General features: G+C 38.8%; 4 protein-coding genes across 5 annotated transcripts; all 4 read right to left on the reverse strand.

Annotated features, from left to right (window-relative positions):
• Nucleotides 1-8,098: 8,098 nt before the first annotated feature.
• On the reverse strand, nt 8,099-70,126 carry KCNH4 (potassium voltage-gated channel subfamily H member 4). The gene is made up of 18 exons (XM_058181768.1): nt 70,051-70,126; nt 58,626-58,859; nt 53,376-53,507; nt 51,399-51,526; nt 43,968-44,211; nt 41,472-41,629; nt 38,059-38,260; nt 34,354-34,548; nt 33,758-33,957; nt 31,628-31,877; nt 29,104-29,318; nt 25,471-25,509; nt 22,831-23,201; nt 18,750-18,856; nt 17,159-17,167; nt 13,765-13,782; nt 12,951-13,000; nt 8,099-8,659 (listed from the first exon to the last, which is right to left on the reverse strand). Exons 1-18 carry the CDS (start codon nt 70,124-70,126, stop codon nt 8,099-8,101), a joined length of 3,189 nt encoding a protein of 1,062 aa, XP_058037751.1.
• Nucleotides 70,127-72,486: 2,360 nt separating this feature from the next.
• On the reverse strand, nt 72,487-72,948 carry HCRT (hypocretin neuropeptide precursor). The gene has a single exon (XM_058183996.1). The coding sequence runs from the start codon at nt 72,893-72,895 to the stop codon at nt 72,554-72,556; it is 342 nt and encodes a 113-aa protein (XP_058039979.1). The 5' UTR covers nt 72,896-72,948; the 3' UTR covers nt 72,487-72,553.
• A 20,470-nt stretch (nt 72,949-93,418) lies between these two features.
• LOC131198551 (inactive phospholipase C-like protein 2) lies at nt 93,419-166,280 on the reverse strand. The gene is made up of 6 exons (XM_058183324.1): nt 165,773-166,280; nt 118,640-121,126; nt 115,858-116,067; nt 112,127-112,202; nt 109,235-109,344; nt 93,419-95,068 (listed from the first exon to the last, which is right to left on the reverse strand). Exons 1-6 carry the CDS (start codon nt 165,995-165,997, stop codon nt 94,883-94,885), a joined length of 3,294 nt encoding a protein of 1,097 aa, XP_058039307.1. The 5' UTR covers nt 165,998-166,280; the 3' UTR covers nt 93,419-94,882.
• Nucleotides 166,281-185,369: 19,089 nt separating this feature from the next.
• On the reverse strand, nt 185,370-232,532 carry LOC131198341 (signal transducer and activator of transcription 5B). 2 transcript variants are annotated; one of them, XM_058182867.1, is made up of 17 exons: nt 206,693-206,825; nt 203,240-203,380; nt 202,464-202,620; nt 202,252-202,341; nt 201,493-201,667; nt 200,585-200,715; nt 200,293-200,444; nt 198,484-198,639; nt 197,471-197,650; nt 196,611-196,698; nt 195,898-196,320; nt 193,982-194,076; nt 193,758-193,888; nt 193,487-193,645; nt 191,725-191,776; nt 191,089-191,199; nt 185,370-189,618 (listed from the first exon to the last, which is right to left on the reverse strand). In XM_058182867.1, the coding sequence occupies exons 2-17, from the start codon at nt 203,365-203,367 to the stop codon at nt 189,492-189,494; spliced, it is 2,355 nt and encodes a 784-aa protein (XP_058038850.1). In that variant the 5' UTR covers nt 203,368-203,380; nt 206,693-206,825; the 3' UTR covers nt 185,370-189,491. The 2 variants fall into 2 exon arrangements, with proteins under 2 accessions (XP_058038850.1, XP_058038849.1); XM_058182866.1 differs by lacking the exons at nt 185,370-189,618; nt 191,089-191,199; nt 191,725-191,776; nt 206,693-206,825 and adding an exon at nt 232,385-232,532 and having other exon boundaries at nt 193,458-193,645.
• Nucleotides 232,533-262,444: the final 29,912 nt, after the last annotated feature.

The raw sequence follows: 262,444 nt of genomic DNA on the forward strand, positions 1-262,444 counted from the left end.
TATTATCTTAAACTTGTTTATATTTAAGTTGCAATCTCTGCCTATCTAACTATCACCATTGTGTGTATGGGTGATGAGCAACAATTCCCTCCCTGAATTCAGGGAGGGAAATTCTATGCTTAGAAGACCCCATATTCCACTCTTTTGAGGAAGAAAAAGAAGGGATGGAAATGGGAATAGACCTTGGAGGTCTTCTAGTCCAGGGGTCTCCAACCTTGGCAACTTTAAGCCTGGTGGACTTAAGCAAAGCTGGCTGGGGAATTTTGGGAGTTGAAATCCAACAGGCTTAAAGTTGCCAGGGTTGGAGAGCCCTGGACTAGTCCAACAGGCAGGAAAGCCTATACCATTTCAGACAAATGGTTGTCCAATGTCTTCTTAAAAACTTCCAGTATTGGAGCATTCACAACTTCTGGAGACAAATTGTTCCACTGATTAATTGTTAATAAATATTTATTAGAGATATTGTTGCCCATCACAGATATACACACAGAGATTTTATATGTGTTTGTACGCTGTACACACACAAACACATCTACAGATTCATACACTTATATGTAAAGATAAGTGATGTGAAAAAGAAACACCGTCTTTGAGTTCTGTATTGAGTTTTACATATCAGGACATCATAAAAATTCACCTGGTCCTTACTTATTCTTTAAAAATAGGTAAATGCAACCTTAGTTGAACATCACATGACATATTGCACTATGACACCATTTATTATATAAAAAGAAAGCCAATGTGCAGAAGCCATGTGTGAAAAGCTAAGTACACCCTTACTGTTTTCATACATATGAAGAGGCTAAGTAGCTAGCAGGTGCTGCTAATCAAGGGCCTTGATCAATTTATCATCAGCAAGTGTGACTACCTCGATAAAAATTGAAGTTTTAGGAGCACGATGGTGGAGGGATGATGGTTCGGGCTTGTTTTGCAGCCCCATGACCCGGGCATTTTGCAATCATTGAGTCGGCCATGAACTATTCTGTATACCAAAATATTCTAGAGTCAAATGTAAGACCATCTGTCCAACAGTTAAAGCTTGGCCAATATTGACCTCACCCCATTCCTAAGAGGACCATAAGGGGCGTGCATAAGCGCACAAACGTGCCTACCGTTCCTGTCCTATTGTTTTTCTTCTCTTCTTCCTATATACATATATGCTTATACCTCCTTATATTTATTCATATATGTGTTTATATATTATATAATCTTTTTGTATGATACCTACATATATTGTTATGACAAAATAAATAAATAAATAAATAGTGAGTCATGCATCAGGATAATGATCCCAAACACATCAGCAAAGCTACAGCTGAATGTCTGAAAAAGAAATGAAGGTGTTGCAATGGCTCAGTCAAAGTCTTGACCTCAACTTGGTTGAAATGCTGTGGCGGGACCTATGTTCATCTCTAGGAAGAGACTGGATTCCATAATTATTTTTGTGTAGTTATAACAAGATAACCAGGTTGGAAGGGATCTTGGAGGTCTTCACAAGCAGGAGACCCTATACCATTCTGAATAAATGGCTGTTTAATCTCATCTTAAAAACCTCCAGTGATGGAGCCCCCACAACTTCTGGAGAGAAACCATTACTGGTTAATTGTTCTCATTGTCAGGAAGTTTTTCCTTAGTTCTAGGTTGCTTCTCTCCTTGATTAGCTTCCACCGATTGTTTCTTGTCCTGCTTTCTGGTGCTTTGGAGAATAAGTTGACTCCCTCTTCCTTGTGGCAGCCCCTGAAACACTGCTACTTATCGCCCCTGGTTCTCCTTTTTACTAGACTAGACATACCCAATTCCTGCAGCCCTTTATATGTTTCAGCCTCCAGGCCCCCTAATCATCTTTGTTTCTCTTCTCTGCACTAATTCATTAATGTTTTTCACACATATATTTGATTTTGTAATCTGATCTAAAAATGAAGTTTATTTCTATAAAATATTTATAGATCCATTTAATATGAATTCTCCCATCTTTTAGAACAATAGAAAATTGAGCTGGTGACTTATTATTTAATGAAAGTAGTTTAGACTATAGGCCATATTTGGCTGATATGCCAGTGATTTTTTGAACAATGCTCTATTCAGTTATTCCGTGTTTTTGCTTGAACTTTTTAATTCAACATGTTAGGCCAAGCCCTCTTGGTTTAGTGTGCATTGTGAATGCAGCCATTATCTCTAAAAATAACTCAAGTGACAAGAAATAGTAAATATGGAGCTAATATGAAGCCACTGAGAAATGAAGAGGAAGTACAGAATGCGATGGTTGTCTCTGGTTTGGGATTGCAGCAGATTGATTATAGTTCTGTCTGTGTTATACAACTGTGCACACAAAAACTAACAAAGAGAGACAGGGAGGGCCCTTTATTTCTTAGAGTTGAGTTCCACATCTGATAATTAGTAGTTGGATATCTGTATAGTTTTCTCCCATCAAAAGATTAATGTGTCCAATTCTGCGGCCCTAATTGGTGCTATTTTATAATTGACCTGCAGAGGTCGTTTCAAGGCAAGGAAAATAGATCTTTGGTCCTTTTAGCTTCAAAAAGAACAAATTTAGTTTGCCTACCACACCTTCTACTCTAAAAATTGTTATGCCTCATCTCAGATACAGAAAATATAGGGTATTTTAACTAAACAATGGTCTGTAAGCAAAAAGTAATGTTTATTCTGGTTTAGAACACCAAGGAGACTACAAATAAACAGCACTAAATTTGTATTATACATACCTACATATGTATGTATGTATATATACATGCATATAAAATTACTTCAAGAAATTTTATGTTTAAATTTTTATGTTTTCTAATTTTTAAAATTCCTCATTTTTGCCCTTTCTCTCTCTGTAATTTATAATATAAATAAATAAATTATACATACACACACACACACACACACACACACACACACACACACACACACACACACATATTCTCTTACAAAAGCAGTTGGTTTCTTTTTTCTCTTTTAGAAAGATATTGACATTATCTAAGTCTTTGGAAAATAATGATGGATTAGGTTAAAATCAGCTGCTGCCATCCTATAACAACAATGCCTGTTCTCCTGGGTAGGTGATGAAATGAAATGCCCCTCCAGGTCTTATTAGGAAGAGGAAAGGCCAACGTTGCCAAGTTAAAGGCAACTGTGCTTCTAGTTGCTAGGAGATGTAGGTCCCATCATGGCAACAAGGGTCCAATCCCAGGAAATAACTAATCAAGGGGAACTGAATAACTGACAGGAGGAACACAGTGCAATGGGACATCTAAGCAGTACCTCCGCCTCTTCAATTTGATCTCTATAGAATGGCACTGACCATCAAGCAATGACAACAGTTGCCATAGCAACAAATATATTGTTTTAGATGCTTAGCTGTGCAGGACTATAGTGGTACTATGAAAAGGAAGAAGGAAAATGAATGTAATGATACTGGGAGTTTTTAACGCCAGAATTTCCTGGTTCAGAACTGGAGTCTATTTACAATATTCTGGTATCTAACACATCTTCACAATGGGACCACAACCACACATATGCATACTTGTTTTGAGGTTGTTGTTCAACCTTAGTAATCTTAAGGCTTGTGGACTTCAACTCCCAGAGTTCTTCAGCCAGCTTTGCTGGCTGAGGAACTCTGGGAGTTGAAGTACACAAACCTTAGTTACTAAGGTTGGAGACCCCTGGTCTATAGGAGATTGTGGCATATTTGTAGTAATGCTTATGTTTCTTTTTTACAAGTTTAACACTTAATGAACAAGCACAGAATCAGTTTCCTTGAGACACTATCAACTCATCTAGAATTTAGAACACAAGATGTATACAATATGTTATTATAAATTCCTTGTAGTCTGGTATAAACCACAAGCATCTTTTGGTGAGAAAAATATGTCTCTAGCCTATCTCTTTTCTGAAGCCAGAAATATTATTTTTGTTCGTTGTTTGGTCAGTTGGTTTAGCATAATGTGGTTCCAGCAATCTTGATTTCTCCATAGTTTAAAGATCATTATTTGTTTTGTTCATTCTGATGGTTGCAGTATTAACATATCTAGAAGCAGTAGAGAGAAAAGATCTCTCTCATTTAAAACTTAACTTTTATTAACTGACAAAGAAATGAAGACATTCATTCACAGCTACAGAGGTGGTTAGATTTAAGAATACACCAGCTCTTTGAAGAGCTGTGGAAGGAGCCCCTGCAGACAGTAATTGGCCTTGATAACATCTGGCAGACAAGGCTACATTGCTTTTTTTTTTTTAAGCAATTACATGATCCTTTGAAAAGTGCAATTGAAATCTTTGCAGTGTTTGTCTAGGTAAATGTGTTTAGCATCAGGATGCCATAGCACTTCAGTAGAAATTAGAATCAAATAACGCAGGAGGAGAGAGTTCTTTTAAAAGGATTTTAAAAGAGAACAAGTAGCTCTTTCTAAGGTTTACTAAAATATTTAGCCATACAACTGCATCTCTACATCAGAAGATGTCAATCAGATCTTCTGTCGAGATTCCTCTGGTGGTGGAATTGAGGTTGATGGGAGTTGTAACTGAACAGATCTTGCCTAGAGGCACTATTTCTCCACCCCCCTCAAAATATGAAAACCTAAGTGGGGAAGACTGTGTGAAAAAGAACACACAAACATGCTTCCCCTTCCCTTTCCAAACAAGGTAACATGCGAATTAGCTAGATTTACAACATAAGCTATGATTCTCACTGTGCCCCTCTTTCTAATATAATTTTTTAAAAGAAAGAATGTGAAGAGGGCAGAATAGATAATATCTGATCCATCACATGCCTGATGCTATCTAAAACCTTAGGATAGTTCTGATTTGTAGAATTTATCCTTCCAGATAATCTAGTTCAAATGTAATAAACCTGAATTTGATATATTGTACTTCCAATTTGAGGGGGAAGGGTCACATCACCAAATATTGCTCTATTAAAAAGACCTACAGTCTCCCACAGAAAGACCCAAAGAGTCTTCTTGTAATGCTTATTTTCTATATGAAACACGACAGTTTTAAGATGATCACTCAAGATCATTGTATTGCTTCAGTAAAATTTGCCTCAAATTTAAGATCTAGAGTTGGAAAAACAATTCCAGGTATATTTACCAAGCAGGGGATTTACTTCTGTTAACATTTATACAACTGACACCTAAAAGGCAATGGGATCAGATTTTGAAATATGTAGAACTAAGTTGCCTAGTTCAGAGACCTAACAGCATGTAATGATTGTTTCCCGTATTAACCTGTTACTTAGTTTAGTTCTATATTATTTTAGGGGCATTTTTCATGGGATAAACCTATTTGCTCATTAAAATATGCAAAACAGCTCTTTAGGATTCCTTTTTTCAGATTTCTCAGTAAAAGGGCGGGGATGGTTGTCATACAGGATCTTTCTACTGTGGCTCCATATCTATACAATTCACCAGTAGAACTGAAATTCTAGAGTGTAAGACAACGGACGAGTTCCTGGTCTGAGTTGCATCTGTTACAATAGCTATTCCTGTGGGCAAGAAAAAATCCCAAAGACAACAGTACACAAAATGTTTCAAATTTCAAATATATATTTTGGCTTTAAGACAGTTGCTTTGCATTTGAAACAGACTCATTCTGAGACTGTTTAAACATTTGAAACAACTCTTTAGAATTAAAACACTTCAAAGCTGCTCAAGACTCCTAATTTCAAACATAAGCAACAATTTCAAACATGAAGAAGTTCAATTTCAAAGTAATTGACTATAGAAATAAAGAACATTACTCACTCATATATGATTATTTAGAAATAAAGAATACTAATATGTGCTGATTCTACTAGAGGCAAAGTTACTGAAATCAGTTGAAAAGTTGGCCAGCTTCTTCCTGTCTCCTTGAAATCTGTTCTACGTCACATCTGCAAATATTGGCTGGGTTTATAAAGTACATCAAATAGCAGTTAGATTCTTCTTATACTGTAAGAGTCTAACTTACAATATAGTACAGCATACTACAAAACATTCATTCAATCCAGCAAGGAGCATTCATGGCCTATAAAGATAGCTCAACAATAGTTATCAGTATTCACATCCCAAAGAGCAAAACAGGAATACAAGAGCAAAGATCAGCAATATTCAGAAGGCTCAAAATTCCCATTCCTGACAAACTTTCTTACTTAATTCTGACAAAATAGTTTGTCTTTTTAAGGAAATGCTTTCTTGCTATTTAGTGAGACCTTAAAGCATTTAATATATACAACATTTATGTCGTGCTCTTAGAGGATTTACAATCAAATATCTTGTGATGATTTATGACAACACTAAAACAGGTGAATTTTATAATGCTCATGTTATTAATGAGGGGCAGAGGCTGATTGAAGCAGCAGTTGCTCAGGGCCAGCTAGAACGTGAAGTTAAATTTCAACTTTCTACATCATTGGCACATAGACATTGGATCAAGTCAGCCCTCTATTTTACTTTAAAAGTGTCTTTTAAAATTTACTGTGCTCAGTTTTTTATAAAAAATTGGTCACATTGTTTAATTGATGGTGAACTGTTTTGAATGTTTCTGAAAACAAATCCCACATTAATAAGAACTAAATATAACAAAAATGAGTTGCAATGTGTCTCATGGAAAGTATCAGAGGGTGATGGAATACTGGCCTGATCATAGACATTAATGGTTATATGCCAACTCACATATAGATCTTTGGAAAGTAGATTCATGTGCAGGATTTTGAGCAAGTAGATTCAGTAAAACAGAGAGTGCCATGTTTTCCAAAATGGAGCGACCAGTATCTGTTTTTGGCCTCAGAACCACACTGGTTATATTGTCTTGATGAAAAAGGCAATGCTTTTTGTATGTTGGTGTGTATTGATTTTATCACGGGACAATCTTAAGGGCAACTACTTTTCTAGAATTATGTCTTGTGTCAGAGAAAATGCAAGATATCAATATCTCTGGCATCTTTTGTTTTAGAAAAAACACCCTGGATTTGCAGTTTAAATGTGATGAACTGTCAAAATACATTAGATCCAATGCAGGGGAAAGACTGATGTTTCCTAATTAACTATTCTGTTCTTCTCCAGAGTGGAAAAAAGAGAGAGGCCAATTTCCCAGAATGACCTCCTCAGCAGATTATCTGTTTTATAACAGTGGTGTTCCAGAATTGAAAACAGAAATCAACTATAATTGCCAGAAATGTAGAGATCATTTGTATACTCTCAATTGCACCTTTTAACAAAAGAGAAGAGAGAAAAGAAAAGAAAAGAAGGATCAGAAGATAATTTAATAGGAAAAAGCTTTTGGCTCTTACAGCAGTCTTGAAAACATGCACACATATGCTCATGTAGAATAAATGTAGGAAAGATCTCAGACTGCAGTTTTTTGAGAAAAGGAAATAGCAAGCTCAAGAAATAAACTTGACCAACAAAAAAAATCTACCAATTGATATTAATTTGAATCCACCTGGAGAAGTAATTCTACTCTGAAATGACATGAGGCTTCAGAGAGTGAATTTGAGGTGCTATTCAGGGTGGTAGTGGAGGCATTGCTGATTCATAGACCATAATCCAGTGGAAATTCTTCCATCCAAACATCATCAAAATGAATGTTCACTGCTCTAGTGTTATTGTTGTCAACTCACATTAGTTTCAATGAAATTTGCACTGGTAAATTTCCTAGTGGATTATGTGACATGTTAAGTAGAAGAGCGTTCATTTAGATTTTCACTGCTTTGGATCAGTTCTATGGTCCCTTAATTCACATATATGCAAGAGTTTGAATATGTATGTAACAACATGCCCATCGGCCAATGATATTAGTCTTGAGGAAAATAAATAGAATGTGACTGTTCTGATTCTGACAACACATTCATAACATTACTGCTTTGAAAATGTACCTACAATATTTCTGAATCAATGGTTGATTGCATAACTGTTATTTATAAGGACCTTGAAAACAAAAATATTTCAGCTGTCAGTGATATATAATTTTCCAAAATAATAACTTTTAAAAAGAAATATGGTAATAATAATAAAAATAATAGATGTATTTTAAGAAACAGGAAATTTGGTGCTAGTGGCTGTGAAATCTTGCACCAAATATCCTAAAAGAAGTTGTGGCAAAAGGCTCCTTGGCATCAGTGAAAGCTCTCCGGGCTAGACCGGAAATAAAAGTTTGTTGGACAGCCCTGTCCTGAACAGGTGGGGAAAGAACTTTGGGAGGAAAGAGAGGTGACAGAACAAAACATGGATGAGCTAGAATGAGCAGTCATATTAACTGAATGTCCAGAGTGAGGATCACCATGTTCCTTGTCAGCCCGAGGTTGATCTATGGGATTTACAGAATCACAAGAGGTGGATCTCCTTCTCTCCTGGGGTTCAAAGAGTTCCATGTCCTGGGAGGCAGTAGAAGGCAGAGAGCTGGTGAAGGCAGAAAAATCAAGGCTCGAGGATGCTGGCAGGCTGGGGAGCATAGGCAAGGAGGAGGCTAGAAGGCTATGAGGTGGCAGGGAAACTGAGGTCCGAGAAGAAGGCAACCTGCTTACAGGAGACAAGGAAGGCGAGGTCTGCTCACAGCTGTGATGACAGACTGAGGTAGGGTTGGAGAAAGACTGAGTGGTAAGCTGGCCCTGAAGAAGATTCATGAGATGCTGTAACTCTTGGCTGAGTTGGGAAACTTCCCGATTCAGGTGGTTTATCTGTAGGGAGGCAAGAAAAATAAACAGAAAAGCAACATCACCCAGAATCTTTTGGGGGAATGTCATCAAAGCATTTTTACAATATGATATATTGGAATGATTGTTTTACGCAGCAATAGTGGAAGATAAGTAGTTTGCCTTAGATCCTTATATATTAAGGGTAGGATATATTCTTCAATATTAATTATCTCAGTTCTTCAGTCTATCATGACCATCCATGTTCATCTTTTGTATCAAAGAGGGAGGGCTACTTCCTAGCTGAGCCACATGATCATGCTGAACAGACCTCATTTTCTTCCTTCTTGATTAGTGAAACAGGGCAGGTGCAACTGATTTTAGGAGTAAGATTAGCTACTCAAAAGCCGTCAAAAAGTCCTCTTCTGTGATTCTTTTCTGGATGTTACAATTTTATTTTGTTCTCCAGTGTCTCTTATAGTGCATTTAGATCTTACCTCATGTCCTACCTTATTTATCACTGTCAAATATAAGATTTTATTTAGGCATACTTACACATACATAAACTCATATCCCTATATACTTAATAATATAATACTCAGATTGTAGGATTCTGGTACTGAATTTTACTCCTGAAGTCCTTTTATTAGTCATTTACTCATTTAGGTTCGATTTTTAAATCAATATCCTGCTATCCATAATTATTTTATTGTACTGCAACAAATGCACTCCTATAGATGTCTTAGAAATGTTTTAGATCTTAAGGAATTTTACTGCACTTCTCGATAACTCCAAGCTTTCTGCGCTTCATTTTTTAAAATTATTTTATGATGTTGACAGTTTAATTTGATAGTGACTATAATAAAGATAATCACTCGTAGAATTTGTTTTTTTGTCATCTAATCTTTCTTTTAATAAAATTCAGTGGGAGGCAGATTTGGTCACTTGTCTTCCTTTCCTTCCTCTCGTAATCAAATCCAACTTAGACAGCATCCCTATCCGTTTTAGCCAAAGTTCCCATTTGGAACTAAAATAAGAATTAACAAAGTATACAGTAAAGACAAATGCCTTTGAGCATGTATCAAGGACCCTTTCCATACTCAATCAGTCATTCAGTTAATTTCTCTGCAGAGTGGGAGAATTCTTTTTAAAACTAATGACAAGTTAACCATATATAACTGTTCAGTAATTAAATGCTGCCTTCACTTTATGTTGCTTGATGATATTTGAGGGTGGCTGATCAATTGAGAGGGACAAACTTTAAAATAACATCTGTTTATATTAAAGCCTTCAATCTAATCAATTCACACAAACCCTCTCACTTTTATGGATGCTGAATGCATTTTTAAAAATGGTCTCCTTTGTTTTGCCACTTGCACCTGGCTATCCTCTTCAACAGTCTCAGCATAAGAAATAGGGAAGGCAACCAACTGAGAGAAAGAAATGGGGTGTTGTGGGGCAACCAGCGCCAATGATAATTTTCATCCCACAATCCCCAAAACTTTAACCTAAGACTGTCTACTGTTGACCTCACCCCATTCCTAAGAGGTCTGTAAGGGGCATGCATAAGAGTACCAGTGTGCCTACCGTTCCTGTCCTAATGTTCCCTTTAATTGTATTCATTTTATGTATTCAATTCATGCTTATACTTATATATGTTATTTAATATGTATTTGATAAAATAAAATAAATAAATAAATAAATAAACAAACAAAATAAAATGTTCAATGTTCAATGAGTCCTTCGGGAGAAGGGCGGTATAGAAATCTAATTAATAATAATAATAATAATAATAATAATAATAATAATAATAATAATAATAATGTCAAGTAAAGGAGTCACATACATTTTAAAGTTATACGATTATTAAATTCTAGACCTGGATTTCTATTTATGTCATCCTCTGTTCTGATGTCTGTAAGGCAATTATGGACAAAATAACCCCCAGGAAGGAACCCTAGAAAATGAGGCCGGGTGAAGATGTGGGGACTCTGGATAATCTGAGTTTTTCCATAGAATGCAGAACACAAAGGCAATTTAGAAAGATAATGGGGGGGGGGAGGAATGGGCAGGCTCTGTTGCTAGGTAATTGTCACTGAATTTAAATTTTAAATTAAATTTTAATTTAAACTCTTACACCCACAGTCAGAAACGCCAACACAGGGGCTGTCTATGCAATTTACAGTCTCATCTTTCTTCATCCTGCCAGGGCAGGGGAAAAAATACAACTGATCCAAAAAAACAAGTGTTGGACACAAGGAGTAACCTTTGGGGAGCATTTATTTTTTCCATAGCTTCAGACATCAAGTGAGTAGGAAGAAGGAGGAAGGACCTTAGATCAGGGCTAGCTTTGCCATTAGAGAGAAGAGGCAACAGCCTCTGGTGGCAGATGCCAAAAAGCAGCAGTAGCAAAAACTGCTTGGTTTTGTTTAGTTTATTAGTTATCTGTCTCTCTTGGAGCACGGATCTATCTGCATCTTAAAAATAGGCAAGAAAATGGTAAAAGAAAACCTATCTACTCTAGATGAGTACAAATGACCAAGACCAAATAAATTATATTCCAGAGTTCTGAAGGTGCTGTCAGACATGATCTCAGAACTACTGAACCATATCTGTTAAATTTCCTGGAGCACCAGGGAACTACCAAAGAACTGGAACAGAGGTGATGTGGTTCCAGTCTTCAAAAGTGGGGAGTGGGGGAACTAGATCCAGGAAATTACATACCAATCAGCTTGACATCTATACCTGGGAAGACCCTGGAAAAGATAATTAAGCAATGAACTGTGAACACCTAGAAACAAGCAAAGCTATTACTAGAAGCCAACATAGTTTGTCAAAAACAGATCACGTCAGACAAACTTTATTGCATTCTTTGACAAATTACTGGACCAGTGAAATGTTGTGGACATAATTCACTTGGGCTTCAGTACAGCATTTGACAAAGTAGACCACAACCTACTTCTTGGTAAGATAAAAATATGTGGGATAGATAGCATAACCACCAGATAAATTCATAACTGGCTGACCAACAATACTCAACTTGTAATCCTCAATGGAACTACATCTACATGAAGGGAAGCATGCAATGAAGTACCCCAAAATTCTGTCATAGTTCCAGGACTCTTCAACATCTTCATAAGCTATTTAGAGGAGGGGATAGAAGGGGAACTCATCAAATTTGTAGATGACACCAAGCTAGAGGGAAGAGCTAACCCTTTAGAAGAAGGATCTTGACAGGCTTGAACACTTGAACACTGGATCCTATCCAACAAAATGTAATTGTACTGGTGAGAAAAATAAGATTTTACACTTAGTCAAGAAAACCCAAATGCACAGGTATAGAAGCGGTAGTACTTAGCTCAATAGCAGTGACTATTGATCTAGATGTCCTAGTGAACAACTACTTAAATATGAGCCAGAAGTGTGCGGTAGCTGCTAAAAAAAGCCACTTTGATTCTAGGCTACATCAACAGAAGGACATGAAGTGTTAGTACTGCTTTTTGCTGCTGTTTTTGCTGCTTTTTGCTGTTTTGTATTTGTTTATACTTTATACTGCTTTGGTAAGACCACATTTGGAATACTGTATCCAGTTTTGGTTACAATACAAAAAGATTTTGTGACTCTAGAAAGAGTGCAGAAAAGAGCAACAGAGATGATTAGGAGCCTGGGACTAAAATATATGATGAATAGTTGCATGAATTGGATATTTTAACTAAGAGAAGGACTATAAGTGACATTATAATAGTCTTCTAATATTTAAGGGCTGTCACAGAGAAGTGTGGTGAAGGGGTCAACTTATTCTCCAAAACATCCAAGGGCAGGACAAGAAGTAACAGATGGAAACTTTTCAAGGAGAGATCTAACTTACAACTAAGCAGAAATTTCCTGATAGTGAGAACAATTAATCAGTGGAATGACCTGCCTCCAGAAGTTGGGGGTGCTCTATCACTGGAGTTTTTAAAAAAGAGATTGGACAGCCATTTTTCCAGAATGGTATAGGGGTTGTACTGGTAGACCTCTAAACTCCGTTATTCCATTATTTTTTGCTTGCCTTTCTATATTCAACTGACCTACTGTGTTCTAGTTGAAAGAACTTGCTCTCATACTATTAGTACTAAACTAAGATTCATCTGGTAATTCAGTTAACTTCTATAATGTGTAATGCATATATATCAAATTTCTCAGATGGTAAGGTAAAGTGCATTTTGCACATATGCCGAAGTATTTTCATTTCAAATGTAATTTTATACTTTTTACAGCAAAGTTCTGATACAATAAACAGATTTTAGGATGCAGTTCTGTTGACTCGGTCCGCAAATTAAGGCTTGTGTCTTACCTCTTGATTCAGCTTTCTCATGTTCTGCTTTACCTCATTACTTTCGGTAGCTAACACAAGATTGGTTGGTCCTGTAAAAAAATTCAAAGAAATGAGGGATGTAATTGTAAATTGTTCACAGGTTGGTTTCTAAGCTATCTCTAATATCACATTAATACTAAAGTGACTCTTTACCTTGATGAACGTATCTTTTCTTTTATGTACACTGAGAGCATATGCACCAAGACAAATTCCTTGTGTGTCCAATCACACTTGGCCAATAAAATTCTATTCTATTCTATTTATGTATTGCTAGAAATAAAGAAATTCTATTCTATTCTATTCTATTCTATTCTATTCTATTCTATTCTATTCTATTCTATTCTGTATTGCTAAACAAGAAAACCAAAAGAGTAGGGTCAGATATCATTTATACTGAAATACAACATCTCTCCCATTGCATTATAATAATAATAATAATAATAATATTTTAATTTTTATACCGCCCTTCTCCCGAAGGACTCAGGGCGGTTAACAACCAGATAAAAACAGTACAATACAATACAATAAAATCACTATTAAGAAACTTATTCAATAAGGCCGATAAATTAAATTTTAAAATACATATTATAAAATAAAACCCCATTTAAAAGTCCAATTAAAAAACCCCTCTTATGCCAGTCCTGCTTGGAAGAATAAATATGTCTCACATAATGCAAAGTACTGTGCTGACCAATGTGTCTGCTCTATTTGACTACCAACAGACAACTTCAAGGTTCTTCTGCTTCTCTTCTGGGCTTGAACTGGGTATATTTCAAAGAGATTGGCTTTGAACCAAGAACTGGATTTCCCTCTTGATACTGTAATGAACATCTAGGCATAGTTCATATAGCTCTGTTATGTTATATGTTGTTATATTTTATGTCATGTTACGTCATCATTTTTAAAATTTTATTAAAAAAGAATTATTCTAATTCTTTTTAAATAAAAAATAATGTCCCAAGAAAACATAAGGCTTACAGAGGAGATAAGCCTGTTTTCTGGTGGGGTGGGGCATGGCATCATGTCAGTTTTGGAGGGGATTTATAGGAATAGACAAAATTTAAATCTCTATGCAAGGAAAAGGAAGAAAATGTTACAGAACCAGTTTCACTTCCGATGAAGAATTGGTATTTGGGTGGAACACAGATAGAAGAGCTTTCAGTTATGTGAGTCTCCTCCAGCAGCAAAAAACTGGTACAGGCTGGACAGGATATCAAACATTTGCAAAGAAAAGATGAATTCCACACTCCTTCTATCCATTTTGCTATATATTTTATAACTTGTTGCCCAGAGTCACCTTATAGGAAAGATGGGTGGCATAAAAACTTAATAAACAAATGAGAACACACACACACACACACACACACACACACACACACACACACACACACACACACTAAAAATATCAAGCAAGTCAAACTGCATACCTTGATTTCACTTTTTTTAATGGGGAAGAGTCAAAATCATGCAGGCACTCTTAGCAACAGAAGACTAATATATTTAGGAGCACCAGTTAGGGGAAAGCAAATTTAGTTTATAGTACCATTATTTATATTTCCTATTTCTTCTGGTCGGAAATAATAGGCAAACCTGACATTATATCCTATTTTATAGAGGGTAACCTGCCTGATGACTTCTTCTGTTTCAAGGGCAATTTAATCTAAATCCCATTTAAAGGTAAAGAACCTAGAAATGAAACTAGGGCTGTTGAAGTTGTTCATCAATAGCGAAGACCTAAGCTGAATATAGATTCATAGATCACATGTTCATAGTTTTTCTTATTATGCACAGTAGTTCAGTTTAAATTATTTCTCATTTCAAATTGGTATATTATTTGGTATTTCCATGTATTTATTTTGCAATTTCGGGGCACTGACTATGCTAGTCAAGAGTTCATCAGGATTAGTTTGCAACATAGCATCCTTAAAAGAAAATAAATAATGTATCCTTGTATAGCCACACTAGACAATTGTGAAACAGATTGCAGACTACTTTATTAGCTATATTGAAGCCACTGCTCTCCAACTCCAGCTTGAGCGTATGAGGTAATTCCTATCAATTAGCATTATCCATCAATGCTCATTTAAACATAAAATCTGCCAGTGTCATTCAGCTATTGAAAAGACATTGCTCAAGCTTCTTGCATTTCAACTAACTTATAGTTCTACAAACGTCAATGGTTTATTAGTGCCAATTAGCAAACAGGCTGCATAATAGCTAGGTCATCTAACAACAGTGCCCACTACCATTTTGGTTATTATTTTTCTATTTCATTTAACAATGGTAAGCTAGGAAGTCAAAACAAAATCATCCATTAAAACCTCCTTTTACCAAGATATACAACAGTATTATATGAGGTTTTTCCTGGAATTCTGTTTAAATAAAAAGAGCTCACTCTGTGGCCTGGACCTTGACATAGGCTTCACAAAGCAACAGATGGGAAGTCAAGATTAAAAAAAACAGTCTTCCATTCACATTATGTGGAAAAACATAGGGCTTTCCTAAATAGGGCCCCTTTCTCAAAGTTTTCTCAAAATTCACAAATATATAATCTACTCTGAGGATTCTTTAGGACAAACAATCAGAAAACGTTTTCCTGATGAGAAACCATAATCACAAGCAGATAATAAAAATAAATTAATATACTATAAAACAAATATTATGCAAATAATAAACTCTTTTACATCTATTCCTTAAAATATACAATTTCATCATCCAGATGCCTTTTGATAGGTCTGATGATGCTTATCAAATGCTTTGGTGCTTATATAAAACTAAATATGGAAACAGAAGTATTCTTTTTTTATAGGACCTGACATAAAGAGTTACTGACCAATATCAGTGAGGTCTATACATATGAAAGGAGGAGAAAGAGAAAGAGAACTATTTTTGGCTATTGCCATTTACAGTGATTATGCTGAAATCTAATTAACGGGTAAAACTTGATGCAGGTTTGTGGCTGTGGAATAGAGAATTGGATTTTGTGATTTTCGATAAATTTATTTTCTATATGAATAGTTCCTTTATAGTGATCCTTCATGAAACCTGTTTGACAAAAATAGGTCTCTAATTCACATTTTATATAAGATCCAAAAGGTTTTGTTCACATATTTGCTGCAGTTAGTTTATATTCAATTTCATTTGATTTTGTTTTTTAAAAATATTGACAAACATGTAGAACAAATATGTTATCTGGCTTTCTAGTTACCCCTCATTTTTAATATTAAAGTTAAAAATCTTTAACTTGCATTATTGCATTTTTAAATATGATTATAATTTTCTTCCCTTTTTTGTTGTTCATAATAGTAGCAAACACAGCCAAGTGCAATTGGCTACATATTTTTTATTTATTTATTTATTTATTTATTTATTTATTTGTCACAACAGTATATATAAGCATAAGCATGAAATAACTATATGATATATAAGCATATATATAATCATAAGTATGTAATAACTATATGAAATTGGATACAATCAAAGGGAACATTAGGACAGGAATGGTAGGCACGTTGGTGCTCTTATGCACCCCCCTTACAGATCTCTTAGGAATGGTGTGAGGTCAATAGTAGATAGTTATGATATCATAATGATATGCCTTTGATTTCTCCCTTTCCAAAAAAATAGAAAGTCTTCAATTACTTATCGTTTCCTATTTTAGCAGATCTGTGCAGCAATGAGGAAAAGATTCAAAATCAGTCAGACTCAAGGAACCCATTTTCCATCCAATTGCACTTTTGTTCTCCCCTCCACTCTGCCTTCAAGACTACATATCATAATTTGATGGCAAATTGCTGCTTTTCAATAAGTTGATTTTTCATATCTGTTGACGCTAAATTGAGTCTGTGCTCATTGACTTTTAGGGCCTTCAGGTATTTTCAGTATAGCTGATGAGTAGCCACTGCTTCAAGTACTTCTGGATGATGAGAGATCATGAGATTAAACAAACTGTGCTCCTTATGGTTGTCTGTTTTGAGCACAGTGTAAGGCCTGATCTTCAAAAGATGGGATGGGATAACCAGGAGCAGAGAGAACTTGCCATATTTACTCCAGCCATGAATGTAGTCTTTCAAAGGACTTTAATTTAGCAGTTCTCTTGCCAATCATTTTTGGAAAATTATCTGTTAATTGCTTAAAAGAACCTATGAACTTTCAAAATGATAAGTTTGGATACACCAGGTGAGTGCCTTCCATCCCTAATAACTGTATGAGATGTATCTTTGTAATCTTTAAGAATTTAAAATAAACAGCAAAAAGCAAGACAAGGTTTTGGTTATAGAAAGTTTTGAACAATTAAAGGCTCAGAAAACAACAGAATGTTGGATTTTGAATATTAAGACTTTGAAATTGCTTTTAAAGAATACATGCATTTTTATGGGAAAGGAAAACTGTTTTTGATATTGGAGACATAAAAAAACAAGCAACTTATAATGGAGTTCAGAGGCATTTTTGAGGAACTGCATTAGGACATTGAATCAATAGTGTCAGAAGTGTTATGTATTATTGAGAACAGTCTGTTCCCCCTCAAAAAAAATGTGACAGAAAAATATATGCAACAGTTTTGAGAATAACATGAACAAAAATTTGAACAAGGATTTGTCACTGGACATTAAAAAAATTGGAGGGCTTACAAATTAAAGAAATAAAATTGACAATCACAACACTTGGACTATGTATTTTGTTAGACAGTTTAAAGTTTTGAAGAAATTTGAAACAAATAATAATAATCGTCTGAATGGATTAAGAAGTAAGATTGTTTTATGTAAAAAGAAGGAATACAAACTTGGTTTACCTGATCAAGGTTGAAATGGGGCATGTTATTCTGGATGGTACTTTTGATTTGTGGCATCTGGACTATAAAAATATTGTGATTGCTTATAGTTACCATGGTGTGCGTGGTACTTTACTCAAAGTTACTTTAAGTATCCTATCCTGACAGCATCTAAAATGGCTTTGTATCTACAATAACAGTCCTTTCATTTGAAGTAAGGAATTTTTGTGAGTTTGTTCTCTTTAAACAGGAAACTATCAGTTCTTGTCATGTCAAATTTTAGTCTTTTGTTTACACTACGATATTGGGGTTACTTTATGCCTTCTAAAAGTGAATTTGGTTATCGTTAAGAACTGAGCTATAGAATATTTATTTGAATGGACATGTTATTGGGATTGGTTCTCTTTGGACTGCTGATATCTGAAATAGAAACATGTTGTCTGTTGGATTTGCTTACAGTTAACATGGTGTTTAAGACTATATCCCAGGGGTGAAATTCAGCAGATTCTGACAGGTTCTGGAGAACCAGTAGCGGAAATTTTGAGCAGTTCAGAGAACTGGCAAATACCACCTCTGGCTGGCTCCAGAGTGGGGTGGTAATGGAGATTTTGCAATATCCTTCCCCTGCCACGCCCACCAAGCCACGCCCACTGAACCGATAGGGAACATTTTTGAATTTCACCCCTGCTATATCCCTATAGTTACTTTATCCTAAACTCGTAGCATTTAAATTGGCTTTATATCTTATTGTCTTTCCATTTGAAGTAAGGGATATTTATGAGCTATGGGTGTGGAGCCTTCTTAGAACTGCTGAAAAGACTGTGTTTTTAAACTGGAGATAGATGATGTCATATGCCCAGCCCTTTGTTGAGAGAGGGCTCTTCAATTTTGACATAAATGACCATTTTCAAATCAGCATTCCCCTATGTTCAAAATGTGAACTTTAGCTTTTGATTTAGATTTAGCTTCTGATCTGTAAAGACCCTCTCTTCAGTTGTCAAGGTTACCTGGTAGCATAGGATCCTGCACCAAGGTCTGCTGGGGTTGTTCCATATTAAAGCTAAATGTTTCGGTCTCTGATGCTCCATTGTCATCTTCAATGCCATCAACAATTCTAGAGAGGTGGGAACAGGGAATCAACCAAGAGTTATAGGACAAAAAATAAAGCTCCACATTCCAAAGCTCTTTCTCTATGAATAAGAAGTTGAGAACAAAGAACAGAAGCCACCTTTCTCCATTACTTCCTGTGTGTCCCTTATGACAACTGGTGTTCTGCCCTTGTGCACAAAACACACAAAATTGATTTTCAATTCAGATTTTAATAATAATAATAATAATAATAATAATAATAATAATAATAATAATAATAATAATAATAATAATAATAATATTTTAATTTATAGACCGCCCTTCTCCCGAAGGACTCAGGGCGGTGAACAGCCAGTTAAAATACAGGAAAACAAACAATATTAAAAACAACCCTTAAAAAACTCATTCAATTGGCCAAGACTAAAACACAATTACCCCCTATAAATTATTAAACATTTAAAACCCCAATTAGTCAGATTAAAATTTTTAAAAGATCAAGCCAGTCCAGCGAGATGGAACAAATAGGTTTTAAGTTCGCGGCGAAAGGTCCTAAGGTCAGATAATTGTCGAAGTCCAGGGGGAAGCTCGTTCCACAGGGTAGGAGCCCCCACAGAGAAGGCTCTCCCTCTGGGGGCCGCCAGTCGACATTGTTTGGCTGACGGCACCCTAAGGAGTCCCTCTCTGTGAGAACGCACCAGTCGCTGGGAGATTGAAGCCGGCAGAAGACGGTCCCGTAAATATCCTGGTCCTAAGCCATGGAGCGCTTTAAAGGTCGTCACCAAAACCTTGAAGCGCACCCAGAAGACCACAGGTAGCCAGTGCAGTCTGCGCAGGATAGGTGTTACATGGGAGCTCCAAACTGCTCCCTCAATAACCTGCGCAGCCGCATTCTGGACTAACTGGAGTCTCCGAGTGCTCTTCAAGGGGAGCCCCATGTAGAGAGCATTGCAGTAGTCCAGGCGAGATGTAACGAGAGCATGAGTGACCGTGCATAGGGCATCCCGGTCCAGGAAGGGACACAACTGGCGGATCAGGCGAACCTGATAAAAAGCTCTCCTGGAGACGGTCGTCAAATGGTCTTCAAAAGACAACCGTCCATCCAGGAGCACGCCCAAGTTGCGCACCTTCTCCGTCGGGGCCAAAGACTCGCCCCCGACGGACAGCCGCATCTGCAGCTGACTGTACCGGGGTGCCGGCATCCACAGCCACTCCGTCTTGGAGGGATTAAGCTTGAGCCTGTTCCTCCCCATCCAGACCCATATGGCTTCCAAACACCGGGACAGCGCTTCGATAGCTTCATTGGGGTGGCCTGGGGTGGAAAAGTACAGCTGAGTGTCATCAGCGTACAGCTGGTATCTCACCCCAAAACCACTGATGATCTCACCCAGCGGCTTCATATAGATGTTGAACAGGAGAGGCGAGAGGATCGACCCCTGCGGCACCCCACACAGGAGGCACTTTGGGGTCGATCTCTGCATTGCTAATGAAATGGATAATATATTCTCAAAACCTGCATAATATGTAACCCACTGAGAAAAATTACTCATTCATATGAAGTTGGAAAGGAGGCTTTAAATGGAGGCATAGCAGGGGTGAAATACTCCTGTTTTGGCCCGGCTTGTCAGAACTGGTAGCGATGGCAGCTCGAGGCTCCTCCCACTGCCCAGTCATCATTACTTCCTGGTTTTCACCAGGAAGTTACCTGTTTTTTACGCTCTGCACATGCGCAGAAGGGTTTGCGCAAGCGTAGAGGGTCGGCGCACGCACGTGACATGTGTGGGCCATGTGCACTTCCGAACCAGTAGGGAAGGTAGGTCGATTTCAGCCCTGGGGCATAGATATACATATCCACAATGTACCCACACATAGAGATAAAAAAAAGCTAGGCTGGCCCAAAATATTTGTCACATGTGACAGAAAATCCAAATGGTTCAATCACTTTTTCCGGCTAATTAAAATGGAGCATGACCTAAGCAGGGGTGTCAAACTGGCAGCCCACAGGCTGGATGTGTCACGCACAGGCCACACCACCACTGCTCGGCAAAGGGGGAAAACATCACAAAACAATACGTGACAGCGTGACATGGCGAGTTTGACACCAGTGACCTAAACAATAATTATTAAAGAACATTATCATAAAGGACTACCTGATCAGATATAAGCTCAATAGGAGCTACTCAGGAGCACCTAATCATCTTTTACTGATTTCAAAAAACGAAGTAAAACCATAAATATTTGCATTGGAAACCACCAGGGCTGTGGGTTAGACTGGGAAGTTGAGAAAACATCCTTGAAAAAGTAAATGGCAAACCACTTCTAACTTGTTGCCAACAAAAGCACACCAGCATATCCATAGATTTTTTTTTTTACTTTCTAGCATTTTGTCTACTACCATAGTACAGGGTCTATTTTGGGGGGAGGTGGTGTCAACTGAGTGTTGATCCATTGTTTGCACCAGGAACTGATTAACCCACTTGTTGGCTAAGCCTGGCGTTTGGAGCTGAGAGTGATTTCCCAAAGTCACCCAGCCAGCTTTCATATATCTAAGGCAGGACTAGAATTCACAGTCTCCTGGTTGACTCAAGGAAGTATTTATCTGTACTTTAGAGAATGATATACAAGAGTATGCGTGGCATCTGGTCAAATCCCAAATTTTAAGAAACAGTTTCATTTTTAATAGGCTCTGTCCAGATTCAACACTGAGTTTCCTTGGTTCTTTGTTAGTGATCTAGAAATTTGTACTGGAACAGATCTGAAAAATAATACCTTTTTTTTGCCAAGCTGCTCATATAAGGAAAATGTAAAATCAGAGGTGGAAGGAGGCAGAAGAAATAGTATATTTCTAACTCTTGAGTAAGCTAAATTGTGAAGGAGTTTATGGGGCTTTCTGACTATTCTTTATTAATTCTACCAGCCTGGAACAAAAGTGTTAAAAGAATACTGCTGCAATCTGTGGGATCCACACGAAAACTTGAACAATGATGTATGTTCATATTCTTTAAATCCCATCAACCATGATACATTACTATCTACAGAAAATAATTATGGATTGTTCATCATAATTTCTGAGTTTCCTATACATTCCCTTCTGAGATTTAGTAGGTTCCTATTGAGAAGCATGTCTAATAATTGTTTTGGAATTGGGCAATGCCAAATCAAAATGAACAAACAAATAAATATATATTGTCATTTTCATAGAAACTGCCAACTAAAACCATAGAAATAGAGTGTGATAAAGCCATCCCCAATATATACAATTACATCATAAATAAACAAACAAATCTCCTAAAATTTTGAAGGCTTCTTAGAGCTACTTCTGCCATATTCCATATTTATAAAAAAATTTCCCCCTGGGCATTCTTTTTTGATAACCCCCTCCTAACAGTAAAACCTGCTTGTTCATAAAGAACTTGAATCTATCAAAATTAAACTTGACAAGCTTGATCCTTGCTGAAGGGGGCAGCTATGCCTGCAAATTTTCCCTACTTTTACTAAACAAATATAGACAGCATTCATGAAAAAAAATGCAGCAAAATCCAAAGCCCATTCACATTTTTAACTGATATTTGGCATCTTATACCTGGAGTGAATTTCCCTAAAAATTAAAATAAATTTGACCAAACTATTTTTTAAAATCTTGGAAGTAATAGAATTACTTAGATCACAGGTGTCAAACTCACAGTGTCACGTTGCCATCACATGATGTATTGTGACATTTCCCCCCTTCATGGAGCTGGGGTGGGCATGGTCTGCGCACAATGCATCTGGTTCTCAGGTACCAGTTTGACACCCCTGATTTAGATTTAGACCATGATTTGCAAAATTTCTAAAACTAAAGAAATGTAAGGTGCTAGTTGAGGTTGAAACAGAACTTTGTATTTGGATCAAATCTCTTCTACATATCCAATCCACACTAATGGAAAGTAGGTTCAAGAACATATGGTGTATTATATTTCTATTTCGTAAGTTAAATCAAGGACCATGGTGAGACCCTCTTACCTGGGACTGAGGTCTGAAGGCCCATGCTGTATGAGAGAGGGAATGAGGAGTTTGTTAGGCTTCAGGTCAACGAGCTCCTCACTGTCAAAATGTTGCTCCTCTTGACGGCATCGTGGAGAAGGACTGTGGACCCGGTTGCAGCGGACTGGAGACCGACAAGTTCTCCTCAGGGCAGAGAACTGACGCAAATCATCTCCCAGAAGACTGCTGAGAGAGCCCCGCCTTACTGGGCTGTTGAGGTTGGGCAACATGATTTTTCGACGTGTGATTGTGGCAGGTGAAGGCTGGAAGAAGTCCTCAGAGTCCTCACTGTACTCCTGGATGGAGGGTAGGGTCTTCTCAGAAACAGTAGCACAACTTTGAAGATGAGGCTGGCCAGGTGAGAAGAAGGAAAGTAATGGCTCAGGAAGAAGAAGAACTTGTACACTTGTAGCCTATTTAACTTTAAATTCTACTCTCACACTAGCTGGGTTCATAGAACATGCTCAAACAACTTGCTGATGTTCTAAAGATTGTATTTGTTGACTTTGGATAGCTGTTGAGTGGCTTAACATGCAGTATTATCTAAACATAAGCCAAGTTGGATATTTTTTGATTCAGTATACTATGGAAACCAGAAAATGATTACTTGCTCTGAATAATCAGAACCCAGCTATTGTGAATATAAAAAGTATTACCATACTTAAAATATAAATGATCTCCAGTAAGCAATTTGTGCGTGAAAATGCCCTTAGCTTTCAAATGTTCATTTATCATTGTACCCTACTTTTTATACTTTTTAAAGTGTAGATATTGATCTGGAAAGTTAGCCAATTTTTCTTCCCATTTTATAGCTTTTTGGTAACCAGGATGAAGATAAATAATTATATGAACAAAACTAAGAGTAGCACATGAAATAAATTGATATGCCAACCCAATCTTGAAAAATAAATGTTATGATAAGAAAAGCAATTCTGGATCAAAATCTGAATTCAAATCCATACCAGTTCACAATCTAACACAAAAATTCATTTCACTATAAAATATAGTGCTTTTAATACCAAATTTGTCTTTCAAATTTGGATGGAAAGAATAATAAGGCAATCAAACTTGAGTTATCATTACAGTACAGTACAGTACAGAATCCATTACAGAAATAGGATAAAAAAGATTCCATGTTGGAATGCCCTCATCTGTGTAGGTCATGATGAGAGGACGTTTTCAGGATATCCCTATGTGTCACTATTCATCAGTCTGGAAAATCTTCTGTGTCATTCTTCTGCAATTGGGTATTCTTCAGATTCATTGAAACTTTAGTATGGATTTCTATACAGACATGGAGTTAAATCCAAAGGCCTAGATAGGATTGTAAGTACAATTCTCTGAGCCACAAAGTAAACCTCTCAAATTACCCCTTGCCCCCAGAATGACCATTTAGGGCTAAGTAACCCCATAGTCAATGAGACTAAGGACAGGCAAAGGAAATGGAAGAAAAAAGTCACACCATCTCTTCATTCTTTCTGTCACCACAGATATATATACCTATGAGGGTTTCTCCTAATGTCCCTAGTCCCCCAAAATATTGCTTCCCCCTGTTCCTTGCTTTCTGCCATCTAGTTTTCACTTCAAACCAGGGGTGAAATGCTCCCGGTTCGGACCAGATCACCCAATCTGGCAGCGATGGTGGTGGGTGGTTCGGAGAACTGGTAGCAAAAATTCCTGCCCCCACCCCCCCAGCTGAGCTGTGCGATCATCAGAGGGTTTTTTAATTTTTAAAAGCATTTTTTCTTCGGCTAAAAAATGCTTTTAAAAGTAAAAAATAAAAAAAACCTCTGATGAGGCTTTTCAACCTCGACCGAAGAGGTTGTAAAAAAAATGCTTTTAAAAGGCTCTGGGGATCCCAGCTAAGTTGCCTGATCGCCAGAGGCTTTTAAAAGCATTTTTTTACAACCTCTTTGGCCAAAAAAATGCTTTTAAAAGTTAAAAAAAAAGTTGATCATGCCCACCCAGTCACATTACCCCCAAGCCACGCCCACAGAACCGGTAGTAACAAATTTTACATTTCAACACTGCTTCAAACTCAATTGCAGGAAAGACAATTTCAGCAACAGAGTGGTCAATTCCTGGAATGCTCTACCCACCTCCATCGTTACAGCCTCAAACCCTCACAGTTTCAACTTCAAACTGTTTACTGTGGACCTCCCTTCATAAGAGGTCCGTAAAGGGGCATGCATAAGTGCACCAGCGTGCCTACCATCCCTGTCTTACTGTCCCATTTATTTGTATTTACTTCCTTTGTTTATGTTTATGTTCATACCTATACTTGTTATCTTGTACATGTTTGACAAACAAGCAAACAAATAAATAGTTAGTGACAGCTGACTCTAGAACAAAAATAGATGAGTGGTAGTTATCCAAGTGATACAAGCCATCACTTGTATCCTCTTACCTACTGTATGGGGGCTCCAAGGTAGTTATCTCTGCAGTTTCACTATATTTATGCCAATATGCCTAAATACAAATTCTGTAATTTTATTAGACTATAACTCCCAGTATTCCCAGCCCAGAATTTCATTCGCATCCACACACTCCTCTAAATTCACCATAATCCAATGAAAAAACTTTGCCTACTTTTTTTCCTCATCATAAACTTTAAGTTACCTGGGATAAACGTGGGGATCTGGAAAATCGAAGAAGCCCCTGGAAGAAAAACAAAGACAAGGACATGAAAAGATTTAGTTAATTACTTTTTACAAACCTATTTTTTTCTCTCTTTCTGTGTGGGGGTAGGTTATGGAGTTTTTGGCACTAGTATACTATGAAATCTCTTTGCCCTTGCCTGCTTTCATCTATGTCCAAATTATCAAACACAACCAGTTTCTTCAACACAAGCTACATCAAAGGCATCACCAAGAAATAAAATAACATACCAATGAGCTCCAGGAGAGGTCCAGATAATTTCCCGTACTGGTGACGCAACAATTGTGGCAAAAGATACTGTAAACTCGGAGCCATAGGGAATAGGGCAGAGATGTCACTTATGCCAACAACTAATTGGTGTCAAGGCCAGGAAGCACAAGATAAAGACTCTTTTAAATCATGTGAAAGTTAGGAAGGAGGAACAGGCTCCAACTCTATTATCCTATGTGCTATGGTTAAACAACTGTAGCTATAAGATGGGAATAGCAACCTTTACAAAAAGAGAATTGCTCTTTCATTTGGCTTTATGTTCTCTGTCATCTATCTAAAATAAATCTAAGTTTAACAACCAGATTAAAAGATGTGAAGTTAGGGGATTAAGATTTATTGTGAGTTTGGTCTAATCAGGGGTGGGATTCATCTGGTTCGTACCGGTTCATGCAAATTGTAGTTGTGACCTGTGAATAGTCACAAGGCACTATGCCATCCTATTTAGCTGCATTTTTTAACCAGTGCACATGTGTGCAAGCACGTGCATGAGCAAAATGCATGCGCAAAAGGCCGTGTGCATATGCAGAAGGCGTGCGAGCAAGCAAATTGAGCATTGCTCACATATTCGGTGCTGGGGAGAACCAGTTATTAAATTATGTGAAGCCCGGCTCTAGGCCTAGTGAACCCAATTCTACCAGCTGAACAGAGATGGCATAACTGGCCAACAGTACAACCATAAGATGCTAGAATATTGCTGCTTCAGGACTAGTATAAGTAACACTTCGCCGGAAGTTGTTTTGATTGTCCTGCTTGCATGGAAATGTCAGATACATATCAAAATATAACCCAATTATAGCAAACATTAATCTTTGCTGGCTAATCCTGCTTTATTTCTTTCCTTTAGGCCAGCAGTCCAGACCAAAAGAAAATGTTTAAATGTTTTTTTAATTATTCAGTGAAAACAATTGATCACCTAGAATAGTGCCTTATCAGTGAAGGTGGCAAATCAGATGAGAATTCTACTAATCCAAACATTCTTATAGAGTAGAAGCAGCAATTATGATTTAAATTCTCCCTTCTGACAGAGGTTCTGTTTGTTCATAATAATGTACTGTACACAAATAATTTCTTTGCTTTGTTGAATAAGCCTGCTGAAGTTGCCATAATGCTAACTCTTCTCTTTCCCCATATGCATTTATCTTAGCTGAAAATATGTCTTAACAGGTTTTCTATATCGCCAGTCTGCCCTTTCTGCTTGCAAATAGACAGGTTTTCTCTTCTCTCACCAATTGCTTTCATTCCTACCCAACAGCCTAATAGTAACACTTTGCTGGTTGACAGCACAAACGTGTACCTTGTCATCATACCAGACAGGTGAAGGCAGAGAAGAATGTCCATATGCTATATTAAAATATTAGAAGGAGTTAGAAAAAGAATGTTGGCATTTGTGAATTACATTATGTTAGTCCTGTACAACTTGTAGTAGGGGTGGAAAGGCCCCACTGATAAATTAAAAATAATCACAGGCTTAAATTACTGCTACAGAGAGATCTAAAATATAACAACCTAGTTTTTGAGAAAGGAAAACTGACCTGACATAAAGCAAACCAAAAGAGGTTGTTACTTTTGGTTGATTGACTGGTACTGGATGAATCTGCCTGCCCATAATCTCCTGGTTGAGAATAGTCCCCTTGAGTTGCTAGTGAGGAGCATTCTTGGAAAGAAGCCTTCTCAAAAACATACTCCCAAAGGCAAGGACACGCTAGTACATGGAGGCATGCTATTTCTTTGCCTTTCAGAAGATGTTCTCTTCCGACAAGCCTTGGGGGAACAGAGGGCTGGTGATTTGGTGATAATTGCTTGAGGAGCAGTAGAATTAGTTGAATTATTAGGTAATGCATCTTTTTTACTTTGATGTTAGTAGGGTTTCATTATTTTCAATGGAAACTATCTAGATTATGTGGAGTAGGTGACTTATAAGAGAAGGAAGGGAGGGAGGGAGGGAGGAAAACATAGATAAGCATGTTTCCCAAATTTAAAATATGCTCATTGGCTGAAAATGGTTAAAAGCTCTGTATTTAGTCATTTTGATGCAGAATAAAACTATTAAATATTGCTACTTAAAGATAACAATAGATTGTCATCAGGACAACAGGCAGCACACCACTTGGAATATCAATACACTGAGAGCAACTGCAGAAAAGTCTATTTATTTTATGTATAGCTTCAAATTAGCTGAATATATATTTCCAAATACTGCCAACTAGTCCAAATTTAAAACCCTCTGACTTATTCAGGGTGATCTGATTGTCTATGTAAGATTTATTCCTATTGATTAGATAAATGATTCTACTCTCAGCAAAAGTCTTTTAAGACCATGGGATGCAGAGCTTAGGTATTTCCTAGATACGAATTCTAAATTCTCCTGCTGCATGAGAAATTTGAGATTTAGATGTCCAGATACAGACCTTGTTTGGGTATGTGCAAATTTTCTTGTAGGTAAAATCCTAAATCTTGCATTAAAAGTTAAATTGTCAGTTTGATTTGGAAACTCTTAATGGCAATGCAAGGAGATTTAATACTTAAGGGCCTCAGGTCTCATTCCTAGATTATCAAGTCTCTCTCTTCCTTCGCTCCTATGATTTCACTCAATTTAAAACTACAATTGCAGCATTAACCAGATGAAATCTGTATAAATTGTATGGCTACTTTCAGATACAGCAGCAACATCAAATGTGGCATTCTTGCCTCCCAAACAAGAGAAGAAGGGTATGCTTAACATTGTTTTTGAAATTCTTGGTTGTAGGTTCAATATGCATTTTCTTTCACATAATGAAGTAATGTATTAATCTATGGATGTTTTTAGTCTCTCTGCATCTGATATCTATATCTGTAAATTGTGCATGAGGAAACAAAGTGGGCTATACATGCTTTGCTCTGGATAACATAACCAGAAGGGAATGGACTTATATACTGTATGTAATTTCTTTCCAACATTTTGTTGGCTTGTGAGAATAGCAACCAAGAATATTAACGGGAGAATTTTGGGCGCTGAAGTCCACATATCACAAAGTTGTGAAGGCTGAGAAACGATGGTCTGCATAACTATGGTAACCAGACTGGAGCTGACATGGAATAAAATCAAATCCCCCTTTCCTGTTCTACTTCCATAAATCTGTAAAGACAAAATATAAAGGAAGCAGAGAACTTCCTTTCCATCATACATAGAAGAGCCCTTCCAGAGTGGTCAGACTGGAAGCACAGATTCTAGTGGCTTGGACAAAGAAAATTCCTGTGGAAGTCCAATGTTCTTCACTTGGAATGACTCACTCTGCCAAAATGAAGAGCTAGAGGCATAGGGAAATGTCATCCATATCCACCTACCTCAATCTCACTACCCTCACGTAGGTTGAAAGTGAGGTCCTGCTGGATGTCTGCCATGAACTTGGCAGAATATTCAGGGTACAATTCCAGAACCTCAAAAAGTCCACGTAGGCTGATGTATTGGAGGTCACAGTAGGTCAGTGCCTTAACGTCTGCATTGGTCTTGATGACTTGGTCTTTACTGGGCAGGTCAGCACCAACAAGATCTCCTTTACCTACAAAAAGTCAAGGTTTGGGATATGTATGAATGGGTTGGGAGGCAGAGAGGCTCTTGCAGCCTCTGCCTTTATATACTCAAACAATACTTGAAAGTCATAGAATGACTGGCTCACAAGTTATGCAAAGCCATCAAATAATTTGCTTGGTTTTCATTTAGAGTTTTGGACTATCCTCTGTACTATGTAAATCATGGTTGATGACTTAATGGAATGTGTGAGCTTAGGCCACTGTTGCTAAAGCATTCCATAGTTAAATTGCAATTCATCACAAAGTATGAATGCAGACAATGTCTGGACCTTGGGACAAGAATTTTGCCTGCTGAAGATGGATTGTTTTGTTATTCTTTCTTTTTGATTTTTATAATAATTGTAATCGCTCTAAATTGCCTGCTTTCTTAGTTCCTACCACTCTTTTCCATAACTATGCTAAACAGATTGACATCTGTGGGAAATATTTATTACAATTTCATTTTTACAAAAAAGAGGAAACAAATACAAGAAACAAGTTTTCCTCAGACAATATTAGTTTTTTGTTTCACATAATAGCTCCCCAAAGCATTAAAAACTTGGGTAGGAAAATTTGACCTTGTTTTATTATACAGAACTCTTCCCTTCCCACACCTGCCAATGGTGGCTAGGAACTCTGGACATTACTGTCAACACATCTGGAGTCTGCTGGTGCTCTGAATCAATTCTGAAATTGGCCTTTTGCTAGATGGTGACTGAGTTCACACATCATGCTAGCTACAGCTTATTTAATGAAGGTGTATTGAATAAGCACCAATGGGCTGGATTCACACATCCATTTCTTCAGATTTGCGCTTTTAAATGGCTTTTCTAAAGCTAGACAGATTTCTCAAGCCTTGTTCTGTGAGTTCTTGTACTTGTTAGAGAATATAAATGTCTAAAATGGATACCTGGCACCCACTTGTTGTTTTGTCAAAGAGTTCAAAGAGTAGTTTAACCATTTGCTGAACTTCACTTCCCAGCAAACCAACTCATCATTCAATTACATTGTCTATAACTTTCCAATTGTGATATTAATAGGCTTTCTCCTTTCCTTGAATTGGGAGGAAAGTATATTGATATAAATTGTGCTGCCAACATAGATTACCATAACCATAGATTAACAATAAACCAAATAATTTTGCAGCTTGGACATAATTTTGTTCAAGATAGCACCAAAGCAGTCGCAACTGTGCTCTCCAGTTGTCACCAGCTAATGGGAAAAACAGGCACCTGTTGTATCCCTGAACACTGGGCATTCAAGCCTTACTTCTTTTCTATTTATCTGTCCTTCATTTTTGTTTCCTATAAAAATATCTGCATTCTTCTGACAGGATTATCAGTCGTGTGTGTGTGTGTGTGTGTGTGTGTGTGTGTGTGAGAGAGAGAGAGAGAGAGAGAGAGAGAGAGAGTGAGTGAGTGTATACATTTGATTTTTTCCGCTCTCTTTATATGGGAGTATATTCATACTCCCATAAATTCTATAATTTTGTCAGAGAAATGAGAGTCTCCTGTAATGATATCAAACAACATTTCCCAGCCCCAAACCTGCCTAAGTGACCAGAAGAGCAAATCTGGAGTACAGAGGAGAAGATCCCAAATCCAAGAGCCTTCAATGCTATTTTGCTTCTGGATCATCTTTTCCTTCTCCTTCTTGGAATCAGTTTCCTCCATTCATCATTTTTGTGGGTTAAAAACACTTCGCACTCTCTCCGCTCCCTTATCCCATGGTTATGGAAGTCTGTCTCACTTTCCCTGCCTTATGATCTCTGAAGTGTACACCCAGAAACATAATATCAGATGTAGCAATAGAAGAATTGCTGGCTGATCTCCAAAGAATTCAATATTTCACTATAAAGAAAAAAGATCAGGTGCCTGGTCTATGTCACAGTCAAAGCCAAAAGAGCCAACAATTGGATGTGGAGGTGTTTCTGCAGCAGTTTTGTAGGATCAAATGAACATTGGACCTAACAGTATCACCTGCAATTTCTACACCCCCCCCAAGGTATCATAGATAGTCCACATGAGAGAATTTTGTATCAAAAGAAGTAAGAATACATTGCTTCTACATTGGAATAATGGAATGGACTTAATGGGATTACAATGAGAGGGAGGCAATGTCATGAGGAAAATGCCTCTGGAAAAAGGTTTTGGAAAGTGTCTTTGTGCTAAAAGGAAATAAGAACAAGCTCCAAATCAGGACCATTGCTTAGTCCCCATTGTACCCCGACCCAAAATCTATCACTCCCTGCCCAAATGGATGCTGTATTGTATACTGTACTCTTCTTCCTGGGTCTTACCCAAAATGGCCAGCACAATGTTGTCTTTGAGGACTTCAAAGGATCCTGAGCACACAAAATAATTTGCTTGCAGAGCATCTCCCTGACGTAGTAAATACTCTCCAGGTGCACAGAATGAGGTCTTGATATGCAGGGATAAAGCCCGCAGGCAGCCACGGCTGGCACTTTCAAACAACGGCAATCGCAAGATGTCCTTGTTCAAATGCATAGCAATATCAGCCCGTAATTCATCTGGGAAATCATGAAGAAGCTACAGAGAAAAGGCGAGAAGAAGCATGGAGTTTTGTGTTAATTACATTTACTGTTACACCAGTGTTTCTCAGCTTTGGTAACTTTAAGATGTGTCAATTTCAATTCCCAAAATTCCTGAGTGAAAGGACTGGGCAATTCTGGAAGGTAGAATCCACACATCTTAGAGTTACCAAGACCAAGAAATACTGCTACTCTGTACTCTCCCATACTGCAAAGCTTTAACTTCAATTACTTCCAGCTTGTTTAAACTATCAGTTGCTCTTTCCCATCGGTTGAGGCCAATTCATTCATTTATCAATGAGATAACTGATAGGCAATTGTCATATTTTGCAGTGGTAGCTGGAATTAGATGCAGGTGATTCCATCATTCTTTTCAGAAAATCAGCTAGATCAGGCTCTTTCTTTCATTGAATCGCAATGAAAGAAAGAGCCATTGCTGAAAGTTGAACATACACACACTGGGTGGGAAAATCTGATACACAAATCATTGTTACTGTTTAAGAACCTGTTCTTAAGCTTGATGGGTTCTATTTTTCATTTCCTTCCACCTCCCTCCTTCTTTTATACTGAGAGGGAGCTTTTTTTTTTTAAATTGCCTTTAATCCATTTTTCATATGACAGATGGGATTGAAAGTGCTTTAAATAAATGAATAAGGAGCAGCTGATTTTATTCTCCCTTGTGTGGGGTTGATGAAAACTATGAAAGCTCAGGGACAAAAGCATAAGAAATATAAACCTATAGTCCAGAATCCAAGAAATGGGATGGGGAAAACTTGGATGGGGGTATAAATGTTGGAGTCTAGTAAATTCATCATGGGGAAAAAATGGCAGGAAAACCCTGGACAAATAGATTACATTTCTGAAGCCAAAAAGAGAATAATGTGTCACCCATTCATCTCTTCACCTTGAAAACCCAATTATCCAAAGAGATGTGAAGCAGGAATGATTACATTTTGATCAGAAGAGACTTGGAAGGGTAAAGCAAACAATTTGGAAAGTTTTGACTCCTCAAAAAATAACTGAAGTGGGGTGCAGGTATGGGAACAACTATCGTGGAAGAAAACTTTTTAATTCTTCTTTTTGCTGTTTTCTTGGTCTAAAATCCCTCTCTCAAAAGATGCTTTCACTCCAGGTAAAAAAATGCAACATCTCTTCCTCCATTACAATTGCTCTAAGCCAGTGTTTCTCAACCTTAATAGTTTGAAGATGTGTGAACTTCAACTCCTAGAATTCTTGGAGTTGAAGTCCACGCATCTCCGAACCGCCAAGGCTACTGAAAGCAAAATTAAAGTCTACTTTGTATCTTTAACTGGGTTAAATCCTGAGATTTGGCAGCTTCATTTCTAAGCTTTTTGTCTTCTGCTTTCATTTTCTCTCTCACGTCTCCAAAATTAGGGCTTTGTTTAAATTATGCTTACCTCAGACATTTTTAAAAAGCCAAGGTTTGGGTAGTAACATTTTCAAAAAGAAAATGTTTCCATTATCCAGACAGGGTTTGTTTCACAGTTACTATAATGCAAACTGATAGTACAGTCTGGACACATTAAAAGAGGCTAAAGAGTAATGTGCTGATGTGGGAAAAAGTTATTTTGTGCAAGCTATATTAAAATAAACCAGTGATGCGCAAGGTAAGTAGTGCCTTTCTCTGAATTTGTATCATTTCAATAGCAATCTTTTATATCCTAAAGATTTCACAATTAGAGGACTCTTGCAATCCATCAAGTCCTATTCTACTGACTTGATATTTGAGATTGTGAAATCTGCTCCTTCTTGCAAATAAACAGGTCAGAAATTCAGGCCTTCGCTGTCCTCTTCAGCCATTAGACAATGTTCCCTCCCAATCTCCCTCTAGAAGATTCAGTGAATGAGTTGCCCCACCTCATTTGCATCAATGCCATTGTTGACAGACCACGTGGTCTGAAAGTATTCCAGCATACGCTGCTTCAGCTGCTGGGGCAGGCGATGGACACGGATGAAGTCCTTGAGATCCTTCATGCGGGTATGATAGAGAGAGCGTCGTGAATACATGCGTTGTATGATGGCTGTCACATTGCCAAAGACCACGGCGTGCATCAGAGCTGAAGCAAGGAGGAGAAAGGAGGATATTTGGATATGGTGAATAATCCTTCTAATAGGAGCCCTGTTTCCAACAGTTACAAGACCTGCTTCAAGGAAACCAGCCTGCAAAGATGGCATGAAAGGAATAGCCCCTATTTTTTTTTCTCCTTGCTAAAATGAAGATAAAGTTTCAGATCATAGACACTTAATTTAACCATTGAGATGCAACTTAATAGATCTTCACTTTCTTTTTTTCTCACAACTGCCCTTGCATAGTTGGAATCATGTCTGAGAATTTGGGGAAGTTGTAGTCCAAATATCTAAGTTGGAAAAGATGGTTTTAGATGCCAGTGCCAAATTTTCTCCTTTTAGGACAGAAGGGAAGAAATGCATGTCTACACCCAGGATGTACTTACCACCAATGAGCATGGTGCAAATGGAAAAGATTTTCTCAGCATCTGTGTTGGCGCAGACATTGCCAAAGCCTACGCTGGTCAGGCTGCTGAGGGTGAAGTACAGGGAGGCAATGTAGGCACTGCGGATGGATGGTCCACCCACAGAGATGTTGACATAGGGGGACTCAATTCGTCTGCCCAATTCATGGAGCCAGCCTGTTGGGCAGAATGATGGGTTAATCCTCTTGGGTAGACAATAGTTCAGAGATTATATGACTAGGGTCATTTTTAAAACTGAAATGTAATTTGTTTGGCTTTATCTTAACATAGTACTTTAAAAGTACTAGTCCCAAGGTTGACTCAGCCTTCCATCCTTTATAAGGTAGGTAAAATGAGGACCCAGATTGTTGGGGGCAATAAGTTGACTTTGTATATAATATACAAATGGATGAAGACTATTGCTTGACATAGTGTAAGCCGCCCTGAGTCTTCGGAGAAGAGTGGGATATAAATGCAAATTTAAAAAAAATGTTTACATCATCAAAGAAAGCTTCTGATGATGATAACCATCTGACTGAGATGGTGTAGGGTTTCCTGCCTGGGCAGGGGGTTGGACTAGAAGGCCTCCAAGGTCCCTTCCAACTCTGTTGTTATTATATTATATTATATTATATTATATTATATTATATTATATTATATTATATTATATTATATTATATTATATTATATTATATTATATTATATTATATTATATTATATTATATTATATTATATTATATTATATTATATTATATTATTATATTATATTATATTATATTATATTATATTATATTATATTGAACTGGTTTACACATTGTTTTAAGTTCTGTTTTATTTTTTACCATGCTTTGGCTTTACATTTTGACCATGGCTTGTTAGAAAAATTACAATTGTTTGCATTCATACATGACAAGCTAAACAAACCATATTGATAAAGTCAACATGTAAACACACCAAAAGTTTTACAAGGCTATGCTAAATATAATATGGCATTTTAGGACTTGAGATTCGTAAGATGAAAGCCTCAGAGGTCTGCCCTAAACAATTTTCTTGCCAAAGCAGAATAGCAAGTTAAATGCTAAATCATCATTTTTTAAAAATTCCATATTTTAATTGATCAAAATGGGGAGGACTTTTATCATAATAATAATTTTGGCATGTGGAAGATTTTGACACACTCCCTGCAAAGTCCCACTCAGAGTATAGTAAAATTTTGATTCTCCAGATCACTCTTCAAAGACTGTATAGCAATAGCAGTTACACTTCTATACCATTTCATAGTGTTTTACACACGTCTCTAAGTAGCTTACAGAGTCATCATAATACCCCCAACATTCTGGGTCATCATATTATCAATCTCAGAAAGATGGAAGGCTGATTCAACTTGGAGCCGGTAAGGATCGAACTCCTGGCAATGAGCTGAATTAGCTCATTGAATTAGCCTGCAATACCGCATTCTAACCATTTTGCCACCACAACTCTTCTTCTTCTTCTTTTTTGGCATCATCTTTTTTGTGCTGATGAGCCTATTTGTTTACTAAGGCAAATGGTGAGACATAAATGAGGGGAAAAGTCTTCATATGTTGTCTCTATTTCCATTACTCACCTGGTCTATCACTAGTTATGAACGAGTTATAAATAAGCTATTGCTAGTCTCTGGGTTTAGGAGAGAATGGAAATTTCCTAGTCCTCCCTCCCTGCCTTAAGTGCCTTGTGCTCTTTAAAATCTAGGGTTTAATTGGGTTATAATAGCTTATTGTTGATTGTGTCCTGGTAAGGCTGTAGAGAATTTTATTTAACCATGCTCTAACTTGGCAACATCATTATAAGGCAATACTTCTGAAAGCAAAATCTATTATGATAGCCTTGCTTTCAATATTTTTACTCAAAATATAGATTTGTTCATGCAGTAATACATGTTTTTAATGCCAATATTGCATCTCAAATTTTATATAGAACTCCAGTTTGGATCATATTTGCCAATAACAGCATAACACAACTGCAGGTGAATTTTTAAAAATATCTTTTAAGTGTCCTATACTATGTTCCAAAGTCTGCTATTTTCTTGGAAACTGGACAATGCCCTTTGATAACAAAATTTGGTTAGCACTATTATAATTTGGTGACAAATATATCTTTCTTAAATAAGGAAGAATTCTCCAAATGAATTCTCTGTAAATATGTGGTTTAAACAGATGACTCAAAATATTAGTTAGATTGGCATTGATTCTGATCACTTTTTCTTCAGCGGTATGTCAGCAGCAGTTCATTGACCATGAATTGATTATGAAAGCAAAGGCTATGGGATCATTCAGCAACATTTGGAAATAATTATATATATATTTTTCAACTCCCTAAATATTTGAATAGCTTCTATTTTGTAGTAAACACAGAACATTATTTTCAAAACTTGTTTAAATGTGTTGCCATCGAATATGCTATATGGTAGATTTTTAAAAATTCCCATCTTTCAAAGATTTTATCTCTGTAATGATGCTGATCTTGGAATGGTGGATCATTCTTTTATTGTACTGTGAATTTTATAACAGTCTCCAGCAGGAAGTTATCTGGCCTGTTTAAATTTAAGCCAGGAATATGTAAAAATATCATTTGCAGATTAAAATATATTTATTATATCTTTATCGCACCTTTGTTACTTTTTAAGTATCTCGGTGGTGAACTTGCATAATACGCCTTTTTCCCTTTTTCCCCACAAGAACAACCCTGTGAATTAGGTTAGACTGAGAGAGTGATTGGCTCAAAGACATCCAGTCAGGTTTCATGCTGAAAGTGGGACTAGAACTCACAGACTCCTGGTTTCTAGGCCAGCATTTTAACCATAATACCAAAATGGCTGTAGATTACAGTGTAAAATTAGAATGGCAACAGACAAATTTTTGACTATAAAAACATGGTTTTAGTAACAAATTAATGACCTGAGGTTTTAAGTGTATGATATATTATTTATTAAATATTTTACTTGTTATTCAATGTCAAGTTTAGATTATGTTTCCAATTTGTTTGGGGTCTTTTGACCATAAATAAATGAATAATAATAAAAGTTGCACCACTGTTCTATGTGCAAGCATGAAGTGTTTTTGGTGTTACTAGCATTAACATTCTTATGCTCCAAAGTTGCTTTTCCCTGGATTAAACTAAATTATGTTGCCACTGTTTGGCACAAGCAGGGCAAAGGTGGTTCCAAACCAGTGCCCTAATTTGAGGGGCTACCATAAAGAAGAGGGGCTCAAATTATTCTACAAAGCACCAGAGACCAGGACAAGAAACAATATTTGGAAACTAACTAAAGAGAGGAGCAACCTGGAATTAAGGAGAAACTTCCTAACAGTGAGGACAATTAACCAGTGGAATAGCTTGCCTTCAGAAATCATGGGAGCTCCATCACAGGAGGTTTCTACAAAGAAACTAGAGAGCCATTTATCTGAGATAGTATAGGTTCTCCTGCTTAAGAAGGGGCTGGACTAGAAGACCTCCAATGTCCCTTCCAGCTCTAATCTAGTCTAAATGTTGCATTTCTTTCAAACTCTTTGAAAAGTTTATATTCTATCTTTCTGGAATACGGAATGTCCTGACTATGAATTCTGTGAAGAGATGTATTTGATTCTGTTTGGTGCAATGCACCAGGATTTATATGACAAGGGCTTCCCAATCATACCCTAAACTCACCAATGTCCCAGGTCACAGGGTCATTGCTCTCCTGCCGGCCGATGACATACCAGATGCAAGCCATCCAATGAGCCAGCAGGGCAAACATGGACATGAGTAAGGTCAGGACCATGGCACTGTACTGGGAATAGCGGTCCAGTTTCTGGAGCAAGCGGAGCAAGCGCAGGAGACGGACAGTTTTTAACAGATGTACCAGGTATGTCTGGGAAAGGTAGGAAGAGAAAAACAGATTGACATAAAGCGGCAGGCCATTGGAACATTCAGCCAAACTCCACCTGGTCACAAAACTCAAGAAGTGATCACAGGTCAGTAATATTATCATGCATAATATTAAACATTAATGTGGTAATTTTGGGTTGATGTATAAACTCAGCTACTATATTTTTAAACCGTAATTTATTGTGCTTGTCTAAGAAATCATGGATTTGTGGGATCCAGACACTACTTTTTACAGTTTCCAACCCAATTTCATTTTACAATGTGCCCAAGCTCTTCTCAGAGATGGGTAGGTGGGAACAATGACTTTATTTCTGGACCATGGCCCTCACAGCTCTTCCTAGTGGTGTAGCACAGATGGTACCACTGGACTAAAGCCAGATCACTTGTCATCTGAAAGGCAAGGTAAAACTGGCAAGTTCTGATTGGAAAGTAAGATACTGGACATTATTGATCTTCTTTTGCCCTCTGTGTCGTAATGTTGGCTGGTAACCTCATTAGCCAAGAGGCTGTATTGAAAACTTCAAGTGCTTGGTCTTGATGGCATACATATCTCAACATGGCCACCAAAGAGTTGTACCAGAGAGAGATGGAAGGCAAGAAAGAAAGGTGCATCCAAAGTTAAGGCATTAGGAGAGATGTGGGATTTGTCAGAAGAAAAGAGTTTAAATGGAGTTCAGCTGGAATCAGAACAGTGTCTAAAGTTGCTCTGATGTTCAGCTAGAGTCATTTTGTCAGTTCAATGCTAAATTTCAAAATGTTCAACTTTTCTGATTTTTTTTTCAAGACTTTGAAGAATATATAAAACTTAGGCTGCAATCATGGTGTAGATATATTATTAAAGAAGACAAAGTTCTGCATTACTTTGCTGACTAGTTCTTGAAAAATATAAAAACACTCTAAGAGATTCTTGGATATGTGCCCAAAACTCACTATATTTTCCTGATAGAAACAAGTGATTGTAGATGACCACATTCAATATATAGACAGTGATTTATTCTCCTAAGTACTAATCATTCTGTAACCCAGACAGTGCACTTGTGAATAAGAGGGAAATGTGAACAATTCAGAGGACTTCAATTATGCAGAAAAATGTTAAGCTAAAAGCTGACTAGTTTAATGTGCATGCAACAATAATTGTCCCTTAACAAAATAAAATGGGTCAGCAGGAAGAATGAAGTTTTTTGGAAAAGTGTGTGTGGGTGGTATTCCATTCTCTACCACTTGAACCTCATTTTAAGAATAATGTTTATATCTTGTGTCCAATTATGTACTTATTCTAACTAAAGCAGACTGACCAAAGTATGTCCACTTCTTGTTCAGGTAATGTGCTGAATTAGTATAAAAAGCCCCAATATCTCCCCTAGAAGCAAAATCACCAAAATTGGGACAGGCTTTAGAAAAAGCAGACACCGGTATTAGAAAAGAGAGGGCTGCATAGTTAAAAATCTAAACCGGAGGTCTGGGATTTTGCAAGAGTGGTAATTATTGTTTCCAGTAGGATAGCTTCATGTGACAGTTTTTTATTTTACTTTCTTTCACAGTAATCTATCCCAAACCCAGTGGACTCAAACATCAAATGAGTCCAAAGGAGGACCCCAAATTTATACCAAACCTAAAACATAATTACAAAAAACCAAGGTAAAAAACCAAAATAGGCATCAACAGGCAGTTGTAACTGAAAGAATAGTGAAACAAAAAGTTCCTGGCAGCCAGCACTCCATAAGGTAGGTGCTATCATTTCTCATCTCTGCAGAGGTGACAGACATTCAGCAGGCCCTTTCCGCATCATGTCTGGCTAAGAGAATTCAATTCTGGAAAGATGTTGAGAAAATTAGATCATTTTTCTCCAACTCCTGAGACAGCTGTAGGGCTTTATTTTGGCCTTAATGGCAGAAGATTTTTCAGCTACTCCTAATAGCAAAATTAGCTGATGTATAAAGTATGTGCCTCCATCAGAACCACATACCCCAGCCACGCTCCTTAAAAAGTTATCTGTCACATAAACTAACGATGAACTGATTTTTCAGCTTATTGAAAAACTTCAACTTAAAATTTTCAATTTTGACATAGCCAATTTATCATATTAAAGGGGATGTGTTGGTAAATCCAGTTGACACGGAGATCTTCTGAATAACATCATTTTAAAGGGAACAAGAAACTTGTCGTATCTAGTGAGGAGAGAATATGCCCAATGAGTATGAAATGCAGTGGGCTGAATTATGGAGGGGAAGAATGAGTGAAGTAGAACACACTAAAATGAAAACATGGCAGGCAAACTGAAGGAACATCTGACTGGGAGCAGATGCTTGGCTGCAGATTATCCCTGTCGTAAGAGCTAATAACATGATCTACTCTTCAAGAGCATTCCAATTAATGTCTGAAAGTACACTGTGTTTACTACTGTTGAAACCTTTAACATGTCCAATTGATTTTTTTACTCGTGGTTTACTAGATATTAGACACACTAATTCAAACAATGGAAGAATGGATGGTAAAGGTGATGGAGTTGGCGAAGATGGCAAAATTGACCATTTAATTAAAGAGAAAAATCCGTCTAATTTTGATCCTAGTGGAAAACCACCTGTGGACTTTGTGCTTGAAATTGGAAGAAAAAAATGAAAATTTAATTTTAGATTATGATGACTAGATTGACTTTGTTGTAGAAATGGGTTGAAAAAGTTAGAAATGTAAAGCAAAAAGTTGAGGCTGTAACATTTTTTGGGTGTTCTACTCCACTGAAAAAAGCTGGAAGTCACCACATCTTTCTTTCTTTCTTTCTTTCTTTCTTTCTTTCTTTCTTTCTTTCTTTCTTTCTTTCTTTCTTTCTTTCTTTCTTTCTTTGCTTCTTTATTTTTCCTAATTTTGTTATTTGCATTTTATCTCATAACAAACTTTAATAAAAATATAAAACATAAAAAAGGTCTTCCTAGATATTGATCCACCCTCCTTTATATATTTAGGATAGCGCGAAGATATTGGCATTTACCATTATCTTGGCACCTTATCATATATAAGCCACTTTACAGGAATAACATCTTTGACCTTGTACAATTATAAAGCGTCTGCTGGTGGCCATGTGGCTTAAAAGCTGGTGCCTCTAATGGGCTTCTCTTTCTGGAAATTCACCATTTGGCTGGGGCCTTTCTTATGGAGTGCTTTGGCTCATTGCTAGGAGCAGATAAAGCATCACTCACCACTGGAACATTGAAGGCATAGAGGAGGTCAAAGGGCAAGGCTGCAATTAAGTCCACGAAGAACCATGTTGCCACATAGTGGAGGCAAATTGAACGCGTATCATAAACCACCTGGCCTGATTCACTAACATATGTGGTCCGAAAGTTCAAAACAATATCTGTCAAAAAAGAAAAGGGGGCACTTACACATTTGCCAGTACCAATTCTCCATGACATCATGTTCTACAGGAACATTTGATATGCAGAATAGGAGTACAGAGAGCTGTGTAGGATTCAATACCACAAAGTGCTCTTTATACCAGTTGCAGTTTTGCCCAGGAACACATGGATCTTCTACCATTTTGCCCAACTTGGTCTAGAAAACTCATAAGCTGTAGAAATTGGAGTTTGTGCTTCAGTTTCTAGGAATCACAGCTATATATCTTTGGAATATTAGAATTCAATTCTTGGCATATTGAAAATTTTTAAGCATCTGTTTAAACTGTTTGAACTCTGTCAGTTCCCCACAAATAGAGAATACTGAAAACATGGAGAATTGTGATAGTCCAAAGATTCTCTAACTGAAAAGCCTGACCAAGTCCAACACTTATATTCTATAGAGGCATCCTGGCTGTTTGCGGTAATACTTCAAAACATTATTCAATGGTCAAACATGGTATATTCCTTGGTGCTATTTGAGCTAGCTTGTTTTCTTGCAAACATTTCATTATCTTGAACTAGGTAACATCATCAGTGCTAGTAAGGACTGCTGTCTGCTATCAATTTATTTTCTGGTGACTTGCCTGTCTGTGTGGGTTGGGGCAGGTACTGAAGTATTATTTACTTAATTGTTGGTCTGATGTTGACCTTGGAATTAATCTATGCTGAAATGATAGCTGATACTGGTGGACAGGAGCTGGAATCTTTTTCTTTTTTCAGCTGGCTGATTGTTTCTTTTGAAAAGTCTACAGATGCTGTCACCTAATGAGAAGGAAGGACTCACTGGAAAAGAGCCTAATGCTGGGAAAAATTGAGGGCAAAAAAAGAAGGGGATGACAGAGAATGAGGTGGCTGGATGGAGTTACTGAAGCAGTTGGCATGAGCTTAAATGGACTCCAGAGGATGGTAGAGGATAGGAAGGCCTGAGGAACGTTGTCCATGGGGTTGCGATGGGTCGGATACAACTTCGCAACTAACAACAACACAGATGTTGTTAATGTCTATGCGTCTATTAATGGCTGATTTGTCAGAGTGGCCTGGTCTAGGATTGTCACATTTTTTCCAATTGAAACTATGGTTAATTCTATTTATATGTTGTGAAATTAAAGAATTTTCATCATATCTTCAGACTGCCAGTTGGTGTTCATGGATGCGTTCTGTCAGTCTTCTTTCTGTTTGTCCTACATAGTGGTTGTTGCGGTTCTTACATTGTATGTTGTAGGTGCCTCCTGTTTTCTTTTTTTTCCTGGAGTTACTGAGTCTTTTAGTTTGCTTAAGATGTTTTGGAGGGCTTTAGTTGGCTGGAGAAAAAGACTCCAGCACTTCTCCATCAGTAATTAACACTCAGATCAGCATAGATTAACTCCAAGATCAACTTCAGTCCAACAAGTAAGCAATACCTCAATACCCGCCCCAACCCACATAGACAGACAAGTCACCAGAAAATAAATTGACAGCAGACAGCACTCCTTACTAGCACTGATAATGTTACCTAGTTAAGGGTAATGAAATGTCAGCAAGAAAACAAGCAAGCTCAGAGACCACCAAGGATCCCGAGTTACAAATATTCAACTTAATTGATAATATATTCCATTACAATGCAGGTATAGGGCCAGTGCAAGGCTGTACTAAGTGAATAGCCAGATGCTTAACATTTGATAATAACAGTATTGTTCTGATCAGATAACACTGCATAATTTAATGATCTAACTACTGTTATTAAAAGGGTAATAATTATTCAATTACCAATTTTGTTTTTCTATTATATTTTACTCTGCATTACTGTATAGAGCAGGAATAGGGTGATCAAAAAGTATGGTTCAGGGTCAAAATGAAATCTATCATTATCCATTTTGTTTCCAGGGAAGAAAAACCATTTACAAGTCTTGAAAATGCATTCAAACATTTACAATCTCTTTCCAAAAGAGATTCTGGCTCTATCTGCTTTTGAAAAGTAGCATTTGATATGCCTCAAAAAGCTTGTTGTGATCACCTGCTGGGAACTGACTGTTCCTTATTCTAGAACAGTGTTTCTCAAACTCAGCAATATTAAGCAAAATTAAGACTTCAGTGCCCAGAATTCCCATAGCTAGCAGGTTGGGAGAATTCTGGGAGTTGAAGTCCATACATTTCAATGTGGTGGAGGTTAAACAATGTTCTAGAAATAAAGAATACTCCATGATTTGATCTCTGCTCTAGGAACACTGATGCCCATTTCACAAGTCTGCCCAGGTGTGTCCTTTTCATACTATTGTAAATATGTGTTTGACTCTCCCCAACCCAGACTTAAATCCTTACCAACAATGAAAAGCATCTCAACTACAATGTCACTGACGATGGTGCTGCGGGCAGCTGTCAAGCTGTCTTCAGCGTCAGTGAAGCAGACATTGTAGGGAACAGTGACTGCCACATAGAAAGTAGCCAGGAGGATGAGCCAGTCCCACAGGGCTTTGAAGATGCTGTAGTGAAGAAGGATGAAGCGCGACTTCTGTACATAAGCCACTTTGTACTCTGGCACTGAGGGCTTGTTTTCAAAGACATCCTGAAGAGGAGAAGAGAGGAAATGCAATTTCAGCTACCAACATCATCATCATAAGCTCCCGAGAAGCCTCCCGGCGGTCTTACAATAAGCACTAGGCTGAAATCAGCAGTTTTTTCAGGGAAGACATCTTCCTAACCTTGCTGAAAAATAGCCCCAAGAATGGCATTGTGTAATAATGTCATTCACTGGAGTGACTAAGGCTAACTCTGCCTGATAAGATTTTGCGTGAGAGGCAAAATAGGAGACAGAAGAGGAGAAATGGAAGGACAGGATATAAAATAAAAGGACTCTCCACACACATTGTAGAGAGTGAATGGGGGTGTCTGGACTTCGGCCTCAGTCCTCAGCCTCAGCATTCCTAAACATAGCTTTTAGAAAGCTTAGGAACAACAGCCAGAGTCCCTGCAGAAGCATACCAAACTATAATTTCTATTGTATGAAAAAGTCAAAGTGATGTGGGACATAGACTATAATCCTATTTTCTTTTTGTGAATTTTATGTAATATAATTTAAACGAATTAACTTTAGTTTTTGTCTTAGATAGGTCCATTTCTTTGTCTTGTTGCCATCTCTTTTACCATTAATATGGTATTCAAAGGGAAAAAAGTGGCCTTCACTACGAAAAGTATCAGGCCATGTTAGAATGATTCCTCCCAAAATCTCAGAACACACTTCCTTTTATTGCAGCATGAGTATTTGTAAGTCAATAGGCTTACAGTTACAGGTGGACATTCATGATTCATATTAATTCATATGTAGTAAATTCCTTCCATGTTTCAGTAAAAGCTGCTAAAGTGATAAACAATAAAATTTGAAAACTGCACAACTTGTGCACAACTCAAAAGAGAAAATTATGGTGAAACAAAACTTGAAATTATCAAAAAGTTTCATGCATCATCAGAACAAAATTTAAAACATTTTGAGCATGTCAGGAAAGCACTTGACATTAGTTCCTTTTTTCCTCATTTTTCATTCTAATTGGGTTAGCAGTCCATGTTCATTACTACCGACTAGGTACCTTGCTGAAAAACTGACAAAAGACACTACTAAGAAAAAAAAAATAGATAAAAATCCCAGGCAGCTTTAACTGAAATGACACTTCGTTCTTGTTCTGAATTCATAGATCTAACACGTAGAACAAAGAACTATTTAATTCACATATTTTTTCTATTAGCAAGTAGTTAGTACTTCCCGTCACAGCCATGGAAGAGGAAAAACTCAGTCCATACAAGCACTGAGATGTTTTTCAAAAATCACTACATAGGTTAGTACAATATATGCATTCTGAATAAGCTCCAGTGTTCTGCTGATGTAGATTTTTCATAAGATCTTAAAATGAGCATTCATTTCATCTGTTAAAGTCATCCTGAAGCTAAATGTCAGCCGGGCACAAGAGCATGAACAGAGGGAACATACAACCTCAGCAAAACAAGTCACACTAACATTTTACTGGCAATCTTTGTACAGTTTCTGAGCACTGCCAACATCTATGTTTGAAGCACAGCAGTTCTCACACCTGCACACAACTTTGCATCTACATGCTTTTTTTTTTTTTACAGGCAAATATACTGGCAGTATGCATATACATGCAAAAACACTTTCAACTTCCCCATAGCAATTAGGAAAGAAACCTCTCTTACTTTCCAAGCAAACAGGCAATAGCATGAAACAATTAGAGCAGTTTTCTCTTCTATAGTCTGCTGGCCAGACCATTCCAGCTGTACTGGATGTGCAGCCTCAGAGACAGCACATCCTTTCTGACTTAGCTGAATTAGTAAGAAAAGGAACAGCAACATTGGACAAGTGCAAAAGCAAGAGTGGCTGGATTCTATTGCAACCTAGGTAGTTCAGAATCTAACAAAAAGACATCTAGATGAGCCACATGGGGTCTTCATCCAGTAGGAGCATTAAGTAGATCCTCCTAGAAGAACTGATAGAAATATATCTAAGCAAATCACATGAAGTCTCCTCTCCCTCCTATGCATCTCTCAGATAACATGAGCAGTTGTTCAAATAAGCCAACAATTGGCTGTGACTTTAACCCAAGTCCATGTGTGTCGGTCTGCCTGTGCTTTGATGGTGGATGAAAAAGACCAGCTCCCAAAAGTAAGTCATGTAAGCCCGGCAATGGAAATTTTATCTTAAGGAAGTCAAGTTGCTCCACCAAATCAACGTTTAATTATGAATGATGGAGTGTCACCCTATTGCCTGCCTTGAAGAAAACTGTACATCATGCAAATGTTATGTTTGCCAGTGGTTTACATATCAACAACTGAAAGAACTTTTTAAATCAGATAAAAAGAGTTGTGGGTGTGATTTTGCTAAAAATGAATTGGAAATCTTACTGTGTGGTAGTGATGAGCATATTATTGCTAAGATTTATTAAATGTTATTGAAATTGAATTTGGAAAGTGAACATGTAAAACATTGCATGATTCAGTAGGCAAGGAATTTTGGATATAATGTGATGCTTGAACACTGGAAAAAATGAGGATTAAAGGTTTAAAATTTATCCTAAACTATAATTTAAAATAAAAATTTTATAAGATAATGTATTGCTGGTATTTAACACCAGTTAAGTTATCCAGAATGTATAAAGATATTTCAAATTAATGTTGGAAGTGTAAAGTAAAGAAGGAACTTTTTATATTTATTGTGATCAAGCAAAGAAACTTTGGAGTAAGATTCATATTATAATACCGAAAATTCTTAAAACAAAAATAAAAATGAAACCAGAAACCTTTCTTTTGGGTTTAATGGAAAAAGACGGAGAAAAAAATTGGAACTTTGATCTTATATATATGTTGACAGCAGCAGGACTATTTTATGCACAAAAATGGAAGGACACTTCAATTCCCACTATGGATGAATGGCTACAGAAGCTGATGGAGTTGGCAGAAATGGCTAAAGTGACCATCTGGGTTAAAAGAAAGAATATAAGTACCTTTGCTTCCACATGGAGACCACTTCTAAACTTTGTGCTTGAAGTGGGAAAAAATGAAACTTTGATTTTGGATTTTACCCATTAGATTGAAATGTTTTTATAGAAATGGCTAGTTTATATTATTATGGAAAAACAAAAAGTTGTGGCTTGATGCTTCAATGAGTCAATGTTTCTTCTTTTTTCTCTCCTCACTCCCCCCCTCCCACTGTGTTTTCCTATTTACTTTTGTATTTTGTATTTTATCTTATAACCTAATAAAAACGTTAAACTGGAAAACTGTACATCTTGCGTTATTGGTTGGTAAATAATAGATGTACAATATGATACATACATGCCAAGTTTTCTAACTTTGGTACTGGTTACTTAAAACAGAAATGGGTCCATCATTTTGCTTTCCTTGGTTCATTTAGGTGGGACAGGACAGCTTATAATGTCAAGACTTAAGGAGACACACATATATGACCTTGCTAAGTCGTCTGTGACCCCTTGTTGCCCAAGCAGTCACATGACAGCTCATTGGGTCAAAGGAAGAAGGTTTCAGGACAGATGGAATCCAACTTGTCTGATCTAGTATCTCCTTTCACTTCATCTTCCACTGAAAATACTCAGCACTTTAGCCCTGAATTAACCATTTAGTAAAATAACCATATGTTTAGGGCACCAAAGGAAAGGGGCATCATAGAGTTTTTCCTCCTGGCTACTACTATGCCCTTAACCCTTTTACTGCCACATTTGATTTTGTTCCAAGGGTTTATAATTGTCCTTATCAGCTGTGTTCAACTTTAATTTGCATTGTTTTCTTTGGCATAGTGAGTGACTAAAGTTTAAAAGTTTAGTTTGAAGGTGTTTTATGTATCATATTTGTTTCCCTCTTATGGCATGAAAAGATGCTTCTTCAAGAGTTACCATTGTTGGTATGTGCTTAGAACATCAGCTGAACTCTTTTTTTTTTTTGTCTTTTAATGACCTCTTGCATGGGGATGAAGTTGGGGCAACTGAATGGAGCTGAGTGCCCTTCCTGTCATCAATGCGGAGTTCATTCTTAGCAGATATATTCTCACAGTGCCCAGAGAAAGAAATATCTGCCTCTATCTAGGATTGAATTCACAACCTATGCTTGTGAGGTAAGAGCCCCACTTCTAGGCCACTGCATCACTCTTTGAATTTAGATTGACTTGGCAGCATTTAAATACTTTTTATCTATAAGAGTGCTTTGTGACATCTTTCATGCTGGTTAGTAAGACCTTGAGAATGAAACCTCCCAAACCAAGCTATTCTGATAAACAGATGGTCTTTAAAATCAGTGTTGCAGAAGACGGGAAAAAGTGTTGGGAATACCCTGCACTCTGATGTCTTGTTTCAAAAATAAGATTTCAGAGCAGTTGATACATCATGTTTTAGACATACCAATTAAAAATAATGAGTGCGAATCCACATCAAAGCGGGTCTGTTTAACTTTCTGTGTAATCACCTGGACAAATTATATTTAATTCTAAATGAAACTGAAAAAGGAATTAAGATCCAGCTTCTGAATTTAAGCACTGCTGTCAATGAATCTGAATTTTTCTAAGGCTTGGAATATCAATACTAATATAAATACATAAGATTCCTTAACAATGGACTAACATTCCAATTTCCTCTATAGTTCAAGGAAATCATAGGTGAATGGTCCAGAACAGGGGTCTCCAACCTTGGCAACTTTCAGACTTGTGGACTTCAACTCCCAGAATTCCTCAGCCAGCTTTGCTGGGAGTTGAAGTCCACAAGTCTGAAAGTTGCCAAGGTTGGAGACTCCTGGTCCAGAATGTTTAGAACATAGTTTTTTTTAACTAGAAGGAGCCATTTATAGAAAATGCAATGTATTTGCCCATACCTTGCTGGAAAGAGATGGGCGAGTGTCTGCTATAAAGAAATAAAAGGCTAGAAATAGGTTAAGAATTACAAATAACATTTTGCTCTGAAAACCTAAACTGTCTAAGTATATCTAGCTGCTTCCTCTCTAGGGAATTTGGTGGAGGCAGTATATTTATTACCAGCAAGGAGAGTATATTATCTGTCTCTTCATTGTTCAGTTTGTATATATGTAAATAAAGTCAAACATTATAAAGTGTCTTAAGCCACCAGAGAGTTCCCGTCTTAAAAACAAACCAAGGAAATGATGACTTGAGAGCATTCTGGAAAATTTAAATATTCTAAACTGCATATGTAGTATTTTTCTGTCATACACATTTTGTCCCTTCCATCTATTTCTTTTACTTTCTCAATCTCTTGCAATAAATATTTAAACAAGGAAAAAGAAAACGTAGTCGGCTATATGAGTTTGAAGTACTATAGTTGCAGGTTATTATACAGTAATTCATCAAGATCTAGTTACTGGTCATCATTCATCTATGATTAAAAGGAAAACAAGGAGGAAAAAAAGGAAGGTAGGTGTGAAAACCAAGCGGTTGCTTCCATAATAATAATATCCGGCTACTTCTTTTTTGTGTAGCTGCCAATCATCTCATACTACAGCAAGCATCTAAATATGACTCATATATGAAAAACAGAAGAAACAGGATGTAGTTCTCCTACTTTTTATATTACCACTATAATACTTTGGGGGCCACTTTCTTTCTAAAAATTCTCTTCCAAAACTCTTCAGCATATGCACACATGTGCACATACCCTCACTGTGGATGAGGATCAGGAACAAAGGTTAGCCACCATTATCAGCTTAGTATAAGTAAATACAGATTTTCTCATGGAAGAGAAGGGAGTTACCCAGCTTGTAGCTGGAATAGATAGCCTGCCTGCACAGCTGCTTAGGCAGTTCTTCAACTAACTCTCCTCCCTCCCAACATCCAACCACTTCCCTCAAATAGATCAAAGCCTTTTAATCTGCCCTGGTCTTAGATCAGGAGGGAGCAGCTGTCAAGGCGTTCTGAGTAGGAAATGAGAAAAGCAAAAATCTGGATTGTTAGGTGCCCAGGATGGTTTTCTAGCAGCTATCAGAATCCATCACAAAACATCCAGATGTATCTGGCTGCACTTCAGTTTCATTGCCAGACAGCATGTCCATATCTCTGTATGCAGTTTAGGACAAGACTTTCTCCATTCTGCACACAAGCTCCACTGAAAACAAGAAAGAGCTGTAGAAAGGAAGCTGAAAATGCTGAGTCTGCAATTTGCAGAAGACTCTGGAATAAATGGTGCTGAACTCATGCCATCTTATTGCATCTCATTATAACATAAAATATATGGTATGGAGTACAACTATACCAAAATATCATTTGTTCTTCTCTTTCAGCCTGCACACTCATACAAACTGCAACTGAAATTTAGTAATTTGTAGGTGATTTACTTAGGGATGTTATGGGAGTTATAATATAATATATCTATAGGTGTGTGGCTTGAGAATACTACACCAGTCCATCACTTCTATTCAACACAAGTGATCCTAGTTGGATAGGAAAACCCACCTTGCTTTGGTGCCATGAAATGATTTTTCAGCACTGACTTTTAAGAGGAACCCCTGTGAAGTTCCTTTTAATACTGAGAAGGATTGCTTCCCTTCACAATGAACTGATAAGAGCTCAAGCATGCCTACCGTTCCTGTCCTATTGTTTCCTTTCGTTATATCCAATTAATATAGTTATTATATACTCATACTTACATATATGCTTACATATTGTATACTTATTTCAAGCTTATGCTTATATATACTGTGTGACAAAACAAACAAACAAACAAACAAACAAACTGCTTTCTGAGTTCTGCTCAAAGAACTGGCCCTACATGAAAAGCTGTTAAAGAGCCTTTAAAAAGAATTGCTCTTCCCATCAAAATATCCCCGTGTCAGATGATCTATAGTGCTAACATACAACAGAGACCGCAAGCTATACTCTCATGGACATCAAAATTTGCAAAATGGCAAGTGCTATGTTGTGATCAAAGTCCTATCCCTTTGTACATTCAGCACATTCAGAAAAGTGGTGGGGCTTGGGCTCCAATGCCAAACATGCCTTATTGCAGGTTTTTGATACACACTGCTCCATAGACACTGCACTATCCTAGAATTTCCTCTCATTTTGGCATTGGGCAATTCTAAAGAGATGAACCACAAATTTCACAAAGTAAGATGATTTTGGATGTGCTAATGGAAAAACTATGTGACTATTATCATGGTTATAGTTGAAAAAGCTTGGACTTAACCACTCCCTTGCCCAGAAATACAGGGTAAGAAAGTAGGTGATAACTTTACACTGTTTATCTTCATCTCTGTCTTTTCTTTCTTGTTGAACTGCCTGGTGAGATGGTGCAAAGCAGTTCGCCCTTGTTTCCTGGCCTCCCAAAAGTGGGAGCTCCTTGCCTTCTTGCACTGCTGCTTTTCTGGAAAAAAAAAGAATAAGACTAGAATCATGGTACCAATTTTTAAACAGGAAGAGCTTGCATATGGCTATGTTCCTTCAACATAGCCATTATAACTTACTTCCTAATAATAATAACAACAGAGTTGGAAGGGACCTTGGAGGCCTTCTAGTCCAACCCCCTGCCCAGGCAGGAAACCCTACACCATCTCAGACAGATGATTAGCCAACGTTTTCTTAAAAATTTCCAGTGTTGGAGCATTTACAACTTCTGCAGGCAAGTTGTTCCACTTATTAATTGTTCTGTCAGGAAATTTCTCCTTAGTTCTAAGTTGCTTCTCTCCTTGATTAGTTTCCACCCATTGCTTCTTGTTCTACCCTGAGGTGCTTTGGAAAACAGCCCGACTCCCTCTTCTTTGTGGCAACCCCTGAGATATTGGAACACTGCTATCATGTCTTTTTATTCTTTCTTTTTATTAAAACTTACTTTTTAGTCCTTCTTTTTTTTAAACTAGACATACCCAGTTCCTGCAACCGTTCTTCATATGTTTTAGCCTCCAGTCTCCTAATCATCTTTGCTGCTCTTCTCTGCACTCTTTCTAGAGTCTCAGCATCTTTTTTACATCATGGCGATCAAAACTGAATGCAGTATTCCAAGTGTGCCCTTACCAAGGCATTATAAAGTGGTATTAACACTTCACGTGATCTTGATTCTATCCCTCTGTTTATGCAGCCCAGAAGTGTGTTGGCTTTTTTAGCAGCTGCTGCACACTGCTGACTCATATCTAAATGGTTGTCCACTAGGACTCCAAGATCCGTCTCACAGGTACTACTATTGAGCAAGGTACCACATATACGGTACCTGTGCATTTTGGTTTTCTTTGCCTAAATGTAGAACCTTACTTTTTTCACTGTTGAATTTCATTTTTGTTAGATAGCACCCAATGTTCAAGTCTGTCAAGATCCTTCTGTAACTTGAGCCTATCTTCTGGAGTGTTGACTATTCCTGCCAGCTTGATGTCATCTGCAAATTTTTCATCCTTTTTCAATCTTTTTTTTTTCAACCTTTCATTCTTTTTCAACCAGAGCTACCATTGTCCCTTGATCTCACTACTTCATTCTAAAATGCTGATTTCAGAATTTTATCTATCTGTCTGTCTTGTATCTCCTGGCCAGGTCTTCCTATCACTGAGAATTTCTATCAAACAATTTGAGGAGGAACATTAATTTTATGTATTACATACATATCATATATGAGCTAATTACCATGTTTTTTGTAGCAAAACTCTAAAAGCAAAAATAAGATAAATGTGACAACTGTATCTTTGTCTATTAAACACAATGAACTATTGAAAATAGGTATCTTCCTTGAAACTATTTTGGATAATGTACCCTTGTTGCTAAGTACCTATATGCTGATTACTGATGGCTTTACTTCTTCCTGTGATATAAGGGCTTCTTTGATTTAATTTAATCAAACATTTCCTTGGCTGGCATATTCTAATGGAGTTTCAGTTAAAAAAAACCCAGTTAACTTAGCCTTCCAAATTGTTCTTCTGATTAGCCAATCAAAAATATAGTTTGAATCTAGAATTTCCACTTGCTTTCACTGGTGAGATGGACATAGTTCAGAACACTTAAGAATTCCAGTCTTTAAGAATATTTTTAGAAATGTATATTTTAATGAAGCATTTAACAGCAGTTTCATGCCTTTTTCTTTAGTTGCAAAATAACAGGGAAATGAAATTAAAGGATTTGCTAGTTAGCATTTGCAAAGGTTACATGAACTGAAAACAGGGTGATTATTCCATTGTATATTAATTCAGTCCCCCTCTCCTTGAGATAGTTGTTTTGCCTCCAAACATCCTTACCTTCCTTTTTTTCATTGAGATGATTCTTCCCATGATTCTTGGTAATATCTTTGAAGGAGAAGAGGAAAAGGACCACTTCGCTTTTCTCATTCTTGATAGGGACAATGTCCAGCAGGCACCAAAAGGCAGTTCCTAAACCAAAGAAGAAAAGAAAAAAATTCTCACACAATCATCTGTCTTCAAGGATCTTTGTCCAGTCCACTAATTCTGACAGGGTGGGCCTGCTCCGGGTCCCCTCTGATCAATAGCATCATCTTGCAGAGTGGAGGAGCCATGCCTTCTCTCTTATGGCGCCTGCCCTATAGAACAGGAATTCCCCCTCAAATTCAGAAGCCTGAACCCTCTTTGACTTCCAGAAAGCAATTAATATTTAATTGTTGCTTCAGGCAGTAGAGCCAGGAGTTAAGGAAATCGGATATAGATTTGTTTGCGAAATTGCAGTATAGTATAGGGTACTTCACTTTTCTTCCAAATGTTGGATTGTTTCTAATTTGTTTTTGTTTTGTGAACTGATATGATATGAATGCCCATCTTACATACTAAAGATTGCTCTGAGTTGGGATCATTCAGAGCAATCTTTAGTATATAAGATGGGCATCCATATCCATATATTTTTCCTAAATTAAAAAAAAATTGTAGTTGCAACTTGATCTTATTTCTTATTTCAAACACCAGAAAATTAATCCAGGAGATAAACAGACATAACAACGACGATGATAAATCACTTTCTTTTAAGCCCTTTATTAGGACAATGGTCAGGTCTTTTTAAAACATCTATATGTATATAATTTTTGTTAATGATTTTTGAGAAGAGCTGGTGGCAGAGATATATTGTGGTCAATGGCTCAGTTATTTACAATTATTAGAAAGATTTAAAGAAAGATTTAAAGTAGATGAAAGAATTCATATATTTGAACAATGTAAGACTGAGTTTGAAATATTATAGTGTAAATATGATGAATATGTAATTGCTAAAATTTGAAACAGAAGAACAAGTGAAAGAATATATAAAATGGGCTACAATGTTTGGTTATAATATACAAATGGAAAAATAGGAAAAGGATTGAAATTTACACTATGTTATCTTAAAGAAAGCTTTCATAAAATGATGTACCATTGGTCTATGTCACAAGCAAAATTGTCTAGAAGGCATGTGGCTCCCGAGGACATGGACAGGTTACTGGGGAGGTTGAATGCCACCACATGTTTACTGGACCCGTGCCCCTCCTGGTTGGTACTGGCCACGCAGGAGGTGACACGAGGCTGGCTCCAGGGGATTACGAATGCTTCTTTGTTGGAGGGGATCTTTCCGGCCGCCTTGAAAGAGGCGGTGGTGAGACCACTCCTCAAGAAGCCTTCCCTGGACCCAGCTGTATTAGGTAATTACTGGCCAGTCTCCAACCTTCGCTTTGTGGCGAAGGTTGTAGAGAGTGTGGTGGCATGTCAATTACCCCGGTACCTGGATGAAACTGTCTATCTAGACCCGTTCCAGTCCGGCTTTTGGCCCGGATACAGCACTGAGATGGCTTTGGTCGCGTTGGTTGATAATCTCTGGAGGGCCAGGGATAGGGTTATTCCTCTGCCTTGGTCCTATTAGACCTCTCAGCGGCTTTTGATACCATCGACCATGGTATCTTGCTGCACCGGTTGGAGGGATTGGGAGTGGGAGGCACCGTTTATCGGTGGTTCTCCTCCTATCTCTCTGATCGGTCACAGACGGTGTTGACGGGAGGGCAGAGGTCGACCCCGAGGTGCCTCACTTGTGGGGTACCGCAGAGGTCGATTCTCTCGCCCCTCCCGTTCAACATCTATATGAAGCCGCTGGGTGAGATCATCAGTGGTTTCGGTGTGAGGTACCAATTGTACGCTGATGATACTCAGCTGTACTTTTCCACACCGGGCCACCCCAACGAAGCTATCGAAGTGCTGTCCCAGTGTCTGGAGGCAGTACGGGTCTGGATGGGGAGAAACAGACTCAAGCTCAATCCCTCCAAGACAGAGTGGCTGTGGATGCCGGCACCCCGGTATAGGCAGCTGCAGCCGCGGCTGACTGTTGGGGGCGAGTCATTGGCCCCAATGGAGAGGGTGCACGACTTGGGCGTTCTCCTGAATGGACGGCTGTCTTTTGAAGACCATTTGATGGCCGTCTCCAGGAGAGCTTTTTACCAGGTTCGCCTGGTTCACCAGTTGTGCCCCTTTCTAGACCGGGATGCCCTATGCACGGTCACTCATGCTCTCGTGACATCTCGTCTGGATTACTGCAATGCTCTCTACATGGGGCTCCCCTTGAAGAGCACCCGGAGGCTCCAGTTGGTCCAGAATGCGGCTGCGCGGGTGATAGAGGGAGCCCCTCGTGGCTCCCATGTGACACCTCTCCTGAGCAGACTGCACTGGCTACCTGTGGCCTTTTGGGTGCGCTTCAAGGTTTTGGTAACTATCTTCAAAGCGCTCCATGGCATAGGGCCGGGTTACCTACGGGACCGTCTGCTGCCACCGATTGCCTCCCGATTGCTCTCACAGGGACTCCTCAGGGTGCCGTCAGCCAGGCAGTGCCGACTGGCGACGCCCAGGGGAAGAGCCTTTTCTGTGGGGGCTCCCATCCTCTGGAACGAACTTCCCCCAGGACTTCGCCAACTTCCTGACCTTCAAACCTTTCGCGGCGAGCTTAAGACACATCTATTTATTTGCGCAGGACTGGACTAGAATTTTAAATTTTAAATTTGGTTTTAACGGGGTTTTATTATTTTTATCGCAATTTTTTAATATTCGGCCTTATTTAATAAGTTTTTTAATTGGTGTTTTATTTTGTATTTATATGTATGTTTTTATTAGGCTGTAAACCACCCTGAGTCCCCCGGGAGATAGGGCGGTATAAAAATGCGATTAAATAAATAAATAAATAAATAAATAAATAAATAAATAAATAAAGGCACTTCAAATTTATACTGGAAATGTGTTGGAAAAGAAGAGGCATTTTTCAGGTTTGGTAGACATGTAAAAAAGCTAGAAATTTTTGGATTCAGAGGATTTTATACATTTGAAACCAGGGGTTTTTCTTTTGAGATTGATAGAAAAATTGTAAATTGGAAAAAAGTCAAAGAATTTTGCTGTTGTACATGATAACTGCAGCTTGATTATTTTATGCACAAAGATAGAAAAATTCAACATTATGCACAATGGAAGATTTGGTTGGTAAAGATGATGGAACTTGTTGGTTAAATTGACTTCTTTGAAAAGACAATACTGTATCTATGTTTATTGCTAACTGGAAAAGGTTTAACTTATTGCATAAAATGCTATTGCTAACATTTTGAATAACTCAGAAAAAAATGAACTTATGATTTATGATATTGATAATTAGTCAGAATAGATTATAGAAAAAAGAGATGTGTTGTCAAAAGACAATAAATTTATAATTATACTAACAAGGTCTGAAAATTAGAAACCATTTCTTTGATTCTTTTTTCTTTTTTTTTCTATTTTTCTGTTACTTTTTTCCTTTGTTGAATTTTTAGCTTTTTTTTAATTTCTTCATGTTTTCCCTTTTCCTTACTTTGTATTACTTGTGTGTGTGTGTGTGTGTGAGAGAGAGAGAGAGAGAGAGACAGACAGACAGACAGACAGAGACAGAGAGACAGAGAGAGAGACAGAGACAAAGAGAGAGAGAGGGAGGGAGGGAGGGAGGGAGGGAGGGAGGGAGGGAGGGGTGGATGGGAGGTAGGGGGAGATAAAGGTGTTTGGAAACTTGTAGCTACTTAGAAATCTAGTCAGAATCAACCTTTTAGCTGCAGCAAAAGGTCTTTTTTATAGGCATTTGATGACCTCATAAAATATAGATTACAAAAGAACGGCTGCCAATAAAACAATCTCTGTCTGCCTTTCCAGATGTTTTTGGACTGTAATTCCTTTCAAACCCAGCCAACACTTTACTGACAATGGATTATGGAAGCTGTAGTTAAAACATCTGGAGGGGGGCATCCTGCTGATCTTTGCATATATCCTTCAACTCCAAATATAGCACAGAGGTGAAATAATCATTGCTTTTGGCACCAAGATAGATTAAGAACAGCCACACTGAGAATTCATTTCAGAGGTTTGCAAAGCCCAAGCTGCTTAGTGGCTTTGTCATTTAAGAAGCCACAAAACCCATCATCTCAAATTGCCTCTAAAAAATATGGGTATCCTGGGTTCACATTGGAACACTGTTTTGGCTTTTCACTGGTAATACTTTGCTTCCTACAGTTGTGGGGAAAACCAATTAATTGTGCATCCTGCATTGCCTTATTATACTCCAGGACACTGTGTATTCTTCAATTTAAATAATCCACTTATAGAGCATTTCTCCAATTCTGTCATCTAAAAGGATTTAGGTTCTACTGAAGCCTCCCAATACCAGTAGAGAGGAGCTCCACCACCAGGGATTTGTCTTCTGGCTTGCATTCCCAGACTCACACATGGAAGCTCCCATCAGCATTAGTCAGGGAGTTGCCCTTTAATGGGATTTTCCAGAGATGGTTATGGTTATGGAGCTCCTGAAGGCAAATCTACTTCTTCAGGCTTATGATCTAATGCGGCCTTAGTGGGAAGGGGGCAGAATTAAATTCTAAAATCCACCCCCCAAAAAAAGAAAGACAAAAAAGATCTGGAAACCTTACCTCCACCTCAAATTTTGGCAGTCTATGTTCAGCTTTGGATGCACTGCAGTTTCCTTGACAAGCCATCTTTTATGGCAAGCCATCTTTAAATTGCTCTGCCCTTCAGTGTTTACAAACCATTTCCCTATCCATTCTCCCTCCCATTCTATAGTTCTACAATTATATTATTATTATTAACCCTTGCACAGTCAATCAGATGTTTAGACTGGGTTTGTTGTTGTTGTTATATCTATATTTCTGGCAAGTTACCAGCAAAAGCAGTATATGGGCTATCAGCAGTATATGAGCTATCAGGCAGACTAAAAGATTTCCCTTTAAAATATGAAGGATAATATTTTGAGGATCCCGATTTAGGTAACCACTAACTGTTTCCGCAGTTGCAAAATTCATACAAACAATATACTGGGTTCTTATTTTACATATAGGACATAAGGAATTCTGTATATCTGCATTCATGGCAAATGTGTAGGATTTATCAGATAAAACTGTGACCTCATGTCCTCAAGTTCCATCCTGAAACCTACTGTTGTCATATCCTCTGGTGTCACATTCTGAAGGACAGGAGAGCCACACAAAAGGGATGCCTAAAACTCACCGCTCTTCTTGTAGAAGCAGACTTCTGTCTGGTATTCCTGCTTTCCTTCCAACACTTTTTCAATGCATTGCAGAACTGCTTCACTGGTCTCACTGCCACAGAGGAAGCGGCAGCTGCAGTTTTTCTGCATGACTTCTGTTCGGGCAAAACCAGTGAGGTCACAGAACCCATCTGAGCAATACACAATGGGGAAGCCACGATGTACTTGCGCGTTGGCCAGAAGGAAGTTGCTATCTGTGGAAGATATAGAAAAGAACTTGGCCCTGAATTAATACCGGTACGTCAACTTGCAAATAGTTGAAAGATCAAGTATTAGTAGGGATTTCAGACCTAGATTGTTTCATGGAATGCTTTCTTCCAACAGGAAGAAATCTAAGGAACACAATTTCCCAAACCCATTGCCAGCTGTTGGCTAGATAAAGACTGCACATTTCATCATCAATATGTCATTTCTGATGTTATTGTTTCAAAAGCTACAAAATTTGTGTGATGAGAGCAGATGAAAGACATATATGGGTGACGTAGGCAACTGAACCAAAAATCTTACCACACTCCTTCCAGATCTAGTGTTCTCCAGATGCAGACAACTACCCTATACTTCTGGAGGTCACAATATTGGAAAAGGCTATCTTAAGAACTGATTCCAACCAGATATTTCATTAAAGTATGTAAAGAAGAAAAGTATCTCTGAGCATAAATCAATGATCTGTGCCAAGAGTTTTCATGAGAATGAGGCAAAGAAATCAAGAGGGTGGCCACTAAAGCCCTCTCCCCCTTTTAAAATAAGCATCACATATAAGAAAATAGTGGGGCAAGGCTTCAGTTATGTTGGAGCAGTATCGTGACTTTTGTCCTCCTGCAGATGACTTTGATTGTTTTAATTGCGCCCTGTCTTGACAAACGTATAATTAAAGGACCCATTTTTTTCCAACACACAAGGTCAGGTTCTCATCCAACCTTTGTTCTTCTGAAAAGATGCAGTGCTCAGTTCCTCCCTGGATAATACAATGAGAACACAGTCCAAATAATATTTGCCAAGTATTGAAACTTGCTGCAATTCTCTATCAGAAACCATATCACCTCACATTTAATTAGAGAAACTTTTTCAACTGCGTTCTGCACTTTTAAGGTCAGAATGAAGGATAAAGTCTCTACTGCTATTTCTTTCTTTCTTTCTTTCTTTCTTTCTTTCTTTCTTTCTTTCTTTCTTTCTTTCTTTCTTTCTCATGGAATTAGAATTGAGGCCTGTTTTTGTTGTGTCACCTGCTTAGTGGCACTCCCAGCCTAGAGAATCTCCTCTGTGCTTGCTGGTCTCTAGAGGGCTTTTGAAAGCTGACTAAATCTCTTTTGTTTACATTGGACATTTTGTCTCTCTGCTACTTGATGATGTTAAAGCTCTGCACTAATACACAGAATATTGCCATTGCCAGCCATAGCTGCTGTATGAAGAATGGCCCTATAATCAGTGACGGACACCTGATATTTCCTAAAAGTCCCATCCATCACACTTTAACAAGACGTTGTGGAAATTAACAAGGTTGCTATTTCATGATGTTTAGAATTTTAGTCGGTAGGAGTCATTGTATAGAAATTAGCCCTGACAAAGATTATATGTCTTTTCAGAAAAACCTCTCTTGGCATATAGAGATGAGGTCATGTCTACCACGTTTTATGTTATTGTGCCTGTCAAACTAGAGTCCATCAGTTCAGGGCTTCTGATCTTGACAGCCTTACTTAACAAAGAAAGGAAATCATGGGGAAAGATTGTTGGGAGTTTGGGAGTGTGATATCCCAGAACAGAGACAACACCCAGTGCAATTTCTCTCCAAGGAAAAGCTTTAACTTATTGCAAAGGCCAATGGCCTTGATAGAAACTGGTGTTATTACTCTTGTAAGTTTTAGCTTGCATGCTATAATATGCGTTGATGGTTTAACAGACATGTTTCTCTACCAAAGTAAAACAGGGCAGCCGGCTTTTAATGGTATTAATGGTAGCCCAGTGGCATGGAGATAGATAATCAAAAATGGAATCTATCTACAACTGTGACAGTTCTCTCCTTCTGGGGAAATAGCAATTTTAGAAGGGACCATCATTCTCTGAAATGCTCATAATGGACTTTTTCTTATTTTCAGGGTGACTTCCTATCTTCACCCAGGAAATGTGCTTACACACACACACACACACACACACACACAAACAAACACAAACACACACACACACACACACACGAAGAGAGGGTGGGCTCCAAGGGTACATCTTCCCAGGCCTGCCCTGATATAAGTGTCTTTGAATGTCATGGCTAAGTGTACAGTTTGCTTTTGAAAAATTTAGGGATTGCTAGGATCAGATACTGTACACTTGTCCCTTCTGGCCATAAGAAGAGATGCACCCAGACTTGATCCCTGTCAGGCACGAAGAAAAATTGGGATAATGAATGAATTGGTTTGCATGTGGATATATGGCTATGCATCTAAAGTCAAGGGGAAGATTTGTGCATGAGGTTTTCCTATTTTTTCTCTCTCTCCTATCCCTCTCCCATTCTACTTTCAAACACACATGCTTAGATGCAGGCTGAATGTTCAAACATTCAAGTAAACCCTTGAAAGTCAGCAGATATACTTATTTGGGGAAATGTGTGTGTCTTAGCAGATTTGTATTATTTGAAAAATACTACGCAGTCAAAGTGAGTTACAATACAAAAAAAAAGTCACATTCGTGGAGGACTAAAGAAAAAAAGTCAGGGTGCATGTTGGCAACAGTTATCTAAAAAAGTTTTATGCCCCTGGTAAGAGCATTGTGACCTTGTTGGAATCATGCTGTAGTGGTGTTAAATTGTGTTAGGCTTTGGAATTCATGGTGTTATTGGGAGAAGAACATTCCTAAAATGAAACTGTGTGGGTTTTTAATTTCAAATATTAGTAAGCCAGTCTGCTTCATTTTTGGCCCTATCTCCTCTTTCTACTGATTAGGGCCCAAAGCCCTATCTTGATTATCAGTACATTGAAAGCTTCACTAACAAACTGTAATAGTCAATGTGACCAGCTCTCCCCTGGATTATGTGTAAAACTCTCCTGCACAATGGGTAAAAATTGTTTCTAGGTTTGCCAAATTCAAAAAATCCAGAAAGCTCAGAAGTGGGAATGGAAAGCTGATGACTTTCCCAATATTTCCACCCAATATGGCCAGCAGTATGGTTGGTGAAAATAAAGTTTTGAACACAGAAATCACTGCAAAAAAAGTCTTTTAAAAGTACTATTTTAGTATTCAGTATATAGTAATAAATCAGAGCCCCAAATTCAGGGGCACATTACATTACTGAAATATTGTAAATCGACGAAGAGAAAGTTTCAGAAGCCAAAAATAGACATGTCTTGCTCTCCGATGCTCTAATGCTTAGCAATGCTAAAATAGAAATCTACCACCATTATACTAGAATTAAAGTAGGACCAGAATCCTGCCCTGTCTTCTGTCTTCTGTGCTAGTCTCATAATTGGGGGCAAGGAACACGCATAAGAAGGCCAGGGTGTATTCCACGTACATTTTCAGCCTTTGCACTCACCACTCCCCCCACAATGGATTGGAGATGTATTTGAAATGATGAGCAGAAGTGCCCAATTGAGCAGAACTCAGATTTGTGGTTTTTCTTCTGCATTGGGCAAAAAGGTTTCCCTCCCCATTCTATGCTAACCCAGTTGGAGTTTTACCCGAGGTCATTTCAGGTCAGGGCTTGGATTAACTTGGGAGGGGCAAAGTGTATCTGTGTGTCTGTCAAAACATAGTTTGCATCTGTAGATAAGTCTAGTATTTGGCTTCCAGACTGCAGGATTAGGGGGATGCTTAAATGGTTGCGTATTAAAATATGCACTCTCCATGGTCCTGAACATGCTTCCATTCTCTCGCTCTTTCGCTCTCTCTCCACACTGAAAGGCCAGCTTCCTGTGTAAGTACAAGAACTGCAGCCATAAGCTCTGCATTCAAGAAAACACTAATGAACTTTCAGGCTGAATAACTAACCACTGGAGTTCTCCCAGCAGTTTAGAAATATTATTTGGGAACAGTCAAAAATTATTTTACCATGACGAGTCTGTTCAGGTTCTAATTCTTTGTTCAATTTGCATTTTCAGCTGTAATAATGAAATAGGCTAGCAAATAAGGAACTGTATTCAGCTTCCTCTGATGGATGAGATATCACTGCCAGTCCTTAAAAGCAATACCTTCCACACACTAAAATAATGTTTTATGCTTCGGATTTGTAGAATTGGTAATAGACTTGTACGTAGTTAAGGCACAAGTTTTTTCCTTTATAATCTTGTAACAAAGGAAAGCACAGAAAACTTCTTAGAGTTCATCTACTGGTGAATACTGAGTGGAAGAATGAGGATGAGAGATAGGATGGATGAATTTATAGGATAGGATTTATAGGGTGTCAAACTCGCATCGTCACAGTGGTGTCATGTGATGTATCAGGACTTTTTTCCCCTTCACTAAACTAGGGCCAGCATGTGATGCATCCGGCCCGTTGGCCGTAAGTTTGCCACTCCTGGTGTAGAACATGAGACAGCTATCAAAAAAGGGAAGTAGAATGTTCATGATAATTTAGAACTTAGTTTTTGAGTTATTTGAAATAATAGCACCACTTTGTTCTCTGCTAGTCAAACCTCATGGGAATATTGTGAGTAACATGTTTTAAAAGGATATAGACAAACAGAAGCATGTTTGGGAGGGGGAAGATTTGTGAGGAAAGGTTGAAAGATCCAAGTAACTTTTATTAAGAGAATAGAAGATTAAAGGAAAACATGATTTTTCTTCAAATACATGAAAGATAATCACGTCACAAAGAGGAAGGATAACCTCATATATTCAAGTTATAAGTATGGATATCAGTTAAATACTAGGAAGCAGGTCAACTATATGGTCATAGTTGAAGAAAGGGATGATAGGCTCATGCTAAAGTTCCTCAAGCAGAAGCTAGTTTACTATTGGTGATGCTGTGCTCTGGGTGAGGCCCTTGCTGTAGGTCAGTGTTTTCAACCTTGGCAACTTAAAGATGTGCGGACTTCAACTCCCAGAATTCTCTCCTCCCAACTTGCTGGCTGAATTGAAGTCTACAAATATTCAAGTTGCCAAGGTTGAAAAATACTGTTCTAGATTTAAAAAAATGGAAGTAAATATTATACAGAACCCAGCTAAGTAATAATGTACAAGTGAGATAATTATGTTTGCACAGGTTTATGGCAACTTCAGTGTCTTAGAACAAATATTTTCCAGATATGTCTGGAAAGACCATGGTTTGAACCAGGAACATTTTGCATGCAAGTAAATACCCTAAGGCTGAGTTATTACCCTTTTCAGATAATCTCCCCACTAGAGGACTTGATCTGCTAAGCTTCAGCAATGGCATCAGAGGGCAGAATGGAGTGATGTTTTGTCACGAAATGCAAAATCTTTGGTCAAATGTATGAGCAATAGCTCCCTTCTCCATGCTTATACTTCTATGGTTCTGAAATCTTTCCATTCTGTGTGATGAAGAGCTTTGTGGAATCTGGATGTTTTTGTTTTTATACTTGTTTTTCCAACTTTGATAACTCAGATCCAGTATTGTATTTATTTACTTTGCATCTCTTTTTAAGATCCATATGGTTCTAATGGACAAACTGAGACAGAGGGAACTTGACAAAAACAGGAGTCAAATATTTAGATACCAGTGTAACACTTGTTAGGTCATGAGGACATGGCATTTCTGTGATGGGAGATAATCCAACAACAGCCATTCACGTTGGAGGGAATAAAATTCGTGAATTGAAAATCCTAAGCAATTGAGCCTCAGGATGAATGAATTTCACAGACTCTGTGAAACGAATATTAATCCCTCAATATGCAGCAGCCATGCATGATCCTTAAAAGAGCCTCCCAATTACAGTGCATGTGAACAGCCAGTTTAACAATTTAACCATTCCATCATGTTCTGCTTTAACCAAAATGTGTGCATTGAATATAGGAACGAAGAGTCTTACTCTACCTTTACTCTGATTCATTAAACCTTAGCCTTTTCATAATCTAAACAGAAATACAAGATTCCTGGCTTAGTTCCAAAGTTTAGGACTAACCTTATCTCACTTATATAACCAAGAAGTTCTCTCTCCTAATCTTAGATATATGATGGCAAATATTTTATACTCACCAGCATTATTCTTCATTATTGATTTCTGTGTTCCTAATCATGAAAAGATATTTCCTTAGATCTCTGCCGGAGCTTTTATTCCCATACTTGTCTGAACCCATTTTCAAATACAAAAGTCATACGAAAATACAAGACATAAAGTGAGCATATTTGAGTACACAGGTACCTTTTCTTGCACCATAAGGCAAGAAGGCACACAATAACCTTTCAAAGTGCATTTAGGAACTGTCCAAGCTACGAGACCATATTTGCATTTTTAAAAATTTAATATTCTGGCTTTTGTTTGGGAACTCAAGACACTTTGTCCTACCTTTCCATAATAACCAAGTTGAACTGAGACAGAGTCACTGAAGGTCAGCTTCCATAGCCAAAATGGATTAGAATCTGGATCTTCTAGCTCCTATTCCTACAGCTTAATCAAAACTTTATGTATATTTGCTCTCATTTTTTTAGTTGATAGGAATCCAGGTTCTTTTGGTAGCCAAAAGAATGTGAAAACTAGATAGTGAAGGAGCTTACAAATAGAAACCATTACAGTGCAGTCCAGTCAGACACTCTTCATTTATACTCTTATACAATGAAATATTCTAAATATTTGTGAAAATTGCACATTGTTATATGTCTTCTGATTTTCCCTAATTGTACAGGGCATTTTTGACCAAATATCTGTGCCCAGTTCTAGGTATATTATCATAATGTGCATGTTCTTCTACAAAATTTAATTATAATACCTCTTTTTCACATATTTGCATCAGATTATTATGGGTTTAATGAAGAACAAAGAGATGGATTATGATAAAATGCAGGATTTGGGGTTAGGATTGATGGTATCCAGATACCTTTGCTTAAAGAAGCATTTCCAAGTTAGTCTCCATAATAAAATGCTGAATTAGTTTTCATTGATCTTTTTGAAAGCATTTAAATCCTTCCCTCACACCCCAGCCCAATCCACACCATCAGAATCCTCTTAAGTGAAAATCCTCTAACCACAATATGCCATTTTAGTTATTTCTTTTAAACCATGCATGATTACTACACCTTTCTTTTCTATTCCCATCTTTCTACCTAGGCAAAGCAGGTTGAAAGAAAGGGAGAAAAAAAGAGATGAACTTATACTTAATTTAAACCAATGTCCGAAACTAGGAATGTATGGGTATAAAATAAGAAAAGAACATGTTTATAGAACATGTAAAATTAAGTTTATTTACTACACACACACCCCCAAATTTATCTAGAATAATGAGGCAGACCTTTCATGTGACATAGTTTCAATCCTTACATTTTTATACCTTGGGGGTTTTTTTTAAGTTTAATTTTAGGGTAAAACCGGCCTTTGCTTCTCAGGTATTGTCTAATAATTCCTCATGTTTACTTGAAATACAGAGAAATGACTGTTATTGCTAATGAATATGAATAAAAATGAGCTTTGCATATAGGCAAAGTGCTATTGATTTATACTTCCTCCCCCTGCAAAGACTCCGTATGGCCTGGATATGTTACTACTTATACCACATATGGAATAAGAAGCTTACTTATTTACCTAGTAGTGGAGGTATAATTCTCCAGACCATTTTTAAGGATGGAGCCCTGGTAAGTTGTTTCAGTTAAATGAAACTTCATATACATTGATCTAACTGAGCCTTTCCATGTAAACATGTTCTTGGCTTTGAGTTCAAGTACAATAAACTAATTGAAGTCAATGATTTATCACTTTGGATATAGATTTGCAGGAGAAAAGGGAGAAAAAAATACAGTGACTGGACTGCCTGGAAAATAAAATCTAGAAAACTTAGAGTGAGAAAAAGAAACTGGAAAACTATTCAACGAGAGCCTGCTAGGTTCTTTCCACTGCTGATTCCAGAAGTGCTGGTATATAAAGGGTTCATACTCTAGTTGCTAAAGACATCTTAAAGTAGGTTTACTATATCTGGACTACAAAAATCTGGATCACCACTAGATGGCATGCAAGGAATATGATACAGAGTTGTAACCCAATATGTTGGCCTAAAACAAGGACCAACATATTTATTAAGAGATTGAAAGTCTAAATTCTAATGATACAATTCTAATGACAATAGTGTGAACTGTAATCTTCGCACTGTGGACAATAATTTAAAAATTTAGTTTTCCTTTTCAGAGAGATAATCCCTAGAGATGGAGACAGAAGATATGGGTAGCCCAAAGAGTTCACTGGTATTTAAACTTGGATCTTCAGAATTGTAAAAGAACTTTGTCAGTATAATCTAATCAAGTAAGCATATACACACTTAAGAGTTCCATTGAGTTCCATTGCATTTTATAATTCTTATTTAGACTAAAAGGAAAAAGAAGTTTAGTGCATTTATCATCATTAAAAGTATTTTTCTAAAAAGAAATAATAATGTACTGAATCATGGACTGGAAGACTGAGGCTGACACAGAAACAGTGTCCGATAGGAATTGCATGGATGCAATCATATATAAATAAATATACGGTGGTTTAATTATACTGTGCTGGAAGAGAAAGCAGTTTCATGCCAAAGATCCTATATAACATGTATCATGTACCATTTCCTACCTTTAATTCACGTACCAAGTATTTGTAAGTGAAGTCCGAGGTTTTGGAATGCATAATCAGCCTTTTAACTAACATACAACATTTCTGGAAAGTTCCATTAGTTAACTTTTCCTGAAAGCTAGAATCATGTAATGGTTAGACAATCTGGAATCAGAAAAAAGGGGTTCAGATTTTCATGGACTGATGGCAGTTCCTGATCTGTGGATTCTGTGCATCTTTACTAGTCCCACCGAGGACAGGAAAACAAGTGGCAATCATATTTCTCAGTGGAAGAGGGATTTCAAGAACATGTGATTTCCATTGATAGATCTTCTTTTTCCATTTATCCATTCCTGCCAATATTTGATACTAATATCAAGATAGCACTATTTGATAGAATGCCAATTTGGTCTGGTGCTTAAGGCACCAAGCTAGAAAGCAGGAGATCATGAGTTCAAGTCTTGCATTAGTATGAAAGCCAGGAGGGTGACTTTGGGCCAGTTACTCTCTCTCTCTCTCTCTCTCTCTCTCTCTCTCTCTCTCTTATTCCAGTCCTCCTTACTTATAGGGTTGTTGTTATGGGGAAACTAGGAGGAGGGAGGTGTGTTGGATATGTTTAGCATCTTGAGTTATTTATAAAAAAAATAAACACAGGATATAAATAAATAAAAAATAAAAATGCATCCATCAGTAAGAAGGAGGGCAGGAAGGAGGGAGGATCTTTCTATCAATCAACTTTTTTTTAAAAAAAAGCAAAACCCAATCTTTCAATACTCCATCCATAAACTAGTAAGTCCAGCCCAACTACTTTCTTGTAAGTTAAATCCATTGCCCCTTCTGAAATTATATTATTTGGGGGAGGGGGGGGAAATCTCCTGATGCTTCCACTGAATGGGATTTACCATATTCTGTTTCGATGGCATTACAGTATTGCAGCCAAGATATTGGTGGCTTATTGTGGTCTTGGCATTGTCCCTCAAAGCAACCTATGTCTCAAGGCAAAGGCTGATCAAGGCTAGTCTCGTTTGCTCCCAGTCAGCAAAAGAAGCAGCAAACTTTCCTCTATGTAGCAAAACTGCCTTACCCCAGTAATGAAAATAAGTGAATAAAATGTCCATCACCATCTGACACATAACATCCCAGAAGACTATTAAACCAAAATCTAATAATATCTTACTGCATCCTCATTATGCCACTTTCTTTTAGCAGGAATTGTGCAGCAATACTATAGTGTGAAATGAGACACAGTTTAGATACAGATATTGATACTCTTAACGACACCTGGAAACTCCAAATCAGAGTCTCTAGGAATTCAAAGAACAAAAAGTTCTTTAGAGTCGAAAATTACAGAATAGCAAGTTGAAAAGTTCTTAAAACAAATGATGTGTGCAACTCGTGCTCCCTCATTGACAGATTGCCCTTCCCTCTGCAACTTTGGGCTGTGGTTTCACAACCTATGTGCCAGGTGCTTTATCAAAAAGAGGAGAAGGGATCAGTCTGTTTCCCCCCCACACACACACCTTCCCTCCATCCCAACATATTGCAATGACAGTGGGGAAGGGGGAAAGAGGGGGAAAATATTTTTAACTGGGGAGTCGAGAGACATCATCTTTCATTCCATCATTTCCTACAGGAAAGAGAAGCTACTTTGCACATACTCAGAGGCATTCTCCTCTACAGATTTCCTGGATTTGAAAAGAGTGGGAGTGGCCTCAGATCAACATTTTGGGGCAGAATCCCTCACTCCATCCCAAATTCAATAAGATGGCTTATCCCACTTTGGACCGAATACACCCAGCTCCCTTTTTAGGGTGAATTTTGGAAGTTAGCCAGTGGTTCAACTGCTATATTGAAAGACAGATTTGGAGCGATTCCTCGCAGAGTGGGAAAAAGAAGATTAAAACATTTGCTCTCCCCTCCCCAAACTAGGCTTGTCTAAAAAAAGACTTTTTACCATTTCTTCGACCTCCTTTCACACATCTAAACAAGCCTAGTTTAAAGAAGAGCGCAGGTAAATAGCTCCTAAAAAAGCCAAAGGAAGGAGTTCATCAGTTCATCTGAACAGCCAAAACTGGGGGCCAGTATGGAATTTTTCCTACAGCTGCTGAGGCATACCCGCCCCCGAAAATATCGACCTTTTCCCGGGATGAACAGGGGAGGGACAGGAGAGAGTGTCTCAGGTTGCCGCTCGGGTAAAGACAAAGAGGGTTTATCGGTTCTTTGTTAACTCGGGAGCGGGGAATCGGGGTGGGGAAACGGGCGCAGAAAGAGACGGCGCACAAAGCGGGACGGGAGGCGCGGAAAGAAACGGCACGGAGAGCCCGTCATTGTCCCTGTGGTTGGTTGGGCACATACCTCGTACATCCCCCCCATCCCAAAAATCTCTTTCCTCCACGCGCTCAAAGAGACGGGGAGAGGGGGAATCTTCAGGTGAGGTGGCCTCGCATCCCCACCTGCATGTCTCCTTCTTCTCAAGTTGAGTTTTAACTTTCCAACCAAGTGTAGGGATGGCGCGTCGGCGAGAGAAAGTAGAAAAAGCTGTCAGGGTGCGGAGGAAAGGAAGGGAACCAGAAACCCAAGAGTTTGCCCCGGTACCTCCAGTGAACTTCGCGAGGGACCAGGGCGGTGTCGCAGATCTCCCGCCAACCCTCCAACCCTGGCCGACGAGCTCTCTTCCCAGTGAAGGGAAGTTCCAGAGGTCACTTACGTGTCCCATCGAACCTGTTGGCGATGTTGTCCAAGAAGGTATTCTGTGGGGCTAGCAAACCTTTCATCACCGGCATCGCGGCGGAGACACCACCATCGGCGTCCCGCTGCAGCCGCGGGGTCCGCTGCCCAGCGGCGAGAGTCCAAGTGCAGCCGTGGAGAAGAGCGCAAGATGGGGCGGGGGGACGCGCTATGTCCCGACTGAGCTGCGCGAGGGGAACGGCGAGGAGAAACAGCTGCCTAAGAGCTCACCGCCTCCCTCCCTCCCTCCCGGCTGTCATTTCCCTCCCTTCTAATCCCAGCCGTGCAATTAGCGGGCTGGCGCGGACGACAGGGCTGGGGAGGGATCCAGAGGGATCCCGCCCAGATTTCAGCGCCTGCTCTACCTCGCGCGGGTTCCCACGAGCGGCATCTCAAGCGCTTAGTTCAGTGCACAGAGTGCAAACAACGTAGAAACACCTTGGGCCGAATGGCCTTGACTCGCAACTAAAAAGAGCGGGCATGAATCGAGAAGATTTTTTCTTTCTTGGAAAAAACACAGAAAGTGTTAAGATAAAGTAGAAATAAGAGACAACATGTGCAACAATGGACCGATTGACTATGGTAGACTTAACCTGTTTACTGAATTAATCCTTTCAAGATAAATTAAAACAAGAGTCTGAATTCACACACTGGGGAAAAAAGTAGTTAAACTTCATGTTGTGACAATATACTTTTTAGGTTTATGTGTGACCTATTTGTTCTATGATCAGATTCACAACCATACTCAACCATCACCAATCAAAAATGTAAGTTAGGTCCCATTTTTACTTGCCATTTTAGAAAAACAGAAGGATAAGTTTTGGTGCTGAATTTTCACAGCCAAAATTGTGCTACCACTAAGAAATGTTTCTCTTTTCTTTTTCTGAAATTGGAGTCTAGAACTCAGTATGTTACACATGTTTATATATGGCATGTTATATGTTACATATCCATGCCACAATATTTTGGTTTTATTTGTTGTGTGAAAATTCAGACTTTGTGATAAGTTTATGCTACATAAGGAGGGCCTCACTGAATGCTGAAGCCTAAACCCAGCTTAAACACAATCACTTTTTAACCCAAAGCTGATTTTCCTTTAGGAAAACTCAAAACTGACCATTTAGAGGATTTCCTACTCCAAATGTGTCTTTTTCAATTATTTGCATCCCTCTCTATCCCACTGGGTTTGGGTTTCCTACCCTCCCTTCATTAAATTAGCCCAAAAGACTCTTATCAAATTGGTCAAGAATCCCATGCCAATACGGCATCATATTGTCAATAGCTCAATTCAACAGCAATATAATTGACTGCTTGCCCTAATGAATCTGGGGATTATGGTGCCTGGCATCTACGTCTACGCAGAAGATGTTGTTGGCTTGAACTGTTGGCTAGAAACCAACTACTGCTCAATTTGTAAAAAGTGAAGAAGATGAAAAAAGAATTAACTTTCTATTCTGCTATTCTATGATTCTAAGTGGAACTATTTAGATTACATCAAAATTAGCTTCATTTGGGCTAGGATTCTGCACAACAAAGAAGCCCCAAATAAGAAAAGTGTTCTTGAACCAACTTTGTATTAACCACAAAGATTTCATACTTAGTTTGAATTATAAATTCCAGATCAGACTGCTGAGATGGTCAATCAAACATCTGTCAGCACACAAAAGAATCTAGCACACAAAGACATTTGGAGTTAGCCAAGCTTTCTTTGCCAACACTGCCCTCTGGCTGCCACCAGCTGCCAACCCCATGAAATCATAAAAAAGCAACAGATCTCCTGGTCTCAGGCAGTCTAAGACAGGCAGAAGCAGTTATTGTAGAGCTAGATCACCAGAGCTCAAACAGTTTGGGAACACAGAGAATTTGGCTCTCTGTGGAATTTGCCTTTTTAAAATAGCTTAAACAACCTTAGCATGAACCAGGTCTGGTAGATATTGGGGTGGTCACTTATGCTGGGTTAACATTTGTGATTGACAAGGAAAATGTTAAGGAAATACTGCCTGGATGTTTGGCTTGATGAAGGTTTATTTGGTAGCTTTATAGGCAATTGGAGGCAATATATCTCTCAGTATTGGAAAACAAACTAGGCAATCTGAGCTTTCCTATTCAGAGGTGTTGTGGCTCTGAGCAGCAGAAAAGAAAAACGAGTTCTAGTCTTGTATATCCTGCTTTCTGTATAAAAGAGTTTGAGAAATAGAAAGCTGGTTGAGATGGATTGTTGCTTGATCCATCAAGCATTCTGAGTTGAATTCACACAGATCTTTGGACAAAGCAGTTATTAAACACAAGAGGCTTTATTTGGAAGAGAATGTGGTGACAGATAAATGAAAGAGCTATTTACAAAATGAACAAACTGCACCGCTGCTATCTTTGGGCAGCACCTAGCACCTGGCTGGTGTAAAATAGCAACCAACAGCAGTGATGAGAGAAAGCAGGAAGGACTTGTGCAAACTCTTGAAAAGGATTTCCTTATTTGTGATTTCTTAGTAAATGGGATTTACGGCACTGGTCTTCTGGGGAATCAGGCAGCCCATGACGGGGTCAGGCTCTGCAACGTATCGGGTGGGCATCATCTGGGAGGTGCTGGGTGCATTCTTGCTGAGGGGCAAGGGGAGCCCAGTCGCTCTCTTGCCCATTGTGAGAATCCCAGCAGCCTGGTTTTCTGAGCCATGCAAAAGGCGGTAGAGGCGGTTCTGGAAGCCCTTGGTGGTCATGGCACTGCTACGCTTGCCGATGGTCAGGATGCCGGCGGCATGGTTGCCCATCCCATGGAGGAGATCAAAGATGCGGCATGAACAGCTTTTTTGTCGGCAACAGTCTGGCATGGCTCGTTTGGCCCCGGCAAAGGAGCACAGCAGCAAAAGCAGGAGAACTGAAGTGGCTCTCTGAACCTGTAAAGACATGATCTAAGTGAGCACATTTTAAGGGCAGGTAAAAGTTAGAGAAAATGCAATACTGCAGAACTAGATGTCCCAGCATGCTTCACTATTATAAAACCTGGTCTGCATGGATGAAAGATTTAACTTCCATCAGACAGATGGTTAACAAATCAAGGAACATCCCCGTTTCTGCCTTAAAAATATATTCTGTTGTGTTGATTAGATCAGCAAGGTTCTCCTGGAATAACATTCATGAATATAATTTAAAAATATATAAATTGGGCTCACACTATTTAACCATGGTTTATTTTAAAGTATGTTTTGCTGAATAAGTCATAGTGGGTGGATTCAAAAGAAAGAAGTACATTGTGGCTGACTACCATGTGTGAACCAAAAACACTGAAAGACTATGAATGAGCAGGAATCAATCTCTGGAACATGATAGAATAGAATAGAATAGAATAGAATAGAATAGAATTTTTATTGGCCAAGTGTGATTGGACACAGAAGGAATTTGTCTTGGTACATATACTCTTTATTTTTTTTATTTTTTTATTTTTTATTTATTTTGTCATAACAGTATATATAAGCATAAGCATGAAAATAACTATATAATATATAAGCATATATATGAGCATAAGTATGTAATAACTATATTAACTGGATATAATGAAATGAAACAACAAAGGAAACGTTTGTGCTTTTATGCACGCCTCTTAGGAATGGGGTGAGGCCAATAGTAGAGAGTTTTTGGTTAAAGCTTTGGGGATTTTGAGAAGAAACCACAGAGTCAGGTAGTGTGTTCCAAGTATTAATAACTCTGTTACAGAAGTCATATTTTCTGCAATCAAGATTGAAACGGTTAACATTGAGTTTAAATCTATTGTTTGCTCTTGTATTGTTGTGATTGAAGCTGAAGTAGTCTTCAACAGGAAGGACATTGCAATAGATGATTCTATGAGTTAAACACAGGTCCTGTCGAAGGCGGCGGACTCTCAGTGTACATAAAAGAAAAGATCATTAAGAATTCTAAGGTACAACACTTAATGGTAGTCATAGGATACAAATGAGCAATCAGGAAACAATATCAATATAAATCATAAGGATAGAAGCAACAAAGTTACAATCATACAGTCATAAGTGGAAGGAGAAGGGTGATAGGAATGATGAGAAGATTAATAGTAGTGCAGACTTAGTAAATAGTTTGACAGTGTTGAAGGAATTATTTGTTTAGCAGAGTGATGGCGTTTGGGAAAAAACTGCTCTTATGTCTAGTTGTTCTGGTGTGCAGTGCTCTATAGTGTCGTTTTGAGGGTAGAAGTTGTCCAGGATGTGAGGTGTCTGTAAATATTTTCCAGCCCTCTTTTTGACTCATGTAATATACAGGTCCTCAATGGAAGGCAGATTGGTAGCAATTGTTGTTGGTTTTTTTGCAGTTCTAGTTATCCTCTGAAGTCTGTGTCTGTCTTGTTGGGTTCCAGAACCAAACCAGATAGTTATAGAGGTGCAGATGAGAGACTCAATATTTCCTCTATAGAACTGTAACAGCAGCTCCTTGGGCAGTCTGAGCTTACTGAGTTGGCGCAGAAAGAACATTCTTTGTTGTGCTTTTTTTATGACATTTTTGATGTTAGCTGTCTATTTTAGATACCAAAGATTTAAGGATATTTAACTGAGAGGGTAAGAGAGGCAAATTTAGTTTACTAGGTGGGAAAGACTTATCAAACTTCCTTCAAGATAACTTTTTTTTTAATCTGCGGAGAGATGTCACATCAAAGCCATCAGTTCTAACTGAGCACTGACCCAAGACATTTGGTTGCCTGAAATAGACTTGCTTCTATAACATTAGTCTAAAGAAAGCTGCTGATTTTGTACTGAAAAGGAAGTGAGTAAATGGTTATATTATTTTACCATCATTAGAGTTGTATTTAGAGACAGAGAGAGGGACCTAAGATTTTACCTCTAGTTTAAAAAGTAACTTGAATTTTACTGGGTATTATGATCAGCTTTGAATAGCATCCAAGGTAGGTCTTGGGGGCCCTGAGGCAGAAAAATCCTATAAACATCTCTAATAATAAAGCTAACCGTTTGCTTCCTGTTTATGATACTGAAAATGATTGACTACTTCACTCTGCCTAATAAATAGAATACTGGCCATGAAGAAGAAAATAGTATGTGAGAGTGGGAGGGGGGAGGGGGGAGAATTGGATTTGATGTCTCCTGAATTTGTGTGTGTATATATATTGATTTGCCAGTAAGTTTCTAAATTAGGGACTCCAGCATGAGCATTCTTGGGCTAAAATGTGGCTCTGTTGCATTGATGGCATATTGACAAAAAACAACAACAGGAAATACCAGTGCCCACTCTTTTAGCAGAGAGTATTGCAAATGGCATAAGTGTAACCAAGTCTGCTAGCCTCTATTATTAAAAAGCCTTGTGCAAAACCCTTGATTGATCAAAGCTAGGATGGCGTTAAGAGGCCAAGGTCTATAGGCCCATCTGATGGTTTCCTTTATGAAAAATTGAGATTTAAAACTTGGGGAATAAATGAAAAAGAATGTGAATTAGCAAATGTGTGAAATAAAAATAGATACGTTATGTGACTTGTGAAATTAAGAGGAAAGATGTAATAGACCTGAATGAAGTCTATTCTCATCATGGAAAAATGGTTAAAATACATTTGTGAAGGGTAAAATGTGGACTTAAATGATCAACCAAAGGACTAAAATTATGCCACAAGCATGAATGGATGCTTTCTTGACTGTGGATGTGTTTGAAAGTTGGATTTTATAGTTCATGCTGTACCCCAGAGAATGGTGATAATGAAACCACCAGAGAAGAGTTGTATGGAAACCATGCAATATTATCAATGAATCTGACCTATAGAAAAATGTTTTTCCACTAGGTTATACAAAGCGATAATGTGAAAACGTGAGGAAAGAGTGCAGAAAAAGTGATCAAGTCATTTGGAGATCCAGACGGAAATGCCAATGATCATTCAGAATTGAAAATAATAGTTTTATTATAAATAGAACTAAATCTGTAACTAGTCAGATGTGCAAACTATTCTCATTGCAATATGTTGCATATCTGACTAGACCAGTGTTGGCTAACCTTTTCTGGACCGAGTGCCTAAAGTGGACGAACCCCCAAAATGGAATGTGTGTGTTGCCCCTGCGCATGCACCCTGTCCCCTGCACATGCACACATGGCCTCCTGCATGGACATGTGGCCCCCTGCCCCGCCCCATGCATACAGCCGCACACACGTGCCCCACACCCCACGTATGCACACACAGCCCCATGTATGCGCCCAGCCCCCAGCATATGCGCAGCAGAGATCCGAAGACCAGCTGGCCAGCGGGAGTTGCACACACTTGCGTGTCAGAGCTGAACTAGAGCAACAGTTCGTGTGCCCACAGAAAGGGCGCTGCACGCCACTTCTGGCATGCGTGCCATAGGTTTGCCATTACGGGACTAGACTCTTGAATGGCTGAGTGACTAGAAATAAATAACAAGCTTTTCAAAGCAATTAAATTGTAAATTAGAAGTTCAGAATAGGTTTTGTTTAGTGTTTTTCACATATACAGATTCTTGACTTACGACCACAATTCAGCCTAAAATTTATGTTGCTAAGCAAGGTAGTTAAATTACTTTTGCTCCATTTTATGACCTTTTTGTCACAGTTTTTAAGTGTATCATCATGTGGTCATTAAGTGAATCTGGTTTCCCCCTTGACTGCTCATAGAATCCTGGCATGTTGCACTAACAATCCTTAGATCATATAAAGGTCAGAATGTCAGGCATCCTTGCTCTCCTTTTTTTTTTTAATTTGAATTTATATCCTGCCCTTCTCCGAAGACTCAGGGCGGCTTACATTGTGTTAAGCAATAGTCTTTATCCATTTGTATATTATATACAAAGTCAACTTTTATTGCCCCCAACAATCTGGGTCCTCATTTTACCTACCTTATAAAGGATGGAAGGCTGAGTCAACCTTGGGCCTGGTGGGACTTGAACTTGCAGTAATTGCAAGCAGCTGTGTTAATAACAGACTGCTTAGTCTGTTGAGCCACAAGAGGCCCTGGATATTCCCATTCATTTTTTCAGAACTCAATTTATATCCAATAACAGAAACAGCCAACTTATACTCTACGCCACCCACAGTACTTATTTTGTTTTTATTTGTTTATTTAACTATAAATTTTCAGTACTCTCAGTTGCAGATCTCTGAGCAGTTTAAAAGAAAACAACAGAATCATATAAAAGCCATAATATGCCTGGTTTACATTTGTGTTCTCTGAATCACACTTCTCCACAAACACCATTAGAAAATTTTGCAAGCCTTTGTTTTTCCTCTTATGTTGAATGATCCATTTAGGTTATCAAAGAGCAATTATATCAACTTATTATTAAAGACTTAATAGAAGTTTTAGTCAGGTAGTTAATCTGTTAATCTGATTTTGTCAGTCCACTAAATTAGTGCTTCCTCAGCCTTAGCAACTTTAAGATTTGCGGACTTTAATCCTAGAACTGAATAACTGAACAATCTGGGAATTAAAGTCCATACATTTTGAATTTTCCAAGATTGAGAAACATTGCACTAAACCATGAATTTGTCATTCAGACCAAGTTTGTTAACATAAAAAGACGATTGGCTAGTTTGTGATGCAGTATATTGCATATGAACCCAGGCTATGCTGGGTTCATATGCAATATTTTCCCCAAGAAGCTGAAATGAATTCTGATAAATTTAAGAATGCACCAAGGAGACGAGAGAATATAAGACTGTATTAAGGTTGCTTTCCCTAATAATAATGCCCTCCAGATATGCTGCACTGTAATTCCCATAAGTCCAGCCAACATTTCAATTATCCTTACTTTGGTTAAATTAATATGCATTCAGATTGTAACAAAGAGATACTTCTAAATAGAAGGAATTGGGGAGGGGAAGCACAAAAAAAATCTGGATTAATAACTATTTGGGCCTTTTTGTTATTCTAATATCAATGAATAAAAAAGGAGGCTTTAACTACTTGTTATGGGTGTCCTTGTACTAATGACTTCTTTTCAAGCCTCAAGGTATCTCACATAGTTTTTTTTTTTTTTTGCTGCTTCCCAGTTCTATGATCAGGGTTAGAACAGGTGCATTATGCAAAGCAGCCACTGGGGTTATTTTATGCATTGTGAATCCAGAGAATTGCATCTGATTGTACAAATTATGGGTAGGTTAGCCATAAGTATGTTCTGGGAACTAAGCCATTTTTTTGCATTTTAGTTGCAAAATAATTAAGGTTTTAAAATGCAGGTGGCAGTAACTAGTCAGAGGCATGGGGATATAAACCTTTCCTCCTTGATTCTGGGTAGAAATTCCCTATTGAGACTAATGTCATGAATTGAAGCAATTCAGTACACCAAGACCATTTTGTGTAATGGTTAATGAGATGCCTCAAGCCTCAAGCCTCAAGCTTATGTGTAGGATGCAAAAATCTGTAATAACCTCCAGTTTGCATTCTCCAGCTCAAAGTGTTTTGAGTCCTATCCTTCAATGATTACATATAAATGGCAACACTAGTAGCCATCAATAGCCCCCATAGATTTCTGTGATCCCCCCTTTAAAGTGATTTAAGCCGTGGATAGAAGGAAAAAAAGAAACTCTCAGACATTTCCTCGAATCATACATAAATTCATCAATTGATGCCATACACCTGTAACTTAATCATTTTTTTTTAAACCAGCAAATCTACCAGTAAATTGTAAACTTTCTCTGCATCAAAGGTGCTTTCACTCACCACTCCATTTTCAACTATTTAGGCTTTTTTTTTTTTTTGCCCCTTCCCCATCCCCAATTTAGTATTTTCTTTCTGACATCAGACAGCCAGAACTCTTTACAGTTTTCCACCCGTGAATTTCCTGCAGTACTTGCAGTTTTATACACACACACACACACTTATACATTTAAGAAGATAAAAACTAATTCAGATGAATATAAAGTAAGAAAAAGAGAAGAAAGGAAATCAAGGAGAGGTTAAAAGTATAAGAAATGAAAAAGTAAAAGAAAAATAGGAAGAAAAAGGAAGAAAAAAGATATACAGAAGTAGGTTCTAATCTTCTTTACAGCAGTTATACATACAGTCATAAATTTACCTGTTTCTTTTGGTTACAACATAAATCTCTTCTTTCTACAATCTACTCTGTCTAATCGTCAAAACCATAAACTCATCTTTTCCTCCCCAATTTTACACAAAAAGGTCCATAAGGTGTTTGCAGTCATTTACTTGCAGCTTCTTTTTCAGATGGCTTCATGTAAAATCTGGTATTGAATGCACCAGTGGTACTTAAATTATTCACCACCTTCTCCTAATCCAGATATATTTTTTCTGAAAAATATATCTGAAAGAAAGAACATTTTTACTGGTTTCTTTGTCCATTTTCCATCTCTTACTTACCCTATTCAAACATATTTTCTGCTGTCCCTTTGATTGTCTTCTCAGCACTGTTTCTTCACGTAGGACAATTTCAATTTTTCTGCTAGGAATCCTGCTCTCCAGAAAATTTCTGATCAAGGTCATTCTCCCTCATAATGTCTTTGCTGATTGAAGGTTACTTGACTCCGCTTCCTCATCCATTTAATCCAAGGTTAACATCAACATCCTCTACGTGTATTTATCCAATGTGGACATTTCTTCTATCTAAGCTCTCTAAATTAATCTGAACAGAGATAATAGTATTGCTTTTCTTCTCCATACCATTCTTGGTGCTCTGATGCAACCCAGAAATGAGAGCATGGTAGAACTCAAGAGCCACAAAGAGAAATTGGTTACTTCTAAACATAGTACAAATTTAATATTATCCACTGCATCAATTTTTAATTGATTCAAACATTTGCGTCTCCTAGGATGCTTCTATCTACTGCGCATTCTATACAATCAGCAAGATTGCAATCTGCTATATAAGCCCAAGCCTACTGAAGTAAGTATTTTCAACGTACAGATTTAATTTCAAGTTGTATAGGAACATCAGATCAGTCAATTATTTTCTATTCCTTTCCAAATTAATCTTCAGCCCTTTTTGAAAGGTTTTTCAGTTTGCATCTCTCTTCAATTGTGGTTTTAAAGCCAAGATAAACATCTCCTTATACATTTTGGCCAATTAGAAAGGAGCACAACTGTTACCTTAATATTGTGGTTCATCATAGTCTTGGTTTCTTCAAGGCCACAAGAGGACTTCTGATATAACCTTGCAGGGCAAAGCTCTAATCAAATGCTGGACAAAGATGCCGTTTTATAAGGTCAGGTTATATGTGCAACCACGATGTTCCCATTTATGTCCTCTCTCCACCTCCCAAAGTAAAATTTTCCCCACTGTCCCTCAAGATAGGGTCAAAGGAAAAAAGGCTAAATAACATTTTTTGTCTACCGTCTCTTAGAGACAAGGGAAGACATCTACCTGCTTTGTCATTTTTCCGCAACTAACAAAACCTACAACTGTCTGCAGAACCAAGCAACCACTTAGAAACCTACAAAAGGAGCTGTAGGCTAGCCAGAGATAATGAGACAGGCTGTATTCGTAAGCATGTCCCCATTAGACTAATTGCCTCAAAAGCACAGACCAAAAAGCTAGTCATGCCCTTTCCTTTTCCCAGTCTGGCACATGGCATCAGCATACTTTCACAGAGGCACATGGCTCTTCAGAGAATTGAGAGACCCCAAAATTACATTGGGGAGAATGCATCATCCAGTAGTCTTACAGTTTTCAACTTGGAAGGGGTATTAAGGATGAAATAGTCAACTCCCCCTAACAAAAATAGAATTTTAAAAGTGTATACCACCTTCGTGGCTATCTCTTATGCATTGTGATAAGCCATAATATGGTTCATTTGGTTCTGGCTTAATATGTTTTATATAACACCAGTCACTATATATTGTAAATTATGGCTGAACACATTTGAACTCAGACAACTTATTAAACCACCGTTAAACAAATCAAGGGTTAATTCATCAATGCGTTGGTACCATCCCAGGCGCCTGATGGACCCCGAGAGGTTCCTGATAGAGCTTGGGCCGTTTCCCAAGAATCTGGCCCACGGCACGACTGAAGAGCTAATCATGGCCTGGGAACAGGCCGCAGCTGGAGCTTTGGACCGTGTCTTGCCTTTGCGGCCTCTGACCCAGCGTCGGTCTCAACCAGCTCCTTGGTTCTCCGAGGAGCTGAGGGAGATGAAACGCCGGAGAAGACGCCTAGAGAGTGTTTGGAGATCCAGCCGTTCTGAGGCTGACCGGACACTAGTTAGGTCCTATAGCAGGACCTACCTAGTGGCACTGAGGGATGCGAAACGTTCCTACGTTTCCTCCCTCATTGCGTCGGCAGATAACCGCCCGGCCACCCTGTTTCGGGTGACCCGTTCTCTCCTTCAACAGGAGGGGCGGGAGGACCCCCTACAAGGGCGTGCCGAGGAGTTTAACGGTTATCTATACGATAAAATCGTTCAGCTTCGGGACGGATCAAAATTGGGTAGATCAGGCGAGTTCGAGACCCATCTTTTTGAGGTGGTTTGGGATGACTTTGACCCTGTGACTCCCGAGGACATGGACAGGTTGCTGGGTAGGCTGAATGCCACATGTTTACTGGATCCGTGCCCCTCCTGGTTGGTACTGGATACACAGGAGGTAACACGAGGCTGGCTCCGGGGGATTACAAATGCTTCTTTGCGGGAGGGGGTCTTCCCCGCTGCCTTGAAAGAGGCAGTGCTGAGACCTCTCCTCAAGAAGCCTTCCCTGGACCCAGCTGTTTTAGGGAATTACCGGCCAGTCTCCAATCTTCGCTTTACGGCGAAGGTTGTAGAGAGTATGGTGGCATGTCAGCTACCCCAGTACCTGGATGAAGCTGTCTATCTAGACCCGTTCCAGTCCAGCTTTCGGCCTGGGTACAGTACGGAGACAGCTTTGGTCACGCTGGTGGATGATCTCTGGAGGGCCAGGGATAGGGGTTATTCCTCTGCCCTGGTCCTATTAGACCTCTCAGCGGCTTTTGATACCATCGACCATGGTATCCTGCTGCGGCGGTTGGAGGGGTTGGGACTGGGAGGCACCGTTTATCGGTGGTTCTCCTCCTACCTCTCTGACCGGACGCAGACGGTATTGACAGGGGGCCAGAGATCGACTCCAAGGTGCCTCATGTGTGGGGTGCCGCAGGGATCGATTCTCTCACCCCTCCTGTTCAACATGTATATGAAGCCGCTGGGCGAGATCATCAGTGGCTTTGGGGTGAGATACCAACTGTACGCTGATGATACTCAGCTGTACTTTTCCACCCCGGGCCACCCCAGTGAAGCTGTCGAAGTACTGTCCCGGTGTTTGGAAGCAGTACGGGTCTGGATGGGGAGGAACAGGCTCAAACTTAATCCCTCCAAGACGGAGTGGCTGTGGATGCCGGCACCTCAGTACAGTCAGCTGCAGATGCAGCTGTCTATCAGGGGTGAGTCGTTGGCCCCAATGGAAAAGGTACGCAACTTGGGCGTGCTCCTGGATGGTCGGTTGTCCTTTGAAGATCATTTGGCGACCGTCTCCAGGTGAGCTTTTTATCAGGTTCGCCTGATCCGCCAGTTGCGTCCCTTCCTGGACCGGGATGCCCTATGCACGGTCACTCATGCTCTCGTTACCTCTCGTCTGGATTATTGCAATGCTCTCTACATGGGGCTCCCCTTGAAGAGACCCGGAGACTTCAGCTAGTCCAGAATGCGGCTGCGTGGGTTATTGAGGGAGCAGTTCAGAGCTCCCACGTAACACCTATCCTGCGCAGACTGCACTGGCTACCTGTTGTTTTCCGGGTGCGCTTCAAGGTATTGGTTACCACCTTTAAAGCGCTCCATGGCTTAGGACCGGGCTACTTACGGGACCGTCTACTGCCGGCCTCTATCTCCCAGCATCCGGTGCGTTCCCACAGAGAGGGACTCCTCAGGGTGCCGTCAGCCAAACAGTGTCGACTGGCGGCCCCCAGGGGGAGGGCCTTCTCTGTGGGGGCTCCTACCCTGTGGAACGAGCTTCCCCTCGGGCTTCGACAACTACCTGACCTTAGGACCTTTCGCCGCGAACTTAAAACCTATTTATTTCGTATGGCTGGACTGGCCTGATTTTAAATTTTAAATTTTAATTGAATTTTGATGGGTTTTAAATTTCTGTAATTTTATGGGGTGTAATGTTATTTTAAATTTTTGGCAAATTTGAATCAGTTTTTTAAGGGTTATTTTAATTATGGTGTATTTTCATGTTTGTATTTTATTTGCCTGTTCACCACCCTGAGTCCTTCGGGAGAAGGGCGGAATACAAATTAAAACATCATCATCATTATTATTATTATTATTATTATTATTATTATTATTATTATTATTATTATTATTATTATTATTATTATTATTATTATTATTATTATTATTATTATTATTATTATTATCATCAAAATGATCAGTTTCCCTAGCTTCAAATTTTTAAATGAAAAAAAGCAACCTTGGTACGAAAAGTTAGCTCCTAAAAGAGTTGCATTAATGTGATACTTAAAACTATAAATGGTTCACAAACCATAGCCTACTTGGAACACAAACAAGCCCAAGATTTTTATTCTTACTTTGCCACAAGTAGTTATACTCAAACTGCAGTATACTCTGCTCAGGATTTACTTCTCCATGGAAGTTCTTCTCAATGTTTCTGTTGTAATTATTTTTCATGCTCTGCAATTTAATGTTTTCCCCAAATTAACTTTTATTGTGACCAAATTCACTTTGTGGATAGCTGCTTGACTGCTTTTTTAGTAAAAGGCTTGTTGCACAAATCTGACGAACAGTTTTTGCAAAAGTACTATTAAAACTGAGAAATTGTGGAAGGAAGGATTCAGCCATTATGACTCTCTTCCTTTCATCACTCTGAAATTCCTTCTCACAAAAAAGAAATTCTATTTGTATTTATTCGCATTCTTGTGTGTGTGTGTGTGTGTGTGTGTGTGTATGAAACTAATAGATTTTCAGAAAAAAATACAAAGTTAGATTAATAAACAGAAAATGTTTTTGAAAAAAATCAAGAAAAAATCAAGAAAGAAAAAAGTGCAAGTGCAAGCAAGCAAGAGGAAAATGAGAAAAAGAATGACTTTCAACTTTCTTTGGTATGGGTGTGTATACACGTGTATATATGTATATTTACACACACACACACACACACACATCTGCATTAAATTCTTTTTTGTATATATTTTTTTACTTTATTTTTAAATATATATCAACATCAACAGTTGATGAACTGTGAACAGTGTAGCATCTGGGTGTCATTCATTTTGATACAAATAACAATAATGATGTTAATATTTGTTACATTAGTCAAACTTATATAATCCTAGTGTTAATACATATGTTTGTATTAAAATGTAACCCTTCATTATTTAGTTGTTCAATGTTTCAATGCTCCATTCTAATTCCAATCATCATATTGTTTGAACTTACATAGCAATGCCATCTTTCAACCTCTAATCTTTCCATCTAGCTATTGCTTTTATTCTATTATATAAAAGTGTGTATTCTTATTTCTATCTCTATTCTAGCTTTTAGTCAGGCCACCATTAAATTAAAAGGCATAACCTTTCTATCCATCATCTCTTGCCCGTTTTAATTCTTCAATTCTTATTTGTTTTTTGGCTTGTCTCCCATACTCCTCTCTAGGATTTTTGTCTCTATCTATATCTAAATCTTTACTATGCAGTCTATATATTTCTCCCAAAATATCTTTCCAAAACAGTGTCTACCCAGTTTAAAAGTCCAGTTTTCTATGTCTTAAAAGTTTTTACTTTTCTTAGTTCCTTTCTTTCGGGTCTTGGATTTTTTTCTAAGTAATTGTTCACCACTTTAACAGATAATTCTAAGAGTCTCTTTTCCTGGATTTTTTTTTCCTTTTAGGGTTGGGTTCTAGATAAAAAAGAAATAATCTCACCCAGTTCCAATCACTGTTCATCTACACCACTCCTATACTTTGTTGCCAGCTTCATGGCAGCCATGATGGTTGCCTCTTCTCCTCGTTGTGGAAAGCCCTGGGTCAAGCAGGAGAGTTGCATCTCTCCATGACCTGCAGGACACACCTGTTTTCTTCGCAACCCCTACAAGGTGACTTTAGCTCCTTTTGGAGCCCTCCAATGGGAAGAACTTGGCACGGGAGCGTAGAGATCCCCTCCTCAATATCAGCTGGAAGTTCACATTAAATGCATTTGTCTATATTATTTCTAGACACTTAGGCAATTTTAAGCAACAAATCCCAAAATCAAGTTTTCATTTCTTTCGGTTTCTCACAGAAAGTCCAAAAATGGGTTTCCCAGTGGAAATAAAATTTGTCAAAGTCTTTTCTTTCATCAAGACTTTCCTGTCTCTGCCAATTCCATCAGCTTCACTTCCAATCTTCCTTTGTACCTTCCACCTTCCATTTGTGTTTATTCTTGCAGTACTTTCACCATACAAACCTGCTCTCCTCTTCCATCTCTGTTTCACACATTGCCCTTAGTGGACAGTTATAGTCTGAGAGCTCTACCCAAGAACTTAATTCTTAGACTTTCTGCTAGTACTATACTAGGACTGCTTCACCTTCTAATGCTTTCCTTGTGATGCATTGGGAATTTGCTCCCAAGTACCCCTAGTTGAGAGCACAAATAAATGCAAAGCACTAACATCTAGTGGCTATCCAGTTTTTTACATGCTGGAACTGATGGCCCTAGAGGACAAGGGAGAACATGATACCACCATCCCAAGAAGGTTTAAAGTGTCCTTTTGAAGAAGTGGACAAGATTGATAGAGGAAAGCACTCACAATAGAGGAATAATTGGTGAAGATGATGGAATTTGTGGAGATGGTAAATTCTTTGATCAGAGAACAAAACAATACGTACATTTATGACTGACTGGAAGGCTTTTAGAGACTTTTTGCATGAAATGGGAAAATGCATTTATTTGTGGCTTTGATAAAGAGCTAAAAAACTAGGTAGTGAAAAGCTTTTCTTTTTTATAATCAGATTGAGAGATAATTTTGTAATTGTGCTTATGCTGTATTTGTTGCAAAGGAGGTCTTTCTGTTTCACTTTATTTTTTCTTTTCACATTTTTTTCTTTTTCTTTTCTTTGCTTCTTTTACTTTTTACTATTCATGTTAATCAATGTCTAAAAACATTGACAGGAGAAAGCCCATGTGTGTTATATACTCATGACATTCTAATCCTGAGTTTAGTTAACCACAGTTTATTGAATTACCCCAAAGATCTGTATTTGCATAACACACTGAATCATTCACTAATATTTCAGTTTGTGCAACATGTTCGTTTAAAGGGGCTGGCTATGCAAATACAGCCAATGCAACTGTAGGAAGCCCCCCCTCCCCAGAATAAAACATTCTTTATTCTTAATATTAAAAAGAGGCAGAATAGAATATTGCCCCCGAAGGAGAAGAGAAGATACATTCTCAAGGCAGAAAGCAGCCCCAGTCTTCCTGCTATAGGAAAACAGCCTCAAGCTGAAGCATGAAAAGGCTAGTCTTTAGGAATGGATTTTTTGTATCCATTTAGAAAGATTGGGCCACTCTATTCATAAGCAAAGAGCAACCAGAACCTCCAAATAAGCAACACAAAAGGCCAGGAGCCAAAGCTGGCAAGATTAGCTCAGACAAACAAAACATCTAGGATTTGAATTTCCCCTTTTGCCTGTAGAGCCAGCCATGACTCCTACATGACCCCATAGGAATCTGGCAACAGCCATTAAACTATTAAAGGATATATTCTTGTACAGGATCACAAAGCCCCAAAGAATGTATAAAAGCCCACCTACTCTCAATCCCATTTGTCAGCCACCCCAGAAACATGTTGCTGTCACTGAAGTTTCTGGCTACCAAATAAAGAGAGACCTTTTTTCCTGCAGCCTGCCTCTATTTCATTTCAGCATCTTTCTCCTGGCTTAAAACTGGACCTTGTTTTAATTCAAACACAACCAAGAAATAAAATTAAAAAGAAAACTAAGATCTAATAAACTCATTGAGGTAGAAATGTTATCTTTTCTCCACTTAGCTGTAGCATTTCCCTCTAGCTTGTTGAAATCCTAAGCACATCTGGTTTGGAAACTGGCAAATGGGGAAAATAGAGTAATATCAAGGAAAGTTAATCAATTATTCCCTATATCCTTTTCTATGCAACCGTTTGCACTTCATTTTAGTTTTCATGGTAAGGCTGCCATATCTGGACTGCAAAATTCAGATTTCCAGTCCTCCTCCTTTTCCTGTTCTCTTCCTTCTCCTCTCCCTCCTCTCCTTTTTATGTATCTAGATATTTTGTTGTTGTTAGTTGTGAAGTGGTGTCCGACCAATCGCGACCCCATGGACAACGTTCCTCCAGGCCTTCTTGTCCTCTACCATCCTCTGGAGTCCATTTAAATTCATGCCTACTGCTTCAGTGACTCCATCCAGCCACCTCGTTCTCTGTCGTCCCGTTCTTCTTTTGCCCTCAATCTTTCCCAGCATTAGAGTCTTCTCCAGTGAGTCTTTCTTTTTCATTAGGTCGCCAAGGTATTTCAGTTTCATCTTCAGGATCTGCCCTTCTAAAGAGCAGTCAGTGTTGATCTCCTCTAGGACTGACTTGTTTGTTCGCCTTGCAGTCCCAGGGACTCGCAGGAGTCTTCTCCAGCACCAGAGTTCAAAGGCCTCAATTCTTTGGTGCTCAGTGTTTCTTATGGCCTAACTTTCACAGCCATACATTGCAACTGGGAAAACCATAGCCTTGACTATACGCACTTTTGCTGGCAGGGTGATGTCTCTGCTTTTTAGTATGCTGTCTAGATTTGCCATAGCTTTCCTCCCAGGACCAAGCGTCTTTTAATTTCTAGATATAACTCTAGATAAAACATCTGCTTGGCTTTGTCATTGGCCAAAAATAAGTCATTATTGGTACATGTTTCTGATAATAGCCAATGTATCAGCAGATGAGCCGGCTCTAGATCTCTCCACATTCACATAGTGTGCTGTTATCCGATAAGAGCTTCCACTTCAGAATATTCATTTTACATTGAGGCACTCCTATTGTCAACATTTTCAGGGTTCTCCAAGTAGTATAAGGAATGCTAGCCTCTTCAGCCATGTCCTCCTTTAATGTTATTCCTGTTGTTGGTACTACATTTACAAAAAGAACAGTCTGTATCTTCTAAGTGGCTCAATCAGTGTTATATGTTCATTCATATATAAATAATGCATTTGCATAGAACTTACTGTCAGGATTCTTCACCATACAGACTACTGACAAGTTTATTCCAGGTGAACAGAAATAGCAAATGATCAGTCTAAGTCGTGTCGGCAACCCACGGCTCCGGAACAGCATGTGACTCTTTGGGCTCTCTGCTGTGGCTTCCTGTAGGGTAATCCCACCACTGGCTGGCCCTGCACGTCGCCCTCTCTTACCAGTCACTTCTCGCCTGAGAAGGTAAGGGCGGGGGCAACAGATGGAGACTCACTCCATATTCCAGAGTAGGAGCGAAGCAACTCCTGTATTTGCCTCTTCTTCTGGCCCTTGTTGGTCATGAACCACGGTCACTTGGAGAGACACACAATTTTCTCTCCGCCCCAAGACACTGGCCCAGCCCACCTGCAGCCAATGTTCCACATCTTAATGGGTGCCAGGAGGAGGAGAGGACACCATCTACCCCATTGTGAAGCACACTAAACTTAAGTCTGCTGCGCAAGGTGCTGCAAGAGTAGCGAGCAGGCCATGGAGGCAGCAAGAGAAGTGGCATCAGCCACAACCAGGCCGGGCCAATGTCTCAAGATGGAGAGAAAGTTGTGCATCTTCCCGAGTGACTGAGGAGCATGCAGCACCAACAAGGGCTGGAAGAAGTGGCAAGTACAGGGCCGCTTCACTCCTGCTCTGGAATATGGAGTGAGTCTCCATCCACTGCCATCGCCCTTACCTTCTCAGATGAGGAGTGACTGGGAGGGGAGGGTGACGGGTGGGGCCAGCCAGTGGTGGCTTCAGTTGATAGGAAGTCACAGCAGGGGGATGAAAGAGCTTCATTTATCTGTGAACCTGAAATGACTCTTGATTTAAATCATATGGTAAAAAGCACCCGAAGAAGAAACAACATCATCAGCAAAAAAAAAAACAACAACACCCAACCCTTGCCTGTTTTTGAAAATGGTTCAAGAGGAAACACACATACACACACACAGAGAGAGAGAGAGAGAAAGAGAGAGAGAGAGAGAGAGAGAGAGAGAGAGAGAGAGAGAGAGAGAGAGAGAGAGATGAGAGATAAGAGAAATGATAGGGAGAGATGATAGGGAGAGATGAGAGAGAAAATGATAGAGAAAGAGGAAGAGAGAGAGGGAGGGAGAGGGAGAGAAAGAGAGAGAGACACAAAGAGATATCTGTTTTCCAGAGAAAATACTGGGAGCCACAAAACCTGGGTAAGTGTGGCTGGGGAGGGGTGTCATGTGACTGGGTGGGAGTGAGTGACATCGAGTTGGCCATGGCCATCCAGGTTTTGTGACTCCCAGTGTTTTCTTTTCCATGGGAAACAGGTCCAAATGGCTTTTTGAGTTTTTAAGGTTGCAGATCTAGGTGTAGGGGCAGCACGGTATATCAAAAGGAACACCTGACCTTCCTAGCAGGTCTATACAATAGTGCCTGGTGAAAATTGAGGATTGGTAAATTGCCTTACAAATTCTCCAGCAGTCAAAGGTTCCTAAATAAAGCAATAGCTTTTATAGAATGCCCTTTGATGCCTACCGAGATGGATTTAGCTGTGTAAATGTTATTAAGTCCCCTAAGAATTGCTTAAAGAGGGTGGGGAAGCATCTAAAAGGATAACTACTGCTAAATATTAAATGACTAGGAGAGTAATCATAACAATATTGGCCACAACAGAAGGATAAAGAGCAGTGACACAGCCACCAGATAATTCTTTTGAGGTTGAACGATGGGAAGTAGGGAACTAGAGATTTGTCCAATTGAGAAGAAACAGGGTACATCCCCTTCTGAGACAATGGCATAGAGCACACATACCTTTGCAACTGGCATGTATTTATGACTTTTCCTGGAGTCATGTGAGGTCACTATTTGTAACTTTCTCAGTTGATTTCTGACAAGCAAAATCAATGGGAGAAGCTAGATTTGTTTAATGACTGCATGATTCATTCAACTGCAGTGATTTGCTTAACAACTATGGCAAAAAAGATCATAAAACTCACTTAGCAACTGCTTTGCTTAGCAACATAAAGGTTGGGCTCACTTGGGGATGTAAATCAAGGACTATCTGTAATTGGACCTGATGCAAAGCTATAATGAGTGTTTAACTTGGATGCCAAAAAGTCAATTCTCTAAATATAGAAAATACTGTGTACTACTACCTGGTGAAACAATTATTTGGTTTGATGGCCCAAGCACTTTGACCATGGGAAGAAATTCCCGGTAGCTGAAATGTACAGAATGTTGGGTACTGTGTGGAATATTCAAATATCACTTGTGTATTTTGATGTCGTTATACTGAGCCATCTAATTTGTCCAGGAGGCATTTGCCATCACTCATGTAGAAGATTTTGATTTGTCGCCCATCAAAACAGACAAAACCAGGACAAAATACAAGGGGATAAGAAGAATCTTGGCAAATTAGATAGCTATATTTCTTCCACAAAGGAAATATTTTACAGGTTCTTCAGGCTGAGCCACTTAAAAGCTTAATCTGTGAAACTTGTTATAAGGCACAAATATAGAAGACTGAGGACAGTCCTGAAGCAACTTAGCAAGAGACATGGGGTAACATTTCTTGTTAACTTTTCCAGAAATGAAGACAAGAAATGCTTTTATATAGAATTTTATGGCTGATGTCTAGTTGTTGAATTTACAAAGATCAAAAGAAGACCGAGAAGGGAATATAAATTTCTAAAAAAAGTAGCCACAGTAGGAGGATTACTTTTTACAAGTTCCATAATACCTTTTCATAGTGATTTCTTTTGTTTCTCAGAAAGCTTGGATTGGAATGCCATGGCAAGTAATTTCACACTGATGTTGTTAGGGCTAGAAAAGATTATGGAAAGTGTTTATTGGTCTATTAAATTCTTCCAAGGAAGTAACATGAGACATCAAAGGTATGCCAAAGGACGGATCTCTACCTGTGACTGTGGAATCAAAGACATTGTTTCTATCTCTAATTCACAGGGTAGAATTCTAGGTCATGGGGTTGAGACAAGAACCTCATGAATGTAGCACAGCCACTGCCACATATATGCATGCATGGGTTACCATTAGATTAGATCAGCGGTTCTCAATCTGTGGGTCGGGACCCCGTTGGGGGTCGAATGACAATTTGCTAGGGGTCGCCTAAGACCATCGGAAATATGGGAAGTATACTTGCGAATCGAAGAATCGCGTTCCAATGGTTGATTCCACAAGCCAGCTGCAGGCTCTTCAAATTGCTAGCCGAATTCGGCTTCAGGTGCGATGAATTAAAAAAGAGAGAAATCTTTGCTCTGATGTCTCCTACTCAAGCCAGCTGCAATCACTCCCAATCGCTGGCCTAATCTGGCTTCAGGCGCGATAAACTTAATAGGGGCTTTAATGCCTCTGTCCTCAAGGCAATCGCAAGCAGTTCAGATCGCTAGCCAATACGGCTTCAGGCGCGATAAATTCAAAACGAAAATAATACTATAGTTGGGGTCGCCACATCGTGGGGAATTGTATTAAAGGGGTCGCCACATCGTGGGGAATTGTATTAAAGGGGTCGCAGCACTATAAAGGTTGAGAACCACTGGATTAGATGATACTGAGGAACAAAACTGCATCCTTACTGAGGGTGGAATGTATTTCTGAAATTAATATAATAGACTGAAGTGTTCCCTTGCACAATAAGACCCAAAGATGGGAAGATCTATTCTGCCTTTCCTATTTAGTAAGTTGTTGTCAATGAGAACAAGCATCCAAAGTATCTCTCCTCCCAAACAACAAAGGCAAAGAGAATTACCTTCCTAGGGCAGCAACTTAATACTCAATTTTGTTCTAGTGAGCTTAAATTAGAAGGCCAAAATGAAAGGCTAAGCCTTTCTTGATGCCAAGCATCTCAAGAAGTGTTAAGTTTTGTTTGTGCCTCACTGTAGATTTTTGAAATATACCGAAATGCACAACAAAAAAAGAAAAAAAATTGCTGAAAGAGAACTGAAGGGAAAGGTAGGACTTGCTTTACACACTTGTAGATGATGGACTTAAAATAGAATAACAGAGTTGGAAGGTTTTCTAACCTTGGAGGTTTTCTAGTCCACTCCCCTGCTCAGGCAGGAAACCCTATACCACTTCAGACAAATGGTTATCTAATCTCTTCTTAAAAACTTCTAGTGTTGGAGCATTTATAGCTTCTGGAGGCAAGTTGTTTCACTGATTAATTATTTTTTCAGGAAATTTCTCCTTAGTTCTAAGTTGCTTCTCTCCTTGATTAGTTTCCACCCATTGCTTCTTGTTCTATCCTCAGTGCTTTGGAAAATAAGTTGACTCCAGTTGTGAAATATAAAATTTGTTGCTACCGGTTCTGTTGGCGTGGTTTGGTGGGAGACTCATGTGACTGGGTGGGCATGAGCAACTCTTTTTTTTTTTTACTTTTTTAAAGCATTTTTTTACTACCGGTAAAAATTTTTTTTTACCGGTAGTAAAAAATTGCTTTAAAAAGTTTTTAAAAGGTTCCTATGATCACAGCTGTGCTGTGTGACTGTCGGAACCTTTAAAAAAAACTTTTTTAAAGTAAAAAGTTTTTAAAAAGTTTTTGTATTTTAAAGAAAAAACAATATTTTTTTTAAAAAAGTAGAAAAAGGTTCCAAAGATCGTGTGGCACAGCTGTGACCATCGGAACCTTTAAAAAACTTTTTAAAGCATTTTTTTATTACTGGTTTGCCTGAATCGGCAGTTTTTATCATTACCGGTTTGCCTGAACCGGTAGCATTGCATCCGTGGTTGACTCTCTCTTCTTTGTGGCAACCCCTCAGATACTGCTACCATGTCACCCCTAGTCCTTCTTTTCATAAGACTAGACATATCCAATTCCGGCAACTGTTCTTTAAACATTCTTTAACCGTTATTGTTCTTCTTTAGTTCTTTTACTGTTTCAGATGTTGAGGGAGATACGAAGTTCTGGTTCTTGCTCTTCTGGTAGCCTCAACCACAGCTAATTAATGCTGTTATAGTGTCTCTTTGATGTTATCTCTCCATCTAGATGATGGTTATCCCCAAAGTATTCTGTTTTAGAATGTTACAATACTGGCTCTGTACAGGTGCTTAACCAATATGCCTGAATGTTTAACACAGAAGTACCATGTTTATAATTCCTTGTCTAGCAGCCATGCAGTGGCTATTATTAATAAACCACTTTGATTCTGTTGTATTAGTGCAGGGTTCTAACATCAAGAATGACCCATTAGTACAAGGAAGAGAGCAGCCAAAAGAGAAGCTCAGGCTTTATTGTCAACAAAATCCAGCCTATTAATTCCAGAACAAGTCTTCTATGGTAGGCAAGAAAAAAGTACTGCAACCTTAACTCCTCCTTCCAAGTCCCAAAGAAAAATGTAAAGTAGAGACCAAGATACACAACCAAAATCCTGCTTTGCACAAAGGCAGAGCATAGCAATTTTCATCTCTACAATTCCAAATCTTGAAAAACTTTGAAAAATATCCAAATTTAAAGAGTTGCAGATAATTTCTTAAGATAACGTTAAGCATTAACTTCTTTTAACTGAATTTTCTACAGAAAATGGTGCAACTGCAATGAGAATACAGTGGAAGAAACAGTGGTTTGATATTTAACATTTGGATTTTATCTTCATATGATTTATGATCAACATAAATCTTTGCAAGGTTAACTGGTTTTATTTTCCTAGTCTGACTACCTCATTTCCCTCCTTTTTTTTCATTAATTTTTTTTGAGGGGAAATGAAAAGGACAACCCTAAATTTCCCATTAGGAGAAGAACCAAATTCAATTTAGAAAAGCTTAAGAATTCACCACCACCATTCACCCCACACCCTTCATTTCAGCACTGCAGGAAGGAAACAAAACAAAACAAAACAACAACAACAAAAAAGAAGATCTTCCTTTTAACCCAATGGTTCTCTCAGATATTGTTAGACTGCATCTCCATTATCCTCAGCCACCCTAAACAGTGTTCATGGATTGGGGGAGATGTAGCCCAACATCATTTGGAACCACTCCTACTTCTGCTGCTAAACTATTCTGAGGAAAACTACAGGTAACACTTCAGGGAGGGTGAAGTGGACCAGAAAGAGAAATTGTTACTATTGCCATCTCAAGAAGGCCCTCTCTCTCTCATATTCATTAGAGGGGCTCATGTTTGCAATTCAGCCAAGAATCCTTGAACAATATTATCTAGGAACTCCGCTTGGGCAGTACCATCAGTATCTATCACTATTCTTGCTAGGAGATTCAAACAAGGAACTGCAGAACATGCCAGTTGTTATATTCCAAGCTCCCTTCAAAGGATTTGCATCAGGCCTCCTTGCTACTGTCCCACGCCATTGGGAGATCCTGTTTTCGTTAGCTATTGGCTCTTGAAACCCTGCTGAAATGCACACAGAGGTTTTCGTTAATTTCAGTGTGTCAAAAATGAGTCAAAAATCTGTAGCTTTCACATACCAGGTAAAAACCATATTTTCTGTCACCTAATTTTTTTCTTTTTGGGGTTTTTTTTTTTTTTAAATCTTGCAATAAGGGAGCCCTACCTGTTGTTTTAGACACAAATACTTGCAAATCGATTGACATTTTCTCATTCGCCTTCTCAGGGTTAAAGACAACCCTTATTCCATGTAAGCACCTGCCACATTGTCTAAATCTATATATGGCAATCTGGGTCCACAAATCCCACTGGTTCCCATAGTCTTAGCCCTTTCCAGTCAGGAAGATCCTGGCTCGCAGGCGCCTTCAGCTTCTGGGATAGGGTCAAGAACAGCTCGATTGCGGAAGAGGTCAGGAGAGGCAGCTCCGTTCCGTCCAATGCCACACGACTGGGCTGCGTTGTGGATTTGCCATAGTGTATCTAGTGCTTCAGCCTTGGAGTGCTTGAGCAAATCAGCTTGGCCCTAAGGAGGAGGAGGAGGAAGGAAAGGTATGAGAAAAGAACAATGGTTAGAAAGCTTAGGAAAGAAAATGTGAAGTTAAAAAATGCAGAACAATGATTTTTTAATTACATTTTTTAGTCTGATAACTTGAGAAATCATCAAGAACACCAGCAAGAAATGAATGAGAAATATTTATGGTCGGGAATGGAATATTGCTCAAATATAATTTTGCTCAATGCAAGTGCTCCCCAAATAATGTTCAAATCCTTCCTCTCCAATCTGGATACTTCAGCAAACACTTCCATGGAGAGCTAGTTTGGTCAAGTGGCGAAAGTACCAGGATAGAAACCAGGAGAGTGGTTCTAGTCCAATGAGTTCTAGTCCCGCTTTAGGCATAAAAACCAGTTGGGTGACCTTGGACCAGTCATTGTCTCTCAACCCAACTTACCTCATAGGGTTGTTGTTGAGGAGAAATTTGGAGGAGGAAGGAGAATTAAATATGTTCACTGCTTTGAGTTGTTTATAAAAATAATGAAAGTGGGATATAAATTAAACAAATGAATGAATAGATATGCACATAGTGAATAACACGTGTATATTTCTTCAAAGAAAAAAGTGGAAATGCTGCAAGGGATAATTCTCAGTTACGGCCCTAAAATGTGTGCATTTATAATGAAGAGAATACTTCTGGCCATATGAAGAAAGTTCTGTGTATAAGATAGACAAAATATTATCTGTATTAGCATTTCAAGTTTAAAGCTTGCATTTCATTACAGATATACAGATATACAGACATATATAGTCTGTATATTAACAGTCTGTTACTAACAGTCTGTTATTAACAGCAGCTGCTTGCAATTACTGCAGGTTCAAGCCCCACCAAGGTTGACTCAGCCTTCCATCCTTTATAAGGTAGGTAAAATGAGGACCCAGATTGTTGGGGGCAATAAGTTGACTTTGTATATAATATACAAATGGATGAAGACTATTGCTTGACATAGTGTAAGCCGCCCTGAGTCTTTGGAGAAGGGCGGGATATAAATGCAAATAAAAATAAAAAATAATCAGCAAGTTAAATACTGCATTAGCTTTTCACTTTGCCTCTATTGCCTGCTTTAAATGATTTGCTTAATAGAACTGCTTAAAAGAATTAACCTACAAATGTACTTTTTAAACTTAATCTTCAAACTTGCATATTTAACAACCTGGGCAGAATTTAAATTGCCAACCTGTTTTGTGCATTGGGGTCAGAAATTATGTAAGGGGCATCAAAAATACTGGCAAACAGAAGGGTTCAAGGCTATGAAAAATGATACTGAAATGATTAAATGTATCTTGTGAAATCATGATACAAGATCCACTGCATTATTGCCTATGCCCGTGATGGTGAACTTATGGCACACAGGCCAGAGGTGGCACGCAGCATCCTCTCTGTGGGCATGCGAACTGTTGCTCCAGTTCAGCTTCGCCATGCATGTGTGTGTGCCTCCTGTCAACTGGTCTTTGGGTCTTTGGGGTACACGTGCCCCCCCCACGCATGTGGGGGGCACATGTACATGTGCAAGGTGCATGTGGGAGCTATGCACACCTGTGGGGGGGCAGAGAGCGGGGCACATGCATGGGGCCCACAAGCACATTGTATATGGGGGGTTCAGGCACTTTGGGCACTCGGTCCAGAAAGGGTTAGCCATCACTGGCCTATACCAGTGGTGGGTTGCTCCCGGTTCAGTCCAGTTCTATAGAACCGGTAGTAAAACCAGCAGAAGGCTCCACCCACCCGCCACAATATCATCATGAGTAATTTGTGTGTGCAAAGCAAGCATGCGCACATTCTCCCATTGCAAACCAGTAGTAAAAGTAAGTAGAACCCACCCCTGGCCTATACATATATAAAGGGAAAACTTTTAATTGCAATATATTAATCACTTCTACCACCATCTGTCCATATCCCATGTATGCTCTTCTTTAAGTAATATTTATTGCTAGCTCCATCATGAAAATAATTCTAGGCAACATATATATATTATATTTCTAAAAGCTGTTGAACATGTTTTTCAACTTTCAGCCCTGACGATAAAGTGATAGACTTAGATTCAGTACAGCAAACCTGTTTCTCACCTGCTTTCAATACAATATCTTTACACTGTAATAAAAGTCTCTATTATGTGCAGTGAATGCTGTTAGAAAATGCAAAAAAAAGAAAAAAAAAGAAAAAGAAAAAGAAAAAAACCCTGCAAAACACCCAATCAATAACCCTCTCTCTGATAAAAAGAGAAATCCATGCAGTACAATAATAAAAAATGTGAGGAATACAATGCCTGTTGTAGAAACCTATTGATTTATCTCAATGTTCATTTATTCCTTCCTTTTTGACTCAGATTTGAACATTTGCCATAGGTGAATTTTGTCCTATTTTGATAGTGCACGTTATTCAGTTATTCAGTTATAAAATTATTCTAAATAATTTGCATTTTCTGTTTTATTAGTGTGTTACATTTACTTTTAGCATAAAGATAGTTAAAACAGAATTGTCTTTATTATTTTAAATCTTGGCCCATGTTTTAGATAGCACTAGAAATGAAAAAAACAGCTGGCAACAACAATTAAGTATTGCCAAATATAAATTAAGGATTTATTAAGATGACATTAAAGATTTGCTACTTGATTTTTGAAAATTAAAATAAGAAAATAATCAAAACATGTAATAATGACAAAGCCTTTACATTAGTTGGAATTGCATGGAATTGTAATTCTATACAAAAACAAACAACTCTCTCCTACTATAATGCTTGTATAATTTTTGTGATATTTGCTTTAGATTCTCTTCATACACTCCTAAAAAACACACATTTTAAACATCTACTTCTTACCAGTGGTGGGATTCAAATAATTTAACAACCGGTTCTCTGCCCTAATGATCATCTAGGTAGGCATAGGTCGGTGGTCATGTGACCGTGTGGGCGTGGCCAACTCAACATCACTCACATCGATGGGCGCTTTGCCTTAGCTGTTACAATGTAATAAGGGTTAACTAGAGAGGCAGTTTCTGTAAGCAGGGCAGTAAAGATTAGGCTAGAAACACCACCAGAATGTTTCCTTCCTGCCTTCCTTACAGGATTAGCCCTGTAAAGTGGGAAAAAACAAAATGAAATTTCTTCCAACAACTGGTTCTCCAAACTGCTTAAAAAGTTAACCGGTTCTCCCGAATAGGTACGAACTGGCTGAATCCCACCACTGCTTCTTACATAAAAAATGTGCCCCACAGAACAAAATCAGTACTCAATGAGTAGTCCTTAATGGTAAAACATCCACATGGAGAGAAGTAAGCAGTGGGTACCACAAGGCACCCATCTTAGGCCCAGTACTCTTCAATATCTTCATAAATTACTTAAATGAGAAAACAGAAGGGGAACTCATCAAATTTGCAGATATCATTAAACTGGCTGAAACATCCCAGAAAACAAGTTCAGGATCCAAAAAGACCTTGGCAAACTTGAACAACGGGCCCTTATCCAACAAAATGAATTTTAACATGGAGAAAAGCAAAGTTTTACATTTAGGCAGGAAAAATCAAAGGTGTAAGTACAAATCAAAAACAGTAACCATGAGAGGGACCTTGGAGTCCTAGTGGATGATTACTTGAATATGAGGCAGCAGTGTGCAACCGCCGCCAAAACAGCTAACAAAATCCTGGGTTGTATAAACAGAAACATAGAATAAAGATCATGTGAAATATTAGTACCACTTTATAAATCTTTAGTAAGACCACACCTGGAATACAGCAACCAATTTTGGTCACTATACTATAAAAAAGATGTTGAGACTGCGGAAAAACTTTAGAGAAAAGCAACTAAGATAATCAAAGGCCTGGAGACTAAAACATTTGAAGAACGGCTGCAGGATCTGGGTTTGGCTAGTCTAAAGAAAAGAAAAATTAGGGGTGACATGATAACAGTATTCCAGTATTTTAGAGGCAGCCGCAAAGAAGAGGGGGGTCAACTTATTTTACAAAGCGCCAGAAGGCAGGACAAAAAATAATGGTTGGAAACCAGGGGTGAAATCTAAAAATTTCCCCTACTGGTTCTGTGGGCGTGGCTTAATTGGTGGGCGTGGCTTGGTGGTCAGATGGCTTGGTGGGTGTGGCCAATAACAATAAATAATAAAAATAATAAACAAAGTATAAAAAAACAATAAGAGGTACCAAAAACCAACTTTCACACTTTACACACACACAACACAACACAACACAACTGACACACACAATGTAAAAGCAGCTGCACTTCACACTTCACACAGCCACAAAAAGCTCAAAAACCAACTTTCACACTTTACACACACACAACTAACACATACACACACACACACACACACAATATGCCACATACAGCTTTTTGAGATTTTGTGTGTTTGTGTAGTTAGAGTGAAACACTACAGAAACACACCAAATCTCAGAAAGCTGCACAAATATTTTATTTTATTATTTTATTTTATTTTATTTTATTGTGGACTTCAAATCCCAAAGTTCCTCAGTCAGCAAAGCCAGCCAGTTGATCACCGAGGAAATAGATTAGCTGAGTGATTGATTCTGTCTGGCTGAAACTGAAACTGGTTTCGGGCTGGAAAGAGAGCCACGCGTTCATCAGCAATCAGGTAAGTGCCTTAGAATCTCTACTCTTACTTGTAGAAAACATGTTTTCTACAAGTAAGAGTACAAGTAAGGTTCTGCTGTTTTTTACTTTTAAAGGCCTGTTTCGGCTGAAGCAAAACCGGCTTTTAAAAGTAAAAAAAAAAACCTCTGCAGATGTGCGGCTCAGCAGAGGCGGGGGGGGGGCAGGGATTTTTGCTACCGGTCCTCCGAACCAGCAGCTGCCATCGCTACCGGATTGCGTGATCCCGTCCGATCCGGGAGCATTTTTTTTTTTTATTTACATTTATATCCCGCCCTTCTCCGAAGACTCAGAGCGGCTTACAGTGTGTAAGGCAATAGTCTCATTCTATTTGTATATATTTACAAAGTCAACTTATTGCCCCCCCAACAATCTGGGTCCTCATTTTACCTACCTTATAAAGGATGGAAGGCTGAGTCAACCTTGGGCCTGGTGGGGCTTGAACCTGCAGTAATTGCAAGCAGCTGCTGTGTTTTAATAACAGGCTTCTTACAGCCTGAGCCACCACGGCCCTGTTGGAAACTAATTAAGGAGAGAAGCAACTTTGTAACAGTGAGGACAATTAACCAGCTTGCCTTCAGAAATCATGGGAGTTTTTAAGAAGAGACTAGACAGTCACTTATCTGAAATGGTATAGGTTCTCCTGCTTGAGCATCGGCTGGACTAGAAGAACTGTAAGGTCCCTTCAAGCTCTATTCTATTCTGTTCCATTCTTGCTTTCTTCCTCAAATGAGTACCTAAATATCCAGTGACCATCAGATGGCAGTATGTGCCAGCTTTAGATTCTAGGAAAAGCAGCTTACAGGAGAGCGATTGCAGTGTTTGAATGCATTTAAAATGTTTGTTGTCATTTCTCTAAAGGACAACCACAGGAGGCCCAATTAGAATCAAAGCATCACAAAGGAGAGATTAGTCTTTTCCAGGCCTGTGTAAGTCTAGAAAAAAATCCCCCCTCCTAATCCTATGAATCTCACCACCACTACCAAAAACAACTTCTACCTAGGTGAGCAGAATTTTCCTGGGTGGAAGTCAGTTTGCCTTTCTTTTAATCCAGTCCATGCTGCATCTATAGTTGCAGTTGCCTCTTCTCATGTCACTACTCTTATTGTTTAAACTCATTATTTATTACTATTTATTTTTTTTAAAAAAATATATGGATGATCTTATTACAATACATAAACAATCCTAGGTGGCTAACAACCAATGCTTCTGGATCAATTAAAGCTTCTGGTTGACATCCTGTACAGCATGTTGTAAATGGAAAGGGACTAAGAGGCATGGGTGACCATGTACAGAGTTTTCCAGTCTGGGAATGGCTGCAACTGGCACCCAAGACGAATTTGTACAAAATAACTCCAAAGCGAAAACTGCCAGCTGCTTCTTAAGTGGGAGCTGTGAGTCCAAGAGGACTCCCAAATTGGGCACCAACTCTACCCAAGGGAGTGCTACCTCGTCAAAGAGTTAGAATCAGCAACTCTCCAGATTCAGTGGACCCCAAAACTCAGAGACGCTTCATCTTGAGCCCTACCCAAGTCTTCCCAATTCAGAATCTCATACGGTCTAGGCGCTGGGTAAGAATAGTATCATTTGCTTGGCCTGGGGAAAAGGTGTAAAACCGCATTTGCACCCTATGCTGTTGAATGATCTTACCCAAAGTTTTCATGTAAATTATAGATAGGAGGGATATCTTGAGCAAGATTTGGGAGGAACATCTAGGAATGTGTTCTGAAATCTTTTCCAGATTTTGGTAGGCATGTTCTGGAAAGCTTGCTTGGTTATGCAGCTTGCTAATCATGCCGAAAATTACCAGAGTACTCTTATGGATATATGATTTCTAACCTAGGACCTACCTAGTGGCAATGAGGGAAGCGAGGCGCTCCTACGCCTCCACCCTCATTGCTTCGGCAGATAACCGCCCGGCCGCCCTGTTTCGGGTGACCCGCTCTCTCCTATATCAGGAGGTGCGGGATGACCCTTTGCAGGGACGAGCCGAGGAGTTTAGTGGTTATCTATACGATAAAATCGCTCAGCTGAGGGACGGTCTGGACCGAATTTGGGATGATCCAAGCGAGGGAGAGGAGGCACGTCTTGTTGAGCACATTTGGGATGAGTTTGACCCTGTGGCTCCCGAGGACGTGGACAGGTTATTGGGGAGGCTTCATGGCACGACATGTTTACTGGACCCGTGCCCTTCCTGGCTGGTACTGGCCACTCAGGCGGTGACACGAGGCTGGCTCCAGAGGATTATCAATGCTTCTTTGTTGGACGGGGTTTTCCCTGCCGCCTTGAAAGAGGCGGTGGTGAGACCCCCCCTTAAGAAGCCCTCTTTGGACCCAGCTATTTTGGGTAATTATCGTCCAGTCTCCAACCTTCGCTTTGTTGCGAAGGTTGTAGAGAGTGCCGTGGCGCGACAGCTGCCCCAACACCTGGATGAAGATGTCTATCTAGACCCGTTCCAGTCCGGCTTCCGACCCGGATACAGCACGGAGACAGCTTTGGTCGCATTGGTGGATGATCTCTGGAGGGCCAGGGACAGGGGATATTCCTCTGCCCTGGTCCTATTAGACCTCTCAGCGGCGTTCGATACCATCGATCATGGTATCCTGCTGCGCGGTTGGGGATTGGGAGTGGGAGGCACCATATATCGGTGGTTCTCCTCCTATCTCTCCGACCGTCGCAGACGGTGTTGACAGGGGGCAGAGGTCGACCGCGAGGGGCCTCACTTGTGGGGTCCCACAGGGTCGATTCTCGCCTGCTGTTCAACATCTACATGAAGCCGTTGGGTGAGATCATCAGTGGTTTCGGGTGAGATACCAGCAGTACGCTGACGACACCCAGCTGTACTTTTCCACCCCGGACCACCCCAATGAAGTTGTCAAGTGCTGTCCCGGTGTTTGGAAGCTGTACGGGTCTGGATGGGGAGAAACAGGCTCAAGCTTAATCCTCCAAGACGGAGTGGCTGTGGATGCCGGCACCCGATTCAGTCAGCTGCAGCCGCGGCTGGCTGTTGGAGGCAGTTACTGGCCCCAAAGGATAGGGTGCGCAACTTGGGTGTCCTCCTGGATGATCGGCTGTCGTTTGAAGACCATTTGACGGCCGTCTCCAGGAGGGCCTTCCACCAGGTTCGCCTGGTTCGGCAGTTGCGCCCCTTCCTTGATCGGGATGCCTTATGCACAGTCACTCATGCGCTCGTTACCTCTCGCTTGGATTACTGTAATGCTCTCTACATGGGGCTCCCCTTGAAGTGCGCTCGGAGGCTTCAGTTATTCCAGAATGCAGCTGCGCGGGTTATAGAGGGAGCTATGCGTAGCTCCCATGTAACACCGCTCCTGCACAGACTGCACTGGCTGCCTGTGGCCTTCCGGGTGCACTTTAAGGTGTTGGTTATGACCTTTAAAGCGCTCCATGGCTTAGGACCTGGGTACTTACGGGACCGCCTGCTGTTACCACACGCCTCCCACTGACCCGTACGCTCCCATAGAGAGGAACTTCTCAGGGTGCCGTCCGCCAAACAATGTCGGCTGGCGGCCCCCAGGGGAAGGGAACGAGCTTCCCCTGGGTTTACGCCAAATACCTGACCTTCGGACATTTCGTCGCGAACTCAAGACTCATCTTTTTATCCGCGCGGGGCTGGCTTAAATTGGGATTTTAATGTTAAATTTATTAATTTTAAACGGGGTTTTTTAGCATGGTAAATTTTAATCACTGGGCTAATTTAAATAAGTTTTTTAAATCGTATTTTAAACTTGTATATTGTATTGTCGGTTTTATTATGCCTGTACACCGCCCTGAGTCCTTCGGGAGAAGGGCGGTATAAAAATCAAATAAAATAAAATAAATAAAAATAAATAACCTGAAAGGGCTCCCAGAGCTATGTCATCCCAGTCCAATACTTCATCTACCTGGAGAATAGTGTAGATCCATGCCCATAATTGGTACACAACCATTTGCCATGTTGTCACCGAGTCATAAAATTTCCATGGCTCTTCTAACAGCACACAATGAAACGTGGAGACTTCTCATGAAGGGCAGAATTCCACGCATCGACTTTTGCAAAATGCGGATGGTTTGCAAAGGAGACCATATTCAAGTATATCCCTGTTATATTTATTTATTTATTTTATTTATTTTGTCACAACAATATATATAAGTATCATACAAAAAGATTATATAGTATATAAACATATATATTTAGGTTACCCAGTTTTTTTTTACCCTGGCGGATTATGTTCTGACTTCTTTTTAATTATTAATTAATATTAATTAAAATTAATATTTCCTATTTTGAAAACATGCTGCGGAGTGTACTTCACTTCAGATATTTTGTGCATTCCTGGAAATGTTTGTTCCTCTACTTTATTTCTCATGACTGAAGTCTCAATGGTGGAATTACAATAAATTACAGCTTCACATTACCTTGAGAACGGTGATGTTCCAGGCAAAACTTTCCAGAGCTTTTGTAACTTCCGTCCTTTCATACCTTCCTTTGCCTCCAAACGGTGCAATTCTTTATGAAAACCCACCCCTGGAGAAATACAAGAGCAGCACAAGGGATGAAGGAGAGACAAACCAGACAGTGTCAGAGGCTGCAGCCATCTCCTAATCAAACGATACATCTTTGATTCAGGATTGAAATTTTCTTATTCCAAGAATAAAAGTCAACATTGCCCAGCTATGTATTCTCATCTTGCTATAGTTCTCTATAGGCTCTGTATTATTTTTTTGTAGTATTTTTTTTTAAATCATGCTTTTTGACCAAGGTAAATGGAATACTACATAACACTATACCAGTGATGGCTAATCCTTTTGCCATTGCATGCCAAAAGCGGAAGGAGTGCGGGGGGGAGGAGTGTTGCTTTCCCACACCCATAATTTATGCGCTCTGCCCCCGCTCCCGCACGTGAGACCCTCACGCTTCCTGCAGTTTTGCACCCGATGGCATGGTGGGTCCTGTAGGCCCATTTTCACTCTCTCCAGGCTCGAGCGCCTTTCTAGGAGGCTGGGAAGGTGAAAACAGCCTCCTCCTGAGGCTCTCCAGAGGCCAGAAATGGCCTCCCCAGCCTCCTAGAAAGACTGGGGGGGAGTAAAAAACGGGCCTTCTGGTGGGACTGGAAGTCGGCAAATGGCCGTTTCCGGCCTCTGGAGGGCCTCCGGGTGGTGGTGAAGGAGGCTGTTTTCGCCCTAGAAAGCTCTGGAGCCTGGAGAGCGCAAAAAACGGGTCTTCCCCTCCCCCCAGAGGCTTTCCGGAGGCCGGAAACAGCCTTTCTCCTGACTTCAGGTGGGACCAGAAGACCCGAAAATCAGCTGGCTGGCGTGTGCATGTGCACCAGAGCTGAGCTCGCGTGCCCACCGATATGGCTCCACATGCCACCTGTGGCACGCATGCCATAGGTTCACAGCACTATACTATAAAGTGAAATGTGTCTTTTCATTAAGCATTGTGGACAGGGGTGACATCTACTTACCTTCCCTACCGGTTCAGAAGTGTGAACGTGCGTCAACATCACGTCCAATTTTTGACCCTCTGCAGATGTGCAAAGCCTTCTGCACAAGCGCAGAGGGTCAAAAATGGGTTACTTCCTGGTTAAAAACCAGGAAGTAATGACATCCAGGCAGGTGGGCGGAGCCTTGCGCTGCCACCACTACTGGTTCACACAAGCCGGATAGAACCAGCAGCATTTCACCACTGATTGTGGGTACTCTTCCACTCATACTACTTTAAATTTTATTGATTGTTTTTCTTTATCCTGGCCTGCTCTGTCCCCTACATACAAATTGATTAAGGAAGTTTGGATTGGTTATTCAAAACAAAGTTGAAGTAAGATCATATGTACAGTAGAGGTTTCATTTAGCAACCACTATGCTTAATGACTGAGTTGCCAGTTCCAGCTATGGCTGTTAAATAAAGACTATCTGTAAAACATTATAGGTGCTATCTTTAAGGTAGAAATACTTCCTTAATATTATTTGCCATCAAGTTGATGCTGACTTTTAGGGATCACAGAGGTAGACTTTCTTCAGGATAATGTTATTATTGCTATCTCCATTTTCAAACTACCAGGAAGGGGGCAGTGATGGAATATGCAGTATGACATTGCAACACAAGCTCCATGGCTTATACACTTATGTACAATGCCATGAAATAAGTGCAACAGAAATAGATCTTGTGTTGCATTGCCATGATGCACATTCACTCACTTCGATATTTTTTGGAGGTAGCTGTAGACATTTATGCTATCAACAAAAAATTCACACAGAAAAAAATAACACACATTAATAATATTGCTGTAAAAAGTATACTGAAAGTAGAGAAGGGAGTTTAAAGAGGAAAGTTTAAAAAACAGCCAGCCAGATTCAATTCAATTCAAAATACTGATTATAAAGAAGCAATGAAGACTTCTTCTTCTGCGCATGCGCGTTATGGCGGCGTTTTGAATCTCATGGAGGCGGCGGTCGGGAAGTCCTTGGGCCGCGATGCCGTTCAGCCGCTTGCCTAGCTGCCTGCGCTCTGGTCCCGCATTGACGATCATCTCGGCCGCCGAGAGTGAGGGCCTGGGGCCTCATTGAACTCTCGGCTGCCGAGTACGGAACCGGAGAGGTTTTGGAGCAGCGAATGGCGGCGGCCATGTTGGGGGGGGGTTTGGAGAGACGCCCGGCATGATTCAGCTGATTTTCCGGCCGTTCGGGCCGTGGAAGGAAATCACCGAAGGAGCATTCCGAACATCGACGGAGGGCATGGAAGGTGGTATGCTGGATACCGGGTGTTTCGGATTGCTGCGAATTGTGCTTGCTGGGACGGAATTTGGAGGGGTAAGAACTTGGAGGGGCAGGAACATCGCCCCCCCCCTCCCTCCCTCCCTCCCTGCTTGGACTGGAACATCGCGTCTCCCCCATTGATGACTTTTGCCTCGGCTTGTCAAAATGGGGGGTAGGAACATCGCCCCCTCCCTGCATAGACTGGAACATCGCGTTTCCCCCACGGAGGTTTGATCTGACGGCCTAGTGGGAGGCAGGACGGCATGAGGGCACCGGAGTCGTTTTCAATTAAGGACGCATAACCGGGAATGCGAGGGAGACCTTTTCAGCTTGTGGTCCCACGGACTCTCACGGACTAGGACCCACATGGTTATCTATCGATAAAATCGCTCAGCTGAGGGACGGTCTGGACCGAATTTGGGATGATCAAGCGAGGGAGAGGAGGCACGTCTTGTTGAGCACATTTGGGATGAGTTTGACCCTGTGGCTCCGAGGGCGTGGACAGGTTGTTGGGGAGGCTTCACGGCGACATGTTTACTGGACCCGTGCCCTTCCTGGCTGGTACTGGCCACTCAGGCGGTGACACGAGGCTGGCTCCAGAGGATTATCAACGCTTCTTTGTTGGACGGGGTTTTTCCTGCCGCCTTGAAAGAGGCGGTGGTGAGACCCCTCCTTAAGAAGCCCTCTTTGGACCCAGCTATTTTGGGTAATTATCGTCCAGTCTCAACCTTCGCTTTGTTGCGAAGGTTGTAGAAAATGCCGTGGCGCGACAGCTGCCCCACCACCTGGATGAAGATGTCTATCTAGACCCGTTCCAGTCCGGCTTCCGACCCGGATACAGCACGGAGACAGCTTTGGTCGCATTGGTGGATGATCTCTGGAGGGCCAGGGACAGGGGATATTCCTCTGCCCTGGTCCTATTAGACCTCTCAGCGGCGTTCGATACTATCGATCATGGTATCCTGCTGCGCCGGTTGGGGATTGGGAGTGGGAGGCACCGTATATCGGTGGTTCTCCTCCTATCTCTCCGACGGTCGCAGCGGTGTTGACAGGGGGCAGAGGTGGGCGCGAGGGGCCTCACTTGTGGGGTCCCACAGGGTCGATTCTCTCGCCTGCTGTTCAACATCTACATGAAGCCGTTGGGTGAGATCATCAGTGGTTTCGGGTGAGATACCAGCAGTGCGCTGACGACACCCAGCTGTACTTTTCCACCCGGACCACCCCAATGAAGTTGTTGAAGTGCTGTCCCGGTGTTTGGAAGCTGTCGGGTCTGGATGGGGAGAAACAGGCTCAAGCTTAATCCCTCCAAGGCGGAGTGGCTGTGGATGCGGCACCCGATTCAGTCAGCTGCAGCCGCGGCTGGCTGTTGGAGGCAGTTACTGGCCCCAAAGGATAGGGTGCGCAACTTGGGTGTCCTCCTGGATGATCGGCTGTCGTTTGAAGACCATTTGACGGCCGTCTCCAGGAGGGCCTTCCACCAGGTTCGCCTGGTTCGCAGTTCGCCTTCCTTGATCGGGATGCCTTATGCAGTCACTCATGCTCGTTACCTCTCGCTTGGATTACTGTAATGCTCTCTACATGGGGCTCCCTTGAAGTGCGCTCGAGGCTTCAGTTAGTCCAGAATGCAGCTGCGCGGGTTATAGAGGAGCTACGTAGCTCCCATGTAACACCGCTCCTCAGACTGCACTGGCTGCCTGTGGCCTTCGGGTGCACTTTAAGGTGTTGGTTATGACCTTTAAAGCGCTCCATGGCTTGGGACCTGGGTACTTACGGGACCGCCTGCTGTTACCACCGCCTCCCACCGACCCGTGCGCTCCCATAGAGGGACTTCTCAGGGTGCCGTCCGCCAAACAATGTCGGCTGGCGGCCCCAGGAAGAAGGGCCTTCTCTGTGGGGGCTCCCACACTCTGGAGCAGGCTTCCCCGGGTTTCGCCAAATACCTGACCTTGGACATTTCGTGAACTCAAGACTCATCTTTTATCCAGCAGGGCTGGCTTAAATTGGGATTTTAATGTTAAATTTATTAATTTTAAGCGGGGTTTTAGTATGGTAAATTTTAATCATTGGGCTAATTTAAATAAGTTTTTAAATCGTATTTTAAACTTGTATATTGTATTGTCGGTTTTATTATGCCTGTACACGCCCTGAGTCCTTCGGGAGAAGGCGGTATAAATCAAATAAATAAAATAAATAAAATAAATAACCTGAAAGGGCTCCCAGAGCTATGTCATCCCAGTCAATACTTCATCTACCTGGAGAATAGTGTAGATCCATGCCCATAATTGGTACACAACCATTTGCCATGTTGTCACCAAGTCATAAAATTTCCATGGCTCTTCTAACAGCACACAATGAAACGTGGAGACTTCTCATGAAGGGCAGAATTCACGATCGACTTTTGCAAAATGCGGATGGTTTGCAAAGGAGACCATATTCAAGTATATCCCTGTTATATTTATTTATTTATTTTATTTATTTTGTCACAACAATATATATAAGTATCATACAAAAAGATTATATAGTATATAAACATATATATTTAGGTTACCCAGTTTTTTTTTACCCTGGCGGATTATGTTCTGACTTCTTTTTAATTATTAATTAATATTAATTAAAATTAATATTTCCTATTTTGAAAACATGCTGCGGAATGTACTTCACTTCAGATATTTTGTGCATTCCTGGAAATGTTTGTTCCTCTACTTTATTTCTCATGACTGAAGTCTCAATGGTGGAATTACAATAAATTACAGCTTCACATTACCTTGAGAACGGTGATGTTCCAGGCAAAACTTTCCAGAGCTTTTTGTAACTTCCGTCCTTTCATACCTTCCTTTGCCTCCAAACGGTGCAATTCTTTATGAAAACCCACCCCTGGAGAAATACAAGAGCAGCACAAGGGATGAAGGAGAGACAAACCAGACAGTGTCAGAGGCTGCAGCCATCTCCTAATCAAACGATACATCTTTGATTCAGGATTGAAATTTTCTTATTCCAAGAATAAAAGTCAACATTGCCCAGCTATGTATTCTCATCTTGCTATAGTTCTCTATAGGCTCTGTATTATTTTTTTGTAGTATTTTTTTTTAAATCATGCTTTTTGACCAAGGTAAATGGAATACTACATAACACTATACCAGTGATGGCTAATCTTTTTGCCATTGCATGCCAAAAGCGGAAGGAGTGCGGGGGGGAGGAGTGTTGCTTTCCCACACCCATAATTTATGCGCTCTGCCCCCGCTCCCGCACGTGAGACCCTCACGCTTCCTGCAGTTTTTGCACCCGATGGCATGGTGGGTCCTGTAGGCCCATTTTTCACTCTCTCCAGGCTCGAGCGCCTTTCTAGGAGGCTGGGGAAGGTGAAAACAGCCTCTCCTCCTGAGGCTCTCCAGAGGCCAGAAATGGCCTCCCCAGCCTCCTAGAAAGACTGGGGGGGAGTAAAAAACGGGCCTTCTGGTGGGACTGGAAGTCGGCAAATGGCCGTTTCCGGCCTCTGGAGGGCCTCCGGGTGGTGGTGAAGGAGGCTGTTTTCGCCCTAGAAAGCTCTGGAGCCTGGAGAGCGCAAAAAACGGGTCTTCCCCTCCCCCCAGAGGCTCTCCGGAGGCCGGAAACAGCCTTTCTCCTGACTTCAGGTGGGACCAGAAGACCCGAAAATCAGCTGGCTGGCGTGTGCATGTGCACCAGAGCTGAGCTCGTGTGCCCACCGATATGGCTCCACATGCCACCTGTGGCACGCATGCCATAGGTTCACAGCACTATACTATAAAGTGAAATGTGTCTTTTCATTAAGCATTGTGGACAGGGGTGACATCTACTTACCTTCCCTACCGGTTCAGAAGTGTGAACGTGCGCCAACATCACGTCCAATTTTTGACCCTCTGCAGATGTGCAAAGCCTTCTGCACAAGCGCAGAGGGTCAAAAATGGGTTACTTCCTGGTTAAAAACCAGGAAGTAATGACATCCAGACAGGTGGGCGGAGCCTTGCGCTGCCACCACTACTGGTTCACACAAGCCGGATAGAACCAGCAGCATTTCACCACTGATTGTGGGTACTCTTCCACTCATACTACTTTAAATTTTATTGATTGTTTTTCTTTATCCTGGCCTGCTCTGTCCCCTACATACAAATTGATTAAGGAAGTTTGGATTGGTTATTCAAAACAAAGTTGAAGTAAGATCATATGTACAGTAGAGGTTTCATTTAGCAACCACTATGCTTAATGACTGAGTTGCCAGTTCCAGCTATGGCTGTTAAATAAAGACTATCTGTAAAACATTATAGGTGCTATCTTTAAGGTAGAAATACTTCCTTAATATTATTTGCCATCAAGTTGATACTGACTTTTAGGGATCACAGAGGTAGACTTTCTTCAGGATAATGTTATTATTGCTATCTCCATTTTCAAACTACCAGGAAGGGGGCAGTGATGGATTATGCAGTATGACATTGCAACACAAGCTCCATGGCTTATACACTTATGTACAATGCCATGAAATAAGTGCAACAGAAATAGATCTTGTGTTGCATTGCCATGATGCACATTAACTCACTTCGATATTTTTTGGAGGTAGCTGTAGACATTTATGCTATCAACAAAAAATTCACACAGAAAAAAATAACACACATTAATAATATTGTTGTAAAAAGTATACTGAAAGTAGAGAAGGGAGTTTAAAGAGGAAAGTTTAAAAAACAGCCAGCCAGATTCAATTCAATTCAAAATACTGATTATAAAGAAGCAATGATACCAGATGGAATTTTCAAAACACCTTTCATTCAGAGATAACCAGTTCACACATTCCATTTGAAATGATGAAACAGAAAGATAAACTACAATATATCAATATGTGAAACTGATCATAATCCAACAGGTAATTGAACCACGGTGGCTGAGGAATCAGGCAAATGTGATGCAATTCTATACTTACATTCTCAGAAGATATATTATATTGATATTGTTTCCTGGCTGCTTATTTGTACCCTATGACTATCATTAAGTGTTGTACCTTAGAATTGTTGATGAAGGTATCTTTTGTTTTATGTACACTGAGAGCGTAAACACCAAGACAAATTCCTTGTGTGTCCAATCACATAGGCCTATGATGGCGAACCTATGGCACGCGTGCCCAAAGTGGCACACGAAGCCATGTTGCCTGGCATGTATGGCGGTGCCCATTCCTCTTCTGGGTTTCTGGCGCGCAGGTACACTTGATGATCAGTTGGCCTTTTTATATGCGGCAGTGCCAGAAAGTGGAAGAGCTGGTCTTCTGTTTTCCTGCGTGAGCATGCGTGAGCAGGCCAGCTGATTGTTGCGTGCGCATGCTAGCCAGAAACCCAGAAGAGTAGCTGGCTGAAATCGGAAGTTCAGTAGCTGAAACCGGAAGTTCATTTTCAGGTGCGCGCATGTGCCCTGGCCAGCTCCACTTCCTGGTTGCGGCCCAAACACTCGCGTGCTCCCTTTTCAGCACTCGGTGCCAAAAAGATTCTCTATCACTGACATAGGTCAATAAAAAATTATATTCTATTCTATTCTAACGTAGGACTACACTCTATAGGAGTGTCGGAACAGATGTGATAAACCAGATATTCTTAAAACATTAGAAAACACGGAACCAAGGAGGTCTTATTTACTTAAATATTATGCCATCACTTACCTGCTTGTTGCACCTGAATAATTTTGGCATGAACAGCATCAGCTGATTCAATTAATGTCCGGCTGGTTTGGATCATCTGGAGATTTAAATGTGGGAGAAAGAGAGAATATGTGATAGTTGGATGGGTTTAGAACAACCAATAAACTGTCCCAACCTCTCATAGGCCCTTGGATCAGCCTTCCCCTTGCATTTTGGCATTTATTACAGGATACACAGCATATATATTTTTTTTACCGTTTCACTATCCCTCTGAACCAGTGTTTCTCAACCTTCACAACCTGAAGATGTGTGGACATCAATTCCCAGCATTCCTGAAGTTGGGGAATTCTGTGAGTTAAAGTCCACACATCTTCAGTTGCCAAGATTGAGAAACAATTCTGTTACTTGGAGCCCTGATTCTCCAGGAGAAGATAAATGTGGGATTCAACTGTACTATTCACTGGGAGTTAAATGGCTCCTCCACAAGCACACTCCAAAAATTTTCTTTTGTGAACTATCTCTGTTTACGCAAGTTAGTCACCCTGTATTGTTGTTTTGGGATTGAGGGTTATTGTTCTGTTTGGATTTTTTGTATTTCGGTAGTTTGAAGAAATGTTCTGTCATATGGATTATGTTAGTAATCCCAAACTTGAGTTTGCCACCATCTGTCAAATGTCAATGGAAATGGAAGCACACCCCTCCATATTTTTTTTTTAAATACTTCAAACATGAGATTAACTCCCCAGCTATGGTCTATTCTCCGAATGTGCTGGAGAATAATTATCAACATTTCCAGCCTAGACTGCTGAGAATGATGGAAAAGAATGTAGTCCATGAATGGCTGGATTCACATACCATATTAGAGTAGTGGCCAAAATTGTAGAAACCTTTTGGGAAAAGTGTATTTTCTAAAACTAGCTAATAACACCACGTGGGTTTTTTTTTTTGAGTAGTATTATAAAATTATATATCAATGGAAAGATAATTTAATCAAGAATGTAATGCAATAACTTTTATGAAGTATTTGCTATTATAATAGCAGTTCCAGTAAAAAGAAGAAAAGTGAAACATGTAGAAAAAAATGAGATATACAAAAATTATCATGTCAGTTAATACACATTGACTTGGGTTCTCTCACAACAGGAAGGCATAATTCACAATTTATGGGGACAAATAAATATTACTATGAGTTAACATGATATGTAAAAGTATCTAATGTCTAAGGATCCAAGAATAGGAACTATGGCTTTAAAAGTTCAGATTCTGGCCAGAAGATGGTGAGTTCTGATATCCCATACATATGAAAGTTGGGTGAGTCAGTCACCTTCTCTCGGCCAATTCATATCAATTAGATTAGAATTATTGTGGGAAAAATAGAAGGCAAGAACATTATATATGTTTCCTTGAGTCATAGAAAATAAGCATGGGAGGGGAATAGCATATGTTTTGAAACTTGTATATCAGGGGTGGATCCTAATTTTTTTTACTACCGGTTCTGTGGGCGTGACTTATTTTGTGGGCGTGGCTTGATGATCATGTGACACTGGGGTGTGGCTTGGTGGTCATGTGACCGGGTGAGTGGCTTGGGTGTCATGTGACTGGGTGGGTGTGGCCAATAACAATAAATAATAAAAATAATAAACAAAGTAAACAAAACAAAACAGAAACCAACTTCACACTTTACACACACACAACACAACACAATCGACACACACACAATGTAAAAGCAGCTGCACTTCATCCAAAATGGCCCTGCAACAAGCAGGAACCTCACACAGTCACAAAAAGCTCAAAAACCAACTTTCACATTTTACACACAACACAACACAACACAACACAACTGATTCACACACAATGTAAAAGCAGCTGCACCTCACCCAAAATGGCCCCTGCAACAAGTAGGAACCTCACAGAGTCACAAAAAGCTCAAAAACCAACTTTCACACTTTACACACACACACACACAAAACACAACTGAGTCTGTCACACACACAAAATGCCACATACAGCTTTGTGAGATTTTGTGTGTTTGCTTAGTTAGAGTGAAATATTACAGAAGCACACCAAACCTCAGAAAGCTGCACAAATATTTTATTTTATTATTTGAATAATAAAATAAAATTTCCCGTGGAGATGTACAGGAAAGCTGGCTAAGGAACTCTGGGAGTTTAAGTCCACAAGCCTTAAAGTTACTAAGGTTGGAGACCCATGTTTTAGATAAAAGCAGCTAAATTTAAAACTTCTTTAACTTTAAATTGCTGTCTAAAAACCCAACTCCTTAAAAAAAACCCAATTATCTATTTTTTAATAGTTTACTTATCCAATTGAGGCAGGCAGATTCAGTTGCTCACTGAGGAGATGGATTGCAGGCAGGCAGATTCAGTTGCTAGCTGATGCAATGATTGCAGAAGCTATGGCTTTATGAGCCCGAAAGGAGTAGAAATTATCGGTAAGTGAGGAGGGGGAATTGGGTGGGCATGGGTGGGGACTGTTGTAAGAGGTTGTAAAAAAGTGATTTTAAAAGCCTGTGATGATTAGGAAACTCATCTGGAATCGCCAGAGGAAAAAAAAGATTTTAAAAGCTCCTCTGACAATCCCAGCTGAAGTTGCCTCATTGCAGCCCAGAACCTCTTAAAAGAATTGTTTTAATAAGCTCTTCAGCTGAAAAGCTTGTAGAAAACATGTTTTTTAAAGGTTATGGTGATCAGGTAATTCAGCTGGATCGCCAGAGGAGCGTTTTAAAACCTTTTGTTTTTACAACCTCTTTGGCCAAGGGAACTGGTTTGGGGTGTGGCCAGCTGGGCATCGCTACCAGTTCTGCGAACTTGGCCAGATTTTTGCCAATGGTTCTCAAGAACCGGTCCGAACTGGTAGCAACCCACCACTGTTGTATATGTGTAAGAGTGTGACCTCTCTCACACACACTTTCAACTATACCTATTTTTACATGCATAATGTAGTGTCCTATTCAAAACTTAGCATCATTTTTCCAAACTATAATACGTATTTCCCCATTCTATCCCCTCCTTTTTTATATTTACAACATCCATGTGACAGAGATCAGGATAAGAAAGAAAGACTAGGCCAAGATCATCCACTGACTTACACAAGTGGTCTAGCCCTCTTCCAAAGCTAGTTGTCCTCTTCCAATAATTGCCTGCCTCATTCCCCTTGTCATTCATTAGATGCTTTCAAACATTTTGCAACAGGAAAGAATAATTTCCCATCTACCTCCCACTCTGCAAAAAGAATGCTGTGCCCAGCTGCCAATTAGGTTCTCCAAAGGAATTCTGGGTAACAAAATGGAACTCAAGAATGAGAAGAGACAAATGTGCTGTTTTTTTCTAATCTGGGAAGAAACTTCTTTTCTGGGCTTGATTTGGAGAGTTGTGCACATTTTAAACTCCCAATGAATGGTTGACAAGTATCTGGAGCTGCTCAAAAAAAGCAGTCTCACTCTCCATTCTTGTGCTAGATTAATGTTCTAAAGCAGGGGTCTCCAACCTTGGCAATTTTAAGACTTGTGGACTTCAACTCCCAGAGTTATTGGAGACCCCTGTTCTAAAGACCAGTGTTCCATGCTTGCATAGGTCTACTACAAAATGACTTCTATTACAAAGGTGAATTTGCTGTGTAGGCAAATTAGGCAAACTCAGGCCAAGTTATCGGAATAGAGCGCAATTCACCAAGAAGCAGCCAGCACTCGCTGCAGTGGCCAGGAGGATATCTGCACAATCACCAGTTGCACTCACAGTGTCATAGGCAGCAAGTACTTTTCTCAAGAGTTCAGGAACAGGCCCCTGGGTCTCCATGGAAGGATATTCTTCACCCAGGTTGAGGGTGACCGTGGGGGGATGGTCCTTCTCGCTGGGCTGAAGCCACGTGGCCAGCTTCAAGATGCATTGTTTGATGTTGGCAGCTGGTGTTAGGCCACACAGTTCTTTGAAGGAGACCAAGGCATTCTAGGGGGAAAAAAAGAGGATGAGGAAAAGAGGATGAGGAACTGAAACTGGCTTTTTACTTCGTTTCTCCCAATCTATAAAATGAAAGTACAGGTGGTCCTCAGTTAATAAATACTCATTCAGCGACTGTTCAAACTTGCAACAATGCTGAATGAGTGGTACTTACAATCTGATCGCCTCAGAGACCTGGCCATTGCAGTGACCCACGGTCACATGGATATCTACTGCGGCCTATTTAGCTAGCTTCTGACAAGCAATTTCAATGGGGAAACTGGCAGAAAGTAACAAATGGCAACCAATGATGTCCCCACTAAATGACCTGCAGTGATTCACTTAACAATGGCAACCGTATCAGAATTGCCATTGCTAAGCGTTGTAGTAACATGACACTGCACTTTGTGGCTGTGTTGGTTAGCAATAGAAATTCTGGTCCCAATTGGCATCCTTAATTGAGGACTATCTGTAGAATCAAAGGTATCAGCAGGGGCAAGAGGGAAACTACTAAGTATTCAAATAGAATTAAAGAAAGGGAGAGTTACTGAGATTCCTTTTTAATTACAGAGCAGGATCACTGATTTCAAATATGGCAAAATTTAAATCTGATACACACATTTTTATATGAACTTTCCTGTGTGTTTGTGTTTATACATGTACACGTTTGCTTGTATTTTTATTATTTAACATATTTCTATACCATAAAGAACTTAATACTAATGTCATTGATAATTATATACATTTTTATCCAATTGTTATCATGTAACAGTTTAATAATTTATCAAGTTATTTAATTTACTAGAAAAAAGTCTCATCAACTTCTCTATAGGTTTTAAAATTTCTGTGTTAATCTATAAAAAACGGGGTTTCATTTGTAGCTTGAATTCTTTTAAGTATCTGGGAATAATTATTCCCAAAAATGTTCTTTGTGGATGAAAATACATCAATATTTTAATCTCAGATGAATAAAAATCAACAAATAGTTAAAACCTAGTTATGAAAAAAAAAATGACTATTATTCAAGATTTATGTATTTACTTAGAGGTATTCCATCTGCTAAGAACTGCAAGTTATTTTAAGTAGATTGACAAGATATTTGGAATTTTTTGTATGACAAGGACAAATACATTTAATTTATGGCTACCATGTGATGATGGGGAGTGGGGTCTTAACTTTTCTGACCTTCAGCTTTATGACTGAGCATGTATTTTGATTTCAGTATCTCCATGGAACATAAATGAGGATGTTAAAAAAACTATGATGGGCAAGATTAGAAAGTTATTGTGTGACCTTTCTGATATCATAGCAGGGGCTTCCTTCTGCATTTAGCAATAGCAGTGTAGTATTTAGGGCTGTGCTAGAGGCTGCAAGACACATTTGGAAGCTATTGTGACTCAAGCATAATGCCAGTCCTTATTTGCATGACAAATTTAGACTCTGAAATCACCCTGGTTTTAAAATTGTAAATAAACCATTTATTGTTGCTTCCCAAAGTCATGAGTATTTAGGGATATGAATACTCTGGCTCAGCTTACTGACAATCAATTTTTAAATGATATGCATTATTGCAAGAGAAATCTGTATTGTTTACAGCTGCATAATGGCTGATTATTCAATTAAAAATATTTCTTGATTTCATAATTCAATCCAAACGAATTATGTCTAAGCAATATCTAAAGCTCCCAAAATAATGTTAGTAGGAAAATGTGTTTGAATGATTTGCAACATTTTAAAATAAGCAATCAAAGAATGTTACTGAGGTCAGTATTAATTATTTGCAAGTACTCTGGAATAAACAATCAGAATATCCCAAATTAGCAAATCAATGTTTTAAAGAATATTAAATATATTCCTTATGATCTTAAGACAAGATAATTCAACAAAAGATTTTCTTTCATATTTGCCAGACCCTCCAAATAATGTTTAAGAAGGTGGTTCACTGTCATTTCTGCTATATTAGGAGAATAAAATGGATGAAAGAATATTTATTCTTATGATAAGGGCTTGTCACATATTTCACCCCTGGTTTTATGTCAATAATATAATATTATAAAGAAGAGACATTTAAAAATATGCATTTTATGTGCTGGAAAGACTGATCAATATTCTTCTGTGTCATCAAGATTTAATGTGCTTTAAAATGGGCTAAGTAGCTTTTTATATGCAATATGATGTTTGTGCAAGTTTTTTTAATTTTTATTAATTTTTCTTTTTTTACATTAAAGAAACGAGAGTACTTTTTGCAAAATAAATAAATAAATCAGTTCTATATTCAAAAGATTTCCACAAAACCTCAAAAAATGTCAGTCTCCATCATCTTTATGCAGACCAAGAGAAGAGTGGTCTTGCCTTTAAGTCATTTTCCTAAAGTAAATTCATTTTTAAAATCATTTTTCGTTTTCATGTGTTTCATCTTTACCATTTTGAAATGTTTCAGAATACAAATGTGGTACAGGAAATAGATTATTAGATGGTTTTCCAGAAAAGTTCAAAATCCAGGGGGCACATTTTGCTCTTTTCCAAAATTTTGCAAACCAAACTCAGGAGCCTAAGTTATTGTATTCCACTATCTGGATACCTGCATGTTCTCCCGCAGGTCTGTTGCTTCCCGCAATGGCTGAGTAGCTGTGCGAAATACTTCATCAATGGCCTTGATTCCTGTAGCCTTAGTGGATGTGTATTCCCGCATGTGCCGTCCCTTACGCCCTGAGAGCCCTCGTCGGTGTGCTCTGCCTCCTCCCCGCCGGTTGGTGATGGCCACATGCACAAACAAAGTAGCATTGGGGAGTGGCTCACCAGCCACAGATTGAAGAGGCACATGACGATAGCCTGTCTGGAGACACTCAAAGGGGATGGTATATTGAGCAATGAACTCATCCCCAATATAATCATCATCAAGCACCATGAACCGTAGAATTGCTAGCTCAGGGAGATTAACCTGAAACTCCAGGGTCTCCTCAAAAACAGGGTTATCTCCACTCTGCAGCACAGTCTTGGTGCGTTTTTCTGCACAGTCAGCAGGAATGCCATGCATCTCAACACAGACATATGGCTCTACCACATCTCCCTTGGCTCCAGATCCTTTGGGTTTAGGCAGATTCTGACCACTAATGACTTTGAGATGAAGTAATTGGGCTGAAATGCCAGGTAAGGTGTCCTTGGTGTTTGCACTAAAGTAAGAGATCTCCTCACGCATAATTGCTGGGCGGAGCACATAGCCACAACCCCCATTCTGGCGGAACCACCCAGCATTGAGATCTATCATGAGACCAGGTGTCTGGTAGTTCATGGCCACCATCTGGCAGCCACATTTCCAGAAGTCCTGAGGGTTCATGTTGCTAGCGTCAATGCGCATTGGGCTGGGATAAACACGTGACAGGAAGCGCTTATTGTAGGCCACAAAGTCCTCTGGATCCTCATTGGCATAACGTCCAGCTTCCACCTCACTGAAAGAGCACACCTCCCAGTAACACTGGTTCCGCCGAGAAGTCTCAAAGCTTTGGAAAGACATAGTCTGGCACAGGCTTACGAGATCTGAAAGTTCACGGCACAAGATGCGTTGGGACCGGGGATGTTCTCTGTCCCGTTCAGAAAGTGGGAGGCCTAGCTCTGAGGCGTCATCATCATCAGATACATCTCCCTCACTTGATTGACAGTTTGGAAGGAGCTTCCGGCTTTTTATGAGGATGTATCCCTTGAGTGTTTCTGGAGATGGCAAATAGGTTTCATTTGGGTTTGGAGGTGTCAAGTACAGCTTATCCCCAAAAGACTTCCTCAGATACTCAGCCACGAGCCTCTGCTGGGCAACACAGCAGCGCACTGAGAGACACAGGATAAGTGGAAACTTGGAGGACTCAAAGGCATGTTCAGCAACAGCAGCCACTACCCTGGAGAAGGCCAAACGGCTTCCTGCGCCAACCACAGGCTCACCAGATGAACCATCACAAACCACAAGTTCCAAGCTACGGCAACCAGCCTTAAGGGCTGCCACATAACCTCCAATGTCTGAGGTGGAGCCTCCCCAGAAGCAACTGTCCTCAGCCAAGCATGCTCCATGTGCAGAGCTAATGAAGTAATGGGAAAGTGGCTGAGTCATGTCCTGGCACACCTTCCGGTGTTGTGGGTCAAATATGTCACAATCAGCTGAAAGGAGGTAGCGAGTGAAGCCATCAATGGCCAAGTAGCCCTTTTCCCGACCCTCCTTAGATGGTTCGTATTTGGCAATGATCTCCACACACATCTCTTCGGTTACTTCTTCCATACCCTGCTCTGCCTCTAAGAAACTCATTAGATCCCTCAGACCCATGTATTCTTTATTGCTGGAAAACTGAACCAAGAGGAAAAATACCTCAGGCCTGGTACATAGCTCACAGTATGCCTTTATGAAGATTTGGCAGTTCACCTCCTCTCCAAGTCGCTCACTGGCTGCTTTCTGGAGCTCTTTGAACTTCAACTCAATTGTTGAGGCCTTCATGCCAGGGTTGAGAGCACGAATGAGCTGCACAGCACGAGAAACTGGAATCTGACCCTCTTTTTCTAGATCTGCAATGTCAAAGACAGAATAGATCCAGGACGTGCGGGGATTTGGGTAACCTGTCTCAGGAGCCTCATCTGGAGTGTGCTTCCCATATGAGGCCAAATATCGCAGCCCCATCACCCATGCATTCACCACATCAGCAGAGCTTGCCACAAGGTCAAGAGATTCATAGTTCTCTCCATAGATTATGGAGAACGCACATTCATCTGGGAACTGGTCTGAGAGGCCATTGGAACGCAACACAGGAGTCTTTTTCCCAACTCGCACTTCCCTGACTGACTTGATTTCGATTTTGGCTTTCTCAGAGTCCTTCTTGGAAGGTTCCCAGTGCATAAAACGTAGGTCTGGGTCCAGCACAAAGAATCGGCTGTACATGCGGGAGTTAGAGCGTACTTTCTTCATCTCACAACCCTCCAGCATGAAAGAGATGCAGGCAGCCGTGCTGTTCAGCGTGCGATTGCTAGGCATGGTGCTGAAGGAGACTGTCTTCTTCTTCTGGGGCTGCATACGGCGCTGGCGGGTTCCATCCTGCAAGAATAGGAAGGAGAACAGATAAATCAGGAAATGCAATGGAGGGGTAATGCCTCTTTTTTTTTTTTTTTAAAGGGGCAAAACAATAAAAAAAAGATGAGGACGAAAGGGAGAAATGTTTGGCTTCATTCTGAATTACAGCTTCCTCTATGGCTTCCTATTATAGCAATGTTCAAGTCTTTCAAGATCTTTTTGGATCCTGAGCTTGTCAACATCCCATAAGACAAGCTCAGGATCCAAAAAGATCTTGACAGATTTGAACAATAGGCCCTATCCAACAAAATGAAATTTAATGTGGAGCAAAGCAAGGTTTTACATCTGGGCAAGAAAAACCAAAGGTAAAAGTGCAGATTAGGCGAAACCTGGCTCAAAACAGTAATTATGAGAGGGACCTTGGAATCCTAATGAACGATCACTTAAACATGAGTCAGCTGTGTACTGCAGCAGCCAAAAAAAACCCTAATACAATCCTTGGTTGTATAAACAGAGGCACAGAATCAAAATCGCGTGAAGTATTAGATACCACTTTATAAAGTCTTTGTAAAACCACAACTGGATGAATACTGCATCCAGTTTTGGTCACCATACTACAAAAAAGATATTGAGACTTTGGAAAAAGTACAAAGAGCAACTAAGATGATTAAAGGCTTGAACACTAAAACATATGAAGAAGAGTTACAGGATTTGGGTTTGACTAGTCTAGAGAAAAGAAGGACATGATAATGGTATTCCAGTCCACAAAGAGCAGGGGGTCAATTTATTTTCCAAAGCACCAGAGGGCAGGACAAGAAACAATGGGTGGAAACTAATCAAGAGAGAAGCAACCTGGAATTAAGGAGAAATTTCATAACAGTGAGAACAATTAACCAATGGAACAGCTTGCCTTCAGAAGTTGTGAGTGCTCCATCACTGGAAGTTTTTAAGAAGAGACTGGATAAGTCACTTGTCTGAAATGGTGTAGGGTTTCCTGCCTGGGCAGGGGGTTGGATTAGAAGACCTCCAAGGTCCCTTACAGCTCTATTCTGATTCTGATTCAATGTGACTTGGAAGGCCTTAAGCCAGAGTGAAGAGATGACCTCAAGGAAAACAATACAAAACATGCAAACCATCAAAAATGAATGGTTTTTTAAAAACTCCATTTGAATCTATGTTACAAATGAAGACAAAACGCTTGGCATATTTTTTTTGTTGCTTCATTCAGGTTGAAAGAACCATGGAAGAGACCCATTAGGCAGGAAAGGAGAAGCAGGTCTTTTCCCAATGTGATCATGTTTAATGTTACCTCATTAGATAAGGCCTACTCCCAAGATACAGGGGCCAAATAAAGCCCATTCCTGGTGCTAAATATACCTACATCCGACCATTCTACTCTTTCCTACCCCTCTTCCTTCCTGATGGTTCAACCGGAAGACCAGTTTGGGGGATGTGGAGTGGTGACTGGAATTGACAGAATGGAGTGGAAAATAATAGGCAGGATGGAAGAAGAAGAAGAGGAGGAGGAGGAGGAGACAGATGACAAATCTGAAGAGTTGATTTCTCAAAAAAAGATCCAGAGTTACAAATTTTACTAAGCCTTAAATCCTAAATACTATATTGTGTTGTATGCAATGCGGACAAAACCACACCAATCTTGATTTTGGATCTACTTTACTGTGAGGATTTTTTAATTCATTACTGAGTTGCTTGATATATTATTAGAGTTATACATTAAATTAATATTATTATATTATATTATTACTGGACAGCATTTTTTTTCAGTTTTGCTTCCTGAAGACCTTTTAATGACTACAATAGATCCCTTCAAATTGAATACAAATATAATTTCAGAATGTTTGTATCTCATGGGAATCTTGAGAAATATGAAATTAACTTCTAATGACTCTAATGTATTTAATCACATAATGTTTCTGACATGCTGCATGAGTTCAACAGAACTAAAAGTGTTTTGCTACTGGTTTGCATTTATATTCAATGTCTGATGAATTTTGCTGCTGTGTCCAATAAGAGCCAGCCAGCACTGATGAATAGTTCTGATATAGTTTTTCCATTGTGGCCGTGCCCTGGTAAAACCTTTCACTATGTTCATCACTGACTGCACCTATATTTTAGGAAAGAAGTCCAAATGTAAATGGAGAAAGTGAATCTTCAGTTAATGTTGCATTTCATGATTTTGTATGCTGTAAGAAGTCTGTCAACCAGCTAAGTTTGGCTGGTTTGGTGCTCTGTAGTTGCCCAGAAAGTTCTCAACATCCTTGAATGCTTTCCTGGCAATTTTCTCTGGTCCCACTAATAGATCATCAAACTGCTTGTCATTAATGAGGCATCTGATCCATGGATCAACAAAAAAGTCTTTCTTAATCTTGGCATCAGTTATTCTTGGAAACATAGGAAACAAACATTTTCGTCAGTTTGAGTTTAATATAAAACAGAGGCAAAAATATCTTTGTCAGGTCAACAAGTGATTCATGTTCCATGTTTTTCTGTCCTGGAACCACGTTTTTTTCAGAGTGACCATTTCTTTTTATTGTAATGCAACTTTTTTGCATGGCTGTCCCATTCGCTTATGTAACTTCAGTACCTGGTATATCCAAGTTGTATTCTAAGCAGCAGAGTCACTATCTTTAGACCTCCACAAACATTTCAGTTGTACTTGATTTACTGGATGTGTTTTAACAGCAGTTCCATGTCTTTGTATGTTCTTTCCCATGTAGCCAACAGGTACTGAAGGATGTACATTGCCATTGTGTAAAAATAGATGATTTATATAAAACAGTATGTGATAGGTTAAATTACAGGTTATTTTTATGATTAGCAGCCAAAAATCCGTAAGATACACCCCAAAGTGTTCAGGAAGCATAATCTTTGTTGTCCAATACTATATTATTATCATATTTTATTGTGATTTTTTTTATTGTGGTAGCTGCTTTGAACTTTTAAAAAAGAAGCCACAGGTATATTTTAATAATCATTAAACAATTTCTCCCCATGTAGCTTTGAGCTATTTGTTTGAGATATTTGTCAGAAATATCCCTGGCTGGATGTTTTGAACCCCTTTTGCCAAACTCTGCAAAGAGAGTAACAAAAAATAACAGAAATGGAAGGGGGGTTGAGGGACTTTCTTGCCATTTTTGCTATTTAAAGTTATTTAAAGACATTGTTTGCATGACATCCTAATTTTTTTTCTCCCCACTCTTCAGCCATCAGAAAAAAATAACAGCATAAAATCAACTGTCCCACTATTAATTTTTGTCTTGCCAATGTAACTGAGGTTTATTCTTATTTTAGGTTTCCAGAATGTATTAAACAGATCCTCTGGCTTAGCTGTGAGCCACTTTCCTGAACATCACCAGTTGGGGGAAACCATCCACCAATCACACTGTTGTGGTTGGCAAATAGTTTTGAGAGATAGCCAGACCTGCATGCTTTAGCATTTGTCAAAGCCAAGGACCTCTGCAAACCCATATCTCAGATAACAAGTGGGATGGGGGATGGGGAGTGATGCCTGATAAACTGGGAATGCACAGACTCCCATGGATCAGTTATTTGGAGGGTTGCTTTGAACTTGGGTTTAGTGTTAAATTAAAATTGCACACAGATAAACAAACCATAAGACAGGGGTGTTTTTTTTTTCAAATCCAGAGAAAGAATTTAACTCTCCCTCCCAATTTACCCATATAATGAATGCACTGAGTTGCCAGAGGAGAAGAACCAGAACCAAGGGACACAAGCCTATAAGCATCATCCTGAAGTGACTGATAAGTGTAGGACTCATCTCATCCCTCACACTGACTGTACCACTACAAAGTTTGGCAGATTGTACACACCATGAACTGCCAGATGCTATCAAGGGGAAAACAGTAGTTTACCTCTAGTAAAGCTAACCGGGCTTAAAGCTGCTCATATCATGGGCACATGGAAGAATAAAAATATTGCCAGAGAATGTTTATAGCATCATAAGGTAGAAGCAGGAAAGGCTTTATGCTACATTTAGCATTAATTAGGCTGGGAAATAAATTTGCCATTCATTGCCCAAATCAATCAAGTTATCTACTGAGTCATTGGATTTTGCTCCTTCATTGTGGAGACCAGATATCCTAGCAACCTGAGCCCATGACAGTCCAATGGGCTCAGAACAGGGGTGAAATGCTCCCGGTTCAGACCAGATCACATGATCCGGTAGCGATGATGGCGGGTGGTTTGGAGAACCGGTAGCAAAAATCCCTGCCCCCCCCCAGCTGAGCCACGCGATCATCAGAGGGTTTTTTTTATTTTAAAAGCAATTTTTCTTCGTCTGAAAAAATGTTTTTAAAAGTAAAAAAAAAAGCCTCTGGCAATTGCATAGTTCAGCTGGGATCGTCAGAACCCTGTCAAAGCATTTTTTCTACAACTTCTTTGGCTGAAGAGGCTGTAAAAATGCTTTTAAAAGGCTCCTCTGGCGATCCCAGCTGAGTTGCCTGATCATCAGAGGCTTTTAAAAGCATTTTTTTATTTTTAAAAGTATTTAAAAAGCATTTTAAAATGCTTTTAAAAGTTAAAAAAAAAGGTTGGCCAAACTCACCTAGTCACATTACCCTCTCCACCAAGCCACGCCCATAGAACCGGTAGTAACGAATTTTACATTTCACCCCTGACTCAGAACCTCCCCCGTGTGTGTGTGTGTGTGTGTGTGTGTGTGTGTTTATGAGTTTTTTTTCTTTTTCCTCTTCTTTTTTCCACAAATAAACTGAGCCTCTAGGAAGTGAAAATTGTAGGCGAAGCTACAGAAGCAATGATACATAAGCAATTTCCACTTTACAATCACTTTGGCTTCCCTATGAGACATATCACACACACACACACACACACACACACACACACACACACACACACACATCCCTCATAGAAATTACATTTTGTTTTATTTTATATTCTAAAGTAAAAGCTAGAGTATAACAGCAAGTCAGACAGAAATAAAATGTTGTGGAATCAACTAAATATACATTTAATAGTAAATTAAAAAGATAACTTTTTTTTTTAAACTGCCCCAAATCCAGTGGGAGACAAACTCATTCTGCAAAAGGAAAATACAACAAATCAACACATTTCAAGGACAGAGATCAGCTGTTCAAATAATTCAGTTCAAGGAATTGTGATTTAGTCACCAACTAGACCAGTCAGAGATGGATGGGTTTAAAAAAAAACAATCAACTGTTGCACTTTATACTGTGTTTGTATATATATCCTATTCAAGACAGATAGATAGATAGATAAGATATTTGCATTGATGACAAAGCTAAAGCATCATTCACATTTAAATAATAGTCTAAAATTTAGCCAGTTCAGGTTCCATATTTTCCTTTCACCCAGTTTCTTAAGGTTGTTGAGCTTGCTCCCCATTTTCCAAATTATTTTCTTTTCTGACCCACTCCAAAGATCTACAAGAAACTATTCAAATGTACAAAGGTCACAGGGAAGCACTAATCCAAACAGTGGATTTGTTTGTCTAGAGGATATCCAAGTGTCTCCTTTACCCACAATGATTACAGTCTTGCAAAGAGTTGCAATAAATATCTCAGTGCTCAGGGCTGGGATAATGGAATGTAAGAAAGAAGCAATGATTTCCAGCCATTTCAATCTGAATCTTTTGTGAGCATTCATTCCACTCACTCATTCCTTGGCCAGAAGAGATAGAGAAATCCTATTTACTTTAGAGTTAAATTGATGCTAAGAAAACATGGTTCAATCCAAGATTTACACACCCATTAAGGCAATACAGGGCTTTTGACCACCATGTCAAACTTAACTGGGCATCTTTAAAGTGGACTGCAAAAACTCTGGCCTGAAGCTCACAAAAGCTATTAACAGTCAGTGTTAACGTTGCTTTGCTAGATGGATTTATTTTATTTCTTAATTCAATTTCTAAGGCTGCCCAGTTGCAAAATGATTCAAGGCAGTTATTATTTTATGTAATGGGGGTTAGGAAAATGAAAAGACTTGGATGAGGTTAATTGGATTAGAAGGGAAAATTTTATTCTATGTTTGGTTTATGTATAACAATACCTTGTGATTGACCCGGGAAGCCGGGGGGGGGGGGAGGAAGGGGGAAAAATGTTTTTGTTTGTTAAAACTTTTTCAATTAAAAAAAAAAGGATTCAAGGCAGTATACAACTAGGAAATAATAAAACAACTATTCAAAGGGATGAAAAATACAACAATTTGCTAACATAACATCTGGATATCTGAAAATTAATGTCAAAGTTTTGACTGCTGGGCAGCATTTTCTCACTGTGTAATATCATTGTCGGTAAACTGGGAACACTTCCAAATTCAAATCAAGGGTCTGGTGATGGCTTATAAAGCCGTACATGGCCTAGGGATAGAATATTTGAGAGACTGCTTCACTCTTATTTCATCTATCCATCCCCTCAATACAGAAGGAAAAAAATGTTGCGGGTCAATATGTTCCTGATGGGATAGGAAAAAGAGTCTTTTCTATCACCTCCCCTGAGGTGAGACTGGTCCCAACTTTGCTGACCTTTTGGAAGAACCTGAAGACATGGTTTTGCCAAATAACTTTGAGATCCGGTGACATTACTAGAAACCCAGCTAAATTGCTGCCGTTTTAGGAAAATGAATGCGTTCTCCCACAGGCAGGGGTGAAATGCTACTGGTTCACACTGGTTCGGGCAAACCGGTAGTAATAAAAGCTACCGGTTTGGGCAAATTAGTAGTAAAAAAAGCCTACTGGTTCCTCTGAACTGGTATTTCCGACAATACCAGCTGTCAGAAATACCAGTTGTATCCAGTTGTAATAATCAGCTGTGCCACACAATTTATATTTGCTAGAAAGCAGAAAATCCTGCTTTTTAGCAAATCTAAATCCCGCGGCACAGCTGTTCCCCCCTCCCTGTTCTACTTACTGCAAATTGCATGTTTGGTGCACACTGCGCACGCATGCATACACAGCATGCGTTTGGTGCATGCTGTGCATGCGTGCGCAGCATGCGTTTGGCTTGCACTGCACATGCGCAGGCCGCGAACTGGTGGCAACCCATGGAGGAATTCACCACTGCCCACAGGTTACATTTTTTATTGTTTTAAGAGTTGTATTTTTCTTTTTTATTTACATTTATATCCCGCCCTTCTCCGAAGACTCAGGGCGGCTTACAGTGGCTTACAGTAAGGCAATAGTCTCATTCTATTTGTATATTTACAAAGTCAACTTATTGCCCCCACAACAATCTGGGTCCTCATTTTACCTACCTTATAAAGGATGGAAGGCTGAGTCAACCTTGGGCCTGGTGGGACTCGAGCCTGCAGTAATTGCAGACAGCTGTGTTTTAATAACAGGCTATCTTACAGCCTGAGCCACCACGGCTTTTAATAATTTAATAATTCTTGTACGGTTTTGTGAATGTTTAACTTTGAAAGACTTATGGCTATTTAATGGTTGTCTATATAAATTTAATAAACAAATACTGTGATACATCCATGCCACAGGACTTGCACAAAGGCCAACTTAATAAAGTTTTAAGTTGGCCTTAAACTGATTAAAAATGCTCTATGAATGAAGCTTTTCTTCTTCATACACACAGCATATGGAGCCAATGTTCAACTATGATTAATAAGCAAAAGGACAAAACTGGCTGCTCTCCCAGACTGATATTGGCTGCTGAGCAGGGAAATTTATTAACAGGAAAACCAGAGAGCCAGTGCTGAGGGTCACCAGAAGTAATGCCCACCTTCTTTTCTAAAGCTGCCCCCCCGCCCTCATTTTCTCAAATCACTGTGATTGCAGCCACCAAACCCACCAAACCTGTTCTAGCTGTTGGCAGCCAGACACCAGCGATGTCAATGGGGCAGAAAGCCAAGCTGATTTTTTCAGATGACATTTCACTTTGCCATCCTGGGAAAGAAACACATGAATATGTTAGTAATGGGTTCCCAGGATCAGAATGGACAGGTGAAATTTTCAGAGAAAAATGACAGATATCTCTAGAGGTGAGAAAGGCACTTTGGATCTATGTGCTAGATGTGCTAGACTGGAGAGATATAGGTTCAAAATATCCATTTAGCAATTTAGTTCACTGCAGTAAGCAATTTTCACCCAGTCTGTCTTTCTTTTCTTTTTTTTTTTTTTTATTACTTTTTTTGCAACAAACAAACAAAAAGAAAATACATTATTACACCCTTGTGCTATACATAAAAGGAAGATTTGGGTCTTCGGATATATCCTCATAATTGCCAAAATCCACGTTCTCGAGGTACAGGTACTGAAGCGTCCAATGTTCCAAGCGCAAAGTCCACAAATGGTTTCCAAATCTTCCAAAAAATATCTTCTTTATACACACCACTTCTAATTTTAATATCACATGTCATTTTATCATTTAAAGCTAATTTCCACATTTCAGAATTCCACTCTTCTATTCTAAAAATCACATCTAGTTTCCAATATCTAGCTATTATAATTCTACCTATTATAATCATAATTCTAATCAATTCTTTTTCATATTTTGTTAATTCTATTTCCTTAATTACCAACAATAATATAGTTTCCACTCTCAATGTTATTACTTTCCCCATCATTTCAAATATCATTTTCTCCAATTGTTGCCAAAACTTTTAACCTTATCACAATTATACCACATATGTTCATAAGTCCCCAATTCCATCTCACATCTCCAACATTTTTACTAATTTTTTATCCATTTGTGACAATCTTACTGAGTCAAATACCATTTCCAAACAACTTTATAATTGTGCTCTTTAATCCTTATAGATAAAGTTCTCATAATTCTACTCTTCCAATTCACATTCCAATCTGACTCTGGTATTTCAATATTAAGATCTTTTTCCCAATTTGTCCTCATCACTCTTTGTAATTTTTCATCAGAATTATAATCTTATAAACCCTACTAACGAGTCCCTTTAGCCCAATTTCATCTTTCATAATCCGAGATACTAAATATTCAAATTCAGTTTCACATCTATTTATCGAATAATTTTCCTTAGTTTTTTGTCCATTTTCTATCTGTATTTTTCAAACCAACTTAACCCTAATTTTTCAATAATTTCTTTATTCCTCCTTTCATTTCCATAACTTTTATCCAATCTCTAATAATTTCTATATTTTCCTCTTTAATCACTTCATTACGTTTTATATTATTTTTAATCGCCAAATTCCAATTGTCTCCCCAAAAGATTATATCCGAATTAAAATTTTAACAAATTTATTCCACATTTTACTTAATCCCTTTAACCAATAACTTCTACTTACACATTTTAAATTTGCTTTATCTAAAACCACCTTGATCCAAATTTCTATATCCTTAACTCTAAGTCTCTCCAATAGTTATCTTCACCTTTAAGTATTTTTACCACTATCCGGATACCATACGCACAGTAATAATTAAATAATTTGGGGATTCCTAATCCACCTTCCTTTTGATTTTGATACCACATTTTCTTCACTAATCTAGGTCTTTTGCCACCATTGCAAAATTTATCCAGTTTTTCTGATATCCTTCAATATCTTTCTCTGTCAAATTTAGTGGTAGCATCTCGAATAAAAGTTGAACTTGGGCAGCAACATCATCTTACACATTGCAATTCTACCAAACCAAGACAACTTTTAAAATTTTATATTTATCTATCTTCTTCTCAATTTCGTTAATCACCACATCATAATTAAGTTTTTCAATTCTTTAACCTTAAGTGAAAGCACTATACCCAAATATTTCAATGTGTTTTAATCCTTATCCCAAATTGCTCTTGCATATTCTCAGACTCATTACCATTACTATCCATCAATAATTCTGACTTTGACCAATTTACTTTCAATCCTGTCATTTCCTCAAATTCTATCAAATGCTTATATATCTTTTCAGATCTTTCTCTACATTTTCAAAATAATTAAAGTATCATCCATACAAATTTATCTTATACCCTTATATCCTTCTAATTCTTCATCTTTTCTATCATTTTGTCAATATTTCCATAGCCAATAAAAATAATGTTGGGGACAGGGACATCCTTGTCTCGTACCAGCTTCTAATTTTATCTCTTCAGTTAATATTCCATTCACCTTCACTCTTGCACTGCTCTTTTGGTACAATTTTGAAATAACATGTCCCATGAAATAAAATCCAAGGCATCCATTTTCCATTAGAGTCTATTCATTACAAACATATCAAATTGGCAAGGACTTGATGCAATTCGAACTCTGACCCAGATCAGGAATTACACCCAATAAAAGCAAAGACAGGCACTTCTGGTTTGACATTGTGGCAAGATAGGATCACGGGGGCTCTGTGAACTTGTGGCAAATCCTCCTCATTGGAGGGTACACCAAGGGCTAAAGTCACCCTGTAAGGGTGAAGAAGAAAGGAGGGCACCCTTCAGGTCGTGAGCGGTGGCTCTCAGCTGGACCCAGGATTCCTCCCATCCAATGTTGAAAGGAGAAGCAGCCATTAAGGGTGCTGTGAAGCTGGGGCAGCTGAAGAAAGCGAAGAATGTGCTGGAGTGGTGTAGATGAACAGTGACCGGTGGGTGAGGTGATTTTTTTTTACCTAGAACCTGACCCCCAAAAAAAAATCCTGGAAAAGAGGCTCTTTGAAATATTTGTCTAAGTGGCAAACAATTACAGAGTGAAAAATTAAAGACCCAAAAGAAAAGAACTAAAGGAGAGCGCAAAATCTTTAAAATATAGAAAGATTGGATTTCAAAATTCATTGGCAATATTTTGATAAGGCATTTTAAAATGCTGGAATTATTTGTCTGAATATTGACTATTTGCAAAAATGAAATAAATATTTATTAGATTTTGTGCAACAATGAAATTTAAGCTAAAGGCACCATCTACTAGTGAATGGAATATATACTAAACTCCTACAGCCTTGGAAAGTACTGATAAGACAAAGAAAAAGTGGAAATAAATAACACTGGAGGACTGCTGTGCTATCTACTGTTCTATATCTGTCTACTTCATGGTTATTGGAGGTTTAATTGTGAGATTATGGAAGACATCTAAAGAAAGCAACTTTTAAAATGCTAAGATCTATGACTGAACTCACAGAGTGGACTTAAGAGACATTTGGAAATCTTCTTGGATTACCTAAATGGAACTAATTGACTAACTGTGGGACACAAAGAACTATAACTATTGCATTCTGAGGAGCAATGCTAGGATTGAGCAAATGGTTTCTAAACTGGCTTTCTGAGGTCATAGACAATTGAGACTTTGGGGTGACAGACTACTGACAGGCTATTGAGCAATATTTGGACCTATCAAAATAAGACAAGATGTTGCATCAGGGGAGATGAGTGGATTTCAAAAGAAAATGTTCAACAAGGGACAATGAATAAAGATCATAAAACACAGGAAATAGAAGAAATAATAGAAAGACCAGAGGAAAAGACAGAACAGATAAATCAACAAATAAAACAAGAAGAAGAAGAAGACAATAAAGACTTATGAATCAAATAAGGGACAATATATATTAAGAGATCAAAAATGGGATTGGATAAAAGAAAGATATTTTGAAGAGAAGATAGGGGCTTGGGCAGAACCTCCAGAGGTACAGCAGCAAGATATAGAGATGGAAGAAATATTTGGGTTAAATAGGAAAGATGTAGACAGAGACAAAGACCCAAGGGAGGTGTTTGGGAGGCAAGTCAAAAACAAATAAGAATTGAAAGATGGGCAAGAGATGATGGTTAGAAAGGGAATGCTGTTTAATATAAGATTGGCTTTACTGAGAGCTAGAATAGAGGTAGAAACAAGATCAAGGGGGAATATTATTATACATATTTTATATAATATACTAAAAGTAATAGCTAGATATAAAGATTAGATGTTGAAAGATGGTATCACTATGTACGTTTAAATAATATCGTGGTTGTTATTAGAATGGCGCACAAAAACACTGAACAACTAAATAATGAAGGAACACACTCTAATACAAATCTGTATAATAACACCACAATTACAAAAGTATGATTAAGGTAACAAATATTACTAATATTACTATTATTATTTGTATTTAAATGAATGATACCCAGATCCCTCACTGTTTATATAATGATACTGATGTATATCCAATAATAATAATAATAAGCAAAAGATGGAAACATCCTCCTGAGTCACAGTCTCCAATCAATTCTCAGGACATCAGTTGGTGACTCCAAACTCCACCTTCCTCTAACTGCAGGCATCTTCTCTGTTCCCATGGGAAGGAATGCCACCTAGACATAACATTCCCAGTTAGAGAGTGCAAGCCTTTATTATTCCTTTATTAGCAAGCCTAAAGCCTCCACAATTACTTTAATAGTTTCCCATTGTACAGAATCAAAAGCTTTAAAAATATCCAATGATACTATACCAATTTTATCACCATTATATTCAGCTACATCTATAATATGTTCAAATAGAGAAAAGAACTCAATAGGTTGCCACGTAAAACAGTCAGTCCAAAACAGAATATATACTGCTGAATCTGGCTAACACTTGTCCCTCAGATAATCTGGTGATTCTGGAAGTTCAGATTTCAGATTTCAGATTTCAGATTTCAGATTTCAGATTTCAGATTTCAGATTTCAGATTTCAGATTTCAGATTTCAGATTTCAGATTTCAGATTTCAGATTTCAGATTTCAGATTTCAGATTTCAGATTTCAGATTTCAGATTTCAGATTTCAGATTTCAGATTTCAGATTTCAGATTTCAGATTTCAGATTTCAGATTTCAGATTTCAGATTTCAGATTTCAGATTTCAGATTTCAGATTTCAGATTTCAGATTTCAGATTTCAGATTTCAGATTTCAGATTTCAGATTTCAGATTTCAGATTTCAGATTTCAGATTTCAGATTTCAGATTTCAGATTTCAGATTTCAGATTTCAGATTTCAGATTTCAGATTTCAGATTTCAGATTTCAGATTTCAGATTTCAGATTTCAGATTTCAGATTTCAGATTTCAGATTTCAGATTTCAGATTTCAGATTTCAGATTTCAGATTTCAGATTTCAGATTTCAGATTTCAGATTTCAGATTTCAGATTTCAGATTTCAGATTTCAGATTTCAGATTTCAGATTTCAGATTTCAGATTTCAGATTTCAGATTTCAGATTTCAGATTTCAGATTTCAGATTTCAGATTTCAGATTTCAGATTTCAGATTTCAGATTTCAGATTTCAGATTTCAGATTTCAGATTTCAGATTTCAGATTTCAGATTTCAGATTTCAGATTTCAGATTTCAGATTTCAGATTTCAGATTTCAGATTTCAGATTTCAGATTTCAGATTTCAGATTTCAGATTTCAGATTTCAGATTTCAGATTTCAGATTTCAGATTTCAGATTTCAGATTTCAGATTTCAGATTTCAGATTTCAGATTTCAGATTTCAGATTTCAGATTTCAGATTTCAGATTTCAGATTTCAGATTTCAGATTTCAGATTTCAGATTTCAGATTTCAGATTTCAGATTTCAGATTTCAGATTTCAGATTTCAGATTTCAGATTTCAGATTTCAGATTTCAGATTTCAGATTTCAGATTTCAGATTTCAGATTTCAGATTTCAGATTTCAGATTTCAGATTTCAGATTTCAGATTTCAGATTTCAGATTTCAGATTTCAGATTTCAGATTTCAGATTTCAGATTTCAGATTTCAGATTTCAGATTTCAGATTTCAGATTTCAGATTTCAATCAATGGCAATAAGAATCGTGAAAAGCAGAAGGAGTAGGCAAGAGTATAATTTGAGAAAGAAAGAAGAAGAAGGAGAAGACAATCAAAACTTATGAATCAAATAAGGGACAATATATATTAAGAGATCAAAAATGGGATTGGATAAAAGAAAGATATTGGATAAGAAGAAGACAATAAAGACTTATGAATCAAATAAGGGACAATATATATTAAGAGATCAAAAATGGGATTGGATAAAAGAAAGATATTTTTGAAGAGAAGATAGGGGCTTGGGCAGAACCTCCAGAGGTACAGCAGCAAGAGATAGTAGAGATGGAAGAAATATTTGGGTTAAATAGGAAAGATGTAGACAGAGACAAAGACCCAAGGGAGGTGTTTGGGAGGCAAGTCAAAAAAAAACAATCAACTGTTGCACTTTATACTGTGTTTGTATATATATCCTATTCAAGACAGATAGATAGATAGATAAGATATTTGCATTGATGACAAAGCTAAAGCATCATTCACATTTAAATAATAGTCTAAAATTTAGCCAGTTCAGGTTCCATATTTTCCTTTCACCCAGTTTCTTAAGGTTGTTGAGCTTGCTCCCCATTTTCCAAATTATTTTCTTTTCTGACCCACTCCAAAGATCTACAAGAAACTATTCAAATGTACAAAGGTCACAGGGAAGCACTAATCCAAACAGTGGATTTGTTTGTCTAGAGGATATCCAAGTGTCTCCTTTACCCACAATGATTACAGTCTTGCAAAGAGTTGCAATAAATATCTCAGTGCTCAGGGCTGGGATAATGGAATGTAAGAAAGAAGCAATGATTTCCAGCCATTTCAATCTGAATCTTTTGTGAGCATTCATTCCACTCACTCATTCCTTGGCCAGAAGAGATAGAGAAATCCTATTTACTTTAGAGTTAAATTGATGCTAAGAAAACATGGTTCAATCCAAGATTTACACACCCATTAAGGCAATACAGGGCTTTTGACCACCATGTCAAACTTAACTGGGCATCTTTAGAGTGGACTGCAAAAACTCTGGCCTGAAGCTCACAAAAGCTGTTAACAGTCAGTGTTAACGTTGCTTTGCTAGATGGATTTATTTTATTTCTTAATTCAATTTCTAAGGCTGCCCAGTTGCAAAATGATTCAAGGCAGTTATTATTTTATGTAATGGGGGGTTAGGAAATGAAAAGACTTGGATGAGGTTAATTGGATTAGAAGGGAAAATTTTATTCTATGTTTGGTTTATGTATAACAATACCTTGTGATTGACCCGGGAAGCCGGGGGGGGGGGGGGGGAGGAAGGGGGAAAAATGTTTTTGTTTGTTAAAACTTTTTCAATTAAAAAAAAAGGATTCAAGGCAGTATACAACTAGGAAATAATAAAACAACTATTCAAAGGGATGAAAAATACAACAATTTGCTAACATAACATCTGGATATCTGAAAATTAATGTCAAAGTTTTGACTGCTGGGCAGCATTTTCTCACTGTGTAATATCATTGTCGGTAAACTGGGAACACTTCCAAATTCAAATCAAGGGTCTGGTGATGGCTTATAAAGCCGTACATGGCCTAGGGATAGAATATTTGAGAGACTGCTTCACTCTTATTTCATCTATCCATCCCCTCAATACAGAAGGAAAAAAATGTTGCGGGTCAATATGTTCCTGATGGGATAGGAAAAAGAGTCTTTTCTATCACCTCCCCTGAGGTGAGACTGGTCCCAACTTTGCTGACCTTTTGGAAGAACCTGAAGACATGGTTTTGCCAAATAACTTTGAGATCCGGTGACATTACTAGAAACCCAGCTAAATTGCTGCCGTTTTAGGAAAATGAATGCGTTCTCCCACAGGCAGGGGTGAAATGCTACTGGTTCACACTGGTTCGGGCAAACCGGTAGTAATAAAAGCTACCGGTTTGGGCAAATTAGTAGTAAAAAAAGCCTACTGGTTCCTCTGAACTGGTATTTCCGACAATACCAGCTGTCAGAAATACCAGTTGTATCCAGTTGTAATAATCAGCTGTGCCACACAATTTATATTTGCTAGAAAGCAGAAAATCCTGCTTTTTAGCAAATCTAAATCCCGCGGCACAGCTGTTCCCCCCTCCCTGTTCTACTTACTGCAAATTGCATGTTTGGTGCACACTGCGCACGCATGCATACACAGCATGCGTTTGGTGCATGCTGTGCATGCGTGCGCAGCATGCGTTTATTGCACTGCACATGCGCAGGTCACGAACTGGTGGCAACCCATGGAGGAATTCACCACTGCCCACAGGTTACATTTTTTATTGTTTTAAGAGTTGTATTTTTCTTTTTTATTTACATTTATATCCCGCCCTTCTCCGAAGACTCAGGGCGGCTTACAGTGGCTTACAGTAAGGCAATAGTCTCATTCTATTTGTATATTTACAAAGTCAACTTATTGCCCCCACAACAATCTGGGTCCTCATTTTACCTACCTTATAAAGGATGGAAGGCTGAGTCAACCTTGGGCCTGGTGGGACTCGAGCCTGCAGTAATTGCAGACAGCTGTGTTTTAATAACAGGCTATCTTACAGCCTGAGCCACCACGGCTTTTAATAATTTAATAATTCTTGTACGGTTTTGTGAATGTTTAACTTTGAAAGACTTATGGCTATTTAATGGTTGTCTATATAAATTTAATAAACAAATACTGTGATACATCCATGCCACAGGACTTGCACAAAGGCCAACTTAATAAAGTTTTAAGTTGGCCTTAAACTGATTAAAAATGCTCTATGAATGAAGCTTTTCTTCTTCATACACACAGCATATGGAGCCAATGTTCAACTATGATTAATAAGCAAAAGGACAAAACTGGCTGCTCTCCCAGACTGATATTGGCTGCTGAGCAGGGAAATTTATTAACAGGAAAACCAGAGAGCCAGTGCTGAGGGTCACCAGAAGTAATGCCCACCTTCTTTTCTAAAGCTGCCCCCCCGCCCTCATTTTCTCAAATCACTGTGATTGCAGCCACCAAACCCACCAAACCTGTTCTAGCTGTTGGCAGCCAGACACCAGCGATGTCAATGGGGCAGAAAGCCAAGCTGATTTTTTCAGATGACATTTCACTTTGCCATCCTGGGAAAGAAACACATGAATATGTTAGTAATGGGTTCCCAGGATCAGAATGGACAGGTGAAATTTTCAGAGAAAAATGACAGATATCTCTAGAGGTGAGAAAGGCACTTTGGATCTATGTGCTAGATGTGCTAGACTGGAGAGATATAGGTTCAAAATATCCATTTAGCAATTTAGTTCACTGCAGTAAGCAATTTTCACCCAGTCTGTCTTTCTTAGCTTGCCCCACAGGATTGCTGTAAGGGTAAAAATGGGGGACATATGGAAATCTAGAGTCCCTAGAAGAAAGGATGTAAATACGTAATAAATAACAACGTGTTTCTGGATGAGAGCTAATTTGGTGTAATAGTTAAAACATCCAGTTAGAAACTGGGACACCATGAGTTCTAGTCTCTTTTTAGGCCCAGTTTAGGCCTAAGTGACTTAAGTAACCTTCTCTCTATTTAGGTAAATTTTCCATGCTATTCTGTATACATAGTTCGGACAAGCCTTCTCTCCCTCTCCCTCCCTCCCACTCATAAACTTGACAATGGTAAACTTCTCAATGGTCTTCCTAAAAACCTTGTCAAAGCTGTCACCAGAATTGGTGTCCACTATACCCTCTTTTCTCACCACACCATAAGTCTTTATTGTCTTTATTGTATTGAATTGGTTTACTTCCTCCCTCCCTCATGTACTGTGATTGTGACTATGTTCCCAAACATACCAACCCAACAATCTGAGTTCATGAATGTACATTGCTGCCTCATTTGAAACACCGCATGTCCATGCCCCAAACAGTTACAAAGTTGGCTTGTTCATTGTAGTGCACTGAACTCTCCCTTTAATTAGCCTTTACACAGTTTTAAAAGTAGATTTCCAAGTGTGAAGAAGCCAGCTTTCCCCAGTTTGGTATAATGCAAAATGTTAGCATAAAGTTCCTATCATCCTGACTGATAATGATGGCAAGAGCAATATAATACTTCAGTGTGTGTGTCTGTGTGTCTGTGTATCTGTGTATGTAAAATGTTGAACTAGTCAAGCTTCCAAGTAACATGTCCCATGAAATAAAATCCAAGGCATCCATTTTCCATTAGAGTCTATTCATTACAAACATATCAAATTGGCAAGGACTTGATGCAATTCGAACTCTGACCCAGATCAGGAATTACACCCAATAAAAAGCAAAAGACAGGCACTTCTGGTTTGACATTGTGGCAAGATAGGATGCGAGAAGCGGGGCTCTGTGAACTTGTGGCAAATCCTCCTCATTGGAGGGTACACCAAGGGGCTAAAGTCACCCTGTAAGGGTGAAGAAGAAAGGAGGGGCACCCTTCAGGTCGTGGAAAGCGGTGGCTCTCCAGCTGGACCCAGGGATTCCCTCCCATCCAATGTTGAAAAGGAGAAGCAGCCATTAAGGGTGCTGTGAAGCTGGGGCAGCTGAAGAAACGAAGAATGTGCTGGAGTGGTGTAGATGAACAGTGACCGGTGGGTGAGGTGAGTTTTTTTTTTTTTACTAGAACCTGACCCCCCCAAAAAAAAATCCTGGAAAAGAGGCTCTTTGAAATATTTGTCTAAGTGGCAAACAATTACAGAGTGAAAAATTAAAGACCCAAAAGAAAAAGAACTAAAGGGAGAGCGCAAAGTCTTTAAAATATAGAAAGATTGGATTTTCAAAATTCATTGGCAATATTTTGATAAGGCATTTTAAAATGCTGCAATTATTTGTCTGAATATTGACTATTTGCAAAAAATGAAATAAATATTTATTAGATTTTGTGCAACAATGAAATTTAAGCTAAAGGCACCATCTACTAGTGAATGGAATACATACTAAACTCCTACAGCCTTGGAAAGTATGGTAAGACAAGGGGGGGAGTGGAAATAAATAACACTGTGGAAAACTGCTGTGCTATCTACTGATCTATATCTGTCTACTTTATGATTATTGGAGGTTTAATTGTGAGATTATGGATGACTAAAGAAAGCAATTTTTAAATGCTAAGATCTATGACTGAACTCACAGAACGGACTTAAGAAGACATTTGGAAATCTTCTTGGATTACCTAAATGGAACTAATTGACTAACTGGATTTCAAAAAGGAATGGTGCTGATGCTCCAAAGTATGGAGCATCATACTTTGGAGCAGTATGTTGATATGTTGATAAATAACCACAGGGAGATAAGCAACTTAATGCATGATATTGTGGGGAAATCAGAAAATGTTCAACAAGGGACAATGAATAAAGATCATAAAACACAGGAGCTAGAAGAAATAATAGAAAGACCAGAGGAAAAGCCAGAACAGATAAATCAACAAATAAAACAAGAAGAGAAGGAGGAGAAGACAATCAAAACTTATGAATCAAATAAGGGACAATATATATTAAGAGATCAAAAATGGGATTAGATAAAAAGAAAGATATTGGATAAGAAGAGAAGACAGGGGCTTGGGCAGAACCTCCAGAGGTAAGGCAGCAAGAGATAGTAGAGATGGAAGAGGTGGAAGAAATATTTGGGTTAAATAGGAAAGATGTAGATAGAGACAAAGACCCAAGGGAGGTGTTTGGGAGGCAAGTCAAAAAACAAATAAGAATTGAAAGATGGGCAAGAGATGATGGTTAAAAAGGGAATTCTGTTTAGTATAAGATTGGCTTTGTTGAGAGCTACAATAGTGGTAGAAACAAGATTAAGGGGGAATATTATTATATATATTTTATATAATATACTAAAAGTAATAGCTAGATGTAAAGATTAGATGTTGAAAGATGTGTACATTTAAATAATATTGTGATTGTTATTAGAATGGCACACAAAAACACTGAACAACTAAACAATGAAGGAACACACTCAAATACAAATATGTATAATAATACCACAATTATATAATTATGATTAATGTAGCAAATATTATTAATATTACTATTGTTTGTATTTAAATGAATGGTACTTAGATCCCTCACTGTTCATATAATGATATTGATGTATATCCAATAATAATAATAATAAGCAAAAGATGGAAACATCCCTCCTGAGTCACAGTCTCCAATCAATTCTCAGGACATCAGTTGGTGACTCCAAACTCCACCTTCCTCTAACTGCAGGCATCTTCTCTGTTCCCATGGGAAGGAATGCCACCTAGACATAACATTCCCAGTTAGAGAGTGGCAAGCCTTTATTATTCCTTTATTAGCAAGCCTAAAGCCAAGAAAAGAATAGACAATAAAAAATGGCTACATATATATCATCTTCAGGGTCAACAAGGCTACAGAAGTCCACTGCAAGTCTAAGCATTCCTATATGCAAACTTATAGGAGGTACTTCTTGTCTCCTGCACTTATGAAATGCAAAATAGATATGGAAAAGTGAGGAGGCAAGCATCATTTCCTTTTTAATGTTCTGTCCACTACAGAGGTATCTATAATATGTTCAAATAGAGAAAAGAACTCAATAGGTTGCCACACGTAAAACAGTCAGTCCAAAACAGAATATATACTGCTGAATCTGGCTAACACTTGTCCCTCAGATAATCTGGTGATTCTGGAAGTTCAGATTTCAGATTTCAATCAATGGCAATAAGAATCGTGAAAAGCAGAAGGAGTAGGCAAGAGTATAATTTGAGAAAGAAAGAAGAAAGAGCTGGATTATTTCCTTGACCCGCAACTGGAATGATGCCAGCCTAAGGGCTTTCCCAGGCCACCTGGAGATGTTTACCAATCCCATATCTTAGGAGGGGAAAATGGTACCATCCTGAGAAAAGGAGAGACAAAATTGAGAGGGGGGGAGGAGGAGATGAGTCAGGCATCTAACAGTTGCATAACATGCCATCTCTACGGTTACCACAGGAAGGAGGAGAAATTGATGGTTTCTAAATTGACAGAGATCAAGGGATGGTGATGGAGGAAGGGAGATGCTATTTCCACCTCATCAACTTTTGACAGTAATAATGGGAAAGAGAAAGGGGTTTGACTCTCAATGTGTAGATGAATATTTCTGGAGCTATTTGGCTCCCACACATTAAAAAAAAAACATTTGACTACAGAATCCTCTTTGAAGTGAAGATCACATTTTTGAGGAATGATGAGAGTTGTACTTCAATCATAGATGGAGTACACTACGTTAAGCTTTTTAAATTATTATTTGATAAGAAAAATCTGTTCATAAGGCCTAATTTTGTTTGTTCTAATGTAGTGGCTCTCCAAGTCCTCTGATAGAGGTTATTTAAATCTTTGATACTGCATATATTTTTTTAAGCCAAGAGTTACACCTAGGGTGAGTTTAACTCTGAAAGTTTTAATATTCAAATAGAAACCAAAAAGAATAATTGAGTTGAAATGCCAGAACATAAGAATTCAACATAATCATTTGATTCATTGCCTTTTGTCTCAAATAAAGTTATGGAAACTTACTTCAGTCTTCTATAACTTAGTAGCCTCCAGAAGGGATGGGACTGCAACTCCCAGAGTTCCAAACTCAAGGAGCTATTATATCAACACTCCTGAAGAGCACACTAGGTTAGGAAAGAAGACTTCATGCAAAGGGATGTTGAGGATTTTGAAAATGGGGGAGCAGGGCAGCATACTCAGTGCATACTCAGTTTTCTCCTTATTCACATCTCCCTCTACTGCTGCATCTTTCAGATTTTCAAACTTTAAGGTCATGTATTTCAGCTTCCAGAATTTTCCAGCTAACATGCTGGCTGGAGAATTCTGGGAATTGAAGCCCATATATCTTAAAGTTGCCAAGTTTAAAAATCATTGCTCTATTCTTTTTTGCCCTAGTTAAACACCATTTTTAAAAATTTAATTTACTTACATATATACTGTTTTTTTTCAGTGTATAAGACGCACCTTTCCCCACTAAAATGGGAGAACATTTCAGTGCATCTTAGAGACAGAATAAGGGCGTTTCTGGCCTCCCAAACCTTCCACGCGTCGCATTCTCGCCCTCCCCGATCCACAGATGCACTCTGCAGTGCTCTGCACAGCCCGTTTTCACCAAAAACGGGCCCATTTTCGGGCTCCAAAGCCCTCAGTGCATCTCGTTTTCACCCTCTCTGGCCCCCAGAAACACTCTGCAGGCCAAAAACATCTGCAGAGTGCTTCTGGAATCCTGGGAGGATGAAAACATGACACATGGAGGGCTTGGGAACCCCAAAATGGGTCCCTTTTTGGCAAGAACGGGCTGTGCGGAGCACTGCAAAGTGCTTCTAGGGGCCTGGGAGGGTGAAAATCTGATGCACAGAGGCCAAAAACTATTTTTTTCTTATTTTTCTCCTGTAAATTTAGGTGCATCTTATAGTTTGGTGCATCTTATAGTCCGAAAAATATGGTAAATTATTTATTGGGCCACCAACCTCATTATCAAAACCTGGGTAGCTAGCAGTAATAAAACAAAAACAACAATGAAAAACTGTTACAATAACAGTCAGCTAATATAAAAGCTCTGTTAAAGCAAACCAAAAGGTTTAATACCCCATTTTTCAGAATTTGCTAGAATTTGCAATAATTTGTAGTCTTACTCCTCCTCCTCCTCCTCCTCCCATCATTATCATCATCATGGCATGTTTCAGACCTGTCCATTAAACAATGCCATCTGACAGGACACAAGTGGTATGCTTTTTTGGGAAGGCACTCATATTCTGCAACTTATTCCCTTTAAGATCTGCATCTCCCTGAACATGCCTGTTTTTTTTTAAATAGCTTTGAAGACCTGGCTCTTCCCATAAGCGATGGCATTATGTCCTTTGAGTGGGACTGTTCTATAAATCTGTGGTTTATTTCTTGTTAAGCTGTTTTTTGTTTAAAATTTGAATTCAAATTTTATTCTGTTTTAATTTGCTGCACAGTTTTTAAACCTTATTTAAAATACCCAAAAGTTTTTTTTTAAAAAAAATGGAAAAATAAGTAAATATTTTTTTTTCTACCTGTGATGGTATGGAATCCTCAGCTACCATCTTGACTAAACATGCCCAATTTTTCTTTAGATTAGAAATGACCGATATTTAGATCAGCAGTTCTCAAAGTGGGGTCTGGGAAGTTCGCGGGGTGGTGGTCAAGGCCTTTTCAGATGGCCCAGGAAGTCAAATAAATATTTCAAAATTTCTCAGATTTAGTTTCTAATACAGTACAGTAAATAATAGGTATTACCCTCTCAGTAAGAGTAGATAAAGGTTCTTTGGGTTCCTCAGTTGTTTTAAAGAATGCAAAGGGTTCCCAAAACCCTGTTTGACAAGCTAATTTAGATGATACTTCTAACTTATCATCTGTATCTTCACCCTCACCATTACCATTATTATCTATTCTAAAGGAAAAATATTTCCACCACTGTTGTCTGACTCTAGGGGGAGCTGCTCATCTCCATTTCTTTGCTGAGGGAGCCAATGTTGTCAGGAGACACTTCTATGGTTCTATGGCCTGCATGATGACATATCAAGGTGCACGGTACGCTGTTACTTTCCCACAGTGGTACCTATTCATCTACTCACATTTGCATTCTTTCAAACTACTAGGTTTGCATTATTATTCAGTTTTTCTTTAAAAAAACAGGGCTTGGCTCTCAGGGCCTGGTGGTTAATGGACTGAGTTAAGATTACAACTCCATTCTTTATGAATCTTGAGCCCTTCCTTGCCATTTTTGTTATCATGATACATTTTTATTAGGTTAAAAAGTAATATAAAATGCAAAATACGAAAGTAAATAAAAGAGCAGTGAGAAGGGAGGGGAAAGGGGAGAGAGAAGTGAGGAAAGGTAGGGAAAAGAAAAGAATTAAGAAGCACTGACTTCCGACTTTCTCTGTTGCAGAAAAATAAGGCATTAACATCAAGTCACAGCTTTTTGTTTTTCCATAATAATATTAAAAAAATCATTTCTATTAAGATCTATCAATCTAATCTATAAAACCCCAAGTCCAAGTTACATTCTTTTCCACATCAAGCATGAAATTCAGAAGCGATTTCCATGTGAAAACAAAAGTCAGAGTAGTCAGTTTTGCCATTTCAGCCAACTACATCAACTTCTGCATCCATTCTTTCATGGTAGGTATTCAAAGTGTCTTCATTTTTGCACCTACAATAATCTTGCTGCTGTCAACATACGTAGTAACACAGTTTCAATTTTTTTCTCAAATACTGTTTCCATTACCTTGCCATTTTTGTTACACTTAAGTCAATTTTAATGTTAATATTTATTATTTTATTTAATGTTTTCACTTGGCTGTAAGCTGTCTAGTCAGCTCTTGGTGAGATGGGCTGTGTATAAATTTAATAAAGAACAAACTGCTGGGCTGAAGGACTTGGCAAAGTTTTCTAGCAGAGAACTGAGGATTGCTTCTCCTTCCCATCGCCCTGGCTATGGTTAGACTTTATTTCAAGTTTTAGCTTCTCTAGTTACAAAAAATCCCAGGAAACTTTGCTTCTACATTTCTCAAATTATCCAGAAGTAACAAGTAGAATTATAATGTCCATTTGTTGACTATTTTTTCTTCAATTATCTAATTAATTAAATTAAATCCCATCCCTATCTTATTTCTGGGTTAAGATAAAGTTTAAGCCACAGAATGTGTATTTTTTTTTCTATCTTTCCCATTTTGATCTCCATATTGCCATAATTCAATCTTGCATTTTCCACCTTTTTTTGGCTAATGTACTTTCTCTCTAAAGTGCTTGAAACTATGTTGCATAATGCCCCAAATTATGTTTAGCATTAAGAAGATAACTATTCCATAAACAGTCAAGTTAACTGAGGCAATGACTGAATTCCACCTCCTTCAATGCTGACATTACATACCATAGCAATCTTCAAACTAATGGCACTTCTAGTGTTCTCTCCCTTAAAATTATTGCTATTTTGCAAACAATAGACAAGACCACCAACATCTACCTGAGTTTAGAGTCATTGTCTGCAAGTTAGTCTGTGCTAATCCTTTCCCTAATCCTTGTTTCCCAAAAGAAATCCACATTAGACTGTAAGAAATAAAAATAAAAATAATCTGAAGCTTGGCTGCAAAGAGGTCTTAATTTTGCAGTTTATTTTTAACTTCAAGTTGTTGTTATTAAAAGTATTCAGGGCTGCTTAATCAAATAAACTAGCTATTAATCTAGTTTCAGACTACATGTTGAACAAGATTAAAGCAAGTAAGTAATGTAAAGTCTTCAATGCCTGGTGATTAGGATATTCATGCAGTTTTCTTGGAAACAATACAGAAAAGGTTTGCCATCGCACTCTGCCAAGATTATTATTTTTTTCTTTTTTAGTTTTCCAGACCAGCCTGCAGCCCTGATATTCTCTAGATGTCTCCCCTCCATTTGGATCCTAATCTGTTTAGTTCTCAAGTCCCAAGGCAAGGTCAGCCAAGTGATACCCTGTGCAAAAGCTTCAATAAACTGATTATTAAAGCTTTATTTTTAACCAATCCATATCACACAAATGACACATTAAACCAAATCACAATACAGTATGGCTTAGCACAGGGGTCTCCAAACTTGGCAACTTTTAAGACTTGTGGACTTCAACTCCCAGAATTCCTCAGCCAGTTTTGCTTTGAAGTCCACAAGTCTTAAAGTTGCCAAGTTTGGAGACACCTGGCTTAGCATTGTCATGCAAACAACCTAGGAAACATAGTTGGAGAGAAGGCAGAATCCTACCCTAGCCAGAGATGTTATATTATGCTGCTTTGTTTAAATCCAAGCTCCTTCTCAATCATGCAGTAAGCAGAGAATTGTTGGGGATGAGAAAACATCAGCTTCATCACTTCCTAGGAGGAGATCCCTTCCTATATATTTTTTTCACCCAACAAGCCCAGCTGAAAGGCTAGATACAGACTTCCTCAGGAAGTTTGTACAAGAAAAATAACTTTTCCTGTCTTTAAAAATCAGAACAGGTGCTTTAGCTTGAAGTATGATAATAAAGCAGTGGAGGAGAAGGAACACAAAGTAAAATAAAATTTGAGCCAGGAAGGCATGACTCCCAATAAAAAGAGCTAGACAGACAAGCAACTTGCTTGGCAAAGGCTTAATTTAGAATTTATCTCACTAGAATCTGGCTTTTTATTTATCTTGGCAATTGGCACTAGTAAGATAATAATCCCCATGCTGTGGATACAAAGCCAAGAGAAGACCACCATTTAGGTATCCAACTCATGATGTTCTAATAGGGACATGGTTTGGCTACTCACAAAGAACAGTATTGGACTAAAAGGAGCATTGCTCTGGTCTAGCCTAACAATTTTTATGTAAGTGTCTTCCACACCATTTGTGTACTCTTGGTTACAGCTGTTGCATCAGACTTACAACATGAAGGCTGCAACATTATCTCAGCTAAAAAGCAACCTTTATCAAGCACCCACTTCTATCAAATGTCATCTAGTACTAACCTTCCAGCCCATCTACTCTAAGAAGATGCAACAATACTGAACTCATACTTCTACAAACTACAGCCAATGGACAAGCCAAGGAAAAGTTTTAGAAATGGATGAGTGCCACAGTGATGCAAGCCATGTCATGAACATGGGTTGGATGCCCCTTTTTGGTGACAGTACTGTTTTTCTTCTCCTTACCTTTTGTTTGAAACCTTTTTTTAGAGCTTACACTGTAGGTTTCATGCGTTAGCTCCTCAGAATGGTGGGAAACTGCACTATCATGCTCTTATTTTTTAAATAGTTTTGCCACAAAATTTTATTGATTCAGAGGCTCCAAAGGTTGGAAAAAGATGGGAGTATCACAGACCTTTAACTAAAGTTTTTGTTGTAACTAAGATCTAAAGTTAGGGCTGTTGCTGTTGTTTTTCCTTTCTGTGCCAGGTCTTTTAGACTGTAAGCCTAATGAGTGACCTCTGTAAGCTACTTTTTTGGCTAAAAATAGTAAATGTTTCAAATAAATAAGTAGCGGGTACATAATATTCTTCTGGAAATCTATATATCTAGTTTGTAACAGTTTCCCCAACGCACTACTGACATTACTCAATAATTGCCAATACTTCTTCTTTTTTATGATTTGTTCAGGCCAATATTCCTCAGATGATGTTGGACCTCAATTCACAGAATTTAAAGCCACACTTCAATTAAAACACCATCAATGACAACCCTGCAATGATTTGACTCAGACAAAGGCTGCTTCATCAAAATAGTTATTATTCGCTCTTCGGCCCTTATTCACTCAAAAGGTCCTATAACAGCTTACCAATATTGCTAATGGCAGTTTGTACACTCTGACTCAAAATACAACAGATCACAGAAGGAAAAGTTACTGAAGCAGACAAATAAAAGAAAACATACGAAGTCATTTTTAGTTATTTAGTTCTTCCAGGGAATATTTGTAGCACAGAGGAAGAAAACAAGAACTCTGCCACTGCTCCTGTTTTGGATAATAAATGAGGGCAGACTAGTTTCCCTTTGTCATGATGCTCTTCTTGAGAATTAGGAAAATCAGTTTTCCAAATTCACTGCCCTAAGGTAGAAGGTAGTTCACAGGTCTGAACTGAAAATTCTAGAGTTCAGTAGCATGTTCTACAATGATCTGCTAGGTAAGTACCATTTTATTCATTTATTAATTTCCAGAATAAAAGGCCCTCTGAGACACATGCGAAACACACGCGCGCGCGCGCACACACACACACACACCCCTTTGGGGGCAAAATTCAGCAATTAATCAACCAGCCCAACCAGGCTTTAATCTCAAAAATCAGACTGTGCTTCTCAGCTGTGGAGTAGAATTAATTTTGTTGTGGGATTCTCGAGAAAACCTGACCCTTTGCTGTTTTATCCTAATCTAGAGTCTCACCCTGCTGATATCTTCACAACACACCTGAAAAGGGAGCCAAGGTGGACAGGGAATTCCCGAGGTCCAGCACTTGGATACTGAAACGAAACAATTGAAGCATCATATCGGCCTTGGCTGCCTTTCCCTGCAATCTTTCAGATCTATCCAGACCTTCTCTTACTGGCAGGATACATCCCAAGCCAAAGGCTCATTTGAAATTCAATCAAGGGCCCAGCTGGAGAGCAGCCTTCTGCTCCTGGTGAATGCCCAAAATAGTTTGCCAGCCACCTGTGAATTCTCTCTGAAGTACAGCCTCTGCCGGTTCCCTGCCACCAACCTTTCCAAAGAGTCACATCTTTTGGCAGCAGGAACACAGTCCCAGCCTCTCCTGTGACAGCTGCAGGTGGGGATCGTTGCAGCAGGGCTTCAGCTGTCACTTGCACACAGATCATACAGTAATCGCTGCGTCAATCAGCCAGTGCAATGACGACAATGAAAATAAAGCAAATTTGGGGAGAGGGAGGACATTTTCATTAAAATAACTTTTTAAAAATTAATAATGATGTTTAAACTACAGGTATCTGCGGGTCTGCCATTGATGTGCAATATTCTTCCCTCTTAGTACTTGACAAAGATAGCACTATAGTTAAAAATTCATTTGTGCTGTCCATTTCCATGGTCCTATGTAACAAAACCTTATTTTTGGGAAGATCAAAATGCTGTCAGAAGCATCTGGGGACAGCTTGTCAGGTTTATTTTAGAAGTTGCCAAAAGCCTTCAGATTTGGTAGTTTAAATGAAAAATAAATTTGGTATAGTGACCTCAGGTGAAAAGTTCTGAATGGACAGAATTCAAAACTGCATATCCCTTTCAACCTTTTTTACATATAATGAAGATTAATCCCCGTCTTCATCATTTAACTCAGGAAAATAAGTTCAGCCACCAGATTTTCTTTTTTTCATTTGAAGGCTAGACTTCAAATGTCTAGCTAGGTTAGAAATGGAAATGTTTCCTTCTCTTGGGAAGAAACAGTCCTTCTAGGAAAACACTTGCCTTTTTTTGTCCACACTCTATACAACTGGGAAACTAGCATTTGAATAACAAGAAAAAGCAAACACAAACCAGCCAGTTTGGTCTTAGTGATTAAGGCACTGGGCTAGAAAGTGCAAGATTGTGAGTTCAAGTCCCACCTTAGCCATGAAAGCCAGCTGGGTGATCCTGGATCAGTCACTCTCTCTCAGCCCAATTCTCCTCATAATTTATTTATTTATTTATTTATTTTGTCACATAGTATATATAAGCATAAGCATGAAATAATTATACAATATATAAGCATATATATATGAGTATGTAATAAGTATATTAATTGGATATAATGAAAGGAAACAATAGGACAGGAACAGTAGGCACTCTTGTGCTCTTATGCACGCCCCTTACAGACCTCTTAAGAATGGGGTGAGGTCAATAGTAGAGAGTTTTCGGTTAAAGCTTTTGGGATTTTGGGAAGAGACCACTGAGTCAGGTAGTGTATTCCAACTATTAACAACTCTGTTACTGAAGTCATATTTTCTGCAATCAAGATTGGAGCAGTTAACATTAATGTGCCCACCTGCCCCATTTTGGCTTCCAGGGTGATACAGGAGGTCTTCCAGTGCTCCCAAAACAGAGCACTTGGGGGCATCATGAGGCCTCCCTTTCCCTGTTTTGGCATCTGGGGTGATACACAAAAATAGTTGGGATTTTTGCATGATCATTACTGTGAAGTGAGTTTGAAATGGGGATTTTGCATTATGATTGCTAATAAGTAGGAACCAGTAAAAGAGGAATGGAAAAATCCCTATCTGTAGATGTGTTTTTCAGTCTTGGAAAGTTTAAGATGGGCGAACTTCATGCTGCCTGGGGAATTCTGGGAATTGAAGTCCATGCACCTTAAAATTGCCAAAGTTGAGAAGCATGGGTCTACACTACATTTTAGGATTTTCAATTCCTGTTTTATTTAAGAGTTTGGTGCAATGAAATAAATCAGTTGTGGTTTCAGTAACTAATAGTGATTAAAGCGACAAGAACCATTACTGGACTTTTTGTGAGAAACTGAAACTAAAAGTTGATCTGTGCTTTGATTATTAAATAAGGGATTATGAAAATAATGTAGAAAAATGTTAATCTTAGAGTAAGAGTTTGATATATTTTATTACTTATATCTGTATCAAAGAAAGTTGGAAGTCATTCTTTTCAGTTTTCCTTCTTTTCCTCTTTCTTTCTTACACTTTCATTCTTTTTCTGTGGTGTTGAACACAAAACAAACTATTGTTTATAAAAATCACAGGTTCATTAAAATACTTTTAGCATGTAAGTGAACACAGAAATCAATAAATTACTTGGAGAGTTATGTTAAATGTTATGTTTATGTTAAATGTTATGTTATACCACCACCGTGGTGGTATAAAATAATCATGACCAACATTGTGAAAAGCACAGTTTGTAATGCGGTGATGCTCAACCTATATTCTTACCTTTCCACCTTTGATCTTCTTAGAAAATTCAGTCCAGGCGCCGTACTGATCGACATGCACGACCACTCTTTTATGCTGTGTTTATTATGAAGCTTTGTGCCAAGGAAGGTCCACGCTTTCTCCTTCCCTTCTTTCCCTCCCACCATCTCCTCCAGCTTCTCTGTCTCAGCTTTCACAGACAACTGTCCCCCAGGGGTGGAGGCTCCTTTGCAGGGTGCGACTGAACTTCCAACCCCAACAGCGGACCAGTCCAGGTGAAAAACGAGGCGGTGACAGAGCAGCCACATGTGAGGTAGATGCTGAAGGCGGCCCGGGCATGTTGGTGTGAGTGTGCCAAAGGCAGGGCTTTTTGGCCAGCTCCCGCACTGGAGCGGCACTACCACTAAAAGAAAGAAGTTGGTGAAGGTGTTGTTTGCATAACAACCTGAGGGACAACCGGCAGTCCCTCACCATGTGACTCTTCAAGCTCAGGATGAAAAGTGGACAATTGGAGCTTCTTTTCTGATGCCAGTCTCACACATGCACCCCTGCACAGACAGTTGGGTGATACAGGCTAGCCTTTTTCTCCTAAGGTTGTAGATCTGAGCTGACTTGTTCTGCGCCGGCTGGAACAGCCCAGCAGGTGGCTGAGAGCAGCATGGCCAGGAGGACAAAGAGCCCCCGTGAGGCCAACAGCAGGACAGGCAGCTGCTCCATGGCCAGTACAGTGCCTGCCATGGCCAAGACATGTCCCAGCAGCAGCAGGGCCAGCAGGCAGGGTGGGCGGAGCCCAGGACAAGTTGAGAGTTTGGTCCGTTGCAGCTGCTGCAAGCAGACGGTGGGACGGAAAGGACAGGGCTGGCAGTAGTAGCACTCCCCATCTCATCGGCCCCCACCTCACTGCCTCTTGTATGTTTTTTTAAAAAAAAAGAAGCCCTAGTGCTTATTTTGCAGCGCAAAAAAAATATAAGACCCGGTCTTATATTTGGGAAAACACAGGTACACACACACACACTTATAAAAAAATAAAATTATAAAATTATAATTTTATAATTATAAAACAAGACCCATTTTATCCAGTCGAATAGGAAATCCTCTGCCAAGCTAAACAGGTGGTGACAATATATCTAAAGAGAAAAATACTATTGCACACATAGCCAAATAATTCTGGGGTACATTTAGCTGGTACAGGGGTGTGAAAAGTGCCAGGTTGCAATTAGAAAGAAGGTGAGAGTAAATTTGACCATGTGAGGGTAAATTTGAAGGATTACACAACTTATCAAAACTGCACACCTGTTTAGCCTTCCACTTATATTCTCCCCTTTTCTTGATTATTTCCTCTTCCTCGAATTTTAGGTCATACCATTCCGGGAAGGCTCTCTCATTGTGCTCTACAAATACCATGCTTTTATACTTTACAAATAGCATTAATGATAGCCAAGAGAGGTAGAGCTGATTCCCAAATTGGTAAACAAAATTCCAAAATAACCAGTAGATATGGCTTCCTCCATTGAACAGACAAATCTCTGCCCCTTCTTGTACAAAAAGTGCATGAAAAAGGAGCACACCTTCCCACTCAAGTATCCCTACAGGCAGTACTGTAGAGCAGAAGTCTCCAACCTTGGCAACTTTCAGCCTAGTGGACTTCAACTCCCAGAATTCCCCAGGCAGGGATTCTGGGAGTTGAAGTCCGCCAGGCTGAAAGTTGCCAAGGTTGGAGACCTCTGCTGTAGAGTACTCGGATTACTCTTAATGTTCTTAAAAACAACTTTCTAATTAGAACTCGCTTTTAGGATTAAGGTTCTATAATCTGGGCTGTTCCAAAAGGCTGATACGTACCTTTTAGGTGTCAAAAGTTAGTCCAAAGTTTTGAGAGCAGTACAAGCAAATTGCAGGACAAAATCTGGAGATTAAAGTCCAAGTTCTTGGACTTTAATCTCTGAACAATTCAGGTTTTATCCTCAGTTTAGTCATCTGCAGAATGGGAATATCAAGCAAGCATCTATCACATAATTCTAAAATAGAGCTGACCGTTATAGCTATATACATGTGAGCCAATGTGGGACGGGATTAGTGGGTGGCTATTCCTTATATTCATTTCACAACTTTCTATTACCAAATTAGCAAATTTGTCTCTTTTCTATAGAACTCAGAGCAACATTAGAAAAAAAAGAATTAATCCACTTTATTTTCATAGTAGGCTAGGGCGAGAAAGTACATTAAATTAATTGTGATGGTTTGTTTTTTTCCCCTGTGGAAAATAGTGAATTTGGAAAGCGGTATCTGTCTCTACTTATTTCAAAGACCAGGCAGGAGGAATTCTGTTGACAATTCCTGTGGGAGTAGATAGCTTTCTCCCCCTTAATCTTTTGCTTATAAGTCAAAAAGAGTTCAGAGCAATAAAACTGCCACAATGGCCTTGATTATTTTGTTATTTTATTTATTTAAAACATTGATATAGCCGCCTATCTTTCAACCAACTCTAGGCAGCTCCAAATCAAAAATTAAAATGATTATATAAAATCATTTTAAAGGCAACTATTTATTTAAAATATGTATTCTGTTGTTATCATATTGTAGGGTAGACACTTAGTCCAGCATACCTTCCAGATACATAGTTTTAATTAGCTGATATTTAGGTGGTTGAATTTTCCCCTGATTCAGCAAGAAGTTCCATGCTTGGTAAATTAACAAATTGACTAGAGTACTAGAGTCTCCTGGACCAATGGGGGATATCAGTTTAGATGAGCCAGTCTATCACCATGTTTTGGATCTCTGGAGATATTTCACTGAGTTCCATTGTCTGAAAAGAGGACATGTTTGCCTTATACCAGAGCCTAGATCAGTGATGGCTAACCTCAGTGTGCGCCCAAACCCCCCAAATGCAATGCGTGCAAGGCCCCCACACCCCCCGCGCATGTGTGGCAGAGACCTGACAAACAGCTGGCCAGTGGGAGGCATGCGCGCATGTGTGGCAGAGCTGAACTGGGACGATGGCTTGCATGCCCACATAGAAGGCGCTATGTGCCACCTGTGGCATGCGTGCCATAGGTTCACCATCATGGGCCTAGATCTTACTCAGTAACAGACAGATTTTAGGATTCATGTGTCTGATATAAATTTTGGATTTTAAGTAAGCAAATTCCATTTGTTTCCAACCCACAGGAAGGTTGATGCTATGTTTATTGTTGAATTTCCACCTTAGCAGGATAAGGTGTTTCTCTGGGTTGGGGCTGTTTTAGGATCTCTGCTACCCTCTTAGAGAGTTTGTGACCCTTCATGCTTTTGTTGGTTAATGACATAAATTTTCTTCTTATCCTTGTCTGGGTTAAGACATTATTTATGGCCTCTCTGTAAGCCAGTTTGCTCCCCCTCCCTCCAATAGACTTGACAGAAGGAAGGATGTGGATTTAGAATCTTTATTTCCAGTTCTTCAGCCACAATTGTCTCTCAATGATCAAGTTAACTACCAGCCTGTGGTTATGAATTGAATACTGTCCAAACTACCATCTCCATGAAGCTTGGCTAGCATGTTAACACTCTGTTTAAGATCCCTTTGTTCTGGAGGAATGAGTTGATTTAGATTGTTTGGTCCAAAGGACGGCAAAACTGAGACTCTTGCAGGTAAAGCTGTTGCTTCAAACACTCTAAACAACAATATCTCCATTTTTATTTATTTTTTGTCATTTGGGTTTTGTCTCCATTTTTGTCTATTGGTCTATTGAATTTAGTGCTGCCAGGGGATAATTAATAGATGAGAGTATTGATCAGATCTAGGGCTGCCTGAAGGAAGATTTAGATGGTCAGAGAAAAGTTTATTCCTCACCACTTTCAAGTCTTCCACTCTGTGGTCTTCTCTCCTTCTCGCATTAGATGTGTGGTCTCAGTGCAAGAGCACAGTCCTGCAGATATGATCTAAGAAGGCTATTGTAGAGAGCAACAGAGATGGTCTTCAGAAGCCATTAAAGAAACAACAAGGAAAAGACATTATTTGAGCCCTAGGAAAGGATATCATGATAGGAAGAAATTCAGATTGGCTTCTCTTTGACTCAATGGCATGTAAGAGGGGAAGACGTAAAACATAAGCAGACTTGCAAGGTTCTATTATTATAGCCTATCTCAATAAAGTATAGTTTTGCTCTCCCAATGGGAGTTGGTTTTCTGATCTGGGCTACCTCTTAGGGTGGTAACTATGACCTCAGGATATCTGGAGCACAAAAAGTTCCTGGGCTTCCAGGAATTAATATTTATCTGATAAAATTAATTTAAAACAGATTGGTATAATGATTAAAGCGCCAGGCTAGAAACTGAGAGACTGAATTATTTGAGCCACAAAGTCAGTTGGTTGATTTTGGGTCAGTCCTTCTGTTTCAGCCCTAGGAGGAAAGCAATGGGAAACTGTTTCCAAAAATCTTATCAAGAACACTGCAGGTAGCAGTCCAGCCAGGTACCAGGAATCAAGACTAATTCAAAGGCACACAAAAGCCAGTTTTATAGCTTGGATAATTTTGTTCCATCAGTGAAGAGCACGAGAGGTGACCAGCACCTGCTGCTGCTTGTTTGCTTCTGTCCTCTCCTCAGCCTGGGCTACCTAGTTTCCACTGGGAACAGCAATGAGTAACTGTGAAAAGTATGCAGCATATGATCAACAACTTGGGAGTTGCAGTACTGATAATACTTTACTTAGAAGGTCATGGTGCGGAGCTAAAGGTTCTTGTTGCTGCACAATGAGAAGATAACCCCCTTGGTCATTGGCTGCTAGTGAAAAGATCTTCCAAGATATCCTAGGAAATAATTTAAAAAAAAAACTAAGTACAATAACCAAGGTGCAATTGAGATGCTCATGACCAAGAAAATGGCAGTGGAATTCATAGGCAAGCATATTCTCTAGAACAAGAAAGGGCAGGAACTAGAAACAACAGTTATCTCCTCACACATGAATTAACATTAGGGTTTTTTCTATTCCTGCCTCTGCGGTGAGATGGAGGGAAACATCTATTTCAGAGTGACCTGCCTCCATCATAGTAAAATTGATTGACAGGCCAAGCTAGGAGTTTAACCATGATGTGCAGTCACATTAATCATTAAACCATACCTTTATCCATCAAAATGGCTGCTTCACGGGGCATGCTTAGCAAAGACCAAATAAATCAGATTATGACTTAGCGTGACGCACAAATTCTGCAAGTAAATTTCACACATATGAAAAGATTTAATACATCAGGTAATTGTTCCATCCTAGAATTCGTTTTGAGTTTTTAGGAATACAGTTTGGATCCTTCAAAGCAACCTAGCTTAGAAATTTCTCTGCATGCTTTTTTTGCCTGGATTTCCCTACTGTCTGCCCCTGTTCGTTGGAAAAAGGTTATCAGTCACACCATTCCTCACACAGTGCTTCCCAGGACTCCCCCCCTCCCCCAGCTAGTAGGAACAATAGGCTTCCTCTCCCACCCCTACTCTCAAGTGTAAGCATGCATTCAGCCTTTAAAAGCACACCACTAGCCGGGAAGACAAGCTAATTCCTCCTTCTCTAAGGTGCAGGAGAAAGCCTGGCAAAGGAGGGGAGGGCTGGAACACAGCCCACACACCCTGTATTAATAGCACTGGAGCATCAATGCTTAAAATAGGCTGCAAGGAGCAAAGAGGCGGGTCTCGGGTGACAGCCACCTATTCTGGAGATGAGCATCTATGATGCAAGAACAGCTAAAAGCCAATTTTAGAAACACACACCTAACAGGGGCATCTCCCCATAGGCAATAGCTGATACCCTAGAACTGATTTGAAATTGTTTGGAGTAAGGAAAAAAAAGGAAAGAACAGTTATAGCAAGATGCCTTAAGGGAAAAGAAAGCTGGAGAGGAAGTGGTGTAGCCTGCAGATTCTCCCCCCTTCCCCCATGACTTATCCTCAAACCAAAGGATTTCTAGTTAAAGCTCAGCTAGGTATTGTCACCTAAGCAGCCTTAGCTAGTCTGAAAAGTTAAGCAGGGATCCAGCTGGTCAGTACTTGGGAGGAAACCACCAAGAAATCCCTAGATTAAGAAGCTGAAACAATATATCTGAAGAAGGCAATGGCTATCTTTTTTTCTGCCCTGTTAGCAAGAAGATTGCATGGATGTATCCACAGAGTTGAGTTTTAACACCCAGAACTTTATCAGACCTTTATTACTCCTGACCTGCTTAAAAAGATTTGGAAAGAGACCACCGTTTAGGGCCTGAACTCAAGCTTTGAATGCCAAAGGTCGGTGATGGACTTTGCCACTTCAGGGTTAAGGAACCAAAAGCTCTGTGCCCAAGATCCTGAAGAAATGCCATTCAGCTCAGGAGGCAAAAATGAACTAGATAGGCAAACAGATTAATATGGTATGCTGTGAGAAAGCTTCCTTCCTCAGTCCAAGGAAAATTTCTGTCCCAAAATTTGCAAGCTACCAGTTAGAGAAGAGGTAGGGATGACATATGCTTTCTGGTCAGGTCTGATAAAGTTCTGGGTGTTGAATTTAAATTTCATGTTAAAATGATATTTGAGAGGTCATTTAAAACAATAATGCTGCAGTGATGGAAATATAATTTTGTATGCATAAAATTCCACAAAATCTTTAGTTAAAAGGACTTCAGCACAGCACCTGGTTGAATGGACCAATGACTCAGTATGAAGGCGGCTTCATCTGCTCATAAATCTTGTCAATATAATTTAGATAGTTAACTATAAACTTAATTTAATTTTTACACTCAGACTTTTTTTTTTTTTGTGCTCATTGCTTCACAATTCCTAAAACAGAAACTGTAGATGCTGCCAAAAATAAAAATAAAAATCCATTTAGAACATAAATCTGCATGGAGGGGGAGAGGAAATATAAATCTGGTGGGGAGGGGGAAGAAGAGAAGGACAGAATTAAGAACATTTGTTTAAGAATATTCCCACAATCCATGTATTTCACTGAGCAACGTGAACAATGTACCTGATGCACAACTAGAACATCAATGCCTATAATTTTATTAAACTCGATAACATTCAAAAAGAAGCTTTCGACCAAGTTGACCTTTTTGAATCTTTTTCCGTGTACATGCAGAATCTGAAATAGTGACATTTGATTTCATACATTTGATTCCAAAATCTAATCTTAAACCATGTGAGCAACTCCAAATGAGACCTATTGGTAATACAAAGCTTTTTATTTCTGGGTTTTTGTCTTCCCAAAAGACAAATTATCATTATCATTCTATGCATCCTGAGTGTGCTGGATCTCACTACTTTGTTTTCAAATCTTCCTCCTTAGAATCAAATCAAAACTAGCTTGAGGGACTTCTGCAAACTTGAATGCCTTTCTAATCTGCTAATACTTTTTTTGGGAATGGATATTATGGTTTACTACACAAAGATCTTCTCAGAGAATAAACCAATTAAGATTTTTATTTATTTATTAATTCAATTTCAAAAGCTACCCATCAAACTAGTGAACTCTGGGCAGCACACAATATTAAAAACAATTAAAGCATGATACAAAAAGAAATTAAATACAAACAGCAGCCAAAAGGTATTATAATCCATTGGTGTCAGCATAACCAGGAAAAGGGGGCCTTCACACACTCAGGACCCCAGAGATGGGCATATAACCAGGTTTTCAAAGCCTTCCAAAAAGCCAGAAAGGTCAGGGCTTCCTAATCTGAGGGAGGATGATCAAGAGAGCAAAGAAGGTATGCCTCCTAGTACCCAACAGCTGGCATGGGCTGTTGGAAGCTCATAATGAGAATGCCCATTTTGCTAGACCAGACAGGACAGGCAAAAATGTCCAGAAGAAGATTGTCCCTTAGATAACCCACTCCCAAGCCGTGAAGGGCTTTGGAGGTACCTGTACCTTGATTTAGGCACACTGGCAGGGGCCATTTTGGGTGAGGTACAGCTGCTTTTACTTTGTGTCTGTCAGTTGTGTTGTGTGTGTGTAAAGTGTGAAAGTTGGTTTTTGAGCTTTTTGTGGCTGTGTGAGGTACCTGCTTGTTGCAGGGGCCATTTTGGGTGAGGTGCAGCTGCTTTTACTTTGTGTGTGAGTCAGATGTGTTGTGTTGTGTTGTGTGTGTGTAAAATGTGAAAGTTGGTTTTTGGTACCTCTTATTGTTTTGTTTACTTTGTTCATTATTTTTATTATTTATTGTTATTGGCCACGCCCATCCAATCACCTGACCACCAAGCCACGCCACCAATTAAGCCACATCCACAGAACCGGTAGGTAAAATTTTTAAATTTCACCCCTGATCTGGTGTAATCTGCATACTAGCATCAAAAACTGATAAACAGTTAAAAAGGGACATTTAGAATTGCTCAGTACAGAAATGCTCATTGCAGGAATCTCTACATAACATTCAGACTCTTTTTGAACTCATCCCCAACCCAAAAGTGTAAACTTTGGTTCACTGTTGAATTGCTGTTTCTTCTTACAAAGATTTTCCTAACATTTAATGTAATAGAAATCCATGATTCAATATCCTATCCTCTAAAATAATGGCGAATAGGTCACAGCCACCTTCTGGATGGCATCCCTAGCTATGTATGAAGAGAGTAATTGTATTCCTCTTCAGGCAATTTTCAAAAAGGATAAATGCAGTTCTTCCACCTGCTCATCATGAAAGCACTAGTTTTCAGTCACCTGGTCATTTGCATTGCTCTTGTTTGTACCTTTCCCAACCCCGATAGACAAATTTACTTTTTATAGTGGTATCCAAAATTGAATATAGTATTCAAGGCCAACGCAGAATATAATGGATCTCTTACATATGGTTTGGAAATTATACTTCCACTGGTGCAGCCTAAAAATCACATCTACATTTTTTTTTGCAACCACATCACATTGTTGACTCATATTTACCTCATGATTAGCTACAGTTTTAAAATTCTTTTATAGATACTATTTTTACAAGTACAGATCCATTTTTCTAATTGACGAAGATCCTGTTTAATTATGTTTCTGTTTTCTAGCATGTTAGTTGTTATCTGATTTAATTTCTGTATCATCTGCAAATAGCAGGAGGGTTAAAAGCTAATCTCAGGCAGAATCAGAAACCAAAAACAAAGGCTTTTTTTCCATTGCTTCCTCTGCCTTAACATCCTTTCCTTCTCTGCCTAAAGGCTATGAAGCTAGAGATGTGAAAACAGCACTAGCAAAGGGCTTTTAAAGGTCATCCTGCTTTGTGGAAATCTATACAGGTAATCCTCAATTTATAACAGCTCATTTAGTGACCGTTCAAAGTTACAACAGCACTGAATAAAGTGACTTATGACCATTTTTAGAGTTACAACCTTTGCAGCATCCCTATGGTCATGTGATCCAAATTCAGCCGCTTGGCATATGGCTCATATTTATGACGGTTGCGGTGTCCCAGGGTCATGTGATCACTTTTTGCAACCTTGTCACAAACAAAGCCAATGGGGAAGCCATATGTACTTAACAACTGGGTTACTAATTCAACAACTGCAGGGATTCACTTAAATTTTGCAGGAAAAGTTGGGGCAAAATTCACTTAATGGGGCAAAAGGCAAAGTTCTCACTTAACATCATGAATTTTGGGCTCAATTGTGATTGTAAGTCAAGAACTACCTATATTACTTTTCCTACATTTTCCTAAAGAATTCCGTAACTGTCCATAAGCCTCTGATGCAGCAATTCCCTCTAAAACCTCAGGAGACTAGATAACAATAGTATCTTGGCACATTTTTTATTCACAAATATTCCAAAGAGTCGCAAAATATTCCTTTTTACCTGAGAATGTAAATATTTTCAATTTCAGCAATGTGGAATCAACAAAAGTTTTCTCAGTTGGTGGAAGAAACTCTTAGGAAAGCTTGAGGCACAGCTTACCCCCTGGGTCTGCTTTAAAATTAAGCTATTATCCCAGCACTATCATCCCAGCACTCAAGAATAGCAGGAAGAACTATAGTTTCCATATTACCTAGGTTGCCTGGAACCAATGCTGCCCATAGTTATTTATTTATTATTTATTATTTTATTAAATTTTTATACCGCCCTTCTCCCGAAGGACTCAGGGCGGTGTACAGCCAGAATAAAACCAAAATATATACAATTTAAAACAACATTTAAAAAGAGCAAATTTTAAAGGCTGATTATTAAAATTTAGATTTAAAAATTTAAAAATATTAAGAATACCCAATTTAAAATTCAACACAAATTATGCCAGTCACAAATATATGGAAAACCACCTATTATTATTTTATTTACACAAAATGACAGTACACACAGCAAACGAGATAATTATGCTGGATTTCGTATCACAGATCACTAGTCGAACACTTCCCAAGCATTTAGGACTGTGTGATGTATCGGCGAATTATGGGAGCAGATTTATTATTATTATTATTATCATTATTATTATTATTATTATTATTATTATTATTATTATTATTATTATGATGATGATGATGATGATGATGCTTCAGCATAACTTTTTTAAATTAAGTTGAGAAATGCTGGGGACTCCCCCATGCTTCAAAATCATATTTATTCTTTGGAAAGCTTTTTCTTGAAAGGTGCACAACTCTTAAGTCAAGAGCTGACGTGACCCAGGAGTTATGTGCTAGGAAGAGGGAACCTGCTTCAAAAAGCAATGTTGGCTTTGTTTCATTTTCATTAAATACAAACAAAACATAGTTTATGCGATTACTTTCCAGTTATTTATTAATTCAGGGATATTACTGGAGAGGCCCTAATAAGCTCTCCCCTCCTTGTGGCATATTATAACAACTTGGTAAGACGGGTCTCTAGTAACTATAATGAAGTATTTCTAGGGGCCTGTTAACTCTTGAGGCCTTAGGTTATAACTTTTGATTTAGCCAACTTTAGATAATTCTTTTCTGCAAAGAGAAGTGACTTCACCGAGTCACGGTCAACAATGAAAGTCTATGGCAGATCCTGGGTTCAAAGGTTTACAAATTGATGTCTGTCTACCAATCCCCTTTTAAAATAAAATTTAACATTTTATTCTTCAGCAAAACTAACTGGCTGGATCCGGCCAATTACATTTCCCCACAGTGGAATGGAAATGGAAATCATGGCTATGATTTCTGCTCGTCATATTTCCAATCAGGGCCAAATACAGTTATTATCCAAATGGAGGCCCCTTTGCTTAAACATGCAACAGATTCTCTTCATGCACTCTGCAACACCTTAGGAGCCTCCAATCAAAGACAATCTGGCACTCTCCAGATGTTTGGCCTTTAGCTCCCATTAACCTCAATCAACATAGCCAATAGCAAAGGCCTGTGGGAGCTGTGGTCCAAAATATTTCTTTCAAAAATGAATGCATGTAAATGTTAGTTCTAGAGGTAATGCCAACTCAGGGTAGGCATTATAAGAGAGCCTGGTTAATCCATTGTAGTAAAACTTTGGAGAAAGTACCTTTTTCATTAAAATCTGTAAGGGTTTGTAAGTTGCAACTCCCTTCATCAAATTTATAATTTGACTGATTAGGATTTAAAGTAACTTTTACTCTCTACACTGGCTTTACCTTTAATAGTGATTTAAAGATTACCAGTTTTCCCTTACTTTTGTTTGGAATTTTTTATATGTACTACACACATTTTTAGGCTGCTTTTATTGTTATGGATTTGGCTTTCTTCAATCAGTTCTTTTGTTGGCAATTTTCATATGGCATTAAAATTGATTTAAGGTGTTGTTAATCTCTAATTAGAGTTATAGCTTTCTACCTTAAGTAGTTTCGGGAAGGCTGCAGTCATGAAAATTATTCATTGCATGAAACCAACAAATAACACATCAAGTTGTGAAGGTGCACTAATACTTCAAACACATCAAATAACATTGACGGCCCTTCTCTATTCAGACTCATTGATCATAAAATGCAAACAACAGAACCTCTTGGAAGAGATTTTTCCCAGAGCTGAGGCCCACAAGCTTACAAACTCCCACCAATTCATAAAGATGAAATTAAACTCCACCAATTTGGCTCCACCAAAACGAAATGGCCTTGATCCCTTCAGTTTGAGTAAACAAGACATAAATAGTCCAAAGGAACCTGAGAGGAACACTTCACAGACAGGAGGAGGGAGGGGGTTCAAGGACAGAAAACAATTTTTGTCTTCCTATAAAGCTTTGGCTAATTTGCAGAAGATATCTCCTGTAATCTGCTAGCCTAGCACCTTTGTTGCTGACCAGCTGATCATGTGAAGGAATGATAGTTCAGCTCACATCCTAGCTCTTCCAGTTGAATGGACCAAGCCTATGTAAAAAACTTTGCTGGAAAACTGGGAGGGGGGGGAATGTCACCACCATATGCAGCCATAGGTAACACTCCCTCAAGAGACCTGTGACAGTTGACTGATGCATACATTGTAGAGCAGTGTGGAGCTCACTTTTCCTGCAGAATCTGGCCTTCATGGCTTTCAGTTGAATTATTTTTTTGGTGATTAGATGTCTTGGGGTCCCGCATTTGATCCATAATTCTCCTCTTTCGAATGAATATGGTTCAGGGTTAGTAACTTGCTAACACCTTAGTATGAGAAACAATATTAAAGAATATGATATGAAAAAGTATGCCAGGTTTATTAAAGTAGAATAATGATCATCCTTACTTCCTTGCAAACATAGACTGGAAATCTCATGTTAGCTATGGAAATAAACTTGTAAAGAGCCAATTCGTAGCTCTATATTTATTGTACACCATAGTCACCTCATTCATTAAAAAGGCAAACCATCAGCAAAACTTGAATCCAATGTGCTTCTTGCCATTGGAAATAATTCAGGTGTTGGACTGCCAATTGCCATGTGTCTTTCCATGAACTTACAGAAATACTAACATATGAAAAATGCTCCACTAATTGTACAAGTTCAAGACTGTAAATAAAATGACAGCAATTGCATGCACCAATTCCTGTATGAAGAGCTATATGCAGGTAGTCCTCAACTTACAACTATTCATTTAATGGTGGTTTAACACCATTAACAGCTGTGTACCCTCAGTTACAACGATCAGACCATTTCTGCACTTGTGATTGCAATTCAAGCACCTGGCAATCAGCTTGCATTTAACAACCAGCTGCAACATCCTGCAACCATATGATTGTGATTTTTTGCTGATTTCTAGAAAAAAAATGTCCACTGGATATGTTGAATCCACTTTAACTATGTGATTTGCTTAACAGGCATGAAGATTTGCTTAACATTAGCTGTAAAAATAGTTGTAAAATTGTGTCCAACTTGACTTATGGCTGCAAGAACTTATGATGGAAATTCCAGTTCTAATTGTGGTCATAAGTTGAAGACTACCCGTATAAGTGGTTCCAGCATGTGATTCCCACATAAGATAATCCTGCAAGGCAATACTAATACTGATAATTACAGAAGGGTTATCAAAAAAGTGAAATGGATGAAAAAGTTGAATCACTTTTGGCTTAGGCATGCTCATTTCATCACTTGATGGTTAGAATAGCAGAGTACTATGGCATGTGGCTCTGCAATCAATATTAGTGACAGTCACAATATGCATACCAATTCAAATGCATTAGTTTTTTTGTGGTGGACTCAGAGGTTTAACTCAGCTTCCTTCTCACCCCATAACCACTGAACTAACACAGAAAAATCAAACAGTTATACATATAGGAACCAGACTTTCAAATGCAACTCTACTAGAACTTCAGAGCAGCAGGATAAAGTATGTGAAATGACTTTTCAAATAAACATTCAGGTCCAGCTAAGGAGGGAGAAAGAAAATTTATGAGGGGTTCAAAAGAGTCTTTTGCAGGAGAGGGTGAAAAAGAGGAGCAATCCCAGCTTCAGGAACAAAGAAGCTGGATTGACCCCAACACAACCTGGTTACTGAATACCCATTTTGGGGTTTTGGTTCATACAAGTGACTTTGAATTAACCAAATAGACTGGATTTGTACATATCAAACCAGGAAAAAAAGATTAAATTAAACAAGCATAGTATACAGCACAAATGCAGTGCCTAGATTGCAACTGACCTGGTTATGTGTATCATATGAACTCAGCTAATGTGAATGTTCAGACTGGGTTGAGCATATGAAATAAAGACTAGCTAGGAGATGTTGCAGAGAGATTGCATTAACCAGAAGTAGGGCTGAATCTCGAATCTCTTTCTTGATTACACACCATTCATATACACACCAATCATCAGAATATCAGACAAGAATAATGACCAAAGCACCTTTGAACATGAAGAGTGGCTTTTCCTCTGTCTTTAGCAAACAAAGTAAAAAAACCAAAGTATCCCCCCCCCCACTTACTCATAGCAAGAGACTTAGAACCTGTTGTTTTAGAAATGGGAGGAAGTTAAGTAGAGGGCATTCAGAAGAAGGGGCGCTGCTGCATGGAAGGAAAAACAGATCGGTTGGAATCTCCGGTGGATCCCTCGCTTAATTTAGAAGGTCAGATGAGGACAGAACCGAGATATCCAGGTTGCGGGCTGGAGGAGGTTAGCTTAAGTTCAGGTAGCTTGCCCTTGTGGATTGGGGTGGAGGGAAATCCCAGCGGGATTTCTGTTTATAAAGGAAAGAGACGTTACACACATGCCGAAGGAACCGACAGCTAGAGGCTCACTAGAAAGGTCGCCGGGCGAGAGGAGGCGCAAGCAATTGGGACCCACCTTCATAATGCCAGCGGCGGGGGCAGCCTTGGCCAGGACTTGGGGGTCCCTCTCGGCCGAGTTGTCGCGGCTGGTACCCGCCGAGCTGCCCGAAACGGAACGTGGTGAGCTCAGGTCGTCCGGAGCTTCTATAGCAGCCGCAGCACCTTCTTCTTGCGGCGGGACGCTGGGGGCCCCGGGCCGGGGCGAGCCCGAAGGAAGGACACAGGGAGCCCCGTCCGCCATCCCCCCGGGGGGCTCCCAGTAGCCGCACCGGCCCGGCCCGGCAAGAGTATTCAGCGGTTGCCCCAGTGGCGTCCTCCGCCTTGTGCGTCTCCAGCCACCAAGCGCTCCCGCTCTTGCTCCGGCGTCAGCGTGCCTTGTCTCGCTTCGATCTGCTCTGCCTTGCCGGCGAAGGAAGGAGGGTCGGACGCAGGGAACGATCGAGGAGACGCTGCCGCCGCTGCTGATGCCGCCGCCGGGGTAGAGGGATGGTCTGGGCGGGGCCAGGCAAAGCACGGCCGCCCCTCTCAACCTCTATCTCCAAATGCTCTGCGGCCCCGCGTGGTGGAGCCGCGCGCGCGCGCGCCTGTGCGAGCGCCACGCCACGTCTCGCCACGATTGTGCCGGCCGTTAAATACGAACGTGACCCTACAAAGGCGACCCTTGGGTTAGTCTTATTCACTCACACATGCAGACCCGCTTCTCTTTTGATGACTGGAAAATGAAGCCATAATTAGGGAACAACAGGCTCTCTCAAATGAATAGCAAATTAATGTTTCTAAAATGTGTACAAGCACACCTTTCTTTTATGTAATTCGAATGTAATTCTTTTCAGTTAAAAGAGTTTATACGCTCAGCGAGCAGCTGCCATCAGGATCAAATGACTTGTATGTCACTGGGAATAAACCCGAGACACCGCAGGCGACCTAACCTAAAGTTGCCAAGAGAAGAGCAGTGTATCCGTTTAAGAATCGGGCCTTCTAACAACACTGGGTTTGAGCTCAGCTGCAGCATCGATTTTTGGCGTCCTGTAGAATGATGCTCTTCTGAAACAAAGCCAGAGACTCTGTATTACACACACTTCAGGGGACAAATGCATAGAATTGTGGATATCTTTTCTCCTATTCCACTGCATTTGTTCTTTAAATCAGTAGGGTTGCCAGTTAAATTAGGATTGTACAGTCCCAGTAGATAAAAGTTTTTAAAGAATTTCCCTAGGGCAGTCTCCTAATTTTAACATTTCTACCCACAAAGGAGGTGCTTCTCAGGAAAAATGGACAGATATCCATCCTCAGACAATTTCCTAAATCGATTCTAAATCGATAAATAGGAAAATAACTCTCATAGTTCCAAAAGTAGTATGACAAGCAGCCATAATGACTGGGAACCATGGGAGATGCAGTCTGACACACTGGAGCATGGCACCTTGGAGACACAACACGCTAAGTAGACTAAAATGGATCTTATAATTTAGAGTCTAACAACTTGTGGGAAGTAGCATTGCCTAATAAACCCTGTTTGAAGCAAGGCCATCACATTAAGTCATGACATATTTGAAATCAACAATTCTGTTAATAAGGATTTAGGACATTATATAAAATGAACCTGTTGGAGCAAATGGTAGCTGGGGAAATTTTCTACGTGAAAATAGTTTTGGCACAGGAAAAAACAATTTAAAAACTGCCTTATCCACATCTTGACACAATCCGTGACCCTTCTCCACAAACCACTTTCCCCTCCCCCCCCCCAAATATGGAAAAACGTAATCAAGAATCAACCATTGTATCTTATCTGGTCCCCAAAAAGAGATGTCTGTCCATCACAGCTCAGGAGATGCATAGGACCAAAACCAACAACTAAGTTAATAATGACTTCAAGTATTACTTGTTATATATAATTATTATATTGCATATAACTCTTTTTCCTCCAGATGAAGGTGTCCAAAGCAGCTAACAAAAATTATAGAGGCAATATGAAGTAGACATTCAATGAGAAAACAATAATTTGTTTGAAATAAAAATAGATCAAATATAAATATGAAGCAGGCAACTAGGATAAATTACAAGTAAGTACATTTTAGCTAGGCTAAAATTAAAAAAATTATATGCCATAAGTATGATATGTGTTAGGCTTATACATAGACCTAGTACAAGCCATAATGATCTTACATGCATCTCATAATACCTTGCAAATGAAGGCAAATATAAATTTCCAGGATAATTTTGCAGGATCCAATCTGGGTCAGTCATGATGACCAGAGATTTAGTCTGAGCTGTTGGACTTGTGCTGGAGCTCTGAAGATGGCTCTGGCACCCAAAAGGTCAGAAGACTAAACCTCAGGACGCAGATTGGATCCTTCAAAATCCTGCTAATGCAGATTGTGCAATTTATATCATTTGCAATTATGAAATGTATTTGCCTCATACAGATCTCATAATAACAGAGTTGGAAGGGACCTTGGAGGTCTTCTAGTCCAACCCCCTGCCCAGGCAGGAAACCCTACACCATTTCAGACAAATGGTTATCCAACATTTTCTTTAAAAAATTCAGTATTGGAGCATTCACAACTTCTGCAGGCAAGTTGTTCCACTGATTAATTGTTCTAACTGTCAGGAAATTTCTCCTTACTTCTAAGTTGCTTCTCGTCTTGATTAGTTTCCAACCATTATTTCTTGTTCTACCCTCAGGTGCTTTGGAGAATTGTGGCGATCAAAACTGGATGCAATATTCCAAGTGTGGCCTTACTAAGGCATTATAAAGTGGTATTAACACTTCACGTATTCTTGATTCTATCCCTCTGTTTATGAAGCCCAGAACTGTGTTGGCTTTTTTGGCAGCTGCTGCACACTGCTGGCTCATAACTAAATGGTTGTCCACTAGAACTCCAAGATCCCTCTCACAGGTACTACTATTGAACAAGGTACCACATATATGGTACTAGTGCATTTTGTTTTTCTTGCCTGAATGTAGAACCTTACTTTTTTCACCATTGAATTTCATTTTGTTATATTGCGCCCAATGTTCAAGTCTGTCAAGATCCTTCTGTATCTTGAGCCTATCTTCTGGAGTGTTGGCTATTCCTGCCAGCTTGGTATTATCTGCACATTTGATGAGTTCCCCATCTATCCTGTTGTCCAAGTCATTGATGAAGATGTTGAAGAGTACTGGGCCTAAAACAGAGCCTTTGGATACTGTTAAGTTCGGGCAATGAAGAGGCAGGAGACCAGTGAGTGACAACAGCTCTTTAGTTTATTGTGACCCCAGCAAGGACAACCGGCAAAAACCCCTCTTTAAATACTCTTTTGGTTGAGGCTTCAACCAATCAGCAACGTGCAATTTTCCCGCCCAAAATTCCCTCTCAAAGTTCAAAATACATTACACTCCTTCCCTCCCAGAACGCTTTGTACCTCTATTTACATAATATTTGCATGCTATTTCTCTACGTAGTCACGCAGGTAGATAGGGCGTCTCCTAACTCTTTCTGACCTGCGCAGTTCATTCTCTGGGAGAGAGTCGAGCTGGTCAGAGGGACTGTTTGTTCCTCCCAGCTCCTCCTCTAGGCCGTCCGGCCCTGGATTATTGGCTGAGTCGTCCCTGTTGCCTTCAGGAGGAACCGGTTGGCGTCGCTGGACTTCATCGGAATCAGATAAGTCCTCCGCTCGCCTCGGGTTTGAGTCAGCTGCAGATTCAAACAATTGGTAGTCAGGGCCTGGTTGTTTGGTTTCTAGTTTGTTTGGTATACGTTTTCTTAACTGGTCTATGTGGCGTTTCCATACTCGGCCGTCCTCCATGTCTACTACGTATGATTTGGGTCCGGTTATGCCCAGAATTTCCCCCTTTAACCATGTTGGGCCCTCGCTATAGTTGTGTGCCCATACTGGGTCACCCACTGTCATTTCCCTGGTTTTTCCTTGCATACCCTTGTACCCGTCTGGGGTATAAGTTGGGTTTAGTCGGTCTAGTGGGCACCTGAGTTTCCTGCCCATTAAGAGTTCCGCTGGGCTGCGGCCAGTTGTTACACAAGGGGTCCTATGTTGGACGGCCAGGAAAGTGTCTATTTTCGTTTGCCAGTCGCCTGGACTTATCCTAGATAGCGCTTCCTTGGTGCTCCGAACGAAACGTTCTGCAAGTCCGTTCGTCGCCGGGTGGAAAGGCGCCGAGAGGACATGTCTGATGCCCTCTCCCGCTAAATACCCCTCAAACTGGTTTGCCGTGAATTGCGGGCTGTTGTCAGAGACTAGGGTGTCGGGCAGGCCGTGTGTTACGAATAGATGCCTTAGGACTGTGATTACTGCTTCGGCCGTTGTGCTTTTCATGAGGATGATTTCTAACCATTTTGAGTAGGCATCTACTACAATTAAAAAGGTCTGCCCATGGAACGGCCCCGCAAAATCTATGTGAATCCTGGACCATGGCCCCTGGGGTTTCTCCCACTCTCTAACTGGGGCTGTAGGGGGTAGTGACCTCGACTCTTGGCAGGATTGGCATTTCCCTACTCTGTCGCTGATGTCCTTATCCATTAAGGGCCACCAAACATAACTCCTCGCTAAACTCTTCCTCCTCACAATCCCTGGGTGGCCCACATGCAACAGTTCCAACACATTTTCGCGCAATTTTTCTGGGATAACTACCCTATCCCCCCATAACAGACACCCCCCTTGAACAGACAGTTCTGATCGTTTTTTCGCAAAGTCTTTGAACGCCGCCGCGCAGCGGGCCAACCCCTTTGCACCCAACCGATTACAGTCCGTATTGTAATGTCCCTGTAAGATGCCCTAGCCACTTGCTTGGATGTGACTGGGCCAGAGTCCAAAGAGTCAATTAGCAAGACGGGTGTCCCCGGGGTTGGGTCTTCAATTGTCTTTGGTAAAGGGCATCTGCTCAGAGCGTCCGCATGCCCTAAGTCTTTTCCTGGGCGGTGGAGCAATTTGTAGGAATATGCCGCTAGGAAAATAGTCCATCGGGTCAGCCTGGGAGAAAGTGCCATGGGTGTTGGGCGGTCACCCGCTAAGAGTCCTAGAAGGGGTCTGTGGTCCGTGACTATCTCGAAATCTCGCCCAAACAAGTATTCGTGGAATTTCTTAACCCCGGAGACTATGGCCAATGCCTCCCTATCTAGCTGGCTGTAGTTCCTTTCCGCAGAGGACATTGTCCAGGAATAATACGCTATAGGGGCTTCTGTTCCATTCGGTAACCTATGGCTGAGCACAGCCCCCACCCCATATGGTGAAGCATTGCAAACTAGTACTAGTGGCAACGTGCCATTGTACTGGATGAGGAGGCTATCGCTGGACAAAAGGTTTTTTATCCCCTCAAATGCCCTAGCCTCTTCTCTGCCCCAGGACCACACAGCTTTCTTTGCTAGCAACTTATGTAGCGGTTCGGCTACTGTTGCTTTATTCTTTAAGAATACCGCATAGAAATTAACAAGCCCCAAGAATGCCTGTAATTCTGTTTTATTTTTGGGGGCTGGGGCCTTTCTAATGGCCCATACCTTGCTCTCCATGGGGTAGATCCCTTCCCTGTCTATTCGGTATCCTAGGAATTCTACAGATTTCACCCCAATGTGGCATTTGTTGAGCTTAACTTTAAGCCCAGCAGACCTAAAAATGCCCAATACCTTCCTTAGTTTTACCCCGAGTTCCTCTAAGTTTTCAGCTGATACCAATACATCGTCGAAGTATGGTACCACTCCTGGTAGGCCCTGTAATAATCGCTCCATAAGTTTCTGGAAGAGCCCTGGGGCCATGCTAACTCCGAACTGGAGTCGCGTACATTTGAAAGCCCCGCGGTGCGTGACAATTGTCTGCGCCTCAGCTGTGCTGCTATCTACTGGTAGCTGCTGGTAGGCTTGGGCCAAATCGAGTTTGGCGAAGACCTGCCCTTGCCCTAATGAGTGCAGCAAATGTTGCACCAATGGAACGGGGTATGCACTTTTCTGCAATGCTTTGTTAAGCGTTGCTTTGTAGTCAGCGCAAATCCGGACTGATCCGTCCGGTTTGACTGGGGTTACTATGGGTGTCTCCCATTTTGCATGATCGACGGGGACTAGTATTCCCTGGCTTACTAGCTTGTCTAATTCTCAGTCAATTTTGGGCTTTAGGGTGAATGGAACCCTCCTAGCCTTTAACCGGATGGGGGCGACTTGAGGGTCAAGGTTGAAAGAAATAGGGGTCCCCACGTACTTGCCCAGGCAATCCTTGAAAACGTCCTCGAACTCCTTCAGTAGTTCGTCTTTGAGGATGACGTCGTTCCTGTGGACCCCGGTCACTCCCATGCCCACAGCTCGGAACCAGTCCAGCCCTAGCAAGCTCGGTAGAGTTCTGTTTACTATGGTGATTGGCAGGGTCTTTTTGAATTGTCCATATTTGACTTGGACGGATGTGACTCCTCGAACAGGGATCCGATTCCCTTGGTAGTCTTGCACTCTCAGCTTCTGGGTTTGTAGCTGACGTTTTGCGATGGCTGGCAAGTCTCTCACGATGGTGTCCCAGGACATAATTGTGATTGACGACCCAGTGTCTACTTCCATTTGGCACTGCACCCCTTCAATGTAGACTTGGGTAAATATTTTCTTCTCTAGTCGTGTCGATGCGTGGCCCACTCTCACAGTGGTCTGGTTTAACTTCGCGCCCTTTTTAAATGGACCAATCCCGGGCTGCTTCGCTGCTCCCGCGCTCTGATTGGTCGGTTTGAATTTTTGGCGGGAAGGTTGGGGGGCTCGGCAGGCCCGAGCTATGTGTCCTTTTTTTTCGCACCGCCGACAAACCGCGTCCTTGAATCTGCAGTTTTGCCGTTGGTGTTGGCCCCCACAACTCACACATTCGTCCCGGTCACCTCTCTCCAGCCTCCCGGTGTGGAACACCTCTTCCTCTTCCTCACCTTCCGATTCGGCCTGGACTTCCTCGCTGTGGACCGGTGTAGTCTTTGTCCCGGCACCCTGCGCATTTGGCTTTTGCAAGGTCTCCATCGCCTTGGTGGACATCTCGTGAGCTCTGGCTTCGTCCAGGGCTATCGCTAAAGTCAGGTTGCTCTTAGACAGCAGCCGCCTTTGTAGTCTGATGTCCCTGACCCCACAAATGAGTTGTTCGAGTAAGGAATCCTCCAAATCTCTGTACTCACAGTGGTTTGCGGCTTTCCTCAACGCGGCCATGTACACGCTTATCGATTCGCCCTCTCGCTGTACCCGTTGCCTCAACTCGAACCGTTGGACGAACTTTGAGGGTACCGGTGCGTAGTGCGCTCGAAGTGTTGTTTGTAGTGTCTGCCACGGTACCGATTGTACCGGCGTTGGCTCTGAGAGTGACTCCGCCGTATCGAAGACCTCTGGACCGCAGTGGCTCAGGAAGTACGCTCGCTTCCGATTATCCGAGACTCCCTGTAGTTCGTTTGCTTCGAGGAAACACTCGAAGCGAGCCATGTACGACCCTCATTTCTCCTTTGCTGGGTCAAATGGCGCTGGCGGCGTGTAGCTGGACATTGCTATTTTCCGCCTTCGAGAACTGGCTGGGTTCGCGAATTCCTGGTTCCTTCAGCTCTTTAACGATCTCACTGCCTCAACATCCCACCTTCGTCACCAATGTTAAGTTCGGGCAATGAAGAGGCAGGAGACCAGTGAGTGACAACAGCTCTTTAGTTTATTGTGACCCCAGCAAGGACAATTGGCAAAAACCCCTCTTTAAATACTCTTTTGGTTGAGGCTTCAACCAATCAGCAATGTGCAATTTTCCCGCCCAAAATTCCCTCTCAAAGTTCAAAATACATTACAGATACTCCACTGCATACTTCCCTCCATGTGGATGTAGTTCCATTGAGGACTACACATTGAGTGCGGTTGGTCAGCCAGTTGCAAATCCATCTGGTGGTGGTGCTGTCTAACTCACATTTTTCTACTTTATCTAGTAGTAGGTTATGGTCTACTTCTATCCAATGGTCTACTTCTATCCAATGACTTTGGGTGGCTTACAACATAAAAACATTAGAAGATACTTATTATCTGCTGTGTTTTTTTATAATTGATGATTTTGCGTTATAATATGATATCATTGTTCATTGCAGATACTCATAGCATCTATAGCAGCGGTCACCAACTGATGGTCTGTGAGAAAATTTTGGTGTTCCACAGAAAAATTATTTGCATTTTTTATATTGCACTAAATTAGGGGTCCTCAAACTTTGGCCCCTGGGATAGATGTGCAATGAATGTTTGTGTTGCTGCAGAGAGTCTCCCCCTTTGGAGTCTTTTTGTGTGGGTCACAGGAGGACAGAAACTCTGACTTGGGATCTGCTTTGGCTTCCTGATGCAGGGCTTTGGGCAAAGGCTGGAGGGAAGTGCTGCTGGTGGCAAAGAGGCAGAGGGCCATGTTCCAGTGGGACTGCATCATGGCCTGGAATTGGCTGACCATCTCAGCCCGCTAAGCCTCCAGGTGCCTGTACCTGGCCTTGCACTCTCACAGGTCTTCCCTCTGCTTGGAAAGCCTATGCTCGTAGTCCTCAGTGAGGTGCTTCTGCTGAGTCTCCTTTTCAGTCAGATCTAATTTGAACTGATCTTTTTTGCCAACTCTTTCTCATGGTGTCTGCTTAGCTCCAACTACTGCTTTCTGTTGGGGCCCTAAGGAACCCGGGCGGGGAGGCGAATGGCTGGGGGGGAAGGGGTGAGGAGAGGCTGGCAAGGTGCTACTCAATGTGAGTGACATCGAGTTGGCCACACCCACCCAGTCACATGACCATCTAGCCACGCCCACGCAGCTGGTCATTAGGCAGATCATATTAGTGGTCCACGGGATTTAAAATTATGAATTTAGTGGTCCCTGAGGTCTGAAAGGTTGGTGACCCCTGATCTATAGCACATTAAGCCACGAACCAAAAACTCATATTTTGGTATAGTACTGAGTCAAAAGTCTTAATGAAACTTCCAATATAATTTACTACCAAACTTAACCTTGTGAAACCCCAGATTTTGTATTCTGTAGTCTCCATATAATTAACCCTAGTCACTCTTCAGTGTATCCATGGAAGATAGTTTAGCATAAAGACACTAGAAAATGTAATCATCTTAAGTTTAATTTCTTGATGAAGTCATAAAGTCCCAAACCAAATTAAGTATATCTGATTTCCTATCTAATTATGATTTATAATATTTTATTGACACCTGAATACATTGTGTGAGCCAGAATAATTATTCAGCAAACCATAGCTTAGTACAATGTGTTAACCAAGTTGCCTTAAGTCCTCCTACATGACCAACCCTTCCCACAGCAGCATCTTACAAACAGATGGCCTGTGACTTGAGAAGGGCAGTTCCCTTAACAAGGCTGCTTTGTTTTTGTAGTCCTTGGAGAAAGTGTTTTCTGCTGGTCCCCATATCTGTTGATGAGCCCTCATAGCCATACTGGGAGATGAGCAGTTTTTTCATCAAGAGCTCTTCATCAAGACTCTCGCTTTCATTTAAGATCTTGTGACAACCCCAAAATTGAGGCTGCCTAAGGATAAAGCCTCTTCTCCAGAATCCATACTCTGGAGGCTATCTGGCTAACTGCTGAATATTATTTTTACACTGGCAACAGGACTAAATTTACACAACGTTAAATTTACACAAGCGCAAAATATGAGAGAAAATTTTTATAAGATGTTTTATAGATGGCACTTAGACCCCCAAAAATTGTCATGTATGTATCCTAATGTACAGGCTAAATGTTGGAGATGCGATTGTGAAGATGCCACTTATTATCATATATGGTGGACTTGTAAAAAAGTTAAAGCATTTTGGATTAAAGTATGGTGGATCATGCAGAATATTTTGAAAAAGAAGATTAAGTTTACCCCGCAGTTCTTTTTACTAGGAATAATTATGGATTGTACAGCTATAGAGACTAAATTGATTTTGAGCTTAATAACAGCCGCAAGACTTTTGATTGCCCAATATTGGAAGAAAAAAGAATTACCTACAATTGAAGAATGGACACTTAAAGTATCAAATCTGGCAGAACTGGCAAAAATCTCTGCTTACTTGAAAGACTATACACAAGAAAAATATATTTTAGAATGGAAAATGTGGATTGATTATATTCAAAATAAGTATCAGATAAAAAAATATCGAATAGCATATGAGTAAATTTAGGAAATAATTTGTATTAGATATATTTCTGAAGGAGAGGGGAATTGAGAGTGTGCCTAAGTGTGGAGAGACTAGAGATTATAATTTAGGAATTATTTAGATTATGATTGTTAGTTTTGATACCCTGCATTTTGTTCTGGGAAGTCGGGGTGGGGGGTAAGGGGGAGGGGAATTGGGGGGTTGAGGCTAGTGATGGAGTGATGGTTAATGTACAGGGATTATTGAAGATGTATAAATATAATTAATGTAGGGTTGGGTCTGCCCAGTTGTCATTTTAGAACGGTGGGGAGGGGAAAAAGAGAGAGTAGGAGGTAGGAAAGAGGAGAAGAGGAAGGAAGAGGGGTAGAAGAGGGAGAAGGAGTGGAGGGTGGAGGGAGGAGAGGAGGTAGATAAGAGAAGGAGAGGAAGGTTTGGAAAGTAAAAGAAGGTAGAAGAGGGAAGAGTGTTAAAAAGGGGGGTGGTGACTGGGCAGGCCCGACTAATTGTATATAACTGTACATTGGATGAATTATTTGATATGATTGTAAAAATAAAACTTTTTATATAAAAAAAAAAATTTCATTTAAGATCTTGTGACAACCCCAAAATTGAGGCTGCCTAAGGATAAAGCCTCTTCTCCAGAATCCATACTCTGGAGGCTATCTGGCTAACTGCTGAATATTATTTTTACACTGGCAACAGGACTAAATTTCCCACAGTATCAGTTTAGTGGCAGCAAGGCAGACCATGTGGCACATATAATGCTTTTCTACTGTGCTTCCAAAGCCTGCTGTCTTCTGTTTCACTGTTGAATAGCAGCGTTAGCTCTGATTGAAAGAGATTATAACTATGATTAGACCAAACTATCATATTATATTGGGATGCCGCAGGGTCCATGATGGGAAACCTCTGTAAACTTAGCGGTTGCCCAAGAATTCCAGATGACAAGTAGCTCCATTCAAAGCATGTCAGTAAAGGATGCAATGCTGGCATTTAAAATAAAATCTAGAGCTGAGCTTTGAGGAGGCCATTCTTAGTTTTCTTCTGCCCAATTATTCCAAATGTTCTCTACCCCATCCATATCTCCTATCTCATTTTCTGTTTTATAACCACAACAAAATTCAGTATAACTTCAAAGCTTACATCTGGGATGTTAGATAAGCTCTGAATCACATTATCTTTGCATATACTATTAAATCATTATATATGATTTATTCATCCTGGATAAAGTCTATCAATACATTCATTAAGAGTTGATACTGACTTGATAGCATTGATAGATCATAAATTATATGAAAGAGAATTAACACAAACCAAAAAAAGGAAAACCACTAATCCACAAGTTATTTCACAGTACTTCACCTTTATTAGGTAGAATCATCCTCAAATAAGTCCATTTTACCAGCCAATAAAATAGTAGTAATTAATAATGGTCAAAATGAGAAAAGACATGAACAATGCTTTTGCATGACATACAAAGTCTGAACTGGTAGAAACCAGGATTAAAGTACTTGGGCAATTCTGGTATGTTGGAGAGCAACTGTGTTCAATGGTAGCCAAGTTAGCTACTTTCACAGTGGTTACAAGATACCCTCCTATGCTCTGTTGTTGTTTTGCCTGCCACTAGTAATAAAATCTCATGTCAAAATGTTTCTACCAGACTATAGATAAATTTGCATAGGCAGTTTCTGCAAACTTTTATTAATTTATCAATTTATCAATTGCCCAAATATTAAGAAAATTACATAAATATTGAATAATTGTATCATAGAGAATGCATTCAAATATAACTGTGATTATTGCATTGCTACATATATTTGCAAGAGTCAGTTTGATGCAGTAATTAAGGCATGGGTGTCAAACTTGTTGCCTCACGGTGCTATCATGACGTTTTTTCCCTTCAAGAGCTGGGTTGGGCATGGCCTGTATGTGACGCATCTGACCCTTGGGCTGCAGTTTGACACCCCCTGAATTAAGGCATCAGGCTAGAGTTCTAGTTCTATTTTAGGCATAAAATTAACTGGATGACCTTGGGTTCCACTCTGTCTGTTAGCCCTAAGGAAGAGGAAGTGGCAAACCATGTCCAAGAAAACTGCAGGGACTTGTCCAGTCAGTTGCCAGGAGTCAACCCGACTAAAAGGGTCCAGATTATACATTTGCAGAAGCAACAGCCAAAACAAAACTGAAACTCATAGATGGGCAAGAGAAGGAGCAAAAATCCTCTTCATTTTTGTTCTATCACTGCTGATCTTAGGAATGTTCATTTCCAAGCCTGCACAAAATAAGGAATTTAAGTTTTGGGATATATATTATCCAAGAACAAACGTTGGGTACAAAGTATAGTCAAGATGTTGCACTCAAGGTTTGATCAACATGCTATTCCTTTAAACAACTTAATAGGTCAAACAAGCAAGATTGTTGACTAGATTTATACATCACTAAAGGAGGTTTGTTTTAGGGATAACTAAAGCTGCGATGCAAAAAGTCCAAATGACCATGAGATAACAGGAAAGAGATATAGAAAATTCTAATTCTTTGCTGCCTTCTAGAAGTCATTTATATGTTTGTAACCCATATCTGATAGCCTTAGTTTATAAAATAAACTACCCTTGACTGAATTTGTCCAATATTCCATGTAATAAACCATGATTTACAAATAGTAATTGTGATTATTATAAAACATGCTAAATTTAAAAAGCAGAAAACTACATTATGCAGTATACATGAACCTATTATCTTTCCGTTTACAAGGAAATTTTTAGTTTGGTAACAGAGATAATTCATATTTAATAATAATAATAATAATAATAATAATAATAATAATAATAATAATAACAACAACAACAACAACAACAACAACAACAACAACAACAACAACAACAACAACAACAACAACAGAGTTGGAAGGGACCTTGGAGGCCTTCTAGTCTAACCCCCTGTCCAGGCAGGAAAACCTACACCATTTCAGACAAATGGTTATCCAACATTTTCTTAAAAATTTCCAGTGTTGGAGCATTCACAACTTCTGCAGGCAAGTTGTTACACTTATTAATTGTTCTAACTGTCAGGAAATTTCTTCTTAGTCTAGGTTGCTTCTCTCCTTGATTAGTTTCCACCCATTGCTTCTTGTTCTACCCTCAGGTGCTCTGGAGAATAGTTTGACTCCCTCTTCTTTGTGGCAACCCCTGAGATATTGGAACACTGCTATCATGTCTCCCCTAGTCCTTCTTTTCATTAAACTAGACATACCGAGTTCCTGCAACCGTTCTTCATATGTTTTAGCCTCCAGTCCCCTAATCATCTTTGTTGCTCTTCTCTGCACTCTTTCTAGAGTCTCAACATCTTTTTTACATCGTGACCAAAACTGAATGCAATATTCCAAGTGTGGCCTTACCAAGACATTATAAAGTAGTATTAACACTTTACGTGATCTTGATTCTATCCCTCTGTTTATGCATCCCAGAGCTGTGTTGAATTTTTGGCAGCTCCTGCACACTGCTGGCTCATAACTAAATGGTTGTCCACTAGGACTCCAAGATCCCTCTCACAGGTACTACTATTGAGCAAGTTACCACCTATACGGTACCTATGCATTTTGATTTTTTTGCCTAAATGTAGAACCTTACTTTTTTCACTGTTGAATTTCATTTTGTTAGATAGCGCCCAATGTTCAAGTCTGTCAAGATCCTTCTGTATCTTGAGCCTATCTTCTGGAGTGTTGGCTATTCCTGCCAGCTTGGTGTCATCTGCAAATTTGATGAGTTCCCCATCTATTCCCTTGTCCAAGTCATTGATGAAGATGTTGAAGAGTACTGGGCCTAAAACAGAGCCTTTGGGTACTCCACTGCATACTTCCCTCCATGTGAGTCTGTCACTTGCACCTTTATTTATGCTCCATTATTGAGTCTGTCATTTGCACCTCTATAACTGTCTGGTTCGGTTCTGCAACCCAACAAGAAAAACACAGACTTCAGAGGATAATTAGAACTGCAGAAAAAATAATTGCTACCAACTTGCCTTCCATTGAGGACCTGTATACTGCACGAATCAAGAAGAGGGCCGTGAAAATATTTGCAGATCCCTCGCATCCTGGACATAAACTGTTTCAACTCCTACCCTCAAAACGACGCTATAGAGCACTGCACACCAGAACAACTAGACACAAGAACAGTTTTTTCCCGAAGGCCATCACTCTGCTAAACAAATAATTCCCTCAACACTGTCAGACTATTTACTGAATCTGCACTACTATTAATCGTTTCATAGTTCCCATCACCAATCTCTTTCCACTTATGACTGTATGACTATAACTTGTTGCTGGCAATCCTTATGATTTATATTGATATATTGATCATCAATTGTGTTGTAAATGTTGTACCTTGATGAACGTATCTTTTCTTTTATGTACACTGAGAGCATATGCACCAAGACAAATTCCTTGTGTGTCCAATCACACTTGGCCAATAAAAAAATTCTATTCTATGTGGATGTAGTTCCATTGAGGAACTGAGTGCGGTTGGTCAGCCAGTTACGAATCCATCTGGTAGTGGTGCTGTCTAACCCACATTTTTCTACTTTATCTAGTAGTAGGTTATGGTCTACTTTATCAAATGCTTTACTGAAGTCCAAGTAAATGATATTGACAGCATTCCTTTGGTCCACTAATTTTGTCACTTTGTCAAAGAATGCAATAAGATTAGTCTGGCATGACCTATTTTTGACAAACCCATGTTGGCTTTTGGTTATTACTTTGTTTGCTTCTAGGTATTCGGTGATTCATTGCTTGATTATCTTTTCTAGAATCTTCCCTGGTATTGAGGTTAGGCTGATCGGTCTGTAGTTTCCTGGATCTATTTTTTTTCCCTTTTTTGAAGATGGGAACTACATCAGCTCTTTTCCAGTCCTCTGGCAGTTTCCCTGTGCTCCAGGATCTTTGAAAGATATAGTTCAGTGGTTCTGAGATCTTGTCTTCCAGTTCCTTCAGAACCCTGGGGTGTAATCCATCCGGTCCTGGTGATACGAACTCATCTAGGGTAGACAGATGTTCACTTACCATTTTCTTCCCTATTTTATCTTGTGTTCCTAATCTGTTTTTTGTGGTGCTGTTTTTGATAGGTTGGATTGTTTTTTCCTTTTGTTTAAAGACAGGTGTAAAAAATGAGGTAAGTAGATCTGCTTTCTCCCTTGTCACCTTCTTGCCACTTTGTCCCAGCAATGGGCCAATTGTTTCCTTGACTTTTTTCTTGTTTTTAATATGTTGGAAGAAGCTTTTTTGTTATTTTTTACTTTTTTACGTATTTACTATTTTTACTTATTTACTACATACTGTTAGAAAAACTATATCAATAAGCTGAACATCCGCTATGGTATCAAAGCTGGACGTGTAGCTCCATGCTTGCAGGTTCATACAAGAAAGACTATCTGAAAAAAAGGCCAGCTACCTGATTTTTTTCCTCACAGCTATAACCAGCAATTACCATTTCATCAAGTGGCAGCACCTGAAAGATAAGGTAGGAAATTGGTCCAGTCTATTATTCTTGTCAGATTTGTTATTTTCTTAAATTATAAGTAGCTGGCTATTACTTAAGAATCAAGACTTAATTTTAAGGTAAAGGTAAAGGTAAAGGTTCCCCTCGCACATACGTGCTAGTCGTTGCCGACTATAGGGGGTGGTGCTCATCTCCGTTTCAAAGTTGAAGAGCCAGTGCTGTCCAAAGACGTCTCCGTGGTCATGTGGCCGGCATGACTCAATGCCAAAGGCGCATGGAACGCTGTTACCTTCCCACCAAAGGTGGTCCCTATTTTTTCTACTTGTATTTTTTACGTGCTTTCGAAACTGCTAGGTTGGCAGAAGCTGGGACAAATAACGGGAGCTCACCCCGTTACACGGCAGCACTAGGGATTCGAACCGCTGAGCTGTCAACCTTTTGATTGACAAGCTCAACGTCCTAGCCCCTGAGCCACTGTGTGTCCCACCTGATTTTAAGAGATGGTGCTTAAACTTGAGGGGTTTTTTCACCTTTCAGTCCCATTCTCTCTCTCTCTCTCTTTTAATACTACCTCATTTGGAATGTTCAACCAGTGTTAAGCCATTGTTTGTTTAATTCTTATTTACTCAGTGAAACATGATTGGTTCAGTTCATACAACAGATTACATCCACTGAAGTCTGCTGCAAAAAGTCTTTTTGCCGACTCAAGAGCAGGTAAAATGCCAACCATTTTTTAAACTGTTTCAGATTCTTCTGATAAGGAACATGGAGAAGCGATCTCAATTAATAGAGAAATAGCAATACAGTATATAGTAGGAATGCAACAATGAAGTGCATTAGCTGCCCTTAGAACACTGGGGTGGTGGTGATAACATGGGATCCTCAAATGCAGCTAAACCGTAGTTCCAGTGGTGGATTTCAAAACTTTTTACAACTGCTTCTGTGGGTGTGGCTTAGTGGGCGTGACATGGCTTGGTGGACGTGGCTTAGTGGGCGTGGCAGGGGAAGGTTACTGCAAAATCCCCATTTCTTTCCAATCAGCTAGGACCTGGGAGGCAGAAAATAGATGGGGGTGGGGCCAGCCAGAATTTATACTATCGGTTCTCCGAACTACTCAAAATTCCCACTACCTGTTCTTCAGAACTGGTCAGAACCTGCTGAAACCCACCTCTGCATAGTTCCTAACAGCACCTCTCAAGATGGCAGATGGAAAGGGATATTGTGATCTGTAGTTCTCCAGATGTCTTAGAAAAGAAGTTGACTTTGCAAGCTGGTACCCTAAATGTTTATTTTTAATAAACTTTTTAATAAACCATTAACCACTCTGTAGCTTAAGCAACCATTTCAGGGACCCAGAATTGAACAGTTTGCTGACAAGTTAAGGCGCCTTCCGTTCTTCATGCTGCCAAAGATAATCTGGAAATTGCAATACCATTACATCCAGAGGGCAACAGGTTGAAGAAGATTAAGTTAAAGAAGCATCACTTCCAGTTTCCCAAGATGTAACTCTTCTTGCATGTTTCTTGCAAGGTGAAAACCCTTTTCTGTCTTTCTTCCTTCCTGTAGATGGCTGGGGCTTAAGAGCCCTTTTAGTGCAGCTTCAGACAAAGGACTCTTTGTGAAATTGCAAACTAAGATGTTTAGACTTAAATGGCACAGACAGGCTTATCATGCCAAAGTAGAGGTGAAGTATAGTTGTGGGTTTTGCACATCCTTATTTGCCTGGTTGTGTAGACCAGGGGTCTCCAACCTTGGTCCCTTTAAGACTTGTGGACTTCAACTCCCAGACTCCCTCAGCCAGCAAAGCTAGCAAAGGGACCAAGGTTGGAGACTCCTGCTGTAGACCAGTGTTTTTCAACCTGGCAACTTTAAGATATGTGGACTTCAACTCCCAGAATTTCCAAAGCCAAGGCTGAAAAACACTAGTGCAGCTGATATAAAACAACTGAAGGAAAAATAAAATCTTTATTTCTAGCACTTTTTCTTTGAGATAATTTTTGCAAGTTGGCCAATAATAATTACTGTGATTAAGACTGTCCAGCATAGAGACAATTGCAGGGAACAGGTTCTTGCTTGCCCTATAACTGACTCCATTGTAGATAGATGCTGCCCCCTCACGAAAGTTCACTTTCATCATTCTAGAAACTAATGTATAATGCAAATAACATTTGTTTTTTAATCAAAGCAAGCTGGCTGCTCATCCTCTTCTCACCCTACCCAGCCCACCCTTCATCTTTGGTCGCTTTTTAAAAATGACTCTTAAACATGCAAATACAACCATTGAGGTCAGTAAACACAGCCTATATAGAAATCAGCTGTGCTTGAGAAAACAGGTTTTGGTGGAACTTATGGAGGGCAATGTCAGCACTAGATGATCTGAACTGGATGTTCTGCTGTGGGGAAGAGGACTTTTTTTGACACATTTGAAATTGGAGAAAGAGTTTTCGCCATTATAGGTTAGAGAAAACAAACCACCTGGCTATAGGTTGCGCAGATGCCTATCCAGAGTAAAAAAATATTGCTATTTGAGCGCTCTCTGCTGACTGCATTGTGAATATACGAGATGGCAGGGACTGGTTTTTTTTTAACCTTCTGTTGCAAGAATGGGAAACAAGTAAAAGTAAAGATAGGAGCAATTTTGGCTCACAAAACACCAGGCATTATTATAGCCACTGTCAGAATACCCTTCGCACAAAGCAAAATTAAAGCAAGTAATTAAAATGAATGCAAATGGCTGTTTTTAATTTATTCTCAATGTATATTAGTGCTGGGCCCAGTGCACTAAGGCAAAATACTTAGAAGAATATAAGTGAAGAATGCTAGGCTGTTTTTCATTTTTGTTTCTACTTGTTCCAGAGAATAGAGTTAGCTGCCGGGAATGTGAGTGGTGAGGCAGACTATCCAAAGAATCAGATAATGTGCTGGATGGATGAATTTAGTAATATTATTCCAAATGTCCAAGAATGGTTGTCAGAAATGTGTGATTTATCTGCTTTGGGAAAGGCAATATTCTCTACTAATCAAAGGATGTAGCAATATCTGTTACTGTGGCACAATTCTGCCCCATTTATCTAACCAACTATCCCACCCACCCACCTACCAACTCATCTATTCTCATTTATAACATCTCATTCATTTTTTCTAAGTTAAATGTTTTCCTTTCCATTTGTTACTGAAAATTGGTGACAACGGAATAGGGAACTGGAACACAGAAAGCACAGAAGGGGTCATGCAAGTTTAATAAGATCTACAAATCTATGTGTGGCCGTTCAAAAGTAAGTTATGGTAACTTATAGCATTAGTGAATTGTTTGAATTATTGCCTTAAAATACAAACCATATTTATATGCATCATTTTTTTCTGTAATGTAGCTGATTTTTTATATGTAAAGAACTAAGTCACCAAAAATAAAAATATATTAAAAAGTAATAGTTTTAACTGCTTTCTGTGTGGCACAATATGTTATCAACACTTCTTATATATGTAAGGCTTCATATTTTTAAAAAATCTGAGAAAGCAGCAAAACAAAAACAGGAAAACATAGTTTAGTTTCTAGTTGGGAAAAAATGTCATTATCAGCTGGCTGTTTTATTAAATAGCAGTCCACAAATAAGGCTAAAAATTTTGAAATACGTTGTATTTTACAGTACACAAAAGTTGAAATTGCCAAAAGGCATGTAGCATTACTCTAAGACTGTAATAATAAATTGATTGATTGATTGATTGAAAGGCATGTATTAAAATTACTGAAGGAGAAAAAAACCCAAATTGCATTAAGACAGGTGTATGAAGTGTGTCACATGTTTAAAAAGTGAAACAGCCACACTGATATGGTGTAATACCTATACACAGGTGTTTCATTGTGTCTCTCACAAATATTTGCAAATATTTATTAGCGTACAAACTCTGTAGCTCATGTTTCTAGTGAGTATTTCAACAAAATTACTGTATGGTTTGTTCAGTTACAGGCACAATATTTTTTTTCTGAGTATACTGGGCACCCTGAGTTAAAAACCACAGTAGTCATTACTACCCTACAATACTTTATTGTAGCACAAAGATTACAACATCTTTTTTCAATACATGATTATTTCATCAAAATAAAGATTTTTTTTCACATAGATGGCTTTTGTGTAAAAAAAAAACCTTAAAAGCATTTAAGCAATATACCTTGAGGTTGTTCTCCCTTTTATAGTTTAAAACAAAAATGAAAACATTAGCTTTGTAAGTTTTTTTCAAACACAAACAATATATTTAGCAGAAAACTTTACTTTGTATACCATTTAAACATTTGGCAAAACAATTCTTTAAAATAGTGCAATGTTCGTATGTCTCAGTTTTATGGATATCGCCCTCCCTCCATACTCTGAAACGATAGCCAGATTTTTAACAGTTGTTCAGACAGACCCATTGGACTAATGAAAGTGAAGTAGGAACAGTCCACCAAGAATGTATGTGCAATTTTTACTAAGTTAAACTGAAGCACCATTAACATTAACAACATACTTTTGTTGCAGATCTTTTTTCATTTCGAGTGGGCATATCAATCTATATAGCAGAAAGCATCTCTATGGGTCAGTTCTGTGTGCTGCTCTTGAACAGCAACTAATGGCATTGGAACACAACTTAGTTAAGGTGGACACTGTTGCTTGTTAGGGAGGAAAAGGCTCAATAAAACCTCAGGTCATGTATATCACAGGCAGCAGGAAGCCTCTGTGGATGTGTGAGATTTTTAAACCTATTGTGAGCAAGCTCAGTAAAGAAGATGCAAAGTAGACTTGCTCGTATATGTACAGCCTCTTACAAATACCATTTATGCAAGATTAAATGGTGATTGTATCATCTGATAGTTTAGCACCTTAACTTAGCTATTTGTTGTTGTTTTTTCTGGAGAGGTGTACATATTTCCAGAGCACTGGGGCTAGCCATTCATCATCTGTAAAGAATTGTCTTTGCAGCTATGTGAGTCCAGAATTACTTCCAGAAATAAAGATAATGCTAGAGAACTCTGGTGTCTTATTCTCTTTCTTTTTAAAAATAAATGTCAAATGGTATAGTAAGTTTAACAGATATAAGGGAAGATATTGATGAGCACGTTGGTGGCTAGGGATATTGAATTGCTATGCAGTCTGCAAACAATGCAAATGTGGAAAATACTTCTATGACCAGGAAAGGGCTTTAACTTAGAGATAGAATGTATCCTTTTTGTGCAGAAAGCCCAAATTTAATTTATGAAATGGAGACTCCTCTGCTGGAGACAGTTTTCTACTATAGACACAACAGAACCAGCAAATATGTTAAAACTGGATCCACACGTTGTGCTAAATCATAACTTGGTTGATTTGACTTTGGACGAGTAGGAACTTCACAGTATGATTCATGAACCATACTTTATGGCTTAAGACAGTGTGTGAACCAGGCCGCTATCACTTATCATTAAAATAAGATATGGGAAAATATGATTTATGTGATTCATATATAGTTATAAAAACTGCAAGACCCTTGCAGGCCCTTTCCATTGATCATGATGGTTCAGAATGCTGGAAACTACAATCTAAAAAATCTGGGAGACTGCAGATTTACCACCTTTGCTCTGCATGTTTATTAAGAAGTGAATGCCATTGATAATTAAGAATAGACTTTGTGAAATTGTGCTGATACAATAACTACATAAAATTATTAATTAATATTTGCTTTAGGGATGTAGGGATGTTTTTGTGCAACTCAAAAGAATCAGAGACAGGAAACTAGTTTGAAAGAAAGTCAGCTAACATATAAGGATGATAAAATAAGGAAGTTGGGGCTAGATCAGCCACCCCTATAAATTGCTAGCTGGAATGATAAGTATTAGTGTCCATTACATCTGGAGGGCACCAGTTTGGCCTAAGATCTGAGAAGTTTTTGAACTGGGTATAAATGATACTTCCCAGGAACATTCTATCCCAGCTTAGAAAGTGATTTTTGAGAAGCATTGTTGCCCACAGTCATTCAAATAAAGGCAATGAAAAGACTAATCAAAAAATGAGAGAGAAAAGGCATCTATCAAGGATTTCAAAACTATGAATGAAAAAATTGAAATTAATGTAAATAAAAGTCAAAGATTTAATTTGTGCTAAATTACTACTGCAGAATAACTGTATGGTCCTGGGCAAATTTCCTCAGGACTTTCTTATTACTTATACTAAAAATACTGTAAAGATAGTACTGCTGACTCTGCAACAGTGACTGTATCATTGTGCAGTGAAAGAAGATGGAAGTAAATGTATTATAGTGAGAAGGAATCTTTAAAAATACTAAGTAGCATATGATTGTGCAGAAGAAAAAGCTTAGGTGTATATATATTTTTTAAGCATCAGTTTTTCAAAATAATTCAGGAAGCCAGGAAAGAAATGTACTTATATTGCAAGTATTAGTAAGAAAAGTGAGTTACAGTAGTGAAGCAACTAACCCACCACCAAAAGATCTGCAACAGAAATGCTATTGGGGGGGGGGAATCTATTTTCCAAAGACAATAGTTAGTGATGCATTTGCTGATGATTCCACTATAATGAATACACTATCCTAAAGAGTATCATAGTTATTCCTAGAAATGAATTGTTTGAAAACAGAGTATTAGCAGAAAGCAAGAAATTGTTTCAAGAACAGCTGATCTTTAAGGATGACTTCCAAGTGACAAGACTTTGTTTACCCTAAAGATGTATATTTTCTAACCTTTAAACAGTTGTTATAAGAGTTACTGCCAGGCCAAAGTGCATATAGCATGCTTTTTCCTAGCTCAGTCAGAAGTTGTGGGAGTTCCTGAGGAGTAAAAATTAGTTAAGTCCCTCTGTTGCAAAATTTTTTGCTTAGATAAAAGTACCTAATCTTTATATTTTTAAATAAGCTCTCTGAAAAATATATGTGTTTGTTTGTTTGTTTTCAATGAACAGAGGAGGAGAAACCCTGCAAAAATTAAGTTCCAATCCTTAAACAATTTCTCCCCCATGCCCCTCATGACTTTTGTTGGGTAATTTGTCAATCCCAACAAAAATATAATTGTGGCTGGACTGGAAACTGGACCATTTTTGTAAACATAGCACCCGGCCCACAGATATATGTGTAAAATCTGTAACTGTTAAAATAATCTGAGCTTTACTGAATACTAGTTATAAAAATAGTGCATATATGAATCTGTTTTTCCCAGTTGTTCAGCCTAATGAGGAGACATAGGAGCGGGAGGGGGGGGGAGGGAAGAGAATAGGAAAGTTTGTTGGGACATTTAGAAGTCAAAATGTCTTTTCCCCTCTGTACTTAGCAGTCAAATCCTTGGAACTGCTCCCCAGTCACTACCCTCAAATTCAAGAAGAGGGAAACCATTATACTAATTGTAATTCTGTATTTAAATGAAAGCATCCTCCACAATATGCTGTATTTGTGATTTGTAGGAAAAAAAGCATCTGACATGTCAAAAGCCAATAGTACTAAATGCAGGAGCTTCGAAGTAAGCAAGCGTCTTGCAACAAAGCAAATTGAAAAAGCTGGAAGTGAGTGGTTAGGCATACAAAAAAGGCTCCAGAGCACTTGAGCAGAGTTAGGGTGCATTGCATCGAAGGCTCAAAGAGAGCTCCCAAAGTGAATGCCTCTTTGAACACAGAATGCTGCATATAGGCACCCTGGAAGCCTAAGTCAAATGCAGGCATAAGCACACTGTTTATCTTGGAAGCAGCAAAGAATTAAAATAATTCAGACAGTAAATGACAAAGGATTTGAATAAGGCTTAATCTTCTCCATAGCTCAGTCCCTTCTTGTCCCAGATACCAAAAGGCTTCTAGACAAGAAGGGCAGTGTATTACATTCTGGGAGGAGGAAGAAAGAGAAGGATTCCTAGTATAAATGAAATGATAGCTTGGCAGAAGGAGATGGTATGCAAAAGCGGAAAGCCTGAGGCAAGCATCTCAGAAGAGCAGATGGAAAATCAAGCAATACACTCTACTGCCTTCCCCACATGGGCAAGGGGAGAAACAGCACCTACTGTCCCTCAAGTACCTTACCCTCCCAGCCAGAGGTCCCCACAGGGTGAGGAAACCCATTCTTACAGCAGCTACAAACTCCCTCAGGGAAGGTTTCTAATATTTCACAGTTGCCTCATGGTCTCTCCAGGGAAGGGGCAGAATCAAGACTGATTATGGGAGATCCACTGGCTGTCAATGGGGCGCCTCAGCAATTCCTCCACATGCCGGGCCACATCCATCGAATCATCCAAGTCAAATTCTCCTTCTGGATCCAGCACAGAATCAGGACTGAGAAAGAGAGAAAGGAGCACCGTGAAAAAAACTCTGAATTCTAAAAAAGATATTTCTGAAAACTTTCTCAAGAGGCTGTTTGGAAGAAGCTCTAACAATCTGGTTTTAGAAAAATATGCAGTTCTCTCAAATTCATTCGTTTTTCCCTCCAGTTTAAAGAGGGAAGGAGAAATGACTTTTCCTAATCCTTTAATTATTTTTTTAATCTTACATGGATATGATTTTTTTTAATGTTTTCATCTTTGCCCTTGCTAGGGAAATACTGACAAATGGGATAAGGTAAGGTGAAATATTGCCCATAGAGTTAAGATTACAGACTATGGTTTGCAGCAAAAGCGAATGGGAAAAATCTGAATTGAATGAATTTACTATTTTAGACTGTAATAAGCGGGTTTTAGGATCACTTTAAAAAGATGATCTTTTGCATTAAAAAGAAATATCATGTAAATTTAAAAATTATTTCAACAGGAAATGGTAAGATACAATGCAAAGGTGCAGAATCTTTGTTGATTAAAGGAGTGCAAAATGATTTGTGTGGAATGTTGAAGGACACACTCCCAAAGTATGACACTCCCAGAGAAAGAAAACATATGGGGAAGACCATTGCCTTAAGAACCTGTAAAGCTTAAGGTACATTATTTAGCCCTAAAAAAATTATTCCCTATGTGGCAAAATTTCCTCTCCATAGGACTCACATCTAAGCTCCATACATTTTGGGGATCGTGAGAGGTTGGTTTTTGTGCCTCTTCATTTTCTCCCTGCTTATTATTTTTCCTTTCTGTACAGGGACAGCATTCAAAAATAAAACACCCACTACAAGTCTATACAACCCCTGTCCATGAGTGGCAGCAACCGATTGGAGATTTGAGCAGCAGAACTACCTTTGCAATGTTCGCCACTATGATGTCTAGGAACATTTCCCATGCTATGTGTGATCCCATAAATCACACTGTCCTCCAAATAGCTGTTTAGTGGTAATTTAAATCAGGAGATTTAGGAAAGCTCTCACCAGTGGTGTCCCCAGAGGGAACAAGGGACTTGTCAAAATGATGCAAACAGCACTTCAATGCAGGTATTATCCCTTTTCTGAGTGCATCAAGAAAGGGGTGACACCCACTACAATGCTTTGAGACTGCTTTCATTATTCTGATGAAAGCAGCAAGAACCCAAAGACAGACTATTGTCTCTTCTCAAAATGCAATTCTTCTTATTAAGAATATTAATATTCTTGTTTTATTCTTATTCTTATATACTCCGTCCTTCCCCCATCCAGGGACTGAAGAACTCCTCAGTCTATTCCAACCCCAATTAACTGGGCAGTGATATGACAGCAACCTCTGTCCTAAAGCAGATTAGGAACATGCAAATGGAATATTTATGTTGCGAGGTTGGTATGTTTTCAACCATAAAATGCAAGACACTACAATAGCAAAGAACTTTTAATGGCAAAAGTCTTGCCTCACTTACTTTTGTGTGTACATATTGTAGTGAGGAGCAGTAGGGCAAACAGCTGGTGATGATGCTTGTTCCATGTAGGAAGCCCCTACACCCATAGCATCTCCTGAAGGGGGAGCAAACCTACAACAGATGGAGCAGAAACAGAGAAAGATTTTTGCCTGATACCAATGGATCTTTCAGTGGTAAGAAGAACATAAACTATTTGGGGTTGATTTTATGGAAAGCAGGAACACACATTTCAGATTCCTTCCTTGATATAAATACCCACACTTACCCTGGCATGAAAAGAATCAGAAAGCAGAGACATAACTGCACAGAGAACCCAAACTTATTTTTTTAGAAAATGCAATCATCAAGCTACAACACCTTAACATTATCAACTTTTTCTCATTCCTATCTTTGCACTGAAGCTAGCAAAATGGAAACCGGGTTTATGTTTTCAAGTTTTTAAAGTCATAAATCCTCCTAGGGAGGTGCAATATCTAAAGCTGAAAATGGGGGTGCTAACACAATTATTGCACTTCTAGCTAGATAACAGAAAAGAGAGCTGGGGGCGGGGAGAGAGAATTCCAGTTGAAAGTAAATAGCTACCATTTCTTCCTTATTTCTCTCTCCCTTTAAAAGAATCAAACCCACAGTACTTACTCTGGCACAACTTGCTTGATCTGCGGCTTCACATATCCATCTATAGCCTTCGCTGCAAAAACAAGGAGTTGGGGTGTGTGAGAGAGAAACATACAGTTACTGTACGAGTCAAACTTTACATAGGAATCCTTTTTGGAAATAATAGAAACCTGGTATTCTTTTTCATTTTAATTACATGCGTATTGAAACCCTTTCCCAATGAGGAATGAATTAATTTGCCTTGTCTGTTTGTACAATATTCATTCTGAAAGCTACACCATTCCCTTTCCTTCCTGCAAATCTTTTATTGAGAAAAATCCATGTGGAGGATTTGCATAAAACTATATTTCAAAACTGCTCAAAATGATTAAGTAAATTGAAACACGGTTTATCCTTCTCAAGTATTCAACTGTAAAAACAGTCACTGACCTAGTTATTAAAAAGAACTCTTCCTTCCTCACCAAAAAAAGAAAAGAAAAACTAGTCATGAAAAATATCTGTTTTACTTCGATTAATCACTTTAATCACTATCTCCATCTTTTAGAGAAATATGCAGTTCCAATCTAGTGGTACCACTGCCTTCTCTCTTTGTATTAGCATTTACCTCTCTTTTTAATAATGCATTTTAAAAACATTTTCTGATAGTATCCTGAAACACCAGAGATGTTTCTAAAATTATGTATGTCATTGTAATACAATTTATATGGTCAAAGGAAAAAGGATTTGAAATTGTCTAGGTTCCTCTGCTGGGAATGAAAGGATCATATGTATCTGTTGGAAAAGACAATGATCAGAAAAAAAATTAGGCACTTTTCTTCAATTACCTGAAGTGATTGGCATATAATATTTGGAGAAAACCTCTTCCTTGGATCTATCAGGATACACAAAAGTGAGATATGGGAGGTCACCAAGGCGGTCTGCCAGGGAGCGGATGGAGAAGTCACGGGTGGTGAAAGGCATTAAGTTCCAGAACATTCTCTCAGCTGCAAAAATCCCAGATCATAATCAGATAAAAGAATATTTGCTCAATATATTCTGATCCAATGTTCTCATAATGATCAAAATAGGCATTAATGTTGTTGAAAAAGAACTTACCATTTTCAAACTTCCAGGCAACTGTGATCCCTCCAATTTCGGAGTCACTGAACCTCAAGAGGAAAGTTCCATCTGGTTTGCTGATTAGCAAATCATGTGCTTGCTGCTTGTTGATAAAACCTAGAATAGCCCTAGAGAAGTGGAAGCAATAGAAAGAAATCAGCCAGCAAAGTATCTAGAGAGGAAAAAACAAATTGAAGGGGAGTGGGGGATAGGACTCTTACCCATCATTCCAGTGAGGCTTCAGATGTTTCTTCAGGACTTCCATCACTCCATCAAACCACTGCCAGAATGTATAATTGCGCCCTGGAAGATTTTCCTGGTTAAATGAAAAGAAAGAAAAACTAGTCATGAAAAATATCTGTTTTACTTCGATTAATCACTTTAATCACTATCTCCATCTTTTAGAGAAATATGCAGTTCCAATCTAGTGGTACCACTGCCTTCTCTCTTTGTATTAGCATTTACCTCTCTTTTTAATAATGCATTTTAAAAACATTTTCTGATAGTATCCTGAAACACCAGAGATGTTTCTAAAATTATGTATGTCATTGTAATACAATTTATATGGTCAAAGGAAAAAGGATTTGAAATTGTCTAGGTTCCTCTGCTGGGAATGAAAGGATCATATGTATCTGTTGGAAAAGACAATGATCAGAAAAAAAATTAGGCACTTTTCTTCAATTACCTGAAGTGATTGGCATATAATATTTGGAGAAAACCTCTTCCTTGGATCTATCAGGATACACAAAAGTGAGATATGGGAGGTCACCAAGGCGGTCTGCCAGGGAGCGGATGGAGAAGTCACGGGTGGTGAAAGGCATTAAGTTCCAGAACATTCTCTCAGCTGCAAAAATCCCAGATCATAATCAGATAAAAGAATATTTGCTCAATATATTCTGATCCAATGTTCTCATAATGATCAAAATAGGCATTAATGTTGTTGAAAAAGAACTTACCATTTTCAAACTTCCAGGCAACTGTGATCCCTCCAATTTCGGAGTCACTGAACCTCAAGAGGAAAGTTCCATCTGGTTTGCTGATTAGCAAATCATGTGCTTGCTGCTTGTTGATAAAACCTAGAATAGCCCTAGAGAAGTGGAAGCAATAGAAAGAAATCAGCCAGCAAAGTATCTAGAGAGGAAAAAACAAATTGAAGGGGAGTGGGGGATAGGACTCTTACCCATCATTCCAGTGAGGCTTCAGATGTTTCTTCAGGACTTCCATCACTCCATCAAACCACTGCCAGAATGTATAATTGCGCCCTGGAAGATTTTCCTGGTTAAATGAAAAGAAAGAAAAGCATGGTTCTGGAATCTTTCTTTGGTTGTTGGAGGTCTCTATATTTTTTCTGATCCTATTAGAGAAGGAATAGCTTTATAGTAAAATACACAGGCAATCATATTCATCAGAAACATAATACACATTCTTTTAAGCTTAAGTGACTCCAAACTGATGGAATGAAAGTTGGAAAAACTTTGAAACCTCAATGGATTTGAATGACTAATCACGGGAGATTTTATTTTATTTTTATTATCTATCACTGCACTGTTGAGTGTTTCTCAATTTTTAAAAGGAATTCAGTTAGTTGCCTGTAGAGTTGATTAAGTTATACAAAATTTATGCATGCAGTAAACTACATGTTTTATATACAGTCCCCAAATATATTTCTGCTGATGCAAGAAAACAGTTCATATGGTGAGATGGTATTTAAACTATTTCAAGATGATTTTGATGTATATCCAGTGAACTAATAAATTGAAGCTGTTCTGTAAGGAGGAATGTACTAAACTTCCTCCAAGCTGACATGCAGGATTGATCACCGGTTATCAGAAACATTTAGTCACAGCTATTTCGGTCCAAAGGGGGTAGGTACATCAGTTACTGAAAGCAAAGATTCACATACTTTTGCCCTATACAAATATGTAGCTTTAGATCATTTTTCTCCATAAAGAAATGAACTGGTTTAATGTTTTGATCATTTATTTCATTGGATTTTCTTTATCTAGTTTTAAGACTTGTGTGGAGAATAGATTATGTTTTAGGCCATATTTATGCAGAAATATTGAAAATATTTCTGCATAAATGTGGTTTCACAAACTTTTGTGAAAGTGAAACTTTTAAGCATCACTTTTTACGTTTCTTTTCACCTGATTGTGGGCATCTTTTATTTTTATATTTTTAATGCAACTTTTGTGTTATCTGCACATTCTAATCTCTTCTTCCCTCAGAGTGATTTATAAATTTAATTGATTAATTCTGAGTCCGTTTTGAAAACAAACAATCTTCAAGTTTAATGGGAGCCTATTTAATGTCAAGAATGAGCTTTGAGGTAAGAAATTCAGAGTTCAAAACTCACTGTCTGACTAATATATCTTTAGTCTATATTATGCAAGAAATAGCTTCCTGAGCTGTTGTCAACGTAATATATATAAATTTATTCATTTGGTTTTTAATCTTCTCAACATAGATTTACTCTCTTCTCACAGGTTGTATGAATAAACTCTTCTAGCATACTTAGGATTATCATTAAATTTAACAGTAAAACTTCTTTATTGTTCTCCTTTCTGTGAGGTAAATCAATACTGTTCCCTTTTGGAGATCAAGGACTGAGATGAAGAAATTACCAAAAAGCCCAAGAGAAAGAAACTGAACGCCAACATTTAGGTTAAGTTTTGTTCTCTTTATAAAAACTTTTCTCCCCTGTATAAAGAAAAGGTTCTCAGAAAGACCATCAACAGATTAAGTTCTTTTAATCAGATGATGGTTTAGTGATTCTTAACACAAAGATATTCTTTTGAAAATGGCATGGAATAAATCGGCATTCACGTGACTCGCTGTTTACTGTATCAGCTGCATGTGTAGTTTCAAGACAGTTCAGTATTACATTTACAGACTGAATTGTCTCTTTTTTATCTCAAGTGCAGATTGAGCAGCAGAGAGAAAAAAAAGAACACATGACAATGAGGCAGATGGGAAATGAAGAGAAAAAAAAAGACTGGGGAGAAAGTTATGGTGATGGAAAAGGCCTGCAGGCCAAACTACTTCCCACAAAGTGGTTTTCTGGCAATTCTGGTTATAAATTGGTTTCTTACTTACCCTGTTGAACTGAGCCCAGGAAACAGTCATATTGTTATACTCTTCCAGATGATTCATGCTGCTATTGAAGAGCTTTTGGGCAAGAAAGAGGAGGTTCTCTTTGGTGAGTCCACGACTGCTCTGGACTTCAGACTTGAACTTCATGTTGAGAGCCTCACACAGTTGGGACCACATCACTTTGTCTGGCACAGCAAAGGGCACACGTCCTGGCTCTGCAAAAGCGTTGTCCCACAGCACTGTGGCAGTGGCATTATTATCCTGGCTGCCATGCACAATTACCACCACTGGCAGAGATAATGTCTTCACCTGGAACACCAGCTCATTGCCACCTACACTGAAATGAGACTCAAAGAGAATGGTGAACTTCTCCTCAGTCACTGACTCAGCACCACGACGATCTGAACGCTTGATCCGCTTCAAGGACTATGGAGGGATGAGATAATAGAGGGAGACACAAGAAATAGGAAACAGATTACAAATCACTTAAGACTAAAAACCATAAACATGAACATGAACTCAGCTATATACCCAGGCAGATCTTCCAAGGGAAATTTACTTAGTAACTTTACTTTCCACACCTGTTATTAAAAGCTGAATCTAGAATTAGTCTTTAGGAGATGAGGGACTACAATAGTTACATTTTCGATAGGAAAAACAACACTGGGATGTGAAGCTGGAGGTAGAAAATATGAATCAGTGAAGACATCTCTCACCATGTTGCGGAAATGAGCACTCAGTGTTCCAGTTGCCTGATGATATTCCATAACACAGGAATTGTTCAAGATATCACCGCTGGACTCACTGCCAAAAGAAAGAAATGGCAGCTAGTTGAATGCAGGCCAGTATACCATTGCTAATTTACTATCTCCCAATGAGAGTGTTTTTTTTGCACTATGGGTATACCAATGATATGGCTCCACCCAGTGGATATTTTAGATTTGTTCTCATGGCTTAATAAAATCTGCTTTTCAAAATTATGACATCTATTGCAAGCAAATGAATGTAAAATGTACACTGAATTACCTAAAACCAAGCAGCAACTTTTTGCTCTGTTGCCTTTGTCTTGGGTAAGCTTAAACATTTCCTATAATATTGATCAAAATATTGATCACTATTTGGTTGGAGAAAGTTTTCTCTAACCAAATACTGACAAACTGTAACAAGGATATAAGTAATGAAAGTTGGCTTAGTCCAACTAGATTGTAAGAGCGGCAAAGAAGAAGTCAAAAAAGAAAGCTAAAAGCTTCCAGTCTTGAGAACTGGGTTGAAATTCAGATTTTCTTGTCCTTAATGCTTTAGCATCCTGGATAAACAGTGAAAATATCTTCCCAATTTAATTTTCAAAGTTACAATAATTAGGTTTTTATTTAAGAATATTAATGGCATATTTCTATGTATTAATTTCTACTCTTCACATCTTCTGACAGCTTTTCTTAGTGCGGAATCCTTCAGAAGCATTGGGGTTGAAAACTTGCACTTATGGAGAATAGTAAGCAGTAAGAAAGCTGGTTCAAGAGAAATGAATTCTGTCCTCCCTTCCTTTGCTTCCTTAGCCTGTAATAAACATACATACTTGCGGGTACTCTCATTCTTCAGTAGGGCTTTGGCTTGCTGCTCACTGATGATGGTGGCCTTTACTTGCGGTGGGTTCATGTGAACATTTAACTTTCCACCAACCAGCAGTCTTACTGTCGCTGCAAATTTAGTCTGAGTCTTTAGCACCTGTGGAGGCTGCTTTTCTATTATGAATGTGCTATAAGGAGAGGAAAGGGAGATGAAAGACCAAGTCATTAGTTACAGAAGGTGAAAAATAATGCAAAAATAAATGTGTTAGCTTTGTGACTCAGTATATACATCTCATCAGCAAAGAAAACAATGGAAAACTACAAACCCCCATGAATAAAAAAACACACAAACAATCAATAAAGTACAGGTAGACCTTTACTTATGAACACAACAGGGACTGGAACTTGGCCACTAAGTGATATGGTCTTTCAGCAAGTCACATGACTGAATCCAATTTTGCAACCATTTTTACCGTGGTCATTAAGTGAATGAAGGAAACCCAGCTTCCCCAATTGACTTTGCTTGTCAGAAGATGGCTGGGAAGGTTGCAAATTGCAATTTTATGACTGCTAGATACTGCAACTGTCATAAAACAAGAGCCCAAATTGTGATCACATGACTTGGGTGGTACAACAGTTGTAATTTTGAGGATGGGTCATAGATCACTTTTTTTGAGGCCATAACTTTGAACTCCCACTAAACAAATGGTCCTAAAGCAAGGACTAGTTGTACTCAAATATCATAACAACAACCCACAATAGGCAAAAGAAGTTGTTTAATAACCCATTAGACAAGCAACAAGGCTCTGAAATAATTAGAACTCTAACAGAACCAGAAATAGACTATCTATATAGCATATTCAATTGCAATAGATACCAAAGCGATAAAAAAGCATTATTCAAAAACCAACCCAACCCTTGAAGAAGAAAACTCTTGTGTATCAAAAATATCTCAATAACTACCCACAGATTATTAAACACCCCTTATAGGAAGCAAGTATATCTGATAACACAATCCTACCTAGTGACTAGCGCAGAAATTATGTCTGTGACAGTGCCATTAACATCTGAGAGCAACTCTTCAATTGGTCCAGGAATAGGCAGCTGCTGGTACAAGTGTTCAGCACGGCGTACTTGTTGGCGGTTCTGGCAAATGAATTCAGCCAGTTTTTCACACCTAGGAAAGAAACTCATTGTATTCTAGTTTGTCAGAAACAATGAAGAATCCTGTGGCATCTGAAAGACTAACATATTAATTCTTGAAAGATTAACAACTTTAGAATTAAGAAAAGAAGAGAGGGCATGTATATAAGGATTAGTGAGGCCTAGGGAAAGAAGCATGTGATAGGGAGCACAAAAAGCCTTAGGGAAAATGATCCCTATTCCTAATGATGTCACGACATGCTGTCTTCAACTATTATGCCGAATATTTATGAATGTCGTTTTAAAAAACAACAAAGCTCAAATTGCCTAAAACCACACTATCTGACAGCTACTTCAGATTGTAAATTCAAGAGAAGTATTATATTATACACAGACTATGGGCTACCTTTTGCTATTTTTTTAAACTATCCATCATTATTGCTTATTATTTGGGTTCAATTAAGGTAGGATATTGGATCAATCCTACAATAATGTTGTTTTGCGCTTCAAGAGATAATCATATAAAAATAAATGGCTCTGTCAAATTATGTTGTGTAGTAGCCATGTATGGTTGTTAAGTATGGCTTTTAATCTGATTATTTCATTTGCTTATGGATTTTTAATGTTATGAATATGCTGCACAATGTAATTGTTGCATCAACCATGAATTTAATTTGAATTAGCACTGAGCCTGAAGACATAAAGAGAAGGCAGGGATGAGGATATTTTAAAAGGGTCCCAAATTCAGATTAAAAGTAATCTCCTTTTCCAGTTGTTGGGTTTTTTTGTCCGAAAATTTCGAATTCGAAATTTTCCGAAAATTCTACAGAAAAGATATCAGAAAGTAGGGGCTAGTTGTAGCAGCCATTATGTTAAGTTGAATGTAAGTACTCTTGTGACATATCACTTGCACTCCTTTCTTACAGAAAAATATTTAATTTATATAGAATGGGATTGGTAGAAACCTTTTACAGATATAACTTGCAAGTAGTCCTCACTTGATTATTGTTTGTTTAGCGAGAGCTGGAAGTTACAATGGTGGTGAATGAGTTGTACTTACGAATGCAACTCAAAGTTACAGCCATTGAAGAACGTAATCAAAATTTGGGTGCTTGGCAGCCTGCCCACATTTATGACTGCAGAATATGTTTCAACTCTCCCCACCTGGCTATCTTCCCCCACTTCTGCCATTTTGGTTGTCCTGCACTCTGTATAAGGAGGGCCTATAACGGGAGGAAGTAGATGGTGAAGGTGAATTGGGGGCTGAAAGGGGTCGTGATGGGGAACAGGAGTAAACAGTGCAGTGCAATGCAACCAATAGAGCAGAGCTAGGGAAGAGATAGGTGAGTGGAGAAAATTAAAGCAGAGGTGAGCACAAGGCAGAGAAGCCTGACTTCAAGAGGGCTGGAATTAGATCATGTGTGGTGACATAATGATTCAAGACAGGGGTCTCCAATCTTGGCAACTTTAAGACTTGTGGACTTCAACTCCCAGAATACCTCAGCCACCAAAGCTGGCTGTGGAATTCTGGGAGTTGAAGTCCACAAGTCTTAAAGTTCTCAAGGTTGGAGACCCCTGTTCTAAGATGATGACGTGCTTAATTCCCCTCACCCCCCACCTCGTTCTGCCCGCTCTTCTCCTACATCCTTTTTCCTCTTTAACTCCTGTTCCCACTCATGCTCTCTACCATGCTTGCAGGCCATCTAAAGGCCCCTCAGGGGGACCACCGTTTCCTGCTAGTTGCTGCCTCCTCTTCCACTGGATCAACTCATCATCCAAGATTATAGTCTGCTGTTTGCGAAGCAAAGCCAGTGTCTGCTGGTGCTTTTCAGCCAGTTCCTGAGGAGTACAAAAAGCATTTTGAATTTGGTATTAACAACAACAACAACAACAACAACAACAACAACAACAACAACAACAAAGCCTAATAGGAAAAAAAGTAGAAAATCAGAATTAGGACTTGGGAGGATGTGACTTACCACACGATACTGTTGCAGTGTCTGAGCCTCCCGGTGTAGCCACGTTTCCAGGGATGACTTCTTTTGCTGCAAAGAAGGCTCACGGACCATACGTTCCTGTGGGCTCAGCTGAGAGAGCTGACTAAATTGGGCTGGAAAGGAAACATAAAATTAATCCTTGCCTTGAATTACCTCAATCAGCTCTCAACTCCCATGTACCAGAGGAGAGTTCCTCTGTTCAAGTTTATCTGTTTGGTTGTTTTAGTGGTGGTCCTCAACATATTGCCCATTATGATTGTATGTCATAATGGTTGTTAAACCGATTGGTCACATGACTGGCCCGCTGTTATAACGTATTTTGGGGCAGCCACTAAGTGAATACCACAATTGTAAAATGAACATCGTGGATGTTAGGTGAATTCCATGGTCGTTAAGCAAACCAGTGGTTCACTATGGACACAGTTTTGCCACAAAACAGAAGTGCCAGTTTTCAGCAAAACCATTGTAAAACATGGTTATTTGATGCTACCTACAGCTGAGTGCCCTAAGTTCAATCACATGACCATGGAGGGGGATCTGATTGTCAGAATCCAGGTTGTAAGTCACATTTTTAAGTCAATCATAACTTTGAGCAATCACTAAATGACTGGCTATAAGTCAAAGGATACCTGTACGACTTCCTTTAAAAATTCAGTTAAAGAATTTTATTCCAGCTGACTTCCCTTTAAACTGGTTCTGCAGAATTTTCAAGGTCTGTTCTAGCCCTACCAGGAGATGCCAGAGTTGACAATGGAGTGTTTCATATCCAAATGTGTGTTCCGTTATTCCATCATTATAGGTTAGTATTTGTATTATGAAGACTGGATATTAGTATTATAACTACAATCTTGAAAATGACATACTATTCATCCTCTATTCTACAGATATACCTTGCAGATGAAGGCTCTCTTGGTACTGGATGATGAAATATTCCTGATGCTGCTGAAGCTTTTTCAGCTGATTCTCAGTGTCCTGGGTGAACAGGCGTAATTCATCAAAAGTCTGGTTGATCTGAAGATGCTTCTGAGTCACGGCGTCCGCCATGCTGCTGGCCAGTAAAGGGCTCTGTAAATATGGAAATTTAAGAATAAAAAAGTACGAATGGATGGATGGATCGATGGATGGATATATATATATATATATATATAGGTAGGTAGGTAGGTAGGTCTTGGCATATTCAGATCTTTTCCCGTGTAAAAGACCTGAATATGCCAAGACCTACATACCTATACCCGTGAAAACCTACGAATATATATATATATATGTTTTCTGAGGTTTTCACGGGTGTTTGTATATAGGTCTTTGGTTGTTCGGGTTTTCTCCCGTGTAAAATTGGAAGTGTCTTGGCGACGTTTCGACGAAGTCTCATTCGTCATCTTCAGGCTTCAGCCGTGCTTCTGGGAGAAGCACGGCTGAAGCCTGAAGATGACGAATGAGACTTCATATATATATATATATATATATATATATATATATCCATATCCATATTAAGTATATAGGAAAGAGAAATTTTTATGCAAAAGGAAAAAAATTTGGCCATATTAAGTATATAGGAAAGAGAAATATTTATGCAAAAGGAAATAAATTTGGCCATATTAAGTATATAGGAAAGAGAAATATATATGTAAAATAAAATAAATCATACCCACATTTCTAGCCTCTCGCACTAGACGTTGCTCGTGGTATAGGATGTGTCGAATACAGCGTACTAACTCCAGAGGGCAGTGTTTATATGTATTCTGTAAAGAAAGAGTGAACAACCCAAGAATGGGTAGAAAGAGTGGGAAACTAGCCTTTCACTCACAGCAAAGTTTGAAAACATCATCTTTTACCTTCCAAATTCCCAGCCTCTGTTACTTACCTGTAGCTGAGTGGCGTAATGACCAAGTTTGATTTTTAGAAGGAAGCCGTCCTCACCCACTTGGTGCTCTGCCTTCTTTTGAAGTTCCTGGATCAGTCCGTCCAACAATTGTGCAGCTCTGACACCCTCCTGAGGATTATCAAGATCTATAGAATCCCTGAAAATTGGATCACAAAGCAGAAGGGTATGTGCAGAAACATATTGAGGACAACAAAGGAAACTTTCATATAATCTGCATCAAAGTGAGAAGGCAAAGGCAGCATATGTTGCCATTTCTGGATCAGTGATGGGTTGCTCCTGGTTCTCTCCGGTTCTTGAGAACCGGTAGTAAAAGTGGCAGGAGACTCCGCCCACCCACCCTGATGTCATATTTGGTGATCTGCGCATGTGCAGAAGCATACGCGCTTGCATAGCAAACCGGTAGTAAAGGTAAGTAGAACCCACCCCTGTTCTGGATGTTCATACAATGGGCAGAAATTCTAGGTAGTCCACAAATTATGGCCACAACTGGAACCATAATTTTCATCAATAAGCAATGTGATGTAAAATGTGATGTCATGTGAATGCATTGTTTAATTATGGTTATCACTGCAGTAAAATAATCTGAGGGGAGAAAGGACTTATTCAAGATCAGAACAATGTAGCTAAAATAATATGCTTCCTGTACAATGCAAGACAAAGGTTTGTTTCAATCATAAAAAATAAATATCCCATTCCATATCACCTCTGCAAGGCTGAAAATGCTGCTGGATAACCAGGTTTTCACACTCACTTACCAGGACTGTGCTTCAATCCACTGGGATAGGTAATGGCGAACCTCGATAGGGAAATGTTGCCCGTATAAAGCTTGCATCTGTCTTAGAGCATCTCCTTGAAGTTGTTGAGCTTGGATCCACACTGCCATAATTTAGCACCTCCTAATGAAAACAAGAAAAAGCATAAATGCATTGCTTTTGGAATTTTTTCCAATCTCTTAATAATAATGTTGCTCCGGGTCTGGTGGCTAAGAGTGAGGAAGAAGAAAGAAAGGAAAAATCAGTAGCAATCGTAGCTGCTGCTCAAAATTCATAGTGATTTTTTAAAAAATGGTTATTTCTCCAGAGTCTATGCCCATTTTCAAAATCCATCTTTATTTTGTTGCCTTTTCCCCAGATCAAAAAGGTCCCTTTTATAATTGATTAAGTGCATTAAGTTATTTCTGACTCCTAGAGACTGCATAGATAGATATTCTCTATGATGATTTGCTCCTAATCTGGTCTTTCAGGTCTTCTAATAATGCACCCATTGCCACTGTAACTGAGTTCCCCCCCACCCTGCTACTCTTCCATTTCCTCCTCCCTTTTCCAGCATTAGAATCTTTGTCTTGTTTGTAAGTTCCTATTAGTCAAAGCAAATTGGAAGCCATGATTTTAAAAATTCCAGCATGAAGAGTTGTCTGCTGACACCAAATACTCATTTTGCTGGCTTTGTCAAATGGTGCTGAACAACAGCAATATACTGGAATTCTTCCAGGGAGATTTTAAAATAAAGTCAGGTTTATCACACTAGTTTTCAACCCTTTTGCTGCCTCTGATATTTTAGTCCATTAAAGACCCTTGCTGCATTCATTTAAATTAGAGAAACAGGCCAAAAATAATAAGTAAATATACCTACTTCTGTACAAAGAAACATCTAATTTCTACAGAAAGGAATTGACATGAGATGAGATGATAAACAGTCCCACACTACAAACAGAAACACAATGTGCTGTGATGACGTGGAGTGAGAAAAAAATTGTGCAAAAGCTTTAAACTGAGCACATGAGTGTACCATACGGTGTAGAGTTTAGAATCCCAATAAATTATCTGATGTGGGAATGAAAGTTAAAGTTACATTACACCTAGAGGCACCTTGCAGCAAGACAAATTTACAAATAAAATAAAATGGCAATATTCCAGCTGCAGCCTTATACCATACAATCTTGGGTGATCTGGGCAAGTTTTTTTATAGATCGTTCATCTATAATGTTGACATATACATTTGGATCTGGTACTTGTCTAATAGAAGTTGCCTCAAAAATCAGACAGGCTGGTGTATTACAACAGTGAGTCATAGGGCCTAATAAAAGCCATTGCCCACAAGTACTTACACTTCTACAATAGCAACTTGTGCCTATAGCTTTTGTGGCTGTCTCCCAGCTGCCCTGACAGGAAGAAACAGTTTCCTTCCAGAAGATCAGCTGTCTCCAGCAGCCTACTTTCTCCCCCAATCATTCAATAGCAACCTCCACCCACACGCTTTTAGGTGTCTAGCAAGAGTGCCAGAAACTACTGGATAAGTTGAAAGAATGAGTTGGGAAAAAGATTGCTTAATGTTTATTGTAAAGGCAAGAAAAACCTAGGAATAAATAAAGCACAACGGATGGAAAAAGAGAAAATCTCCTCAAATAGTCTTAAGTTTTCAAAATATTTAACATTCTGATTCATTTTAAGTCAGGTCTATTTTCTAAATTTCTTGCAAATTTATAATATCTAAGTATTGCTTAGGTATTGCTTAAGAAGCAAGTATTTCTTGCTTCTTAAAATACCTAACTAACAAGTTACTATCATCCAAAGTTAGTTTACTATGTTTCTTTATATTGTAAAGTAACATAAAAAACCCTTGATCCAACAAAATCATTTGTTTCACAGAATTATCCCAATAAGCAGGTATTCTAGTTTCATCAAGAGAGCTTTCATTGTGGGGAGAAAGAAGAAGATAAAAGAATGGGAGAAAAATATTAAGAGATGAGATCTGGGAGAGAATAAAAGAAAGTGGTTAAAAGGAGAAAAATGAGTAGTAGAAAAGAAACTAAAATAGCGGTAGAAACTTTTTTTTCTTTTTTTTCTGGGATAATGGAAATTAGAAGAAATATATGGCTTATTCTAAAAAGGTAGTAAAAAAGGTTGAAATGAATGAAGGAAAATAAAAAAAAAGAAAGTAGGAGAAGTAGTAAATTAAATGTGGAAGATATAACGGGATATATGTTTTCTTTTTCTGTTTGTGTCTGAGAATGCATGGAATGAGAGAATTAGAGTGGATGGTAAGGAAATAAATTTTAAATATATAAAAGAATGGAAAATACAGCAGATGAAATATAAAAGATAGTACGGTTTATAAGTGAAAATGATTGAAATTAAGATGTAAAAGGGAATAAAATTGAAATGTTAGTAAATGATGTACACTACTGGAAGAAAATAATAAGTATTGAATTGTGAACAAAAACTTTAAGAAAATAAGAGGTGGAAAGTTGCATTAATTGATTGTATGATATAAATGGAATAAGACGAAGACAATGTTAATAACTAAAATATAGGAGAGGAGGTTTGAGAAAAATGCATAATAAATGAGAAAATAAATAATGATATGAAAACAAATACAGCAATGGAGAGAGATAAGAAGAAGGAGAGAGATGGAAAGGGAGAAGGAGGGAGAGAAAGAAGAAAGGGGAGAGGAGAGGAGGAAAGGTAGGGGAAATAAGAGTACGAGAAAGGGTGGAGGGGGAGAAAGGAAGGGGAGGTAGGGAAGGAGTAGGAGAGGAGAGGAGAAAGTAGGTAGGAAGAAAGAAGGGAGGGAAAGGAATGAGAAGAGAAGAAACGATTTCTGTGAAAAGTAAAAGATGAAATGGAAGAAAGGCAACCCCGAATATATTTGAATATATTAGGATAAAAATTGAAATAGTTTAAAAAAAAAGAATGAAAGAGAATGAACACGAATAAAAATGGAGAAATTAGAGCTTGAGGGCGAAAGAAGATGTGATTGTATTCCTAACAATTGAAGATAACATATTTTTAAAAATTAAATAACGGATTTGACAGAGGCAACAGTTATTTGCTGTACTCAAAAAGCCAAATATACACAGATAAACTACCTACCTATCCCCATAATATTAAGCTTTTTTTGGGGAGGGGAAAGAGGACCGAAGAGAAATAGGGAATAGCATATCTTACAAGATATTTTCCAAAAGCAAACCCAAGGGAAATTTTTTCAGAGTTACAGTTCCTAAACATTAAACCCAGTTCCAAAAAAGTTGGAGGAAACTTTCTTGTATGCCAAAGTGAATGTTTCTTTTCCTTATTAGCAAATTCACCTGAAAAGCAAACACTGGGATTGTAAAGACATTTAGTTAATAAGAATACAATGCTGTCCAAAGTTGAATCTGAAGTTGTATCCACCTACAAATGAGAAGCAAGAAATCAAATTTTACTTACATATTGATGAAATTTCCTCCCCTTGGAGGCACCTGAATGAAATGAAGTTGACCAACTATTATTCCCTCTGCAGCTGCTGTTGCAGTGAGACCTTTCCTCTTTGCTTCTTCTTAGCCAAGTTTTGCCAAAGATTGAGCACACTGACTGTAGAAGACTGCTGCACTCAAGCAAGTTGCTAGCACTCAACTAAGTCCGTAGCTCTTGTCCTCTGCTTTATAAGCTAAAATTCGTCCTTCAGAAGAGCAGTGCTTTTGCAAATATGTACATTCAAGGATTCTTGAAGAGCTAAAACAGATTAGATTCGAAATTACAGTACTAGGAAAAGCTTGTTTGGGCAATATTCTAAGGCTACACTGGTGACAAAACAATCTTTCCTTATGTCATAGTACAAAATGGACTTGATAATGTATTTTGTTTTGGGTTTAGATATATGAAAATCAACTTTTTTGCCAATGCTTCCTAAAATATGGGCCAAAAGCCACAGGGGCTGCAATTACTGTAGAAGGTCCATGGACCTTTTGCCTGCAATGAGATGGAAAGGAGAGAGATACTGTCTAAGTCAAGGAGAGCACTAGAGGGAGATGAGAAGCAACAGTATCAGCCCATATTCCCTTTAGGTTGCACGTATGTGTTAATTTATACATTATTTACTGGCACAAAGTTTGCTAAGAAGACTATGTAGAGTTACTTATATTAGCCTAACTATTCCTTCCTTTGGCTTACTCTGCAAACCCCTCTCTCACTCCTCTCATCCCAGTCCCATTTTTTTAGGTCCCATTTATTGGTTCACAGGCCTAGCTCTTGGATCTGTGCAGGGAGTAAGGGAAAGATGCCCATTCTACAGAAGCAAGCAAGAGTTTACAAGTACTAGTTTAGCAATCAGAATTGGAACCAACAACTCGGTTGTTAAATAAAGAAGTCATTCAGTGAAACTGCGACTATGTTCATGATCTTCAGTTGTCTTTGGCTTTACAGTCCTATAAAGGTTATAAATGTGATGATTGTTGTAAAGTTACTTTTTCATCACTATCATAACTGTGAACAGTTGCTAAATGAGGTGGTTGCTAAACAAGCACTATCTGTAATTAGTTCTACTATTGCTGCAATCCTGATACAAATATGTAGATCAGACTCAGCAGTCATTATTTTTCAAAGCAAACATCACCACCAGAGGAGGCATTTTCCTTAATGAGGAAGGAAAAACTGGTCAACTTGTGGTTTTAATAACCAATTTTTGTATGCAAATTTTGGGTTTTTTAATGACTTCAGCAAGAAATATAAATAAAAACTTTAGATCTGCTGTATAGTCAATTACAGCACAATGGAAAGACCAGCATTAGCAAGATGTTCTAATTAAATATTGTGGCATAATAAATAAGAGAATATATTCCTCTAGATTGAAAAATATCCCCATAATTCAATTAGTATTGTGACTAATTAAAGTGTTACTTTGTAATTTGTAATAGCTTTGGTCATTGTGTTTTATTTCAATTACCAGATACCAAAAATACAAGTGAAGCATTAGAAGGTATCTTATTCAAATACTTGGGAAGCCTAATTACATGTTACTATAGCTGCCTTATTTCTTGCTTCCTCACTCCATCATCAGGGTACATACATGCAGCCCTTCAAGGTAGTCCATCAAAAAGTACCAATCATGAGAATTAAGACTGGCTTTATTGCAAAATTACATTAACAAAATTCTGCAAGTCTAAAAGTACCTTTTCCTACCCTTACTTTTTATTTTCCTGAAAACCAGGGAAAGCTTTATTTCTTAGAAGTTTTATTCATCCCTACCTGTCCTTCGGGCTCAGGTTTTTACTGGACTGTGGGAACTTCCTCCTGCCTCCCAAGGTGATTTCCACATAGCATTAGACATTCATTTAGAATTCTGAAAATATACTGTGGACATCCTCACAAAATATGGAAGGTTTGTCATTCATAAAATACCTATCATCATTGCCTCCTATAAAACATCAATTATCAAGAGAGTTCCCAAGATTCTGATTCTTCCTCTCATCTTACATTTCCCCCTACAAACAGTTACATATATTTTTGGACACATCATACCTCCCTAATGGGAACTGGGTACAATTGGCACACAAAATGGATTTTGGCAAAGACCTTCTGAGACACAGATGCCATTTGCTCTTCAAGCTGGAGTTGTGAACCCAAGAGGAGCCTCAAATTGTGCATCTGTTGAGGAGGAAGTGCAACTGCATTTAGGCCTAAAGATGCTACTTATTTATTTATTTATATTACATTTAGAAATTGTCATCTCCTTCATCGAGTGAATCTGTGAATCTCCAAGTTCCAGGGATTCAAACCTACAGCCATCTGATCTTGTTAGGGTTCAACTTGAGGCCATTTCTCCCCATCCAAATAATGTGAGCTCTGAGGAACCACACATAATAGGAGCTTCAGACTTGATTTCCCTTCAACTCCGGTCAATACTGACTGGATCTGACCACAAATCAAGGAAGAAAATGACCTTAACACTAGTCCTAATTCCAACAGACAGAACAGAAAGAGACTATATTGAAAGCTGCTGAGAGATCAAGGAGAATCAAGATGGTTCCATTACTCTGTTCCAATAAAATGGGCTGTAAACTATATTAGTTATTCTTACAGGCTATTGATAAAAGATTATTAGATAGAAAAAGCATGTATTACTTCTTGTTTCACTGGAAAACATTGTTTTTATTCAATAATTATCATCATCATGACGATAGCCAAACACCCACCTAAAACACCAGAGATCATCAAAGTGGCAAAGATTTTCAAATATAGTCATAAAGATATTCATCTGTTGCTAGTTCTCAACAGCTCATATTTAGAGCATAATTTGCTGCCTCTCAGAATAGAGGCCTGCAGGTAGCAAGATGAATATCTATGTTTAGAGACATTATTCTTCATGAATTTGTCTAATCCTATTTCAAAACTATCTAAACTAGTGGCCATCAATAGTATATCTAAAATTGTACAATGACGAATACATTTCTTTTTTAAAATGCATTAGCTAGAACAGAAGAACATTTTAGGCTAAGTTTTTTTGTCCTTAAGGAGGAAACGTCAATATACATTTGTTATAGATGAAATGAAAACCAAACAAAAACTGATGAGTTGTATAACTGTTGCATCTCCTTTAAGCATGCAACACAAAAATAAAGTTAGGCAAGTTATAGTTGTGTTACAGTCTTGGATAACACCTATGTTTTATATAAAGGTTAAATTAACATGATACATATTTTAGTTACACAATTAGCATATTCATAGATAAAAATATATGTTAAAAAAGAGAAGCTACTACTTTTCCACCTTATGTCATGGCCTTCTTCTCCTTTATACTAAATTCTCTCTAACCAAGCTCTATGTAACCCTTTTTAACAATCATTTCACCACGCAAATAAATGTACTTTCTTTTTCAAACAAAGTACAGAAAACATACTATCATTAAAAAGTAACTTGTAAGTGTAGCAAGCAAATACTGGAATTACGGGTTCACCCCAACCAAACTTAAATTAAGATTTTAATATACAGGTAGCCCTAGACTTACGACCACAATTAGGAACAAAATTTCCATTGTTAAGCAAGGTAGTTGTTAAGTGAATTGTGCCCAATTTTATTACTCTTTTTGCTATAGTTATTAAGCATACCGTTGCAGTTGTTAAGTGAATGACATAGTTGTTGGCTTCCCTTATTGACTTTGCTTGTTGGCTGGGAAGGTTGAAGTCAATCACATGATCCCAGAACACTGCAACCATGGCAAGTATATGCTGATTGCTAAGTGCCTGAATTTTGAAGACATGACCATGGAAATGTTAAATAGTTATATGTGTGAGGACCAGTCATAAGTCATGAATGGTAACCAGATGAATACTTGTAAATTAAGAATTACTTGTATATGCATCTTAAAGCATATTCAGAGGTAATCTTATTTCCACATTCTCCATTGCATTAAACTTATTTGTAAAATTAGTGTGCCTTACCACTAATTTTAAGAGCCAGTAGTACTAGCAATAGGCCCAGGGGAACTTGCAAACTTTTAATAGCTGCTCTGAGTATCTGATCCCAATGATGCCAGAGAAGCAAAGGCTTTGGCTCATGTTGTTGTCCCGCACCCTCCATAAAACACTTCTGACCAGACTCATTGCACAATAAGTATATGGCTTTTGAAGCATCCTGCTTTGAGTATGGAAACATACAGGGTGGAGAATGGGAAGTGAGACTGCAAAAAGGTATTAGGCTATGCCTATCCTCATAGTTGTGGGATACAAATAATGTGAGAAGTGATTCCCCTGCATCTATTTTCAAACCAAATAATTTAGTCAAGTTTTGCAATGCAGTGCCAAAGTTATCAAAAAAAAATATCCTATGGTTGCTCCCCTCCCTCAAACCCCTTCAACTTCTTTGATAAGAGGAAAAGGAGAACTGGGGGTTCAAGATTGTCAGAACATATAACCCCCCACCCTGTCTCAAATAAAATAACTTGCCCTTTAAAAGCTGACCTTAACATATGTACAGACATAGAAGAAATGCTGAAGAAGAAAAGATGTAAAAAAGGGATATACCATAAGTGCAGAGCTTGCAATCAGAGACGTCATAAGCAGGCATGTTTGGCCATCAAGGAAGGTCACAGCTTATTTCATTTTCAAAACAGGATAGCTATTTGGGAATTGTTTTAAAAACCACTCTATCCATTTGCGTAAGATGTAAAAGTAGACAACAATTGATTGGCCTCCTGTCTAATTGAATATATATTCATTGGGAAAACAAGCAAAATGTTTATCAATTAAGGAAAAGAAATATGAAAATACTGACTCCCACACAAATTGCTTAAAATAAAAACATTTCCCCTCCACATTTAAGATATTGAAGAGTTTGTTGAAACAGTTTGGCTATAAACAGGATTTAAAATACTGCATGCATGTATGAATGCAATTAAAAGAAGAGGGGTCATTTTGTCAGATTATAAACTAAGTTAAGGCCATATTATTGGCTTTAGTGTACCCTGGGAAACAGAAGTGTAAAGCCAACCTATTTTGCCAAAGATACAAACGTCAAGTTGTAGCGTGGGTATTTTTGCTTTTGGCAATGAATATAGGACACTTTCTATTCTACTGTCTGGGTCAGTCAGATGAGAGAATCTGTTTTATCAGCAGTCTGACTCCAGCCATGTCATACAGGAAGTAGTGCCTGCAAGAAGCTGCCACCACCAACGCTTCCCTTGGAAGGAAAAACAGTTAAAAGGTGACACACCTTCTATCAATTGACAGATGCTTATAGCTGTCCTGACACAAGCAAGCAAGTATTTATTAACGCCCTATTCTCTTACCAACTTGTCTTTCTTTGACCTCTTCCAGAAGCGGCTGGCCTATTTCTGTCCCACAATAAAGGCTAGAAAAAGACTGGACAATGTGGGAGTTAGAAAAATGAAAATGCAACATTTTTAAATCTCAAAATCTGAGGATGAAATTAAAAACTGACCTGCTGTACAAAAGAAGCTAGTACCAAAAGACTAATTTGGAAAATACAGAAGATATCAGGCAATGCTGTATTTTGTCGTACTCATAGATAACCCTAAGATTAAAATATCTGAATATCCATACTTCTTTCTGTCTCTTTCAACAAATTACACAATATTTGAAAACACGTGAAATTAGGATTCAAGGAACTGCTGTGCAGCCTAGAAATCATTAATTCCTTCAGCCAATAAAAGAAAAATTTTGCTTCCTACATATATCACAGTAATGCTATAAAGTCCCAGACATGAAAACTTTTTTTTCTGAAAAAAGCTTGTTTTATTATAACTCACTCATGAATATGAAAACCCACTATTATACCAATGTTATACAGCTGTTGGGGCAAGGGAATCATTATTCAAGTCTTTGAACTAGAAACTCCCAACAAGACTAAGTGCCTGTGAAGAAATCTTTGGTGTACTTGGAACATGTGTAATTATCCTAGAAGCATTAAAATTTAATTTAAAATTGATAGCAACAATAGCAAAAGTAAATAGCCATAGAGGAAAAATTTTCTGTATAATAATTTAAAACAAAGGGGCTTGCCCTGTAGTCCACAGAAATTTATCTGAGAACTATTAGGCTGTAGGAAAACAAAGATCCAAACTAGCACATTTTCCTAAAAACAAAAGCTGGACTGCAATTATCCACAATTATATTTTCTAAGAATGCTTTTACAATCTATGTGATATCTTTGGCGGGTACTTACGAGACCGCCTGCTGTTACCCTTTGCCTCCCACCGACCCGTACGCTCTCACAGAGAGGGTCTCCTCAGGGTGCCGTCCGCCAAACAGTGTCGGCTGGCGGCCCCCAGGAGTAGGGCCTTCTCTGTGGGGGCAGTGACGCTCTGGAACGAACTTCCCCCTGGCCTGCGTCAAGTGCCTGATCTTTGGACCTTCCGTTGTGAGCTCAAAACATATTTATTTATTAAAGCGGGACTGGCATAATTATTGATGAATTTTAATTGGGTATTCTTAATATTTTTTTAATTTTTAAATCTAAATTTTAATAATCAGCCTTTAAAATTTGCTCTTTTTAAATGTTGTTTTAAATTGTATATATTTTGTTCTTATTCCGGCTGTACACCGCCCTGAGTCCTTCGGGAGAAGGGCGGTATAAAAATCTAATAAATAAATAAATAAAAAATATCCAGAAACATACTTAAAGTGCATACTACAATGATGGCTAACCTTTTTCTCTTCGGGTACCCATAATGCAATGTGCGCTCCCTGTGGATGCGCACACCCCCCCCGCCACAGATGCACACGAGGGGTGGGATTCAAAATTTTTAGCAACCTGTACCACAGTGAGGGTGGGGGGCGTTTTGGCCCTCCCCAGGCTCTGGAGGCTTTCCTCGAGCCTCTGGGAGGATGAAAACATGCTCTCCCAGGCTCCTGAGGCCGGAAATTGGCCCGTCTCTGCACTTCTGATACGCGCATGCTGCTCCTCCACACTCCCTCTGCACATGCACATGCATCTCCCGCATGTGCCCTGCCCCCCTGTGCATCCCAAAAATCAGTTGGCCAGCGGGAGGCACGGGCATGCACAGTGGAGCTGAGCCAGGCAACGGCTCGCATGCCCGCAGAGAAAGCTCCGAGTGCCAGCTGTGGCATGCATGCCATAGGTTCGCCATCACTATGTTTGAGGCCAGGGTTCTACTCTCACAATACCTTCCACTACTTTTTTTTTTTTAAAGGGAATCTTAAATCTTAAATAGAGTATGGAACAGCAGATGCCAAGGAATGTGAAAGTGCTACTGAGCACAATATTAAGGTTTTTTTCTTAGAAATTTAGATATTAGGAAGTAACCCTGTGCTGTATTACAGACCAGAAGGGAAAATAGTATTCCCAAGTGTTCAAAAACAACTTTGCTTTTAGGAATTGCTGATAGATGGCACATTAGCACCCCTGTTTGCTCCAAAGCACTTTTTCTCCTCTGAAGTGTGGACCATTGTCCACACTTATTAGAAAGTCAATGGACTCTGAACTGCCCTACAGGAAACAGTTTATACGTAAAAAAATTAGGAACGTGGGATGTTTTTGTTCTAGAAATTTGCTATTAATAAATTTCTAGAACAATGTAGCAATGATCTTGTGAAGTTAATGCAGAATGACCAGGATAAATATGTGTCTCCTGAAGTGCATAGCCCATTAAGAGATACAGAAAAGTGACAGGTTAGTAATTGGAGTCCAGATTGACATAGATTGCAAAATACACATGACCTTTAACACACCACTTACTTCTCCCAATTTAGAATACTACACACTAGCATGTTCCTCATATTATCATTGTAACAAATATACTGTACTCTATTCACTGTCAAATCCCACTGAGCAGCAAATACAATAAAAAGTCCTGCCATTACAATTACACACAAAATATACGTTAGTGCAGATTCTGTTCCAGGGGAGGGGGGGGAGCATGCTATTAAAACCATCTAAGTGAATAATTAAACTTTGGGCATGGAGTTATATTCTAGATATGTTAAAGGAAAATAAAACATATCTAAAATATGGATTTTGTTATAGCTATGTGATTACCTGCTTTCTAGAAGAGTAATGAGGGTAGCATTGAGAATACAAAAATAATGCTAAAGTCTAAGTATACTGTAATAGTTAAATATTACTGAAAAATGGAATTCCATAACAATTCTAAATTCAATATATTATATACTGAAGAATCTTCAGTATATAATAGCAGGTAATTGAAAATTTTGAAGTCTAGTACTTTATTCTGAATTTTGTAATGACTCAATTCAGCCCCTTCTGTCACTTACTGAGATACCTCCCCCCCCTCAATCCGTTGTCATACTACCAAATGTCAAGTATTAGTCATTTCCATCTGAAGTGCAGTGTAAGCAAAGTGTGGTCCTTCAGATACAGCTTAACTACAATTCCATCTGTTCCACTTTCTTCTGCTGGCTGGCTGGCTGGCTGGCTGGCTGGCTGGCTGGCTGGCTATCTATCTATTTATTTATCTATCTATCTATCTATCATCTAATTATATGACCACCCAACTCATGCATAATGACTCTGAGTGGTGCACATTAAAACTCTACCAATGCTTGTTCTAGTAACTAGTTTCTCTTCCTTTTGAGTTCCCCATTTCTTTCAATAGTCTGTCTTCTTTAACCATCCCTTTGGCACCCTACATGAGCTGCCTCCATAGCTGCAACTATGAGTCAGGTATGTATGACACTCAGCCTATGCTATTATTTACAAATTTCATGCCTTAGCAAGAATGTCCTTTGATATCATATTTGATTTGTTATTAGAATCATTTGCTTGAGTTATTAAACAATCAAAGGAATTTTTTTGTACAAACATGGTTGGTGGAACATGATGTGTTATGATGTGCTATTAATATTCTGGATCTTATTGATAGATTTGTGGATATTGATCAGTCATTTATCAGATTTTTCCATAGGTAAGTCTAATGTGCTTTCAACTGGATCTAGATTCAGGAATTTTTAAGGGGATTTAGTTTATTGTATAAAATTTCTTAATTATTTTGGAATAATTATTAAGTGAACAAAACTTCTTTGCTTAAAAATATAAATTGTTTCACTCAGATTTGTACTAATATAAATAGATGTCTGAAAATTGTAATATGTAAGCCTCATGGAGAAGACAAATATAACACTGAGTCTGAGAGAGAAAGAGAGGGAGGAGGGAAGGAATCCCTGTTAATTGTTATTTTAAGCAAGAGGCAAAGTATTAAGTTTTTAAAGGGACTGGCAAATCTGCCAATTTTCTTTGAGGTTTAATTTCCAAATTTCCAATTATATTATTGGGCCAGTATTTGAATTCAGTTTCTTTTAAGATATCAAGCTACCCTTGTTAAAAAAAAACATGTTGCAAGGAAAGTTATTATTTGGCTCTTTTCATATCTTTGGCAAGGATTTGATTCCTCATTTTCTTGAGCAGTTGTTCTTTTCCAGTTTTAAAGGTGGGAAGATTGATGATAGAAGTCATATGAAAAATTTATATTTGGGATAAGTCCAATTTGAAGATTATGAGGGTGTGATGTTTATCATAATCATCATAATCATCATCATCATCATCATTTCATGGGTGGAAAGGACTATTAATATTTTAAAGCAGAATGCAGTACTAGGTAGCTAGCAGTACCTAACCTGATCTTATCTTGATTCAGAACCTAATCAGAGTTGGTCTAGTCAGTACTTTGATGGAAGACCATCTAGGAATCCTAGGACTGTAAGCTACTCAGACAAAAGAAAATTACCTGGAAGAAAGTAATATAAAGTACTTCCATACTGTTGCCAAGGAATTGACACAGCCATGTCACAGAAGTTGACAGAAGGTGAGTTTAATTCAAGACTTTAAAACATACCAGCAAAACAAGTTTTAGACTAGGGAATAGTGGAATAGATAAAAAAAAATAAGGTCAGTACTGAGTGTCAAATGATGAGTTAAACAAGCCAGCTAAAACTTTGGAGTCCTTAAAACTAGTTACTTTTATTACAACTAATCTGGAGGAAAACCACTATAAAAAGATGCTATCTGTGCAGTGCATCTGTATTCTAAGAAAAAAATAACATTATTTCAGGAATATACAAGTCAAATTGGGTCTGAGAACTATCAAACAAATTGGACCTCATAATTATATATAAAGTTGTTCTACTGACAATCCTAGATTTCAATAGACCAAAATTATTCTCTCATTATGGTATACTCAAGGTTAACAGTGCAGCAGTTGTTTCCTGAAATAATTTGAAATAATAGTAGCACTCTGTAATCTTCCAAGAATTAATTAATTTTCCAATGTTGGAGAACTAAAATTTGTACCTGTATGTATGTGTGCATGTGTAGAATTGCTGACTAAATCAAATAACTCATCTTCATTTCTTTCTCATAGTAGTGCATATACATTACACCAACAGAGTTGCATATATTGCATATATGTACATTTATAAAAAATTTAAACAAAATGCCTATTAGTATAGGAGAAGAGCAGGCAGAACCGAGGGATGGATTTAAGCCCATCATTGGCTTAAGAGTCATTAGATTGCCATAAACAGTCTACTAAGTCCAAACCTCTTGAATTCTATTGACCCTTACTTGGCATCAATTTAATACTGAACTTTAATTGACTAGATTATTGTGCATAGGCTTGAGCAATAGATCTTCTCAACTGCAATTTAACATATAGTCCTGATCCTTTGTGTCTGATATTTAGCTAAGTATAATACTACATATTCCCAGATACCAACTAGAAAGAAAGACATATGTTGTCTTTATTTGTCTTATATTTCTTTATAAGTCAGGGGTGTCAAACTGGATTTCTTCAAGATCCGGATCAGCATTTTAGTTCTCCTCTGAAGGTCAGCTGGGGGGGGATGGGACAGATGCCTCATGCAGCACTTTGCCCGCCAAAACAGCGCCCAGAGGAACTGCAGGGGCCCCTGCACCCTGTTTTCAGCCTTGACAGCATCCTGCAGTATTCTGTCAGCCAAAACGGGGGTGCATGGGGGTGCATGTACCCCCCCCCCAGCCAGGGGTGAAATGCTCCTGGTTTGGACCAGATCGCCCGATTCGGTAGTGATGGCAGCAGGTGATTCAGAAAACCAGTAGCAAAAATCCCTGCCCACCCCCACCCCAGCTGAGCCACGCGATCATCAGAGGTTTTTTTTTTTTACTTTTAAAAGCATTTTTTCTTCGGCCAAAAAAGTGCTTTTAAAAGTTTTAAAAAAGCCTTTGATGATCGTATAGCTCAGAGGGTATCGTCAGAACCCTTTAAAAGCATTTTTTTCTACAACCTCTTCAGCCGAAGAGATTGTAGAAAAAAAAGCTTTTAAAAGGCTCTTTTGGCAATCCCAGCTGAGTTATCTGCTAGCCAGAATCTTTTAAAAGTATGTTTTCTACAAGCTCTTTGGCCGAAGAGGTTGTTTAAAAAATGCTTTTAAAAGGTTCTGGTGATCAGGCAACTCTGCTGAGATCATCAGAACCCTTTAAAAGCTTTTTTTTCCTCTGGTGATCCCAGCTGCCTGATCATCACAGGCTTTTAAAAGCATTTTTTAAAATTCAGATACATGTTGGAGCAATTATCTCCTGAAAGAAAAAGTGCAATATAGATACCCCTCAACTCATGACCATAACAGAGCCAGCCATTATTATCATAAGTTGTGACTGCCATAAACATAACTGAACAGATTTTACAATCTTTATTGCAGAAGTCATGAAGCAAACACCGTAGTCATTAAGTGAATCCACAGTTGTTAAGCAAACCCATTGTTCACTATGGCCAAAACCCAAAAATAAATGCTGGTTTTTTGTAAAAGCATCATAAATCATGGTCATATGACTGCGAGATGTTGCAAAGGGATAGTAATCTGGATCAGTTGCTGGGCAGCCAAATTACAGTTTTGTTATCGCAGGTGGGGAGGCATCAGAACTTTGAAACCAAGTAATAAATATCTTGGAGCGGGGGAATGTCATAACTTTGGATGATTGCTAAGTGATGAATCCTAACTCGGGGACTAGGTATATAGCCCTTTCAAACTTGCATTTCTTCTGCTCTTTAACTGTTTGGCCATAAGATGCAGAACACATCTTGTGTGAAAAGCTAAAAGGAATATTATCCAAAGGAGCTTATATCATACCTTCAAATCTCAAGTTTTTAGAAACAAAAAGGGAACAGGCCCTACTATAATCACTCCAGTAGAATATATTTTGTCATTAATTTCATTCTAGTGGTAATCACACTACATTGTACAATAACTGTGATGACTAGCTCAATAGTAATCATAATTTATCCTGAAATGTTAAATAACAAACATGCCTACCTTGGTATAGCATCAATTCATTCTGGCAAATGATTCCTTGGGATTAGTTTTCTCTCTATAACCAGCATTAAGGATATAATATCACATCCTAAAAATGCATGGAAAGTTGGAAGAGCACATGAAACTTCAAATGTAAGGCCAGAATAAATTTCATGAATGAACAGGCTACAGATTTTCCCCCCTGTCATTTAAAGGCAAACACAGTATAGCAATAGGAATACATCATCTCACCAGGATGATAAATATCTATGATTATCTGGTAATGATTGCATTCTGTACATGGAGTAATTTAACAAATTTTGGCTCCTTCATGGCTATATGAAGAAAACCATGACAATCATACTGTGATGGCATATCAAGTATTTCCTTTTATGATAACCACTGCCTTATCTGTCTCATCAAATGACTGGATGATTGCCCAGGAAGAATAATTCTCACTATGATTTTCTATATGTTAAAGTTTGCTGAAACAGCATCTTGGATTACTTTTACTATTAATCTTCTCATCATTCCTATCACCCATCTCCTCCCACTTATGACTGCATGACTGTAACTTTGTTGCTTACGATTTATACTGATTGTTTCCTAATATGATTTGATTGCTTATTTGTATCCTATGACTATCATTAAGTGTTGTACCTTATGATTCTTGACAAATGTATCTTTCTTTTTATGTACACCAAGAGCATATGCACCAAAGACAAATTCCTTGTGTGTCCAATCACACTTGGCCAATAAAGAATTCTATTGTATTGTATTGTATTGTATTGTATTGTATTGTATTGTATTGTATTGTATTGTATTGTATTGTATTGTATTGTATTGTATTGTATTGTATTGTATTCTATTGTATTCTATTCTATTCTATTCTATTCTATTCTATTCTATTCTATTCTATTCTATTCTATTCCGATTCTATTCTTAACATAACATAACATAACATCAGAGTTGGAAGGGACCTTGGAGGCCTTCTAGTCCAACCCCCTGCCCAGGCAGGAAACCCTACACCATCTCAGTCAGATGGTTATCCAACATTTTCTTAAAAATTTCCAGTGTTGGAGCATTCACAACTTCTGAAGGCAAGTCGTTCCACTTATTAATTGTTCTAACTGTCAGGAAATTTCTCCTTAGTTCTAAGTTGCTTCTTTCTTTGACCAGTTTCCACCCATTGCTTCTTGTTCTACCCTCAGGTGCTTTGGTGAACAGCCTGACTCCCTCTTCTTTGTGGCAGCCCCTAAGATATTGGAACACAGTTATCATGTCTCCCCTAGTCCTTCTTTTTGTTAAACTAGACATACCCAGTTCCTGCAACCGTTCTTCATATGTTTTATCCTCCAGTCCCCTAATCATCTTTGTTGCTCTTCTCTGCACTCTTTCTAGAGTCTCAACATCTTTTTTACATCGTGGCGACCAAAACTGGATGCAATATTCCAAGTGTGGCCTTACCAAGGCATTATAAAGTGGCACTAACACTTCACATGATCTTGATTCTATCCCTCTGTTTATGCAGCCCAGAACTGTGTTGGCTTTTTTAACAGCTGCTGCACACTGCTGGCTCATATCTAAATGGTTATCCACTAGGACTCCAAGATCCCTCTCACAGGTACTACTATTGAGCAAGGTACCACATATACGGTACTGGTGCATTTTGTTTTTTTGGCCTAAATGTAGAACCTTACTTTTTTCACTGTTGAATTTCATTTTGTTAGATAGCGCCCAATGTTCAAGTCTGTCAAGATCTTTCTGTAACTTGAGCCTATTCTATTCTATTCTATTCTATTCTATTTATGGTATAAAACTGAGCTACTTTTTGGCCTCAATTAATTAACTGTCATTAATATAACTACATAGTTAATGGATAGAAACAGTTCTTACTTTCAAGAAAGGCAAAACTCACCTAAAATTACTAAACAATTTTGAGTTTTTAGAAATGTGCAACAGCCCCACTTCAGGAATTATGAAGAGCAAGGAAAAGGAGTGAAAATATATCAAATCTGTGACATGATATTCTATTTTAAAATATCAGAAGAGAGTGAAAATCGTAATACATAGCACCAGAAAATGCATCAGCAGACTTTGAGATTTGCTAAGATTAGAACAAAAATATTTTTAAAAAGACCTGGAGAGCAATGGAAAAAAGGGAAGAAAAATCCCTAAAATATATTCATGTGAATGACATGAAATGTAGATCAGCTGAAAAGAGAGGAAGAAAAAAAAAACTAGCAATGAGGTAAGAGGAAACATGAAGGGGAGGGGGCTAAAAACAAAGGAAGGAAGTTACATACCATTAAGATTAGTGAGATAGACATAGATACACACATAAACCAATACAGATTGAAAGGTGAGAAAACTGATTAAAACCCAAAAAAAATATGTTAAAGAGCTGCATACAGAAATCAATTAAGAAATTTAAGATTTTGGGATACCTGGCTCTGAACACGTCTTTCAACACAATGCCAAAAGACAACAAAAATCAGCCATGAATAACCCAAATACTAATACAAATTTTAAAATAACATCAAAAGATAATGATGTATCATATAGTGAAAAAATTAAATATACAGTAGATCTAATTTTGCAGATTGATACCAAGGAACTGACATACATTGTTACCATTACTGGAGAAAGGTAGATCATGACTCCTAGCTAATGGAAGATCTCTGTTCCATAATTTTTAAAAGCTGTCTGTATCAGTGATTCTTAAACTGGAGGGAACCACTCTCAAGGAATAATGGGGGCATATTCTAGGGTAATGGACAATTAGTAATTGCATATTTGTGAGTTAAGGATCCAGTTTGGGACCGCTGCTGCAAAAAGACTTGCATAAAACAACTTTCTCTCTTTCGGGGAGGGAGGGGAGTAGAGGCGGATGTAGGGTCTCCTGCTTGGGCAGGGGGTTGGATTAGATGACCTTCAAGGTCCCTTCCAACTCTGTTATTCTGTTAAATGACATTATTTAAGACTGAAAAAGGGGTAATTGGATCTAACAGATCCAACAGAATCACTGATCTAAATTGATGATCATCACTACGTAACAAAATAGATACCCACACAATTTTATCATAAAGTTCCTTACTTTTTTCTCAACCTACCATAGCACAACCAATACAAACTATGAAAAAGCAATTAACAGAAGCAATTATCAGAAGCAATTAACCAACTATTACAATCGTTGTATCTTTATAGCACACAAACTAAATCCCTCTGAAGTATCTTGAATACACAAAATGTCCTAGTAGCCCTAACAGAAGAAAAAACAGGAGTCATGTATAAAATGTATATATGTATAACAGGAATCATCTATAACAAGTGTAACAGCTGCTACACCAGACAAACAAGCAGAAGACTAGCAGAGTACATCCGCAAGCACTAATCAGCGTTCAGAAGAAACTATGAAAAACACCTTAATTTCACAACATCTGGACAGCCTTAATCATAGTTTCAACTGGGAAACCATGAGAATCTTAAGTCCAAGCTAAATTCAAAAATGCTAGGGAATTTCTGGAAGCTTGGCACTTAGACAAATCAGCAATCAATTGGCATACAGAGCTAAACAACATGTTCACACCTTTCAAAAGAAACAATAAAAAAGCTAAAAGGGAAACAAAAAGGCCAGAACATTTGTGCAATCAAAATCCAGGTAATCAGGAATTAATACCAAGATTAACACCAGACAAACAATCAAGCAGTAAACAATGCGATCCGGTAGTGATCATGGCCGGTAGTTCGGCGATCTGGTAGCGATGGTGGAGCAAAGCTCTGCCCACCGGCCTGGGTGTCATTACTTCCTGGTTTTTTACTTTCTATGCATGCACAGGTTTTGCACATGCGCAGGTCCGCACTTACATGTGACGCATGCACTTCCAGACTGGTAAGGAAGGTAAGTAGATTTCACCCCTGCTCATGCTGTATTTCTACCCCTTCTCTTGGACAAGGAAAACAAGCTGTCCTGCTACTTTGCTTTCAGGAAGTGGTGCTGCATTTTCAAATGTCTCTTCCTTCACCAATAATGTACCTAGCCAACAAAACTTCTCAAATGGAATGATCTAGCTGGCTGTGCACAAGAAACATGAGAACAACTAAGAGAACAGTTGGATGACTGAGAATCTCTACAGACTTTTTGCTATACAATTTGGGATGAACACCCTTTGAATGGTGTGAGAATAGGAATGGATTTTCAGAAGAAAAAATTGCAGACTACAGGAACCAGAAGCACAACTCAGGTGACCTGGAGGACACAGATAAACCTCCAAGTACCTCAACAACCCTCTAAAAGGATGCAAATTACCAGCTGTCTGCAAGGAATATAAATCCTTCCATTCCCCACTATCTTATCAGAGCTCAAGAAGCTTCTTGGAAGAGAAGCAAATTGGAAGAAAAAAACAAGAATATCCAGTTGTCTTCTGAAAAAGCACCTTTGGGATAGCCATAACCTGGATGACTGAGAATCTCTACAGACTTATAAACTAAGAGAACGTTTCTAAATAAACAGAGCTGGAGAACCTAGGAAAGCAAAGCCTTTACTTTTCTAACAAATGATTTTTTAGTACTTTACCTTTTATCACCATCCAAACAACAGGCTACTTTGCACATTTTTTCAATCATTCTTAATTTATACATTGGCTTATAATGCCACTATCTCATAATTGGCAGAAATTGTTTAAAAAGAAAAACTGTGCAAGAGTAGCAATAATGTGTAATTCTTCGCAGCAGTTCTTACTGAAAAAATAATAAATTAGAATGCCTTTTTAAAAAGGACACTGTCTCTCCAATTATGCTTCTCTATGTATTTTTATGGTTTCTTATTTTTTTAAATTTGCACGTTTGGCTTGGCTGCTGGTTTAAGATTTTATTCCTTCAAAGAAAAAGGAAAAGAATAAAATAAAAATGTACTTTTTTCCGGTTTGCAAACCCATATGTTACAAAATATCTTGAATTATTGCATAATGAAATAATAGTCACAAATATTTACCCAATACAGAAAGAGAACGATTTGTCATATTTGTTGGCAAAAATGAAATTCAATCTGATACCTTACCCAGTACTATGTGCTAACATGCCATAAAGGCTGAGACCTATAAGGTCTCCTCAAATTTGTCACTCATTTGTGATCAATAATTGAGCAATGTAGTCTGATTTATCTTTTCCTCCTTATGAGAGTCTGTTTTATTTTCTGTAAAAGAAAAAGGACATATTAATTTTAGCAGTAGAAGCATCATCATTTGAACCCTGTATAAAATGTATGATGGGATAGGGACATTGTACAGGAAATGTTCTTACGTAGAAGCATCTTGAAATCTCACAGGCATTGACACTTTTAAGAACAGGCCACAGCATTCCTGATTTTTTCCATTTTTTATTTTTACAATTAGTTTTAAGAACCAAATTCCTCCTGCCATCAACTTCATATGATGACACTATATACAGCTTTTAAACTGTAAATAACAAACATGAATACAGAGATTATAATAATAAAGATAAAACATAAAGTGGTTTATTTTTTCATCCGATGTGCTTATTCTGACATCTAACATAATTAGATTGGCATTAGTTTCTCTCTTGGGTGCATGTATATAAACTTCACCAGGATTATAACAATGAAGAAAAGGACTGAAAAAAATACATAATTTGCCACTGCATGTGACAATAAATTGTTATAATTTCCCTAATACTTAAAATGTCATTTTAAATATGTAACTAAAAGTACAATTTATTGTTTAATGATTGGAATATGTATTGGGAATATATTGAACATAAACTAGACAGAATAGGAAAAGGGGAATTTATTTTCAGTAAGTGCCTAATAGTTGCTAAAACTATTCTTATATGTTTATAATTTACATATATTATATTACATTTTATCTTCTTCTTCTCCCCTTTTCATATTTGATTCTATAATGTATATTTGCCTTCATTAACTACAGTACTAGCTATCAGGCTGCAGAATGCTTCAGGACCAGTTTCAGACAGATGTTTTGGATTGTGCAGGACCACTACTGCAGTATTTTTCTGCAATCTTTTTAAAGCAGCCATCTTCTTCCAAGAAAAGACATAGCTGCTTTAAGGAGCTGTAGGTAGATGACTTCTTTGCATCTTCACACACTCCAGAGCACAATTTGTATTTTCTAAAAATTACATTAGTGTATAATATAGATGGCACTCACACACACACACACACACACACACACACACACACACACGGCATTTATATTATACGCCAATGTAATTTAATTATAAAGAAATTACCGTTGTAATGAATATAACAAACAAGAACAAATGTTAGAAACCAAGAAATATATTTTTTTTAAAAAAAAGAATACTATAAAGGAATTAATCTGTAGCAAGTTTCACAGATCACACTTAACCAAAATAAACTACATTATGACTTACTCTGGCGTGTATTACTGAACAGTTAGAGGCGCATCAGTAGTGATCATAAAATAATACAAAAACAGTCACTCTTGCTAGTATTGCTGAATTTCTCCAGTTGTCACTCACTAAATTAGTTCCTCTATTCATCCATTCTATTAACTCAGGATCAGCAAATGTGTGAAGGTGTGGCCAAGAAATGTGGCTAAAACTGAAACCTAAACTGCCACAAATTTTTGTGTGATCAGATTTGTCTCATACTCTAAAATGGGATTCTGCAGAGCAAAACAGGAACATAGAGCAACCCATCAGCATGGTTACATTCCTTGTCAAAAATCTGCTTAAAATTGTATTAGAGCATAACAAGCAGATAATCGAAAGGGTAAACACAACATTACTTTTCAGAATAGCTGAAAATTAAAAACTGTATTGAAGGGTAAGTGGTGGAGAAGACCATAACCCACATAATCCCCACAACCCCCTCCCCCACTCCCAAAAGACTCGAAACAGCTTGCCCTTACAGACGGCAGATCATGTCATATCAACCTGATTGACTTTTTTTAATTATGTCCCTAGTGTTTGGACGAAGGTGGTGCTATAGATTTGGATTTTAGCAAAACATTTCATACATTTCCACATCATGAGTTCATTGTACAGGCTAGGGCCTAACCCAGAGGTGAAATCCAGCAGGTTCTGACAAGTTCTGGAGAACCAGTTGCAGAAATTTTGAGCAGTTCAGAGAACCGGCAAATACCACTTCTGGGTGGTCCCAGAGTGGAGTGGGAATGGAAATTTTACAGTATCCTTTCCCTGCCATGCTCACCAAGCCTCACCACACCTACAGAATTGGTAGTAAAAGAAATTGGATTTCACCAGTGGCTTAACCACTGGGGGGTTCAGTGGATAGGAAATTGGCTCATGGATAGACTTCAGTGATTGTTAACAGGGCACTGTCTGAGCAAAGACAGTGGTGTACCACAAGGCTCAGTCCTAGGTCCTATTCTACTTGATGTATTTGTAAGTGATATAACCGAAGGATTGCTAGGTAAGGTTTTTGCTGATGACACAAAGTTCTGTAATAATAAAGGTGTGTGATATTCCTGGAAATATTCTTAACAAGGAAAATGATTTGGCATTGCTGGAAAATTGGTCAAAAATAGGGAAACTGCAGTTCAGTGTTTCTAAGTATAAGAACATACACTTGGTTAAAAAGAATCCTCTTAAAGGATGTATTGGGGATATAGTGTTAGACAGAACAACAGAAGAAAAGGATTTAAGTGTGCTCATAGCAGATGGCTGCAAAAAGAGTAAACAGTGTAGCCAGGCATCTGCGAAGACAAACAAAATTATGGGATGGATCACTAGAGGGATCACCTGCAGGAAAAAGGAGGACCTAATCCTGCTATATAGAACTTTAATGAGACCCCATTAGAATACTGTGTCCTGTTCTGGGGACCTCACTTAAAAAAAGTTATTGATTAAGGTTGAGGAAGTCCAGAATGGTGCAAGATTTGAGAGAAAAAACATATTAGGAGAGATTGGAGGAACTGAATATGTAAAATCTGGAAGAGGAAACGGAAAGGGGGTGGTAATAAAAATTAATAAAATATAATACGCTCATCTTCAGCTTCTACTGTCTTTCCATCGTAAAGATAATGGTCTCCCTTGTCCAGTTGTGTCCAATTCTAGGAAGTGGTGCTCATCTCCGTTTCGTAGCTAAGGGAGACAACTTTATCCAAAGACATTTCTATGGCCAGCATGACTATACGTCAAGGTGCACTGAACACTGTTACCTTTCTATTGAAGTGGTACCTGTTTGTGTAATTGCACTTGCATGCTAATACTTTGCCAATTTTATAATATGGCAAAAAGCAAACTTGAGCAATATTTCCAAGCAATGCTTGGGTAATAATGTCTATTTTGTGTCATACCCTGAACTTTCGGTCTTGATCAAGGAAAACTTTTATTTCCTTTATGCTATATAAATTACAGAGTTTTATCCTAGAAGTGGAGGACAAAATAAATAACCCAAGCAGACATTGTATACAAGCATTGATTGAAATATAGGTGGCCATGGATTTTTAAAGCATCTATCTCCAAGATTCCTTATCCTTGACTGGAGCGCTTGGTCAACTCTGTAGAACATTAAAATATACATAAATAAAACATGAAAACTCTGAAAATCTATAGGTATACAACTTGTAGCCAGATTCCAAACATGACTGAAGTTCTTTTATTTTATTTTTCCATTGCAGAATGACTTTTTAAGACTCCCTACAATGAGACCTCTCCTTCTGAAATTATCTTGATTGATTGATTACATCATATGATTGATTATGTGTTCTTAGTCATACAAATTTTTTCCAGTCCCCAACTTGATCCCAACAATGCACCTATTGCTACTTAACTTGAATCTACCCACTTGCTGCTAAACTTCTTTTTATTGTATTTCCCAATATTATAGACTTCTCAAGAGAACTAGGTCTTCATATGTGCCCAAATATAAACAAACTTATCCTAATAGTCCCTCTCTCTACACTTAGGGCAAGAGAAGGCAATGCTGATGAACTCTTCCTCAAGACTGAATTATTTCCTTCTTCCTAGAAATAAATCTAATTATAAAAGTAATCAAAAGTATTTTTATTTTATTTAAGACATAAGGTAAACTGCCTCATATGAATAATCATAGGGTAAACTTGTTTTCTAATACTCTTTGGTTTATTCTCTAGGGGAAAAACAATATAATCCTACAATACAAAATATCCTATATTAAAAAAATAAATAATTTTATGGTTCTACCTTTCTGCTTTTTTAAAGGAATTTACATTGATTACATAGGACAATACAGCATAAGGATAAGCGATGACATATGCTGCACTGACTGATATTGAATTAGTTATGTAGCTAAAAGCTCACTAGGTAAATATAAAGGTCCCCCTCGCACATAGGTGCTAGTCATTCCTGACACTAGGGGACAGTGCTCATCTCCGTTTCAAAGCCGAAGAGCCAGTGCTGTCCAAAGACATCTCCTTGGTCATGTGGCCAGCATGACTAAATGCCAAAGGCAGACGGAATGCTGTTATCTTCCCACTAAAGGTGGTCACTAAAGGTTTTTCTGCTTGCATTTTTTATGTGCTTTCGAACTGCTAGGTTGGCAGAAGCTGGGACAAGTAACGGGAGCTCACCCCGTTACGTGGCACTAGGGATTCGCACCACCTAATTGCCAACTTTTTGATCGACAAGCTAAGCGTCTTAGCCACTGAGTCACCATGTCCCTAAAAATCCACTACCTATGCTTATAAAAATAATGTAGTTAGAAATCTAAAGGACACTGCAAAAGAAACAAAAAAGAAAATACACACATTTATATAAGGAAACAGTATTTGTAAACTATTCACTTAAAGAGCAGGGGGAATCAACTTACCAACGAATGATTTTATCTAAGAATAGCTGCTTGAAGTATGCTGTAGATTCAAATAATTGCCAATATATGGGAATAAAAAAATCTATTTTTCATTCAATACTTGCATATAAAATCTTCAGCCATAAAGCACTGATGTAATACCAAAATACTTACTATCACGATAGGCAGAAGGAAGGAAGGAAAGAAGGAAAGAAGGAAAGAAGGAAGGAAGTCAACTATATTGTTTTAAATGCTCCAATATCTGGAACATGAGGCAGATGTTTGTACATAAGCTATTTCATACTAGGCATGAAAATATTTGTATTTTCAGTGTTGATAGGTACATCTATTTCTTTTTCCATGATGCTGAGTGTAATTTGATACTAAATCTATACTTATATTCAGTCCATAGTCTTTATGTTGGGAATGACTTTAAATTTCATACCTCATAGCTTAAACCTCTGATATGATTTTTTTTAGATTTCCTTTGTTCCCTATAATTGGTCTCACAAAGAGTTCCAGAGAATTTGAAAGCTTCCCATTTTTATTTCTTTCTGAATGTCCAATTGCATTTAAAAAATAATTTAAAGAACATAAACAGGAAGCCAGCATACTACAAAGGAAAGCATTTTATTTATGTGTCACAAAGTATTTGGACCTCACAAAAGTGGCAATGGGATGATATAAACTATCCTCGAGGGCTAGTTGGATTTCCAATAAAATGGATTTGTGACTGACTATGATCAGACTGGTAGCCATTTTGTTAATAGGCAAGTATTCCATCATGACCATTTTATATATCACATCTAATTATAATTCCAAATATGTCCCAGACTCCAAAGTTTGCCTTTCCTTGCCAGAGACTGCCCAAATAACCTTTTTCCTCATCTAAAATTACCTCACAGCATTGCAATATAATATGAAAACTGCTAAAAATAAAATAATAAGACCTGAATTAGTCAAAGAAATTAACAGTGGATGACTTTCCACAGTACTTTAGTGGCCTTTAAAGACAAATGCTCTATAGCTATATAGATATAGATTTGGAAACAGAAATAGATATAGATGTAGATATAGACATAGACATAAATATGTCTGTTTTAGAATATAGCTACAAATTTACTAAATGGAAGCAATTGTTTTTTCCCCAGAAAAATGCTATTTATCACTCTTAGAACTTGCCTAAGTGGGGATAAAATAAAAAACAAAGTAACCATATGAAGTTATAGAAATTAAAATACATATAGACCTTACAGGGTGAAAATAATAATAAAAAATAAGAGCATCAATAAATTTTATCTAAAGCTTGTATTAGCAAAGTGCATAAAATAGATTATGAGGTTATCTTTCCCTGGTTTCGAACCCATTCAAAATGTAAGAGCTTCTCATAAGCCCTTACATGTTCTTAGACCTACATACCCAAAGAATTGGGATTCCTCCATTTTGCCAGCTCCATGGATCATATCTGTACGCTTCCTTCCATGCAAAAGACCTTGGCAGGTCCAATGAATGTGGCCCTATTTATGAAACTGAACACCTGTCACGTGGACTTTTTGAATCAGACAATGCATTTTATTTGTTTAGGCTTTCAAAATAGTTAATTATCTAACTATTATCTGATAACTTTGACTCTTGGGATGGACCGGAATAAACTATCTGTAAAAACTGTTTGGAAAGCAGTGTATAAATCTTTTTACATAAACTATATGAGCAAAAATAGACAAAAATTGCAAATGAAATCATGCTCACTTTTGATTTTCTGAAAATAAATCTTGTAGGAACACTGGGAAAGTTATTATTTATTTCATTATTATTTCAGTTCAAGTTTTAAAAGAAGAATTTCTTTTAAAAAAATAAATGTATAGGCTGCTTAGTGTTGTCTCACATTGTGAAATGAGTGACATATAACTTGATGAATAAATAAAAACAATTAAGAAAGTTTATGGAGTTATGGAGTTTTTCAGTCATCCAGGTCATCCAGGCATCCCAAAGGTGCTTTTTCAACAGCCAATTGGACTTTCTGGGTTTTTTTTGAAGATGTTTCACTTATCATCCAAGAAGCTTCTTCAGCTTGAAGAAGTTTCTTGAATGACAAACCAAACATTTTCAAAGATGAACCAGAAAGTCCAGTTGCGTCTTGAAAAAGCACCTTTGGGACAATTAAGAAAGTTGTACATTGTTCAGTAGAGGCCACATCCTCTCACAATCACAGTGAAAAGAAATACAGTGATGTCAATACCTAAGTGCAACTATTTTAACTTAACAAGCAGCGGAGAATTTCAGGGGCTGAATCTGAGAAAGAATTATTTCTTCTTGAATTAGTACCTTAACTATCAAAAGGCACAAGAAAAGGCAGACAACCAAGCCTTAGATAGGCAGGAGAGAAGGCCCACCACACTTGCCCAAATGACACTGCTTTGAAATTGAAACTGACCATAACAACTTGGGGAAGAGAGAGAGGGGGGAATCTGCATGCAGATTTATTGCTTCTGGAACTGAAAGGAAAACATTCCCTTTCTCTAGCAAACATGTTCTGTTTACAGCTCAACAGGGAAAACAGGCAACAACAAAACGTAAAAGCCAGCTAAACTAACAAACCCTGAAATTTTCAGCCAACCTAAGATTTAAAAAGTTCATCGGCCCAAGAATTTATCTTGAACAAGGGTTGTATAGCAACCTATTTTCAATGCAAAAACAAATTAGTAGTTTTGAGCTTATGAAATTTAGCTCTGATAGATGCGGTTGCCTCTACGGACCGGCTAAAACGATACATGGCAGCCCAGCCCATTTGGGCCATCAAATCCAGCATTATGCCTATGGTACGTTTTAAAAAACAGCATGGAAATTTGTCACTGCATGCAGTTGGGGCTGAATAGCTTTTTCCCTCTTTCTTCAGAAAGGGGGCGCCGAGTGCGCGTTTGTAGGCGGAACACTAGGCACCTTGCCCCCAAATCGCCCTAGTCTAGCGTCACTTCTTTAGAAAGTGATTCGTCGATTTGATAAACAACATTTTTCCTGTAAGCGCTGGTGGCATGTTAGACCTTTACGTGTAGAGTCGGAGATACACAGCTGCTTTGTGAAAACTGCACCCCGTTAATTCTGTTCGTCTCAAATAACTTCCATAAGAAAACAGGGCAACCTTATCTCGTTCATAACACACGCAAGGGGTTCAACCCGTGCACGTGTCACTCAGTGGCAAGTATTTACCACCATTTGCGTATACACACAGGGAGCCAATCACGTTAAGATTACAGCTATACGTATCTTAGTGACACACACATACAAGGAAACACGGGTTAGCCGCGCGCCCGCGCGCGCGGGTTAACTGTTCCCAGGTAAACATAAAGCGCTTTGCACGTGCCTAAACTAAAATATTACTATTGGGCTAAACGGCCTTTTCGGGTTCGGCTCATAAAGGGGCATGCACATATTTTAATTTATTGAGGGGAGGGGGAAATGAAATATACACCCGTCTCCTTCGCAGGATATTTGGTTTCCACTACATGCAAGCGGCATGGTGTCCCGGGCGCGGCGCGGGTATGTTTTTCGTCGCCCTTTTCACTTCCTGCACCCACAACTCCGGTCTCTTACCTGGGCCGGCACGGCCCAGCCCGGTTCCGCAGTCAGGGTCCTCCTTTCTTTCCGGGCCTCGCTCCGTCCCACAGCCCTGCCCCCGTCACAGCCTTGGTTCCAGCCACAGCCCTTCCTGCCTCCGCGACCCGCCTCCCTCCCTCTCTCTCCCACGACCAGACCCGCCTCCGTTGCCGCCCGAAAGCGGGGGCCGGTATGACTAGCCGAAGCTCCCCTAGTCACAGCCTCTGCTGTGCTTCATACAGATAGAGAAGTGGTGGGAGTCTCTGGGCTGCTGCAAGTAACCGCCCGCCGTCCGCTTTCCATTCTTTAAGGAGCGCTGAGTGTGCCAACCTCACCCCGACCGAGAGAAACAGCTTCCCCATCAGCCCCTCTCCAAAGCGCGCCAGCCCAACTCGCACACTATACCTTCGGCCCACAAACAGTGTGCATCGACCGCGAACACATGCACTTCCCCGTCCGGAACCTTACACTCTCACATTTACTTTTGTAGCAGAGAGGGCCCCACCTCCAACCCAATGAATGTACTTTCTTTCAGCCTCGGGAGTCTTTTGAGTACAGCCCGAGATGCTGTCACAAATCCTTTGCTCTTCAGAATTGGCGTAATATGGTACGCTTAGCCCGGTGGGCTTTTTGAAGGGCCGGGTGCTGTATTCGAACCCTTCATTAGTTTTAAGTTGTTTCGTTTCGTTTCTAGTTCGGAGCTCAGGCAGTTTACCTCGATGGAATTTAGAAAATGGGCCACTTCAATAAACAAGTCAGCGTTACACAGCACTATATCACCCCAATCCTACAGTCTTCGCACTTTTTAAGTTTTTTTTCTTTGGGCTGCTGCTGTTTGGAGTAGTCTTTCTCATCCAACACACACAGCTTTCATGGGGTATGTACCAGGGCAGAAACATGGCCTCATTTTGGTCTCTGGTTTGCTCAACACACAATTTGTATTACCATTGCTAAACACAACCCTGTTTTCTGAGTTCACATGCTGTAACCTACTGAATCTCATGGTATAAGGCTGAGTTCTCACCACCACATGCTAAAACACACACACAACACACCAGAACAAAGATCTAATTTTTTAATCTCTACTTTTCTCCTTCTATATCTTTCCCTTGAAAGATCTTCCCAAAACTAATTGGTTCATGGAAATCTTTGGCACAAAAACCTTGCCATGCATAGACAGCCTGTATCTTATAGTGGAACATGTAATGACATGAGCATGTCTTTTGTTTGCAAAAGTGCTTCTAGGCAAATAATTCCTAACAGATTTAGGGCACTATTCAATCTTCTTTCTTAACAGTTTTCCATTGTGTTTGCAATGTTGTTTGTATTAAAGTACAGTAATGCCTTGAAAATATGAGCAAACTAAAGAGTTTTGTGTCCCATAGCTACATTAGAATCCTTTGTGTAAAACAGGAAAATTGGAAAAATCTTATGAGAAATAATGTTGGTCTCCCCTGTAGCAAATTTGCAAGTCTCTGAAGCTGAAAACAGAGTTCTTGAAGTTATTCAGTAATAATAGTAATAATATTGGTAAACTGTAGTACATGCTAGTAAACAGAAACAGGTTTTCTTTTATATTACACCCCTAACTCAGCTATTTTCTATCTTTTCATGTGATGTGCCTGTATAAACCTACAAAGCAATTACAATGTAGCAGTCAATATAGAATATCATTGATCAAACAGTTTATGAATTTATGAAACAGTTTTAATAAGGTAAAGTAGCCAATAACTAGAGAGGAAAAAGCTTGTAAATGCAGATTCTAGGAACATGAACAGAGAATCTGAAGTAGCTTTCAGAAATAGATAATCTGCTTGGAAATCTGTGTTTCCAAATCTCCAGGTTCCTAGATTTCCAGTGAGCTAAAATAGAAGAATCTTTGAATTAAACTTAATGAAGTTTTAATTAATTAATTTAAATTAATAAAGTTCACATATTGATGTGAATTAGGGAGGTTATGTAATGTAATGGTATGTGGGAATGACATTAGGAGACAAGTGGAAAGCTGCAAACTAGACAACTGTCAGACACACAGTAACTGAGTCTGTAGAAGGAATTTGGACATGCTAAACATCTCAGAAGGGACCCTCCCTAGTTTTTTGGACAGTAAAAGTGAAAGGCGAAGAAATGTACACTTTCAAGATTCTGTTAATGTAGCCTTACAATAAAACTAAAGCTACTTTTTCTGGTTGTGCTTCTTCTGATATCTATCTTGAAAGTCTGAAAAATCTATTCTGGGCCATTTGCTAAGCTCACATTCCATATTCAGATTCAGCTGCTGCTAGTCTGACCATTGTCTAGGTTGTGGCCCTTCCACCTGTCTTCCAAGGTCATCTGCATATACCATGACAGGTGTTTGCCTAAATCACTTGCTATACCTTTTTTTTTTTTTTTGGACTTACTTCATCTTTTTTCTCATGTCACTTTGGGAACGGATGTGACCTATTTCTGTCAATATCATCTTCCTTACCCTCTACAGCACTCCACAAGCAGGGCTTCAGGTTCAATCATTTCATGTTCAATTCATACCATGTCTCCTATTTCTAATTACAATAGTTGGGCCAGAAAGATATAATGGATGATACGAAAAACCACTTAGATCAAGGTTGAATTGCTTCTGCCAATAGCTTCTATTTTTATTTAAAAAATTCTTCCTCTTGTTATTTCAGCTTTTGATCTCTGATTACTTTCAATTGGTCAATCATCCTTATGTTAAGAGGCTGATAAAAATAAACTCATATAGCTACTTTAACTCTACACAGTGTATACTGAGGTGAAAGTAGAGCATTTCCTAAAAGCGTATGTTAAATAATACCACCAAGTGACAGCAGTTTTTCTCTTCACTGCTTCATGGCGAACAACATGGTTTAGATAGAGCTCTTTACCAGTTAATGTCAATTGCTGGTGTCTCTATAGGATGTTCGTCTCAATATACCTCCACAAATGAGTGGAAGTAATTGAGTGGCATTTAGACTGATATGGTGCAAAACTAGAAGCTGCATTATGATATGAGAGGAAGCATAACCTGGGCTTATAGATTGGTGCAACCAGTTTCATAGCCTCTACCTGTCCAGCTAACCTCATACAAGGTTAACTATCAGCGTGACTGTTCCTGTTTCTATTACAAAGGAATCAAGGGAAGCTTTTGTCCTAATCTTACACAAAGTTCTTGTTTGGAGTACCTATTGTTTTTAATAGTGTTTTTTTCTCCTGCACTCTTCTTTTTCTCAAAATATATTTACTTATATTTTATTGTTCAGTAAAAATGCCCTCTATGTTTAATATATTAAAATACTGGCAAATCAAATCATTTAATAGTATGCATGAGATGCGATAATAAATTATGTTCCTTTCTATGAAGATCTCTAGTTTAAATGAATAAAAAAAAGCCAAAGTTTTTATTTTCCATCTGTGATATGAATCAAACTTTAACCATTACTCTAACAATTTTAAGAATTATTAGGTAACCCATGTGCTCTTTTCCTTTTCCCAGTTGTGAATGCAGAGCAACGAAGCAGAAGATATACTGGTTTTACTACTTTTTCATGATGTGTTATCCCACATTGTTTACATGTTCTGTGATAAACTAATACCCCATTCTTCTATTTGTTTGTTGGTGGGTCATATTTCTATACCCCACCCCATCTCCCTCATTGGGCCTCATTGATTATCCTTAATTCAGCAGTGTCAAGTTGAAGTTTAACGCATCTAAGAGACACCAGGTAGGGAAAGTTGAGATTCTAACTAACTGTTCACTAGTATGCAAATCAAACTAGTAATACAATGAGAAACTAATGTAGTGATAAACAGTATAATAATTAGAAATGGAAACAATCTTAATGCTTTCTAAATGCAGTTGATACTGGATTATGAAAATCACACCTAGCATGTATCCGTGACATCAGTTGTCTGCTTTACCGCTCTGTGATAATAACAATAACTGCAGGATTTAATCTCGGCCAAGGTTCCTGAGGTGTCATTTTCCTGTATGTACAGCAGAGAAAAAAATATATGTAGCTCTGGGAATGTCTCTCAATATTTGCAGATTTGTTTTTTAGTTATATTGACAACATTTGTATTGCTAACTACTTCAAAACTTGTGGCAATTAAATCAAGTCATTTAAGTCAATTAAAACAAGATTTTTGAAAAAAGAGCAACATCCAAATCCATAAACACTATTGTGCTATATAACTATCACTTCACTTTGGCACCTATATTCTTAAAGCTATATAAGTCTGTCTTATCTGCTCTCCTAAAAGCCATTGGGATGTGTTCCATTTTCTCATCATCTGGTATTTATAGGCAGCGCCCATCATCTATATTGGGAAAGCAAAGGAAAGATTTTATATCCAGACTCAACTACTCAGCAGTTACCAAGACTTTGGTTCCAGTTTTTATTTTAAAAATGGTACAACCAACATGTCTACTTATGGAAGCCATAATTGGGAGTCTTCACTTATTCAGGCAGTTTCCTATGGGACTCCAGGCAGATTGGTTGGTTTGTGTAATATTATAAGGAAATTAATATTGGTAGTAAGAAGTAAATTATAAATTAAACTGTCCAGATGTCATAGCAGGAAGGAGAAGCAGATACTTTTCTCAAATGTGAACAGCTTCCTGCTTTCCACAAAGGCTGATATTAACTTCTGAAATGTCCAGATGGTTTAGCAATGTAGTTTCTAAGATTACATAAAGTTAATTAAACAATGTTACACAGTTCAAGTACTTTTTAAATCCTGTAATTCATTTATTTTTTATTGAAAAGCCCTCCACTGTGTTCCTTGATAAACTGAAAACTTATTTGATAAAATGCTTTGAATATTAAAAGGATTAAATGTATATAAAATTGTATTTTAATTATCTTTAACAAATGAATACATTTTTCAAACAACTTAATTGTTCACACTCAGACCCTTTCTAAAATGAAAGTATGACACTGGCTTTCATTTTTTCCCCCTAGCTACCAACAAAAGAAGATGGTCAGTTCTTTTTTTTTTAAAAATGTGTGGCACAATCAAAGACAGTAAAAATAATGTTTCAGAAAAGATAGTATGTCCCCAAATCTCTGATATAACTAGCAGAATTGCAAATTAAATTTCTTAATTTATTGAGATGTAGACTGAATTTTCAAGTATGCTGTACTCTTCAATAATCAGAGAAGAAAGGGTATATATTTCAGATACAGGCTTATGATCCAAAATGCCAGGACCCAAACCAAGAATGAAACGTGGCAGTTCTTCCAAGCGGAGTTCTTTATTGTTTATTCTGGCAGCACATTATTTATATATTTATTCATCCAGCAAATGCATATGCTACTCAGCTGGTGGTGTGAGATGACTGTTTATAATCACATTAACATGGTCAGAAATCAACATTTTGAGAATACATCGCCACCCTCTTTCTCCATTTTTAGCATCTTAAATCCTTGTGCTAGCAAAATGTTGTAAGGTTTATTGAGAGAATTAACCCATCCCTACTGCCAATGGCTGGCTGGGAATTCTGGGAGTTGAGGTCCATGCAATGTAAAGTTGCCAAGGTTGAGAAGCATTGGTTTAGAAGATTTATATTGTGCTGGCAAAACTTTGCAGTTAATTCTGTAATGAGGAGTCTTGCTTCTCTCCAGGTTTTTTCCTTGGTGGACCAAGAAGACAGATTAGTTTAGGAATTTTAGGTGTTCCCACAATATTCTTGACTTGGTGGAGTTACTTTAACTCTGCCAGTCTGGGCCTCATGAATACTAAATTGATCCAGTAGAGGTTAATTTACTGGTCAAATGTCCCCTTTTTGGTATTTTCACAATACTTAAAACACATTGTCTCATTTAAGCTTGTATGGGAACAGGGCTATACAGTAATTCACTGCTGGAACAATTCTGGAGCATGCCCTTCCTTTCCTAAGGAATCTTAATGCTTAAAAAATAAACAAGTATTCAAATCATTTTCAATGATTTGAAAATCTTCTGTGGAAATGATTAGCAAATGATAAGTTCTACAGAAATGATAACTTTTTGGAATACCCAGAGAATGCACAGTTTTCAGAGAAAGCTGTTTCAGAAGCAAAAAAAAAAAAAAGGGGGGGGGGAGGGCATTTCTACTTCTGAAAAAGAGAGAATGTATCAAGGGAGGCATCTTCCGGAAAGCAGTTCCCATGAATCTTGTGTGTTCTAACCAGATAGATGCAGGAAGCAACATAGACAGTGGTTGTCAATATTTCAGTTCTTTAGGTGGCCGCTTGGGAGTTTCCTGCACTTTCACTTTCCAGTCGTATATGACTCCCCACAGCCACCTTCAAGAATCTAGCATGCTCTTGTTGGAACTGAAGTTATGTAGTATTTAGCTCTGCCAACCATTCTAATTTATTCAAGACAAATTTACATAAGTATTTGATACTTGGACTATAGCCGTAATAGCTCAGGCTGTTAAGAAGCCTGTTATTAGAACACAGAGCCTGCAATTACTGCAGGTTCAAGCCCGGCCCAAGGTTGACTCAGCCTTCCATCCTTTATAAGGTAGGTAAAATGAGGACCCAGATTGTTGGGGGGGCAATAAGTTGACTTTGTAAAAAAAAATATACAAATAGAATGAGACTATTGCCTTATACACTGTAAGCCGCCCTGAGTCTTCGGAGAAGGGCGGGATATAAATGTAAACAAAACAAAAAAAAACATTTTAATTCATTCATACAACTACAGTTAATAGAATGAATAATAATAATTCTTTTTTTTTAATGGTATTTTTCCTATTGATATTTTTAAGCTTGTGATCTAATGTTTTCATTAAGTTTGGCAATAATATAACAGAAATGGTAGAAGGAAGTTAAGCTCTCACGAACAAGTTCCTCTGAATCCTACACTAGAAAGAAGTCATCAGTTGATCAACATAAACATGCATTTGACTTCATTCCATTTAACAGTGTTTAGGAAGCGATCTAGATCAGGGGTCTCCAACCTTAGGAACTTTAAGACTTGTGGTCTTCAACTCCCAGCAAAGCTGGCTGAGGAACTCTGGGAGTTGAAGTCCACAAGTCTTAAAGTTGCCAAGGTTGGAGACCCCTGATCTAGAGCTCATTGAAACAGTCCAACTGTGAGGTGACAAGACCACGAATGACCATCTGAATGGCCTCTAGGTTGAGGAAATGGTGTAACTGATACACAAGACAAATAATTGCATAGACTCTTCTGGCCACAACTGCTACCTGCTTTGTGATCAGTTGCTGCAAGTCCAAGAAGAGCCCCAAGTTGTATGCCAAACTTGAGTAGGGAAATCAGTGGTCTTGCATCATCCAAAACCAATGGTGAAAACATCCCAATGCTGGGGGTGTCCAACAGGATTATCAGTATTGAACCAAATTCTGTTTTTCCCTTTCCAGACTCAAACCTCCTCCAGACACTGAGCCAGAATATTGGAAGCTTCACCTATCATCCAAACACTGATGACACCAAACCACAAACTGATAGATGACCTCACTTGGCAGTTTCATGTAGATTTTAAACAGGAAGGGGGAAAGTGTAAAACTTGAGGCACTCCATCAATGAGAATCATGGGTATAGTTTCCCCCCACTGACCTGAAGCAACTACTGAGCAAGAAGATGACAAAACACATTGCCACAAACTCCAAAATCATAACTGGTCTAGAAAGATATCATAATTGATAGTATCAAGTATTGTCTGGGACATACCGATTGAACAGGTCCTATCTCTTTGCAGGTCCTATCTTTTCAACCAGAGAGGGGTTAGAGACTGATTTGCCTGTGATAGTGGACTGATAGTAATGTCTTCCAAATCCAGATCAATTAACCTGACACAAAGCCCAGATCTGATGTGCAATCTCCAGTGTGCACTGAGTCCTCTATTATTCAGGACAGGTCTTTGATAATCATGAAGGTCATGAACTCCTGAGACACTCCATACTCAACATCCCACCAAGGCAGCCCCCAAGAACCATCAGCTTCATGGATTCCACCACCAACCCAGCAATCTACTCTATCAGTTTAAGCAGGGATTATGCTATGTAGCACAGTAATCAGTATGGCAGAAGCAATCCCAACTGTTCTCGAAGGCTCAGCTTCAGCCAGAGAATCTTACATCTGCTGATCAGAGCCTCTGTAAGAGCTTCAGCTACTTGGGAAATCCAATTATACTCCCTCCAATGGTGATTCAGGTGATGCAAAACCTAAGTGGGCATATTTATAAGAAGGAAGCAATCCCCTCTAAGCCCACCCAGATCTCACGCAATTATGCACACCAGTTCAGGTCTTTCATCCAGAGAGATTATTGGATTAGTGTGACCAAATTGGAAAACATAAATCTGTTCATTCTCATTTCCTGCAAGATTTATGGACAATTTTATAAAGTTGCTGAATAGTCACTATTTTGTGGGTCATGAAGTTACGATTAATAAAGTATAAATAATCAATTGTGATGTTGGCATTTAAAAGGAGCTTCTAGTCAGGATCTACAGTTCAGATGAAATGTTAAGCAATCGTGTATATAGTGATCAAGCGGCATGCAGTGCAGAAAGTTAACTTATTCTCAGTCACCATGGCCCATAGCAATTTGTCTTACCATTTTGTGCAAACGTGGCTAGACATTACCAAAGGTCTCAGTTGCAAGTCCTGCTAACTTAATGTCAACAAGAGCACAGCCAAGGTGGACAGTGAACTTTGTTTTGGATGCTACAGAAGATAAGACCTCCCACTTTGGAAGAAGCAAGGACCCAGGCTTTAATTTATGCCAGGGTTCATACTGAAATGGCAAGGAATTAATTCTGATTTTGTTATGAAAATGTAAAACATCAACAATTTAAAAGAGCAAAGCTAAACTAGAACCTGACTCTGGAGATTATGGTATGTTTAATGGCAGAATTCAGCCATCAAAAATAAATGTGCAATTTTCTTAATATTAAACAAGAAAGAAAAGAACATGGCTCCAATTCTTTATTTGAAAGAGACAGTATAGTTCTGTGTTGGCGAACCTATGGAACACGTGCCAGAAGTGGCACACAGAACTATCCCATGAGAAATGCATGGCCTCACTGGCTCCTCTTATGTGTTCCTGTGCACACACGCATGCCAGTCAGCTGGCCATTGCGTGCGTGGGAGCAGCAACACCCGGAAGAGTGATATTCTGTTGTGCATGCGCAAGCCGGCACCCGAGCATCCGGGTTTACGTCATGCACATGCGCAATGGGCAGCTGTTTGTCGGGCATGTGTCTGTGCCGGAAACTAGAAGTTTGGGTGCCAGCTTGCGCATGCGCAACAGACCACCGCTCTTCCAGGTATCAGCACTCCCGTGTGCACGAAGGCCAGCAGGGCCGCGTGATCCAGGCAGGATGGTTTTACATGCCATTTCCAGCCCGTAGGCTGGCACGCAGTGAGGTAGCCATCACTGGTATTGTTTAAAAGACTAGGGACTCCATTTCTCATAGGTGCTAATGAAGTCGAATAGTGGAGCAGTAGGATAAAAGTGCCATACTTTTTATTGCTACCTTTATCAAATGGAAGTATAGAGGGCTAAGAACAAGAAATTACTGGATCTCTCTTAAAAGAAATGGGAATTGGGAATTGGAATATTGAGGGGAAATGGAAAAAACTTGCCTGGGACTAAAAGAAAGAAAAAAAGAAACTTTTCCTTCCTCTCCATATGGATGAAAGAGTGTTTAACTTGGACATTGTTCATATAAACCAAAATTTGAACTGAAATTAGTATTACAGATCAATATTGCAAATTGTACCCCTCAGTACCTCGGATGCAAAAGTAGAAATATTCTACAGTATATTCTGCATTATAGCCTTCAAAATTTGATGACTTCTGCATCATTTAATCTTATCTTCTAAAACAAATGCCAAAAGTCACTTTGACCTGTAAATATTGCTGAGAAATAAGCAATCATTATCTGAACCCAGAAATTCAAGGAATATGAATTGTTAAGAACGGTCATGTTTAGAGTCCTTGTATTGCAGAAAGCAGAAGGCCTGACCTTCCATAGAATCCATGAAACTCTATCTCACTGTTCCCAAGAGAATGCAGACAGCCAGGCAAGGTTTTTGTAGCATAGGTTACTAACAAAAAAACCCTTCTCCTTGATACTATTCACAAGTGGTTCGGATTGCTTGAGCCTGACATAAACATAATAGTACTTCATAAGCTATAGGAGCAGATTTATGGCTTCACTTCCATAGTCTCTATAGTTTTCAAGATGGTGACACATTTCTGTCTCTATTCTTCTTCTCTAGCTCTTTTGTGCTTACCTCCCTGCAGCATTCCTTGAAATCATGCTAAAATTAAAGAAAGCAAAGCAAAGCAATCTTTAGGTGGCATTGTGAACCTCATCCTATGTCTTACTGAAGATACCATTTCATATGACTAATGTTAGTACAGCACTGGGAGCCAAATGTTATATTTCTTTTCCCCACCATTTCCCAGAATGTAGTAAGAGCCAAGTCACAGGTGCTTTTATGTGCAGGAGTAGAATATGGCAAGAAAATTCAGAAAAGGTCAATTCAGAATGAACGAATGGGTAGATGAATGAATAATGTAGTATGAGAGTTGGCTGACTCCTTTAATTTCATTTCGAGGAGTTATATATATTGCAAGCTTCTTTGTTGCTTGCTAACTGTAGTGTTCTGCAGTGTAAGCAGAATAAATGGGAAGCTCTAATTACCAGACTCTTGGTACATTCTGTCCCTGTATAGTCACTAGATGGGATCATATCAAAAACACATCCCTTTTCTTTTTAGATTGACAGCTTGGGTTTGCTTGGCCTGATTCATTCTCAAAAAGGATAAATTTATTATGGAAGATTCATCAAAAATTCATAAAGAAATTTGCATGAGCCAAAAAAGAATGATGACATGGTGTGAAAATAAATAATTGTAAAGATGTGCCTAATCTAACAATAAATTGTGCAGATGAAAGATTTTTCAAATTGTTTTAATGAGGAGTCTAAGTCAAGGGTGTCAAACTCACATTATGGCAGCATCAAGTTACATATCGAGATTTTTTCCCCCTTTGCCAAAACTGGGTGTGGGCATAGCCAGCACGTGACGCATCCGGCCCATGGGCCAGGAGTTTGACAGCCCTGGTTTAAGTCATCTTGGAATTTTTCATGATTGCTCTTTCTGAGAATTCAATCAGTTCAAAACTCCTATTCAGAATTACCATCTGCATAAGTCACAGAGCAAGCAACATTCCTAATATTTACAAGATTTGGAGATCTGCCATTTTGAAAACATAAGAACATATTAAAGTACATTATTATAATGTAATTCAAGAACTATTCTGCCAGCATATGACAGAACAGAAATCGTATGAGACCAAGTTAATATTTTTTATTTTATTTATTTATTTTGTAAATCATATATAAGATAACAGGTAAAAGTATAAACATAATTTGGATACATGAAAAGAGTAAGTAAAAAAGGAACATTAGGACAGGGATAGTAGGCACGTGGGTGCACTTATGCACGCCCCTTACCTCTTAGGAATGGGGTGAGGTCAACAGTAGAGTTTAAGCTTAAAGTTTTGAGGGTTTGGGGAAGAAACTACAAAGTCAGGTAGTGCATTCCAGGCATTGACCACTCGGTTACTGAAGTCATATTTTCTGTAATCAAGTTTGGAGTGATTTACATTGAGTTTGTATCTATTATTTGCTCGTGTATTGTTGAAGCTGAAGTAGTCATTCACAGGTAGGACATTTTGGTAGATAATTTTATATACTATGCTGAGGTCAGATTGAAGTCTGCATAGTTCTAAATTGTCTAAGCCCAAAATTTGGAGTCTGGTGGCATAAGGTATTTTACTGTGAGCAGAGGAGTGAAGGACTCTTCTTGTGAAATATCTCTGGACTCTCTCGATTGTATTTATGTCTGATATGCAATGCGGGTTCCAGACAGATGAACTGTATTTAAGGATTGGTCTAGCAAATATTTTGTATGCTCTAGTTAGTAGTACAATATTACCAGAGAAGAAGCTACATAAGATTAGGTTAACAACTCTTACTGATATATTGTGGATATACTTAAGCAGGAAAATGAATGAATTTTTTTTCGCTATGGACATAAATTTTCCTCATATGGAACAGGTCAAGAGGCAATCTATCTCTGAAAGAGCACTGGGGCACATTTTTAAAAATTCTCTTCTGAGCATTTAAGTACTGCAGCAGCCATGCTGAGGAGAGCGGTAACTCACCTCAGGGCATTATGGCTGGCATTCCTATGATAAATCTCTATGATTTTCCTATGAGGATTTGGACTGAAGAGATGCTTTTACCTCACGTTTCCTTGTGAAAAGCAAATAGGTTGGTGGCTTTTCAGCCGCTCTATGGGGTGAGTGGTCTATTTGATGCTGGCAAGAGGAAGAAGTCAATTCCTCCTATCCACTCACCCCATTCCTCCTGTCATCCATGGGTGGCGAGAGAAGTCAGAGACAGCACTTTTGTCTCAGCGGCAGAGCCCTGAGTTTCCTATTGCCAAATAGTGAATGATTCTCAAAGTCAGTGCCTTAAACCTACTTTGGAACTATTTGCCACAGACTGGTTGCTCAGCATGGCTTGTTCTGGTAGGGGCTGAAAAGCACCACTAATGAAAGTAAGAAAATATGATCAGAAGCTGGTTTTGCAGTGTGCCAGGGCTTGAGAAATAATTAATGGGGAAGCAGATATGCAAATGATCCCTAAATATACCAGTTTTCCCTTAGTAACAATTTCTATCATCCCCAGCCAACCTAATTGTTTTCAATATCAAGTCAAGAAAAGATGTATCACATGTGTGTTTTCCATTCTGCTTTTCACTTCAATAGACATTCATTCAGTTTCTTACCCCCTCAGTTAGCTTCTATGGTTGCCAAGGTAACCTTTGCTATCCCTTTTCTCACACTATGTAAAATGATGCTCATTTTCCTAACTGTGTACCAGTAAATACTATCCCAACAGGAAGAAAGAAGGAGAGTGGTGGTCATTAGCTATGAGTCATCCAAGATTCAACAGAAATAGAAAAGACAACTTTCAACACATCATGGCACGAAAGGTTCACAAGAATCCTGATGGAGGAGCTCAAAAATGTGATCTGGTTTCATCAATGATTGATACCACCTCAATGACCACAAACACAATGCCATAATTCAGGCACTATTCTGACTCTGTCTAATTGGGATTTGCATTTGTAGAACTGAGATTCACCTATAGATGTACAAGCTTAATTAGATACTTATATGAGACTAATTCACTTGTAGAAAGTCAGGTTGACTTATGGTTAAATTGCCAGGCTAGAAACTAACAACTGAGAGTTCTACTTCTGCCTTAAGAACAAAGTTGGGTGAACTTGGACCAATCTTTCTTTCTCTTAGCCCTAGGAAGAAAGCAATGGCAAATCACTTCTAATAATGTTGCCAAGAAAACTTTATGAAGTATGAAAATTTCTCCACAGCCTTAGCCATGGACATTGTAGGCGTTTTGCTACAATCTAATAAAAGCAAAGACTATATCCTAGTTGTTGATGATTATGCAATTCAGTATCCTGAAGCAGTTCCATTAAGGAATGTGACAGCCAAAGAATAGCACAGGTGTTAGCCATTTTCTAGGCAGCCTTCCTTCTCAACGGGTTAAATAAAAGCCCTTCTCCATTGTCTTGAAATGGACAAAATGGATATAATACCTGTTAAATACAATAAGAGATGGTTAACAGAGGGATTTGAAGATTTAGTTTAGTTTATGTTTAGCTCAACCTCAGCCAGGTTGAATCCTACATGTTAAATGTTAAATTTAACTGACCACTTTTTCCTCTTTTTTTTGTACACTATTCTTTTTTCTTTTTGTTGTTGTTAGGGTTGAATATATGCTTTTCTTTTCTTTTGTTTCATTTTGTTTGTTTTACTGTTTTGTATTTTACTTTCTATGAGGCCGCCTCCGACAGGACCTGTGTTTAACTCATAGAATCATCTAATGCAACGTCCTTCCTGTTGAAGACTACTTCAGTTTCAATCACAACAATACAAGAGCAAACAACAGATTTGAACTTAATGTTAACCGCTTCAATCTTGATTGCAGAAAATATGACTTCAGTAACAGAGTTATTAATGCTTGGAACACACTACCTGACTCAGTGGTCTCTTCCCAAAATCCCCAAAACTTCAACCAAAAACTGTCTACTATTGACCTCACCCCATTCCTAAGAGGTCTATAAGGGGCGTGCATAAGAGCACAAACGTGCCTACCATTCCTGTCCTATTGTTTCCTTTCGTTATATCCAATTTATATAGTTATTACATGCTTATATTCATATATATGCTTATATGTTATATAGTTGTTTCATGCTTATGCTTATGTATGCTGTTATGACAAATAAAATAAAATAAAAATAAAAATAAAAAAACCCAATAAATTTAGCAATGGCCTCTCAAGGCCTTCATCCCCCCACCCCAAAAAACCCACTCCAAAATAAAATAGTACTGTACACTATTGGAATATTCTAGGATGGTGACGGGAGGCAGCATCACAAAAGACTATGTACTAAACAAAATGTATTTGTATGTGCAACAAATGCAAAGCTTAATCTTATAAGACAAAATCATACATTAAACCAACAAGAAACTGATACATAACATTCTTATTTTTAAGTATTGTAACCATCCAACTGGTGTATCTCTTTTCATGGACAAGATCCAACAGCCATTGCTGAATAAGCTTATACCTTTTGGCCTTCTGTACTTGTGAAATTGTTGTCCTGCAACATGTTCTGGTCATATTTGAGGTCAGAAACAGTGGTTGGTAAATAGTTGGGAACACGTGCCCATTTCATTTTTGTCACATTGTCCTTGCCAAACTCTTCTCCAATCGCTGCTCAGTAAAGAGAATTGCGTAAAATGGTGAGATGTGTTGGATGAAATCCAGAGATTCAGCCCTTCCCCAAATCATGAGAGTTAGTGAGATAAACTCATAAGGCATCGTGAATCCATTTTAGCATATAACGCTTCCAGCAAAATGGGGCCTGATCAGTAATGAAATCCTACTGGTTCACACTGGTTTGGGTGAATTGGTAGTGATAAAAGCTACCGGTTTGGTGAACTCGTAGTAAAAAAAACCTACCAGTTGGTCCGGACTGGTATTTCCAATGATCAGCTGTGCCGTGCGATTTAAAATTGCTAGAAAGCAGGTAATCCTGTCTTCTAGTGAATCTAAATTGCACGGCACAGCTGTTCCCCCCCCTTGCTATTCTACTTACCTTCCCAAGTCTTTTTCCACATGCAGCGGGTGTTTGGCGCATATTGTGCATGAGCACACGTGCAGCATGTGTTTGGCATACACTGTGCATGCGCGGGAAGAGAACCAGTGGCAAACTGGGGAAGATTTCATCACTGGGCCAGATGGCCCCAAATTTTCAAAGGGGAGCTCAATCCAATATATGCAAAATACAATATAATTGTATGCTTTTAATAGGTTTATATACAGTATTTAAAGTATTAGCCAATTTCGAGTAGTCTTAAGGCTAGAACCTTAGGAAACTATGAGATGAAGCCAATTGGATGACTTTGGACAATAGCGAATAGAATAGAATAGAATAGAATAGAATAGAATAGAATAGAATAGAATAGAATTTTTTATTGGCCAAGTGTGATTGGACACACAAGAAATTTGTCATGGTGCATATGCTCTCAGTATACATAAAAGAAAAGATATGTTCAGCAAGAATCAGAAGGTACAACACTTAATGTTAGTCACAGCATACAAATAAGCAATCAAATCATATTAGGAAACATTCAATATAAATCATAAGGATACAGTCATACAGTCATAAGTGGAAGGAGATGGGAATGATGATAAGATTAATAGTAGTGCAGACTTAGTAAATAGTTTGACAATGTTGAGGGAATTATTTGTTTAGCAGAGTGATGGCATTTGGGAAAAAACTGTTCTTGTGTCTCGTTGTTCTGATATGCAGTGCTCTATAGTGTCGTTTTGAAGGTGGAAGCTGAAACAGTTTATGTCCAGGATGTGAGGGGTCTGTAAATATTTTCACAGTCCTCTTTTTAACTCGTGCAGTATACAGGTCCTCAATAGAAGTCAGGCTGGTAGCAATTGTTTTTTTGCAGTTCTAATTATCCTCTTAAGTCTGTGTCTGTTTTGTTGGTTTGCAGAACCAAACCAAAACTCAGATGACAAACTCAACAATTCCTCTGTAGAACTGTATCAGCAGCTCCTTGAGCAGTTTGAGCTTTCTGATTTGGCGCAGAAAGAATATTCTTTTGTTGTACTTTTTTGATGACGTTTTTGATGTTGGGTGTCCATTTTAGATCTTGCAATATGATAGAACCGATAAATTTGAAGGTCTCTATTATTGATACTGTGTTGTCTAGTTGTCAGGCCTGGAAACCATATTAGACTTTAGGGTTCCAGACGCTGCCACATTTTTCCCCTGAGGGGAGGAAGGGGGGCTGAGGGGTATGGTAACATTCTTCAAGTGGTCAAGGTCGGATGGTGTTCACATCTGCAGGAAGAGTGGCAAGAAGATATTCGAATGAACTGGGAGAACGTGGGACCATGTGACCATCAAGGGGTCAGGGGGGTGGGACTCTTGGGGTTTGTATAACTGGGAAAAGAATCTGGAAATTCAGTTTTGGAATTTCACTCATTGTGTGCCAGTTTCCTCATGCTAGTAAAGAACTCTGAAAAACAATGGCTTCTGAGTTTTTTTATGCAGAAGAGGTTTTTCTGGAACCTTGACACTAGTATTGTAAGAGGTGGAAGTATGGAAGAGTTTCATAGGCCACCACATTTCTACGGTTTTGAGTGTGTTCAGTTCCAGACTGTTCCGGTCGCACCATGAGGCTAGTTGTTCAACCTCCTGTCTGTATACGGATTCATCATTGTCTTGAATGAGACTGGCCACTGTTGTGTCATCTGCAAACTTCAATAGTTTAACAGATGGATTGTTAGAGATGCAGTCATTGGTATACAGAGAAAAAAGAAGTGGGGAGAGCATACAGCCTTGTGGGGCCCCTGTGCTAATTGTACAGGTATCTGATGTGATTCTGCTTAGCTTCTTCCTATCTGTTAGGAAGCTTATGATCCATTTACAAGTGTGTTCAGGTACCACTAGCTGGTTTAGCTTAGTTAGAAGAGTGTCTGGATTGATGCTATTGAATGCTCTTTAACACATTCTTTGGCTCAGTCTTTGTTAACAGTGATGGCTCATATCTGACATTCCCCAATCATATCAACAATTGAGTACAACGACTTAACACATATAGACTTCACAGAAGATAATGTTGAAAAAGCTCTTCACAAACTGAAACCATCTTTATCTATTGGGCCTGATGGACTATGTGCATACTTCTTAAAAAAACTTTCCACTAATATAGCAGAACCCCTAAGCATAATCTTTGATAAAGCTTTCACGACTAGTTCCCTTCCCAAACTTTGGTCTCTAGCCACAGTCATCCCCATCTTCAAAAAAGGAGATCCCAGGCTAGTTGAAAATTACAGACCAATCTCTCTATGCTGCGTCACCTGCAAAGTAATGGAATCTATCATCAACCAATCCATTACCCTCCACCTAGAAACAAACAACCTACTCTCTAATAAACAATTTGGTTTCAGAAAAAAATTATCATGTAACTTACAACTTCTCCACTGCAAAAACATATGGACTTCAAATCTTGATCAAGGCAAATCAATAGATGCAATCTACATAGACTTCTGCAAAGCTTTTGACTCAGTAATACATGATAAACTTCTCCTAAAACTAAAATCCTACGGCATTTCAGGATGTTTTCACAATTGGATAACTGCTTTCCTGTCAAACAGACAACAAGTGGTCAAAATTGGCAATGTTCTATCAAATCCTGTTCCTGTCAAGAGTGGCATTCTTCAAGGCAGCGTTCTTGGACCAAAATTCTTCATACTATACATAAATGATCTCTATGACCATATCTCAAGTTATTGTGTTCTCTTTGCTGACGATGTCAAACTATTTAACACCACAAACAATACAGCTACCCTTCAAAAAGACCTTGGCTGTGTATTCGATTGGTCTAAAACTTGGCAACTCCAAATCTCAACCAGCAAATGCTCAGTCTTACATATTGGAAAAAAGAACCTAAACACTAAGTACAAGCTTGATGGACATTACCTTACAGATGACCCCCACCCTGTTAAAGACCTTGGAGTTTTCATATCAAATGATCTAAGTGCCAAAGCCCACTGCAACTACATAGCAAAAAAGGCTCTAAGAGTTGTAAACCTAATTTTGCGTAGCTTCTTTTCCAAAAACTCTATACTACTGACCAGAGTATACAAAACATTTGCTAGACCTATTCTTGAATACAGCTCACCTGTCTGGAACCCATACCACATTTCTGACATCAACACAATTGAACGTGTCCAGAAATATTTTACAAGAAGAGTTCTCCACTCTGAAAACAATGGCTTCTGAGTTTTTTATGCAGAAGAGGTTTTTCTGGAACCTTGACACTAGTATTGTAAGAGGTGGAAGTATGGAAGAGTTTCATAGGCCACCACATTTCTACGGTTTTGAGTGTGTTCAGTTCCAGACTGTTCCGGTCGCACCATGAGGCTAGTTGTTCAACCTCCTGTCTGTATACGGATTCATCATTGTCTTGAATGAGACTGGCCACTGTTGTGTCATCTGCAAACTTCAATAGTTTAACAGATGGATTGTTAGAGATGCAGTCATTGGTATACAGAGAAAAAAGAAGTGGGGAGAGCATACAGCCTTGTGGGGCCCCTGTGCTAATTGTACAGGTATCTGATGTGATTCTGCTTAGCTTCTTCCTATCTGTTAGGAAGCTTATGATCCATTTACAAGTGTGTTCAGGTACCACTAGCTGGTTTAGCTTAGTTAGAAGAGTGTCTGGATTGATGCTATTGAATGCTCTTTAACACATTCTTTGGCTCAGTCTTTGTTAACAGTGATGGCTCATATCTGACATTCCCCAATCGTACCAACAATGAGTACAACAACTTAACACATATAGACTTCACAGAAGATAATGTTGAAAAAGCTCTTCACAAACTGAAACCATCTTTATCTATTGGGCCTGATGGACTATGTGCATACTTCTTAAAAAAACTTTCCACTAATATAGCAGAACCCCTAAGCATAATCTTTGATAAAGCTTTCACGACTAGTTCCCTTCCCAAACTTTGGTCTCTAGCCACAGTCATCCCTATCTTCAAAAAAGGAGATCCCAGCCTAGTTGAAAATTACAGACCAATCTCTCTATGCTGCGTCACCTGCAAAGTAATGGAATCTATCATCAACCAATCCATTACCCTCCACCTAGAAACAAACAACCTACTCTCTAATAAACAATTTGGTTTCAGAAAAAAATTATCATGTAACTTACAACTTCTCCACTGCAAAAACATATGGACTACTAATCTTGATCAAGGCAAAGCAATAGATGCAATCTACATAGACTTCTGCAAAGCTTTTGACTCAGTAATACATGATAAACTTCTCCTAAAACTAAAATCCTACGGCATTTCAGGATGTTTTCACAATTGGATAACTGCTTTCCTGTCAAACAGACAACAAGTGGTCAAAATTGGCAATGTTCTATCAAATCCTGTTCCTGTCAAGAGTGGCATTCTTCAAGGCAGCGTTCTTGGACCAAAATTCTTCATACTATACATAAATGATCTCTATGACCATATCTCAAGTTATTGTGTTCTCTTTGCTGACGATGTCAAACTATTTAACACCACAAACAATACAGCTACCCTTCAAAAAGACCTTGGCTGTGTATTCGATTGGTCTAAAACTTGGCAACTCCAAATCTCAACCAGCAAATGCTCAGTCTTACATATTGGAAAAAAGAACCTAAACACTAAGTACAAGCTTGATGGACATTACCTTACAGATGACCCCCACCCTGTTAAAGACCTTGGAGTTTTCATATCAAATGATCTAAGTGCCAAAGCCCACTGCAACTACATAGCAAAAAAGGCTCTAAGAGTTGTAAACCTAATTTTGCATAGCTTCTTTTCCAAAAACTCTATACTACTGACCAGAGTATACAAAACATTTGCTAGACCTATTCTTGAATACAGCTCACCTGTCTGGAACCCATACCACATTTCTGACATCAACACAATTGAACGTGTTGAAATATTTTACAAGAAGAGTTCTCCACTCCTCTGAAAACAATAAAATACCTTATTCCACCAGAATTGAAATCCTGGGCTTAGAAAACTTAGAACTCCACCAACTACGACAAGACCTGTGCTTAACTCATACAATCATCTATTGCAATGTCCTTCCTGTTGAAGACTACTTCAGCTTCAATCGCAATAATACAAGGCAAACAATAGATTTAAACTTAATGTTAACCCCTTCAGTCTTGATTGCAGAAAATATGACTTCTGCAACAGAATTATTAACACTTGGAACACACTACCTGACTCTGTGGTTTCTTCTCAAAATCCCAAAAGCTTTAACCAAAAACTGTCCACTATTGACCTCACCTCATTCCTAAGAGGACTATAAGGAGCATGCATAAGAGCACAAAAGTGCCTACTGTTCCTGTCCTATTGTTTTCTTTCATTATATAAAATTAATATAGTTATTGCATACTTTTGCTCATATATATGCTTATATGATATGTAGTTATTTTATGTTGATGCTTGTGTAAATTGTTGTGACAAAATAAAAAAAATGCTGAACTCAAGTCTACAAAGAAGACCCTTGCGTAGGTCTTTGGAGATTCAAGATGTTGTAGGATGCAGTGCAGAGCCATATTAACAGGATCATCTGTTGACCTATTTGCTCGGTATGCAAATTGCAGGGGTCTAACAACAGAACTGTGATGGTTTTCAAGTAGGACAGCACTAGCCTCTCAAAGGTTTTCATGACTACAGATGTTAGAGCAACAGGTCTATAGTCATTTGGTTCCTTGATGGTAGGCTTCTTTAGCACTGGGATGATAGTAGAGCATTTGAAACAAGAAGGAACATAGCACATCTCTAGCGATTTATTGATGATTTGGGTGAAGATGGGGGCCAAATGGTAAGCACAGACTTTTAAGCAAGAAGGAGTTATCTTGTCTGGGCCTGGAGCTTTTCCTGGCTTTTGTCTGTGAAATAGGTCTTGCCCTTCTTTTTCTGTGATCATTAGGGGTTGTGAACCCAATGAGATGGGGTCAGTTGTAGGAGCTGTTGTTGGTGTGTCTGAGATTGAGGTTGTGGAGATAGGTGGCTGTAGTTTCCTTTCAAACCTGCAGTAAAACACGTTCAGGTCATCTGCCAGTTTTTGGTTTCCTTCAGCCTGGGAAGGAGGTTTGCCATAGCTGGTGATATTTTTAAGAGTTTTCCACATGTTTGCTGGTTCATTTGTTGAGAACTGATTCTTTAGCTTTTCAGAGTAGCTTCTTTTTGCTGCTCTGATCTCCCTTGTTAATACATTTCTGGCCTGATTGTACAGCATTTTATCACCTTTTCTGTAGGCTTCTTCTTTGGAACGACATAGTTGTTTAAGTTTAGCTGTGTACCAAAGTTTATTGTTACTGTATATTTGTCAGTTCCTGGTTGGTACACATAGGTCTTCACAGAAGCTGACATATGATGTTACAGTATCTGTGAGTTCATCCAGGTTTGCAGAGGTATCTTCAAAAATATTCCGATCAGTGAAGTCAAAGCAAGCCTTTAGCTTTAACTTTGCATTCTCAGTCCAAGTCTTCATTGATTTAATTGTTGGTTTTGTGGTTTCATGCACAGGTGAATCATGCAATGATCAGAGTATCCCACAGCTGCTCATGGTAAGGACCGATAAGCATCTTTTAGTGTTGTGTAGCAATGGTCTAAAATATTCTTGCCTCTAGTGGGACAATTGACATGGTGAAATTATTTTGGTAGCTCTTTCCTTAAGTTTGCCTTGTTTAGATCTCCCAAAATAATGGCCAGTGAATTGGGGTATTTGGCTTCAATCTCCTCCAGCTAGAGTTCATAATGCCTTGTTTACACAGGCTTGTGGTGGGATATACACAGCAATTAGTAGAAATGAGGAGAACTCACATGGAGAATAATTCAAGTCACTCTGTTACTCCTAGGGAGAAGGCAATGGCAAACCATTTCAAAAACTCTTGCTAAAAAAATTGCAAGAACTAATGCAGATAATCGTCAGGAGTCCATACTGACGCAAAGGCACACACAGACACAAAATATGTGTGTGTGTGTGTGTGTGTGTGTGTGTGTGTGTGTGCACGGGTGTGCATGTGTATGTGTATGTGTATGTGTATGTGTATGTGTATGTGTAAATATACGTATACACGTATACGTATATTTACACACATCATCGCAATTACTTCAGACCCGTATAAAATAAGTGTTGTAGAAATATGCATGCCTCAAGTTATGTCCACAGCAGAGCAACTCTTGTGGCATGGTACAATTCATGCTGGTGACCATTTGAAAGATGGATAGATATTCACATTTCAGGAAAATCTGATATGATATATATACACTATATGATTATAGTGCATATATAATCCTAGGCTTCCATTTGAACAGGGCCTCTGAATTATACTTCTGATTTGCTTCCTGGAAGTTTCTATAGTCTTTAACCATGTGGTTAACCTGAGCTAATTCAGATTTCTGATGTATTGCAGATAGGCAGAAGTCCATCAAAAAGTTAGAGGAAAAGTTTGGATACTCCAGCTGTGCCCAAAGTTATGGCTCTTGCACTCCCCTGCAAACATGTGATCGCCATTTGCAATCTTTCCTCCTAGCTTCCCTAAAAAGTCAGTGGTGGAAACTGGCAGGGAAGTTATAAGCCAAGCTGGTTCCTGAGGGCTGGTAGAAACAAGTTTGTCCTGATATCCAAGTTTGGATTTCTACTTGGAATGAAAAAGCTGCTTAACCAAGGGACTCCATCTTGCACAGGGCTGATCATTGGCAGTTAGTCAGTCTTTCCTGCACAGGAAATCTCTGTGCTGTCATTTTCAGATTATTTATTTATTTATAAAGTAAAGATGAAGGGATTTTCTTCTGATTTCTCTTAATTTTCTAGTATATTTTATTGCAAGCCTTGGCCAACTTAAATCCATTTTTTAAATTTAATTCTTTTTCTCTCTCCCATAAAGATCACACTTTTTCAGAACTGCTAAATCAGTTTGTTTTTTTAAAGTTATATTGGCACAGTTTTAAATGTTGTAATGTTAGCAATTCCATTTGAGGGCAGAAAGACCTGTTAAATATTTATTAGATTTGTGTACTGCCCATCTCATCTAGAGGTGGGGTATTTTTTTTAAACATTTCACTTTGTGTTACAGGACATCAATGAGCAAGATTGTATTAATGTTTACTTTGTTGGGAGTTTTTTATTTTTGGTAATTCCTGTGTGCCATTTACTGCAGTTTTAATGTTCAATTTAATTGTATATAAAACCCATCATTTTATAATGCAAGAACAATGATGAATAGTTCGACTAGTGATCTGTGATACGAAATCCAGCATAGTTATCTCGTTTGCTGTGTATACTGTCATTTTGTGTAAATAATAATAATAATAACAACAACAACCAGTTCTTTACCATCTGTCTGTAGCAAAGAACTGGTGGGAAACTAAACGCTTGGGAAGTTTTCAACTACTGATCTGTGATACGAAATCCAGCATAGTTATCTCGTTTGCTGTGTATACTGTCATTTTGTGTAAATAATAATAATAATAACAACAACAACCAGTTCTTTACCATCTGTCTGTAGCAAAGAACTGGTGGGAAACTAAACGCTTGGGAAGTTTTCAACTACTGATCTGTGATACGAAATCCAGCATAGTTATCTTGTTTGCTGTGTATACTGCCATTTTGTATAAATAAAACAACAACAACAATAGCAACAACAACAGAGTTGGAAGGGACCTTGGAGATCAGAGGGCCTGATTCTTGCAACCCAAGAACAAGCCATTAGAACAAATGTAATCAAAGCCAAAATAGAAAAATCTGCTGATGATCCCAAATGCAGACTCTGCAAAGAAGCTGATGAAACCATTGATCACATACTGAGCTGTTGTAAGACAATAGCTCAGATTGATTACAAACAACGTCACAACACAGTTGCTCAAATGGTCCACTGGAACTTGTGTCACAACTACCATCTGTCTGTAGCAAAGAATTGGTGGGATCATAAGCCTGAAAAAATGATTGAAAACGAGCATGCAAAACTACTGTGGGATTTCTGAATACAGACTGATAAAGTTTTGGAACACAATAATAATAACAACAACAATAATAATAACAACAATAACAACAACAACAACAACAACAACAACAACAACAATAATAATAATAATAATAATAATAATAATAATAATAATAATAATCTATTTTATACCACCCTTCTCCCGAAGGACTCAGGGCGGTGAACAGGCAGATAAAATAATAACAACAACAACCAGTTCTTTACCATCTGTCTGTAGCAAAGAACTGGTGGGATCATAAGCCTGAAAAAGTGTTTGAAAATGAGCATGCAAAACTACTGTAGGATTTCTGAATACAGATTGATAAAGTTTTGGAACACAATACCCCTGATATCACGATTGTGGAAAAGAAAAAAGTGTGGATAGTCGACATTGCTATATCTGGTGACAGCAGAATCGATGAGAAACAACTTGAAAAAGTCACCAGATATCAAGATTTGAGAATCGAATTGCAGAGACTCTGGCATAAACCAGTGCAGGTGGTTCCAGTGGTACTCGGCACCCTGGGAGCTGTGCCTAAAGACCTAGGCAAGCACTTAAAAACAATTGGCACTGACAAGATCACCATTGGTCAGCTGCAGAAGGCCACCTTACTGGGATCTGCTCGCATAATTCGCCGATACATCACACAGTCCTAAACGCTTGGGAAGTTTTCAACTACTGATCTGTGATACGAAATCCAGCATATTTATCTCGTTTGCTGTGTATACTGTCATTTTGTGTAAATAAAATAACAACAACAACAACAGAGTTGGAAGGGACCTTGGAGGTCTTCTAATCTAACCCCCTGCCCAGGCAGAAAACCCTACACCATTTCAGACAGATGGTTATCCAACATTTTCTTAAAAATTTCCAGTGTTGGAGCATTCACAACTTCTGCAAGCAAGTTGCTCCACTGATTAATTATTCTAACTGTCAGGAAATTTCTTCTTAGTTCTAAGCTGCTTCTCTCCTTGATTAGTTTCCACCCATTGCTTCTTGTTCTACCCTCAGGTACTCTGGACAATAGTTTGACTCCCTCTTCTTTGTGGCAACCTCTGAGATATTGGAACACTGCTATCATGTCTTCCCTAATCCTTCTTTTCATTAAACTAGATATACCGAGTTCCTGCAACTGTTCTTCATATGTTTTAGCCTCCAGTCCCCTAATCATCTTTGTTGCTCTTCTCTGCACTCTTTCTAGAGTCTCAACATCTTTTTTACATCATGGTGACCAAAACTGAATGCAATATTCCAAGTGTGGCCTTACCAAGACATTATAAAGTGGTATTAACACTTCACGTGATCTTGATTCTATCCTTCTGTTTATGCAGCCCGGAACTGTGTTGGCTTTTTTGGCAGCTGCTGCACACTGCTGGTTCATATCTAAATGGTTGTCCACTAGGACTCCAAGATCCCTCTCACAATTGCTACTATTGAGCAAGGTACCACATATACATGTGTATTTTGTTTTGTTTTTTTGCCTAAATGTAGAACCTTACTTTTTTCACTGTTGAATTTCATTTTGTTAGATAATGCCCAATATTCAAGTCTATCAAGATCCTTCTGTATCTTGAGCCTATCTTCTGGAGTGCTGACTATTCCTGCCAGCTTGGTGTCATCTGCAAATTTGTTGAGTTCCCCATCTATCCCCTGTCCAAGTCATTGAAGATGTTGAAGAGTACTGGGCCTAAAACAGAGCCTTGGGCTACTCCGCTGCATACTTCCCTCCATGTGGATGTAGTTCCATTGAGGACTACACATTGAGTGAGTTTGGTCAGCCAATTACAAATCCATCTGGTGCTGGTGCTGTCTAACCCAGATTTTTCTACTTTATCTAGTAATAGGTTATGGTCTACTTAAATTGCCGTATATAAATTGGGGAGAGGGCAGTGGTGAGATTCAGCCAGTTCGCACCACTTCGGGAGAACCGGTTGTTAACTTTCTGAGCAGTTTGGTAAACTGGCTGTTGAAAGAAATCATTAGGGCAGAGAACCGGATGTTAAATTACTTGAATTCCACCACTGGGAGAGGGAATACAGATGCCTAATTTGTATATTAGCAGACATAGTTACTGTTTTACAATTTGTGCTTTTCTTTAAGAATAATGAATAATACGGAGAAAAGGATGACTAAGTGCTCATCTATGTGTCCTCTTCATTAATGAGATTTTAAGACTCAGTTGGATGGAGACCAAAGTGAAAGATTGATAAATGTCACCGTAAGAATAAATATTAGTATTGGAGCCACATACAGCCACAAACTTTTAACAATTCAAATTGATCAAATTTTCTTCGATGAAATGACAGCAAAACTAAGGATTTAGCCCATTTACAATATTCTTCACAAATAAAGAGGCAAGCAATATGGGCACTTCTGAAGTACTGTAGAGACAGTGGCCAGTTCCAGGTGGTGGATTTGTGTGCCTACATCTAAAACAGGCACAGATGCCTCAATTTGCATGTGAAATGTCATCCGATTCATGCAGACTTGTTCATTGTAAATGTACAGATAATTTTAATTAAAAATTAAAAAACGTACTGCCATTCCAGATTCCAACATAATCGAGCAAAGTTCAAGAGCTCTGGATGGTATTATGTAAATGACCTGCACATATCTATCTCGTTTGTTGAGGTCAAAAACGAATAGAACCCCTTTTCTAGCCCTGGCCTTTTCAGAAACAGGATCTTTCAAATGCAATCTCATTCCTTTTCCAATTACTCTATCACTTATCTTACAGGCATTTTAAAATAAAACATCTGGGCAGATTAGACAAACTTCAAATCTTTTGTCCTTGTACTGACCCAAATCAGGCGCTCTGCTTTGCACTCTTTCTAGAGTCTCAACATCTTTTTACATCATGGTGACCAAAACTGAATGCAATATTCCAAGTGTGGCCTTACCAAGGCATTATAAAGTGGTATTAACACTTCACGTGATCTTGATTCTATCCTCTGTTTATGCAGCCCAGAACTGTGTTGGCTTTTTGGCAGCTGCTGCACACTGCTGGCTCATATCTAAATGGTTGTCCACTAGGACTCCAAGATCCCTCTCACAGGTACTACTATTGAGCAAGGTACCACATATACATGTGTATTTTGTTTTGTTTTTTGCCTAAATGTAGAACCTTACTTTTTCACTGTTGAATTTCATTTTGTTAGATAGCCCAATGTTCAAGTCTGTCAAGATCTTTCTGTATCTTGAGCCTATCTTCTGGAGTGTTGGCTATTCCTGCCAGCTTGGAGTCATGTGCAAATTTGATGAGTTCCCATCTATCCCCTGTCCAAGTCATTGAAGATGTTGAAGAGTACTGGGCCTAAAACAGAGCCTTGGGCTACTCCGCTGCATACTTCCCTCCATGTGGATTCCATTGAGGACTACACATTGAGTGAGTTTGGTCAGCCAATTACAAATCCATCTGGTGCTGGTGCTGTCTAACCCAGATTTTTCTACTTTATCTAGTAATAGGTTATGGTCTACTTAAATTGCCGTATATAAATTGGGGAGAGGGCAGTGGTGAGATTCAGCCAGTTCGCACCACTTCGGGAGAACCGGTTGTTAACTTTCTGAGCAGTTTGGTAAACTGGCTGTTGAAAGAAATCATTAGGGCAGAGAACCGGATGTTAAATTACTTGAATTCCACCACTGGGAGAGGGAATACAGATGCCTAATTTGTATATTAGCAGACATAGTTACTGTTTTACAATTTGTGCTTTTCTTTAAGAATAATGAATAATACGGAGAAAAGGATGACTAAGTGCTCATCTATGTGTCCTCTTCATTAATGAGATTTTTAAGACTCAGTTGGATGGAGACCAAAGTGAAAGATTGATAAATGTCACCGTAAGAATAAATATTAGTATTGGAGCCACATACAGCCACAAACTTTTAACAATTCAAATTGATCAAATTTTCTTCGATGAAATGACAGCAAAACTAAGGATTTAGCCCATTTACAATATTCTTCACAAATAAAGAGGCAAGCAATATGGAGGCACTTCTGAAGTACTGTAGAGACAGTGGCCAGTTCCAGGTGGTGGATTTGTGTGCCTACATCTAAAACAGGCACAGATGCCTCAATTTGCATGTGAAATGTCATCCGATTCATGCAGACTTGTTCATTGTAAATGTACAGATAATTTTAATTAAAAATTAAAAAACGTACTGCCATTCCAGATTCCAACATAATCGAGCAAAGTTCAAGAGCTCTGGATGGTATTATGTAAATGACCTGCACATATCTATCTCGTTTGTTGAGGTCAAAAACGAATAGAACCCCTTTTCTAGCCCTGGCCTTTTCAGAAACAGGATCTTTCGAAATGCAATCTCATTCCTTTTCCAATTACTCTATCACTTATCTTACAGGCATTTTAAAATAAAACATCTGGGCAGATTAGACAAACTTCAAATCTTTTGTCCTTGTACTGACCCAAATCAGGCGCTCTCTGCTTTGGAACAAAAGTTTATTTTAGTTTATTTTGATACAAGCGGTAGGTTACCAAGTCACCCTTATGTGGATTGAGATTATAGCAAGGACGAAAGCTTGTTCGATCCAGATTGCATCTTCATACTTGCAAATTTGCTGATTTCTCTAATTTGGCCCAGAATGGAGTAAAGGTGAAGGGATTCTCTTCTGAGTTCTTAGGACATCTCTCCACTAAATTTTATTGAAAGCCATGGACTACTTAAATCCATTTTTTAAATTTAATTCTTTTTCTCTTCCATAAAAACATACTTTCCAGAATTAGTTGCTAAATCTTGATTGGTTGGTTGGTTGTTTTCAAAAAAATTGTATTGGCTCAGCTTTAAATGTTGCAATGTTAGCACTTCCATTTGAGGGCAGAAAGACCTGTTAAAATGCCAATATTTCCCGAAACTAGGAACAGGTACGTGGCAAATTTTATCCTTTTTAAATAATAACCAAGTTGCCAATCTTGACTCATGTTAAAAATTATGTAGGGTTAGTTCAGGTTATTATCTGGATGGGAGACTAGCAAAGAATTTTAGCATCGTATACTAGAATGAAGTTAAAAGAAAAAGCACCCAAGAGAAAGTACTAATTACTAAATATGGCGGCCAAGAAAATAACATGGCTGTGTCTCTGAACTCATACTCTGTGTTCCACTCAAGGGAAATTTCACTTTCTTAACAATCCATTTGTTTTCGTGCCTCTGGCATTCAAGTTCTAAACTTCCATGTGCAGTTAAACTGTCCACTTTACTCATATGTCAGTAAAGCAAGTATGTTGGGCTTTTAATATAGTCAACTTAGATAAAGCATTCCATACCTACTTTGCTACACCAAGGATCACAGTATGTGCTATTTCTGGCTGTCCAGCTGCTTAAAGTTACAGAATCTCTGCCAGAAAAAAAAAATTAAAAGCACCAGGGGTAGTTTTTGGCTTTAACTTCCTTGGTTTCCCTGTCCCATGCCTTCATTCCAGATCATTTGCAACCAACTCCCTTACCGTAGAACTTTCTTCAGTAGATGTGTGATCCCATCCTCAGAAGATACTTGTTTTGTGGCATGTTTACAAATTATGGTTGGTGTCTATGCCATTTAAACATATGTATGTTAAACTGGAAGAAGCCAACAGAATTTAATTAGCCTGACTCCTCATGGTCTTTCAAAAAGTTCACAAAACTTTTTTTGTGCATCCTCTGTCAAGATGCACAAAGATCTTTTAAATTATAACTCAGTTTCCATTTTAGTCTTTTGGAGCATGATCCATAGAAGAAACCTCCCCCACGTCTTTTTGGGTTTATTGGATTATAGGTTTTAGCATCCACAGCCAACACAGATTGATGTTCTCAGTTCAGCCACTGGCCTTGCTGAGCCACTAAGGTTGACAATGGATATCTTTCCAATAT

This window comes from Ahaetulla prasina, chromosome 4, assembly GCF_028640845.1.
Source record: "Ahaetulla prasina isolate Xishuangbanna chromosome 4, ASM2864084v1, whole genome shotgun sequence".
In the NCBI taxonomy this organism is placed as follows: domain Eukaryota; kingdom Metazoa; phylum Chordata; class Lepidosauria; order Squamata; family Colubridae; genus Ahaetulla; species Ahaetulla prasina.

Excerpts from the sequence above, each read along its gene's own strand:
- KCNH4 (XM_058181768.1), bottom strand. The coding sequence starts at position 70,126 with ATGCCGGTGATGAAAGGTTTGCTAGCCCCACAGAATACCTTCTTGGAC. Across the intron at positions 53,508-58,625 it reads CTGCTTCTACAAGAAGAGCG|GAACTGCCTTTTGGTGCCTG; the intron begins GTGAGTTTTAGG and ends TCTTTGGTTTAG. Across the intron at positions 8,660-12,950 it reads TGAGAAAGCTGAATCAAGAG|ATAAACCACCTGAATCGGGA; the intron begins GTAAGACACAAG and ends GCCTCCCTACAG.
- HCRT (XM_058183996.1), bottom strand. The coding sequence starts at position 72,895 with ATGCCAGACTGTTGCCGACAAAAAAGCTGTTCATGCCGCATCTTTGAT.
- LOC131198551 (XM_058183324.1), bottom strand. The coding sequence starts at position 165,997 with ATGGCGGACGGGGCTCCCTGTGTCCTTCCTTCGGGCTCGCCCCGGCCC. Across the intron at positions 121,127-165,772 it reads CCGCCGCTGGCATTATGAAG|GATGGAACCCGCCAGCGCCG; the intron begins GTGGGTCCCAAT and ends CTATTCTTGCAG. Across the intron at positions 112,203-115,857 it reads TACTTGCTGCCTATGACACT|ATGATCCAAACCAGCCGGAC; the intron begins GTGAGTGCAACT and ends TTAAATCTCCAG.
- LOC131198341 (XM_058182867.1), bottom strand. The coding sequence starts at position 203,367 with ATGGCAGTGTGGATCCAAGCTCAACAACTTCAAGGAGATGCTCTAAGA. Across the intron at positions 200,445-200,584 it reads CACTGCAACAGTATCGTGTG|GAACTGGCTGAAAAGCACCA; the intron begins GTAAGTCACATC and ends TGTACTCCTCAG. Across the intron at positions 193,646-193,757 it reads TGCCTGGAAGTTTGAAAATG|CTGAGAGAATGTTCTGGAAC; the intron begins GTAAGTTCTTTT and ends GGATTTTTGCAG.